Consider the following 288,358-nt stretch of genomic DNA (forward strand, 5'->3'; position numbering starts at 1 on the left):
GAAGGAAAACTTTTAAAATAGGAAATACAGAATGGCATTCGAATACAGAGATAGAATTAAGAATTATGATATGCAAAGACTCAAAGCATATACACATATATGTGTGATTTATTTTCATTGTATCCTTTTCAGTGAAGCAAAAGAATAAATTAAGGAATGAAAACATGACTCTTAGCTTTGTAAAGCACTGCAGAGGGTTTGAGTTCATCTAGTGGTGATGGGCTCAGTGAAATAGGCAGAGTTTAGGGGTCCACTAGCATAATGCCCAGTGTCTTTGGGGGGTTCATTTGAACTTGTATAGAATTCATAATATGTACTTAGACCTCTTGATCTATTCCCCCCTGGTCTTCAAGTATTCTTTAAATTCATATTATGAGAGAGAAATAGAATAAATGCCTGCCCAAAGACAGATGGGGTGGAGAAGGAGGTAAATAGGGGACATTGATAGCAGGAAAGTTGCAGTAGTGAAGGGGGATATACATTCTATGACTGAAACGCAATTATGAAAACATTTTTGTAACCACAGTGCTTAAATAAATTATTAGACGAAACTACGCCTGCCCAGTGGGGCCCGACTGTGAAAAATTGTGAGTGCTGCCTCTGTGTGTCTGTCTACTGTCCTGTTGCATGAACCTCTTGGGAGTGGGCTGAAAAGAGGCTCCAGAAGAGCAGCTCTGCCTCGCTACGCAGCTGTGCGCTCTTTCTAAGAAAAGAAGACCATCGAAACAAGAAGAAAAAATCACACTAAGAACTGTGCTGGATCACTGAAGCCCAGCATTTCTCTCCAGATTGTCTTCTCTGCTGTGTGCTGGGGCCTAAGATTTGATTCCTCCAAAAACTGGAAATCGAGCTCCCATATGATCCAGCTATACCACTACTAGGAATATACCCTAGGAACAAAAAAATACAATACAAAAACCCCTTCCTTACACCTATATTTATTGCAGCACTATTTACCATCGCAAGACTCTGGAAACAACCAAGATGCCCTTCAACAAACGAATGGCTAAAGAAAATGTGGTACATATACACAAAATATTATGCAGCTGTCAGGAGAGATGAAGTCATGAAATTTTCCTATACATGGATGTACATGGAATCTATTATGCTGAGTGAAATAAGTCAGAGAGAGAAAAACGCAGAATGGTCTCACTCATCTATGGGTTTTAAGAAAAATGAAAGTCATTCTTGCAATAATAATTTTCAGACATAAAAGAGAAAAGAGCTGGAAGTTCCAGCTCACCTCAGGAAGCTCACCACAAAGAGTGATGAGTTTAGTTAGAGAAATAACTACATTTTGAACTGTCCTAATAATGAGAATGTATGAGGGAAATGGAAAGCCTGTCTAGAGTACGGGTGGGGGTCGGGTGGGGAGGAGGGAGATTTAGGACATTGGTGATGGGAATGTTGCACTGGTGATGGGTGGTGTTCTTTACATGACTGAAACTCAAACACAATCATGTATGTAATCAAGGTGTTTAAATAAAGAAAAAGAAATTATTAAAAAAAAATCAATGCTCTGGGGCCGGCGAGGTGGCACTAGAGGTAAGGTGTCTGCCTTGCAAGCGCTAGCCAAGGAAAGGACCACGGTTCGATCCCCTGGTGTCCCATATGGTCCCCCCAAGCCAGGGGCAATTTTTGAGTGCATTGCCAGGAGTAACCCCTGAGCATCAAACGGGTGTGGCCTGAAAAACAAACAAAAAACAAACAAAATCAATGCTCTGAAGTTGAAAACATTATTTTAAATGTATTTTTTTGTTTTGGTTTGGGGCCTCCCCTAGATATGTTCAGTACTTGTACTTATTCCTGGTTCTGTGCTCAGGAATTACTCCTGGCAGTGCCCAGGGGACCATATGGAATGTTGAGGATCAAACCTAGGTTGGCTGTTTGCAAGGCAAGTGCCTATCTGCTGTACTATCTCACCAGACTGAAAATATTATTTTTAATCATTGTTAGTAGGAAAGATAGTAATGTATAACTTAATAATCCATTTCCTATATCAGATTTTGACTTTCAGATTTTCTTTCAATAGTTTTATTTCTATAATTACTGACCATTGCTCATATCCCTTTGCTCTTATTTTTCTTAGATCGTGACACGATTAACCCAAGGACAAACATGGCTGAAAGTAGTGGAAAAGAAAAAATAAAATGGACAACCACAATTATCATTAGCTCATCACTTAAGGTAAAGAGGCATTGGGCCATTCATTGATCTAAAAAAAAAATGACTAGAACATCCACCTAGAGTGATAAAGTACAGTGCGTAAGGGACTTGCATGCAGCTGACCCTGATTTTTTAAAATATTTTTTGGGGGTCACACCCAGCGGTGTTAGGGGTTACTTCTGTCTCTGCACTAAAAATTGCTTCTGGCAGGCCTCGGGGACCATAAGGGATGCCAGGGATTGAACTGGGTCTGTCCATGGTTGGCCACGTGCAAGGCAAATGTCCTGCATCTGTTTTTATCTCTCTGCCCCCAACTCTGATTTGATCTCAGCACCCCATGAGGTCCCCTGAGTTCCTCCAGGAGTAATCTCTAAGTGTAGTACAGGAATCAGCCCTACCATTACGTATTGCCCCTTCCAAAAAACAAAAACAAAAAAAAAAAAACAAAAAACAAATCCATCCAAAATAATAGAACATTATATATTTTAATCTTTATCTTAAATTGAATATAACTTAAAGATAATTGTTATAACCTTTGAAACTTTTCAAGTCCTTTTTCCCAAAATATCTTGGAAACATAAGTTTTTTCTTATTTTTTCTAATATAGATGTTAAATAATAATGTTAAGTAATAATGCAAATATAAATATACCAAATGAGGGGGAGGTTTGGGCTACACCCAGCAGTACTCGGTTACTCCTGGCTCTGCGCTCAGAAATTATTCCTGGCAGGCTCAGGGACCTTATGGGATGTCAGGATCGAACCTGTGTCAGCCACGTGCAAAGCAAATGCCCACCCACTGTGTTATCACTCCAGCCCCAGTATATATCATAACTTTTTTTTACAAGATAAAAACAACAAGCTGATGTGTCTGTCTTTAGGGAGTAGCTATTTACCTGCAGTTTGGAGGAGGAGGCAATATAAAGCTGAATGCCTGCATCTGTTAATCAACACACAATTTTTGTTGTTGTTGTTGTTGTTAGTCAACCCACACACTTGGCAATTCTCAGGTCTTCTCCTCGATCTCTGCTCAAGAATCTTCCTTCTGGGGGCCGGAGAGATAGCATGGAGGTAAGGCGTTTGCCTTTCATGCAGGAGGTCATCGGTTCAAATCCTGGCGCCCCATATGGTCCCCTGTGCCTGCCAGGAGCAATTTCTGAGCCTGGAGCCAGAAATAACCCCTGAGCACTGCCGGGTGTGACCCAAAAACCACAAAAAAAAAAAAAAAAAAAAAAAAAGAATCTTCCTTCTGGATGCTTGGGGAACCACGGAGTGCCTAGGTAACTGGGTCCTCTCCTAGTTACTCTGGAGAAAACGTTACTTGCCTACCTTAAACATAAGCTGGTATCAGAAAGAAAAGTACCAGAGAATTAGAAAAATATTGTTGATTGAAAAGTTAGAAATTATCTCTGGGTTAGTAGATAAGGCTCAGGTGGTAAAGCAAATGTGACTTAGATTTATGGAATCAGATGCCTTTCCATCCAAACCTCCACTGGTGTGGCCCCAGTGGCCACTATAAAACAGTAAAGAGTTGTGGGTCAGGGATATGACTTAGTGGTAGTATGTCTGGATTTGAGCAGTCAAGGGCTTTACAATTTATTATAGTTCCTATAATAAAAATGTAATAGGTAACATGCTACTATAGTATTATTTTCAGAGTTGTAATGAAAAAAGTTATTATGTCAACACTATCACCCCTTACTATTGTATGACAAATGATATATTATTAACATGGTTTTGATGATATATCATCCCTACCACCCAAGATTCTCCATCACTATTCTGTACACATTCTTAGAATTCGCTGAGAATCTGGTGGTGGGAATGTGTGGGAGGGGGAGAGACAGTGGTTTGAGTCACACTTGGCAGTGCTCTGCAGCTACTGGGAATCACCCGGAGTGGACTTGCAGAACCATATGGGATGCATGGCCTGAACATGGGTGGCTGTGTGCAAGGCAACTGCCCTTCTCACTGTACTATCTTTCTAGTCCCAAGTAATACATCTATTGTACAAAGTAAGTCTACTTATTTCCTCTATCTAGAATATGAGATGAAATTGAAAATACATGGGGCCGGGCGGTGGCGCTAAAGGTAAGGTGCCTGCCTTACCTGCGCTACCCTAGGACGGACCACGGTTCGATCCCCCGGCGTCCCATATGGTCCCCCAAGCCAGGAGCGACTTCTGAGCGCATAGCCAGGAGTAACCCCTGAGCGTCACCGGGTATGGCCCAAAAACCAAAAAAAAAAAAAAAAAAAAAAAAAGAAATTGAAAATACATTAATTCCTCTATTCTATCCTTCAAATGGAGAGACATGTTTGAGAAAGGTTTCTCTAGGGAGTTCATCTGCAAGCACTTATTGGGAACACTAGTAATTTAATATAAACTGAATATAATTTTTTTTTTTTGTGGTTTTTGGGTCACACCCGGCAGTGCTCAGGGGTTACTCCTGGCTCCATGCTCAGAAATTGCTCCTGGCAGGCACAGGGGACCATATGGGACGCCGGGATTCGAACCAATGACCTTCTGCATGAAAGGCAAACACCTTACCTCCATGCTATCTCTCCGGCCCCTAAACTGAATATAATTTAATGGATTGATTAGTTTAATGCTAGACTGCAGACCCTGTGAGAGATGTTCTACTTTTGGTCAAAATCTCTATTCAGTCTCCCTTCTGCTGTTTCCTGAAAAGGCAGATGCCCTCAGGGAAGAAATGGCCTAAATGCTGGACTTGGGTCTTTGAAATTTTCTAGAAATTGACTTTGTAATTTTTTTAATTGGCCATCTCTGATACAGTCAACACATTTTTAGAATGATCTAGTTTACCTAGTTGTCTTTACTGGTGCATTGGCCTAAATTATTTAGTCTGCCATTGCTAGAAATACTAAAAAAAAAATAAAAAATAAAACTACAGGAAAAAAACGAAGTTAAACTGTATGTCAGGATCTGTTTGAATAACAAAAATACTTAAAAGAAGAAAAGGTGGGACCAGAGCGATAGTACAAAGGTAGGGCGTTTGCCTTGCACGCTGCTGGCCAGGATGGACTTGGGTTCAATTCCCAACATCCCATAAAAACTAAAAAAAAAAAAAAAAGGAAAGGGCCCTATATTTGATACATTGATTCTGGCTTGTTTGCTTAAATTGAGTGTTTTGAGAAAGAGTATTAAATAAATTAAGCAGTTAATACATTTGTATTTATATGGAAATTAATAATTTTATCCAATCAGGTGTATTTTTTGCTTCTAGGGCCATACTGATGGTTTTCAGAGCTTATTCCTGGTTATGTACTCAGGGATCACTCCTGGTGAGGCTCGGAAGACCATATGGGATCCTAGGATGGAATCTGGGTCAGCTGCGTGCAAATACCTTGACCACCATACTATTTATTGGTCTGATTCTAGGAAACATTCTTTTTTTTTTTTTTTTTTTTTTGGTTTTTTTTTTTTTTTTTTTTGGGCCACACCCGGTACTGCTCAGGGGTTACTCCTGGCTATGCGCTCAGAAGTTGCTCCTGGCTTGGGGGACCATATGGGACACCGGGGGATCGAACCGCGGTCCGTCCAAGGCTAGCGCAGGCAAGGCAGGCACCTTACCTTTAGCGCCACCGCCCGGCCCCCAGGAAACATTCTTTTTATTTGTTTTTTTGTTTTCGTTTTTGTTTTTGGGTCACACCCGGCCGGCGCTCAGGGGTTACTCCTGGCTCTATGCTCAGAAATCGCTCCTGGCAAGCTCAGGGACCATATGGGATGTCAGGATTCGAACCACTGACCTTCTGCATGCAAGGCAAATGCCCTACCTCCATGCTATCTCTCCAGCCCCAGGAAACATTCTTTTTCTTTTTTAAATATATTTTTTATTTAAGTAACATGATCATAATTGGGTTACAGTCACAAACAGAACACTCCCCTTCACCAGTGTAACATTCCCCCCTCCACCCTTCCCAACCCCTGCCTGTATTAGAGATAGGCATTCTACTACAGTTGTTTGTTTTTAAGTTCAGTAAATTGTATTTTCTTTCCTTTAAGGATAAGAGTAAAAAAATACAGTAAAGGTGTGATAGTGGCAATCGCCGTTGTTTGCGTAGGTCCAGAAAATATGGGGAAAACGGAAAAAAATCATTGGTCTGATTACAAAAAAACCTCACCCCAGAAGTTTATTGGCATAAGACCAACTCTGGGTTCCAAGGCATACCAGTCTGTTCAACCTGAGTCATTCTTCGTGGTCCCGGGAAACTTTTTCACACTTTAGCTATTGTTGGTATCAGGTTCTTATATTTAAAGATTCTGGATTTTGTGCATTTCTTTCATCGATGTCAGGCTGATGTGGAGCATCCTCTAGTTTCAGCATACCATTAAATGCGGAGCGATCTGCCCTGCAAGCAGGCTATTGCTGAGTCGTCTGGGTTTTGAGAGCACTCTTTGGAGTAAGTCAATGCCAAAGCAGTGGTAGGTCTTCCCTGGTAGGGGCTTGGATCCTGGTAATCTTATAGACAATTGTGGTTGTTTCCATAGATGGTATCCATTGTTCAGGTGTGTTTGGGTGATGCCCATTCTTCTGAGGCCTAAGCCAAATCATTATGCCAATGTTCAGGGTATAAGGCCTAATTGCATTACCAAATTTGTGTTCCCATCTCTATTAGATAAGATCTTGTTTGCATATGTATTATTTTCCCATTTTAATGTGCCTATGCAAAAGAGAAGCAATGCCACAGATATTGTTAGTGCATCTGGGGGCCAATGAATAAAGTCCAACATTTCCCGTAACTTGGTTCAAATATGAAATCTGTACAAAGATACTTACTTTTCTTTTTTTTTTTTTCCCCCCCTCCAAGATACTTACTTTTCTACCAGTATTGTTTATAAAACAGATCTCAAAGGGAGGAAATCAAACAATCAAATAACAAAACCAGTGGGCAAAATTGTCACTACATGAGGATGTTCGAAAAGAGTTATAGATGTTAAGGGAATACATCTGAGATATACAAAGGAGATACACGTGTCCCTTTTGTGTTTTAGAAATAGTCAAGAGGTAGGGTGCTGTTTCCGAGACACCACTTTTGGACAAGTGAAGGGCACATGGAGCCATGTCCTCCCCGTGTTGCCTGCTGATACTTCCAACTCCCAGAGAGGCATTTGCTTCCTAATTGCTGGAAGCCAGAAGTTTACCAGTCCCCTCCCAGCCCCTTGCAGGAACAAGGGAGCCTGGGGTCTCCTTTAAATTGCTCCCTTCCAGAACCCACTTGCTGGGACCCTGAGCAGGTGTACAGGAATAACCCTGGGGACCAGGAGGAAGGAGAGAGAAGGCTGTGGGGGGCAGCAGAGGCTGCATCTTCCCCTTAGCTTAGACAAAAAGCCTACAGCGTGGAGCCATGCCGTCCACGTGTTGTCTGCTGAAGCTTGACTCCACCCAAAAAATTACTGTGAAAGATATGTAATCCACCTTGGCCAAAACAAAAATCATTAGTACAGAAAAATGGTTAAATGTGGGGTAATAGGAGGTCTGAGTGAGGGAGTAAAGGAATAAAACGAGCTCCTGGGTGGCTTTCAGATTATGGCAAACAGATTAAACACAATGATACCCAAATATTTGTCAATATGCCCCTACGTGGTTTCACAATGGACAGCTTTAGTAAGGAAACTTCCCTGGGACTTCCTGAAGCAAGAACCTATTGTGCTGCTGTTCTCACCTCGCTGGCTTGCCCAGGCATGTGGCCCAGGGGAAGCTCTGGAGTTCCGGAGGAAGGAGGTAGAGGGGTTCTAGGGTGACCCATGTCCCGCACCCCTTCCTAGGCCTGGTTAAAGAGGCCTTTGGCATGACGGAGGGCTGCCAAACCCCATGCTGGCAGAATCTTCTGGCTCCCAGGAAGGAAGGAGATCCTTCAAGAGCTGGAAGGCCGGAAGGTCAAAGCCCCCACCCAAACCCTCCCTAGGAAACATTCTTAACTGCTTAAAAGTTAATATCAAGGAGCCAGAACAGTAGGACGGTGGGTAGCACATTTGCTTTGCATGTGGTCGACCTGGGATAGAACTCTCGCATCTCATAAGGTATCCAGGCCTGCCAGGAGTTATTTCTGAGCACCTCTGGGTGTGGCCCAAAAGACAACAAAAAAAAGTATTGAGTTACATGATAAGCTCATGTGATATGCAAATACAGAATTTAAATCAAATGTCTTTTTGTTGTCTTCATACATATTTTCTATCTCAGCCAAGCATAAGACAATTTAAAAGTATTCTAAAAGTAACTGCGATATGAAACAAATAAGAGTATTAGTCTCCTGTGCAGTATTATATGTGTATGACATGTCATGGTTTTGTCATCTCTCATAGAAATACATCATCCCAGCTTCCAGATTCATATTAGTTCCCCTAGGATCTATCTCCAGTTTTTTAAAAAAATGTTTGCACTTCATTTATGCTGGATCTTATTACCATTTTGTTCTTTAATACTCTTTAATTTCCTTCTGTAACAAAACTATTTTTACAACTAATTTCAAACCTAAGATGAGTATGTTTAAATAGAAATACATATTTTTCTTGTTTAATAATAGAGAACTCATTTAGTGATTCTTTTGAAAATGTACCATTTAAAAGATACTGTTATCAAAAAGCATTAAATTTAAGTTTTCTTTAGCTTTAATAGAAGACTGATGTAAGTAAATGATAAATCTGTATTTCTGCATTTTTTTTAAAGAATTATGAAGTTGCATCTGCTTTAGAAAATCGAGGTCACAAAGTTCGATATTCAGAATCAGTGGAAAATGGATCAATTATATTTTCTCTTTCTGGTACAGTATGTTATCTAATTACTTTAAGTTTCTTTAAAAACATGGGTATTTGGACTGGGGAAATAGTACAGGAGGTAAGGCACTTACTTCCCTCCACCTGGTTGAAATGGTTTGATCCCCAGACCTGCATATATGGTTCCTCATGGACTGCCAGAAGCAGTCATTGTATAGAGCCAGGATTAAGCCCTAAACTCTGCTGGATGTAGTAGTAAACATTCATATTTATAAATACACATATATCCAGTTTTTAATTTATATTACATTGGATAGTTTAGTAACAAAGTAGTAAACTTAAGGTGGTTATCTTTTTTTTTTTTTTGGTTTTTGGGCCACAACCGGTGGCAATCAGGGGTTACTCCTATCTCTCTGCTCAGAAATCGCTCCTGGCAGGCATGGGGGACCATATGGTCCCTACAGCTGTGCTATTTCTCTTTTGGGAGAGATAACTATGTATGAAATTTCATATATACTGCTCTAAAAAACAGTATATATTTTTAGTTAGAAAATATATTCCATTCTATTTAGAGTTTTCTAAAATGGAATCAATGAGATCTAGTAGAGAATGATATAAATTGCTTTCTTTGGAATTACAACAAAAATAGAATTAAACCACCTCTCTGAGAATCATAATTTAATATTAAAATATTCCTTATATTAATGGAGGCCAACATTATAGTGTTCAGTGGTAAAAATCCAGAAATGAAACAAAATTTTGTGTGTGTGTGTGTGTGTGTGTGTGTGTGTGTGTGTTTCTTTTTGGACCACATCCAGTGACACTCAGGGGTTACTCCTGGCTATGTGCTCAGAAATCAATCTTGGCTTGGGGATCATATGAGACGCCGGGGGATCGAACCACAGTCCATCCTAGGTTTGCATGTGCAAGGCAAATGCCCTACCGCTTGTGCCACCACTCTGGCCCCTGAAACAGAATTTTTAAAAATAGTTTCATATGAGTTTATTGATTTAGTATATACAAATACTAAGAGAACCATATGTTCATAAATAATGTTCCTGAAATCTTAAAACTTGCTTTGGTGTGTCATAGGATATGACATGGGCCAGGACATGGGAAACAAGCCAGCTCTGCCAGGGCTTGGGAAATACAGATATTTAAATTAAATTAAATTAAAAGAGACCTCAGTAAAGGATTTTATTAGGAGGGTTGCAAATAGTCTAGTAGGGATTTTGGAAGAAAAGTCACTTTCAAAATTTAGAAGCAGACTTTCAGATTGAAAGGGGTCCAATTCTAACTTTCTTCATTGTAGCTGAAGAGAACCCTCTAGAAGCAAAACAATTTTCATGAATACTTACTATGTGCTATAGCCACTTTATCTGCAAAGTGTGTATTAGTAATATACATTTTAGTTATATATTTAGTTATATATGTTACTTTGTTCTATTGGAAAGATGTCTCCAAGGAGTAATTAAATGCTTCCTCAAAACTACCTTTATATATTCCCAACTTATAAATCATTATAATGTGGAAAATTAACTTTGAAAATATAATTTATTAGCTCAAAGGTATGGCATGCAAGCCTTTCATATACTAAACCCCAACTTTGATCCCTGGCATCTACCCCAATATTTGTTATGTACATGCATTGATATTATTTGTTGCATTAATATATTTAGTGGTGTGATTATTATATAAAAGGAATTTCATATGTTCATCTTAACTAAAATTAGTTATTACCTTCTGGTGAAAAATGCTTATTCGTGTAAAACCTTTACTTTGCTATTTAGAATAAGTTGTTCCTTTATACATAGCACTTCAAAGAAATATTTGACCATACACTTATTAATATTTGTATTAATAGCTGAGGGCCTGGACATTGATGACTATATTTGCAGGTATTTTTGTTGATTTTATTTACTGAGATTATATAATATTTTGAAATGTTTTTACTCTATAATTCATCTTTTCTAGGAGTTGCATTTTTATTGATGGATACTGCAGAATGTTTTAGATTAGCTGAAGAAATATACGTAGCCAAAATTGAGAAGTTTATTAACACTCACCAAAATAGTTTTTTGGTTCTCTCTGCTTCACTCCATGGAACTGAGGAATGGAAACTGATGTTCAGGATTCAGCAGAGGTATAGTAGAATAAAATTATTGACATTTAGAATAAATTTATTTATGTATCTTATATCTCATAAATTTGTGTTTTAACTTTTTATTTAGTAAAATAATCATAATTTACAAAGTTATTAATAGTTGAGTTTTTCTTAAGAATTCAGTAAGGACTGTCCATACCATTTTCAATAGGAGTTGAAAAAGATAACATTCCCACCAGCACTGAATGTTCCTTTTTCACCACATTCCTCCAGCAGATTGTTTCTGCTACTTTTGATATGTGCCATTTCTCACTGGTGTGAGATGATACCTCATGGTTGTCTTGATTTGGATTTCCCCAACGATAAGTGATGCTGAATAGTTTTTCAAGTGCCTACTGGTGATACTTGTATAGACTTACTTTTCTTAAATTATATGTTTATTTGAGTTCTAATTTCTTTAGGCAGGTGAGCTTTATTTTGTGAAAGATACACTTCATCATGTGAACACGTCATAATGAAATGTAAGCCAATGGCTACTCAGTGTCAGTTATGGTGACAAATTTCAAATTTTATGCTCATTTATAAGAGTATCCCATAGGATAAATCAAAATTGAACACTTTTTCAGTTAGTTAACTTCTGGCTCTAAAGCTGTCATCAAATCTTCCATGGAATAAGGCATGATATAAATGAACAAATGGCAAATTAAAAGGTTCTCTTTTTTCTCAAAAGAATAGCTATCAGTGAGTTGTCTGATCTCTTTAATTTATGATTGTTTTACAGATTCCTGGGTAGTAACTTACGAATACTTCCAGTACACAACACAGTAAATGCCATTAATCTTATGTGCACAATAGCTAAGGTGAGTTACTTGAGGAAAATTGACACATTTATATATGCTTATGATTTTTTTTATTTTGGAGACAAACCTGGCTCTATGCTCCAGGAACCATATGGCATGGGGGAGGGCGGGTTTTGAATCAAACTGAATTATCCTTCCCACCCTACTCTGTAAGATTCTTTTTGTTCTTGTTTTTTGGACAACACCTGCTGTATTCAGGACTTATTCCTGGCTATTTGTCAAGATCATTCCTCATGGGCCCAGGGGACCATATGAGGTTCCAGGGATCAAACATAGATCAGTGGCATGCAAGGCAAGTGCCCTACCCACTGTACTATTTCTCCTGCCATACCACTATAAGGTTCTTGACTTACACTTAAAAAGGAACACCCTCTTTATAACAGAATGACCAATGTACTACTCTGTTCCTGACATAGAAGTTTGTGTTTCTACATAACTTGTTTTGAATCTGAAATCAGCCTCTTAAGTCATCATAATTCATATAGCAACTATTAGAATGACTCTTCTTGACCCAAAAGAGAATTTGGTCCTATATACTTTAGTGTTAAAGGCTCAAAAAGATTACTTAAATCTTCTAAGTCTAAAGCAGTGTTTCTATTTTTCCAACCATGCTCCACTTCTGACCTCTTCTTTCTGTGGCCCACCTATCCTATCAGCTGGCCCTAATCTGGTGCTGTAGCCTTCATGTATGTTGTTTTTACCTGAGACTCCTGGCTGAGAAATGCTGGTCTAAAGTCTAAATATTGATCAGATTGTATCTGTGAACTGTCAGAGTATAAGCGTTTTATTTTACAGAAGGTTCTCCACAAATTTTTTAAATTTTTTTTTTTTGGGTGGTTTTTGGGTCACACCCAGCAGTGCTCAGTGGTTACTCCTGGCTCCATGCTCAGAAATTCCTCCTGGCAGGCACGGGGACCATATGGAACGCTGGGATTCGAACCGATGACCTTCTGCATGAAGAGCAAACGCCTTACCTCCATGCTATCTCTCCGGCCCCAGTTGTTTAATTTTTTAATGCTTGTCCTCTGCTAATGCCACCAACTTTTCATGGCAGAAAGAGGTGTCATTATTTCTCTTGAACTCTGAAAAAATTCCATTGAAGTAGTTGTTATAGTATTTGACTCGTTAGTTCTTGCCTCTGAAATTTAGATGTTTTCCTACTACTCTAAAAAACTCATTTATTATCCTAATAACTCATACTCTAATCACATTTACTATCTAACTCCTAGACAGTTACCTATATTTTTGAAATAAAAAAGCTAAATAATACTTTATGTAAGTACTTTGCAGATTTCTATTTTCTTCTAGATTACCTCCAAACAATTTATAGATACCATCTGCTACAGAATGTCAACAACTAAAGCATATATCATTGAGCAAAGTCCTGTTTGGAAAACACTTCAAAAGTTAAAACTGAGTAGTGAGTCATTTAATCCAAATTAGGATATAAGTTACAAATAAATGTTCTAGAAAAATACAGTAAATTATAGATTTCATTTAAGTATAATGTTCAAATGTAAAGTATTTGTTAACATCTATAATAGAATGTATACAATTAAAAGTGGTTTTATTGCATTATTTGATGGGGATTTTCTATTAAACTTGGTACATGCATATTAAAACTCAGGCAGTTTTTGTTTTGTTTTCCCATTGATGCTTAGGGGTTGGTCACTCCTGGCTTTTGTGCTCAGAAATCACTCTTGGCAGGTTCAGGGATCAAATGGGATGCTAGGGATCAAAATTGGGTCCTTCCAGGTTGGCTGCATGCCAGGCAAACACTCTACTGCTGTGCTATCACTTTGGCCCACTTTGTTTTTGTTTTGGGGCCACACCCAGCCGTGCTCGGGTTACTCCTGGTTCTGCACTCAGAAATTACTTCTGGCAGGCTCGGGAACCACATGGGATGCCAGGGTTTGAACCTTAGCTGCATGCAAGGCAAAGCCCTATCCGTTGTGCTATCACTCCAGCCCCTCATGCAGGTTTTTAAATTGATATGTTAGGTTGAATTGACTTACTAGGATGGATTAGCACAGCAGTAGGGCATTTGCCTTGCACGCGGCCAACCCAGGACAGACGGATGGTGGTTCAATACCTGGCATCCCATATGGTCCCTCAAGTTGCCAGGGGTGAGTTCTGAGCACAGAGCCAGGAGTGACCCCTGAGCACTGCTGAGTATGGCTCAAAAACCAAAAAAAAAAAAAAAAAAAAAAAAAAAAGTAAAAGACATACATATCGTTTAACTTTTCCACAAGGGCACCTAGTATTTCTATATTTCTATACTTTTTGCAGATACTTTCATATTGTAACTGCAACTGAAAAGATATAGCTAGAACTCTGTCCCTTAGTTCTGAGGCAGCGAAGAAGAGAGAAATTATTAGTCTGGATTTTTCATCAGTAGTATTTAAGCTACATATAGACATTATTTACCATATAGATAACTTTTAAAAAACCAGTGACTATTACTAATCTATAATGTGCCAGTACAGAAACTGATTTTTTTTAGGAAGAAGTGGTTTACAGGGAAAAAAGTCATGAAAGGTATCAAGGTTTTTATTTATGGAGAGTAGAACTTTCATTTTATCCCAATATTTTCTTCAGAGATGGACTTTGTTTTTATTTCGATGAGTTCTTCTACTCGAGCCAGAACACTTTCAATCAAATCAAATGTATGTAGAGCTGAATGCAGAACCTGCAGTGCCAAGAAAATTATGTATTAATGATGCTGCTTTTGGAAAAACAAAGACCATCTGGATATAGTTGAGAAAAAGCTGACAACTACCTTAAGCTGCATTTCAGGAGGCATATTAGGGATCTCTTCCCCACCCACAGTTACAGAGCAAAGAGTTTTAGACTTCTGGACTTCTATAAAAGAAAAAAAGAACTTGTTACACATAAATATTAAAATTCAGATTTTAAAGATAAAAATTTGGAGGGGTACGGGACACACCTAGCAGTGCTCAAGACTTACTCCTTGCTCTGCACTAAGGAAGCAATCCTGGGAGTGCTCAGGGGACCAAATGGGGTGCCAGGGATTGAACCTGGATCAGTCAGTTAAGTGCCTTACATGCTTTTACTATTACTCCAACACTTCAAAATTAAATTTATAAGCTACTTTCATCATTCACTATGACAAAAGGTGCCAGTAATTTATTAAATTAAATTATGCTGTAAGAAAAACAAATTGATACCAAAATTTGGCATATAAAATACAAAAGTATGTGAATTCAACTTTTAGGTAACATTTTGTCATATATAGCATACAAGAAAAATTTTAAGCTTCTTTTCAGCATATGCCAAGATTATATTAGAGACAATAAAATTTCTAGAAATCCCTATAGAAAAACCATCAGCACAATGTGGAAATATGATAAAATTATTATAATAGAATTGCTGATTTGACTTCAAAAAGTATTTCTAGATCTAAGATTATTTTTTTTGCATTGTGTACATATTAAGGCTAACAGGATGGGGAGAAATTAGCAATACCAAAGAAAATGTGTTTAAACAGAACTTGGTTCAATCTTGCTCAATTCATTATTCATCCAACTACTGTGTTAATTAATTAGCTCACAGATCTGCTAAAAATGTCTATATTTTAGGGGCCAGAATGATAGTACAGTGGATAGGGCTTTTGCCTTGTATATAGTTAACGTTGGTTCAATCCCTAGCATCTCCTATGGTTTCTTAAGCCTAGGTCACAGAGGTCGGCAACCTTTTTTTTTCTTTCTTTTTTTTTTTTGGGCCACACCCGGTGACGCTCAGGGGTTACTCCTGGCTATGCGCTCAGAAGTCTACCTTTTTTTTCAACTGAGCCAAATCTCGCCAAAACCACGATTGAAATTTATTTTGAGAGCCACACAGGGCGCGCACTGACTGAGAGAGGCTAGGAGCAGAGTCCTGATTCCTGGAGCAGCTGCCCGGCACACAGAAGAGCCAAATTAAAAGTGTAAAGAGCCACATGTGGCTCGCGAGCCGCAGGTTGCCGACCACTGTCTAGGAGAAATTCCTGAGTGCAGAACCAGGAGTAAGTAACCCACAAACACCAGTGGGTGTGGCCTAAATAAACTTTATAAAGTGACTTGTACACCACCAGGTATAGCCCCAAAACGTTAAAGGAATTAGGGTGTCCTTTATTTTCAATTCATGTTCTGAAATTGGATTCCTTTTTAGAACTAAAAACAAAACTGCATGTTACCAACCTTCATTATTTTCTTGGCTGTTTTTAATTTCTGCTTCATAATGTGCTTTTGACATATTTAGTCCTGTATGGAGTGGCTTTAAGAAGTTATTTTCAATCTTTCCAAGTTCTGTCCATAATCCAGTCTGTTCAGAAGAGTTAATAAAAAAAACTGTTTTTCGATTCAGTATTTACTGGCTACCTCCTATTTCTAAAAATATGTGTTAGAGAAATAAAAATGAGTATGATATGATCCTGGATTTTCCAAGTAGAGTTTACTGCTCAATAATACATTTATGACTACATTGTTTTTTTGTTTTGTTTTGGAGCACAGGACTTACTGTTGACTCTGTGGTCTCTATTTTGGTGAGTGCTAGGGGGATCCTATGTGGTGCCAGCAATTGGATCCAGGTCAGCCATCTAAAAAAGCGCCTTAATCCCTTTGCTATCTCTTCAGATTCCCATTTTATTTCAATACTGATTAAAACAGGGGCCAGAGCAATGTGTCAGTGGTAGGGCGTTTGCCTTGCACGCGGCTGACCCAGGATGGACCACAGTTCGATCCCTCAGCATCTCATACAGTCCCCCAAGCCAAGAGCGATTTCTGAGTGCATAGCCAGGAGTAACCCCTGAGGGTCACCAGGTTGTGCCCCCCCCCAAAAAAAACTGATTAAAAAAATCAGCATGTTGGGGGCCGGGCGGTGGCGCTAGAGGTAAGGTGCCTGCCTTGCCTGCGCTAGCCTTGGACGGACCACGGTTCGATCCCCCGGCGTCCCATATGGTCCCCCAAGCCAGGAGCAACTTCTGAGCGCATAGCCAGGAGTAACCCCTGAGCGTCAACGGGTGTGGCCCAAAAACCAAAAAAAAAAAAAAAAAAAAAAAATCAGCATGTTAATTACTGCACATTTATACAGCTCCTGCTACATATATTATAGCTTTGTCATTTGTTTAAAATATTTCCATTTGAGGTTGGAGAGATACTACAGAGGTAAGGTGCTTTCGTTCCAGCTGACCCCAGTTCAAATCCCTGGCACTGCATATGGTCCATCTTCCAAGGACTACCAGGAGTCATCCCTACGCACAGAGCCAAAAATAAGCCAGCCTTAAGCTCAGTCAGTTATTGCTCATAAATCAAATATATAAACACACATTTTTCCACTGAAAATTTTATTTTCAGTGTTTCTAATTCATAAATGTAGTTATCTGTAAATGTACATCAGATTAAATTTAAACAATACAAAGTGCAAAGCAATTATATTGCATTATAAAAATCACATAAATTTAATGTATTACAGTTTATAATAGGCCTTTACTACTAAGCAACATACCATGCTAAAACATACTTTTCAAATAATCCAAAAGATGTAAACACTATATTATATTCCTAGGTGTTAGGTTTTTCCAGCCCCATGTAAGCAACGTTTTCATATTCCAAATGATAGTAATTTATGTTACCATTTCTTTCCTATTTCTATGAAGACTAAAAGTTTGCAATACCCATAAGTTTAGAATTATTGAGTAGCCATTTTTTTTTTTTGTTTCTGTTTTTGGGTCACATCCGGCAGTGCTCCTGGCTCTACGCTCAGAAGTCGCTTCTGGCAGGCTCGGGGGACCATCTGGGATGCTGGGATTCGAACCACCATCCTGCATGCAAGGCAAACACCCTACCTCCATGCCATCTCCCCGGCCCTTAAGTAGTCTTAATTCATAAATGTTTAACATGTTTTTATTGTAGAAGTCTTACTTTTTAAGCTTTCAGATTTCAATTACAATAAAACTTAGAGATGTCTTCAGTTGGTGAAACTGACTTTTAAAATTTTAAGTGTTCCAAACTAAGGACATGTAGGTAGACATAAGATCTGACACAAGGATAGGTGGCCAGAGGGAGAGGATCTTGGCTACATCAGTGGTGATGAGGTAAGGCAACTCTGTACACCAGCACTGCACATAGTCATCTCAGCACTGCCAGGAACCACTCCCAAGCATAAAGATGGGAGTAGCTACTGAGGATCACTGGATATGCCCTCCCAAAAAAGAAAAACAACAACAACAACAACAACAAATCATGGGTGGCTAAAGGTACTTAATTGCACAACTCTAAAAAGATTGGTTGTAGGGAACTCAAAGGGCTAGAGTACATGCTTTTTATGGATGACTCCTGGTATTTATGGGCCCTCAAACACAAAACATCTGAGCACCCTCTTTAAAAAAAAAAGCCAAAACACATATAAACATTTTAGTTGTTTTAATGTAATTTATTTTGAAATAACCCATAATCATAAGACTTACCAAACCAGGTGCCAGATTAGGTGAAGGAAAATTTGTCACACGTTTTGTCCAATAAAGCTCCACAAATTTTTCATATGAACAACTGTTACATTTTTAGAAGTACATAGGAGTGAAATGATTGTGGAAATATGTTTTATTTTCTGACTTTAAGGTTACCTGCTCTTTAAGGGCAGGGGAGCTATCAAGTGGTAGAGCATGTGCAAGGGCCTATCTTCATGTCAGTATCCCCAAGCATTTTCTGTTGTTAACCGTATACATAAAAAACAAAAAACACTAGTGGGAAAATAATTTTAAGATTCTTTTATATTTTATTATTTCTAGAAAATAGGATTTTAAGTCACAAGGGTTAAAAGTAGAAACAATAACATGTTAATTTTAATTTTATACTAATGAAACTGTTCTAAATATATTTTTCATTTTTTGTTGTTGCTAAGCCAGGGATCAAACTCAGTGTCTCATTTTTGTAAGGCAGACATTCTACCAATGAACAACATCTCTAGCCCAATTATTTTTGATTTTAAAAGCTTAACTATTCATTTCAAAATCTCTACATTACAAAAGAAAGACAAGAAAGTTTTCTGTCACAATTAAATTTAACAGAACAGATGCAAACTTTACAAAGGGTATAGTAAGCCCTAATAAAGATATGAAAAAAATAAAGGAGGAGTAAAATAAAGGGGAAACAGATGGATCTCCATTTAGAGAGGGCTGCTAGAACATTTGAAGTGAAAAAGAACATAATCAGCTCATAAAATCAGATTACATATAATACATGTTTTATATATACTATATATAATCAGCTTATAAAATTACTTTTTGGGGGGGGGCTTGGGCCACACCCATTTGATGCTCAGGGGTTACTCCTGGCTAAGCGCTCAGAAATTGCCCCTGGCTTAGGGGGACCATATGGGACGCCAGGAGATCGAACCGCGGTCCTTCCTTGGCTAGCGCTTGCAAGGCAGACACCTTCCCTCTAGTGCCACCTCGCCGGCCCCTATAAAATTACTTTCTTATTTAATGCATTAAAAAGTGTTTTTCACCTGAAGCACTGAAATGCCTAAGCAATAAGAGCCAGGGTTTGTAGAAATGCTGGCACCAGGCTCTCTTGGTCCTAAACTAAACTTTCTTATCCGGCCCAAGCCCTGAACTCTGAACTGTCCAGCCTAGTCCAATTGATTTTTCCCAGGAGTGGTCCAGGGGCCCTATGTACCCTCTACAATAAATTAATAAAATTTTTCTTAAGATCAAATATTCTAAAGTGCCATGCAACTAAGGATTATCATCTCAAGAATTAGCAATAAAACTCAATCCAAAATGGCAAACTCACATCCCTGAGATAGCTTAAGTGTGTTTATTGTGAAAGAATTTCTCCCAAGTGCACTTATCTGCATTTACGTCATGTGTTTAAGTGAGAGGCAAATCTGTCTATCAGAGTTCATCACAAGTGACAGCTTCTTGGCTTTTGGGAACGTTGCTTAAAGGAAAAACAAAATGATAACACTAGTGACACTGAACTATGGGCCCTTCTTCAAAAGGACTCCTACCAGTACTTATTTTTGACAAGTTAAGGGTGTTGAGAGTGGTTAGATGAAAAGCTGAAATAAGGTTTATAGGAAAGTTTAATAAGAATAGAATCATTCCGTCCGCCGCCTTGCCCCGCTGCTACCGTCGCCGCCGCCGCTATGGGAGTGCAGGTGGAGACCATCTCTCCCGGGGACGGACGCACCTTCCCGAAGCGCGGGCAGACCTGCGTGGTGCACTACACCGGGATGCTGGAAGATGGAAAGAAATTCGATTCTTCCCGGGACAGAAACAAGCCCTTTAAGTTTATGCTAGGCAAGCAGGAAGTGATCCGAGGCTGGGAAGAAGGGGTTGCCCAGATGAGTGTGGGTCAGAGAGCCAAACTGATTATCTCCCCAGACTACGCCTATGGTCATACTGGACACCCAGGCATCATCCCACCCAACGCTACTCTCTTCTTTGATGTGGAACTTCTAAAGCTGGAATGACAGGAATGGCTTCCCCCTGCGCTCCCCATTCTTGGATGTGCCGTGGAGGGATCTGGCACCTCCCAACGCCAGCAGGCGGATCCACACGGAGCTTTTCCTGACGTCCCACTCCACTCTGTAGAAACATCTTCCCCGACTGAATGTTCTATCACCTGGCTTTGCTCTTCCCCTTTCTCCTCGTATGTGTGTTGACCAACTATATGCCATAAACCTCAAGTTAGTTGTTTTATTCTGTTTTCATTTTGGGGTGAAGATTCAGTTTCGGTCTTTTGAAATAGGTTTCCAATGAAGTATTAGTCGAGTATTAACAGCACAAGCAATGGGTTAACTTCAGAATGGGAATTGATGTGGGTGGGAGGAGTGCAAGAATTTTTATTTTATTTTTTTTGATGAAATTTTTATTATATATTAAACATTCTTGCTGCTGCGCTGCAAAGCCATAGCAGATTTGAGGCGCTCTTGAGGGCAGAAATATTCTCCGAGTTGAGAGAAATCCTTGGGTTGAATGAACAGCCCTACCTAAAATGAAGTGGGGAGAGCCTTTGCCTTCACTGCCTGCCCCACCCTCCCCTTAATATCCTTTGCCTTCGAAAGCAGATTGTTTTCACGACAATGATGGACACTACAGGTATCCCCTGGGCCTCTCAGGACCCCTGAAGCCTTCTCTGTGGTCGGGCCCTTCCCTCTGTCCCTCCCTTCCCCCTTCCTGTGGTTTTTCTAATGGATATTCAGGACTTTTTGTAATCTAGTTATCCAAACTTCACTTCCTAAATTTTAAGAACTTCAATGGAAAGTTTAAATTGAAGGTGCTGTTTCTCACCACCAGTGAAAGCCCCGTCGTCACGACCAACCCTCAAGTGTTCTCTTGGGAATGACGCTGCTCGTCGCAGCTTCGGCAACTCTGTCCTCTGATGCTCGGCTCCCTGCCCGTTTCAAAGTCCCTGGCTCTTCCTCCTCTCCCCCTCTCACCCCTTTGCTGTCTTGTGTAGTGATTTGGTGAGAGAAATTATTGCTGCCCACCCCACCTCCCCGCACTACGTATGAGTTTCAAGTTTTATTATTGCAATAAAAGTGCTTTATGCTGGCTTTTCTCAAAAAAAAAAAAAAAAAAAAAAGAATAGAATCATTCCAATACAAGTGATTCATAATTGAATAATCCTTTCTTTTCCTGCTCTTTTGAGTTACTGTCATTTCTTAAATTTTCCTCCTCTCCCTACTATTTCATGTCTCTTTGTCTCATAAGTTATAGGCACTTTCTTCTACTTTCTCCCACACTTGTATTTCATGCCTTTTTTCCCCCTGAACCGTGAATTTCTAATTCTAATTAGAATTTCTAATTCTACTGGTAAAAATGGACTTAGTTTTTCTATTTTTTTTTTTTAGGGGCCACATTAGGCCAGAGTGTGCTTAGTCCAGTGGTGCTCCCAGGATTAAACCCACTGCTTTGTTGGGGAAAAAAAAGGGGGGGTGGGGAGTAGCAATAGAGTTATGCCCAGTGATATTGTGGGAAAAGTATGAACTGTCAGATACTAAACTGCCCATGATAGGCACTTTTCTACAACTTAAGCTATCTCTCCAACTCACATTATTAATTTTTTTGGTTATTCTGGGGCTCAAATCCAGATCTTTATGCATGTAAGGCATGAGCTTTACCACTGAGCCATATTCCTGGCCTTCAATTTAATGATTTGTTACTGGGAGGATCTCTTAAATGTTGTTCTGAAACATAGTAATTCTGCAATTTCAGTGCATATGCCATAATTTGTTCATCTTTTGACAATTACTTTCTCATTGACTTTATTTTACCCATTGTTTTTCTAAATTTGTGATTTTAATATATAAAATGAGAACAAAATCAACGGAAACAACATGAGATTGTGAAGCATTAGAAAACTTTTTTTTTTTTTGGGGGGGGTCATACCTGGCAGCGCTCAGGGGTTACTCCTGGTTCTACGCTCAGAAATAGCTCCTGGTAGGCTCGGGGGACCATATGGGATGCCGGGATTCGAACCACCGTCCTTCTGCGTCTAAGGCAAACGCCTTACTGCTGTGCTATCTCTCCAGCCCCATAGAAAACTTTTAATTGAATTAATGTGCATATTTTTGTTTAAGTATACTTAATAATATATAGAATATATACACAGCATGGGCCCGGAGAGATAGCACAGCGGCAAGATGCGGCGTTTGCCTTGCAAGCAGCCGATCCAGGACCAAAGGTGGTTGGTTCGAATCCCGGTGTCCCATATGGTCCCCCATGCCTGCCAGGAGCTATTTCTGAGCAGACAGCCAGGAGTAACCCCTGAGCACCGCCGGGTGTGGCCCAAAAACCAAAAAAAAAAAAAAAAAAAAAGAATATATACACAGCATACTTTTTTTTTTTTTTTTTTTTTTTTTTTTGGTTTTTGGGCCATATTCAGCGACGCTCAGGGGTTACTCAGGGCTGTACGCTCAGAAATCGCTCCTGGCAGGCACAGGGGACCATATGGGATGCTGGGATTCGAACCAACCACCTTAGCTCTTGGATTGGCTGCTTGCAAGGCAAACGCTGCTGTGCTATCTCTCCGGCCCCATCCAAAACATAATAACTATAATTAGGGTCTTAGTTAAGCTGTTTTCTCAGAAATTAAAATATATTCCTGGGCCAGAGAGATAGCACAGTGATAGGGCATTTGCCTTGCAAGCAGCCGACCCAGGACTGACAGTGCTTCAAATCCCGGCATCCCATATGATCCCCCACGCCTGACAGGAGTGATTTCTAAGCAAAGAGCCAGGAGTAACCCCTGAGCACCACCGGGTGTGGCCCAAAAAACAAACAAAAGGAATAATTGAAAAAAAAATATATATTCCTTCAGTCTGTAAGTGGGAATATTGACAGGCCCAGCCTTTTTGAAAAACAATAAAGACATTTCCCAAAAAACTAGATATTGAGCTCTCTTATGAATCAACAATACTACTCCTGGGAATATACCCTAGGGACACAAAAACACTATATAGAAAAGATATCTGTACCCTATCTTCATGTCAGCACTATTCACAATAGCCAGAATCATGAAACAACCCAAGTGCCTGAAAACAGGTGGGTGTATAAAGAAACTGGTACATTACACAGTGGGATACTATGCAACTCTTAGAAAAAAACTAAGTGATGAAATATGTAGATGGATATAGAGATCATTATGTTAAGTGAAATAAGTCAAAGGAAGAGAGGAAGAGGGACAAATATCGCTCATGGTAGGCTCGGGGGACTATTGGAGTGCCAGGATTCGAATCACCATCCTGGGTTGTTGAAACTCAAAACAAAGCCAGGCTGCAGGCAAGACATGTGCCCTAACCTCTACACTACCTTTGCAGATTTCTCTATAATATGCTGCTCTACATCTAAATAGATCTATTGTTAAGGTTTTTTTTAACCTATTGGACAAATCACATTTCTAGGTGTGGTCTCCCCTAATTATTAAAGAAGTGAAAACATATCACACCTTAATAAACTTTTCTTTTTTTCTTTTTCTTTTTTTTTTTTGGTTTTTGGTTTTTGGTTTTTGGGTCACACCTGGTGGTGCTCAGGAGTTACTCCTGGCTGTCTGCTCAGAAATAGCTCCTGGCAGGCACGGGGGACCATATGGGACACCGGGATTCGAACCAACTACCTTTGGTCCTGGATCGGCTGGTTGCAAGGCAAACGCCGCTGTGCTCTCTCTCCGGGCCCTAATAAACTTTTCTTAAGTCCTACAGTCTTCACTACTGCAGAATTTTTCTCGTTTCTATTTTTCTATTTTGGAGTCACACCCAGCAGAATTCAAGGCTTAAGCCTGACTTAGTGCTCAGGAATCACTCCTGGCAAGGTTCAGAGGACCATATAGTATGCCAGAGATTGAATCCAGGCCAACCTACTTCAAGGCAAGTGCCCTAGCCACTGTACCATCTCATTTCTAATTTATCACAAGTTACTTTGGAAGTCAGATGTAGTTCATGATTCAGAATGTTCAGACTTCTACTTGAGACCAAAGTATACCATATTTACAATACGCCAATCCACAACTGGTTAAACACATTTACCTCTTTCTTCTTTTTACATTAGAAAATAAAACATGGGGGCCCAGAGAGATAGCACAGCGGCGTTTGCCTTGCAAGCAGCCAATCAGGACCAAAGGTGGTTGGTTCGAATCCCAGTGTCCCATATGGTCCCCCGTGCCTGCCAGGAGCTATTTCTGAGCAGACAGCCAGGAGTAACCCCTGAGCAACGCTGGGTGTGGCCCAAAAACCAAAAATAAATAAATAAATAAATAAAATAAAACATGGGGCTGGAGAGATAGCACAGCAGTAAGGCATTTGCCTTTCATGCAGAAGGATGGTGGTTCAAATCCTGGCATCCCACATGGTCCCCCGAGCCTGCCAGGAGTGATTTCTGAGCATAAAGCCAGGAGTAACCCCTGAGCACTGCCCAGAGTGACTCAAAACTCAAAAATAAATACATAAATAAAAGTAAATAAAACAAAAACATTTAAAATATTTTTTCGTTAATAAAAAAAAATCCCCTCAGGCTTCAGCTCTAGGAGGCATTTGCTCTATAAGATGCAGACATTTTCCCCCTATCTTTTTTTTGGGGGGGAGTGTATCTTATGGTACAAAAAATACAGTAAATTCTCCCTCAAAAAATTACAGAAAAGTATTTTACTCTAATGAAGTACATGCTGAACTATTTAAAGTACACTGATGTTTATAGCTTACTTTGAAATGTCAGAAAAGAGTAATAGGTAAAGGATAGAGCAATGAATACACATTAAGAATAAAACATTAGGGGCCAGAGCAGCAGTGTTATGAGAGCGGTAAGGCATCTGCCTTGTTGGTGCTAGCCTAGGATAGACTGCGGTTCAATCCCGTGGCATGCCATATGGTCCCCCAAGCCAGGAGCGATTTCTGAGCGCATAGCCAGGAGTAACTCCTGAGCGTCACCGGGTTTGGCCCCCAAAACCAAAAAAATAAAAATAAAACGTTAATGGTTGAGTTAAGTTATAGGTAAATAAGTGATCTCCATAAAATTCTTTCAATTTGACAATATGTTTGAGATTTTTCTCAGCAACATGTTGAGAAAACATAACCTGGTAAAGAGCAACTAGTCTGTAGTAGCAAGTAACTATTTTTGCCTGATAAGGTCATCAAATCATTTGATCTATTAGAATTTTTGTTTGTTTTTGAGCCACACCCGTTTGACGCTCAGGGGTTACTCCTGGCTATGCACTCAGAAATCGCCCCTGGCTTGGGGGAACCATATGGGACGCCGGGGGATCGAACCGCGGTCCGTCCTATGCTAGCACTTGCAAGGCAGATACCCTACCTCTAGCGCCACCTTCCCGGCCCCTGATCTACTAGAATTTTTGATAAGGAAACTGCTATTTTCCCCATAAAGTTTTCATCCCACTCATGATTTGACTGTTAGAGACATTTGTCATATTTATAAAAAAAAAAATAAGTAATTACTTCCTTAAGAAACAGATTCAAGGGGTTAAAAAGATAGTACAGTGGTTACAATGATGACCTTGTCCACAACCAGCCCCATTCTGATTTCTAGCACCACATATGTAAGAAGTGATTCCTGAATACAATTTGGATTAAGCCTTGGCACCACTGAGTAAGGCCACAAAACTAAAGAAAACAACAAAAAGATTAATTCAGAGGACTAGAGAGATATTACTATACACAGGGCACTTGCCCTGCAAGTGAACAATCCAGGGTCAATCCCCATGTGGGCCCGTACCCTGTACACAACCAGGAGCAACTAACCCCTGAGCACTGCTAGATATGACCCATAAACCAAAATAAAAAAAATGAGTCCAAGCAGTTATATATAACATATAGGAAAAGCAATCATAGAAATAGCATAGATGAAAAGATACTAAAAAGAAAGTATTTTACTGGATGATAAATCTCCCTCAAATAGTTTTCTAATGATATACTACTTTAAGAAAATACTCAGCTTCCTACACATTGTCCAAAAGGTGTCATTAATAAATTCAGGTTTAGTGTTGAAAAGCTTCAATTTGTCATTTCTACTGAGGCCATATAGATGATTACGTGTGACAGCAGCTCGAGACTCCAAATAATGTTCAGTTAAAAAATGTGAATTTACTTAAGGCCTGGAACCTACCTACTCAAGAGTACTAAATAAGAAAAAATACAACAGAGGGGCCAGAGTGGTAGTGCAGCAGTAGGATGCTTGCCTTGCACACAGCTGACCCAGGACAGACCTCAGTTTGATCCCCGGAGTCTCATATGATCCACCAAGCCAGGATCAGTTTCTGAGTGCCTGGCCAGAAGTAACCACTGAGCGTCACCAGGTGAGGTGTGGCCCCCCAAAAAACAAAAAATAAACAAAACAAACAAAACCACAACAGAAAAGTGAAGCTGGTAATAAGAACTACTGAGAATTAATCTGTTTCAGAATACCTATCGGCACTTCATCCCCAGCCTTTGTAGCAGGGTAAGATATTACATGATGGGTTGGTAATGATACGAAAATTTAAAACATTCCTTATGCATTCTGAATATACTTAGTTTTATTAAAATTTACTTACTGGATTATCTTCATTATCTTTGATAACCAAATACCTCAATAAATTTAGTGAAGCCATTATCCTGTTAATGGAAAAAAATATAAATTACAGTGCATGTTTACATAATTGATCTTCTATATTTGAGTTCACAAATTTACCTGAAATTACTATTCTATTTTTCCCTTCAAGCCAGCTATCTTTAATATTTAAGCATATCATTACTTACTTCCTGAATTTTAGTTTTTAAAAATAAGTGTTTAAAACCATTTCTCTGCATCATTCTAGTATACTGAATGTGAAATCACATATTAGATGGGCCCCCCTCAAGAAAAGATGATAACTTAGAAAATACAATAAGGTCCCCAAATAAGCTCTTATTAAGTGACATATATAAAATTCCTATTTGCTGAGCCAGAGAGACAGTACAGTAGGTAGGGCTTTTGCCATGTGCAGCTGACCTGGGTTTGATTCACTGCATTCCATATGGTCCCCCAAGCCCACCAGGGGTAATTTCTGAGGGCAAAGCCAGGAGTTAGCCCTACACATCTCAAGGTGTGTAGTCCTTCCCCTATCCTACCCTACCCCACCCCCTGCCAAAAAGCAAAAAAGATTTATAGTGTTTGGTCACCAGTGTTGCAGTTACAGATCTCTAAAATTAGAGATCATCAAAGGTACAAAATCATACTGATCATCATACTTCTGGAAAGAACAATATTTTGGTTTTAATTATTAATTTTATGTAATTAGCATCTACTTAAATATGAATTAATTTTATGAACTAACCAGAGCTCTTTCTTTTTACAGTTAAGGTTAGGGTTAGGGCTAGTGTTTGTGGTAGGGTTAGGATGAATGAGGGTTAGGATTAGAGTTAATTATGGTTAAATTAAGGTAAGGGTTAGGATTATTGTTAAGAGTTAGATTTAGGGTTAGTGTTTGATTTAGATTTAGTGTTAGGTTTAGTGATAGGGGTAAGGTTAGGCTTGGGTCAGGGTTATGTTTGAGTTAGAGTTAGTATTAGGCCAAGGGTTAGAGTCTGAGTTAAGATTAGGTTTTAAAATTAGTGTTAGGTTTAAGTTAGGGTTAGGGTTTAGACTTATGGGTAAAGGTTATGTATAGTTATAGTTATGGTTAGGCTTACGGTTTATGGACTAGGATTAGGGTTATATTAGGGTTAGTGTTGGTATAAGGGTGAAGTTAGGTTTGGGTTTAGGTTTAGAGTTAGGGTAAATTAGGGTTAGTGTAAGTGTTATTTGTTAGGTTTAGGGTTAGGATAGGCTAAGGTATAGGGTTTGTATTAGGTTAGGGGTAGGAGTAGGTTTAGGGTTTATTTTTTATTTTTATTATTTATTTAATCACTGTGTTCACAAAAAATTTCATATTGGGGTTTCAGTCATAGAATTAACCAGTGGAAAAAAAAGAAAAAATGTTTAATTAGATTCTCTAAGCAGAGGTTCTGATTTTATCATCATAACTTAGTAATGGGCACCTCACCTATCTGAGTTTTGCAGAAGATCTGTTTCAGCGCCCTCTGGAAGAAATAGTACCAAATCCAGAAGGGAAATCAGTTGTGGTCCTGTAAACCACTTATTGTTAGATGCTTTCTGAAAAGGAAAAGAAAAAAATCAGGAAATCTTTATTAACATAATAGCTTGCTAAATTCATGCACTTCCTAATACAAATACATATTACATATATTTGTTCTGGGACCCCCCACCCCGGCTGTGCTCAAGGGTTACTCCTGGCTCTGTGCTCAGAGATTACTCCTAGTGGGCTTAGGTAACCATATGTGGTGCCAGGGATTAAATCCTGTCTACTGAGTGCAAGGTAAATGACCCATCTGCTTTACTATCACTCCAGCACAAAACTTCTATTCTCTCACTAGTATATTTTTAAACTTCCATTTTCTTTCATTTTCATTCTTCTCACTAGTTTGACACAGGAATAAACCCTTCCAGTGTTAATATACAAGCACACAATCTCTAGTTTCAGATATGAAGTGATGCATAAAAACCTTAGACTGAAGTTTTCATTAATATTTTATATGTATACAGTAAAACAAAAAAATTCATTATCAGCTTAAAGAATTAATACTACTTAAATATGTACCTAACAAAATTTTACAACTATAATTTTTTATTTGATTTATTTTTTGGGGGGTTGGGCCATACTGGTGATGCTCAGGATTTATTCCTGGCTATGCCCTCAGAAATTGCTCCTGGCTTGGGGGATCATATGGAATGCCAGGGGACAGAACCACAGTCCGTCCTAGGCTAGTGTGGGCAAAACAGATGCTTTACCACTTGCACCACCATTCTGGCCCCTATTTTATATTTTTTAAACTTTATTTGATTGGTTTTTGGGCCACACCCAGTGACACTCAGGGGTTCCTCTTGGAGTTCCTCAGAAATTGCCCCTGGCAGGCTGGGGGACCATATGGGATACCGGGAATCGAACCAGATCCCTCTGGGTTGGCCACATGCAAGGCAAGTGCCCTACCACTGTGCTATCTCTCCAGCCCCCAACTATGATTTAAAAAAAAAATAGACAGGGGGCCGGAGAGATATAGGATGGAGGTAGGGCATCTGCCTTGCATGCAGGACAGTAGTTCGCATTCCATATGGTCCCTCGAGCCTGCCAGGAACGATTTCAGGGCTTAGAGCCAGGAGGAACCCCTGAGCGCTGCTGGGTGTGATCCAAAAATAAATAAATAACAGACAACACAAAAAAGACAAACTGGGAAAAATTTATACCTTAACATTAGTGATACAAGAATTTCAAAGGGGGCAGGAATGAGACTCAAGTGGCAGAACATAAGTTCAAGGTCCTAAGTTGGATTCCTTGTCATCTATCAGATGCCCAAGCCTGTTGTATGGCTCTTGAAAGTCTCCCCCACTGTTGGAAGGACAAAAATTCACAGGGATATATTTCAAAAACAAGTGAATATATCTTTTTTTTTTTTTTTTTTTGGTTTTTGGTTTTTGCTTTTTGGGCCATACTAGTAACTTAGAGGTTACTTCTGCTATGCACTCAAAAATCGCTCCTGGCTTGGGGAACCATATGGGACGCACCGGGGGATGGAGGAACTGTGGTCTGTTCTAGGTCAGTCACATGCAAGGCAAATACCCTACTGATGTGCCACTGCTCCAGTCCCAAGCGAATACATCTTAAGTAAGTGCTCGCTTCAGCAGCACATATACTAAAATTGGAACGATACAGAGAAGATTAGCATGACCTCTGCGCAAGGATGACACACAAATTTGTGAATTTTAAAAAAATAAATAAATACATAAAAACAAAAATAAAATGATAGTTGACACTAGTTATGCACTTACCTTTAAAGACAAATCAATTTGATTTTTGATATTTTGAATTATAAAGGCCTCCACACCTGAGTGATTACTTGTATTTAATAAGCACCTGAAAAGAAAAATTATATTTGAAATTATTCTGACTGCATTATAACTATGACAAGTTTTACATATGTTAATAAGCCATGTGTTTATTTCTAGAACTATAAAACTGCCAGGAAGACATTAGCAAGGTATTCAACCAAAATACAAAAATCTCCTCTGAAAATTATTGCTCTAACTAGTACAGTTTATATTAACTAAATCTTTCAAACAAGAAATTTGTAGGGGTATGAGAGATAAGTAACTTACTAACTCTAGATTATTCCTCATAGATTAGCCTGGTAGACTTATTTTACTATAAAGAAAGAAAACTCAATAGAACTAGCTTAAGAAAAAAACATTTCTTAGAAATAAATAAAACAGAGAACATTTGCCAGTTTTTATTTTTTTAACTAGGGGATGGAGCACTATCTGATGAGCAATTTCTCTTATGTATGGAGTGGGCAGAGTTTGGACCACACATTACTGTGATCTGGTCTTACTCCTAATTGCACTTAGAGATTACTGTGGCCAGGGCTTGGGGGGCCACATGTGATGCTAGAGATTGAATTCAGGTTGACTAAATTCAAGGTTTTACTCTCCAGTTTGCAAATTCTTAATTCACAGGGTTCTAGAATATGGATCCCTCTCAAGTAGCACCATTAATAATAAGCTGTATTGGGGGCTGGAGAGATAGCACAGTGGTGTTTGCCTTGCAAGCAGCTGATTCAGGACCTAAGGTGCTTGGTTCGAATTCCGGTGTCCCATATGGTCCCTGTGCCTGCCAGGAGCTATTTCTGAGCTGATAACCAAGAGTAACCCTGAACACAGTCGGGTATGGCCAAAAAAAAAAAAAAAAAAGCAGCTCTATTGGGGCTGGAGCGATAGAATAGTAGGTAGGGCACTTGCCTTGCATGTGCTCGACCTGAGTTCGGTCACCGGCATCCCACATGGCCCCCTGAGCATGCTGGGAAGGCATCCTGAGCAAATCTAGGAATAGCCCCTGAGCATCGCCGGGTGTGGTTAAAAAAAGACAAATAAAAAAAGAAAAAAGACTAATAAGCTCTATTATAATAGCTGTCAAAGTTATAACTCCATAGTCATTCATTTCTACTGTGAAAATTACTGACATATCTAAAATTCAAGCAGGAACAATATTTTAAGTCTGAATTTTGGAGTATTTCAGATAACTGAATTGAGATAGAGGCTATTACTCAAAAATTCATGCACATACATATCCATAATAAACTTTCTGTGCCCTCCACAATATATTATTATAATATGGTTTCTGAGTAGAGCTGACTTGCAAAACATACTAAAATGTCTGGAATAATTTATTTGGTGCCACTTTTTTTAACCAACCACATGATACATACCTAAATAATGTGTATTTTCCCTGTGAATCCAACTTGTTTATATACAATTGCAGCATAGCTAATCCTTTTCTCCTCTAAAATTGAAGAAATACCATTGTCACATAAAATAAAAAGTTTTTCCTGAAACTTCTCACTATAATTCACTTAAGTCCAAAAATGTTTACATACCAATGTCTCAATGGGACAAAGTGTCATTACTTTGACTAAACCCTGGAAATTAAAAAAAAAAACTTCAATTAAGACTTAAAAGGTTATTTAGAAGACAAATAATTATATTTGAAATAGTGAATACTAAAAGCTCATAAATGTGCTGTAGGAGATTTAATAGTAACAGTACATTCCTTTGAGGATTTTCATCAGCAAACAAAACGACAATCCTCTTGGTAAGTGATAAATATTGAGTGCAATTTTTACAAAGTAAACTCAGAAGTAATGCTAAATTTTAGTTATGTGTGGTATGGAGTTAAACATGCAGAAGTTAGGGGGCTGGAGAGATAGCATGGAGGTAGGGCATTTGCCTTGCAATCAGAAGATCAGTGGTTCAAATCCCGAGCCTGACAGGAGCAATTTCTGAGCATAGAGCCAGGAGTAACCCCTGAGTGCTGCTGGGTGTGACCCAAAAACCAAAACCAAAACAAAACAAAACCAAATGCAGAAGTATAATCCAGTCATTAAAAATAATCAGGAAAGGGGCCGGAGAGATAGCATGGAGGTAAGGCATTTGCCTTGCGTGCAGAAGGTCAGTGGTTCGAACCCCTGCATCCCATATTGTCCCCTGAGCCTGCCAGGAGCGATTCCTGAGCATAGAGCCAGGTGTAACCCCTGAGTGCTACCGGGTTTGACCCCAAAAAAGAAAAAAAATCAGGATTAGCATACTGTGAAAAGTCATGTTTTTCTTTTTTCTTTTTTTGTGTGTCACACTCAGCAGCATTCAGGGCTCACTCCTGGCTCCTGGCTCTATGCTTAGAAATTGCTCCTGGCAGGCTCGGGGGACCATAAGGGATGCTGGGATTCGAACCACCGACCTTCTGCATGCAAGGCAAACGCCTTACCTCCATGCTATATCTCCAGCCCCAATTTTTTTCTGTTGATGTTTTTTTACTTAAATGTTTGACATGGTTATCAAAGAACCAACTTGGATATGAATAAAAATCATGTTAGGCAAACAGACAGGAAAAAATTTTATTTCCAGTAAGATTCAGTGCATGACTTAGTAGGAATTTTAAGTTATTGATTTATGAGCTAAGTAAAGGAATTTCATTTCCTAGAGTCCATATGAGTTCATATAGAGTCCATAGAGTTCATTTCCTAGAGTTCAAAAAAAGTGTTCAAGGAGAAAATTATGTTTTTTTCACTTGATCCTATATTGTCAATTATGGTTGTCACTTGCCACATATACTGCTATCTACAATCTAAGATATATAAAAATCCCTTCTTTTGTAATTAGCTATGTTGAAGTGTTCAGTGTAGCTAGTAGCTTTCATATATAAAAGAACAGCTCTGCTATTATCACAGAAAATTTTACCAGGGAGTATAGCATTAGCACTTAATAACAAAGTGGGAAAGAAGTCAAAATAAGAAATAGGATACATTGTGTCAAAATAAGAAATGGGTTACTTGTATATGTATATACAAATATATATTTTACTTACCAGAGGTACTGTAAGAAAACTCTTGATTTCTAAGTACTGGTGCAGTAGACTATTGTCTTCTAGTCTCAATAAACCATTCTCTAACAGATCCTAAATTAAGATAGATATATGTGTATTTTATCAGTTGTATCTACTGTATTTGTTGACCTCACTATATTTAAATTATAATAAGTGCAAACAACAATGAAAGCTTACCAAGCCTTTTGAGAAAACAGATTCTTCTGTTCTGGAAAAAAATATTAAAACATATCAGTATGATTTTCTAAACAGCTTTACCATGACTCATTTTAGAAAAAGGCAGAAATTGAAATTCGAACTACATATTATTAATGAGAAATTCTACTGAAGAACTTAGTTTTGGGGAAAGGGGAGTGCTCTGCACTCAGGGAACACATCTGGCCAGTTTGGGGGCCAGATGTAGTGCCAGGGATTGAACCCATATCAGCTGCATGCAAAACCAACTTTACCCTACTTGCTAAACTCTCTCTCAGCCTGAACTAAGAATTCTTAGTCCAATTTTAATTTGCCTTTTGCTTAAGTTAACTACTCAGGATTTATTTCTTGTTATTAAAGCAATAGATCTACAATAGCAAGTGCTAAGAAAGCAATTATACATTACTATAGAGCATATTATATATTCTAGAAATATGTCTAATATATGTTTGCTAAAAATTAAATACCTTTTTTTTTCTTTTGGTTTTTGGACCATACCTGGAAGTGCTCAGGGCTTATCTCTGGCATTGCACTCAAGAATCACTAGAGGCGGTGCTCAGAGGACCATATGGGGTGCCAGGAATCAAATCCAGTCGACCACATGTAAGGCAAGCACCCTACCCACTGTAATATTTCTTTCTTTGACCCTTGAAATCTTTCTAGATGCTATGGTTCTTTAAAAGTTTATGATAACTAACTTCATAATTTCTTTTTTCTACTTTTATTTTTATTTATTTATTTATTTCTTCATTCATTTTGGGCGACACCCAGCAGTGCTGATGGGTTTCTTCTGGCTCGTACTCAAAAATCAGTCCTGGCAGGCTTGGGGGACCAAATGGGATGCCAGGAATCAAACCTGGGTCTGTCCTGGGTCTATGGCTGTGCTATCACTTGGCCCCTGCTAACTATATAGTTTCTTTTCTTTTCTTTGTGAAAATAAGTTTGTTTTTTTGTTTTGTTTTGTTTTTTGATTTTTACTTTTATTAATCTAGTAAATAAACATAAGGGATGAATTTCTCTAACAGAAGATAAAAATAATAATGAAAAGTTTACCTCGGAAAGCACCTGTCAAATCTATTTTTTAAAATTATAATCTTGGGACCTCGGGCGCGAGCGCGAACTGGTCGTCCCAGTGAGCCACGCAAGGTGCAGAATGCTTTTGAAAGCCAAGGACTCTTGACTGTGGAGAGAGCATAAAAACCGGCTAACCTTTGCAAAAGCTGGCTCCCTGTGTGTGACACCAGGCGGGGAAAATCCGCGAAAGTACACCGGCCCAGTGGGGCTCAGCTGTGAAAGACTGTGAGTGTGACCTGTCTATGTCTGTCTACTGTCCTCTTGCATGAAACTCTTGCGAGTGGGGCAAAAAGAGGCTCCAGAAACCTCACTCGCCCAGACGCCATTTTCAGGGAGGGACTTCAGAGCATAAAAACCGGCTAAGCTTTGCAAAACCCGGCTCCCTGTGTGTGACACCAGGCGGGGAAAATCCGCGAAAGTACACCGGCCCAGTGGGGCTCAGCTGTGAAAGACTGTGAGTGTGACCTGTCTATGTCTGTCTACTGTCCTCTTGCGTGAAACTCTTGCGAGTGGGGCAAAAAGAGCCTCCAGAAACCTCGCTCGCCCAGACGCCATTTTCAGGGAGGGACTTCAGAGCATAAAAACCGGCTAACCTTTGCAAAAGCTGGCTCCCTGTGTGTGACACCAGGCGGGGAAAATCCGCAAAAGTACACCGGCCCAGTGGGGCTCAGCTGTGAAAGACTGTGAGTGTGACCTGTCTATGTCTGTCTACTGTCCTCTTGCGTGAAACTCTTGCGAGTGGGGCAAAAAGAGGCTCAGAGGAGCACGGCCGCTCCGCTTCGCTACGCGGCCGTGCACTCTTTCTAAGGAAAGAACTCCATTGCAACAAGAAGGAAAAATCACACTAAGAACGGCGCTATATCACAGAAGCAAACATTTCTCTCTGGACTGTCTTCTCTGTTGCATGCTCGGGCCTAAGATTTGTCCCAGTGTGAGGCTTCATCCACGGAGGACTCCCCTCCCTTAGAGGCAAGTCAGCCCATCCAGAAAGGGAGGAGCCAGAGGAGTGTGCTGCCTACATCATATAGACAATGAATACCACTACAACACGTAGAAAAACCCACAATACAAGTGTGACAATGGGGAAACAACGCAAACCAGCATCAGACATAGAGAATGAAGATGACAATTCTGAGGACCAGATAATGACTGAACAACTAATCAACCTCTCAGATAAGGACTTTAGACTAGCAATATGGAAGGTGCTCAACAGACTCCAAGAAACCATGGATCGAGTTGAACAGAACACTAATAAGAACCAAGAAAATATGAAGGCAGAAATGACAAAACTCCAAACTGAAATAACATGTCAACTAACAGGACTGAAAAAGTCAGTAAACGAAGTGAATGACAAAATGGATAAGCTCTGGGACAGGGTATCAGAAGCTGAGAATAGACTTGGTGCTGTGGAAGATGAGATACATAACAATTCCATACAGCAGGAGAGATTGGACAAAAAACTTAAAGCAAATGAGCAGACAATGGAAAAATTAGTCAAAGAATGGGAACAGACGAAAATAGAAGTCTATGATAAGATCAACAGAAACAACTTAAGAATCATTGGAGTCCCAGAGACCCAGGAAGAAAATTTCCAGGAAGAATCAATGGTCAAGAACATCATTAAAGAGAAACTTCCAGAGCTAAAGAATATATGTGATCAAATCCTGCATGCCCGAAGAGTACCAACCAAAAGAGACCCCAGAAAAACCACCCCAAGACACATCCTAGTCACAATGACAAATCCCACAGATAGAGACAGAATTCTGAAAACAGCAAGATCAAAAGGGGAAATCATGTTCAAGCAAGCTTCCCTGAGATTTACAGCAGACCTGTCACCAGAAACGCTCAATGCCAGAAAGCAGTGGTGGGATATTGTGACAAGACTGAATGAAATGAATGCTTCACCCAGAATACTATACCCAGCAAAACTCACTTTCCGGTTTGATGGAAGAATACATGGTTTCACAGACAAAAAACAGCTCAGAAACTTCACAGACACAAAACCAGTCTTAAGAGAAAAACTGAAAGACCTAATCTAAGACAAGACTACCCAAAAGACACACCAAATTTTGAAATAAAGATGGCGTTAAATCCCAGGACAATTCTTTCTCTCAACGTCAATGGACTAAATGCACCAGTTAAGAGACACAGAGTGGCTAAATGGATCAAAAAACTCAATCCAACCTTCTGCTGCCTACAAGAAACGCACCTGAATAGTCAGAACAAACATAGACTCAAAATAAAAGGCTGGAGAAAAGTTATCCAAGCAAACAACACACATAAAAAAGCTGGAGTGGCCATACTAATATCAGATAATGCAAACTTTATACTCAGGAAGGTTGTAAGGGACAAAGACGGACATTTTATATTAATCAAGGGGTACGTAGAGCAGGAAGAATTCACTCTCCTAAACATATATGCACCGAATGAGGGGCCAGCAAAATATTTAATACAACTGTTGACAAATCTGAAAAATAATATCAACAACAACACAATAATTGTGGGGGACCTTAACACGGCTTTGTCAACACTGGACAGGTCAACCAGACTGAAACCCAACAAGAATATACTAGACCTGAGGAGAGAAATGGAAGAAAGAGGCCTAGTGGATATATATAGGACACTCCATCCCCAGAAACCTGGATACACATTCTTCTCCAATGTACATGGGACATTCTCCAGGATAGACTACATGCTGGCACATAAAACATACCTCCATAAGATCAAGAGGATAGAAATTTTGCAGGCTACCTTCGCTGACCACAAGGCTCTGAAATTATTTGTGAACTCCAAAGGGACTCAGAAGAAACACTTTAACACCTGGAAGTTAAACAGCCTCATGCTCAATAACCAGTGGGTCCGAGATGAAATCAAGGAGGAAATAAAAAGGTTCCTGGAAACAAATGACAATAAAGACACAAACTCTCAGAACTTATGGGACACAGCAAAAGCAGTACTGAGAGGAAAATTTATAGCTTTGCAAGCACACATCAGGAAGGAAGAAGGAGCTTACCTGAGTAGCTTAATGACACAGCTAATAGAACTAGAAAATGCTCAACAAAAGGACCCAAGAATAGGAAGACAGAAGGAAATAACAAAGCTGAGAGCAGAAATCAACGAAGTGGAAACTCAAAAAACAATCCGAAAGATCAACGAAAGCAGAAGTTGGTTCTTTGAAAAAATAAACAAGATTGATAGACCACTGGCAAACCTAACAAAGAAAGAGAGAGAGAGAAACTTGATAACTCGTATCAGGAATGAAAAAGGAGAGATCACTACTGATATGACAGAGATTCAAAGGGTAATCAGAAACTACTTTGAAAAACTCTACGCCACTAAAAATGAGAACCTGGAAGAAATGGATAAATTCTTGGACTCTTATAATCTTCCACGGTTGAAGGAAGAGGATGTAGCATATCTAAACACCCCCATCACCATTGATGAAATTAAAACAGTAATCAAATGTCTGCCGAAAAACAAAAGCCCAGGTCCAGATGGATTCACTAATGAATTCTATCAAACTTTCCAAGAGGAACTACTGCCAATCTTGGCAAGACTCTTTCATGAAATTGAACAAACAGAAACACTTCCAAATAGCTTTTATGAAGCCAACATCACCTTGATACCTAAACCAGACAGAGACGCTACCAAAAAAGAAAATTACAGACCAATATCACTGATGAATGCAGATGCAAAGATCCTCAACAAAATCCTGGCAAATAGGATTCAATGCCTCGTTAAGAAGATCATCCACTACGATCAAGTAGGTTTCATCCCAGGAATGCAAGGCTGGTTTAACATCCGTAAATCTATCAACATAATACACAACATCAATAACAAGAAAAATAAAAACCACATGATCATATCAATAGATGCAGAGAAAGCATTTGATAAGGTCCAACACCCATTCTTGATCAAAACTCTCAGCAAGATGGGAATGGAGGGAACCTTTCTCAATATAGTGAAGGCCATCTACCACAAGCCAGTGGCAAATATTATCCTCAATGGAGAAAAACTGAAAGCCTTCCCTCTAAATTCTGGCACAAGACAAGGCTGTCCTCTCTCACCACTCCTATTCAACATAGCACTGGAAGTACTTGCTATAGCGATTAGGCAAGAAAAGGATATCAAGGGAATCCAGATAGGAAAGGAAGAAGTCAAGCTCTCACTGTTTGCAGATGACATGATACTCTACTTAGAAAACCCTAAAGACTCTATCAAAAAGCTTCTAGAAACAATAGACTCATATAGCAAGGTGGCAGGCTACAAAATTAACACACAAAAATCAATGGCCTTTCTATATACCAATAGTAATAAGGATGAAATGGACATTAAGAAAACAACCCCATTCACAATAGTACCACACAAACTCAAATATCTTGGAATCAACTTGACTAAATATGTGAAGGACCTATACAAAGAAAACTATAAAACTCTGCTCCAAGAAATAAGAGAGGACACACGGAAATGGAAACACATACCCTGCTCATGGATTGGCAGGATTAACATCATCAAAATGTCAATACTCCCCAAGGCATTATACAGATTTAATGCCATCCCTCTAAAGATACCCATGACATTCTTCAAAGAAGTGGATCAGACACTTTTGAAATTCATTTGGAACAATAAACACCCTCGAATAGCTAAAGCAATCATTGGGAAAAAGAATATGGGAGGAATTACTTTTCCCAACTTTAAACTGTACTACAAAGCAACAGTTATCAAAACAGCATGGTATTGGAATAAGGATAGGTCCTCAGATCAGTGGAATAGGCTTGAATACTCAGAAAATGTTCCCCAGAGATACAACCATCTAATTTTTGATAAAGGAGCAGGAAATCCTAAATGGAGCAGGGAAAGCCTCTTCAACAAGTGGTGTTGGCACAATTGGATAGCCACTTGCAAAAAATTAAACTTAGACCCCCAGCTAACATCATGTACAAAGGTAAAATCCAAATGGATTAAAGACCTCGATATCAGCCCCAAAACCATAAGATATATAGAACAGCACATAGGCAAAACACTCCAGGACATTACAGGCATCTTCAAGGAGGAAACTGCACTCTCCAAGCAAGTGAAAGCAGAGATTAACAGATGGGAATATATTAAGCTGAGAAGCTTCTGCACCTCAAAGGAAATAGTGCCCAGGATACAAGAGCCACCCACTGAGTGGGAGAAACTATTCACCCAATACCCATCAGATAAGGGGCTAATCTCCAAAATATACAAGGCACTGACAGAACTTTACAAGAAAAAAACATCTAACCCCATCAAAAAATGGGGAGAAGAAATGAACAGACACTTTGACAAAGAAGAAATACGCATGGCCAAAAGACACATGAAAAAATGCTCCACATCACTAATCATCAGGGAGATGCAAATCAAAACAACGATGAGATACCACCTCACACCCCAGAGAATGGCACACATCACAAAGAATGAGAATAAACAGTGTTGGCGGGGATGTGGAGAGAAAGGAACTCTTATCCACTGCTGGTGGGAATGCTGTCTAGTTCAACCTTTATGGAAAGCGATATGGAGATTCCTCCAAAAACTGGAAATCGAGCTCCCATACGATCCAGCTATACCACTCCTAGGAATATACCCTAGGAACACAAAAATACAATACAAAAACCCCTTCCTTACACCTATATTCATTGCAGCTCTATTTACCATAGCAAGACTCTGGAAACAACCAAGATGCCCTTCAACAGACGAATGGCTAAAGAAACTGTGGTACATATACACAATGGAATATTATGCAGCTGTCAGGAGAGATGAAGTCATGAAATTTTCCTATACATGGATGTACATGGAATCTATTATGCTGAGTGAAATAAGTCAGAGAGAGAGAGAAAAACGCAGAATGGTCTCACTCATCTATGGGTTTTAAGAAAAATGAAAGACACCCTTGTAATAATAATTTTCAGACACAAAAGAGAAAAGAGCTGGAAGTTCCAGCTCACCTCAGGAAGCTCACCACAAAGAGTGATGAGTTTAGTTAGAGAAATAACTACATTTTGAACTGTCCTAATATTGAGAATGTATGAGGGAAATGTAGAGCCTGTTTAGGGTATAGGCGGGGGTTGGGGGGGGAGGAGGGAGATTTGGGACTTGGGTGATGGGAATGTTGCACTGGTGATGGGTGGTGTTCCTTTTATGACTGAAACCCAAACACAATCATGTATGTAATCAAGGTGTTTAAATAAAAAAAAATTAAAAAAAAAAAAGAAAAAAAAAAATAAAATTATAATCTTTTTTTAAGCACCATGATGACAAACACGTTTGTTAACCACATAATTTCTATGGCAAAAATATCCAGGTCAGGTCAGAGTGATTGATAGATAGTACAACACATGCAGCCAACCTGGGTTCTATCTCCAGCATTTCATATGGTACCCTGAGCCTGCCAGGAGTGATTCCTGTATGCAGAGCCAGGAGTAATCCCATATGTGGCCCCCAAATAAACATATGAAAAATATCCAGGTTCCAGGTTTTAACCATGCAAGGAATTCAAGGTGGTATTTTGGCTCAATTACTAGACGTTTGAAAATTTCAAGGCTATTAAACTTAAGATTCAAATTCAATATGTATTCTTATTATGTGACTAAAACATTAAGCGTGTAAAATCATACAGAATAAAAGTAAATTTACACATTTAATAACTACTCATGCCAGGTGACCCTGTGAAATTCTTGCCTGGTTTGCTGAGGCTTTGAACATTTGCCTTGTTATAAATCTTCCTTCACCTGGGATTGATATCAATTGATATCAATAGGATTGATGTTCCTTGAGGAAAATACTAAAACTATCTCCAATGATAATTTAATCAAGGTACAGCCAAATAAAATAGCCTAATTTTGTAAAATGAGCACAAAAATTTAAATATCTATCTAGAAAAATTATTCTTGAGATGTTAAGTGGTCTTACCTTTGCAGAAAGACTTCAATGTGCTCCATATTAAACTGCAATAGGTACAATGGGCTAAAATAGACCAAAAATTAATATATATCCATATAGATGAAACCATATACACATATATATACATACACTCTAAGAAAATTTATATATATTAAATACACTTATAGGGACTTTTGGAGTCCAATTATCAAATACTTCAGAAAATGATCTTTCTTGAAGATAAGGTCTTTATGTAATTAATTAAATTGAAGTCATTACTTAGATCCTAGTCCAATATAACTGCTGTTCTTTTTAAAAAGGTATATATAGCTATAGATCCATACCAAAAAATAAAAATAAAAAACCCAGGGGGTGGAGTTACAGCACAATAGGTAGGGCTTTTGCCTTGCATATGGCTGACCCAGGTTTGATGATTGGCATACCACATGGTTCCCCAAAACAGCCAGAAGTGATTCCTGAGTGAAGATCCATGAGTGACCTCTGATTACCACTGGGTGTGGCCCAAAAAACAATAAAATAATAAAAACTCAGAAAAATGTGAACAGAGTCATTCACAAAGGAATAACACTATAAAGGTAGAGATGAGAATGATGCATTTACAAATCTAGGAACATTAAGCAAGGAGTACCAGTAAATTACACAGACTAGGGGAGAGGCTGAAAAATACTCAGAAAGAACCAATCTTTCACAAACTTGACCCTGAACTTCTAGACAATAAACATCTACTCTTTTACCTAGTTTGTGGTATTTTATTAAGGCAACCCAAAATGCGGCACATGCCAAAGTCCTATTTTGGTAGGAAAGAGTGATTAAGAGTACAGCCACTCTGGTCAAACAATGTTTAAATTCCATTTATCCAACTGATTGATTAGTAATGTGATTTTTGGATGTTTATCTTAACTAAGCCTTTTTTTTCTTTTTTGCAGTTCCACAAATTAAACCTAGATCCTCTTATATGTAAGGCATATGCTCTCTCACTGAGCCACATACAGTCCCTCAAAAGTCTGACTTTCATCTATAAGATAATGCCTTATCCACAGGGTTTTTATTTTAATAATTTTTATTGAGACCAATGTGAATTACAAGTCTTTCACAGTTATATTTAAGGTACATAGTGACAGTGAATTAGGGCAGTTCCTACCACCAGTGTTGACCTCCTTCTGCCACTGTTCCCAGCAGGCATCCCATCCTCCACCCTTAGCCCCCTGGTCTGCTAGTGTAATAGGTCGCTTTTGTGTATAGCTTATTGTAGTTTCGGTCTCTTGATTCTATTGTCATTGACTTGGGTTGGGCATTTAGACCTGCTCATTTTTTATTTCCACTCAATGCTCATGAGACTGCTTTGCTCCTGGGACCATCCACTTCCTTTTATTTCTCAATCTATAAGAAGACAGAAATATGAGGCAGAACAAGATGATTCGTGTTCTATGGTTCTGTTCTATTTAAAAAAAAAAAAAAAAAAAGGAAAGCAGGCAGGAACTCCTGTCTAGAAGCTATAAATATAAATTTAAAAGAAGAAAAAAAGGGGGGGCTGGTGTGGCAAGGTTTTTTTTTTTCTTTTTTGGTTTGGTTTGATTTGTTGTTTTTTTTTGCATAGGCACAGTAAGTATTGGGGAAATTAGAAAGGAAATTCCCTTGGCCTAAGAGATACAGTGTGTCTCCACACTTGAAGCATACTGTCATGAGACCAACTACAGGCTCCAGATATGTACATTGTTGAATCCCAAGGTCTTTCTTTAATGGTGACTGGAAACATTCTGCTCAGTTGTGGTTGTCAAAATCAGTCCTGTGTACTTAGAGTCTCACAGGGTTTTTATAAAGTCATCTCATATTTATAGTTGTAAGATACGTTTGACACATTGTGAACAAATTGTAGGTTTACATATATATTTTGTTGTTTATTTTGTTGTTGGTTTTGGCCCCACACCCAGCATTGGCCAGGGCAACACTCAGGGATCACTTCCTGTTGGTTCTCACTGGACCATATTGGACGTGTACAAAAAAAGTGCCCTACCTGCTGTATTATTGCTATGAACACTTTATTGTAATATTTTTAATATTTGAATATAAATATATACCCCAATATATTCATACATAAAGTGTAAAAGTGCATAAAAAAATAAACCCAAAGTCTACAATATACAATTCTTATCATAGACTTCAAACATTCATTATACTACTATACACCCACTTTTCAAATAGTTTAGATAAACTTAGTGGATAAAGAGAATAAAGTCAGTATAATAACAAGAAGATTCAACCTAAATTGGTGAGATTAAACTTTTCTTAAAAAGAAATATTTAAATCTAAAGAAGATTCTAATTATAGCGATTCTAATTATATCCTAATATATAATGGCCAAAAAGGTGAAAGACACAGTTGAATGAGAAACTGAAGGGTTGGTATTACTGGAGCACAGTAAACAACAGGAGAGAGATACTAGTATATAAATTATAATAATCAAGCAGAGAATTTATCATGTACATGTTTGTCTCATGTGGAAGCATTTTAGAGCTTTAGAAGTAACTAAAGAGTATTTAATACAACCTACTGTTAAAGCTTCACTTTCCAGTGTGTTGAGAGTAAGTTAGATTATAAGTAACTGAAAATGAACATATAAAATACTAAGAATCACAGTAGTAATTTCGTGAAGAAATGTTAATTCAATCTGCCATGTGGATAACTGATAGTTCCTTTATTTTCTAGGGTGGTTCCAACAGCTTCAAAAGTACTTTTTTTTTTTTTGGTTGTTTTGGGCCACACCCGTTTGATGCTCAGGGGTTACTCCCGGCTAAGCGCTCAGAAATTGCCCCTGGCTTGGGGGGACCATATGGGACGCCGGGGAATGGAACTGCAGTCCTTCCTTGACTAGCACTTGCAAGGCAGACAGACACCTTACCTCTAGCGCCACCACACCGGCCCCCAAAAGTACTTTTTAACTCTTCTTGTCCCTTCATCCCTTAAATAAATCTCAACTCAACTCTCTTTGTTACTTAACAACCACTTGGTCTAAGCGATTATAGAAGTTTTGTTTAAACTTTATTTAAAACATATTACATTAAGTAGCGTGTTAAACATTAGCTAAATATGTGTGATTATATTCCATGTAGAATATATTAATAAAACAAAATACTACTTCCTACCTGAAAACCATTGGAAATTGATCAATACTGATGTTCTGTACAAATACTAGATATGCCAGAGAAGCCATGGAGTCTTCTAATTGTCTGTCTTCTTCTTCCTCAAATTCAAGATAATTCCAAGTCTTCTTTTTCTTTCCATGATTAAAAATCATTTTGTGGAAAGGGTATCCAATTGCAGATAAAAAGCCCTAAAAATGACCCAAAAAGGGATATTCATATTCTCATGTGAACAAGTTTTCATGCTTGAGTGAACAGGACTGCAGTTTTATCTTTCATTATTGAGGAGGAAAAAACTTCAATAAACAAGGGCATTCCTCTACCTCTTATCCTACTTGTAATCCTAGTATATTAGAAAGCACCAGACCTCAAAAGTTAAGGAGTTGATTTGAGTTTGGGTCCTATAACTTATTAACTATAAGATATTGGATTAATCATATAACTTCAGATGCCTTAGAGAACAACATAAAACCTATATTAAATATATGTAACAAAGATCTGCAAAAATACCACATAAGTTATGGTCATCACAAATTATACTAAAGAAGTCAACAGGAAATGCAAAAATAGCAGAAACAGAACAAATGCAGAAACTGCATATATTCGGTCATGTATGCAATAAATAATTGAGTACTAGGCACTAGGCCTGACATTATAGGGAATTATAAAGTCAGAAAGACTTTTCCAGCCTTCAGGGAGTTTAAAATTTCAGCTGATCCCAGATGGTTCCATTAGTCATTTCAGAACACAAAAAAGACTCATAAAAATCATTCTCAGTCACGAAAGACTGCTATTCAGCTTACCAGATGCTAAATATATAATCTCAACTTTTCAAAGTTGCAAATTCTTATTATAGCTATAGAAGACAAAAAAATATTGTATGTAGATTCCAAATATCCTCTTTATCACACAATTTCATTTACCCTTCAGTCAATGCTTACATTTTTTTTTTTCAGAGAAAGAATAGCCTTTTAACAAATCGTGTAAAAAAGAATAATTGTATAATTAGATTAGATGATACTCTTCCGGATATTTGAGATTAACTTGCATCTAAATTTGAGTCTCCACCACATATTCATATATCATTCAGCCTTTTTCCACAGCTCAAGAACACAACTTCTCCTCTACCACTCAGGGCAGTTTCTGCCCTTTTCAGTAATGCTTCTATATTATAGCCCTTGGAAGGGTCAAGCAGTTGGATAGCAAAATGACTTGTGCAACCAGAGGGATCGCTGAAGTCATCAATACAGTGGTTACTGTTGCTTTTCCAGCTTAACAGAGGATTCCTCACTTCATTTTTTACCCTGACTACAGCTTCACTGTGGGCTGCTCTGTGTGTCCTGTCACTTCATTCGAGTTTTAATGTCCTTCAACTGAGACTTAGAACCTCTTCCCTCAACCTCATCTGATGCTTGCTAGAGGTTAGAGCTAGATGCTTGCTCTGTCTCGTAACCGCTTGAACTAAGTACAGGTAGAAAGCAAACAGGATTGTAAAACGAATGTGGGGATATTTAAAAATGCCATTTCTTTATGATTTATTGTCAGTAAATGTTTAATTTGTATACCTGTTTATATGCCTAACTAGCTGTGGTTGTGTAAAAATTCCTTGGGTGAAAAGAGCTCAAGTTTGGAAGAAGTCTAAGAAGCCCTACTGGCTCACTGCTGTAATTAAACCAACTGATTTCTAATGAGCTGTTCATCCTTTCACACTTCTTACATTGCAAAGTGGGAAGGCAGCAGTGGAGGGTGGTTTGGGAAAAAGCTTAGTACTTTCCTTGATCATTCTTCACTTTCAAACAGAGTATTTTTTGGAGGGATACAAGCCATGCTACCCTATCTGTTTTATGCTGATTTCTTGCTCACAATCTTTTCAAACATCAGTTATTTTTAGAAAAATACAATGTTTATGCTTGCTAATCCTCTAATAAGTCATCTCCTAGTTCTTGATTTCTGAATTTTAGTGACCTTAACATTTAATTCATTTCAGCAAATTCGGGACTCTGTCAACATTTGGAGCTCTTTTATATTAGACACCTAAATTCCAATATGCCATTTTTCTGACCATAACCTCTTATCTTCTCTCCTCAAACCTGCTTTTCCTGTGATTCCTTCATTTTATCCTGTGTGAGCCCTCCTAGTTAAACTATCTGTACCCTGTATTTCCTTTATTGAGATCTATCCAATAAAATGCTAGGCCTGAAAAAAATTTACTACAATTCATATTCTCTATTTCTAAATCAAAGCAGTTTAGTTGTGAACAGTAGTGAAATGGAGCAAATTCATACAGAGACACAGGCCGTTATCACTACTGTTTTTACACAGTTATCATTATTGGCTTACAACCACAGACAAGAGCTTAGCACTAATAGCTTTCCACTGTCTTTATCCTTTTCCCTTGGCATGTCAAACCAGATACTTGAAGGCCACACACACAAAAAAAAATTCTACTACTTTGTTCATCTTTCCCTTAATTCTGGTGATATTTCCCCCCCAGTGAACTCATTTAAAGACTTCCTTATTTCCAAGCATTATTGAATTATTAAAGAAAAAATTTGAAATATATTTCATATATAACTGTATGTATTTAGTTTTTCTAATTTACATTTATTTATTTATTAATTTTTTTGGTTTTGGGGCCACACCCGGCAGTGCTCAGGGGTTACTCCTGGCTATCTGCTCAGAAATAGCTCCTGGCAGGCACAGGGGACCATATGGGACACCGGGATTCGAACCAACCACCTTTGGTCCTGGTTTGGCTGCTTGCAAGGCAAATGCCACTGTGCTATCTCTCTGGGCCCTTACCTTTATTTTTTGTTTACAATGCTACCAATAATGGTTTCTTGTGTATATAATTCCACTACCACACTAATCACCAATATATGCATCTCCTCCCCCAAGAAGTCCAACAACCTTTTTACCTTTTCCCACTTAACTCAATCTTTTGTTTTGTTTTGTTTTGTTCAGCCACACCCGTTTACTGCTCAGGGGTTACTCCTGGCTAAGGGCTCAGAAATTGTCCCTGGCTTGGGGGGACCATAAGGGACACCGGGGGATTGAACCACGGTCCTTCCTTGGCTAGCGCTTGCAAGGCAGACACCTTACCTCTAGCACCACCTCACCGGCCCCATCCCACTCAACTCATTCTTAAGAGATTCCTTTCATCTAGAAATCTGAGGTCAGTGTTTGATTTTCAGTCATAATATCCTATTTCTGCTGTAAATAGCATACCAATTCTTACCACCTTCCCTACAGGTATTATTGAACCTATGCTCAGCTGTCTGTTTTTCAGCCATTACTTATTTCAAGTATTCTATTATTCAGCCTTTCATCTTTTGATCATTCCTTTTAGTAACCTATCCAACAACATGTCAACTTGTCAAGATCTACAATCTAGTGATCCCATTATTCTTTCACATCATCTCATTTCCTTACTGTGTCCTAATCAATAAACTTTGGTCAAGAGTTACTCCCTTGCACACATGTTAAGTAAGTGGCCCTTGCCTTCTCCTGATTTGTAAGCTCACCCAAGTTCTCTAATTTAATCCAATCCAACTTTCCTTTTGTATCACATCCATGTGAGTACAGCTCATAAACACAACTGAAGACTCACAGCCATAATGACCACTGACTTGAAATTTACAACTATCAATCTCAAGCAGAAATTTTTCTATTTTTCATGTTACTTCCCAATCTAGCATCCTAGCACATTAAAAATATTCAATGTGAAAAGGTGAATTCATTTTTTAAAGTAAGATTTACTGAGAGGGAAATCTGGCTCAACAATAGAGCACATGCCTGATATGTAGAAAACTGAATTTTGCCTCTACTACCTCCAATAAAATATTTTATTGTTGGGGCCGGAGAGATAGTACAGCGGCGTTTGTCTTGCAAGCAGCCGACCCAGAACCTAAGGTGATTGGTTCGAATCCCGGCGTCCCATATGGTTCCCCGTGCCTGCCAGGAGCTATTTCCGAGCAGATAGCCAGGAGTAACCCCTAAGCACCGCCGGGTATGGCCCAAAAGCCAAAAAAAAAAAAAAAGGATCAGGAAATAAAAGTAAGTGTGGAACCATGCAGCTCAATACATCAGTCTACACTGTGGAACAAGCCACTACAATAATTTATAGACTTTATGACAAAGTGAACACAGGAGTATATATAAAGATTTTAGACTATTCTACCTTATTAATATTAACATAATACAATTTACATAATACATGAGAATATGGCACGACAACATTTTTGATAAAGCATATAAAATCAGATGTACTTGGCTGGAACTATTGTGTGAGGGTAGGGCACTTGCCTTGGATGTGGTTGACCCAGGTTTGATCCAAGCATCCTATATTGTCCTCCAAACTCAGGAGTAATTCCTGAGCACAGAACCAGGAGTAAGCTTTGAGTATCACTGGGTGTGGTCTTAAAACAAACAAAAAGTTAGATTTACTTACTATTATTGCAGAGGCAAAACATCTTAAAGGATTATTTCCAGCTTCTTCAGACTGCTCAAGGAATTGTGCTGTCAGCAAAGGGCATTTCAAGCTTTTGAAACAACTAAGGTATAAGAAATGGATAGCTCTAAGTATAACATTGCTTAAGTATAAAAACTCTACTTCTATAAACCTATATAAGTTAATCTTACGTAAAAAATAACAAATGCACTAAGTAGCCTATAAAACTGGTGATATGAGGTCCTTCTTACTAGTAATGGGGAAAGCTGGAAACATTATTAGATGATTCAGCATTTATGAGATTTACTTCCAGATGTGAATACTATTAATGGATAATGTTTATCAGAAGACCAGAGCTAATCCATGATGAAATATTCCACTACCTATTTCTTAACTTAAAATATCTAAAAGTATCTTTTTCTTATTAAATAATGGATTTTATAAATAGCTAAAAATATACATAGTAGGGGTGTTGGTGCAGCGGTAGGATGTTTGCCTTGCACACGGCTGACCTAGGACAGATCACAGTTCGACCCCTGGCATCCCATATGGTCCCCCAAGCAAGGAGCAATTTCTGAGTGCATAGCCAGGAGTAACTCCTAAGAGTCACCGGATGTGGCCCCCAAACCCCCAAAACATATTTTTTAAAATCTATTTTAAAAATTCATATATATGGGGTCAGAGGGGTGGAGCAAGAGGTAAGGTGTCTGCTTTGCCGTGCTAGCCTAGAATGGACTACAGTTCAATCCCCTGGCATCCCATATGATCCCCCCAAAGCCAGGAGTGATTTCTGAGCATCTAGCCAGGAGTAACCTCTGAGTGTCACCAGGTGTGACCCAAAAACCAAAAAAAAAAAAAAAAATCACCAAACATATATATGTATAAAATATGTATGTATGTATGTATATATGTATATACATACCAGGGGCCAGAGCATTAGCAAAGGGGGAAGGCATTTGCCTTGCACACGGCTGATGCAGGACGGACTCGGGTTTGATTCCACAGCATCCCACATGGTCCCCTGAGTCTGCCAGGAGCAATTTCTAAGTGCAAAGCCAGGAGTAACCCAAATGCCACCAGGTGTGGCCCCAAAACATAAATAAATAAATGTTTATTTTAAAAAAGAACAGCAAAAATTAAAAAAATATATATATACACACACGCACATATCACAGACCATAGTGATAGCACAACAGGTAGGGTGTTCACCTTGCATGCATCCAAATGGGGTTCGATCCCCAGCAACCCAAATGATCCCAGAAGCCTATCAGGATTGATTTCTGAGTGCAGAGCTAGGAGTGGCCCCTGAAGTGCTGCTGGGAATGGCCCCGAAACCAAAAAAAAAAAAAAAAATCTAAGGTTTCCTAGCCTGACAAAATAGAAAGCTTTAGTCCCAAAATATTAAAATCATTGGTTCATATAATTCAATAACCTAATCCAGTCAAAACAATGTAGTAGAATATAGCATAAATCCCATAGACGGATTTAGAAAAATAGTAAGCACATTATATAATAAGAAACAAGGGAAATTTCAATGAAATAGAAAAACTATTGAGGTGTTGTAGTGTTCTAGTTTAGTTTTCAGATAGTAAGACTTTAAAATCAAAGAAAATAATTTATACTTAGAACACTTCTTGATTTGTTCTATTCTCCCTTGCTAGCCATACTGGCCAATACATATAATCTGAGTTACCTCTGGAGTGAATGCTCCTATGCTACTGTTGATATAGCAGAATTAGATGTTCCCTTTTTTAGTCAAGTTGAAGGAGCCAAAACTGGTTCTCTCCTGCTGTATTCAAAGGGAGAGCAGTAATTCATCCCAGCCATAGAAGGATTAATATTTGTTTCTTCTACTTTATTATTCATGTATTATGATGAAAAAAATCACTTCTTAGAATATAACATGAAAATTTGATAAATGTATTTCAATTTTTTTTTAATTTGGAGGGCAAAGGGTCTTCTAGTCAGTGTTTATAGTGCTTGGGAGCAACTTTCAGCATTATTTTATTTATTTATTTTTTTGGGGGGGGCCATACCCGGCGGTGCTCAGGGGTTTCTCCTGGCTGTCTGCTCAGAAATAGCTCCTGACAGGCACGGGGGACCATATGGGACACCGGGATTTGAACCAACCACCTTTGGTCCTGGATCGGCTGCTTGCAAGGCAAACACCGCTGTGCTATCTCTCCGGGCCCATGCATTATTATTTTTAGTTTTTAGGAGTCATATCCAAAGATGCTCAGGGGTTATTCCTGTTCTGTACTCAGAAGCGACCCTGTTTGGGAACTGTATGTAGTGCCAGGAATCAAACTGGAATGGGCAAAGCAAATGCCTTATCCCTTCCCAACTGACTGGACAGTTGTATTCTAGGGCTTAAGGATGTGCTGTGCCCAGACCTTGTGGTGCTGGACCATCTGGACCACTCAGCAATGCTCAAGGGACTACTTATAGACTACTACTAGTGCTCAGGGTTCATGCAGGGCTAGAAATCAAACTGGAGTCCTGTACATATAAAGCGTGAGCACAAGATGCCAGGGCTTTAATTTTTATTATTATGCATGTATATGTATTGTATTCCTTATTTCTCTAAAATTCAAAACTGAAGATTTATATTTCTGGTAAAAATAATTCAACATAAAATAAATGAACAAAGTCAGGGGGCTAAAGGAAGCAGAAGACAGCTTGATGGCTTGAAGTATCTAGGCTAAGTAAGAAGCTTTAAACTTTTAACCCCTGCTGCTTTACATGCTTTACATGTGCTGAGCCAAACAGTACAATCCAATTCTCTGATCCCTAGAGGGAAATGGGGGGAGGATGAATAAATAAAAACTGAACTACCAATTACTTAAGTCTACTGTGAAATATTCTTTAAAATATACTTACAATTTCAGTAATTCCTCTTTTAACTTTTCATTTTCTAGTGAGTTTTCTTTATCATTGATGACTTCTTCCACAAAAGGTTTAGTGAACTCTATTAAAGCCAGACAACACTGACAAAGTCCATAGTCATCTGTTTGCATTTGTTCTTTAGTGTATGGAACCGGAAGCAGAGACAGCTGACTCCAGATAGTGGATAATGTTAATCCAACTGAATATGACTTGTTACGAAGTTTCTGAATTACTAGACCAGAGACCAATTGTTATTCACTGACTGCTAAATCAGAAGTTCCCAAACTTATTTGGCCTACCAACTCCTCAATTTCAGAAATAAAAACCAATTCAGTGCCCCACACAGAAACCTACCTTCTTTAAATGAACAAAGTGGCCCTCCAAAAGTATCAGAAACTATTTTCAACTCCCTAAATCATTCCTAAATCTAAATCTCCTAAACCTCTCTAAGTCATTGAGAAATACAGATAAAAGTAAATGTAAATGTAGAACTTATATATACATTTTCATATCTGAGTAACTGATATCACCATAATAGATCATAGTTGACTTGGCAAAAGTTTGATATAATTAAAAGAAAATACCCTGTGATAAAGCACTATTAAAATGAGAAGTAATGATTTCATATTTTTATTTTTAGAAGATGTTGACATTTTATTTATTTATTTGGTCATACTGAGTGGCGCTCAGGGGTTACTCCTAGCTCTGCACTCAGAAATCGCTCCTGGCAGACTCAAGGAAGTAAATGGGGGTGGTGGGAATTGAACCAGGGTCCATCCTGTATTGGTCGCATGCAAGGCAAGTGCTCTACCACTGTACTATGTCTCCGGCCTCAAGAAGTTGAAATTTTAAATGGTACAAAGGAGCTGAGCATTCACATTTAAAACAAAATTTATCTTCTGATTCTTCTTTCAAACTTTATATGTAGGCAATCATGTAAAAATGTTATCTTTTTCCATGGACAAACACTGTGTCTTGCAAAGGCCTTGTACTCAACATCGATACTACTCTTAATTTAAGCTCTATCTTGCTATTCCCACACCCAACTCTGAATGCCAATGTTGAGATACAGTATTACTGCAATACTAATAGTTTGAGTACTGCAGAACAGACAGTACAGAAGCAATTCTTAAAATAAAAAAAAAATTCTTAACTGCAGATATAAAATAAGGCAAAAGGTATAGGTTACAACTCACCACATGAAAAACAGCGTAGTGAGGAGTCAGAGCAAAAGTACAGTGGGCAAGGTACTTGTCTTGCACACACTCTACCCAGGTTTGATTTCCAGCACACAATATGGTGATCCTTAACACCACCACCAGAAGTCATCCCTGAGCACAGATCCTGGAATCATCCTAAGCATAGCCCAGTGTAGCCAACTCTACCCCTCAAAAAAAAAAAAAAAAAAAAAAGAAGAAGAAGAAAAAAAGCACTGTATTCAACAAAAAAGTATTAACTTAGTACTCTGTGCTGGGTATCAATCTCTTCCTATTTGGCATTGATACTACTTGTCTAAGCAGAACACTCAAAAAATAGACATAAACTTTATTTTGTACATGTTGATATTTTGAAGTAATATCAAGACATGAAGCTAAAACAAGAAACACTTATCTATCATAAAACTCATTACCTGTTTGTAATGGCTGAAGCAAAAGAAGAATAATCTCGGATATCTGTTTTCCAGAAGGCTCTTCAATCAGTTCAAGCAAACCCAACAATAATTCCTTTGGATTACATAACTATAAAAATATTCACAATTGAACCTGTTTAATAAAGTTGTATTTAAAGCCACATGATTACTATTTTTAAAAGAAGTCAATACCAAGAAAATATAATTAGTTTTGCTTAATAATTTATAAAATACACCTGTGAAACATGGACCTGTGATCATCAAATCACTGTAAAATTAAAAGCCAGTAAAAATCCAAAAGATCTTGGGGTAAGAAAAAATTATATATAGACTAGGGCAGGGGTTGGCAACCTTTAAGACATAAAGAGCCACTTGGACTCATTTACTAAGAAAAAAAACAACCTGGGAGCTGCAAAACCAGAGTGACATTTAAAACAAATATAGTTCTGCATACATTGATTCTTATCTTAATGCTATATATAGGATCCATGCGGTTAGCTGTTATCTGAAGAAAAATAGAACTTTTTCACTTAACAATGTAAAACATATATTTGTGCAAATTAATAACGAATTAAATATGTAAGTGATACTGCTCCCCAAACCCCTACTATCGGCAACTGATGTCGGAGCCTCTGCAAAGCTTCAAAAGAGCTGTGAGTTGCTCACCCCTGGACTAGGGTAAGAAAGCATGCTTCCTAAACTGATGTTTCCTCTGGGTTTCGTCTGACTATTCTAAAGATACTTTAATTGCCCACAATTTCTAGCAGGTGTGGCTTCTGTCCCACTCTTTCAGGATACTAGAAAAGGATACCATTTCTAGCTCCATTCTCTTTGATTTTTTTTTGCTTGTTTTTTTTTTTTTTTGGGGGGTCACACCCGGCAGCGCTCAGGGGCCTGTCCTGGCTCTACGCTCAGAAATCGCTCCTGGTAGGCTCGGGGGACCAAATGGGATGCCGGGACTCGAACCACCATCCTTCTGCATGCAAGGTAAATGCCTTACCTCCATGCTATCTCTCCGGCCCTCTCTTTGGTACTTCCAAGTGAACATACCACCTCATTTGTTTTTGTGCAAGTCTTCATGGTTAATAACTGGCATAAAGTTCCCTCCTTCCAAGGATGTTTATATTTGCATTGACCTCTAAATAGCCTTGTGTAATATCCTTTTTCAGAATTTATCTTTCTTACCCATCATTTTGACATAACTATTAACCATTTATCTTTCTGAGACCCTTTCTGAGGTTGTATTTCCTATTTCTATTTCCATAGTGAATGCTTGCCTTCTAGTTATTTCATTTTCTCTTAAGGCATTGGTCTTCAAACATTGGTCCATAGACCAGTGCTAGGCGACAGGTACAGAAAGGGTGAAACCCCGGGTCGACCCATCTTGTTTATAACTGCTGGTCCATGGACCAGGATGTAGGACAGGTGCTAATCTGCAGGTATAGAAAGGTTGAAGAATACCCTAGTTTAAGGAATATACCACAGAAGAACACATTAAAATAAATTCCAGTTCTAACAGTGGAAAAAACAAATTTCATGTGGCCTTCAACTCCCAGTCTAAACCCTGAACTTCATATCAGAATTACTGTTACTTTTTATAATTAGGGGTTCTAAAGTTCTTCTTGGATTATAATTAGTGGGTCTGGGATGAGGTTGCTCATTATTATATCCAGAAATCCTAAGGAAACTGAAAGTGTCCAACTGATCAATAAGGTTGAATCTTCTTTCCAAAGATTACCCTCTTGAAAAAATTTTCACCAAACCAGTGTTAAAAGATAATTTAAAATACTACTCTATGTTGTGACAGAGAACCAAATTTTAACTTACCTTTACCAGTAAATCAAGCATTAGAGAATATTTGTTTTTATCATTCTCCTTATCATTCCATAAAAGGCATCGAACAATAGGACCAACAAGATTCCAGCCCATATTCTTGATGATTACCTGTAAAAACATTTTAGAGTAAAGCAAACACTGCCATCTATAGGATACTCAGAGCCAGCTTTCCTTGTGAGGAGGAAATTTCCTCTACAAGCCTACATTCTCACCTTTTCTAGCTTCATTCTGTAGGTGAGGTTGATCTCTGCATAAAACTCCAGTCTCTTTCAAAAAAAGAAAGTTCCCTCTCCTTGTGGGTCCTGGTAGTTGTCAAGCCTTCTCTGTTGTAGGCTCCACATCCACACCTCACCCTCTTCTTGCTCTATTCTCCAAAATTACATCCACAACCTGAACCCGCACCTCTGTTCTTGCTGCTCGTACCTGAACTAGATGGCTACATAAGCTCTATTCATACCTCATGCTACACTCCCTCCGACCTCCGGCAGTGAACCCAGAGACTTAAAGGTAGCTCCAAAATAAAAACTTCTTGATACTAATACCTCATTCTTAGCTTCATTCTCCTTCCTATGGGATAGCTTTCACATGGCAGTGGTGATGATAAGAAATTGCAAAGCCTTAAATTGCAGTCTGAGGAGAAGTAGTGGCAAGGTGTTATTGAAAAGAGCCTGACAATTCACATAGATCTCAAAAATCAGAGACAGGCAGAAAAGGCAAAATGCAGTATTTAGCCAAATCCACCAGAGCTCTCATGAGGGTGAATTACCTTTAGAATTACCTTCTAAAGATTAACCTTCAGGAGTTGGAATGATAACACAGTTGTAGGGCGTTTGATTTGCACATGGCCTACCTGGGATGGGTTGATTCGGGCATCCAATATGGTCCCCCAAGCCTGCCAGAGGCGATTTCTGAGCACAAAGCCAGAAAAACCTCTGAGTGCCGCTGGGTGTGGCCAAAAAAAGATTAAATAAAAAATAAAATAAAGATTAACCTTCAGGAGCCAGAGCAGTGGCACGGAGCGGTAAGGCATCTGCCTTGCTAGCGCTAGCCTAGGACGGACCGAGGTTCGATCCCCCCCCCACCCCCGTGTCCCATATAGTCCCCCAAGCCAGGAGTAATTTCTGAGCGCATAGCCAGGAGTAACCCCTGAGGTCACCGGGTGTGGGGCCACACACACCCCAAAACGTTTAACCTTGAGATAGAAAAGCCACTAAAAAAAGTCTACCAAGCTCAGTGATTGAAGAGTCTATAGTACCAACCAGCTCTGTAAACTCTCACAACATGATAAGGATATGTAATGAGCTCAAAGGCAGGACGGTAGATAAAGCATGAGAAAATAGCAATTAGAAACGTCACTGGAGAGTATAGTTCATGAAATTAAAACCACAATGGAAGGCCTCAGCAACAAAAAAAAAGCAGCTTAGGAAAGACATTGGTAAGGTCCAAGATAAGATACAGAAAAACTCTAAAAAACAAAAGGTGAAAATTCTATAAACAAATGAAACACATACCAGAATTATGAGATGAATTCAAGAGGAACAATAAAAGCATCATTGGAGGTCCTGAGGAAAAGGAAAGCAAAGAAATCATAGATAATAACTTAACTATAGTTGAGACACTCAGCTGATTCGGGAGCCCCAAAGGTTCCCTGTGGAAATACACCCAAACAGGAAAAACTCCAAGATGACATTGTATCCTGAATGATGAAAGCCAAATATAGAGATAGAATACTGAAAGCCATTAAGATCAAAGAGAACTGACAAAACTTCCAATGATTCACAATAGATTTGTAAAATGAAACTATATGCAGAAGAGAATAGAGGGATATAGTTTACCTAACCAAAAATACTCTCTCCAGCTAGATAATCATTCAGATGTGAAGGGATGATACAAAGTTTCATGGATAACCAACAGCTTAGGAAGTTCATACCCTTCAAACTTTAGTTTTTCAAGAAGCTATACAGGAGCTTCTCTAAAAGAGAAGAAAAACTTCAGAAACACGAAGATCTACAAAATTATAACAATACATTGCTTCACTTCCATAATCTTATTTGATATCAATGACCTGAACTCGCCTATCAAGGGATAAAGAATGACAGAATATGATTTTAAAATGAACTGAGGTGAGTGTGCCCAGACAAGAACTCAGCCAGGAGAAAATAAAAGGACTATTCTGTTGACCTACAGTGATGGGAGCAGCTGCAGGCTGTGGGTGGTCTTTGAACTAAAAAGCACCATTTTGAACTAAACTGAGGTAAGTAAGCCCAGACAAGTGCAGTTTCTCCTCTGCTCTGTAGCTGCACATTTATTCTAATCAAGGAGCACTACTACAGCACATAAAATAAACTGCCACACTACAAAGGTCACAAAGAAAAAGTAATGCAGAACTCCACCACACTTAGTGAATGAAGATGACAGTTCTGAAGATCCAGTGAACATCAGCCACCTAAAAGCCTCTCTGATCAGGACTTGAGAGGGAATATTGAGAATGGTTAAAGAACTTAAAAAAAAACCATGGAACTCCAACAGAATGGGAGAAATACCCAATACCCAATACCCATCAGACAAGGGGCTAATATCAAAAATATACAAGGTACTGACAGAACTTAACAAGAAAAAACATCTAACCCCATCAAAAAAAATGGGGAGAAGAAATGAACAGACAATTTCTCAAAGAAATAAAAATGGTCAAAAGGCACATGAATAAATTTTGCTCCACATCACTAATCATCAGGGAGATGCAAATCAAAACAACTATGAGGTACCATCTCACACCACAGAGACTGGCACACATCACAAAGAACAAGAACAATCAGTGCTGGCGGGGATGTGAGGAGAAAGGAACTCTCATTCATTGCTGGTAGGAATGTTGCCTAGTCCAGCCTTTATGGAAAACAATATAGAGATTCCTCAAAAAATTGGAAATTGAGCTTCCATATGATCCAGCTATACCACTCCTAGTGAGATACAAAAATTCAATATAAAAATTCCTTCCTCACACCTATATTCATCGCAGCACTATTTACAATAGCTAGCCTCTGAAAACAACCTAGATGCCCTTCAACAGATGAATGGCTAAAGAAACTGGGTACATATACACAGTGGAATATTCTATAGCCGTTAGGAGAGATGAAGTCATGAAATTTTCCTATACATTGATGTACATAATGCTGAGTGAAATAAACCAGAGGGGAAGAGAGAGACAGAATAATCTTACTGATCTATGGATTTTAAGAAAAATAAAAGACCATTATGTTATAATTCCTAGAGATGAGGGCCAGAGAACCAGCTTATGGTATGAAGCTTACCACAAAGAGTGGTGAGTGCAGTTAGAGAAATAACTACACTAATAACTACCATGACAGTGTTAATGAATAGGAGAAGTAGAATGCCTGTCTCAAATACAGGTAGGTGTTGGGGGGAGGAGGAAGACAGAAGTCATTGGTGGTGGGAATGCTGCACTGATGAAGAGGGGTGTTCTTTGTATGACTGAAACCAAACTACAATCATGTTTGTAATCAAGATGTTTAAAAACAAAACAAAACAAAAAAACATAGAACAGCCAATAAAACTCAAGAGAATATAAGAGTAAAAATTAGAAAACATCAAACAGAAATATTATGACTTAAAAACTTGGGAGGCGAAATGAAAAGTTGTTGTATTAATAAAATATAAGGTTCTAGGTTGGGGTGAGGCCTTTCTTGGCATAGCATGGCGCCTGTAGCCCTTTTGGCTGGCGGATCTGAAACACAGTATAATGGCCTAGAAATAATCACAAGCAGTCATTTAGAGTTTCAGTGGAGTCAGCTTGGTTTATTCCATGGCCCTATCCACCATGCACTGACTTTGCACCATGTCTGCCTAACTCATCTCTTTCTCTCAAGAGCTCTTTTTCTGTCTCCCTTCTTGCTCATCTCCAAGGTTCCTTGCTACTTTTTCCTTTGTCCCCTTCCCCCAGGCAACACCCTTTGTTCCAAACCTCAGACCCCTCCCAGGTGTGGGTGGGTCTGACCATCCAGATGAGATAAAGGGGATGTTGGGGGGAGGAATACCCAGAAAGCCACATCAGCAGAGTAACAGCTACTGAGAAAGAATCAGTGAGTAGAAGACGAGCTGCATAACACCATTCAACAGAAGAAGTTGGAAAGGAGCCTTAAATAAATGAACAGAAGATATAAAAAGTGACAAAATAAGTGAACAGACGGGGCCCGGAAGGTGGCGCTAGAGGTAAGGTGTCTGCCTTACAAGCGCTAGGATAGGACGGACCGCGGTTCGATCCCCCGGCATCCCATATGGTCTCCCCAAGCCAGGGGCGATTTCTGAGCTCATAGCCAGGAGTAACCCCTGAGCATCAAACGGGTGTGGCCCAAAAACAAAACAAAAAAAAAAAAATAAGTGAACAGACAAAAATAAACCCTTGGGATAAATTCAACAAGAACAACATAAGAATCACCAGGATACCAAAGAGTCAGGAAGAAAACTCCTATGAATAAGCAACAGTAAAAGATATCATCGCTGAGAAGTTCCCAGAACTAAAAAGTGCTTGCACTCACACTCTGGATGGCTAAAGAATACCAGCTAAAAGAGATCCAAATAAAAGCACCCCTAGGCACATTTAAGTCACAATAATGAAAACCACAGATATAGAACTGAAAGCAGCAAGGTCAAAGGCAATGGAGGCACATAACAAAATTCAATGAAATGAATGCCTCAACAAGAATACTTCACCCAGCCAAATTTTCATTAAAGTTGGAAGGAAGGATACACAGCTTCACAGATAAATAACAGTTCAGAAATTTTACAGACTCAAAACAAACCTTAAAAGAAGTATTTACGGATCTACTTGAAGGCAAGACAGATCCAACAAACACACCAAATGTCTACACAAAGATGGTACAAAATCCCATGACAATCATCTCTCTCGATATCAAAGGACCAAATGCACACTAGTTAAGAAACAATGGCAAAATGGGTCATAAAATTGAATCCAATCTTTTGCTGCCTGCAAGAAACACATCCAAATAGTCAGAACAAATATAGTCAGAGATTGGATTCAAAGACAATCATTCAAGCAAACAAATCCCTTAAAAAGTTTAGGGTTGACAGTTATACAGATGACACAGATTTTAGGTTTAAAAGGTTTTAAGAGAAAGAGGGCCCGGAGAGATAGCACAGCGATGTTTGCCTTGCAAGCAGCCGATCCAGGATCAAAGGTGGTTGGTTCGAATCCCGGTGTCCCATATGGTCCCCCGTGCCTGCCAGGAGCTATTTCTGAGCAGACAGCCAGGAGTGATCCCTGAGCACCGCCGGGTGTGGCCCAAAAACCAAAAACAAAAGAAAAAAAAAAAAAAGGTTTTAAGAGAAAGAGATGGACATTTCTTAATAATCAATAGGCATGTACACCAGGAAGAAATCCACCCATAAATATATATGCATCCAATGAAGGACCAGCAAAATACTTAAAACAATTAATTGCCAATAGATTTGAAGAAAGATATCAATAACAACACAATAATAGTGGGTTAAAGTCAACACAGAATTGTCACCACTTGGTAGGTTAACCAGGCTAAAACTTAAAAAGAATATACAGGCTCTGAAGGAAGAAATTGAAGAGTGGCTTAGCAGATATATAGATAGAGCTCTCTATACCCAGAGACCTGAATACACTTTCTTCTTCAATGCATATGGGACATTCTCAAAGACAGACCACATGTAAAGCCATAAAACATACCTCCATAAAATCAAAAGGATAGACATTGTATCAACTATCTTCTCAGATCATGATGCAATGAAATAGAAGTGAATTACAGGCACAGAGAAAAAAATTTAACATATGGAAATTAAAAAGCTTACTACTGAACAACAGTGAGACAGAGAGGAAATCAAAAAATTCTGAACATAAATGAAAATGAAGACACAAATTATCAGAATTTGTGGAACACAGCAAAAGTGGTATTAAGAAGAAAGTTTATAGCTCTGCAAGCATTCATCAGGAAGAAAGGGCCTACATAAATAACTAAATGGAACAGTTTAGAAAATTATCAACAAAAAGAGCTAAATATAGGCAGGCAGAAGGAAATAATAAAGCTTAGAGCAGAAATTAACGAACTGGAAACTCAAGAAACAATCCTGTATACAATTGTGCCTTAGAAAATCAAATATCTTGGTGTCAATGACCAATAATGACCAATAAATGACCAATAAAGAAAACAACTACAAAACACTACTTCAAAAAATAAAAGAGAACATAATGAAATGAATACATTTACTCTGCTCATAGATTACGAGTATTGACATAACTTAAATGGCACTACTTCCCAAAGCACTGTAAAGATTCAAATACAAGTCCTCTAAGGATACCCATGACATTTTTCAAAGAAGTGGATCAAACACTCCTGAAATTCATTAGGAACAAAACATCATCACCAATTTTAAATTGCACTACAAAGCAATCATCATTAAATCAACATGGTATTGGAGTAAAGACATACCCATAGATCAATGGAATAGACTTGAGTATTCTGAAACAGACTCCTAGACATACAATCAATTACTGTTTGATAAAGAGGAAAGAAATACAAAGTGGAGCAAGGAGAACCTCTTCAACAAATGGTATCAGTGTAACTGGTCAAAAACATGCAAAAAAGTGAACTCAGACCTCTTTTTAACACTACACACAAAGGTCAAATCAAAATGGATAAAAGACCTTGATAGCAGACATGAAACCAAAAGGTACATAGAGGAAAACTCAGGCAAAACACTCTAGGACATTGATAATGAAGTCATCTTTGAGGGTGAAACACCACTTGTGCAAGTGGAAGCAAAGAAAAGCATATGTGACTGCACTAAACTGAGAAGCTTCTGCACTTCAAAAGAAAACAGTGACTAGGATACAAAGGCTACCAAGGAATGGGAGAAACTATTTACTCAAAGACAGTGAATTAATATCAAAGATATACAAAGTACTGACAAACTTAACAAAAAAAAAATAAATCTGGGGCCGGGAAGGTGGCGCTAGAGGTAAGGTGTCTGCCTTGCAAGCGCTAGCATAGGATGGACTGAGGTTCGATATCCCCCCCCCCCCCCCCCCCCCCCCCCCCCGCATCCCATATGATCCACCCAAGCCAGGGGCAATTTCTGAGTGCACAGCCAGGAGTAACCCCCGAGCATCAAACGGGTGTGGCCCAAAAAACAAAAAAAAAAGAAATAAAAATCTAACTCCTTCCAAAAATGGGGAGAAGAAATTAACAGAATCAGATGACCAAACAACACATTAAAAATGTTACACATCACTAATTATCAATGAGATGCAAATCAAAACAATAATGAGGGCCGGAGGGATAGCATAGATGTAAGTCATTTGCCTTTCATGCAGAAGGTCATTGGTTCGAATCCTGTCATCCCATATGGTCCCCCGAGCCTGCCAGGAGCGATTTGTGAGCATGGAGCCAGGAGTAACTCCTGAGCACTGCTGGGTGTGACCCAAAAAAACAAAAAACAAACAAACAATAAAACAATAATGAGGTTCCAAGACATAGAAACGGCACAGTCCTCCATGACAACTACAAGAAACAAATCCCAGCCAGGACAGCCTTAATACGACAGGGTCACCATCAAGTCCCAGCTCCAGTACGACATGCTGACAACGAGGAAAATGGGAACAACTTGATCTAAGAGCAGGTTACCCTACCTTACCAGCTAATAATAAGACAAAATCAGAAGACCTGTCACCCTTTGGTAGATCCAAAAGCCAAGATCGAGATTTACAGATGACTGGCTGCTAGAACCATAACCAGATGGTATACACCGTGGGACCAATAAAAAAGCCCTAATCTAGGGTTTGAACTACGACCTGCACAACAACCATGAACCCCACTTCCAAAGGTCTAGCAGAGACAATCGTAAAGGAATCTGGCTTCTGGAAGCACAAAGAAAGATGCTATCCTAAGTGCCATCCTAGGCACAGTGCAAAGATCAAGACCACCAACCACAGAAGATGGATTAAAATGACAATGAGGGAACAGAACTACTCCTGATCCACAAAGACTGACGTCATCGTAAATCCCAATCCTGAACTTGTGCAGATACTGAGATCTCAGGACACAGAGGTTTGTTTGTACCACCCAGAACAGAACGGAAGTCTCCCAAACACGACAAAAGACCACCGGGAGAGTAAATGATCCTGAACAGAGTCTATAGTTGATCCCATGACAATATATTCCAAGGGCGGAGAAACCCATAACTCTTAGGCCAAGTGAATTCCTTTTCGAATGACCCCAACATTTACTGTGCCAGGGCAGGAGGAAAAAAAAAAAAAAGCGCAAAGCATTGTTTACTTATTATATACTATTTTGTACCTCCATTTATTATTATTACTATTATTTTTACTTACATAACTATTTTCTTGATTGATTTCTCTTTGTAGGTGTGGTTATTGAAGCTGTTGTCCCCAGATATTCCTAGTTTTTTCTCCCCTTTTCTTTTCTTTCTTTTGGGCTAAGCCATGTTTCTTATACCAGGACCATGGCGGTTTTTTCTTTTTTTTGTGTGTGTGTTTGTGTTGTTTTGCTTTGTTTTATTTGTTTGTTTGTTTTTTGTTTTTGTTTTTGTTTTGTGCATGTGTGGTGCTTACCATTATTGGTGGAGTCCTCACTGGATAATGGACACTTTTGTTTTGTTTTGTTTTGTTTTGTACTGATGGAATGTTTCATTTTTTTTTTCTCCAACGCCCCCCAAATCGATGATGAGAACCTCTAGAAGGACTCTGCCCACTTTTGGAGTATTAGACTTTTACCCCAGTTTACTACTTTTCTTCAGACCAAACCACGCAAACTTAATTAGCTAGGCCTACCTCCCAGTTAGAGGGGGAAAATAGGGAGACACCTAGACCAATCAGATGCAAGACTACTAGGTGATAGGATAGGTACATAGGGGACCACATATTCTAGCAGCCCTGGGGGTGAAGGAAGTGGATATGGGAGATATGACATAAACAGAGGTGAAGGGAAGACATTATGGTGATGGGAATCCCCCCTGATGTCATGTAAATATTTAACTAAAATATTATTGTCAACATGTAAACCACTATGATCAAAATAAAAAATTATATAAAAAAAAACAATAATGAGGTATCATCTCACACCATAGAGTCTGACAACACAAGAACAAAGAACTTTACCACAAAAAAAGTGTTTTGAGACAATTAATAAAGGGAAGGGGCACTCTATTAATAAATATAGTAGTGGAAAGATGGATGCATGACAATTAACAGTATTTTAAATCATGATACCTCAATAAGAAGGGGGGCCTAGCTTCTAGAAGATAACAAAAGCAAGTTTTTCCATGATCTAGGGAGAGGAAAGGCAAGAAATCTTATAAAGGCCACAAACAAATTTCATAACATCAGAAACTGACAAAACTATTATGGGGGGATGAGTAGGAAGCTCAGGAGACAAGGGCATGTACTCTGTATGTTAAAACCCAAGTTTGATTCCCAGTACCTCCTGTTCCCTACTGCCAGGTATAGTCCTGGAAATCACTGATCCCTGGCCTTGCAGGCTTTAAGCAGTTCTACATCCTCTGCCTAAATACATAATTATCCATCGTCAGCCTAAATACAGAACTATTCATCTTGGTTGGCCACAGGAGTAGACCCAGTGGTCCAAAGGCCCTCTAAAAACTAATAAGGAGGATCCTTCCCCCAAATTAAACAAAACAATCTATCTTGACCAACCTTCTATCGGGGGGATTAATACTCCTACTGCTATTCTCAGGGATCACATGTGGTGGGGATCAGGAGACCATATGTGGTACCAGTGATTAAACACAGATTGACCTGGTGCAAGGCAAGTGCCCTACCTACTATCATTCTGGCATTTATCTCGATCAATCTTAGTAATGTTATCTGGCCAAAAACTTAAGTTGCATCCCATTTAAACACTTTCTTATCCATAATAGAACCTTTGCTTCTAACACACTGCATATTACAAAGGCAATTCCCCAGCTATTAAGACTAAGTCTCACTATGTTTAATCACATAATCTTTAAAAGGCCTGCACAAAGCTACAGCTAATCTATTTCTGTACTGAACTATCCATTTCTTTCCAACTATTGGCAGATGTTTGAAACCAGGCTGCACAGATCTGAATCTTAAATGTCACATAAAAGCTGAATTACTTTTGGTAAAATCAACTCTTTTTCAGTGACTGTTTCCTCATTTTAAACATAAATTTTTCTCTTAAAATCCAAATGATTAAAAATCAAGGAGTTAAAAAAATTGTATCTTATATCTTGAGCTATAGAGGCACAATCATCACATATCAAAGGCAAATTAAAAAAAAAATTTTTTTTAAATTGACCTAAAAAGTTGGTTTGTTTTTTTTTTTTTTTTTTTTTTGGTTTTTGGGTCACACCCGGCAGCACTCAGGGTTTGCTCCTGGCTCTATGCTCAGAAATTGCTCCTGGCAGGCTCGGGAGACCATATGGAATATCGGGATTCGAACCACCGTCCTACCTCCATGCTATCTCTCCGGCCTCTAAAAAGTATTTTTTTTTAAATAAAGACCAGATCCACTTAGTATAGCTTAGAGGGCTATGCATGTTATGGACCAAACTTCTGGTCAAGCACATATTATGCATGTGCTCTACCACGTTAACTATATCCCAAGACCTAAAATATTAAAAAACATTTCTTCCAAGTTAAAAAGGGTTAAGTCCTATGAATAACTAATTCTACAACAATGTATAATTAAATAAATTAAAACATTTCCCACATTTCAACAGATTAAAATATTAATAAATAGTAATATTATGAAGGAAGGGTGTGCACTCTTACCTTGTTTGAGGAGAGTGCAAAGGCACAAAATTTGACAGAGCTACTAAAACTATGTCCCAAGAAAGAGTTGTTCTTGATTCCATAAACATTACCATTTTGGATCATTTCCCAGACCCTCTGTCTCCAGTTTTGATTATCTTGCATACAGAATATTTTATCTTATAATTGAATATCCTGTATACTTCTGGTTAAAGACAATATGCAAGACACCAAAACTTAATAACAAGTCCACATGATGCTGATAATTCTCAACATAAGCTAATGATTCAAATGCAGTTATTGGTCCCTAACCTGAAGTAATCCTACTTTTCTGAAGTATTTTACTAATACTCTACTATAGCAATGGATTCTTTTGTCCTACCTCTGTATCACTAGTTGTTAACATCCTTATCTCTTCCACTAGACTGTACACCAAGGTATATGATTATTCCTGTTGTCTTTCTTGCTTCCTACATTACAATACCTAAATGTTCAATTAATAAATGAATGTATGCGGGGCCAAAGAGATAGAACAGCGGTAGGGTGTTTACCTTGCACACGGCCAACCCAGAACAGACTGTGGTTCTTCCCAGTATCCCAAGCCTGCCAGGAATTGTTTCTAAGTGCATAGTCAAGAGTAACCCCTGAGCACTGCTGCGTACTCAAAAACAAAACAAAAGAAAATGAATGTATGAATAATAGCATCAAGTGGCTATTATCTAGAATACTGAAAAGATACATAAAGACTGTATTTACCTTATTTTTTTCATCTTGAATGATTTCTATTAGATGGTCTATATACCCTTCATCTATGCATTTTTGGCCTGCTAATTGAAAGAGGCCAAAATCTTCTTCTTTGAAGTCTTGCTCTTCTAGGATTTGCTAGTAAAAAAAAAACACACACACACACACACACAAAAACACACATATTTAGGCAAATAAAAATACAATAGCTAATTTAGAGAGGGGTTATCTGTTTAAATGCTAGATAAAGTCCACATCATCAATATGAATTCCCTAGGTCAAACTAGGCCAAATCCAACAAAGACTTTAGTGAAAGTTTGAAATCTACAGTAGGAAAAAAATCTATGATCAGTATTAAAATGTAAGTTTATTTACAAAAAAGGATGTCGTCTGAATAATCCAATCTGCCTACATGCTATTTACTTAAGGTACAAAGAGAAAAGGATTAAAGCAGATAGACAGTCTGAGTGACAGCGAGTGTAACTAAAAGTAATCTGTACATTCCTGTATTTTAAAGGAAACTTTATAAAAAGTAAACATTACTTACACATTTCTTTATTATGGACTGAAGTTCTTCCACAGCCATCCCCTGGTGTTTTCCTTAGTTTTATGCCTGGAGCTGGAATGAACTAACATAACACACACTTGTCAACTGTCACTGATAATCAAGTACATTCTGATTCTTAGTAAACAAAAAACAAACAAACTGGGTGTTTTAAAGCAGAGGTGTCATTACTACGACATACTACGATAGTAATATGTTAGCCTGCAAAAATAAAAACCCACTGGGGGAAAACTCAGGCTGCATTTTCTAAGTTTCCTGGGAGCTGATCAGATCATTTTGAAAGATTCATGAGCACTCCCAAAGATAGCTCGAACATGGCATAGAAGGTCTTTCAAAAGCCGAAATGTCCAAAGACCCTGAAATCAGTTCTAAGTAACCATCAGGTCTTTCAAATATCTGTAATGTCAAAAAACTAGGGTGCAACACAGCTCTCCCGGGGTGTGGCCTCACCCCAAAACCAAGGGGGCTAATGCGTGAGATGAGTGGGTGTCACCGCTTGGACAGGAAAGCAGATCCCCAAATGATAAATGCAGCTGGTGAAGCGACACAGGAGAGCCGGGCAGGTGAGGGTCCCCAAAGCTCTCTTGGGGTCCCCATGGAGGCTACATAGCAGCGTGCATGCACAGGCGGCATCCCCAGGAAGCCATTTCTCCCGATGGCAGCACGGCCTATAGGCAGTTCGGGGGCCACCACCGTGCCGAGGCTGGGAATCCGGCGTGGCGCACAGCCCTCCACTTAAGTGTCCGCCGCCCCGATTGCCGGGAGCAAGCGCCCACTTACCCGCCCGGCCGGCCGGCCACCTCGCCAGTCCCCGAGCTCTTCTCCACTTGCACTGGCCGCGCAGGCTCAAGCCCTGACCCCGCCCCCAGGAGACCACGCCCCCTCTGGGATCACGCCCTCACGCACGCACGAGGGGGCGGGGCCTCCAGACCTGACGCCCGAGCACGTCCCGGCGTCGTGACGTCACTGCCATGGCGGACGGCGTCCGGCCGCGGGCGCCTGGGCGCCGGAGACGAGGCCCGCGCGCCCCTCGGGACGCAGGTAGGAAGGACTCAGGGCCTCTTCTCTGCAGACCTCGAAGCTGAAGCCCCGTAGAATTCCAGGCGAAGGCGCGCGGGGCCCTCGCGGAGCTCCGGCTGCTCTTTCGGGTGTCCAGGGTCTCCTCAGCCAAGAAGGCTACAAGCATCCCCAGGCCGCCGTCCAGGCTTCTGGGCTCCGCATCCTTAAGCAAGAGCGCAGAGATTTTCCCAGAAGGCTTCGCGCCCACGTGGACGGGGCCGGAGCGGTAGCACAGCGGAGGGGCGCTTGCCTTGCACGCAACCGACCCAGGACGGACGGTGGTTCGAATCTCGGCCTCCCAGATGGTCCCCCTAGCCTGCCAGGAGCGATTTCTGAGTGCAGAGCCTGGAGTAACCTCTGAGCGCAGCCGGGTGTGGCCCAAAAACTAAATAAATAAGTAGAAAATGTTAAAAAGCTGGAAAAACTCCCTTTCTACCTCCCTTTCTCCTTCCTCTCTCTCCTTTCTCTTCCTCTCCCTCTTTCCCTCTCTCCCCCTCCCTATCCTTCTCTTCCTCTCTCTTTCTCCCTCCGTCCCTCTCTCTCTCCCCTTCTCCCTCTCTTCCTCTCCCTGTCATTCCTTTCTCTCCCTCTTTCTCCCTCTCCCCCTCCCTATCCTTCTCTTCCTCTCTCTCTCCCCTTCTCCCTCTCTTCCTTTCCCTGTCATTCCTTTCTCTCTCCCTTTCTCCCTCCCTGTCCCTCTCCTCTCCTCTCTCTCTCCTTCCCTCTCTCTCCTCCCTCTCTCTCCCTCTTTCCCTCTCCCTGTCACTCTTTTCTCTCTCCCTCTCCCTCCTTCTCCCTCTCCTCCTCCTCTCTTTTTTCCTCTCTCTCTTCCCTCTTCCTCCCTCTCTCTCCCACTTACTCCTTTCTTCTTCCCCTTCTCCCTCTCCCCCCTCTCCCTCTCACTCCCCCCCCCCTCTCTGTCTCTCTCTCCACTCTCTCCCTCTCCTTCACTATCTCTTTCTCGTCTCTCTCCACTCTCTCCCTCTCCTTCACTATCTCTTTCTCGTCTCTCTCCACTCTCTCCCTCTCCTTCACTATCTCTTTCTCGTCTCTCTCATGCCAAAAAAAGGGAAAAAAAAGTGGAAGGTGTCCAGGGCCGCGTCTTCCTGCTGCTTGGTCATTTTACAACTCAGCGCACACCCTGCGGCGGGAACCAGTGCCCAAGCACCAGGATCCTGGGGACCCTGACCTATCCGTTTTCCTAGAGTGCCCAGGAGGGCTAAACTTTGCAGTGGTGACAAAATGCAGTCCTGGGGCACCGGAGTAAAAGCATGGAGGTAGGGCGTTTGCTTAGCATGCAGAAGGACGGTGGTTTGAATCCCGGCATCCTATATGGTCGTGTCCGCCCCCCCCCCCCCTCCCCCAGACTGCTAGGAGTAATTTCTGAGCGTAGAGCCAGGAGGAACCCCTGAGCGCTGCCGGGTGTGACCCTCTCCCTCCAAAAATAAATGCAGTCCTGAAAGAGAAAACTTTGTAACCGCGAGAAAGTCGGGATTCTCACCGTCCCAAGGCAAGTTAGAGCTCCTTCCCATTCCATTTGATTTGCAGAAGTAGAAATACAATGCATAGGAAATAAGATTATATCGGTATAGGAATCCTTCCCGTCATCTACAGTGTTTTTTCTAAACTGGGCCTGCGATTTCTTTCTTTTTTAATTTGGATTGTAGGTACTACACAGACAAATGCCTTAAAACAAGAGGATGCTGCAGAAAGGTAAGCCTATTGCTTGGACAATCGCATTCCATTTGTCTAATGTTAATTGACCATTTAAATATATATTATTGGGGAGCACTGTAGTGTGCTTTGGAGATTTTGAGTGTAGGTCCTCAGCCTCTCACATGAAGAGCAGAGCATGCATTCTAGTCCTTTAAGCTCTCTCGCCAGTCCTTGAGCCATTTATAAAAAATATAGATGTATGGAGAGTCTGAACAGAACTGTGGAGGCCAGATGGCCTCAGCCTTGGTGGGCTAGGGGAACAAGGCATTGGTATGTGATGATATACTAGAGAATCAGTCCCTGAGCATAGAGTGACTAAAAAATAAAGGAAATGAAAGGAAGGAAGGAAGAAGGGAGGGAGGGAAGAAGGAAGGAAGGAAGAAGGAGGGAGGAAGGAAGGGAGGAAGGGAGGAAGGAAGGAAAGAAGGAAAGAAGGAAGGAAGGAAGGAAGGAAGGAAGGAAGGAAGGAAGGAAGGAAGGAAGGAAGGAAATCTTCGAGAGCCAAGCCAGAGCACAGATAATCTTAACCCAGAAGATGGAAAGGAATCATGATGAATTTCCAGACTAGACTATAGGCAAAAACTCGCATGGTCAATTATCAGCTCTCAGTCAGGGTAGAAGCTGATTCTACGTGCTAGTCTTGGCTAGAGGCCAGATTACCCTGTGACCCATCAGCTCCTTCACCATTTGGGTTCTATGTCAGTTGAAATCGGTGTTGCCCTGGTAACACTTGTAAACATTGGGGCAGAGACTCCTGGCAAGAAATTGCTAGAGAGAGACTTTCTGTTCCCTGCTACAAGTGCTCCAAGAATCTGCCTGCTCAGGCCAAAGAAAATGGATACTGTTAAAAAGGTCAGATTCGTGGAGTCATTAGAGGTACATGAGAAATTATTAGAAATGGAAAGAAAGGAAGAGGAAGAAGCAGCTTTGAATGAGTTTGCTCTGAACTTTGTTAAGAGAACCCTTGATTCTGTGATCTTGAATTTCTCCACAATGAAAAGGCCTACCATATACCCACAAAGGCTCACACATGGAGAATTCACAGAAGAAACTGGCTGTAATTATATTGATGATATGGTGAGGATATGGGAGCATGAAACCTGCTGGGTGCATTACACAGAATTCAAGGAGAAAAAAGATTTGGGCCACAGCTTCCTTTACATCTACTGTGTATACTGCAGCATCCCAACCGCTCAGGTGCCCGTCCCCCAAATCCAAACTGCAATGGACTTTACCATCAAGCTCAACAAAAACAAACCTCCAGAGGCACCCGTTGATATCTATTATAAAATGGATCACCAGTCATTAATTCAAAAACCAGGAACAATGCAATTTCAAGAAAAATGGATGAGGGAATTTCTTCTTGCAAAATATATTTTACTACAGTCAGTTCCCATGACAAGACATGCATCTGATTTGAAAAAAGTTCTATGACTGAATTAGAATTGTGTATTATAATAAAATAACTTCCTGTCAAACCACAGAAAGTTTATTGAATAATTAACTTTGACATAAGCATGCTGCATAAAACTATGGGTGTGATACCTTAACAAAATGTACAATTTGGGTAAGTCACACTATTATGTCGTCCTGTTCTTGCTTTAAGAAAACCAAATCAGACACTTTCCATTGGCTAGTAAATATTCAAATACCTTTAGAAAGACATCTGTAGGAGTAAACATTTTTGAAAAACAAGTGCTTTTCCTCCATATGTCCACATAAGTATGTGTGTATAAAAAGAATCCCCTGAAGGTACTCAGGGTTTGTATTTGCCTTTTGCTTAGGGGTCATTCCTGTAAGGGCTTCTAGGACCATATGTGATGCCTAAGACTGAAGCAGAGTCAGCCATGTGCAAAACAAGTCCTAGGCTTCCATTTGTCCTTTATATGTCAGAAATTTGAAGGAATTCTTTTGTTCCTTATATCTTGTACCTGTTTTCAGATTTATGGCTTCCTCATTTCTCCTAAGAAGGCAGGATTTATCTCTGGTTTTTATCTCTCTGAAACAAAATATTTCAAAAGTAAACAATGCAGAATACCCTTGTGTTTCTATGTTCATCATAGCACTATTAACAATAGCCAGAGTCTGGAAACAACCCAGGTGCCTGATAAATAAGTAACTAAAGAAACTGGTCCATCTACACAATGGAATGGAATGCAGTGGTTAGGAAAAATGAAGTCATGAAATTTGCTTATACATGGATGGATATGGAGAGTATTATGCTGAGTGAAATGAGTCAGGAAGGGAGAGGGATAGATATAGAATAATTTCACTTGTTTGTGACATAATAAGAAAAATAAAATATATTATGGTAATAATATCCAGAGACAATAGAAATGAGGACCAGTCCATAGTAGGAAGCTTGTCATAAATAGTGGATTAGTGCAGTTAAGGAAGAGAAGGGTCCATTATGACTATAATAGTTGGAACTAATTACTCTGGAAAAGAACTAGGTGCTGAAAGAAGTTAAAGTGATCAGCATGGTACCCCCTCATTAACAGTAATGCAAACCACAGTGTCTAACAGAGAAAAGAGAGAGAAAAGTAAAATGTCTGCCCCAGAGGGGCCGGAGAGATAGCATCAAGGTATGGCGTTTGCTTTGCATGCAGAAGGATGGTGGTTGAATCCCAGCATCAACTGAGCGCTGCAGGTGTGACCCAAAAACCAAAAAAAAAAAAAAAAAAGTTCTGCCCCAGAGTCAGGCAGTGGGAAGGAGAGGATGGGAAGGAAACCGGGAACTGCAGACATTGGTGGTGGGAAGTGTGTCCTGGTTGTATGACTGAAACTCAAATCATGAGCAATTTTGTAATTGCAATAATAAATATTAAATAAAGTAGTTAATAAAAAATGTATTAAACCATAAAAACCATAAAACAGGTTTCAACAATAGTTATAAAGACTATTAAAACTATATAACATCTACTAACATTTTATACAGTATTGATTTTGACCTTAATTTACTGTTTGGGCCAGGTAGATGGCACAGTGGTAGGGCATTTGTCTTGCGCACAGCCCATCCAGGACAGAAGATGGTTCAAATTCTGCCATCCCATATGGTCCCCCGTGCCTGCCAGGAGTTTCTGAGCACATAGCCAGGAGTAACCTCTGAATGATGCCAAGTGTGACCCAAAAACAAAACAAACAAAAATTATTTACTAAGTATAAGGTATATGAGATTTTTGCTAGGGTGTGGTATTGAACAGGGTAGATATGTATTTTCCGGCATATAAGACGACTTTTGAAACAAAAAAAAAGTCAACTGAAAATCGGGAGTCGTCTTATACGCCGAGTATATCCCGAAAAGTGTTTCAATATGCCACTAAACAAAAATTGTCTGAATATTGCCACAAAACGAATTTTCCAACTCGATCCTGCACCAATCACTGCCAGGCTGCTCGGACCACCTCTCTAACTCAGCCAATCCAAGCAGGCTTTTGATGCATGCAAATTAGACAATGTTCTGGACCCGAATCTACACTGTAAAAGCCTGCTCAGATTGGCCAGAGTCAGAGAGGAAGTCTATCACAGTATAACCTTTTGAACCTTTGCTGTGATTGGCTCACTGTGGTACATACAGTTGCAGCACAGGAACGTTCTGTCTGATACAGGTTTAGGCCTAAACCTCTGTTTTAACCTCAAAATTAGGGCGTCGTCTTATACGCGGGCAAATATGGTACATTTCCTGTCTTGTTGAACATTTGTCACAACTCCATAATTACAAACTATGATAAGAATTATAGAGAAAAAGACTAGTAGGAAGCAAGAATAATGACAAGATGCCAATAAGAATTTAGTTTAATTTGGGATTTTCCAAGAGTGAGTTTTCAGCAAAAATCTTCTCTGAGAAAGTAACAATTTAGCTGATACTTGAAAGCTAAGTACATACTAACCAGACTATGAGTAATACGGAGAGGGTTCCAATCAGTAATTTTTGTATGTACGAAGACCCTAAGGGGAGAAAAAACGTGGCCAGTTCAAATAAAAGATGTTATGGGGGCGGGTAACATTTCTCTGTAACAAAAGAAAGGCATCATTTATACAAGTCATCATGGAAAGTTTGATTTCTAAGTGCAAATATTCTAGAAAGGTTTCACCCAGTGGTGGAATTTAAATTTTATAAGGTTTTTGTTTGTTTGGTGGCACACCCAATTTTGTTCAGAATTTATTCCTGGTTCTTCACTTAGGGATCACTCCTGGCAGGGCTTGGGAATTATGTGAACCTAGTTGGCCGATGCAAGGCAAGTTCCCTCCCTGTTGTACTTCCCAGCCCCAACTTTTTTAAGTTTTAAAATGGACAGCTGAGGGCCCGGAGAGATAGCACAGTGATGTTTGCCTTGCAAGCAGCCGATCCAGGACCAAAGGTGGTTGGTTCGAATCCCAGTGTCCCATATGGTCCCCCGTGCCTGCCAGGAGCTATTTCTGAGCAGACAGCCAGGAGTCACCCCTGAGCACCGCCGGGTGTGGCCCAAAAACCAAAAAAAGAAAGAAAGAAATAAAATGGACAGCTGAAAACATGCACCCACAAAAGCCACAATATTAACAGTAATGCTTGGAATTCCTGGACCGTGCTACAACTTCCTTTTTGTTTAATTCTGTCATCCCCATAGGAACACCAGTCTAGACACCTGTGTGTTTCTGAAGCTACCTACCGTTCAGAAACAAGTAAAATTATGATCAACTAGCAACAAGAGCTTACTAAACCATATGACAATGACTTAATGACCTCATTGCGAGATATAATTTTTGCAAATTTTCTTGCTGTATTCTATTCCTTTTTCTTTTTTAATAATTTCCCTTCCTTTACCATAATATAATAGATTTGCTTTTGGGAAGCAAATGTATTATCAGCTATGTCAGCTATGCGATACATAATCTATAAATAAAGTAAATTAATAAAATAGATGAGGATGAATAGTGATCATCTAAGTACAGAGAAATTGAATAGATCTGAGATCTGCTTTGGAGACTTCCTGTGAAATAGGGTGTTTATGAACATGGCTTTAATACTTCAGGAGTTGGTAGTTAGTTAACATAATGGTGGTTATCTGATACTCTTTGCATTGTTGATCTAGTCATAAACATGAGATTGTATTTTTGTTTTTTGGGCCACACCCATTTGATGCTCAGGGGTTACTCCTGATTATGCGCTCAGAAATCGCTCCTGGCTTGGGGGGACCATATGGAACACCAGGGGATTGAACCACGGTCCGTCCTATGGTAGCGCTTGCAAGGCAGACACCTTACCTCTAGCGCCACCTCTCCGGCCCCATGAGATTGTATTTTATTCTGAGATTTATACTTGGAGGGATATGGGTAACAAGCAGATCATGCAGGATAGTGAAACAATTAAAAAAAAAATCAATGGAGAAAACCAACCAGTTGTTAAAGGAGTAATCCTTTTTAAGTTTAACAGCTGAAACAAAAGAGCAACATGTACATTCAATCCAGTTGTGTTTTCTTAAACCAGGAATTAAATAATTTTTCAGGGGCCAGAGAGATAGCAGTGTTAGGGTGTTTGCCTTGCACGCGGCCAATTCAGATGGTGATTCGATTCCAGCATCCCATATGGTTCCCTGAGCCTGCCAGAGGAGATTTCTTTTTTTTTTTGTTTTGTTTTGTTTTGTTTTGCTGGGGGGTGGGGTCACACCCGGCAGTACTCAAGGGTTACTCATTGCTCTACACTCAGAATTTGCTCCTGGCAGGCTTGGGGAACCATATGGGATGCTGGGATTCGAACCACTGTCCTTCTACATGCAAGGCAAACACCCTACATGCTATCTCTCTGGCCCTGCCAGGGGCAATTTTGAACACAGAGCCAGGAGTAATCCCTGAGTGCTACCGGGTATGACCCAAACCTCCACCCCAAAAAGAATTTTGCAAAATAGTTTCACTCTTCGCACCAGATTGTTTATTTAAAATATTAACATGGGGGGCTGGAGTGGTGGCACAGTGGTAGGGTGTTTGCCTTGCACGCATCTGACCTAGGATGGAGCGCGGTTCAATCCCCCGGCATCCCATATGGTCCCCCAAGCCAGGAGCAATTCCTGAGCCAGGAGTGACCACTGAGTGTCACTGGGTGTGGCCCAAAACTCATAAATAAAAAAATAAAAATATTAACATGGAATGGATTTGTAATCGTAATAAATGTTTTTAAAGGGCATCTGCCTTGCAAGCACCAGCCTAGGATTGACCGCATTTTGATCCCCCAGTGTCCCACATGGTCCCCCCCCAAGCCAAACTCTGAGCACATAGCCAGGAGTAACCCCTGAGCATCAAAAACACCAAAAATATATTTTTTTCACATTTAATACTAATACTATAAAATTAACAGATATAATCAACGTATAAAATATGTTGATATATAATCAACAAGTAAAAACTCTTAATTTGGGAGTTTTTATAGGGATTGGGGTTACACATCCAACAGTGTTCAGGGAATCCATGGTGCCCAAGATTGACTTTGAAAAGCTCTAATTCTAAGAGTATGAAAAGTAGTGAGTAAAGCAGTTGAGAAGTGCTACTGCATACCACACTCCCTGAAGCCTTTGTAAAGGGCAGTAGTTGTGTAGCTATCAGGTAAGTGGAGCATGGCTATTACTGCAAGTTGTGGTAGTTAATGATATTTGGAGAGAGGAAGTGAACAAGGCTTTGGACCACACCCATCAGTACTCAAATATTACTCTGGACAGGCTTGGTGGACCATCTGGAGTGCTTGGTATTCAACTTGGGTCAGCTGCATGCAAGGCAAATGCCCTACCTATGGTGCTATCACTTTGGCCCTTTACTCTGTTCTTATCTTAGTTGCTATTTTATGCATGAATGGCCTTAAGAATGGGTACTAGCTGCACATTTCTTGATTTTTTGTTTGTTTGTTTGTTTGTTTTTGGCCACACCCGGTGATACTCCTAGCTATGTGCTCAGAAATCGCTCCTGGCTTGGGGGACCATATGGGACACTGTGGGGAATTGAACCGTGGTCCGTCCTAGGTTAGCACATGCAAGGAAGACACCCTACTTTGGCCCAACATTTCTTGTTTTAATGTCCCTGTTTGGCAAAATAAATAGTTGACACCCTTTGTATTATTTTTTTGTATGTTTGTTTTTACTTCAGGGCAATACCTAGCCATGCTTGGTGGCTTCTTCTGGCTTTGTTTACTCAGTGGTGCTAGGGACCTACAGGGCTGCACCCATTGATGCTTGGAATACCTAGTGGTGCCAGGAATTGAACCCAGGTAGCATTCACTTTAACTACTGTACTATCTTACACTGTAGTAATGTTTCTTAAAAGAAAATTGATAAGTGGCTCAAAACAAACAAACAAAAACAGCTAAGCTCAGAAACTAGTACAGTGAATTTGCCCTGCTCATGTCTAACCAGGCTTCTAACCTGATTTAAGTCTGTAGCTTCCCATATGGTCCTTGAACCCCACTAGGTGCAGTTCCTAAATGTTGAACCAGGAGTAAGCTCTGAATACCACAGGGTGTAGCCCCAAAATGTTGTAATAAAATGATCATGATAAAACATGTTTATATGTGTTGTGTATGTAAATATTTTAGGGGATTATTGTTACTGACCCTAACCTGATTGGTAATTATGCCCTACCCTAGGGTGTGACCTGCCATTCTGCCCCCACCCTAGAGTAGTACCTGATTCTACTTCCACCATTGGTTGGTATCTGATCCCACCATTGGGTGGTACCTGATTCTGGGGGATAAAAACAAAGGTCTGTGGAAGGCGAGAGGCTTTTTGCTGGAACTGAGGCTGAATCTTTGGACTTCAGTCTTGTCCACCGAATAAAGCTAATATTTCCACAAGCCTGACTGTCTGCGAGCTGTTTACCCGCTGTTTCATCTCAGAACCGTCGGCTAGACAGGGTAGCAGACGCGTGCTTCGAGCTGGAGGGGAAAGACCTCATCCTCCATCCTTCCATCAGTCAACCTCTTCAGGAGCTGACTTGTAACATATATGCAGGATAATTTTTAAATGTTAGCTTTGTTTTTATTTAGGAAAGCCAAACTAGAAGCAGCTGTAAGAAAGAAAATTGAATTTGAGAGAAAAGCTTTACGTATTGTTGAACAACTTTTGGAAGAGAATATCACTGAAGAATCCCTCAAGGAGTGCGTATGTATTCACAATTACAACTTTTATAGTCTGAGTCTCGCTCTGCAGATATTGCAAGTCTGCACAGCATGAAATGCTGCTTAATTGGTATCTTGAATCTGTCCTCACTAGATGGAGGTAACTTGGTATATATCTCATAAACTTGAAAATAATCCACTATTGGAGTCATCATCAGGTAGCAGTGGGATTAGGTGAATATGCTTGTGACCTTGGTTAATCCTTGCAACTGCTTGCCTGGGCCTATCTCTGGTGGTACTCAACAGTGTAGGTCCCTGGTAGCACTGTGTCCTTAGGGCCTCACTTTGGACTGTCCAACCCTATTGGTCAAGCATTGCTGAGAGTTACTCTCCCCACGCTTGGAAGGTACCACCCCCCCCCCCCCACAAATTTCACCACTGTGTATTTTTTTTTGTATAGTGACTCTAAAATGCACTCATAAAATATAACATGCTAATTTTACCCCTTAGTAGTAGTTCCTATAACTAGCCTTTTAATTATAATTGATTTTCTCAGTTTGCACTAAGGCTGCACTGTCGTTTTCCATATTCTATGTGTTATTTTAATACAAACTTAGTACTTTTATTGTAACCTCATTAATTTTTTTTTTTGGGTTTGGTGTTTTGGGGACCACACCAGCAGCACTCAGGTTACTCCTGGCTCTGCGCTCAGCAAATTTTCCTGGCAGGCTCAGGGGACCATATTGGATGGTGGGGATTCAGCGTGAGTTGGCCACATGCAAGGCAAATGTACTTCCCACTATTCTGTTATTTGGGCACCTAACTTTGATATTTAAAAACTTGAAATATGTTTTGACAGCATTAAGACTTCCAAGATGAGTTAAAAAAACTTCTCTGCACTATTATTTTAAGCAAAAATTTCTTTCCTGCTCTTATATTCCTTTAGAGAAAAAAATGGGAAAATTCAGAATATCCATTGTGAATATAATTGTAGTGTCTGTGGCTCAAATTTTTCAACAGGGATATTTATGATAGTATTTAAAGTGATAAAGGTAACTGAATCAGATGCCCTATATATGAAGTATGTAATGTATAGAAATCCTTTGCGGGAGATGACTGAAAGCACTGGAGCACATACTTTACATGCTACAGCCCCAGATTTAATTTTGGGCACTACATAGTTCTCCAGCAGTACCAGGAATACCCCCTCACCCACACACAGTACTGCTGGATATGACCCCAAAACCAAAAAAAAAAAAAATGTATTCTTTAAAGAAGGGGTCCTCAAACTTTTTAAACAGGGGGCCAGTTCACTGTCCCTCAGACCATTGGAGGGTCTGACTATAGTAAAAACAAAACTTATGAACGAATTCTTATGCACACTGCATATATCTTATTTTGCAATGAAGAAACAAAAACAGATACAAATACAATATGTGGCCTGCGGGCCATAGTTTGAGGACCACTGCAAAGCTAGGAGATAGGGAAGAAGTGATTATACATATGCCACCACTCAAGCCCACCAAAAAGAAATGTTTCCTTTTGTTTTGATTTTAATTTTTGAGCCACACTCATTTGTGCTCCAGGGCTATTTCTGACAGTGCTCAGAACTAACCCTGGTGATGTGCAGGGGACCAAAGGTGGTATCCAGGATTTGAATGAGAGTCACAGCCATCACAGCTGCATGCAAGGCAAGTACCTTACATTCTGTACTGTCACTGTTTCACCAGAAATGCTTCCTTTGTGTTTTCAAATAGATAACATTAGGAAAATAATTAGTGAACTTTTCTATTAATCTGGGTGGGGAAAATGTTTTCATTATAGGGGAAGTTCATCACACCTGCTCACTATAGTGATGTCGTGGACGAGCGCTCTATCATCAAACTCTGTGGTTATCCCTTGTGTCAGAAGAAATTAGGAATTGTAAGTAGCTTTTTAGAATATAAGCTTCGGTTTTTCATAATAAGCATTATACTTTGAATTTTTTATATTTGGCAATATGATAGAAAGCATGAGAAATGAAACATTTTGGATTAATGGTGTAAATTATGCAAAGATATGCAGAAAGATGACTTGATCTTGTAACATAAAATTTGTGTTTATTACTGAAATTCTTTTGTAAGCTATACTTCCTTTTCTTTAGGTACCAAAACAGAAATATAAAATTTCTACCAAAACTAATAAAGTCTATGATATCACTGAAAGAAAGGTAAGTGGAAAGTATATTTTAAATATGTTAAGTTAATTTTTGTTTGTTTGTTGACCCAGCAGCGTTCAGGGCTCTACTCAGAAATTGGGGGACCATATGGGATGCCAGGATTTGAACCACCGTCCTTCTACATGCAAGGCAAACGCTTTACGTCCATGCTATCTCTCCGGCCCCATTAGTTAACTTTTAATACTATAATCAAGTTCTTTTTATTTTAAACTTTATATTTATTTATTGATTGGTTGTTGTTGTTGTGGTTTTTTTTTTGGTTTTTGGGCCACACCCGGCGTTGCTCAGGGGTTACTCCTGGCTGTCTGCTCAGAAATAGCTCCTGGCAGGCACGAGGGACCATATGGGACACCGGGGTTCGAACTAACCACCTTTGGTCCTGGATTGGCTGCTTGCAAGGCAAACGCCGCTGTGCTATCTCTCCGGGCCCGATTGATTGGTTTTTGGGCTACACCCAGTGGTTCTCAGGGGTCACCCCTGACACTACACCCAGAAATCGCCCCTGGTAGGCTGGGGGACCAGCTGGGATGCCAGGAATCAAATCTCCTTGGTCGGCCACATGCAAGGCAAATGCCCCACTGCTGTGCTATCTCTCTGGTCCCTCAATAAAGTTCTAAAATTAGTTCAGGGTATTAAATTAAATCTCTTAGCTTGTGATTTAATTATTTGAATATTTTAAGACTAAATGTGCATCTTGTACAAATTCAGGCAAGTAAATCATAGAACAGGGTAGCGTCAGAAACAAACTCAGTACACACTATTATTGTGTTCTCTGAGAGAAATGATTTACTTTTCAATAGAGTATAGGCAAATTAGTGTTTAGATGGAGAAAAAAACAATTTACTCCTAACTCAATGTACATTCAAAGATCCCAAAGATCTGAACAGGGGAAAATTTTTTTAAGACAGTATGATAGAATGTCTTTGTAAACATGGAATAGAGAGGATATCCTAAATAAGATAGCAAATTACATAAGAAAAGTGAAAGACAAGTATGGTTTTATCTGTGGATTATAAAGAACCAAGTAAACTGATTCATAAAAAACAATAAAGCTTAAGTCTTAGATATGATGAGTAGTAGGTAGTTTGCAGAGGGAAATGGGGTTGGGTGGTAAGGGTGGGTAGAGAAGTCTTTTTGGTGATGGGATTGCACCAGAACTTTGGTGAATGTGATGAACTTTTTCTTTTTTTCTTAATCCCTTGTATACCATATGGTCCCCTGAACCTGTCAGGAGCAATTTTTGAGTGCTGCCAGGCGTGAACCCTTTATACATAAAGAGGAATTAAACTATGCTCCTCAAATTCTGTAGTACTTAAATTTATGATAAAACAACATTTTACTTTTTTGGGGGGGGGGGGGTTGGGACACACCCAGTGACACTCAGGGGTTACTCCTGGCTATGCGCTCAGAAATCGATCCTAGCTTGGGGGACCATTTGGGATACCAGGGGATTGAACTGCAGTCCGTTTTAGGTCAGCAGTGTGCAAGGCAAACACCCTACCGCAGCACCACCGCTCCGGCCCCTAGTGGAAAATTCTTGAGACTAGAAGAAAGATTAATCAGTTTTCTAACTTAAAAATAAACACTTTCTTTTTAGAACTCTTAAAGTGTGACAAGATTAGCTAAAAATTAGAAAGAGTAATGTTTCTCATATGTAAGTGATCACAGATTCATAACCAGAATGTGTGGTCTATTAGAGAAAAACAACAAAACACTTTAAGAGGCCAAGAAGATGGTTGAAGGGTTGAAGTGCAGGCTTTGCATATACATACCCTAGATTCAACCCCTTGATTATAGCTCCAAGAATAATCCCTAAATATCAATAGTTCTTTGTCAATTAAAAAAAATTAAATAAGCAAAAAGAACCCACATTGAATAAAGTTATAAAAATCTAAAAAGTTTCATGGTACATATCAAAAGATCATATAAAGTATAATACATATCATATAAAAGTTGGTACTTTTCTATCATATGACCTTTTTATCAAATAATCAAAATTGTATATATGTGATGACCTGTCTTTTGTTTGCTGTGACAATATATCCTAAAGAACTTCTTGTCCATATTCACAAATGTACATCCATTTGAATATTTCTTTTAAATAAAATGTGTGTATGTATATATACATGTATATATATAAAATAAAACATTCAGTCCCTGAATAATAGAAATTCTAACACATGTCATACATACCATGGTTAATCTCTAAAAACATAAGGGAAATGAGCCACAACAAAAGAGCAGATACAAGATTCTATTTATATGAGGTACTTACAGCCATCTTATTTATAGAGATAAGCAGAAGGATGGTTGTCAGAGAAGGACTGTTGTTTAGTGAGTATAGAGCTTGTTTTATAAAATGAAGAGTACTGGAAATGGATGATGAAATGGTTGCTAAACAATGAGAGATGTTTAATGACACTGAACTTTACATATATTCCTAGGACTGAAAATTTTGTATATTTTGCCATTATTTATAAAGATGATAATAGCATTATAATGATAACCCAAAAATGGAAAGCAATTGTCTATAAAGGATAGAATATTTATATAGTGCCAATTAATATGCAGTATGAGTGGGTAAGCTATGTGAGGAATGAATCCCAAAAATAATGTAGAACAAAAGAAAGAATTCAATAACAATCTGATTCCATTTAAATAAGCTTAAAAATGCCAAAACTGTACTCACTTCGGCAGCATATATACTAAAATTAGAACAATACAGAGAAGATTAGCATTGCCCCTGCGCAAGGATGATATACAAATTCGTGAAGCATTCCATATTTTTTTTAAAAATAGGCCAAACAATAATGTATGATATAAGTAGAATAACTAGGAAAACTAGGGAATGAGCAATATCAGATATATAATATATTTTCTGGGAAACAAGGAAACATTACCTTTCAGAAGGTGCAAGTACCTTACAGAACTCTTCCTTTCTTTTTTGGTTTTTGGGTCACACCTGGCAGGCTCGGGAACCATATGAGATGCCGGGATTCGAACCAATCTCCTGTCTGCAAGGCAAATACCTTACCTCCATGCTATTTCTCCGGCCCCACAGAACTCTTTCTTACTTCTTACCTTGGGTAGTAAATTGGTTTCATTTTTCTTTAAACTTCATATTTATGTTTTATACTTTCTTCTGTACAGATTCTGATTCTTATAGAAATAACATTTAAAAATATTTTCTTTTTAGTGTTTTTGCAGCAACTTTTGTTACAAAGCATCTAAATTTTTTGAAGCACAAATTTCTAAAACTCCAGTTTGGGTTCGAGATGAAGAAAGGTAATTTTAAGTCATTATATGTATATTTGTTTATTTATCTTAGTTGTGTACATTTTTTGATAGATGCAAAGAATAGATCTAATTTTTATTAAATATTGTCATTATATGCAGTTTGTTGTGGAAAAATGCTTATATTTTATGTATAGCCATTAAAGATTTTACATGTAAAATTTTTTAAAAATTACATACAAATTTTTGTTGCTGTGTAAACTTTATTTTTTTTAATATTTTAATTTAGGCACCATGTTAAACATGTTGTAGTTCGGTTTCAGTCATAAAAAGTAGTTGCAACCATTGCAACCTTCCCGCCACCAATGTCCCCCATCTCACTTCTACCCAAACCCCTGCATTCTAATTCTCTCACTCACCACCATTGTCATGATAATTGTTAGTATAGTTATTTCTCTTAACTGCACTCCACAATCTTTGTGGTGAGCTTTATATCCTGGGCTGGTCCTTCCAAACCTCATGTCTAATGTATTATTACCATGCTGTCTTTTATTTTTCTTAAACCCCACAGATGAATGAGACTAGTCTGTGTCTATCTCTCTCCCTCTAACTAACTCATTTCACTCAGCATAATAATTTCCATGTCCATTCATGCATAGGAAAATTTGATGACTTCATTTTTCTTGACAATTTCATCATACTCCATTGTGTATATGGACCACAGTTTCTTTAGCCACTCATCTTTTTCAGGCATCTGGGTTGTTTTCAGATTCTGGCTATTGTAAATAGATCTGCAATGAACATAGGCATACAGAGGGCATTTTTGTATTATGTTTTGTATTTCAAGAGTATATCCCTAGGAGTGGTATCATATCGGAGCTCAAGTTCTACGTTTTTGAGGAATCTCCATATTTTCTAGAAAGACTGGTCTAGATGTCATTTCGACCAGCAGTGAATGACAGTTTCTTTCTCCCTACAACCCTGCCAGCACTGATTGTTCTTGTTCTTTGTGATGTGTGCTAGTCTCTGTGGCATGAGATGGTACCTCGTTGTTTTGATTTGCAGCTCCTTAATGATTAGTGAGGTGGGACAGTTTTTCATGTGTCTTTTGGCCATCAGTATTTCTTCTTTGAGGAAGTGTTTGTTCATTTCTTCTCCCCATATTTTGATGGGGATAGATGTATTTTTCTTGGTAAGGTCTGTCAGTACCTTATATATCTTAGATATTAGCCTTTTATCTGATGGGCATTGGTGAATAGTTTTTCTCATTCCATGGATGACCTTTGTATCCTAGTCAGTGTTTCTTTTGAGATGCAGAAGCATCTCAGTGTAATGTAGTCTCATTTGTTTAATTCTGCTTCCACTAGATTGAACAGTGGTGTTCCTTCCTTGAAGATGCATTTAGTCTCAATGCCCTAGAATGTTTTACCTGCGGTTTCTTTTATATATTGTATGGTTCTGAGTCTGATATTAAGGTCTTTAATCCATTTTGAATTGAACTTTGTGCATGGTGTTAGATGGCAGTCCGAGTTCTTTGAAGAATGTCATGGGTATCTTGAGGGATTGCATTAAATCTGTACAATGCTTTGGGGACTATTGACATTTTAATGATGTTAATCCTTCCAGTCCATGAGTAAGGTATGTGCCTCCATTTCTTTGTGTCCTCTTTTATTTCTTGAAGCAGAGTTTTATAGTTTTCTTTTTTTGGGGGGGGGGGGTTGGTTTTTGGGTCACACCGGCACGCTCAGGAGTTACTCCTGCTCTGTGCTCAGAAATTGCTCCTGGTGGGCTTTGGTGACCATATGGGATGCTGGAATTCGAACTGGGGTCCGTCCTGTGTTGGCCACGTGCAAGGCAAATGCCTTACTGCTGTTCTATCGCTCTGGCCCATGTTTTTTTTTGTGTGTGTGTGTGTAGGTCCTTCACCTCTTTAGTTAGTTGACTCCAAGATGCTCCAAGATATTTGAGTTTGTATAACACTAAAGTGAATGGGATTAATTTTTAATGCCCATTTCGTCTCTATCTTTTTTGGTGTACAAGAAGGCCATTGATTTTTGCATGTTAATTTTGTAGCCTTCCACTCTGCTATATGAATCTGTTGTTTCTAGGTTTTTGATAGTCCTTAGGGTTTTTTAAATATAGTATGTCATCTGCAAACAGTGAAAGCTTGACTTCTTTCTTTCCTATCTTTCTTTTCCTATCTTTTTTTCCTATCCCTTGATATCTTTTTCTTGCCTAATTGCTAGGGCTAGAACTTCCAGCACAATGTTAAATAAGATTGGTGAGAGAGGGTAGCCTTGTCTTGTACCAGATTTTAGAGGAAAGGCTTTTAGTTTACTTCCATTGAGAATAATATTTGCCATTGGCTTGTAGATAGCTTGTGGTATATTGAGAAAAGTTCCTTCCATTCCCATCTTGATTAGTGTTTTTATTAAGAATGAATGTTGGACCTTATCTAATGCTTTCTCTGCATATGTTGATGTGATCTTATGGTTTTTATTTTTCTTTTTTGTTGATATGGTATATTATATTGATTGATTTACATATGTTATACCATCCTTGCATTCCTAGAATGAAACCTACTTGGCTGTGGTTTATGACCTTCTTGATGAGGCATTGGATCCTATTTGCTAGGATTTTGTTGAGGATCTTTGCATTTGTGTTCATCGGGGATATTGGTTTGTGATTTTCTTTTTTTGCAGCATCTCTGTCTGGTTTTGCTATCAGGGTGATGGTAGCTTCATAAAAACTATTTGGGAGTGTTCCTGATTCTTCAATTTCATGAAAGAGCCTGAAAAGGATTGGTAGTAGTTCCTCTGAAAGGTTTGAAAGAATTCGTGAGTAAATCATTCTGGCCTGGGCTTTTGTTTTTGAGAAGACTTTTGATTACCCTTTTAATTTCCTCAGTAGTGATGAGTCTGTTTAGATATACTAGATCATCTTGGTTTAACTGTGGAAGATTATGAGTCCAAAAACTGATCCATTTCTTCCAGGCTCTTATGTTTTGTGGCATAGAGTTTCACAAATTAGTCTCTGATTACCCTTTGAATCTCTGTAGTATCTGTAGTGATCTTCTCCTTTTCATTTCTAATCTGGTTTATTAATTTTCTCTTCTTTTCTTTGTGAGTTTTGCTAGTGGTTTATCAATCTTGTTTATTTTCTCAAAGAACCAACTTTTGTTTTTGTTGATCTTTCAGATTGTTTTATTGATTTTCATGTAATTGATCCTGCTCTAAACTTTGTTATTTTCTCTGCCTATTTTTTTTTTGTGTGTGTTGATCGTTTTCTAATTTTATAAGCTGTGTCTTTAAGCTTTTTATGTAGGCCCTATCTTCCTTTCTGATGTGCTTGCAAAGCTGTAAGTGTTCCTCTTAGTACTGCTTTTGCTATGTCCCATAATTCTGATAATTTGTGTCTTCATTGTCATTTGTTTCCAGGAATGTTTTGATTTCATCTCTGATCCACTGGTTATTCAGTAGTGTGTTGTTTAGTTTCCAGGTGTTAAAAGTTTTTCTTCTGTGTCCCTTTGTAATTCATTCTAATTTCAGTGCATTGTAATCTGAGAAGGTAGTCTGTACAATTTCTATCATCTTGATTTTATGGAGAATTGTTTTATGGGCCAGCATGTGGTCTATCCTGGAGAATGATGCATGTTATTAGAGAAGAATGTGTATCCAGTTTTCTGAAGATGAGTGCCGTATATATATAATACACACATACATATATGTATATACATGTATATATGTACACATATGTAAATGTATATACATATGTGTGTATATATGTACTATATGTACTAGCTCTGAAAAGAGAAATGGAAGAAAGTGGACTAATATATACATATATATACATATACATACTAGTCCACTTTCTTCCATTTCTCTTTTCAGAGCAGGTATATTCTTGTTGGGTTTCAGCCTGGTTGACCTATCAACAGATGACAGGGCACAGTTGAAGTCTCCCACTATTATTGTGTTGCTATTGATATCTTTCAGATTTGTCAACAATTGTATTAAGTATTTTGCTGGTTCCTCATTGGGTGCGAATATGTTTAGGAGTGTGATTTCTTCCTGTTGTACATATTTCTTATTAGTACGAAATGTCCATTTTTGTTCCTTATAACTTTTCTGAATCTAAAGTTTGTGTCATCTGATATTAATATGGCCACTTTAGCTTTCTTTCTTTTCTTTCTTTCTTTCTTTCTTTCTTTCTTTCTTTCTTTCTTTCTTTCTTTCTTTCTTTCTTTCTTTCTTTCTTTCTTTCTTTCTTTCTTTCTTTCTTTCTTTCTTTCTTTCCTTCCTTCCTTCCTTCCTTCCTTCCTTCCTTCCTTCTCTCTTTCCTTCCTTTCTTTCTTTCTTCTGGTTTTTGGACCACACCCGGAATCACTCAGGGGTTACTCCTGGCTCCAGGTTCAGAAATCACTCCTGGCAGGCTTAGGGAACCATATGGGATGCCAGGATGTGAACCAACGACCTTCTGCATGAAAGGCAAATGCCTTACCTCCATGCTATCTCTCCGGCCCCTACTCTAGCTTTCTTAAGGGATGTTGACCAGAGAAATAGCTTAGTGGCAGAGAACCTCTATCTTTAGATATGTATAAGGTCCTGGGCTAAACCTATAGCATCACCACCCCAAAGAAAACTAACAGAAATAAGCTGTATAAAGAGGAAAAAAGATAATGACATCAACAACTAGAGAGCTATTAAATGCTTTGAACATAATTTAATCTGGCATTAGTGTACAAAATTAAGGATAAAAAATTACAATTAAAGAGCTAAAAGAAAATTTTAATAATCTAACCTCTTTAAACACTCAGAAAAATTAATATATTTCCCAGATGAATGGTAGATGTTGAACGAAAGGTAAGGATTCTATTTCCATTTCTATTTGACTAGAAGTTAGCAACTATCACTCACATTGTACAGTTTGACTGTCACTCTTATTTATATGTAATGTTGTTAGTATACTAGTGTAAGTAGCCGCATACACAAGATTGTACATCTCTGCATTTCAATGTTTACATTCTTAGGATCATTAGCTATCAAATCCACTAGAGGTCACTCTTCTCACAAATAATTTTTTTTTTTTTTTTTTTTTTTTTTTTTTTTTGGTTTTTGGGCCACACCCGTTTGACGCTCTGGGGTTACTCCTGGCTACGTGCTCAGAAATCGCCCCTGGCTTGGAGGGAACCATATGGGACGCCGGGGGATCGAACCGAGGACCTTCCTTGGCTAGCGCTTGCAAGGCAGACACCTTACCTCCAGCGCCACCTACCCGGCCCCACAAAGAATTTTTTTTAAAATAGGAGCTAATAATCAGAATTTTAGAATTTAGTATTTTAAGATGCTTGTCTAAATTTTGCACAATTAACAAATATGAAAAAAATTTAAAATGTCTTCACATATGTTATGGGAAAAGAAACATTCATAACCTTTCTTTTAAAGGGGTTTCTCTTTTTTTGTTCTTTTGGATTTTGGATCACACCCGGCAGTACTCAGGGGTTACTCCTGGCTCTACACTCAGAAATCGCTCCTGGCAGGCTCGGGACCATACGGGGTGCCGGAATTTGAACCACCATCTTTCTGTGTGCAAGGCAAACGCACTACCACTGTGCTATCTCTCTGGCCCCTTTCTTTTGCTTTTGGTTATGAGTCATACCTGGCAGCACTCAGGGGTTACTGGCTCTGTGCTCAGAAATCACTCTTGGCAGGCACTGGGGATCATATGGGATGCTGGAATTCGAACCACCATCTGTCCTGGATTAGCTGCATGCGTGGCAAATGCCCGACCGCTGTGCTATCTCTTCAGTCTCACCTTTAAAATAACAAATAGTACACACAAATAATATAATAATAACACTTTACAGTGATTTTTATTAGCTCAGAGAGAATTATAATAAATCACGATAATATTTTTAAATAATTTAAAATTTTATTCAAAGAACTAGATACATTATTATAAATGATTACAGTTTTTAACCCTGGTAAATGCAGTTTACAATGTAATGCAGTACATACATATATTTGAAATGAAAGTTTTATGAAGCAATATTTATCCTGGCTACTTTAAAGCCTCTGTATTCTTTTTTCTTTTTGGTTTTTGGATCACACCCGGCGGTGCTCAGGGGTTACTCCTGGCTTTACGCTCAGAAATCACTCCTGGCAGGCTCGGGGACCATATGGGATGCTGGGATTTGAACTGATGACCTTCTGCATGAAAGGCAAACGCCTTACCTCCATGTTATCTCTCCGACCCATTTTCTTTTATTTTTTAAGCCTCTGATATTTCCTGCTATTGCTTTCTTACCCTTCTCCCACACTCACATTAGAGAGCAAACCTTGCTTTTATTTTTTTGTGGATTTTTTTTTGTTTGTTTGGTTGGTTGGTTGGTTGATTGGTTTGGGGGCCAAACTCATTGGTGCTCAGTAGTTACTCCTGGCTTTGCTCCTGGCAGGCTCAGTGAACCATATGGGATGACATAGAGTGAAGATTGGCCACATGCAAAGCAAATACCCTATTTGCTGTACTATTGCTCCAGCCCCTACTTCTTGGTTTTAAAAAATGCTACATTGGTAGCAGTCCACTTTATTGGTTCATTCTAAAATACAGGTTTTTTTAAATTTTTTTTTCCAAGAGTCTTCTCCGATAGTGTTTGGGGATTTCTTCCTGCGATTATAGGCTTGTCCTTGATTGATGCTGCCAGAGATACCCTGAGCTTCAAACATACAAGGCAGAGGTGTCAAACTCAATTTATCTGGGGGGCCGCAGGAGGCAAAGTTGGGGTGAGGTAGGGCCGCATAAGGGATTTTGCTTAGCGAATATTCGCAATAAAAAATCGCATTAGTAAGGAAAAAAGTCGCAAAAAATCACATTAAACATTTGCATACCCCGAACGGAACTGCTCGGGGTATGCGAATGTTTAATGCGATCTTTTTCTTACTAATGCAATTTTTATTGCGATTATTCGGTAAGCAAATAATCGCAAATACTGCGCTATTTGAAGGCCGGTCGCGGGCCACAAAATGTTGTATGGAGGGCCGCAAACAGCCCACGGGCCGCGAGTTTGAGACCCCTAATACAAGGCATTTCCTTCATCCCTTTAATCTACCTTTTCATCACTGATCCATAGTTTTAAGAGGACTGTTTTGTTTAATCTAAAGTTAGCCTTTATTTTACTATAGGAAAGTCTTCCAACACTAAGCCTTGGTTTCCTCGTTTGTTTAAAAAAATACATTGAACCACCTAGTTCCCTTTCACTGTAGCATTTTACAGTTTCTAGTCCCTGCTACTATAGTGAAAATTTCTAGATAAGAACTGCTTTCTAAAAATGATGAAAATTAACATTGTTAGCTAAGACTAAGAAAATTCAACTATCCCCTAAAAGGGGACATTTTTCTTATTTTAGAATTTAAAGTAAAAGTTATGAAATAATATTAACTTTTCTGCCCATAAAGATGAAGATTGATATAGAATTGGATAGTTTTTGAATACCTCTGGGACTCCATTATTTTATACATGATGTAGTAATAGAACGTTGCATTTGATCTTTTTGTGAAAGCTAATGTAAATTTATTTTTCAGTTTTTAAAATTTAAAAAACTGTAGTCCTCTTAAATTTTCTAAGATTCTATTTTATTTTATGGTAAGCTCACTTTCCCACTGCTTTAAATGCATAGATTTACAGCAGTGAATGTAAATGTACAATGGGTTGGGCACCTGCCTTTCATACAGCTAACCTACGGTCTATCCCCAGCATCCTATATGGTCCCCTGGGCCCTACCAAGAGTAATTCCTGAACACAAAGCTAGGAGTAACCCCAGATCATTGCCAAGTATGGCCCCAAATTAAATAAATAAATAAATAAATAATTAGATAAATTCCTAAATTATAGCTTAATACTTACCTCAAATTTTTATTAATTGTATTACTAATGTAAGATCACACATTCAAAGCAAGTGCTCTACCTCTCAGCTAACTCTTCAATCCCATTGAGACTTTGGGACCAGAAGGTTTCTTAGATGTCTTCTAGTCTCTCGTTTTTACATTGAAGGTATTAAGAATACTTGGGGTAGATTTTTTTAAATTAATATCTTTATTTAAACAACTTGATTACAAACATGATTGTGGTTGGGTTTCAGTCATGTAAAGAACACCCCCCTTCACCAGTGCAACATTCACATCACCAATGTCCCAACTCTCCCTCCTCCCCACTCCACCCCGCCTGTACTCTAGACAGGCTTTCTACTTCCCTCATTCATTCACATTATTATGATAGTTCTCAATGTAATTATTTCTCTAATTGTAGTCATCACTCTTTGGGGTAGATCTTTAATGTCAGGGAAAGCTATAAATGGTTAACTCAGAGTGTCCCCTGCTGGACGGTCAGAAAGCACTAGGCTACGTGACCAGGGTCATGAGGCAGTAGGATGTTTTTCATGCTGTGAGTTAGAAATTTTTCATCTACTTGGTTGCCAGAAGCAGACCACATATTGTCTTGTTGCTCTGAGACAGTGCTCATTTAGGTATTCACATTACAGATTAGTACTTTTGTTAACTGCAGCTCTGACAATTCTTTAAAGAGGGACAATTTCTGGAGTGTACCTGAGAAATCAGGAGCTAATAAGAAGGAAAGACAAATGTGAATAATCAAAACTGACATTTCAAAGATAAAGTTGAGAGTGAATGGTTAATGCTGACTGAGCTAGAAGCGCCATCCTGTGGCCTAGAGTTGGGGATTTTTCACACAGCTTCTTAGCAAGAAGCATAATCTCAGAGGTGCGGAAGCCAAAAACCTCTGCAGAACAAGTTGTTTAACCTCTTCCTGAACTGCCGCCTTAGTTCTACTTGTACAATAGAAACTTTCTAAATAGACTGTCTTGAATTTTGTTTGAGAAGTTCCCACTATGCTGGGGAGTTGGGGTCTGGTGCTCTCTGTTGGTTCCTTATGATATCCATACTCAGAGAATGATGTTTGCTCACAACACTCAGATTGTATTCATGGTTTGAAATTAAGCTGGCATTGTGATTAACCCTCATTTCAGCTGTACTTGGACTTCACTCTTGTTTGGAACAATTCTGCCTCCAAGTTCTTGACACAAGAGTTTCCCGTCTCTGACCACAGCCTCTATCTCATCTACAGTCATTGCATCTGAGAGTGCTTGCTGACCTCTTTTTGACCTCCTGTCTCTACCTTAGGTCTAATCTTCTAGGTTTGCAGCCCCTCATTAGATTTTTTTTTTCCTTGAGTTCCACAGTCAACAATTATCAGACTTGTCCTTTCAAACACACCTGTATTTAGCCTTAGCCTTACCCTTCTTTCTTGTCTACCTTGCCAAGCTTCATTCTTTTTCTGTGCTAGTTTGCTGACATTAATGGGTAAAATTTTCAAATTAAATTACTTTAGGAATACTAAGTTCTTTGTTCAGTTTTCTCAGCCTCCTTAGTGAAGAAGTACTGTTACCCATTTTGTGGATGGTGGTACTGGGGCTTTAGAGAAATTAGAGACTCAAGCTAAGAATGTTTGGCTCGTAGATGTGCTATTGGATTGAGTTCATTTGTTCCAGTTATTCAATCTAGTCTCAACTGAATGCTAACGTATTTATCTTTGTTTCTTATTGACTAATACTTTTCTCCTCTTTAAACTGAATCTGTCTAAAAAGATTTCAGACTTCCAGCAGAACATTATTTTTTTTTCCATGTACTTTCACATTTCCTTGCCTCCCTGTTGCTTATGTGGCACCCTCTGTGTTGTTGTTTTTATTCTCCTCTCACCAAAAGGACTTGCTCTGGTACATAAAGACCTTTCAGGATCTTTTCTCATGTTTTTTTTTTTTTTTCTACTCTAATGTGGAAAAAATAAAACCACTGAAAATATGCTTAGATTTACGCAGTACTGTGGTAGTTGATTATCTTAGAAGTGATTTCAGTGGAGTGATACAATACAGATTTCAGCTGGTAAGTTAATTGGAGATACAAAATTGAAAATTCCGGGGCTGGTGAGGTGGTGCTAGAGGTAAAGTGTCTGCCTTGCAAGTGCTAGCCAAGGAAGGACCGCAGTTCAATCCCCTGGCGTCCCATATGGTCCCCCCAAGCCAGGGACGATTTCTGAGCACTTAGCCAGGAGTAACCCCTGAGGATCAAATGGGTCTGGCCCCAAAAACCAAAAAAAAAAGGAAGAAACAAAAAGAAAATTCTGTGCAGACTTTAATTTTAGGGTTTACAGTTAGGAGTGTGAAAACAGTATAATTAAAGGATGGGTATTTTTATGTTCCTTAGTTGTTTTTAATAGGGAGGGATGATTTAAACATGATAACATACTAAAAGGAAAGAGATGTGGAAGAGGGGTGGATCCCAGAGTAAGACCCATACTGTTAGTCTCAAATAATATATTTACAGACCCTTGTAAATCTGAAGCTTTTCTTTATTGGTTCATCACAAGTTTCATCACAAGTTTTTCTTTCTACTCTTAACTTCCTGTAGCAGTTCACACCTCTCTCCTGGTACTTGCCACTTACTCTCTTGTATTATAGGATGCAGTAATATAATTCTCATGAGCTACACTGTCTGGTTTGATTACTGGCTTTCCACTTACTACCTTTATGACTTTCAACAATTATTTACTCCTTCAGTACTCAGTCTTTTGTAATCTGTAATTTTTATTTGGGGGAGCCACACCCAGTGACGCTCAGGGGTTACTCCTGGCTGTGTGCTCAGAAATTGCCCCTGGCTTGGGGGACCAGATGGGATGCCAGGGGATCGAACCACAGTCCATGGTAGGTTAGGGCGTGCAAGACAGACACCCTACTGTTTGCACCACCACTCCGGACCCATGTAATCTGTAATATTGAGATAATAAAATGTCCCTATCATTCTTTTAATTTATAAATTAAATTTATAAAGCTCTTAGAGTATACATTTTCCTTGTAGTAAATAGTAAAATCTTTAATAAAAACCAATATTGTTTTATGTTACATAACTATGCATATTTAAGAAAAAGTTTATTTTTTAAAGAACCAGTGGTACATTGTGAACATCTGTAAATTAGCTTTTGAGAAACACTGTTTACATATATTTTCTTTGTAATATAGTGAAACTCAGATCCCTAGTAAAATTTTCTAGATATCCCCTATTCCCTACCATGCACAGCCTCTCCCTTCCCCCATTCTCACCATTTCTTATCACTTTGATTCATATGTCACATTCTGTGGTCCTCCATTGGCACTTTGTCACCCCAGTTCAGAGTTTAAATTTAGGCTGGAGCTATAGCACAATGAATGGCAGGGTGTTTGCCTTCTACACGGCTGACCCGGGTCCAACCCTGGTTCAATCCCCATCATCCCATATGGTCTCCCATGCCTGCCAGGAGCGATTTCTGAGCACAGAGCCAGGACTCACCCCTGAGCACTGCCAGATATAGCCCAAAAACAAACAAAACAAAATTTAAATGTAGGGTTCACTCTTAATTGTGTTTGTCTAATGGTATTAGTATGATTTTATAATCATAAAAATCCTCTCTCCTCCGTTTACTCATTTCCTACCTTTTCCCTGAATCTTTTTACTGTGTCCATAGTTGTTGGCTTTTTTTTATGTTTGGTTGGGGAGTTTTTGTGTGTGTCTCTAGTTTTAACTGTTAACACATGATGTGTTTTCAAACAGCCTCCTTTCATATGCAGTTAAGTTCCCTCCATGTCTTTTCATAGATTGATGACTCATTCATTTTAGCACTGAGTAATATTTCACAGAATACATATCCATGTACTTACTGAAGAATATCTTACTGCTTCCAAATTTTGGATTTTATGAATATATTTTAAGCAGGAGAATGAGGGTTAGGTCATGCTTGGAAGTATTCAAGGCTTACTCTTGGCTCTGTGCTTAGGATACAGTCCTGTCAGGGCACAGGAAAGTCACAGGCAGTGCTGGGGAATGGACTGGGGCCAGCTTCATGAAGGGAAATACCTTACCTCCTGTGCTATCTCTTCAGCTCTGAAATACAATATCTATAAAAAGCCATGGTAAGTTTTTTTTTTTTAATTTTATTGAAACCATTGTGATTTACAAAGTCCTTCATAGTTGGTTTCAGGCATACAATGAATCAGAGCCAATGCCACCATCAGTGTCGACCAACCTCCACCAATGTTCCCCAGGTGTATCCATATCACTATACTACCCAACCCCATGCCCCCCAGCCTGCCAGTGTACCAGGACCATTTTAAATTTTGATTGTTGAAATTTGGGTCTTTTGATTCTATTTGTTGTTGCCATTGGCTTGGATATTTGTTCTGTCCTCTTTAACACTACCAGTGCACCTGAGGCAATTTGACCCCTGCCCCCATCTTTTCATATTAGTGTTTCTCCTCTTCCACTCAGTTTCTTTCCTTCTCTTCGCTATACTCTGGAGCCAGCAGTGTTCAAGACAACTACCATTTTTTAGACCATTGTGTTTCTTCATGCAGTTATTCTAAATATTACATAGAAGTGATATTCTGTATTTATCTTCCTTCTTCTGGCTTACTTCATTTAACATAATATCTTCCAGTTCCGGGCCCGGAGAGATAGCACAGCGGCGTTTGCCTTGCAAGCAGCCGATCCAGGACCAAAGGTGGTTGGTTCGAATCCCGGTGTCCCATATGTTCCCCCGTGCCTGCCAGGAGCTATTTCTGAGCAGACAGCCAGGAGGAACCCCTGAGCACCGCCGGGTATGACCCAAAAACCAAAAAAAAAAAAATTATAAATATCTTCCAGTTCCATCCATGTTACTGCAGATTGCATAATCATTCCTTATATTTCATTGTATATATGTACTGCATCATCATGATCCATTCATGTATTGTTAGACATCTAGGTTGATTCCACGTCTTAGTTATTGTACTGAGTGCTGCAATGAATAGATGTGCATACATCCTATCTTGGGTATAAATACCCAAAAGAGGGATTACTGGGTCATATGGCAGCTCTATTTTGAGTTTACTGGGAACTTTCCACACTGTTTTTCATAGGAGATGGACCAGGCAGTATTCTAACCAGTAATGGATGAGAGTTCCTTTCTTACCACAGTCCCTCCAACAGAGGTTGTTCCCAGTATTTTTGATATGTGCCATCCTCACTATTGTAAGATGATACCTCATTGTTGTCTTGATTTGGATTTCCCTAATGATAAATGCTGATAAGCTTTTTTTCATGTGTCTGTTGGCCATCTGTTGGTCTTACTCAGAGCAGTGTCTGTTCATTTCCTCTCCCCATTTTTTGATGGTGTGTTTAGGTTTTGTAGAGTTACCTTTTGTGTGTACTTTGTTTATCCTGGATATCAAACCTTTATCTGATGTGTTGATTGCAAAATTTTTTCTCCCATTCTAATTATTCAAAATCTGCCTTCTAATTTTAGCCTGTGTTTCTTTTGCTATACAAAATCCTTTTAGTTTGATGTAGTCCCATTTATTCAGATTTGATGCTATGTAGCTTTTGCCATTAGCATCCTATGTCAGGTTTTTATGTGGATATAAATTTTCAACTACTTTGAGCAAATACTAAGTAGCACAATTTGTGTTGTATCCTAGGATTATGTTTAATTTTGTAAGAGATTACTTAACTGTCTTCAAGGTGGCTGTACCATTTTTGTCTTTTCCTCTTCAATAAATGATCATTGATACTGATTCACACCCGACTGCTGTTTGTTGTCAGTGTTCTATACTTTGGCCATTCGACTAAGTATGTCAAACATCTTACTGTAGAGATACTGTCCTGTATCTTACCCATTCAGATTGGTGCATTATAAACAAGACAAATTTCTTTCTCATCTTAATAGTGACTTGGAGCCTGAGATAAATATAACAGTATGATGAGGACCCTCTTCTGGGAAGTACACTTCTAATTGGAATCTTAATGGAATAGGAAGAATTTTTCTGAGATCATTTTTCATAAATGCACTGATCCTAGTCCTGCTGTTTTTGTCCTCTTGACTTAATCATCTTCTGAAGCTGCATAGCTACATTAATCTTAAGATTAAACATCCGAAATTGGGGAGGACATAAACAATTTATCTAATAACACTATGAATAAATTAATAGATTAACAATAATACCTATTTCTTTTAATTTGTATTTTCTTGTTGTCTTGATTGTAGAACATATGTTCATAAGCTTGTTTACCATATTTGGTGAAGTATCTATTAAGGTTTTTGGCCCATTTTTTATTATGGTGTTTGGACTATATCCTGTGGAACTTGGGGTTTACTCTAGGTATAGTACTTTGAGGTCCTCCCAGCATAGCATGCTCAAGAAACTAGATCCCTAGAGTTCCCACATGGATAGCAGAGCTCTAGCCCTTAGCATGAACTCTAAACCTTTGCACCATCTCTTCAGACGCTGGCCTGTTTTTTAATTGAATTGCTTGATATCTTGTTATTGTAAAGTATTAGGAATTCTTTAGTATTTTGGGTAACAATCTTTTATTAAAGATTGGTTTTGCATGTAGATAATAGTTTTATTATATTCATGTTGGTCTGTTTCTGAGGCTCTATTCTGTACTATTGATGTATTTATTTGCCAGGTTGATATTGTAACTCTGTTTCCTATAGCTCTACTTTAACTTTAAACTTCAAATCTGATAGTCATGATATCTCAACTTTATTGTTATCCTTCATTTTGGTGTTCGTTATTCTGAGTGTTCTACTTCTTTATAAATAGGCTTTTAATTGCTTTGAATTTGTAAATTGAGAAAAACTACCGTCTTGAAAATATTGAGTCTCCCTATCCATGAAAGTGGAATATTGCTTTATTTATTTTTTTATACATTTACTTTTTTAATTTTTTTGGGTTTTGGTTTTTGGGTCACATCCAGCAGTACTCAGGGGTTACTCCTGGCTCTGCACTCAGAAATTGCTCCTGGCAGGCATGAGGGACCATATGGGACACCGGGGATTCGAACTACCGTCCATCCTGGATGGGCTGCTTGCAAGGCAGATGCCTACCACTATCCTATCTCTCTGGCCCCATACATTTGCCTTTTTTTTTTAAAGTACAACAGATACGGAAGGGCAGCTCCTGCACAGTATTGCAGTCGTAGGGCATTTGCCTTGCACAAAGCTGACCCAAGATGGACCTCAGTTCAATCCCCGGTGTCCCATATGGTATCCCCCAAGCCAGGAGCGATTTCTGAGCACATAGCCATGAGTAACCCCTGAGCATCACCCGGTGTGGCCCAAAACCAAAAAAAAAAAAAAAAAAAAGGAAGGGCTCATACCTTGCTCTTGACCTGGGTTCAGACCTGGTATCCCATATGGTCTCTTGAGCAACATCAGGAGTGATTCCTATGCAGAGCCAGGAGTAAACCCCTGAGCAGCACTGGATGTGGCCCAAAAAACAAAAACAAAAATAATGCTTTTCTATCTTGAATTCATTTACTTCTGTTTTAATTTGGAATTCCAGCTTTTTCTTTCTCATTTTATTATCAATGCCTGAAATGTTTTCTGTTATTGCATAGGAGACTTGTTCCAAGAGGTAAATTAAATCACCTGATTTACATAGATTTTTATCTACATAACTGCTTTCTTAGAAATAGGGCAAAAGACACTTTTTATCATATAAAGGAAATGTAAGGGAATTTTAGTACTTTATCTCTGCCTTCAATGAACTTAAGAAACTAGTCTTAGGACCAGAGATAGGACACAAATGGTAGAGCACATGTTAGAAGGACCTGAGTACTGGGGGCCGGGCGGTGGCGTTAAAGGTAAGGTGCCTGCCTTGCCTGCGCTAGCCTTGGACGGACCGCGGTTCGATCCCCCGGTGTCCCATATGGTCCCCCAAGCCAGGAGCAACTTCTGAGCACATAGCCAGGAGTAACCCCTGAGCGTTACCGGGTGTGGCCCAAAAACCAAAAAAAAAAAGAAGGACCTGAGTACTAGTGCTTGTACTGCATGAACCCTTGATCAATCACTGGGAGCAGCCCCCTGAGCACTGTCAGGTGTTGTCCCAAGATGAAAAAAAAAAAAACGTGTAAATATATACTCATTGTGGTTCATGATGGTTCTGAAATATAAGGAAGGAATAATTTACATAAGTCAAATTAGCCAGGAAAACTATTGGACCCAGAAAGTTTAACTTAGTCCTTCAGTATGAATAAATTTCATATTTACTAAGAAAGGAATTTTTTAAAAAGTGATATTTAAAGTTTCTTGTGATTGAATTTTATAGTACTTCAGCCTATCATTTTTATATAAATAATTTTTCATACATTTCTATTCAGTATTATTATAATAAAACTTGAAAATATTTGACATTGGCTTTCTTCAGTTTTCTTTGTTTCTGTTTTGGTCACAGACATCCTGATTTTCAGCTGCTTCAGGAAGGACAAAGGTATGGATGAATCAGTATCTTTTTTATATTCAGTGGCAATAGAAACATTAGAGTAAACCAGGTGACAGGAACTCTTGGATTTACTGTGCAGATGCATTATGTAATTGTCCATTCTAGCCCACACAAAGAATTATTTGCCTTGTACAGCTTTTTCTTTTGTGGTGGTAAGATGGTGTGTTTGATCTGTATGATTTATGTACAGCTGTTCCTATTGAGGAAATCTAATTGAACCTGTTGAAATATGACACAAACACAGCTTCTTTCTGATATAATGTGCTTCTTTGTCAAGTGGATTGTGCCAATTAACACTTGTTGAAAGGTTTTTGTTTGATTTTGTTTTTGGTTTGAGGCTATCTATACTCAGAGGTGCTCAGAGATCACTCCTGACTCTGCTTAGGGATCACTCCTGGCAGGACTTTGGGGATCATAGGCAGTAGTGGGAATCAAACCTGGGTGAGCTGCATACAAGGCAAGTGCCCTACCTTCTGTACTGTCTCGCTAGTTCCTGTTGAATGGTTTTTATATCCTTTTATTTTATAGGATTTAAAACATTAACATATCAATGATTTATTTTAAAGAGTATCTCAAGTAAAAGTAGAAATTCCAATTTCTTTGATTTTTATTTAAAATCTTCTAATGATTCTGTTTGTCTAACCGTGACCACCTCTCAAAATACTTGATTCTGTTTCTCAGAATATATTTCTTGGTTATTATTTACTAACTTAGTTACGTGGATTTGAAGACAGACATGAGATGATTAGTGATATTTTAACATGTAGCTTTCAATTAGGAAAAACTGTAAAGGCCTTAAATTTCTGAAAGAAATATAAAATATAGGATTTTCTTATTTGTGTGTGTCTATAATTTGGGGCCATAGCAGTTGTGTCCATGGTATCATGCTGAGCAAGGGATCAAGTCTGGAACTACTGCATGCAAAGCATGTGCTTCCAACCTTAGGCTATCTCCCAGCCACCAGGTTCCCTAATTTCTTAAAATTATAATTACGCTAGATACAAGAAACAGACCTGTAGCTACATAGGCTAAATTCTAACTAAAAAAAAAAGTAACAATCTAATACTGAATAAATTGAATAAACACAACCTTACTCTGAATGATTTTTCCCCTTATTTTTATATGTATATGTGTGTGCCTAGATATATTAAATTAATAGTCTTTTCTAAGAATAATTGCAGGTTTACAGAGAGTTTCTATTTTATGAGAAATAGAGTTTTCATGTATCTTTCATAAGAAAGACGCTTCTTTCCTAGTAGTCTCCTAATCTTTCATGCCTCTGGTGTAGATATTTATTTTTTGTTCATATTTGTTTTTTTGGCTCCACTATTTCATAATATTTTATCTCTTTTCTAACCTAATTTGAAAGTTGAAGGAATAGTAGAAAGGAAAACTGTTAATTTATACTGTTATAATTCTGGATTTTCCAGTAAGTATCTTCCACAGATAAATATTGATTTGCTATTGATTTACTTTCTGCTATGACTCTGTTTTTAAACTCTATAAAATGTTCTGTATATTTAACAATCAGAATCTGTAAATATAAAAGTATCTCTTTATATATATTTTTTGTTGTTGTTGTTGTTTTTGGGCCACACCCGTTTGATGCTCATGGGTTACTCCTGGCTAAGCACTCAGAAATTGCCCCTGGCTTGGGGGACCATATGGGATGCCAGGGGATCAAACCGCAGTCCTTCCTTGGCTAGCATTTGCAAGGCAGACACCTTACCTCTAGCACCACCTCGCCGGCCCCTCTTTATATTTTTGAAAACCTAAACAAAGCTTCTATCATATATACACACATTTGTATGCATGTATGTAATACATATTTTTTAAGAAACCAATAATGTATTTTTACTTTATTTAAAGAAAATGCTGACATAATTGACTATAGTACATTTAATTCTAGATAAGTGAGAGCAAATTTATTTTTTAAATAGAAAGAAAAAGGAAGAGAAGAAAGAAAAAAATTTTAAAGTAGAATGAAAAGAAGATTTGGTTTTTTTGGTGTTTTGCTTTTGGTTTTTGTTTTGTTTTTGTTTCTGAGCCACATCCAGTGACAATCAGGGGTTACTCCTGGCTGTGTGCTCAGAATTGTTTCTGGCTTGGGGGGACCATATGGGACACTAGGGGATTGAACCACGGTCTGTCCTAGGCTAGTGCAGGCAAGGCAAATGCTTTATTTCTTGTGCCACCCCTCCAGCCCCTGTGACAAGCAAATTTGTGAAAATTATTTTATCTCCAATGAAGACAGTATGAAATATATTTGTATCCATAAAAGTGAGAACAAAGTTACTTAAAAAAGAAAAATAAAAAATAAAGAAGGGAAAGTATATTTAAAAATAAATAAAATGGGGCCCAGAGAGATAGCACAGCGGTGTTTGCCTTGCAAGCAGCCAATCCAGGACCAAAGGTGGTTGGTTCAAATCCTGGTGTCCCAAACCCCTGAGCACCGCGGGGTGTGGCCTAAAAACCAAAAAAAATAAAGAAAGAAAAAAAGAAATAAAATGAAAAGTACAATGGCAATCAAATTTGTGAAAATTACTGTATCTCCAATGAAGTCATTAAGACAGTGGCAAAACATTTAGTAAGTTCTTGTTGTTAGCTGTCCATTCTATTATTTCATTTATTTCTGAAATTAAATGACCTCATCTACTTACTGAATTCTAAATTGGTGTGTTCCTATGATTACAGCATCAAACAAATGAAGTTGTTCAGGCATTCAAAGCACTATTATTGATACTATGGCTTTTGTGGGGCATTTTCTTAGATACCAGTCCTGATAGAAGGAAGATACAGAGGTAGGGTGCCTGTACTCACTCAAAAAAAGCCCTGGTGATAACGGCTGGCATACATGAAGGTTGGTCAGATTGGTGTCTCCAAAGAGAGTCATAGAGGAGTGGTGAGGCAGGGCCACACTCCAAGAGGTGATTCTGAGTGATGGATGCAGCAGATGTGGCTTTGGCAGGTCAGAAGCTTGGCCTGCCCTCTCTGCCTGAGATTGACAGCTTTCATGTGTACCCATGATTTTTCACTGCTTTATCATCTCTTTCAAGAAAATAGTGAGTCTATGGAGCTGGCCAAGTGCAGATATGGTGACTGCATTTGTAGACATGGTTACAGATGCCAGGCGTCTCAGAAGAAGGAAGATGCAGGGAAGTAGAATGCCCACATTCACTCCAAAAGCAGTAATGGAGTTTTTAAAAGAAAACCTAAATCTGGTTTTTTTTACAATAGATCAGTCACAAAAAAGGCAAAAATTTAAAAAATTTGGGGATAGAGAGATGACTTAACACACCACGTTGCGGGCCTGGAGAGATAGCACAGTGGCGTTTGCCTTGCAAGCAGCCGATCCAGGACCAAAGGTGGTTGGTTCGAATCTTGGTGTCCCATATGGTCCCCCATGCCTGCCAGGAGTTATTTCTGAGCAGACAGCCAGGAGTAACCCCTGAGCACCGCCGGGTGTGGCCCAAAAACCTAAATAAATAAATAAATAAATAAGTAAGTAAGTAAGTAAATAAATAAATAAATAAATAAATAAATAAAATAAAACACCACGTTGCTCAGCCAAGCACCTTTTGGAGGAACTGTAAAGTGACAACTGCTAGTTATCACCCACAAAACTAGAATGTGTATTCTTCCCCCCTGACACATCTGCCTATAAAAATATAAAAAGAACTACCTGGGAAATAAAACCTGCTCTGAAAGTTACAAAGCACTCTGGGATGTTTGACTTTTCTATTATACTTACTTTGTTTTTTTCCTCCTACAGTGGCCATTCAGGAGTAGAAGTTGAGCTAAGCAGTAAAGCCATTGAAACGTCAGATATTGAGAATCCTGGCCATTTTGTGAAACATGATGAATCTACTTCTTCTAGCACTCACAGTGATAGTAACAGTGATAATGAACAAGAATTTGTTTCCTCCATTCTACCAGGAAACAAACCAAATGCAACATGTATAAAGCCACAGCTGAACCAAAAAAGCATAATGAAAAAGAAAGCCAATCAGAAAGCAAACTCCAAACATGAAGACAGAGAACAGACTGTGGTCAATGTCACTGAGCAGTTAGGCCATTGCAGATTAGACAATGTGGAGAAAGCTGCTAGTTGTGCCCCTTCCTTACAGAAAGGAAATGCTCATCTTTCTTCAAATCCTCCTTTTCAGGAAAAATTGGAAACGTCAGAATACTCTGAAATTAAATACAATAGTTCAAATATAACTCTAGTAGGCCTAAGCAAGAAAAGCGCAGAGCATTTTAAGAGGAAATATGCCAAGTCAAACCAAGTTTCTAGTTCAGTTTCTGGTTCAGTTCAGGTTTGTCCTGAAGTTGCAAAGAAAAACATACTTAAAATCCTGAAGGAGACTTTGATGGAATGGAGAACAGAAGATACATTGAGGTTTTTATATGGCAAAAATTATGCTGCTGTGTGTTTGAAACCCTCTTCGGGCTTTCAGGCTAAAGAAGAAGAACTTGATGAAGATGACATAAACTCTGACCCAGAGAGTCATTCCTCTGCTGTGGGGAAATTTCAGAATAGTTTGGATGAGTCTTTACCATTTAATGCCTCAGATACGGCTAGTAAACCACTGCCAAGTTATGAAAACTTGAAAAAAGAAACTGAAACATTAAATCTAAGGATAAGAGAGTTTTATAGAGGACAATATATTTTGAATGAAGAAACCACCAAATCACAAGACTCAGAAGAGGTATATCTAAATGATGCTGAGTTTACCAAGCTGCTAAACCTATAGAATACTTAATAGTGAAAATATTACGAGTAGGAAGAAAAATAGCTCATTGTTTGTCTTTGCAGGTATCTTTGATCATTCAGTTTTTAGGTTTAAAATATCACCTCCACTGTACCAGGAATGTAGCTCATCAGTAGAGTGCATACTTCTCAGCAAATCCAATAATTTGAATTATTAGATTCAAATTATTGTTCGAATTATTTTAACTATTAGATTGAATTATTAGATCCTCTGCCATTTTTACAAATGGAATTCCCTGTAACATAGTTAGAGTATCTATTCACAAATTCATTATAATCATCTAATCTATGTCTGTAGTATATAGCAGCTTACAGAATCCTTTTGTATATGTTTCATTAAATAAAGGTTTACATGTCCCTTCTGTGCAAAAGAGGCAGATAGGTTTGATCCCCAGCAGTGAAAAAGATAAGACAGATGGCTTAAAAAAATGTTCATGAACAATAATACTGCTGTACTAGGTAGAGTTCTTGCTTTACTCTATCCGGGTTTGACCCCTGGTATCACATATAATCCCATGAGCCCTGCCAAGAGTGATTCCTGAGTACAGAGCCAGGAGTAGGCCCTTAGCACACCAGTCTAGAAACTGAATTTGTATTCAAATTTAAAATTTCTACTTCTGAAGTCTACTTCTCATTCTGTGTCATAAGTGTAAAATTTCATGTCTAATACTTATTGTTGTTACCAAAGGAAATGTAAATTTATGATTTTATTGTACTTTTTAAAAATTTTACACAGCATGATCTCACCTTTCCACTGATAGACTCAAGTTCTCAGAACCAGATTAGAAAACGCATTGTACTTGAAAAGTTGAGTAAAGTGTAAGTATGATTTGTCATCTCTCTTTGTTTTAAAATTAACTTATGAATTTATAATGCATAGAGTATTTGAATTTTAAACTGTTTAAAAATAGGGGCCGGGGAGATAGCACGGAGGCAGGGCATTTGCCTCACAGGCAGAAGATCGGTGGTTTGAATCCCGGCATCCCATATGGTCCCCTGTGCCTGCCAGGAGTGAATTCTGAGCATAGAGCCAGGAGGTGTGGCCCATAAACCAAACAAACAAAAAAAAAAACTTTAAAAATAATGTAAGGACCAGAACAATAGAACAATAGTACACCAAGCAGGGCTTTTCTTGCCATGCATATATGATCAACCTGGTTTTGATCCCTAGAGTCTTATCTGATCCCTGCACACTGCCTGAAGTAATTTCTGAGTATAGAGCCAGGAGTAACTTGAGCATCAATGATTGTGGCCCAAAAACAAAACAGACAAGTAAAAAGATTGTTTGGATATTTTTCCCCTGATATATTTAGACTATTAAAATACTCTACCAAGGATTGGCTTTTGTTTCATGTTAAAGACACCGAGGAATGTTATAAAGAGAAATGAGGCGAGAGAGAGGGTCTGTGGGTTAGGCACTTGCTTTGTACATGCTAGATCCAGGTTGGATCTTTACATATAGTTGATTGAGCCCTGCTAGGATTGATTCTTGAGTATAGAGCCAGAAGTCCTGAGCACCAGTGGGTATTGTCTAAACACCACGATAATGATGATGATGATAAATAAAGAGAAAGTTAAGTGTGTGAGAGTAGAAAACCAAACTACCTCATTCCCACTTAGTAATTCAGTGAAATGAGGGGGAAAAGATCAAGGCTTGACCCACTCAAATAATGATTTGTGGTTAATTTATCACATTAGTTTTCTCACATGAAAACTTTACTAAATTTTAATGTTGTAGTAACTAACTGCATACATATCCATAAATCATTTCACAATCATTAACTTGAGGTTTTGTTCAATTCGTCTTTGCAATTCAGTTGTAAGCTTCTTGAATGGAAATGGGTTTAAAAACTGCAACCTTGCTTTCTCTTCCCAAAGAAACTTGAAAGGATTTCATACTTGTGAATTATGTGCTTTATCAGTAAACTATATTCCCACTGCTAAAAATACCCTTGTATTAAGAGATACATGAGAAAATATTTAGTGGTCAAATGATAGGATATCAAGAATTTACTTACCTTTTTTTTTTTTTTTCTTTGAGCCACATCTGGCGGCACTCAAGGGTTACTCCTGGCTCTGCGCTCAGTAATAGTTCCTGGCAGGCTTGAGAACCATATGGGATGCCCGGGATCAAACCCAGGTCCATCCTAGGTCAGCAGCATGCAGGAAAGTTGGGCTTAATTCCCAACACCAGATCCCCCTGAACACCTCTATAAGCACTCCCAATGCACAGTGCTGGGAATTACCCCAGAACACTGCTGGGTATAGCTTTAAATCAGAAAGTAATTTAAAGTGCTTGCCTTATATGTAGCCATTTCAGTTCTATCTCCAGCACCACAGATAGTCCCCTAAGTACCATTATTATAATACCCTTCCCTGTCCCCAACAAAAAAGTAATACATTCTAGGACCAGGAGATGTGGCTCTATGGCAGGGGTCTCAAACTCAATTTACCTGAGGGCTGCAGGAAATAGAGTCAGGGTGAGGCAGGGATTTCGCTTACCGAATATTCACAATAAAAAATCGCATTAGTAAGGGAAAAAGTCGCAAAAAATTGCATTAAACATTCGCAGACCCCAAACGGAACTGCTTGGGGTATGCGAATGTTTAATGCGATTTTTTCTTACTAATGCGAATTTTATTGCGATTATTCGGTAAGTGAATAATCGTGAATACTGTGCTATTTGAAGGCCGGCCGCGGGCCACATAATGTTGTACGGAGGGCCGCAAACAGTCCATGGGCCACGAGTTTGAGACCCCTGCTCTATGGTAAAGTGTATGCCTTGTATATATGAGACCTCTATTCAATCTTTGGTTCTACAAAATTAAAATTAAAAGTAATATATCGCTCCTGAGAGATAGCATGGAGGTAAGGTGTTTGCTTTTCATGTAGAGGGTTATTGGTTCGAATCCTGGCATCCCATATGGTCCCCTGAGCCTGCCAGGAGCAATTTCTGAGCGTGGAGCCAGGAGTAAACCCTGAGCGCTGCTGGGTGTGACCCATAAACTAAAAAACAAACAAACAAACAAAAAAGTAATATATTGCAGAGGCTGGAGTGATAGCACAGTGTTAGGGCATTTGCCTTGTTTGCAGCTGACCTGGGACCAATCTGGGTTTGATCCTCGGCATCCCATATGGTCCCCAAGCCTGCCAGGAGTGACCTTTGAGCGCCACTGGGTGTGGCCCAAAAGCAAAAACAAACAAAAAAGTAATGTAGAGATTTGGGCAGTACAGCTTGTTTAAAGAAAAGATATGGGTGGTAAATATGTTCATTCCCTTTTATTTCCACTTTTACTCTTTTTTTATTTTATAGAAAGAATGGAATATGGTAAATATAAATCATATACCAAAAAATGCTACATATAGTATATTTTATGATAGCATTTATGATACATAGTATATATTTTATCTGCATTTATCAGGTCTTTCATATTATAAAAATATACAATCTTAAAGTTTATATTTCATTATATTTTGTATAATTTATTTAACCTATTTGTTTTGGGGGGTGCACAGTTGGCAGTACTCTGAGCTTAAACCTGGCTTTTTGCTCAGGGATCTCTCCTGGCAGTGCTCAGGGAACTGTATGGGGTGCCACAGATATCAGACACAGATCAGCCTTATACAAGTAAATGCCCTACATGCTGTATTATCGCTCTGGCCACAATTTTCTTTTTGGGTATTTTTTTTTTTTTGAGGGAGGGTCACAACCAGCAGTGCTCAGGGGTTACTTCTGGCTCTGTGCTAAGAAATCGCCCCTGGCAGGCATGGGGGGCTGGGGGGGTCATTTGGGATGAAGGATTTGAACCACCATCCTTCCGCATGCAAGGCAAATGCCCTACCTCCATGCTATCTCTCTGGCCCTCTGGCCACAATTTTGGTTCCAATTTTTCATTACTAAAAGTATTTCCTCAATCATTATTTTTTAATGAATATCTGATTATTTCTCTAAAGCAAAATGTCTTCATAATAATTTATTGAGTCAAAAAATATCCACATTCAAAATGTGGATATAGGGGCCGGAGAGATAGCACAGTGGTAGGGCATTTGCCTTGCAAGCAGCCGACCCAGGACCAATGGTGATTCGAATCCTGGCATCCCATATGGTCCCCCGGGCCTGCCAGGAGTGATTTCTGAGCACAGAGCCAGGAGTAAACCCTGAGCACCGCCAGGTGTGGCCCTAAAACCAAAAAGGAAAAAAAATGTGGATATATTTTACCAAAGTACTCTCTCAGAATGTATCAACTTACTCTTTATTAAATATTGAATAAGAATATCCAGACTCCTAGATAAGACTATTTGGGAGGAAATTCATCTGGTCTATGTTCTATGTTTACCTAATATTTGAAAATAAAGAGGTTTAAAAAAAAAACCTAAAAAATATAAGTAGTGGTAGATAGAAGGGATGTGTTCTGTCCTTTAGTGCCTCATAGCAGAGACTTTATAGTAGCATATGAAGTCTTTGCGACTTCTCATTAGTTTCTGCCTCTGTCATTATTGCCTATGAGAAATGTAGTCTTAAGTCTCAGACCCAATTAGCATGTTTATATTATTGTTTTGTTTTGTTTTTTTTCATTTTATTTTCAGGTTGCCTGGACTTTGGGGGCCTCTTCAGATTTCCCCGGGAGATATTTATACACAACTCAAAGATCTTGTTGGAACATTCAGGTTAGTGTCAGTATTATTAATATTTTCCTTCAGTTAATTTGACTTTTTGTAAAGATTACCTTGCATGCCAGGTAGGACCAGAATGAAGGAAGTGATTTACCACCAGTGTCTTATCACTAATATAATGTTCTACTTTCCCTTTCACAAAACAATTTTTTTCTTTGTCTTTCTTTTTCTTTCTTTTTCTTTCTTTCTTTCTATCTTTCTTTCTTTCTTTCTTTCTTTCTTTCTTTCTTTTTCTTTCTTCTCTTTCTTTCTTCCTTCCTTTCTTTCTTTCTTTCTTTCTTCTTTGTTTTTCTTTTTTTTTTTTTTTTGCAGGGGGGCACAGCCATTTGACACTCAGGGGTTACTCCTGGCTATGAGCTCAGAAATCACCCCTGGCTTGAGGGGGACCATATGGGAATCCAGGGCTAGTGCTTGCAAGGCAGATGCCTTACCTCTAGTGCCACCTCTCCGGCTCTCTCTCTCTCTCTCTCTCTCTCTCTCTCTCTTTCTTTCTTTCTCTTTCTTTCCTTCCTTCCTTCTCTTTCTTTTCCTTCCTTCCTTCCTTCCTTTTCTTTTCTTTCTTTTTTTTTTTTTTTTAATTTTTTTTTTATTTAAACACCTTGATTACATACATGATTGTGTTTGGGTTTCAGTCATAAAAGGAACACCACCCATCACCAGTGCAACATTCCCATCACCCAAGTCCCAAATCTCCCTCCTCCCCCCCAACCCCCGCCTGTACCCTAAACAGGCTCTACATTTCCCTCATACATTCTCAATATTTGGACAGTTCAAAATGTAGTTATTTCTCTAACTAAACTCATCACTCTTTGTGGTGAGCTTCCTGAGGTGAGCTGGAACTTCCAGCTCTTTTCTCTTTTGTGTCTGAAAATTATTATTACAAGGGTGTCTTTCATTTTTCTTAAAACCCATAAATGAGTGAGACCATTCTGCGTTTTTCTCTCTCTCTCTGACTTATTTCACTCAGCATAATAGATTCCATGTACATCCATGTATAGGAAAATTTCATGACTTCATCTCTCCTGACAGCTGCATAATATTCCATTGTGTATATGTACCACAGTTTCTTTAGCCATTCGTCTGTTGAAGGGCATCTTGGTTGTTTCCAGAGTCTTGCTATGGTAAATAGAGCTGCAATGAATATAGGTGTAAGGAAGGGGTTTTTGTATTGTATTTTTGTGTTCCTAGGGTATATTCCTAGGAGTGGTATAGCTGGATCGTATGGGAGCTCGATTTCCAGTTTTTGGAGGAATCTCCATATCGCTTTCCATAAAGGTTGAACTAGACAGCATTCCCACCAGCAGTGGATAAGAGTTCCTTTCTCTCCACATCCCCGCCAACACTGTTTATTCTCATTCTTTGTGATGTGTGCCATTCTCTGGGGTGTGAGGTGGTATCTCATCGTTGTTTTGATTTGCATCTCCCTGATGATTAGTGATGTGGAACATTTTTTCATGTGTCTTTTGGCCATGCGTATTTCTTCTTTGTCAAAGTGTCTGTTCATTTCTTCTCCCCATTTTTTGATGGGGTTAGATGTTTTTTTCTTGTAAAGTTCTGTCAGTGCCTTGTATATTTTGGAGATTAGCCCCTTATCTGATGGGTATTGGGTGAATAGTTTCTCCCACTCAGTGGGTGGCTCTTGTATCCTGGGCACTATTTCCTTTGAGGTGCAGAAGCTTCTCAACTTAATATATTCCCATCTGTTAATCTCTGTTTTCACTTGCTTGGAGAGTGCAGTTTCCTCCTTGAAGATGCCTGTAATGTCCTGGAGTGTTTTGCCTATGTGCTGTTCTATATATCTTATGGTTTTGGGGCTGATATCGAGGTCTTTAATCCATTTGGATTTTACCTTTGTACATGATGTTAGCTGGGGGTCTAAGTTTAATTTTTTGCAAGTGGCTATCCAATTGTGCCAACACCACTTGTTGAAGAGGCTTTCCCTGCTCCATTTAGGATTTCCTGCTCCTTTATCAAAAATTAGATGGTTGTATCTCTGGGGAACATTTTCTGAGTATTCAAGCCTATTCCACTGATCTGAGGACCTATCCTTATTCCAATACCATGCTGTTTTGATAATTGTTGCTTTGTAGTACAGTTTAAAGTTGGGAAAAGTAATTCCTCCCATATTCTTTTTCCCAATGATTGCTTTAGCTATTCGAGGGTGTTTATTGTTCCAAATGAATTTCAAAAGTGTCTGATCCACTTCTTTGAAGAATGTCATGGGTATCTTTAGAGGGATGGCATTAAATCTGTATAATGCCTTGGGGAGTATTGACATTTTGATGATGTTAATCCTGCCAATCCATGAGCAGGGTATGTGTTTCCATTTCCGTGTGTCCTCTCTTATTTCTTGGAGCAGAGTTTTATAGTTTTCTTTGTATAGGTCCTTCACATATTTAGTCAAGTTGATTCCAAAATATTTGAGTTTGTGTGGTACTATTGTGAATGGGGTTGTTTTCTTAATGTCCATTTCATCCTTATTACTATTGGTATATAGAAAGGCCATTGATTTTTGTGTGTTAATTTTGTAGCCTGCCACCTTGCTATATGAGTCTATTGTTTCTAGAAGCTTTTTGATAGAGTCTTTAGGGTTTTCTAAGTAGAGTATCATGTCATCTGCAAACAGTGAGAGCTTGACTTCTTCCTTTCCTATCTGGATTCCCTTGATATCCTTTTCTTGCCTAATCGCTATAGCAAGTACTTCCAGTGCTATGTTGAATAGGAGTGGTGAGAGAGGACAGCCTTGTCTTGTGCCAGAATTTAGAGGGAAGGCTTTCAGTTTTTCTCCATTGAGGATAATATTTGCCACTGGCTTGTGGTAGATGGCCTTCACTATATTGAGAAAGGTTCCCTCCATTCCCATCTTGCTGAGAGTTTTGATCAAGAATGGGTGTTGGACCTTATCAAATGCTTTCTCTGCATCTATTGATATGATCATGTGGTTTTTATTTTTCTTGTTATTGATGTTGTGTATTATGTTGATAGATTTACGGATGTTAAACCAGCCTTGCATTCCTGGGATGAAACCTACTTGATCGTAGTGGATGATCTTCTTAACGAGGCATTGAATCCTATTTGCCAGGATTTTGTTGAGGATCTTTGCATCTGCATTCATCAGTGATATTGGTCTGTAATTTTCTTTTTTGGTAGCGTCTCTGTCTGGTTTAGGTATCAAGGTGATGTTGGCTTCATAAAAGCTATTTGGAAGTGTTTCTGTTTGTTCAATTTCATGAAAGAGTCTTGCCAAGATTGGCAGTAGTTCCTCTTGGAAAGTTTGATAGAATTCATTAGTGAATCCATCTGGACCTGGGCTTTTGTTTTTCGGCAGACATTTGATTACTGTTTTAATTTCATCAATGGTGATGGGGGTGTTTAGATATGCTACATCCTCTTCCTTCAACCGTGGAAGATTATAAGAGTCCAAGAATTTATCCATTTCTTCCAGGTTCTCATTTTTAGTGGCGTAGAGTTTTTCAAAGTAGTTTCTGATTACCCTTTGAATCTCTGTCATATCAGTAGTGATCTCTCCTTTTTCATTCCTGATACGAGTTATCAAGTTTCTCTCTCTCTTTCTTTGTTAGGTTTGCCAGTGGTCTATCAATCTTGTTTATTTTTTCAAAGAACCAACTTCTGCTTTCGTTGATCTTTCGGATTGTTTTTTGAGTTTCCACTTCGTTGATTTCTGCTCTCAGCTTTGTTATTTCCTTCTGTCTTCCTATTCTTGGGTCCTTTTGTTGAGCATTTTCTAGTTCTATTAGCTGTGTCATTAAGCTACTCAGGTAAGCTCCTTCTTCCTTCCTGATGTGTGCTTGCAAAGCTATAAATTTTCCTCTCAGTACTGCTTTTGCTGTGTCCCATAAGTTCTGAGAGTTTGTGTCTTTATTGTCATTTGTTTCCAGGAACCTTTTGATTTCCTCCTTGATTTCATCTCGGACCCACTGGTTATTGAGCATGAGGCTGTTTAACTTCCAGGTGTTAAAGTGTTTCTTCTGAGTCCCTTTGGAGTTCACAAATAATTTCAGAGCCTTGTGGTCAGCGAAGGTAGTCTGCAAAATTTCTATCCTCTTGATCTTATGGAGGTATGTTTTATGTGCCAGCATGTAGTCTATCCTGGAGAATGTCCCATGTACATTGGAGAAGAATGTGTATCCAGGTTTCTGGGGATGGAGTGTCCTATATATATCCACTAGGCCTCTTTCTTCCATTTCTCTCCTCAGGTCTAGTATATTCTTGTTGGGTTTCAGTCTGGTTGACCTGTCCAGTGTTGACAAAGCCGTGTTAAGGTCCCCCACAATTATTGTGTTGTTGTTGATATTATTTTTCAGATTTGTCAACAGTTGTATTAAATATTTTGCTGGCCCCTCATTCGGTGCATATATGTTTAGGAGAGTGAATTCTTCCTGCTCTACGTACCCCTTGATTAATATAAAATGTCCGTCTTTGTCCCTTACAACCTTCCTGAGTATAAAGTTTGCATTATCTGATATTAGTATGGCCACTCCAGCTTTTTTATGGGTGTTGTTTGCTTGGATAACTTTTCTCCAGCCTTTTATTTTGAGTCTATGTTTGTTCTGACTATTCAGGTGCGTTTCTTGTAGGCAGCAGAAGGTTGGATTGAGTTTTTTGATCCATTTAGCCACTCTGTGTCTCTTAACTGGTGCATTTAGTCCATTGACGTTGAGAGAAAGAATTGTCCTGGGATTTAACGCCATCTTTATTTCAAAATTTGGTGTGTCTTTTGGGTAGTCTTGTCTTAGATTAGGTCTTTCAGTTTTTCTCTTAAGACTGGTTTTGTGTCTGTGAAGTTTCTGAGCTGTTTTTTGTCTGTGAAACCATGTATTCTTCCATCAAACCGGAAAGTGAGTTTTGCTGGGTATAGTATTCTGGGTGAAGCATTCATTTCATTCAGTCTTGTCACAATATCCCACCACTGCTTTCTGGCATTGAGCGTTTCTGGTGACAGGTCTGCTGTAAATCTCAGGAAAGCTTGCTTGAACATGATTTCCCCTTTTGATCTTGCTGTTTTCAGAATTCTGTCTCTATCTGTGGGATTTGTCATTGTGACTAGGATGTGTCTTGGGGTGGTTTTTCTGGGGTCTCTTTTGGTTGGTACTCTTCGGGCATGCAGGATTTGATCACATATATTCTTTAGCTCTGGAAGTTTCTCTTTAATGATGTTCTTGACCATTGATTCTTCCTGGAAATTTTCTTCCTGGGTCTCTGGGACTCCAATGATTCTTAAGTTGTTTCTGTTGATCTTATCATAGACTTCTATTTTCGTCTGTTCCCATTCTTTGACTAATTTTTCCATTGTCTGCTCATTTGCTTTAAGTTTTTTGTCCAATCTCTCCTGCTGTATGGAATTGTTATGTATCTCATCTTCCACAGCACCAAGTCTATTCTCAGCTTCTGATACCCTGTCCCAGAGCTTATCCATTTTGTCATTCACTTCGTTTACTGACTTTTTCAGTCCTGTTAGTTGACATGTTATTTCAGTTTGGAGTTTTGTCATTTCTGCCTTCATATTTTCTTGGTTCTTATTAGTGTTCTGTTCAACTCGATCCATGGTTTCTTGGAGTCTGTTGAGCACCTTCCATATTGCTAGTCTAAAGTCCTTATCTGAGAGGTTGATTAGTTGTTCAGTCATTATCTGGTCCTCAGAATTGTCATCTTCATTCTCTATGTCTGATGCTGGCCTGCGTTGTTTCCCCATTGTCACACTTGTATTGTGGGTTTTTCTACATGTTGTAGTGGTATTCATTGTCTATATGATGTAGGCAGCACACTCCTCTGGCTCCTCCCTTTCTGGATGGGCTGACTTGCCTCTAAGGGAGGGGAGTCCTCCGTGGATGAAGCCTCACACTGGGACAAATCTTAGGCCCGAGCATGCAACAAAGAAGACAGTCCAGAGAGAAATGTTTGCTTCTGTGATATAGCGCCGTTCTTAGTGTGATTTTTCCTTCTTGTTGCAATGGAGTTCTTTCCTTAGAAAGAGTGCACGGCCGCGTAGCGAAGCGGAGCGGCCGTGCTCCTCTGAGCCTCTTTTTGCCCCACTCGCAAGAGTTTCACGCAAGAGGACAGTAGACAGACATAGACAGGTCACACTCACAGTCTTTCACAGCTGAGCCCCACTGGGCCGGTGTACTTTTGCGGATTTTCCCCGCCTGGTGTCACACACAGGGAGCCAGCTTTTGCAAAGGTTAGCCGGTTTTTATGCTCTGAAGTCCCTCCCTCCTTTTCTTTTCTTTTTAGGCCACACCCAGTGACACTCAGGGCTTACTCCTGGCTATGCATTCAGAAATACTCTTGGCTTGAGGTTCGTTCTGGGTCAACTTGTGTGCAAGGCAAATGCCCTACCGCTGCGCTATAACTCGGCCCCAAACAACTTTATTTCTATTTTTGTTAAATGGAATCTTAGGCATCTAGGGAATAGCTCAAGTAACATAGCACCTTCCTTTCAAATATGGGGTTCTGAGTTTGTCTCCCAGTGTCATCCTGGTTTTTGTAGCTCTGTTCTTTAGGATCCCCAACACCACAACAAAATGTACAATCTCTAGTTATATAGCCAGGAGTGTCAGACACTAAAATTCACAAATGTGGAAGCACTATGGCCAGAAGTACAGTCCAAGCAAAGACTACTATGAGAATGTGTGAGCACCACAATAGAAGGAACACAGTCCCTGCTGAGTGTGAACATTACAGCAATATCCAGTGAACATTATGATCAGAATGTGCATGGCCAGCATCACTAAAGGGTTATGACCTCTAACAACCATGTCTGCCACCTCCTCTCCTAAAATGTGTTTCCCCAGTGAGACCCACAACAAAGAGTTTATATGACCAGGTCATCTCAGCATCAAAGGAAAAAGCTGTCTTTGCTCAGATATTGATATATTTAGCTTTGAAAATGTATAGGATAGCCTAAATTTTAAGAGATTAAAAATTCTATTAGAGGGGCCGGGCGGTGGCACTAGAGGTAAGGTGCCTGCCTTGCCTGCGCTAGCCTTGGACGGACTGTGGTTCGATCCTCCAGCGTCCCATATGGTCCCCCAAGCCAGGAGCGACTTCTGAGCTCAAAGCCAGGAGTAACCCCTGAGCGTCACCGGGTGTGGCCCAAAAACAAAAAACAAAAAACAAAAAACAAAAAATTCTATTAGACATGCAAAGGTGGTTAGCCAATAAGATCTTATGTTTTAGTGATAGTATGTATCAGATGATTAACACTGCTAGCACTGTGAGCAGTATAAAAGTATGCTCACACTACACAATCATTTGCAATGTCATTGATCACACTTAAATGTATCAGAAACATTGCTCAGATTAGCCTCTGCCTCCGAAAGGGTGATGAAATGGTCTCTTGGACCTATTAACGAGACCATAGCTAGACTTCTTTGGATTTCAATTAAAAATGAAGAGAGAAGGCCAGAGAGAGAGCACAGCAGTAGGGCGTTTGCCTTGCATGCAGTGAATCCAGGATGGACGGTTGTTCAAATCCTGGCATCTCATATAGTCCCCTGTGCCTTCCAGGAGCAATTTCTGAGCACAGAGCCAGGAGTAGACCCTGAGCGCCACGGGGTTTGATACCCCCAAAAAAAAGAATGAAGAGAGATTGCAGCCAACCGCCTCTGAAGCTGCTGCTACCTGAACCCACATCTGCAGCTTTTGGGGCCAACCTTGCCCAGAAGCATCTGCAGAAGCTACATCATCTGAGGTGATCTGGCACCACACAAGAACAGTAGAATCAGAGGAAACTGGCTGCACCACTTCACTTCGCAGCCACGCACATCTCCTAGTCAGTGAACCCCAGCACCACACACAGAAAACATCATACTACAGACTCGACAATAGGGAAACAACACGGGACAATACCACAGAGACTGAAGATGACAGCTATGATGACCCGAAAATGCCAATCACCTATTTAGCCTCTCAGATAACAAGTTTAGAGAAGAAATATGTAGGATGTTCATAGAACTCAAAGAAAGCATAGATCAAGCTGTACAGACCACAAACAAGAATCAAGAGGATATGAAAATAGAAATTTCTAAACTCCAAACTGAAATAACAGGACTGAAAAATATGGTACACAAAATGAAAGCCTCTACAACAGAGTAACAGTCGCTGAGGATCAAATTAGTTAGCTTGATGAGATGCAGAACAACTCCATACAACAAAAGAGAATGGAAATGAGCCTTAAAACAAATGATCAGACAATGGAAAAAATTCACAAAGTATGTGAACAGATGAAAATAGAAGTCTTTGATAAACTCATCAGAAACAAAAAGAATCATTGGAGTCCCAGAGACCCAGAAGAAAATCTCCATGAAGAAACAATAGTCAACGACATCATTGCATAGAAAATATCAGAGCTAAAGACTGATGCAACCATGTTCTACAGACCCGAAGAGTACCAACTAAAAGAGATAAAAAAAAAAAAAAGCACCCTAGGATACATCTTAGTCACAATGATGAATCCCACACATAGGGATAGAATACTGAAAGCAGCAAGATCAAAAGGGAAATTACAGGGGCTGGAGAGATAGCATGGATGTAGGGCATTTGCCTGGCATGCAGAAGGACTGTGGTTCGAATCTTGGCATCCCATATGGTCCCCCGAGCTTACAAGGAGCATTTTCTGAGCATAGAGCCAGAAGTAACCCCTGAGTGCTGCCGGGTGTGACCCAACCCCCCCCCAAAGGAAATTACATTCAAAGAAGCATCCTTAAGGTTTACAGCAGACCTGTCACAAGAAACCCTCAAGGCTAGAAGGTAGTGGTAGGATATAGTGAAAAAACTCAATGAAATGAAAGTTTTGCCTAGAATACTGCAACCAGCCAGACTCACTTTCAGGTTTGAAGAAAGTATACATAGCTTCATGGATAAACAACAGCTCAGAAACTTTACAGACTCAAAACTAGCCTTAAAAGATAAGCAGGGGCCTGGAGAGATAGTACAGCGGCATTTGCCTTGCAAGCAGCCGATCCAGGACCACAGGTGGTTGGTTCGAATCCCAGTGTCCCATATGGTCCCCTGTGCCTGCCAGGAGCTATTTCTGAGCAGACAGCCAGGAGTAACCCCTGAGCACCGCCGGGTGTGGCCCAAAAACCAAAAAAAAAAAAAAAGATAAACAGAATGGTCTGCTTTAAGACAAGATACACCAAAAGACACACCAAACTCCTATACAAAGATGACACTAAATCTCATGACAATTATCTCTCTCAATGTCAGTGGACTAAATGCATCAGTTAAGAGACACAAAGTGGCAAAATGGATCAAAAAGCTGAATTCAGGGCCCGGAGAGATAGCACAACGGTGTTTGCCTTGCAAGCAGCCGATCCAGGAGCAAAGGTGGTTGGTTCGAATCCCGGTGTCCCATATGGTCCCCCGTGCCTGCCAGGAGCTATTTCTGAGCAGACAGCCAGGAGTAACCCCTGAGCACCGCCGGGTGTGGCCCAAAAACAAAAACAAAAACAAACAAAAAAAAAAAGCTGAATTCAGGAGCTGGAGATATAGCACAGCAGTAGGTCCTTTGCCTTATATGCAACCGACCTGGGAGGGACCAGGTTCAATTCCTGGCATCTCATGGTCCCCCAGCCTACCAGGGAATATTTCTGATTGCAGAGCCAGGAATGACCCCTAAGCACTGCTGGGTATGGCCCAAAATCCAATCAATAAATAAAGTTTAAAAAAAAAAAACAACTGAATCCAGCTTTTGCTGCCAATAAGAAACACATCTGAGATGAATAGTCAGAACAGACAGACTTAAAATAGAGGAAAATTATCCAAATGAACAAAGTGGCCATATTAATATCAGATGACACAAACTTTTGACTTAGAAAGTTATAAGGGACAAAGATGGACATTTCATAATAATCAAGGAATATGTACAACAGGAAGAAATCACAGTCAAATATATACACACCCAATGAGGGACCAGCAAAATATTTAATACAATTGTTGAGAAATCTGAAAGAAGACATCAATAGCAACACCACATGTCACCCCTTGATAGATCAACCAAGCTGAAACCCAACAAGAATATACTGGCTCTGAAAAGAGAAATGGAAGAAAGAGTACTAGCAGATATACATAAGGCACTCCATTCCCAGAAAATTGGATACAAATTATTTTCTAATGCACATGGATCATTCTCCAGGATAGATCACATTTTGAGCCATAAAAGATATCTCCATAAAATCAGGAGGATAGAAATTATACAGACTACCTTCTCAGGTCACAATACACTGAAATTACAAAGGGACACAGAAGAAAATATTTTTTAAATTTTTTTATTATTTTTGGGTTTGGGGTCACACTCAGCAGCACTCCGGGATTACTCATGGCTCTGCTTTTGGCAGGCTTGGGGGACCACATGGGGTGCTGAAATTCGAACCACCATCCCTTTTCATGCAAGGCAAACACCTTACCTCCATGCTAACTCTCCGGCTTTTTTTTTTCATTTGGTTTTTGGTTTTTGGGTCACATACAGCAGCGTTCAGGGGTTACTCCTGGTTCTATGCTCAGAAATCGCTCCTGACAGGCTTGGGGGATCATATGGGATGCCAGGGTTTGAACCACCATCCTGCATGCAAGGCGAACGCCCTACCTCTCTGCTATCTCTCTGGCCCCACAGAAGAAAAATTTTAACACCTGGAAATTAAACAGCTCACTACTGAACAGCCAGTCAGTCAGAGATGAAATTAAAGAAGAAATCAAAAGATTCCTGGAAACAAATGCAAATGAAGACACAACTGATCAGAATTTGTGGAACACAACAAAAGCAGTACTATGAGGAAAATGTATAGCCTTGCAAGGACACATCAGGAAGGAAGAAGGGGCATACATAAATAGCCTAATGGCACAGCTTTTAAAATTAAAAAAGCCGCAAGGGTCTCAAACTCAATTTACCTGCGGGCCGCAGGAGGCAAAGTCAGGGTGATCCTTGAGTGCAAAGTCAGTAATAAGTCTTGAACATTGAGGGGTGTGACCCAAACAAAACAAAACAAAACAAAAAAAGATTCCTCTAGGGAGGGCCACAAAATGTTGAACGGCGGGCCACGAGTTTGAGACCCCTGAACTAAAGGAACCAAAAATAGGTAAGCAGAAGGAAATAACAAAGCTTAAAGCAGAAATCAATGACATGGAAATAAAAAAAAAATCGAAAGAGCAATAAAAGCAAAAGTTGGTTTTTTGAAAGATAAACAAGATTGATAAACCACTAGCAAAACTCACAAAGAAAGGGAGAGAGAGAGGCCGGAGCAGTGGCGCAAGTGGTAGGGCATTTGGCTTGCACGTGCTAACCTAGGATGGACTGCAGTTCGATCCCCTGGCATCCCATATGGTCCCCCAAGCCAGGAGCAATTTCTGAGCGCATAGCCAGGAGTAGCCCATGAGCGTCACCAGGTGTGGGCCAAAAAGCAAAAAAAAAAGCGGGGGGGGGGGGGGATTGATAAACTGGATTAAAAAGGAAAAGGGGAGATCACTACAAATACATTGGCACCCACAACTGGAAAGTGCTACCCCAGTGAGTATGTGTGCAGGCACCACACCAATTCTGTTCATGGTACTATTAGTGACAAAGGGAAGGGAAATAAATGCCAACAAATAGACTAATCAGGGAGGAATTCATTGAGAAGATGCCAGTTGTTTAAAGATGTAAGCATAGTGAGAGAACCAGCCTTCTTGCTACCTGCAAAAAAACACTGTTAGGGACTTGAAGCTATGAAGGCTTTTAAGCAGGAGCAGACTTGGTGTATTTAGAGAGCACTGAGGATGTGGTAAAGGCTGAAGAAATGAGCAGCAGCAAAAGTACAGGGAGATGGCCAGAGAAGTGGAGAGCAGGGAATGAGTGTCAAATCGCTGTAGCTGTGTTTTTTGTTTACCTTTATGCAGATGAGCAATTGAAAATGGAACAGAGGAATGACATGATACTATTTTTTAAATTAAATTTTTTTAATTGTTGGTTTACAACATTATGTATTTTTTAAGAGTACAGTTTATGCTCCATCAAATGTGTGTGAATACACCACCATGTCCACTACCAAGACATTGGTATCCCTCTGCTTTCATTGTATTCGCTGCACCTTCTCTCCTTTTCTGGTAATCTGAATTCTTCAGATTTATCTCTATTTTTCTATCTTTGGATAGTTTGCATAAAATTAAGCTATCCAGTATTTGTCTTTCTTCTTTTGACTTATTTGACCTAGTGTCATACTATTTCCCTTTTTAAAAATCGTTGCTCCTCCACCAGTCCCCAGTAGGAAGCTGGAAACTTGCCACAAATAGTGGAGCAAAGCAGTTAGGGTAAAGAAGGGACCACAATGACAATGATAGTTGGAACTGATCACTCTGAACAATAACTGGGTGCTGAACAGAGATAAGTGATATGCACAGTATAGTATCTAGAAGGGGTTGGGAGGAGGAAGAGAGAGAGAGGGGAGTAAAATGCCTGCCCCAGAAGCAGGCAGAAGGGATGGTGGGAGGGAAACTGGGGACATTGGTGGCAGGAAAAAATCATTACTTTTCCATTTCTATGCATGCTGTTATAAGTAGCATTATGTCATCTTTAATATAGTATTTAAGATAGTATTCCATTGCATATAAATACCTTTATTTTCTCTTTCCAGTCATCCATCATTTGTCATTTGGATTGTTTCCACATCTTATCTATTCTAAATAGAGACAGAGCTGTAGTGAATATATGAGTTCATTCTTTTTGATTTAATGTCTTTTAGAGAGAGATTTTGAAAGTGGAATGTATAATTAATACTGGTAAATTTTTTGTTTAGTTTTTTTTTAACTATGTTAGAAGGTGATAAGTGGTATTGAGAGTTGTTGGGTAGTAGATATGTATATATGACAGGATGTGAAATCAGAAGTTTAGATCTAGGAGATGTAAGGAAATTTCACTTTTTAATGGAGTGGACCAAAAAGGCCTTTTTTCTTTCTTTTTGTTTTTTGTTTTGTTATGTTTGTTTGGGTTATACCCGGCAGCGCTCAGAAATCGCTCTCTGGCTCTCTGCTCAGAAATCGCTCCTGGCAGACACAGGGAACCATATGGGATGCCAGGATTTGAACCTGCGTTGGTCCTGGTCCAGTCGCTTGTGAGGCAAACGCCCTACTGCTGTGCTATCTCTTCAGCCCCAGAAAGGCCTTATTTCAAAGACATAAAGTCACTTAACTGAAGAACGTTTCAGGCAGATTGAAGAAGTAGTACAAGAGCCCTGAGGACCTAACATCCCGTTCGTCTCATTTTCCAATTCATTCTTTTCTCCCCAGAAGCTACCAACATTGTGAATATGATGTGTCTTTCCATTCTTTGTTTCAATACTTTTACTATATATGTATGTATTCTTAAACAAAATTGAATTTTGTTTAGATGTCATGTTCTTTCTTTCTTTTTTGCCTTTTATTTAAACACTGTGATTACAAAATTGTTCATGATTGGGTTTCAGTCTTACAACATGCACTTCACCCATGAACATTTCCCACCACCAATATCCTCAATATTTCCCCATGCTTGCCTCCCTCAGGCATTTAACTCCTCTCTCTCTTTCACGTGCACACACACTTCTTGTTTTTTTCCTTTTACATTGTCCTCCTAGCCCTCATCTCTATTGTCTCTGGATATTATCACCATACTATCTTTTTTTTTTTATTATATCCCATAAATGACTGACTCGTTTCACTCAGCATAATAATCTCCATATTCATCCATGTATAAGCAAATTTCATGATGAGTTCCCATATGATCTAGTAATACCACTCCTATGGATATACCCTAGAAACACAAAAACAATACTGAAAAGCCCTCTGCATTCCTCTGTTCATTGCAGCACAATGCCTAATAGCCAAGAGCTGGCAATAACCCAAGTCCCCAAGAACTGATGAGTGGTTAAAGAATTGGTACACAGAGACTGGCACACATCACAAAGAACACAACAACCATTGCTGGTGTGGATGCAGTGTGTGAAGTGTGAAGGCAGTCTCATTCACTGCTGTGAGAATGCTGTTGGTGCTCAGGGCTTATTCATTACTCTGTGCTTAAGAGATCTCTCCTGGCAAGGCTTAGGAACCATATGGGTGCTAGGAATCTAAACTAGGGTAACTACATGAAATCTAAACCTTTTTATGCTATAGATAATTTTTCTATCAAATATAACAAAAATACTACTTTTTGACATACATAAAGACATACATCTGGTTTTATCTAAAAAATAGAAAAGTTATATATTTAAATGTTAACCCTTAGATAAATTTTATCTTAATGTTTTTCAGATTAACAAATAAAAATATTATACACAAGCCTGCGGAGTGGACCTTAATTGCTTTGGTGTTACTGTCATTGTAAGTATTCTTTCAGATTTTAACTATATCTCAAGTATGAAGAATTTTTTAGAGATAAGTATTCATTGACTATTTAACTCTTTGGTAAATGTTGTAGCTCTGTTTTGTGTCTTTCCTGTATGAAAAAGAAACTTGTAAGATAAAGTGATATACCTTATTTTGGTAAGTCATAATCATTTCTTTTTTTTTAACCACCTTTTCATCTGTGGGTTCTTTTCTTTACAAGTGGTATTTGTTGGAACCTGAGTGAAAATGCAAGGGTTAAGGCTCTTGCAGCTGGTCGCTTAAACACTGCCAGAAATTAGCTCCAAGCACTGCCAGGTGTGGCCCCCAAAACTAAAACAAAACAAAACAAGTATTCTCTTTAGCAAAAGACTTAAACACTATATTTTATTAATATTGACTGTTTCTTTTTCTATTTTATTTCTGCTAATATATCTAGTGCTATTTTGTTTTCCTTTCATTTTATTAACATCAGAAAAAAATTTATTTTCCAAATTAATGTCATTAAAATGAATCCAATTTAAAGGAGCTAATGTAGATACTGCACAAGCAGATATAAAACTTGTACTCACCTTTAAGAAATCACTAGTGGGCCCGGAGAGATAGCACAGCGGCGTTTGCCTTGCAAGCAACCGATCCAGGACCAAAGGTGGTTGGTTCGAATCCCGGTGTCCCATATGGTCCCCCGTGCCTGCCAGGAGCTATTTCTGTGCAGACAGCCAGGAGTAACCCCTGAGCACCGCCGGGTGTGGCCCAAAAACCAAAAAAAAAAAAATAAAAAAAGAAATCAGTAGTGGTTTCGAAGACTGTTTCCATAGAGCTAAAACTATCTAGTAAGTGTGGTGATTTTCATCTTGAATTGCAATTATTGTCTTTTGAAAACCATGTATTACTGCATTGCTGCTGCTACTAGGTGCTTGCTTCTGGTTATTTACACTAATAGGACATTGAAAATTTACACTCACAGATTAAGAAATGTTATGAGGGACTGGAGAGATAGTCCCACAGGTTAGTGCTTCCTTGCAAGTAGCCAACCTGGGTTTGATCCTGACATGCCATATTGTTCCCCGTGCACTGCCAGGAATGATTGCTGAGCACAGTGCCGGGGTTATCCCTGCGCATAGCTGGGTGTGGCCCAAAACCAAACAAAAAAAGTTTTATGATTCAGTCTGATAGCATCTCCAGCCCTGTTTTCTTTTTCCTTCAATTATTTCAGTGTGACATGTTATGATGCCTTCACTCTCCCTCAGAAAGATTGTGTTGGAAGGCTGTAAAGTAAATTTTAGTGAGCCCAGGGCCTCTGTCCTCAACCAGTTACAGCTCATATGATTCATTAAATCAGAACACAGAAAATAACCTGAATTTCTTTCTTTCTTTCTTTTTTATATTTTAGTTTTGGGACCACACCCAGTGACACTCAGGTGTTGCTCCTGGCTTGTGGGACTATATGGGACACCAGGGGATTGAACCTCGGTCCATCCTAGCCTAGTGTAGGCAAGGCAGATGCCTTACCACTTGCACCAACGCTCTGGCCCCAATAACTTGAATTTCTGAGAGAAAATTTTTAGAGTCCATATTAACACGTCTCTTATCATTTCTATTTAAGTCTTCCAGTTGAATTATTTATGAAACAAATATTTTTTAGCAAGCATTTTTATTTTATGGAATTTGTAAGCAATTTAGTCAGTGGCAAAAAAAAAAAAATGTACCTATATATAGATTTACCAGTATCTCTGCTTACCCACCATATCCTATGCCTGCTAATAAACCCTCAGATAACTGTTTAACTGTACTTCTGCAATTCATTACACCAAAGGGGAAGTGACTTTTTTGGATGATAAGTCAGACATACAGAACCAGCAGTAATCTCAGAATCTTGCTTTCTAAGCCAGTAACTGGAAGTATTATCTTAATGAACAGCTGCTTACTGAGAACACATGTTAGGGTTCAACCTCTTTATTTTTTTTTTTTTTTGGTTGGGTTTTTTTGTTTTGTTTTGTTTTTTGGCATCAAATTCTTTCTACATCTTTTCCAAAACATACAGCCTGTTTTTGAACATTTAGGTTGTTTCCAGATTTTGGCTATTGTGAATATGGCTGTAATGAATATAGTACAGATGTCTTTCCCTTTTTATTTTTTTGGTTTATTTGTTTATTAATATCTTTATTTAAGCACCATGGTTAGTTGAATATTTGGACCCTGGGGGTAGATGCCCAAAAGTGAAATTTCTGAGTTATATGATTGCTCAATTTTTAACTTTTAAATTGTCCATTTAATTTTCCCAAAAGGCTGGACTGGTCAACATTCCCCTTAGCAGTGAAGAGGGTCCCTTTCCCTTTCCTTCCACACTCAGGCCAACACTGTTTTGATACTTTTTGATGTGTACCAGCCTCACTGGCAATGTGATGATATCTCATTGGTTTATTTGTTTTGGTTTATTGGGCCATGCCCCAGCTGCAATTATGGGTCACTCCTGGCTCTGTGCTCAGAAATTGCTCCTGGCAGACTTGGGGGAACATATGGAATACCAGGAATTGAATCTGGGTCCGTCCCGAGTGGGCCGCATGCAAGGCAAATGCCCTACCAGTGTACTATCACTCCGTCCCCCTCACTATTTTTATTTACATTTCCCTGATGATCAGTGATGTAAAGCATTTTTCATTTACCTTTTGGTTATCTGATTAACCAATGATGGTACCAATCGCAATAGAATACTTCTAGAATCTAGGCTATTATAAAAGTCATGCAATTTGTTCCTACATAAATGGATGTAGAAGTATCTTTCCGAGTAAAATTAGAAGGAAAGGGTTAGATACAGAATGATCTCTTTCATATGTGAGAGATAAATATAGCAAGTAACTAACATGCCTAGACAACAGAAACTGAGAATGATATTCAGTAGGAAATTTACCATGAGAATTGGGCAGAACAGAGCAGAAGGGAGGTTTAGTATGTGGAAGGGACACTAGAAAGGCAATAGAATGATTGGACACGAGTGTAGGTGTGGTACTGGTATAAGACTATTAATGGCAACATTAACAGAATTAACAGTTCTGGAAATGAAATTAATTTTTATATTTATTTTTAGTTTTATAGGGAGCTTTGTGGAGGGGGTTGGTTTTGTTGTTGTTGTTTAGTTGTTTTTTGACTTTAGGTCACACCTAGTGGTGCATAGGAGTTTCTTCTGGCTCTGTGCTCAGAAATCCCTCTTGGCAGGCTCAGGGGATCATATGGGATGTCAGGATTTGAACCACCATCCTTCCTGGGTCGGCTGCATACAAGGCAAATGCCCTACCGGTGTTCTATTTCTTTGTCCCCTCCTTAAATTTATTATTTTTAATTTTTTAAAAAGAACTGTTACTTGGAAAAAGAAATAATAAAACTACCATTAAAATGCCATGAATTCCACACACAAAAAAGTATTTGATTTTAAAAGATGTGACCATATTCCCAAAAGTGTTTACAATTTTATTAGTTCTCTATATACTATTTGATATCTCAATTATCAAATTTAAGTGAATTCAAATACTGTATACATCTTAACCATGTAGACATGTTTTACGTTATTCAATGTAAAATTCATGTTGTAGCAATAAGCAATGGTCTGTTTTCTTCTTCCATTTATCTTGAATCCTCCTTTGTTATTTTCTAACCCCTTCAGTTAGATTCCAAGTTTATTCCCAAATATATTCTTTGTGCCTTAATTTTTTTTTAGAACCTCCCCACCCCAGAATGCTTTATTCTAAGAGAACAAACCAGTGCCTCCCAAACTACACTCAAAGCTACTACCTCACATCCTCCTTCCACATTGTACCAGCACCCCCTGAAGAGTATGATCAATCATTTTGGAAACACTAGAATAGATCTACCCACCTTTCTCCTATCAGTGGTTGGCAAGCCGTGAGCCGCATGCGGCTCTAATGCCCTCTTCTGTGTGTCGGGCGGCCGCTTCAGGAGTCAGGACTCTGCTCCTAGCCTCTGTCAGTGCTAAGGAGTAGAGTCCTGACTCCTGGAGCGGCCGCATGCGGCTCTCGAGCTGTGGCTTGCCGACCACTGTAATAGTCCTTTTGATTCATGACAACTAAAATCCTTTACAGCTAAAGGGTTCTGGGGTATGTTTTAATAACTGTGGTCACTGTATTTTAGAGCATAGCCCTTCTTGCACATAATCACTGATCCTTAATGTTTGGTACTCACAGAATTTCTTCACTAGCTGGATCTTCTTATTCTTTTATCATTGGCTTCTAAGACTTCTATCTTCTCCTATATTATTTTGCATCTTATTTCCTCCTTTCTCAAAAAGTCCCCTTTAACTTCATATTTCTCCCTCACCTACCCCAGTAATCTGTAGCTCTGCTGATAAGCCTTTTTGTTCATAACTTTAGCCACTTAAACATTAATTATTTAATACTTAATCAGGGGTCTCAAACTCAATTTACCCGGGGGCCACAGCAGGCAAAGTCGGGGTGATCCTTGAGTGCAAAGTCAGTAGTAAGCTTGAACATTGGGGTGTGTGACCCAAACAACTAAAACAAAACAAAACAAAAAAAGATTCCTTTAGGGCAGGGCCACAAAATGTTGTACGGAGGGCCGCGAGTTTGAGACCCCTGACTTAAATAATTAAATATTATAGAATATGTGGATAAAATTAAATTAAATATTATTACATGATAGGTGGATAAAAATAAAATCCTGGAGCCAGAAAGATAGTACAGGAGGCAGGGTGTTTGTCTTACAAGTGGCTGATTTGGGTTTGATCCCAGCATTCCATATGATCCCCCAAGCACCTCCAGGAATGATTACTAAGCACAGAGCCAGGTATAAGTCCTGAGCACCACCAGGTGTGGTTCCAAAAAAAGGTTCATCATGTTAAAACTAATTGATGCTTATTTTGTATCATTATATTTTCACTTATGTTTAGAAAAGAATTTTGCCATGGGAAAATAAAGTGGCAAACCAGTGTTGGATACAGAACCTTAATTGGGGGCCAGAGAGATAGCATGGAGGTAAGGTGTGTGCCTTGCATGCAGAAGGTCGGTGGTTCGGATCCCGGCATGTGGTCCCCTGAGCACTGCCGGGTGTGGCCCAAAAACAAAGGAAAAAGAAAAGAAAAGCTGGGCAGATATCCAGTGTCAAATACGGACTTTTTCTAGGAAAAGCAAAAAAAAAAAAAAAAAAAAAGAACCTTAATTGCACTGAAAATTGTGAGGGCTTTAGAACTTAAATAGACATGCATATATAAAAAGAAATGGGTAATCCACACATATATTTCAGGAATAGTACTCCCACTATTTAGCCTTTTTATTTAGTTCCACTAAGATTGATTTTAAGCACACATAAGATTATCCTTTTTTTTTTTTTTTTTCAATAATTGTCTATCCTGTGATTTGGGAAACATATGTACTCTCAAATTTCCGATGAAACTTTTTTGTCATTTTGGTATGAAGTTCATGCCAAGAAACATACTGTAGTTAGAAGAGATTCAAAATGTTCATTGTAGTCATTGGAATTTTTCAGCGTTTAGCAATGGTACTATTCTTTGTATAGGAATATTGAAGTTTTGTTATGACTAGTATTTAATGAGTAAACTCTAGTTTCAAGATACTTCATTGTTTGAAGATCCTTCATTCTAAATTGCTTTTAAGTATATCTTTTGATGTATCCTCATTTATATATCACATAAATTATCACTCACCTTTAATGAAGTAAAACAAAATCTCATTCATTACTTTTCTTCATAGTCACAATATATTCAGAATAAATTCTTTAGAAAGATTTGACTAGTGTTTCTGAGAAAATTTCACAGCCATAGGAAATTTTCTTCTCCCTTTTCTCTTTTCTGTCTTCTCTTTGCTGTTAGCCTTCCCAGTCATGTTCCATCTCTGAGCCTGTAATACAAAAGGGGACTATGCATCTGCTTTACCTAAGGCTGAGAAATCAAAGCCTAGGCCATCTTGAAAAAGACCAAGGCTGGCAACTGAAGAGAATCCTTTTAGAAAGCAGATTTCCCTGGCATTCTTTACATGTAGTCCACATGTTAGAAATGGAAATCCCCTCCTACAGTGAGTTCTGTATTTAAAATGAAACAGTTTCAGGGATTCTGGGACGAGGGTGATGGCTTATAGGGCTGAAGCATTTGTTTTGCATGGGAGGTGGTACTGGTTCAAGTCTCCAAACATTCTTCCAAACATGTATATATCCAAATATATATTTGTATTTGTATATATTTCTTATTTATTTTTAAACAGTAGTTATAGTTACATTCTTATATCTAGTATAGCAATATAAAAATATAAAGTTAATTATGAAATATGTATATATAATTGAATTGTTTGTTTTGATTTGTTTGGGAACCACACACTCGGGGCTTATACCTGCCTCTATGCTCAGGAAATTACTACTAGTGTTTGGGGAGTCCATTTTTGATGACTGGGATCAAACTTGAGTTAGCCACCTGCAAGACAAGCCCTTTAACCCTGTACTAACTAAATGTTTACTGGTAAAATTCATACAAGTCACCATTAAACATGTGCACCTAATTTGGTGTGGAGGGGCCACACTACAGCACTCAGGGGTTACTCCTAGCTCTGCACTCAGAAATTGCCCCTGGTAGGCTCGGAAAACCATATGATATGCAGGGATTTAAACCATCATCAGTCCTGGGTTGGCCGCACTTTTGTTATCTCTCCAGCCCCAACTCATTTGTTTCTCAGTGTATTCTCTATATTGTGCTTATCAACCTAATACGAGAGTGTTTCTATCACGTCACTTTGACCACCAAAAGATGTGATATCTTTAATTTATTCCTAGTTTATCTTTCCCCATCTACTAACAATCATTTGTCTTATTGTCTCTGTGAATTTACTTGTTTTGAACATTTCATATAGAACATAGAGATGGGGGACCAGAGAGATAAAACGGTACAGCAGTAGGGCATTTGTCTTGCATGCAGCCCACCCAGGACAGACTTGGGTTCAATTCCCAGCATCCCAGATGGCCCCTCGAGCTTGCCAGGAGCAATGTCTGATTGCAGAGCCAGGAGTAAACCCTGAGTGCTGCCGGGTGTGACCCAAAAACAAATAAACAAAAAAAGAATATAGAGATGGATATATACAGAAGTAAAATTTGTTTTACATGCAACTGACCTCAGTTTCATTTGCCAGCATCACATATGGTCCCCCAAGTTCTGTCAAGGTTGATTCTAAGCACAAAGCCGGAGTAAGCTTGAATATCTTCAGCTGTGGTCCCAAAACAAAATAAACCCCCAAAGTTCATAAAATACTATATTCTTCTGTATCTGGTTTCACTTAACAGTATTTCCAAAGTTTATCATATTGCAGTGCTGTGGAAATACACTTTCTTTTTCATGAATATTCCATTGTCTGAAACCACGTTTTATCTTTTTTTTTTTTTTCAGTTGATAGACATTTGCACTGTTTCTGCTTTGGGTTTTTCATAGACATTTTGTGTCAAAATATCTGTGTACAAATTTTTATGCGGAGATGTATTTTCAGTTTTCTTTAATATATTTCTAGGCACCTTTAGAATTATACCTGCTGGGCCGGAGAGATAGCATGGAGGCAGGATGTTTGCCTTGCATGCAGAAGGACGGTGGTTTGAATCCCGGCATCCCATTTGGTCCCCTGTGCCTGCTAGGAGCGATTTCTGAGCACAGAGCTAGGAGTAACCCCTAAGCGCTGCTGGGTGTGACCCAAAAACCAAAAAGAGAGAGAGAGAGAGAGAGAGAGAGAGAGAGAGAGAGAGAGAGAGAGAGAGAGAGAGAGAGAGAGAGAGAGAGAGAGAAGAGAAAGAAAGAAAATGAATTATGCCTCCTGTAGTAACTCTTTAACCTGAAAAGAAATTACATGGCTGTTTCCATAGCACTGTTTAAATTTCCACTGGCCATTTTTGGGGGGAGGGGGCTCCATATATTGAATTTCAAAGGTCATTTCTTCTTGCCTTATATCAGTGGTCATTTTAGCAACCAACCTTTCCTCCCTTCCTTCTTTCCTGTGCCAGTGATTGAACCCAGAGTTATAAATATGCTATTCATGCTCTGACAGAGCCACTTCTTCATCCAGATTTTTCAAAATTTAAATGTGCCTGTTCTAATTGACTTTAGGCCTTCGTGGATCTGTAACATCAGCTTCTTTTGTTTTATAAATTTCTATTGCCTATGCGAAGGTGGTATCTGTGGCCCTTCAGATCACACTCAGATCATAATGCTGAAATGTGAGACTATACACATTAAATATTTGAGTCATAATTAACCTGCAGTTAATATGGTTCCTTCATATGCATAATGTTTTTTCTTTTTTTGATATTTGGTTTGTTTAGTGGGGGCCATACCAAGTGATGCTCGGGAGTTTCTCTTCGCTCTGCATTAGTTACTCCTGATGGACTCAGGGGACCATAGGGGGTGCTGAGGATCAAATCTTAGTTGGCCATGTGCAAAGGATATACCCTACCCACAATACTATCTCTCTAGACCCCATGTTTTTTTTTTCCCCATTTAGTTGGTTTTGCTTATATTTATCTCAAGATGTTTACCATTATAGTTCCTTTGTCATTGTGATATCTAAATATTTGCTTATTTTACTATGATAAAAGAATTAGCTTCCAACTTCCTTATATTACTGCTGCAAGATTTTGTGATAAAAATATAAAAGTATGGGGACTGGAGCGGTGGCGCAGCAGTAGGGTGTTTGCCTTGCACGTGGCTGACCTGGTGGTTCAATCCCCCAGCGTCCCATATGGCCCCCCAAGCCAGGAGCAATTTCTGAGCACATAACCAGGAGTTACCCCTGAGCATCACTGGGTGTAGCCCAAAAATAAAAAATAAAATAAAAGTATGTAGTCGAAGTAACTACTCTCTACCAGTAGGGCCATGTGGGAATCCAAATTCTTCCGATAGAAAAAAATAACATTTGTTTAAATTTGTAACCAAAACCTACTTTCAATGGTGATGTTTAGGAAAACATCCCTTAGAAGTTCTCATATTCCAGGATCCTTAGTAATACCACAGTAGTATGGTATTTGCCTTGCATGTGGCTGACACAGGATGGACCCAGGTTTAATCCTCGGCATCCCATATGGTCCCCTAAGCCTAACAGGAGCAATTTTAGTAAACTCTGGCTTGCCACCAAGTGTGGCCCAAAAACCAAAAGAAAAAAAAAAAGAACTTCCCATGTTCTGGCAAATTGATAATGTTATATATTTTTTTACTCCTAAGGAATTAAAACAACCAACCACAGACCACAACAAAGTATATTAAAGTTACCAGGGATCTTCCAAAAAGAAATATGCTCTCCAGCTACCTCCAGCTGAGACCTATGGCAGCAACAGTGCTGAGGCAGCAGCAGTATTCAGTACTGCAAGTTCTGCAGGCCAGTTTCAGCCTTGACTTGAGGAGTCCATTCGCCAGCTCTTCACCTCATGATAAAGTTCCCTAGGAAGACAGGGGCAGGGGAAAGTGGGAAGCCTTACCAATAACACAGTCCACTGTAGTCAGGGTCCTGCACTACTGGAATGTGTGTCATTCCAGTGTCATTGTGAGTGTCAACATCACAGGTTGGTCCCATTACAATCCTAGAGCATTGCAGTGAGGAATAGCCTAAAGGTGCCAGTCTAAGAATACTGTTACATAACAATTATGAGAAAAGCTCTTCCAACAAAGCTGCTCTATAATTTTGTCACAAACAGGACTTAGATATAAAGCTTCAAAGTCATTAGAGCCCAGCCCTTTAAACAAACCATGCGTAATATATCACTACAAAGTGAGTTACAAATAACTTAATTCTTTTGAATTAGAAGTATCAATGGAAAGCATCCCACTTCCTTATTAATAGGTAATCCTCAGGCATTAAATGCAAACATTATCAGGCATGAACCATCTGCTATAAGAAAATTTTTTATTTGGCTATCATAGACTTCTATAATCAAAGCTTTTTTAATCTGTTTTTAGATAATAGTTCTATTACAGTTACATTAAAAGTAGAATCATACTATGGTATGCTTCTTCATGACATAATCTTGTCTGCGTAATTGTCTTAGTAATCCTTAATGCTAGCTTCACTTGACTCGTTTTTTCAACTTTTGTGACTTTTGGCTTATAATAAAATTAAATGCACTTTTAAGTTTACTAAATATAATTTCACCATTAGTTGTCAGATGTCTTTTGAAACCCTACCCTCATTTTCACCCTAGATTGTATATCATTTTTACCCTGTATTGTTAGTGCAGCTTGTACATGTTTTTAAACTCATTGTCATTACTTTTCTCAATATAAGAGGTCAAAATTTAATGCATTAGGCTATAGGAAGAGACTATGGAGATGAGTATAAATAGATTAAAAAGAATTTTGTTGAAAGAAAGCCATAGTCACACCTACTCAATTGTGACTGCTTTGTTTGATGTATTAGTTATTAAGTTTTCCCCAAAAAATGCAATGATTGTGCAGCCAGGGAGATAAATCAAGTGGTAGAGTAGCTGCATGTGGGAGGCCTTAAGTTGACTCCTTAGCACTACTAAGTATTCTGAGTAACACTGAGGGTTTCCTCTATTAAATAAAAGAAAAAGATGGAAGGACAAAACGAAAGAAGGAAAAAAGGCATACATTCTGTTATATGGCTAGTTATTCTCTCTGGAAAGATTACAGAATGTTCCTTGAAGTAAATGAGGTAGAAATCTCAATATTTCTTTTCTCTCTGCTGCTTAGCTAACATTATATTGCTTTCTACATCAAAAATGAGGAGCCTACCCAGGATGCAAGAGAAGACAGTGGAGTGTTTATTATCTCAACATTATTGCTGATAGTTGTGAAGAACAAAATAAAAGTAGATTTTTCCCCTTTTAGGTTTTTTGGGTCACACAAGGCTTACCCATGGCCCTGTGCTTTTTTTGGTTTTAGGGCTACACCCGGTGAAACTCAGGGGTTACTCCTGGCTATGTGCTTGGAAATCGCTCCTGACTTGGGGATCATATGGGATGCTGGGGGATCAAACTGCAGTCATCCTAGACTAGCGCCAGCAAGGCAGACACCTTACCACTCCTCGCCACTGCTCCAGCCCCTGGAAATTATTTTTTAATTACTTTATATTAAACACTGAATGCAAGGTTGTTCATAACACAGTTGGATTTTTTTCACAGATAGAAAATGATTCATAATTGAGTTTCAGTTATACAATGTACAACAGTGGACATTTCCCACCACCAGTGTCCCTGGTTGCTGTCTGCCCTCCCCCTGCCTATGGGGATCTTTCTTTGTCTCTCACTGTCTCTGTCACTCTCCCTCTCTCCTTTCTCCCCCCTCCCCTTTTAGACACCGTGGTTTGCATTATTGTTGTTGCTGATGGGATATCATGCCTATCACTTTATATCCTTTTAGCACCCAATTCTTTGGAGAGATCATTTCTAACTATCATTGTCAGTGTTGACCATTCTCTACCCTAACTATACTACTCCACTATTTATAGGAAGCTTTGTATCCTGAACTGGTCTTCTTGGCCCTTATCTTTATTGTCTTTTTTATCATTACCATACTCTTTCATTTTTCTTCTATCACACAAATTAGTGAGATCATTCTATGTCTATTCCTCTCCCTCTGACTCATTTTGCTCAACACAATACTTTCAATATCCATCCATATACTAGCACATTTCATAACTTCATTTTTCTAAGAGCTGTATGGTATTCCATTATGTAGTTGTACTAGAGTTTCTTTATCCACTCATCTGTTCTGGCACTTAGGTTTTTTTCTAGACTCTGGCTATTGTGAATTGTGCTTCAATGAACATAGGGATACAGAGGGCTTTCCTACATTGTGTTTTGGGGAAGTTATTTTACATGAGTTTTTGGCCCTTGTTAAGATCACCATATAGGGGAAATTGTTAAGCCATAGTTTTGAAATAAAGATTTCCCTTTCAGGTTCCTACCATTTCCCCTCTCTAATTAAAAAAAAAAAAGAAAAAGAAAAAGGAAAAAATCAGGGGCCAGCGAGGTGGCGCTAGAGGTAAGGTGTCTGTCTGCCTTGCAAGCGCTAGTTAAGGAAGGACCACGGTTCGATCCCCCGGCATCCCATATGGTCCCCCCAAGCCAGGGCAAATTTCTGAGCGCTTAGCCAGGAGTAATCCCTGAGCATCAAACGGGTATAGCCCGAAAAAACAAAAAAAAATCTCTACTGCTCAATGATACAGCTTCTTTGAACTAGGAAGGATAATGTAACCTGAGTTTCTCCTCTGAAATAGTACATCTTATTAGCTAAAGAATGGATAGGTGAATTGCTTGTAGTCCTAATTTTGCAATATTTTTGAGACAAACAGTAAAAACCAGCATAATTAGAACCATGTCCACCAGAAAGAAGTTATATCCCTCTCTGCATCCTATTATCCTAACAAGTGACAAGAGCCATAATTAGAACCATGCCCACCAGAAAAAAGTTATATCCCTCTCTGCATCCTATTATCCTAACAAGTGACAAGAGCTGAAATCTACACAAAAATGAAAAAAAATACATTAATATTGTTAAAACTTCACTCTAAAAAGCAGCGAGCTTCTCTCTCCTTGTTCTCCCCCCAATCCTTCTTTCTCCTCCCTTCTTTTCCTTACTCTCTCCCTCCCCCCATCCTACTTCCCCAATGTATTTGGGTTTGTTTTGTTTTGTTTTGTTTTTGTTTTGGGCCACACCCAGCAGTGCTCAGAGGTTACTCCTGGCTATCTGCTCAGAAATAGCCCCTGGCAGGCACTGGGGACCATATGGGACTCCGGGATTCGAACCAACCACCTTAGGACCTGGATCAGCTGCTTGCAAGGCAAACGCTGCTGTGCTATCTCTCCAGCCCTGTATTTGGTTATTTTAAACTTACAGATGAGGGGCTGGAGAGATAGCACAGCGGTAGGGTATTTGCCTTGCCCGCATCCAGTCTAGGACAGATGGTGGTCTGAATCCCAGCATCCCATATGGACCCCCATGTTTGCTGGGAGCAATTTCTGAGCACAGAGCCAGTAGTAACCGCTGAGCACTGCCGGTGTGATCCAAAAACAAAAAACAAACAAAAAATTGAAGATGAGTTAATCTCCTTTTCAGATGCTCCCTATTCCTTTTGGTAGCATTTCACTTTCCTAAAGATCCCAAATTGAAATTGACTGGTGTTTCATCTTAATTTTCTGTATCTAATTTTTTATTTATTATTTCCTTTGCTCAGTTTTGTTTCTGTTCCCACTGTTGCAGTCCACATCAAGCTTTTACTAATGGCTTAGAATGCCACAATTATAATTTACTCAAACAGGTATTCGTCATGTCCCTTCCCTCAACAAGTCCATTCTTCATCGAGCTATTAGGGCAGTCCCACCAACATTTAACTCAGAGTAAGGCAGACTTTTATTTACTATCAGTTTTAATGACCAGGATCCCTGTTCCTACAACAAATTTTGCTTGAAATGTAAGACCCACCCTCCTGAGTGGTGCACTCAGACGTCGCTCCTGGCTTGGGGGACCATATGGGACACCGGGGGATCGAACCGTGGTCCTTCCTAGGCTAGTGCAGGCAAGGCAGGCACCTTACCTCTAGCACCACCGCCCGGTCCCATTATTTTTCTTTTTTATCCTTTTTTTTTTTTTTTGGAGGGGGGGAATCACACTCAGGGGTTACTCCCTGGCTCTAGGCTCAGAAATTGCTCCTGTCAGGCTCCGGGGACCATATGGAATGCCAGGATTAGAACCACCAACCTTCTGCATGCAAGGCGTGCTATCTCTCCGGCCCCTTTTTTATCCTTTATTGTGTCCATTGTTTCCTCCAAAGCATCTTTCTTAGTACTGTGGCATTGCTTAAAATGCTAGTGCAGTGAATCATGCAAAATGCTTTTCCTTTTCATATCTTTCTGTTCTTGCCTTCAAGGCTTCCACATCTTTTAAAGTGTTAGAAGCAACTCCATAGAGGCATTCCTTAACCTACCTTTTGTGAATTTCTTTTTTTTTTTTTTTTTTTTTTGTGGTTTTTGGGTCACCCCCGGCAGTGCTCAGGGGTTATTCCTGGCTCTAGGCTCAGAAATTGCTCCTGGCAGGCACGGGGGACCATATGGGACACCGGGATTCGAACCGATGACCTCCTGCATGAAAGGCAAACGTCTTACCTCCATGCTATCTCTTTGGCCCCACCTTTTGTGAATTTCCATGGCTGAGATATTTTTCTTGGACAAGCAGCTTAGGTATATATTTTGTAAAACTCTCCATTTTTTTACTACTCAATTTCTTCTAATATTGTAATTAACTAATAAAAAATAATCAAAACTGCACAAATTTTATTTCATTTAAAAAAAACTTAGGGGGGCCAGAGAGCTAGCATGGAGGTAAGGTGTTTGCCTTGCATCAGAAGGATGGTGGTTCAAATCCCAGCATCCCATATGGTCTCCTGAGCCTGCTAAGAGCAATTTCTGAGTATAGAGCCAGGAGTAACGCCTGAGCGCTGCTGGGTGTGACCCAAAAACAAAAAAACAATACTCCCCCCCAAAAAAAACTTAGATTGGAAGTATAGCACAACAATGACCCACCCAATTTGGTCACTGGCTCCACCTGGTTCCCTGAGCACCACTGGGAAAGAATCCTGAACATGAAACCAAGAATAATGAAAGAAAAAAAGAGGATGGGGTCCAAAGGCCAAGTGGTCTCAGATGCGTTGGTGGAGATAAAAAAAAGGATAGATTTAAATACATAAGCCAAAGTCAGCAATAGAATCAAGAGACTCAAACTATAACAATCCATACTTAAAATTGGCCTGTTACAGTGGCAGGCCAGACTGTTAAGTGTGGAGGTATAGGATGCAGGCTGTAAATTTTGGTGGATGGAGGTCAACACTGGTGGTGGGAATGGCCCTAATTCACTGTCACTGTATTTCTGAAATTCAACTATAAAGGACTTGTAATTCACAGTGGTTTAAATAAAAATTAAAACACTAATATCTGATTTGAAAATTTGGGTAAATCTTTTTTTTTTTGGTTTTTGGGTCACACCCAGCAGTACTCAGGGGTTACTCCTGGCTCTACACTCAGAAACCGCTCCTGGCAGGCTCAGGGGACCATATGGGATGCCAAGATTCGAACCACCATCTCTTCGGCCTCATTGATAAATCTTTTTTAGGGGTGTATCCTGAACATTAGTGTTGATGGTTTTATTTGTTTATTTTTGGTCCATACCCAGCAGTACTCAGGATTTACTCCTGGCTCTGCACTCAGGGATTATGTCTGATGGGTTCCAGTGACCATACAGGGTGCTGAGAATCAAAACGAGGTTGGCCATTTTCAAGGCAAACACCCTATGTCCTGTAATATCTTTCTGACCTGAACAATAAATGTTTGAAGTTTTTCAGGATACTGTAATTTTTGAAGACAGAATTGATTATCACCACACTTAATATAGTACAAGTATTTAGTGTGCTAGGTAGAAATGCCAGATTTTTTTTGAGGGGGTGCTTAAAGGCTCTTTGCTTTCTCCTTGAGTAATGAAGAGGATAAATGAGTGAATGACAATAGCAGTATCAGCTCTCATTAGCATATTTTATTTTATAACAATAGATTTCAAAATTGTAGCTCACATACAAGTGGATTTTTAAATCATAAAGTCTACTCTGTTCTTAAAATGAATCATGTGTGAGCTGGTGTGGTGTAGTGGTTAAAAGCACAAACTAAGTGGGAGTATTTCTGGGGTGGTTTGCTCATCTCTGACTGACTTGTGACCTTCACTTGATCCTCCTCAATTTAACACTTGCTGCAACTTCACAGAAAGGTTGAAGACAAACAAGTGAGTTTCATAAAGAAAAATTATTTTTACAAACTTGGAAATCACTGTAGCTTCCTATGTTTGACTCAGTGGTTGAGATCTTACCACAAAGGGAACAACTGGAAAAAAATTCTGGCACTCTACAAAGGAAATGAATTCCTCAGCTTCCAATTTAAGAAGCCACCCACCACCCATTTAATTTTTTTTTCCATCTTTAAAATATCTTAATTTTGAACTCTGCTCTAGCACTTAGCATTTGTCTTCTTGTCAGTAGTAAAGCCATATTTATTCTTAACTTTAAAACAACATTAATAGCAGCTAGGAAAGTGCCATGAAGTCACTGAACTAACCACTTGTAGAGACAGTGACTTCATGGCACTTTCCTAGCTGCTATTTTATGGAAAGGAAAGGAATGAGTGCTATTACCTTCTTGTACCCCAGTGGTTAATGGGTTACTTTGGAGAGGAAACCAGGGGCTGCAGATTAGACAGATGAGTAAAGACAGTTGCTGCAGTCTTTTCTACATTCTCACAGTAAAGAAATAAACAAGTTCGGGAAAGTGTGTTAAATATGAACTACTATTTACTTACATCTAAGGACTAGGAATAAATCAATAGGTGAAATTTCTTTTGAAAGTTTATACTAGTTATTGAGAGGTAGTTTGCAAAAAACTCTTGGGTTTGTGAGGCCCTCCAGTTTCTGAAAATAGATGTCATTTTCTAACACCCATCGTGTTAGTTACTGGTCACAGCTCCCTTTGTTTCAGTTTTGAGAGTATGTGAAGGAAGACACTCTAGTTTAATCCTTTATTGTGTAGCATTTGTCCATATAGAGGAAGGAAAGTAAGAAACTCATTTAAAAGAGTGACAATTGCTGCTTTGTAGAAACAAAGGGGTTTTGAGACTTCACAGATCTACAGTATAATACTGTGATAAAGGTGTCTATTCATCTGTCATTTTACACTATTAACAAGTGTGACTATGGACAAATCTTTTATCTTCTTAAAATCTCAGATATTTCAGCTGTCAAAATGACAAGATGGGTATATTGACACTGAATTGCATTTGAGGAAAGTAAATGGTCTGTATAGACTCTGCAGTTATTTTTGGTTTTGTTTGGGTCTTTTGAGTTACACTCAAGGGCTTACTCCTGGCAATGCTTGGGGGCCTAGATGTGAAGCCAGAGATTGGATGGGGGTTAGCTGCATGCAAGACAAGCACCTTAACCCCTGTACTATCTCTGTAGCCCAAAATCGTGAAATTGAATCTCATTACTTTTCAGTTTCTTCGGTTACCCTGGCTATCATTAAAACTTTTATTTTATTTTTTTTTACCCCCAGAGTTGTCAAATACAATAATATCTGTGCTCATTTAATTGGTTAAGTGACAGACATAGTGTCTGTGCATATGAACATTGAAAGTATTTCTTTAACATAAATACTCTTTCTTTTGTTTTATTTTTGTTTGGGGACCATACTCAGCAAAGTTCAGGGGTTATTCCTGGTGCTGCACTCAGGAATCACTCCTGGCCATCTCAGGGATTATATGGGATGCCCATCCAGGATAGAACCTGGAGCCAAGTATCTCACACACTGTGTTATTGCTCTGGCCCCCTAACAAATACACATATCCCTTCCAAACCTAATTTTGGAAGGCCAAGTGAATCTTAGAACAGTTCTTCATTATCTTTCAGCAGTCTGTCCATGTTTATTCCCTTTCTGCATAGTTTTCAACAGAACAGGTTTCCATACTACAGCAGAACTCTGTATGAACCCAGCAATTTCTCAAATCTGATAGGTACAGAAAAGTATGTGGCTTTTCACTTCCTCTCCTTTGCTTCAACCCCAAACCAGAGAGAAGTATGGTTTCTGGTGGCATTTATTTGTACAGACATTCTCACCGCTTTTTCTTCCTCTCTGATTATGCTGGATAGGAGAAGTACTATTTAGTTTTATTTTATAATAGCCTGCCATTCTGATTATGCAAGTTTAGATAAATCAATAATAAATACTCAGAAACACTAAGTTATTACCTCTTTGAGTTTTGAGCATCAGATTAGAGAAAATTTGTGCTCTGTCATTTCAGGCAAGAGCTATATTTTCACATACTCAGGAAAGGATAATTCAGACCAGGCTGTGATTTCTAGGCTTCCTGGAGAACATGATGGCTTCCTTAGACTCTAAATGAATATAGTAAGCAAAGCAATAGAGACTGCAAAAGGTCACTTAGAAATCCAAGTTTAAGGTAGAGAGTACCTGGGGTAAGGTGCTTGCCTTGCATGCTGCAGACCCAGATGCAATCCCTCGTACTGCCTATGATCTGAGCTTTGAGCTCCACCAGGAGTATCACTACATGCGTAGCCAGGAATTAGTCCTACGCACAGCTAGCCAGATATGGCCCCAAAACAAAAGTTTTAAGTTTATGCTGATTTCAAGAGATGAGTGAGTCCGTTCTATCAGCTGTTTTTTCCACTTGCTCCATAAACACACGGTAGAGCTTTCTCATTGACTGGACTCAACCAAGAAACTACAGTGACTCTAATTATGAATATAAGGATTTATAAAAGGATATTTTTTAATTAAAAAACCTCTCTTGCTTCCTTCATCAACTTCTGAAATTCTTTTCTGTATATAATTCCTATTAACCAGATGTTGTTTGATAGTTCGGTAACAACAAATGGTGTGTTCCTGTCCTGACCTGACTGGAATGTGGCCTCTCCTTTTGATGTGGAGCATATGTGGAGCAGTCAGCTCAATCAAGACCTTATCAATAAGATGCAGGTTGACAAATTTGGCTTTTTTCTTTTGTCATACCATTTACCATATGGTAAAGAACTAGCTCTAGAAGGCTATGTGTCTTTTTAGAATAAAGATTTGAATTAGTAAGAGTTTTCAGAAGTCACCTCTCATTTGTGATTTATACACTGCAAATTATTAAGTTGTTTTTTCTGTTATGGTCTTTCAGCATTGACTATGATAAAAAACCCACTTATTGTCTCCGTTAGAGGATTTTCTTTATACATCAAAACAGTTAAGGGAAATAAAACATAAAAATCTTTTGATTTTGCTTACTGCCAGTCACCTTCTGTTGATTATTTTTAAAGTTTTGGCCACATAAAACACATTATTAAATACTAATTGTGGTCTATTTTTGTCTGTGTAATAAAGATTGGGTTAATTTTAATGTGTTTTCACCATTAGGACTGTTAGAACTAGCATAGAAGCTTAGCTCCTTTTAATTTAAAATGGAGTTTTTCTTTTATAATTAATTACTAATTTATAATTCATAAATAATTAATTTAATAATGGAAGTTTTATGTGTTGAAAGGTTCAAACAAATAACTGATTTATTACCATCTTAATAGAAGTAAGATAAATAGAGAGAAAGAAGGAGCCTAGGTTTTCATTTTAACCAAAAGGGGAAGAGGCAGTCCATAAATCTAAGATTTTATTTTAAAACTAGCAGGTAAGGATTTTGCCTTGCATGTGTCTGACCCAGATCCTATCCCCAGCATCCACTATTTCCCTCAGTCCCACCATGAGTGAGTCCTGAATATAAAGCCAGGAGTAAGCCTTGAGCATCACTGGCTCTGACCAAAATAAAAAGAAAGAAATGAAATAAAATAAAGCTAATTTAGATGCAACAGCTTTTTTTCCATGGCATCTTTCTATGGGAATGAGAGGTATGTTGTTTTATGTTTCAAGGTAATAAATTTGGGTATTTTCTGGCACCACATTTTAGGAAAAGAATCTAGAAAGTGACATAAAGAATACCAATCTTACTATAAAATACCAATCTTTTTTTGGATTTTGAGTCACACCCAGTGGGTGCTCAGGGTGTTACTCCTGGGGCTCTTGTGCTCCGAAACCACTTAGGCATGCTAGGGGGGACCCATATGGAGATGTTGGGATTCGAACCTTCTGGTCAGTCCTGGTGTCAGCAGCATGTAAGGGCAAACACCCTACCACTGTGCTATCTCTTCAGCCCCAAAGACTAGCCAATCCTTATTCTAACAATACCAATCTAATACCAGGTAAGGCGGAGTACAGATGATATCTGTGAGGAACGATTAAAGATCTGTGAAATAATTGGGACAAGAGATGGCTGGAGAGATAATGCTAGTGGTAGGGCATTTTGTCATTGCATGCAGCAAACCCAGAAGGGACCTGTTTTGATTCCCCAGCCTGCCCGGGGCCAATTTCAGAGTGTGGAGCCAGGAGACTAACCCCCTCGAAGTGCTGCTAGGTGTGGTCCCCCAACAACCAATCAATCAATAAAATTTAAAAATAATACTATTTTAGGGGCCATAAGATGATAGCACAGCTGTAGAGTGTCCTGCCTTGCTCGCTGCCGACACTAGATGGTATCCCATATGGTCCCCCAAGCCTGCCAGGAGTGATTTCTGATCACAGAGGCAGGAGTAACCCGATATCGCTGGGTGTGACCTCTAAAAAAAAAAACTGAAAAAAATAAAAGATCTTGAAATTAAAGAACCATCATCTGGAATATGAATGAATAACTTCTTAAAGATTTGCCAAAAACATGGATAACCAAAGAGATAATAATGGAGTTAAGGCATTGCCTTAATTAAGTTTCCCTTGGTTCAAACCCTAACACCATACAAAGTTCCCAGTAGTGATCCCTGAATACAGAGCTCTGAGCACTGCAGGGCTTATGTTAGGAAAAAAAAAAAAAAGTGTTCCCAAAAGGACCAGAGAGACCAGATACCACATGTTTTCAGAGCACTGCCAGAAGTGCTGTTACCCCAGCACTGAAGAGATAGGAGTAGTCCCAAATAATTGTCAGGTATAGCCTAAGAGGGAAGAAGGGAGAGAAAGAGGACGAGAGAAATTTTGTGAGGAACAAAAATCTGCAAGAGATATTTAGATTATATCATGAGAAACATTGCATATAATATAGTTTGTAACCATTGCAAAAAAAAGGAAAAAAAACTTGCTAACACTAGGAAGTATAAGATCCCTCCATTAAGATCAGGGAGGGTTTATTGGCAGGCATATTAAAAACCAGATTACTCATTAAGAAAAGATCTTGAGTGACTGGGAGACATGATACAGCTGGTAGGCTCAGTCTCTCACCCAGCTAACTCAGGTTCAATTCTGGGAAGCCCATATGATCTCCTGAGCCCACCAGGAGTGGTTCCTGAGTACAGAACCAGGAGTAATCTCTGAGCAACACCAGGTGTTGCCCAAAAATAAAAATAGAAAGGAAAAGAGAAGATCTTGAGTTTCTTTTCATAAATCAATTTTCTTGCTTTTTTTTTTTTAACTGGTTTCTGGAGATCAACCCTGAGTCAGCCACCTCAGGTAATACTCTACCCACTGTACTATCACTCCAGCCCCAGAGGATCAATTCTTTTTTCTTTTCTTTTCTTTTTTTTTTTTTTTTTTTTTTTTTGGTTTTTGGTTTTGGGGTCACACCCGGCAGCGCTTAGGGGTTCCTCCGGGCTCTATGCTCAGAAATCGCTCCTGGCAGGCTCGGGGGATGCCTGGATTCATATGGGATGCCCGGATTTGAACCAATGACCTTCTGCATGCAAGGCAAACACCTTACCTCCATGCTATCTCTCCGACCAGTTGAGTTGAACAGTTGAGTTGACTTCTTATGTTTTTGGCTCGTGTGTGTGTGTGTGTGTGTGTGTGTGTGTGTGTGTGTGTGTGTGTGTGTGTGTGTGTGTGTGTGTGTGTGTGTGTGGTTTGTGGTTTTTAGACTACAATTAGTGGTGCTTGACTCATACTCCTGGCTCTGCACTCCGGGCTCACTCCTGGTGGTAGGTACTTGGGGGACCATAAATGGTAACAGGGATCAAACTCAGGTTATTCAGAGATGCAGGGCAAGCACCGTACCCCCTGCCTCTTTTGCCCAAAGCCCTAGTTTTGCATTACATTCTGCTACCTTCATTGGCCTAAAAGTAGGATTCATTCTAGAATGTAGCAATAGCTAAAAATGCACAGAAGTTAGCATCTCTATTAGTTGGCATGTGTATTGCATACAGTGTATATTGATTTAAGTTGCTGTTCCTTGGATGAAATCAGTCTTTGGGCATGAAGATGTTCCTTTCATCTTTTGCCTGGGAGATGCTCCCCATAGAATTCTCCTCTGCTGAATCCGCCCCTTGTCCAGTGTCATCAGGACTGGAGGTGAAGGAAGCTACTCACTGAGCCTGCACAGGGGCACTTAGCACTGTGTCCTTGATAACACATGTGTACTAGGACAGGTAGAAGTATGAAAGGGAAATGCTGGAACATATGGTATCTATAGATTTTTATGTCTGATTTACCTGATGAATCTGAATTCATCTCACCTCAAGTCTGAAATAGTCTAGCAGGAAGATGCTACTGTATAACAAAAAAGAATCAAAATGAATTTTTTCCCTTCCTCTAAGAATGAAAGGGGGAGGAACATAAAATGATAGTATAGAAGGTAGGCGTGCTTGCCTTGCACAAGCCAATCCAGGTTCAATCCCTGGCATTCCATATGGTCCCCCAAGCACCCACCAAGAGTGATTTCTGAGTGCAGAGCCAAAAGAAACCCTGAATAAACCATGCCCCCCCCCAAAAATGAATAAAAAGATGGAAAATTTCTAAAAAGATAAAACATGTCAGAAACACAGGAAATAAGTAGCCCTCCTTTATTCCTTTACTCAGCAAGTATTGGCCATCTGCATATGTGGGAGCGACTGAACCAGAGTGTGGCCATTTCCCTTGGGAAGCTTACCTTTTCTGTCTATAAACCAACATGGTAAGCACTGTCTGTCCTGCTTGCAAACCACTGAGATAAAGCCAAGTAGTAAGGGCAGGTTATAAGAATGATTGCATATGAAAGAAGTGACACTAAAAGATAAGGATCTGAGGGACAAAGGTTATCCCCAGGGACCAGAGCCAGCTAAAGTGAGGGCAGATTCTGAGGGGTTTTTTTTCCTTTGGGGGGACTGAGGAGGATGTGGTAGTTCTTAGGAAAGTTTACAGGCATGACTGGATACTATGTGGTGTCACTGATGAAGGTTTATATGCTTGCTGCTCTTTGTGCTTTCTTTATCTTGCTTGGAATGGGAAACAAACTTAACTTTTCACAACTGATGCAAGGTTATTCTGTGTGGGTACATTAGAATTGATGGGGCAATTTCTCTCTCTGGCTGGGAAGATTTGATGAGCTTATTTGGGATTTCTTTAAGCAGCTTTGTTTTCTCAGTACCTGGATTTTTTTAAACAAAGTATATTCCTCTATTTTCTTCCCCCCCACACTCTTTCTCTTTCTTTCTTTCTTTCTTTTTCTTTCTTTCTTTCTTTCTTTCTTTCTTTCTTTCTTTCTTTCTTTCTTTCTCTCTTTTCTCTCTCTCTCTCTTCTTTCTTCTTTCTTTCTTTCTTTCTTTCTTTCTTTCTTTCTTTCTTCTTTCTTCTTTCTTTCTTTCTTTCTTTCTTTCTTTCTTTCTTTCTTTCTTTCTTTCTTCTTTCTTTCTTTCTTTCTTTCTTTCTTTCTTTCTTTCTTTCTTTCTTTCTTTCTTTCAAACAAAATTGTTTATGCTTGATGCTTTACATCCACTACACCAACCCACCAAGTGCAGAAATCTCTCAACCACAGTAACTAGATCCTCTTCAACTTTTCCATCCTTCTCCCCACCTTTGATAACCTCAATTCTATGATCAGAGGCCAAGGGGTTTGTTTTCATTGGACCATCTGTTCTCGCTTTGTTTCTCTTTATTTTTCATATGTTTAATATCATCTGGTATTTTGTAGTTTTCTTTCTGATTTCTTTTGCCTAGTTACTGTGATGGCTGATCTTGTTGAGCCCAAATGCCCAAACTGCCGCACAAAACCAATTTCCTCAAAAGTGCAGCACGTCAATTAAACCTTAATAATAAGATTTTAGTATCTAAAAACTATGTGGCATGTGCCGCATATCTTAATTGCAGACCTTCCCGCGTGCCAGCTGTAAGGCCTTCGCGTGCCATAGGTTTGCATTCATACCGTACGACCTCTTACAGTTCCATGTTGTAGCAGAAGATAAAATTTCACCATTTCTTACCGCTGAGTAATGTTCCATTGTGCAGATATAAGTGCCACAATTTCTTTTTTATAATTTAATTTACTTAATTTAAAGAGCATGTCTCACATAGTTGATATAATTGGTCATAATACATTTGTTCCCATGTAAGTGGAAGAGTAATTAAAAAAAAAGAAAGTACAGCAACAAGCAAATATGTGAATGAATATTATTGTATCTTCACTGAAGTCATTAAATCATTGTCAGAAGGTTTAGTAAGTTCTTACTGCTGGTTGACCATTTTATTTGTTTCTGAACATTAGGTGGCTTCAGAGAAACATTGGTTTCTAAATTGTGTATGACAGTATTAAACAAAAATGGACTTGTCATGCAGCCACAAATGCATCCATGTGGTCTAGGATTTCCAAGCACTATTGTTAATACTGTTGCTTTTGTAGAGCTTATTTTCTGCTGCCAGGGCTTCCAGAACTACAAGAAATGTTGGGAGTGTGCCAGTACTCCAAAAAAGTTCTTGTGGTACCAGTCCAAATATCATCATACCTGGAATTTTGGCCAGAATGGCATTTATAGAAGAGCGGTGAAGCAGAGCCATTAGTGAAGCAGCAATTGTAGTTGATGAGTGCAGCAGGTATTGCTTCAGCAGGGCAGGGAATTGGCCCACCCTCTCCTCATGAGACTGCCAACTTTCAGCTCTGTGGCCAGTGTACCCATAATTTTTCACAACTTGCTTTATATCTCTTTTGAAAAAATGTCACAGGTTCTTTAACTATACATAGAGTTGGGTACTTGGGTTGTTTCCAAATCTTGTCTGTCCTGTTTGTTCCATTCAATGGACATAGGCATGCATGTGTGTGTGTGTGTGTATATATATTTTTTTTTGGGAGGGGGGGGGCCACACCCAGCGGTGCTCAGGGGTTACTCCTGGCTGTCTGCTCAGAAATAGCTCCTGGCAGGCACGGGGGACCATATGGGACACCGGGTTTTGAACCAACCACCTTTGGTCCTGGATCGGCTGCTTGCAAGGCAAATGCCGCTGTGCTATCTCTCCAGGCCCCGCATGTATATTTTTTAATTAGTGGTTTGTTCTTGTTGATGGATCATATGGTAGTTCTATTTTGAGACATTTCCACATCCTTACCAGCACTTGTTTCTGGTCTTTTTGATATAGGCCATTCTTATTAGTGTGAGCTGATATCTCACTGCTGTTTTTGTTTGCATTTCCCTGTTAATAAGTGATGATAAGCACTTTTTCAAGTCTGTTAACCATCTGTATGAAATGTCTGTTTGGGACCTCTCTGTTTTTGTTTCCTTGTGGAATTTTGTGATTTGATTTTTTTGGATATTTTTGTTTTGTTTTATTTTTATTTTTTTGGTTTTTGGGCCACACCCGGCAGTGCTCAGGGGTTACTCCGGGCTGTCTGCTCAGAAATAGCTCCTGGCAGGCACGGGGGACCATATGGGACACCGGGATTCGAACCAACCACCTTAGGTCCTGGATCGGCTTCTTGCAAGGCAAACACAGCTGTGCTAACTCTCCGGGCCCAGTTTTGTTTTATTTTGGTTTGGTTTGGGGGCCATACCTGGTGATGCTCAGAGGCTACTCCTGGCTATGTGCTCAGAAATTGTTCCTGGCTTGGGGGACGATACGGGACACCACAATCTGTCCTGGGTCAGCTGTGTGCAAGGCAAATGCCCTACCACTGTGCTATTGCTCCAGCCCCTGTAATTTTTTTTTATATTCATTGAATATAAACTTAAGCTGGATGTATATTGTTTTGAATATTACTCCCATTTCATAAGGTGACTTTTTAAATTTTGTTTTACTGTGTTGGTGACCATTCAATACAAGTGAATATGTAAATACAGTGAGCTACATCCCCAGCCATTTAGTAAATCTTTATATTTTATGATTGATTGTTTTAGAGCTTTTTTAGGTTGATATAATCCTTTTTAATTGGATAGATTCCTGGTTGTTTATTTTAGCTTTGGATTTCCTTACCAGTAGAGTCAAATGCATGAAGAATCACGAAAGCTAATAGCATGGAGTTTGCTATCGAAAACTGTTCACTGGTTGGGGAAGGGGGCTTAACATTTAAGTATTTTTTTGTTTGTTTTGTTTTTGTTTTTGGGCCACACCCTGTTTTACTCAGGGGCTACTCCTGGCTATGCACTCATAAATTGCTCCTGACTTGAGGGACCATATGGGACGCTGGGGGATAGAACCACGGTGCGTCCTAGGTAAGCCACGTACAAGGCAAACGCCCTATCGCTACGCCACTGCTCTGCCCCCCTCTTTTTTAATTGGTTTTGGTCCATACCCAGTGGTGCTCAGGGGTTACTCCTAGCTCTGCATTCAGAAATCGCTCCTGGCAAGCTCGGAACCATATGGGCTGCCAGGAATCAAACCCAGGTCCGTCCTGGGTCCACTGTGTGCAAGGCAAACTTCCTACCACTGTGCTATCTCTCTAGCCCACATTTAAGTTTTTTATTTTTAAAATAAATTTTTAATTGTGTGCAGGTATGAGTGATAAATTCATTCCTGTTTTTTTTTTGTTTGTTTGTTTGTTTGGGAGCCATACCAAGATTTTTTCTGGGCTTAGTCATGGCACTTTGCTAAGGGATCACTTCAAACAGGGCTCAGGAAACCATATGGGGTTGTCATAGGTTGAACCTGGGTTGGCTGTGTTCAAGGCAAACATTCTGACCACTCTGTCTATTGCTCCAGTCCTAAATTAATTCTTTTTGCTTATGGCTATTCAGTTTTCCCAGCAGCAATTTTGAAGAGATTTTTATTTCTACATTTTATGCTTTTGGCTCTGTCATATTCATATATTTAAGGATTTATTCTGGGATATCAGTTGTATTCTGTTCACTGATTGGTCTGTGTATATCTACATTTATTCCAGTTCCAAAATGTCTTTCTTACTATAGCTTCGTAGTATACTTTGGGCCACATTTGTTGATGCTTGAGAACTATTCCAAGTTGACTGCTTAGGGGTTAGAAGGGACCATGAAGTGCTGGAATCAAACATGGGACTCTTTTTTTTTTTTTTTTTTTTTTTTGGTTTTTGGTTCACACCTGGCAACGCTCAGGGGTTACTCCTGGCTGTACGCTTAGAAATTGCTCCTGGCGGGCTTGGGGACCATATGGGTTGCCAGGATTCAAACCAATCTCCTTCTACATGCAAGGCAAACACCCTACCTCCATGCTATCTCTTTGGCCCAAACATGGGACTCTTTGATGCAAAGCCTGCTTTCCAGACATTGATCTAGCTACCAGTGCCTGGTTTATTGTTCACAATAGCTTTCTACAAGGGACTGGGAAATAATTCTAGTATTTTGTTTTAGGGCCTTACCCAGCAGCACTCAGGTCTTACTCCTAGCCCTGCACTCAAGAATCACTCTAGCCCAATGGGATGCCAGGTGTCAAACCCAAGTCAGTCATGCACAAGTTAAATGCCCTACCTGCTATGCTATCACTTTGGCCCCTGGGAGGGGATGGTGGGCACATGTCTTACATGCTCAGAAACTCTCCATAGGATCTATCATCACTATATAGCCTCATGAGCACTGCCTCATGTAGCCCAAGAGCCACTGAAAACCACCAGGTATAACCCTGGTAGTCCTAGAATCACTGGGCCCATTTTACCAGGCTCTTGCATTGAATTGTCTGTGCCAGTTAGCAAAAAGCCACCAAGAGTGCCTGAGTGTGACTCAGACATCTTTCAAAAAAAAAAAAGTAGAATAAATTTTTTTTTTCCTGTGTGGGACTGTTGATCTTGGGCTAGCAGGGAGCAAGCTAGCTTCAAATTTCTCCAGGTCCACATCTCTTTACCTCTGATTCTTACGTATCCAAAGACAGAGACCCATAGATGTGCCTTTGTTGGAAGGGGAATGAATTATTTTTTAAGGATTTTTTGTCTTTAGGACTTCCTATGTGTTTTATGCCATCTGCAAATAGTGATTATTTCTTATTTCTTACCTAGTAACTACGAGTGGAACTTCTAATACAGTTTGAACATTGTTGAGATAGACATCTTAGTCTTGCTCCTTTGTTAAAGAAATAGCTTCCAATATTTAACATTGTTATCTGGGGTTTGTCATATTTGGTATTTTTTATGTTGAGGTATGTTCCTCCTATCCTATTTTATTGAGTTAGTATGACCAGATATTGAATCTATTCAAAAGCTTTCTCTGTATATTGATATGATCATATGATTTTTATCACTTCCTTTGTTGATAAAGTATATTTTATTCATTGGTTGTGTATTTTAAACCAACTTAGCATCGTTTGATTAAATCCCATTTAATCAGGAGATGTGAACCACAAAGTGTGTTGTTAAATGTGGTTTGCCAAGATTTGTTGAGGATCTTTTCATCTGTATTGATCAGAGAAATTGATCTGTAGCTGCTTTTTTGTCCCTGTCTGTGTTTGGTATCTGGATAGTTTTACCTCATCCAAAAAAAAAAAAAAAATAAGCTTCTATACCTTAGTGATCCAGTGTGCAAGAGATCTTCCACAGAACACACACTTAATATCCTACTGCCAAATACTTCCTTTAGATTTTCCTTTTCCCATTTTAATTGCTCTCATAAACTTATTGTTGGAGTGACTCATTCATAAGATTATAACAGGTTTTCAAGTTTCATTATCTATTAACATACTCTTTTGACTTTATGATGTAAAGAAATATCATTTTTTGTTTTCATGGGTTCATTTGCTTAAAGTTATTTGAAAGACAAAACACAATTTTACATGACTCTAGAATTATCATTAGAATTATTTATTATTAGGGCAAGTATTAGAGTATTATTTGTTATGTCTTATTCCAAAAAATATTTTGACAACTGAAGATTCTTAGAAATTTAACATTTCTGAAATATGTTCTGTGTGAGGGATTGAGAAATAAGGTAGTTTGCTTTTTATGTTTTGTTTTGTTTTTATTTTTCAGTTAAAAATTAAAGATGAAGGGGCCAGAGCAGTAGCATAGCATGTAGGGCATTTGTCTTGCAAGTAGCTGTGTTCACTTTGGCAATACATATACTAAAATTGGAACGATACAGAGATTAGCATGGCTCCTGCGCAAGGATGACACACAAGTAGCTGACTCAGGTTCTATCCCCAGCATCCTGTATGGTCCCCTGAGCCTGCCAGGAGTAATTGCTGAACACAGAGCCAGCAGTAACCCCTGAGCACCTCTGGGTGTGACCTAAAAACAAAATGAAACAAAATTTAAAGATGAAATACAAGATGAATAAATAAGATTAAATAAATGTCTTTGGCCAACTTACCCAGAGAATAACTATAAAACAACATGAGGCCCCAGTGTTAAGAATCCTCAGGAAATCCTGGCTCCGAATTCCTGTGGATTGCTATCTTCCTGAAGACCCCAGCTGTTTTTCCTGACTCCTAACAGACTCCAGACCTTGTGTGATCTCTCTATCACTACTTCCGTCTGTCAGCTAACTACTTGCCCTTTCTTATACTTGTTGTCTAGTCTCTAAAGCTAGCTTAAAGTTAATATATTCTTTCCCTTCTGTTTGTTAATGGAAGGCTCAGTACAAAGCAGTGGAACAATTGAAGAATTAATTAAACTCAGAATGAAAACTAATGCGTTGCCAGTCTTTCAGGGATCAACACCCTGACCTGCCACTTCCTATTTTTATGATGATGGAGAGGGTTCTTCTGGGTTTTGTACCTTCGTTTCCTCATCCATAAAATAAGAGTGATATTCTTCCCTCAGCATTTGTATATAGTTAAAAGGAGTCATTTATGCTTGAAATATGGATATAGTAGGTATTTGTAAATAGGATATGGTAAATGTTAGTTCACATTATATTATCATCACTGACGTTTGCTATCACATATATAACACCTTGCTTAGTAACTCTAAATATCATTAGTCTCCTTTTATAAATGAACCCTGAAGTTTGATATTCATCTTGTCCAAGCCACAGCGATTATTCCTGGCAGAGCTAGGGTTATCCCAGTGTGTGTGAGAGAGAGGGAGATAGAGACAGAGAGAGTTAGTTCTCTGAGGCTTGCACTTAGACCAGAAGTAAATGTTTCTACTCAAGACCAGCTCCAACTAGAACAAAAGGTTGCTCTGAGCCCTATTTTGAGGAATTGCAAAGCAAGTTTCAAGTTCCTCAAAACTAATTCATGGGCCAGAAAGATAGGACTGGGGTTACCTTGCGGATTGATTCCTGGCATCCTGCAGTTTGATTCATTGTTCCCCAGGCACCACCAAGTATGTGCCTGTTGGCCCTCTCCGCAGCACCACAGGGCCAAAGCAGCACAACATTTACAGACCCTCATTTCAAACTGTACAACCTGGCTAGCCAAGAATTTAGAAGTGGCCCATGAGGGCTCCTGGGCTCTTTTTGAGACTCCCTCCCCCAAAGGGGGCGGGGAGGAAATGAGGAATGATACTGGATTGAGAAGGAACATTTGCCAGAGTTCAGGAGCATGACACTGGATTTCATAATTGCTTTTCTTATTTTTTGACTCCTAGTTGAAGTTTCTATATTCTATGTTCTCTTTTTTCTTTTTTGTAATTTATTCCCCCTTCCTTTTCGTTCTTGGGTTGACCAAGGCTGTGTCCTTGCCTGTATGCTTGCCTGAGATTGAGCACCTCACCTCAGTACTCATATACCTGAATTGTAGAACTCACCAAAGTTCACACACTTTGCTGGCAACAAGGGTTGTGGGGAGTGTTAGAATGCTCAGGGGCTGGTTATTCCTGCAAGGTGCTCAAGAACCTATGTAATACTAAGGGTGAAACTAAGAACTCTCATATGCAAAGTAAATCATGCAGTTCTGCCCTTAGAGCCATCTTCCTTCCCTGTCACACACTTTATGGTCCTTGACACACTTGACTGTGGTACACTTTTGTTCATACTGTTGGATGTGGCACTGGGTATCCAGTATATTTACTGTCACAGGTGACAGCACCATCACCAGATAGATTAAATGTCTGGCCTTACACTTGCAAGTTATGTACTTTGCCCTGACCGTCAGCCATTATCAGATCTTTCTTTATAAACACAATGTTTAAACTTAAACATAAAAATCATGAAGTTAGTCATGTATGTCTACCACAGTGGGCTTAGCCCATGCTTTGTATGCATGAGATACAGGGTCAGTTGCCCAGTACCATTGATCCTCCAAGCACCACTAGTAGCAACCCCTGAGTACAAAGCCAGAAGTAGCCCCTGAGCATCCCTGAGTGTGGCAAAAAAAAAAAAAAAAAAATCTGTAGAATTATTTTAGCCTTCTGTTTGCTAAAGAGTTACTTTTCCTAAAATAGCTTCTAACAAGAGCAATTAATAGAGTTTTCTTACTCATTCTCACTCTTCTCATTCTCGGATATGAGCACACCGGTTATTGTTAGTAAGATAGTCATGGTTAGTTCTAATATTATTGCTTTATCATTTATATTTTTATTTTTTATTTTTATTTTTTTGGTATTTTTGTGCCACACCTATTTGATGCTCAGGGGTTACTCCTGGCTAAGCGCTCAGAAATTGCCCCTGGCTTGGGGGGACCATATGGGATGCCAGGGGATCGAACCGCAGTCCTTCCTTGGCTAGCGCTTGCAAGGCAGACACCTTAAATCTAGTGCCACCATCCAGCCCCATCATTTTTATTTTTTAAGGGTCCATACCCAGCAGTGCTCTCAAAGCTAGACAGGGCAGAGGGATTGCAGGCTGATGTTCAAACCTCACTATGTTAGGCCTGTTCTTTGCCTATTTAAACCATCCTCCTCAGCCTGAGGGTTATGTTTTAATATATACTAATGGCACTTTGAAAAATCATTGAGAAAAAAATTTCATACATGAACCTAGAACTAATCTTAAAAGTCTAAGAACTTGTTTTGAATGTGTAATGTAAATGTAAAAGTACCACTTTTAATACACATAAAAATATGGTTTTCTTTGAAGTTAATGTTATCTGATCAGTCTGCTCTGGCTTCACAGTTTTGTTTTAATGCATGTTATCCATCATGACATAAGTGTAGGAAATGCTATAGTTGATTGCTGGGTCCAGCTTGTGTGCAGAAAAATACTTTAGAAAAAGTTGGTCACAGCTGCACATGTTCACCCAGATGCCCAGGTAGGAGCTGGCATTGGAAAGCTAGGGTAGTGCTTCCTATTTTTCAATGTGAAGTACCCTTTGAGGAATATTTGTGGACAAAGCTCATGAAATGTGAGAATCTGCACAATGTGGTCTCATAAGGTAGAACTCTGGATTTCACTGTTCTATGAGCATCACCAGTTCTTGCTAAGATACCTTAGAAATATAGAGAATTTACCACCCTAGCTGGAAGTTCCAGCCATCTTTGGACAATTCTGATTAATGTTTCCTCTTACTTCTGCTTTCTGTATGAGATGTCTAAGCAGGGTAGAAATCTGTCTTTCAGAAAGTAACATTTCCTATTCCACATTTTGTTCTACACAATTGCCCTGCTCTGATTTCTTCTGTTTTACTGATTTAAATAGACTTTATATATATTTGAATTTTCCAGTGGCAATGACCAAAGTCAAATAAACATCTGGGGGCAAGGACTGGGAAGAGAGAGCTCAGAAATTGGGCTCTACATGCAAGAAGGTTCTATCCTTGTCATCACTGATTATATCCCCAAAAGAGAACAAACAATCAAGCTGGAAGAGCTCTATGGGAAGTGTAACACTATTGAGGAAAAGGGAGTTTGTTTCCTACAACAGAGAGATAGTAAGGGATTAAGGCACATACCTTTCATGCAGCCAATCTCAATTTGATCCCTGGTACCACATTGCACCCCTCCATACACTCATAATCAGGTGCAGCGCGCACACACACAGTACACACACACACACACACACACACACACACACACACACACACACACACACACACACACAGAGTTTGGCTGGCCAAGAATTGATAGGAGAGACTCCTGGGCCACCTTTAGGAGCACCCCTCAGTACACACACACACATACACACACACACACACACACACACACACACACACACACACACACACACACAGTTTGGCTGGCCAAGAATTGATAGGAGAGACTCCTGGGCCACCTTTAGGAGCACCCCTCAGTACACACACACACATACACACACACACACACACACACACACACACACACACACAGTTTGGCTGGCCAAGAATTGATAGGAGAGACTCCTGGGCCACCTTTAGGAGCACCCCTCAACACACACACACACACACACACACACATTATCAGAAGAAGAAGAAGCACCCCTCAACACACACACACTCACATTATCAGAAGAAGAAGAATTTGCTTCCTAAAGCTTTCAGAATGTTACTTACAAAGACTCTATGTTATATGTACTCTCTAAAGATTATAAAAGAAAAATTGGGCTGAAGGGACAGTACAGTGCTTTGCATACAGCCAACCCAGGTTTGATTCCCAGTATTGTCGCCCAGCATGCCAGGATTGATTTGCTGAGTATAGAGCCAGGAACTGGCAACACTGATGTGGTCCAAAAATCAAGAAAAGAATAAAGTTATGGAAATAATGGTTTTTAATTTTTGGTGTCTAAATATTACTTAAAATTAAGCTTACTGATCAAATTTCAGTGAAAATTACTTTTAAGATGACTTGCAAGCCTAAAGAATATTTACTAGAAATGATTGGGGAAGAAAGCATATTATAAATTTAATTTATGATATATGACATATTTCATCTATGTTTGGGGCTCTTTTGGAGAGGGAGAACACACCTAGAGTACTTATGAACTATTTCTGGTTCTGTGCTCAAATCATTTCACAGAACTTGGGGGAGCATATGCAATAGGGTCAGCTACGTGCAAGACAAGCAATTTACCTTCTATATTACCGTATTTTCCAGTGTATAAGACATATAGGACGACTGGGCATATAAGACGACCCCCTAATTTTGCAGTTAAAACATAGGTTTAGGCCTATATTCTCTGTATCAGACGGAACGTTCCTGTGCTGCATGTGTTCCTGTGCTCATGTACCACAGTGAGCCAATCACAACAAGCAAAGGTTCAGAGGTTATACTGTAATAGACTTTCTCTCTGACTCTGGCCAATCTGAGCAGACTTTTTACTGTGTAGAGTTGGGTCCAGAACATTGTCTAATTTGCATGCATAAAAAGCCTGCTAGGATTGGCTGAGTTAGAGAGGCGGTCTGAGCAGCCTTGCAGTGATTGGTCCCTTATCATAGGCACCTTTTCTGGCAATTCCCTGGTGGCGTCAGTTAATCTCCCCCACTACATGAACCAAACAACACCCCATCCTCGGACCCTAGCACTGAACCACCAACATGGTAAACTGGGTTTTGCCAGAAGTGGCCCCCAGATCTCCTGCATACTGTTTGGGAGCCCCCAAGAAAGAGATTTGGAAACTCTGGGTCCTGATTATTTTTTGTTTGTTTGTTTCGTTTAACAGCATATTGAAACATTTTTTGGGATATACTCAGCATATAAGACGACCTCCGATTTTTGGGGTGTTTTTTTTTTTGTTTTTTTGTTTTTATTTTTGTTTCAAAAGTCGTCTTATACGCCAGAAAATACAGTATCTCCTGGGCCTGAGTTAATGTTTGAAAGATTAAAAATAATTATTTTAAAAAGGTGCTATGGTTTAATTTTAAAAATAATCTGTAGGAGAAAGAATGTGAGATGTAGGACAATTCACTAACCAAACTGGATTCAATCCCCAACATTCTATATAGTCTCTAAAATTTCCAGGAGAAATTCCTGAGTGCAGAGCCAGGAGTAACCCCTGAGTATGGCTGGGTATGTCCCAAGAACAACTACATAATCCTTATTATTGATTTTCTCCAGGTGGCATAAGCTAAACTGTTTAATATAACAACATATTACGACCGGAGAGATAGATCACCAGGCTGGAGCACATGTTTTACATGTAAGAGGCCCAAATTCCATCCCTGGCACCACAGGGTTTCTCAGCATCACTTGTGTATAGTCCCAAAATAAAGAAACTATTAATTAAAACTATTAAACAAGTTAACTGGAAGGGGGCTGGATGGTTTGGGCCATACCTATGTTCCAGGACTATTCCTCGCTCTTTGGCAATGAACCTTGGACAATGTTCTGAGACCAGGTGCAATTCCAGGGATTGAACTGGAGATGACTGCATTGAAGCGCATTAAGGCCTTAACCCTCTGAAATGTCTCTTTAGCCCAAATGAACTGATTTAAAGCAATTCGAAGGTCTAAGCTCCTCTCCACAATCTTCTTCCTTCAAGTGGAGAACAATATCATTCATTTTCTTTCCTGCTCAGAATTTTATTAGCTATTGCTGGTAGTAAGGAACATATAGATTATAGATCCATAAGACTTTTTAGGCTTATTTTTTACTTAACAAAATCTCTGTCTTGAAGATAGGCCCTTCTTAGTCTTACTCATTTCTTGGAAATGTATTTAGTATTTTGGGTTTTTTTTCTTCCAGATTGACCCCGATTCTTGGCATTCAGAAGCATTCTCAGGAAAATGAAATGTTTACACAATTTATAGACACACTGCTTGAAGAATTACATTTGAAAAATGAAGACCTTGAAAATTTAACCATCATTTTTAAAACCAGCTGTTAACCAGAGTGGTGAGTTTGACTTTTTTACTTTGGTTTATTTTTTCATCTGTTGCCTGTTTGTTTGGGGGTCACACATAATGGAAATAGTGTTGTCTACTCCTGGCTCTGTGAGGGGATGATTCAGTGTGGGAATGGAACTAGGATTCAGTAACTTCGAGGCAGGTGCCTTAACTCCTGGACTTTCTCTCCAGCCCCATTGGTTGCCTGTTTATATAGTAATTTCAGAGTGAGAAATGTAGAAGCTAACTATAGCAAGCCACCCTGGCTAAGTAAGAACACAGATTTCACCCTCATTTTTAAGTTACCCAAGTCACCTCAAGCTACTCAATGTCCCTTCGTGATGTTATTTCCCCTTTGCCGGCTTCCTCCAATGTCTTTCTTATGAGCTGGGAAACTCCCTTCTGTCCACTTCTTGCTCAAACCTAGGGTTCCCACATGTCCCATCTGATCATTTCTTCCCAGGATGTGTTGGTTTACTGGAACCACATTCAAGGGTCCAGAGCAATAGTACAGTGGGTAGGGTGCTTGTCTTACACGTGGGCAACCTGGGTTTGATCCCTGGTACTATATATAGACCCCTGAACACTGGAGGGATCCTGAGTACCACCAGGTGTAGCCCCCCCAAAAAAAAAAATTTAAATAAATCACATTCACATGTGTGATTCACATATGTTAGTCTCAGGCTTGATGCTACAGTTAAGTTGAATGCCAGTGTCATTTAAAGGCCCACTTAGAAAAAAAGGCTCTTCTAAGCATACACAGGTAGTTCTTTGTAGGGTAATTCTCACAGACTTTCAAATTCACTCTCTCATTAGAGACTTCCCAATTTCTTGTCACTTGGATACCTCCATACTACATCTCACAACTTGGCTTTTGCTGCACTCAGCGTGAGACCCGGACAGAGACCATCCAAGCTGGAAGCCAGTCTCTTTCTTACTCATCTCAGAAATGGCATGCCATTACTTTGCTATTCCATGACTTAGTAGTAGGTCTAGCCCATAATCAAAGTGAAAGGCTTAGATAAAAGCATGATTAACGGGGCCAGAGAGATAGCATGGAGGTAAGGCGTTTGCCTTGCATGCAGAAGGTTGGTGGTTTGAATCCCGGCATCCCATATGGTCCCCTGAGCCTGCCAGGAGAGATTTCTGAGCGTAGAGCCAGGAGTAATCCCTAAGCGCTGCCTGGTGTGACCCAAAAACAAAAATAAAAAAAGCATGATTAACAAGAGGCAGGGATCATTGAGAACCAAACTATGTTTTACAAGTGGCAAAACACTTCAATAACTTTCTGCCTTACTACAACATTACTGTCAATATAACATCATATAACATCACTGTCCAAGTTACTTTAATAGCATTTCATTCATCTTTGATCACCACAATGATTGAAGAACTTCTGAATTGTCCATTTTCAAGCTAGGACAATTCTCTTAACCTAAACTCATTCTTCTAAAGAATGTGGGGGAAAAAAAGAGGAATTTTTTGTTAATCAGATACACAAAAGCCTAATTTGTGAGTGGATTATGAGACTAGATCTATCCTACCAAACCATTATTGCTATATAATGAGCAAAAGATTAAATGTCAGTTACAAAGGCAACACAGTTCCCAAAAGCTGGTAAAATCCTGTTTTGTTTTTGTTTGGGGATTTTTTTTTTTTTTGCCCACACCTGGTGATGCTGAGAGGTTACTCCTGGCTATGCACTCAGAAATCGCTCCTGGCTTGTGGAAACATGGGACTCCAGGGGATCAAACCATGGTCCATCCTAGATCAGCTGCATGCAAGGCAAATGCCCGACTGCTGCGCCATCGCTCCAACCCCTGATAAGATCTTTTAGGTGTTTTATTCTCATTGTTCTTTTTTGCTCTACAGATAAAATCCACAAAGACAGAAGATTAACTTGCAGTCATCATGTCTAGTGAATATGCTGGCATCAGTGACAGGCGGTGATAGACATCTCTATTCCAAGAAAGACCTTCACCTTCTTTTATTCTAAGCACCTGTATCTTCTCTAACTACAGAGTGATTTCTTCCAGATAGAGAATCATTACTCCAACGATGATAATCTTTACATCTTTACTATATAAGGCATGGTATTTTTATTTATTTGAAAATAAGTCCAAAGGGGGCCGGAGAGGTAGCATGGAGGTAAGGCATTTATTTGCCTTGCATGCAGAAGGATGGTTCGAATCCCGGCATCCATATGGTCCCCTGAGCCTGCCAGGAGTGTTTTTTGGAGCATAGAGCCAGGAGTAACCCCTGAGCATTGCCAGGTGTGGTCCTAAAACGAGGGGGGGGGGGAGAGAGAGGAGGGGAAAGAGGAGAGGAGGGGAGGGGGGGTGAGAGAGAGAAGAAAAAAAAAGAGAGAGACTGAGAGACTTATTTTTTCTTTTTTTTTTCTTTTTTTTTTTTTGGTTTTGGGCCACACCCGGCATTGCTCAGGAGTTACTCCTGGCTGTCTGTTCAGAAATAGCTCCTGGCAGGCACAGGGGACCATATGGGACACCGGGATTCGAACCAACCACCTTTGGTCCTGGATCAGCTGCTTGCAAGGCAAATGCCGCTGTGCTATCTCTCCGGGCCCGAGACTTATTTTTTCTAAATAAATTCATCCAATAACTATTAATAAAAAAAATTTTCTTTCTGAGATTTACATTTTGGCCTCATTGTCTTAATTCTAAATTCTAAAGAGGTCAATAAACCTAGTCTAAGATAAAGGTGTTTTTTTTCTTTTCAGGGGTACTACATCTGGAGACACTCGGGTGTTACTCCTGGCTCTGCACTAGAAGTTGCTCCTGGCAGGCTCTGGGGACCACATGGGACAGTGGTTGGCAACCTTTATTTCCAACTGAGCCAAATCTTAGCCAAAACCACGATTGAAATTTATTTTGAGAGCCACACAGGGCACGCACTGACAGGCTAGGAGCAGAGTCCTGACTCCTGGAGCGGCCGTCCGGCACACAGAAGAGCCGCATTAAAAGTGTAACGAGCCACACGTGGCTCTCAAGCCACAGGTTACCAACCACTGATATGGGATGATAGGGATCGAATCTGGGTTGGCTGTGTGCCAGGCAAATGCCCTACCACTCCAGCCCCTAAGATAAAGTTTTTTAGGTGTATAAATTTGTTCATCATTTTTTTTAGAGAAGCTAATTTTGCTCTAAAAAAAAAAGTTCTGAACATAATGGCTAACATCACAGATACAAAAAAGGAATATTCCAGAACTTTTAGATTCAGGGAGTTTTATAGGGTCTCACACAAGTTGAGTAGCTTACTAGAAGTCCAGGAAGCAAAATGAAATCAGATCTGTACTCTTCCACACTGGATAAAGTTCCATTGCTGAGAGCCCAGCTATCGAAGGGATCCAGCAAGCAATATGATGGAATAGGACACTCAGTTAACAGTAAAACTTTTTTTAATTTCAGTAAAAGTACAAGATACATTATCAAAATACAGAAAGCAGGTCTGGTTTTATATTCTAAGAAAAACTCAAAAATTAAGACTTTTCACCCAGAGCCAGGGAGCTAAGTCTGAGGTACTAGAGTTCAAACTTTGTGTGCAACCATAGCTGATTTAGAGGCAAAGTTCTCAATGAGAATAAGAGAATCTAAGAGCACAGTCCTTAATGGAAATAGTTGTGTTTCATCAAAATGTACAGCTTTTACACAACAAAAAGTATATATATATCATGAATAAAATGGCAAACCAAAGCTGGGGAATAAAACATGGCCGAATCAATAGGTAGGGCACGTCTTGCACATGGCCTATATGGGTTTGATCCCCAACATCCCATATGGTCCCCCCAGCTGCCCAGGAGCTATTTCTTTTTTTGCTTGTTTGTTTTTGGGTCACACCTGGCAACGCTCAGGGGTTACTCCTGGCTTTACACTCAGAAATCGCTCCTGGCAGGCTCTGGGGACCATAAGGGATGCCAGGATTTGAACCACTGTCCTTCTGCATGCAAGGCAAATGCCTTACCTCCATGCTATCTCCAGCCCCCAGGAGCGATTTCTAAGCACAGAGCCAGGAGTGACCCCTGAGCATTGCCAGAGTCTAAAAACAAAAGACAGATCAAAGCTGGGAAAAAATACTTTCAAATGATATTTATGAAGAACTTTCATCCAGAATATTAAATAATTCTTTTTTAATATTAGACATCATGATTTATAATACTATTAGTTACAGTTTTGTGTAAACAGTGTTCAGCACCATACCCACCAGAGTTTCAGTGCCTTTCCAGCAGTGTTTCAAGCCCCACCCCACCTCTGCACCCCACTCTCCCTTGGTAAAACTCAGTTCTGTGGGCCCGGAGAGATAGCACAGCGGCGTTTGCCTTGCAAGCAGCCGATCCAGGACCTAAGGTGGTTGGTTCGAATCCCGGTGTCCCATATGGTCCCCCGTGCCTGCCAGGAACTATTTCTGAGCAGACAGCTAGGAGTAACCCCTGAGCACCGCCGGGTGTGGCCCAAAAACCAAAAAAACAAACAAAAAACCTCAGTTCTGTAGGTCAACTGTCACATTCTCACCACTTGCCACATGAGATTCCCTTGTTTCTTTATATTCCACAAATGAGAGAGATCTTTCTGTATCATCCTTCTCCCTCTGAATCCATTTATCATGATGCCCTCTAGTTCCCTCCTCATAATAGCAACTGTATGATTTCATCTTTCCTTGTCATTGAGTAGTATTCCATTTTGTGTATATACCACTTTTGGGTTTTTTTTTTGTTTTGTTTTGTTTTTTTTTTTTTTTTTTGGCCATTCCTGGGAACATTCGGGAGTTAATCCTGGCAGTACTCGGGATCAGATGGGATGCCTGTGATCAAATCCTGGTCAGCCAAGTGCAAGGCAAGCACCTTACCACTGTACTATGTTAACCCCTGTAACCACATTCCTTTTTGTTTTTGTTTTTAGGTCACGCCGGCAGTGCTCAGGGGTTATTTCTGGATCTATGCTCAGAAATCGCTCCTGGCAGGCTCGGAGGACCGTATGGGATGCCGGGATTTGAACAACTGTCCTTCTGCAAGCAAGGCAAATACCCTACCTCTCCAGCTCCTGTAACCACTTTTTTTTTGTTTTGGTTTGGTTTTGGGTCACACCCAGCAGTGCTCGGGGTTACTACTCCTCGCTCTGCACTCAGAAATGGCTCCTGGCAGGCATAGGGGATCATATGGGATGCCAGAATTCAAACCACCATTCAAGGTGCTTGCAAGGCAAACACCCTACTGCTGTGCTATCTCTCCAGCCCCTGTTACCACATTTCTTTATCCACACATCTGTTCATAGGCATTTGGGTTGTTTCTAGATCTTGGTTAAAAAATTAACTAAAAAATAAGACAACACTCAGTGATAAAGAGGCAGAGAAATACCTTAACAGACTGTTCTAATGTTTGACATGCTAGAAACCTGATTTCATTCCCAGCACCTTATGGTCTCTGGATCCCAGAGCCAGGAGTAGCTGCAAGGTGTAGCCCAAAAACAGACAAAAAAAAACTAGAAATACAATAAAAGAAATGTTTAAAAAGACAGCATATGGGGGCCAGAGAGATAGCATGGAGGTAAGGCGTTCAAGTCATCGGTTCGAATCCCGGTGTCCCATATGGTCTCCTGTGCCTACCAGGAGCAATTTCTGAGCATGGAGCCAGGAGTTTCCCCTGAGCACTGCCGGGTGTGACCCAAAAAAAACCACACACACCAAAAAAAAAAAGCATATGAAGGCTGCGTAGTTGCTGGTTATTAGGAAAATGCAAGTTCAAACCAAAATTCGATTACCACTTCATATCCATACCCACTAGTATAACTATAACTTTAAAAGACAAAGGTATGTGCAGGTGAGGATGTAAAGAAACCCAATGCCTTAATACATTGCTGGTGGGAAAAATAAATGTAAGCATTTTAGAACAGTCTATTTCTTTAAAAGTTAAATATGGGATCAGGGATATAACTCAGAAGTAGAACTCAGGTTTCATAGGTGTGAAGCCCAGGGTTGACTTCCAGACTTTTCAGACACATACAAGAAGAGGAAGAAGCTGTTTGACCCCACTGTTCCCTCAGTGCCCAGAGCCACCTCTTCAGTCCTCATCCATACACTGTAGTTGAAGGTTTTCAGGTGAGGAGCTGCAACTTACCACAGTAGCATCGGGAGCCAATGGATTGATGCCGAAATAGCTCCCTACCACCTCAGTTACTAAGGAATACCAGACTCAGCATCTTTTGTGGGTCTCATGTGCACCTCCTACATAATTCCACCAGAGAATGATATTTGGAGGAATTGAAGCAAAATTCATACCAATTCAATTTAATTCAGGTCATCCTTTCTAAATATCATTTTTTCCAGAAGCTGGGAAATATCACATGCTTAGTGCACATGCCTAGCAAGCACCCAACCCAGCTTCTATCCCCTGAACTACATAGTTCCCTGAGCATCAGTGAGAGCAAAAAGAAAAGCCCTGGGGATCCCCCTACAGACCTTGCATTGAAACTTTACCTGGTTGACCAAGAGGCCCAGGTTCCTGAGCCTCCTAAGCACTACTTGGGAGAAAGTAAAAGGAAGAAGGGAAGAGAAAGAGAAGAATGTCATTTTCCAATACAAAGAACCAATGTTTCAAGGCTGGAAAGGAGACACACAAGGTCATTCTGGAGCCTCTTAGAGTTCCAGAAAGTAAAGAAGCATAGACAGTGGCATGTCAAAGGCACATGACAACACCACGTCTCACAACCACTATTTCACCAGCTCTATAATAAATGAAAAACATAGATTTATTTTAGAAATGCAAACCAAGCCATGAAAATTTATGAGCATACCAATCTCACAGATGAAAAAGTCTGGGGTGCCCTCAGGAATGGGGTAGGCTGAGTCCTTGTCTTGCAGAAGCCTAGGCAGCCACATCCACCCCATATCACCACTATGCCAGTGGCCCAACTTCACTGTTCCTCAATTAACCTCTATAGAGACACTGAACTGATGATAACTCCAAGTATGCTGGTTTGGAGGCTGAAAAATGAGTCTTCTCAGAGTGGGCCCAGACAGCTTCCCTCCACCCTCCATACTTCTGGAAGCTCCACAGCCACACACATGTCCCACATCCATGTCAGCTCATGGACCCAGTCCCACAGATCCTGGGGTTCCTGGAGTAGCACCTCCAAATTCTCAATACTGACATTCTAGTAGGAACACCTCCCATTAGATTTGAAAGCATAGAAGCCACCTAATTTCACAAACAAAACCAGTAACGCAGAAGGCTCAGTTTGCAACAAACAGCCTACTACACCTTCAGACAATGACCTAATTGTGAGATAACCAATTTTCACAAACTTTTGTAATTTTGTAAACCATAGTGTTTAAATAGTCATAAAAATTTTCAAAGGAAGACACGTAGCACCTGAAAGCACCCAATGGCCAATGCAGGAACAATTTCAGCAATAAAACTAATAATAACAATATTAAGTTCTAACCCAAAGTATAAAATATACTTAAGTCCATAGTGTTATAAATGACAAGGTACCAAAACAAATCGTTCTTACAGAAGTAGTCCACTTGTGGCAGAGCCATCCACACTACCCAAAAGGGAACTGTATGTGTCTCATAGATGAACAAGGAGGCTGACCTTGAGTCTGCTGCAAGAACCACTTGGTATCAGCCTTAACTTCCAAATGCAACGATACCTACAAAGGCAGCTATAGTATAAATCTGAAGAGGACCTGGAGAACACTTTTGCTGGCAGCACAGGCCATTGTTACCATGGAAACACTAGCCCATGCCATTGCTACTATCTAGGAACAATGGCCACTAGTGTGCTGCTGCCTCTAGAGCTGCTCTAGAGCTAATCTTGGCTGATAACATCCTGGTTGCCTTCTATGAGTCTTTCCTGCTAGTTAATAAGCACGGACCCAAACACCTATGTTAATATGTCTCCTGTTGCTCTGTGCATGATTTGCCTCCTTACTGTGCGGACTGTGCTAGCAAAGTGACAAGAAAACTCACTTTGGACCTGATTGTGGTATGTCCAGGAATTTGCTCTGTCTTCCAGGAATGCCCAAGGAAGTGGTAGCTGGCACACTGGTGGTGGCTGGTTGAAATTCAGGTGAGGTCCAATGGGACAAACTAAAAGGTTATGACTAAGGAGTAGTTTGAAGGTGAATAAATTTAAAAACTTGAGACTTGTAAACTCAGCTGCTGAGTTCTTTCTCAACCTGGGGTCAGGCTATTCCACATGCAGGCCTTAGCTTTTTGCATTTGAATAGTTCCTTGCCCAAGACTAGAGTACTCAGCCTGCCTCTGAGTAAATGTTCAGTGTTGGAACATTGAATGCAAGAAACAACAGTATTATAAGCAATTTTGAAATCGATGGTGTTTATATAAAGTCATGGGCCACAGTCCCACATATAGGTAGAGACAGTTACTAAATGCTCTGAAGCTGCTCCCAGAGACTCTCAGAAAATACAAATTACCAGGGCCAGGAAAATAGGAGATGACCCAAGCTCCATCCCCGGCACTGCCAGGAGTGAGCTCTGAGACAGCTGAGTGTGGCCCCAAACCAAACAAATTAAAACAAATGAGATACATGTGACTCATTTCTTGGAGAAAGACCTATTCCTTAATATTTTCTCTGCCTTTCCCTATGCCTTTTACTCTATGGTGAGCTCCAGTGCAGCCTAGCTGACTCTTGAAGGTTACTGTGAGATTCCTGGAAACCTGCCACCAACCTTATCACTGACTCCACCAACCCCATCACTGACTCTCCACAGATAACCCTGTCACTGACTCACAACCAACTCTGTCACTTACTTTCCACTGACCTCATCACTAACTCCACCAACCCTGTCACTGACTCCAATTCTTGTCACTCTCCACAGATTCCCCCCATCTCCTGTCACTGACTCCATCCATATGCCTACACTGGTGGCTGCTTCCCCAACCAGGCTTCAGTGGGACCCCTTCATTGATTCATGCCTCCTCTGCTGATTCAGGGCCCACTGCCTCCTCTCCAAAAAGCTTGCAGGGCACTGAGAATAGGGTCATGTCACCTTCCATGAAGCATAATCCCCAGCTTTTCCTCTGAACTCCACATTTTAAAGAATAGGTGGAGAGTGTGATATTTTTACCAAAAAAGCCTGCTCTTTCAGGAAAGACTTCAATTCTAAGTAAGTTTTACTATGACAAGTAAATAGTGTTTCACTTTCACCTTCTATTTTAAAAACTTTAAAAACGTTTACCTTATAGGTTGTTAGAGTCAAAGAGTAACTTTTCTTTTAATACTTCTCTTTATTATCTACGAGACTGTCAATCACTTAAAAAAAAAACAGCAGAGGAGCTGAAGAAACAGTACAGGGGTAAAAGCACTTGCTTTGCACCTGACCAATCCAGATTCAATCCTCAGACCCCCATCTGGTCCTCCTGAACCCTACCAGGAGTGGTTCTTGAGTGCAGAACCAAGAGTAAAGTGTGGCAATCTCACCTCCCTCCCCCCAAATAAATAAATAAATATCTAGCAGACTTTATATGTATTCTGTAGCCTCTGACTTACGACCATCCAGAAATCAGTTGATCTAATCACTGGAGCACAGGACCAAGATCTCTGAAGGTTTCTCAGACCCAGATAAGGTGATTGGTTCTGAAACTTGGAAATCGTTAACAGTTTGGCATTAGGAATCTGATAGGAAGAACAAAGCAAAGCTGCAGCAACTCACTTCTGGACTGTAGGAACAGAAGAGCTGCCTCATCTGATAGGGACAAAGGGGCCATCGCCATGAAATGGCCAAGTCCTTCAGCAGGATGCCCTGTGATATTGGAAATGAACAGACACAATTGGTTGCACCTGAATAAAGGTCATTTTCCTTGTGAATTCCTTGCTCCCTTCCCACATTTAAGCAAAATAGACCATCTGTAGCCATCTAACTTAATTTTCAAATACTTTCTCATTCTTTCCCTGATACAAATACTCGTGTTTGGGAAACTGGTGACTAATGAGGAATATGAAGGCAGACTAGGAGCAGACCTTCAGAAAGGCAATAACAACAAGCACTGGCTCCTGCCCTGCCCAGCTGCTCTAGGGCCCTGGACAAAAACCTGCATCCAGGTGCTGATTTCCCTTTGGATTCCCAGCAGCTCTGCAGTCAGAATCAGAGCAGAGGAGAAAGTGGCCTGACTTTGCCAGAAGATGCACAACTGGGCAACATCCTCAGGAGGAGGCTCTCCCTGGGGCTTGCAGAACTCGCCTGTCTGCAGACCCATGCAAAGTTCCAGTCCCCTTAGCTGTCTGGTGCAAGAAAGCAAGGGCCAGAACAAAAGTGCAGCAGGTAGTGTCACCTTGTACACAGCTGACCCAGGTTCAATTTCTGGCATCCCATATGGTCCACCCAAGTCTGCCAGGGGTGAGCCCTGACAACTGCCATGTTTGTCCAAAAAATAAACCTGACCAAGCTCATAAGGCCTATAACTGAATGAAGTTGCCCCAATGAGCAGAAAAGGATAAATTCCTGGAAGCCTATCTGACCCCTTCTCTGACAGAGTAACAGAGCCCCAAAGGTGTCTACTTTGGTTCTGAAATGTTCTTTTGAAGCTGGCACAAATACAACTTAATGTAATCTTATGTCATCATATAAAGACTGCAGAGGAACAATTTACAAGTATTTTTTTTTTTGGTTTTTGGAACAATTTACAAGTATTTTTCTTTTTGTTGTTGTTGTTGTTTTTTGAACTTTTGTTTTTGTTTTTGGACCACACCTAACAGTGCTCAGGGGTTATTTCTGGCTCTGCACTTATAAATCATTCCTGGAGGTCCTTGGAAGTCCATATGGGATTCCACTTTACTATTTACCACTTTACTATTCCACACTTTACTATGAAGGAATGACCAGGGACAGTGTCTTTTCTTTTCTTTTCTTTTTTTTTTTTTTTTTTTAGTTTTTGAGCTATGCTCAGGGGTTACTCCTGGCTGTCTGCTCAGAAATAGTTCCTGGCAGGCACGGGGGACCATATGGGACACCGGGATTCAAACCAACCACCTTAGGTCCTGGATCGGCTGCTTGCAAGGCAAACGCCGCTGTGCTATCTCTCCGGGCCCAGGGACAGTGTCTTATGTGTGATAACAGAGCTGTATGAGGCACTTAGGAAGATGCTCATTAAGAGGTCCTGGACGGGGAATACTTGGTCCATAGCAAATACTCAGTAAAAATTTGTTGAGTGAATAAATGAAGGAAAGACCATTAAAGGTCCTGAAGCCTTTGTCAAATGTGCAAATTCTCCTCAGGAATGGAGCTCATTGGGTTATGAGGTCAGCTTCAAGAAGGTCTCTAAAAGCAATTTAGCTTGACTCTGGCTGTCCTATAGGCCTATCTTCCCATCCTCAACTCATCATACTGGACTGTGACCTTGCACATCAATGTATTTGGATTATATTATCCAGTAAATTATATTTCTTGTTTTTTGTTTTGTTTTTTTTTGTTTGTTTGTTTTTCGGCCACACCCATTTGATGCTCAGCGGTTACTCCTGGCTCAGAGCTCAGAAATTGCCCCTGGCTTGGGGGTACCATATGGGACACCAGGGGATCATACCTCGGTCCTTCCTTGGCTAGCGCTTGCAAGGCAGACACCTTACCTCTAGCGCCACCTCTATATATTTCTTTTTTTTTTAATCTTGCTAAATTTTATTAGGGTTATACCTGATTTATTTTATTTACATGTATCTTTTTATATTTTTAATATAATTTTTATTATGGTCGTAGTGGTTTACATATTGTTGACAATAATATTACAGGTTCATATTTACATAAAATCAGGGGGATTCCCATCACCGATTTGTCCTCCCTACACCTCCATGTTCATCCTACCTCCCATATCCTCCTCCCTCTCCCCCGGGGCTTCGAGAAATTGTGGTCCCCTCTGTACCTAGCTTACTACTTAGTAGTCTTGGTCTTGGTGCCTCCCTTATTTCCCCCTCTATCTGGGAGGAAGGACTACATAGTTCAAGTTATGTGGTTTTATTTGAAGAAGAGAAAAGTAATAAACTGGGGTAAAAGTCTAATATGCCGAAAATGGGGGGAATCCTTCTAGAGGCTCTCATTGTTGGTTTGAGAGATGAAGGAGAAAAAGAAGGTGAAACACCCCAACAGTACAAAAAGAAGAGTCAAATATCCAGTGAGCACTCCAGTGATAACAATAGACACCACAAAAAATAGCCATGGTCTTGAGTTAAAAAACATGGCAGAGCACCTAAAGAAAGAAAAGAAAAGATGAAAACAAAACAAAACAATATAAATATAAATGGGGACAACAGCTTCAATAATCACACCAAAACAAAGCAATCGACAAAAAGTAGATAGGTAAATAAAAATAAAAATAATAATAAATGAAGAATAAATAATATATAAAAGATAAAAATGTTTTGTGCTTTTTGCCTTTTTTTTTTCCTCCTGCACTGGCACAGTAAATATTGGGGTCATTCGAAAAGGAATTCACTTGGCCTTAGCGCTATGGGGTTTCTCCACCCTTGGGATATATTGTCACGGGATTAACTATAGACCCCGTTCAGGTTAATTTACTCTACCGGTGGTGCTTTCGTGGTGTTTGGAAAACTTCTGCTCCACCCTGGGTGATGAAATAAGACCTCTGTATCTATAGATCTCAGTATCTGCACAGGTCCAGGAGTGGGACTTATGATGAAGTCTTTCTTTGTGGTTCTAGAAGTTCTGTTTCCTCAGTGTCATTTTAATCCATCTTCTGTGGTTGGTGGTCTTGGTCTTTGCACTGATCCTAGGATGGAACCTAGGATAGTGTCTTTCATTGTGTTTCCAGAAGCCCCATTCCATTGCGATTGTCTCTGCTGGATCTTTGGAAATAGGGATCATGGTTATTGTGCGGGTTATAGTTCAAACCCTAGACTAGGATTTTTTTTTATTGGTCTCAAGATATATTCAGTCCAGTCATGGTTCTAGCAGCCAGTCATCTGTAAATCGCGATCTTGGCTTTTGGAGCGACCAAAGGGTGACCAGTCTTCTGTTTTTGTTTTTGCTGGTGAGGTAGGATAACCTGTTCTTAGGTCAAGTTGTTCCCATTTTCTTTGTTGTCAGGATATCATATTAGAGCTGGCATTTGTTGGTGGCCCAGCGGTATTAAGGATGTCCCGGATGAGATTTGTTTCCTGTAGCTGTTGTGAAGAACTGTGTTGATTCTATGTCTGGGATCCAGGGTTCAAGGCTGGACGGATGGTGTCTAATCACCTGAAGTCTAAGTTGGGTCCGAGTGACATATTTTCAAGGTAGGAGATATCCCTGTATTGTAAACAAGTATGAGTTCTTATCTCTAGTAGATAAGAACTCTTTTTATATGTAAGATTTCCCCTTTTTTTAGTGTGCTTTTGCAGGGAGAAATGGTGCTACTTTATATTGTCGGTGCATTTGGGGCTGGACAGAGAAGAAAACAGAAACAGGTCACACATCCAAACAAGATAAAATTAGGAATAAAAGTATATGTGCTCACATATGTATATGTAGAACAAACATTAAAAAATGAATTAACAAAATAATTAAAGAAACCATGTGATGCATGAGACTACCTTACTTTTGGGGAAAAGCAGGTAAAGAGGTGGTGCAATACCAGTCTTATACTTATGTTGGTAGCACAGGTTTCCTCATTGTCTTTTGGGATTTTCTTGTGTGTGGGTTCCCAGGCACCTTTCCATCACTCCCCCTGACCTTCTTGAGATTGGCAGAGGATTTGCAGCAGGGAGGTCTTGTGGGAGTTCTTGCATTGGAGATACTTTTAGAGCTAAGTCTGGTTTCAAGTAACAGTCCAAGGTAGGGGGATTGGGTAGGGAGGGCCGTGCAGCATGAGTCCGCAGGGAAGTTGGTTGCCTTTTCTTGCGGGGGCGAGGTGTGGGTTTGACTGGGTGTCCCTTCGCTTGGATGCTGAGTACTGGTTCGTTGGGGTAGGAGGTCAGTCTTGATGCCTAATGGATTAAGAACTAAGAGTGAAGAGTTTTAATATGGTGGGAGGTCTGAGTGGGATTGAGGGGTGAAGGGATAGTTGGATTTCCAAAGGGGGGAAAGGGGAAAGTATATGGAAGGGGTAGGAAAGGAGAAAAGAGAAAATATATTAGAAAGAAAAGGAGAAGAGGAAAGAAAAAAAAGAAAAGTAAAGAAAAGAAAAAGAAAAAAAAAGTAGTGAGAAGAGAGGAGATAATAGCAAGGGAATGCTAGTTTGCTTGAATGTGTTCGATGAGTAGGGCCTGTAGTATAAGTCTGTACATCACTGTTGCTGCTTCGGTGGTCTGACTGGTCACATGCTTCAAATCCTAAAAGAAGGTATAACCTAGAGATGAAGTGTATGTTAAGGGATTTTCTCGGGACATTCTCGTAGTGCAAGCTGGGTATGGTACTCGTGTGAGTGAGCGCCGAGATGCCATCTTAGTTTGTCCACCCTTTGTATCTAAGAATGCCTGTGAACAGAAAAGCTGAGAGGTTATTTTAAATATAGTAAGATTAAGGCATTAAAACATAGTGTTATGGGATGTTTCCTTTGGAGTCAGTGATTTCCCATGGTATACTTTACCTGTGATCCTGTATACAGTGGTCCTCAAACTATGGCCCGCGGGCCACATATTGTATTTGGATCTGTTTTGTTTCTTCATTGCAAAAGTAACCCAGAAGCCTTCATAGATCCTCCTTTGATGTTAATTTTGTAATCCAATCCCCAGATGGCCTAGCACCCCACTTCTGTAGATAGCATCTGATCTGTTGCCTACATAAGCAAGCTGGCTTTCTTAATGAGTGTGTCACTTTCCACAAACAAAACAGAAAAATACACATACAACAACAACCACCCAATTTAGTCTGTAATTACAAGCAAGAACAAAGTTGGGTAGATGTGCCTGCCTGTTTCATTGATTTTTATCAAAGTGATGGAGAAAAATCATAAGTAATAGCTCCCTCTCTTCCTCAGTGAATACTTTTTCTCTGTGTCAGTCTTACCCTGAGAAATTGCTAAGCTGAGTTTCTTTGAAAACTGAAAGCCAATGGCTGCTTGGTTGACCCTGTGGTACCTTACTTACACCCTAGCCTAGAGGCTTTAAACGAAAGAACCTCTAGACTGAAACCAAATTGTGCTCAGATTCAACCCCCCAGAACCCTGTCTACAAGTTCAACTTCCCCATGCCATGACCAGGTTTTGCCCTGGAAGTGAGTGCCAGGGTGGAGGCCTCTCAGTTTAGCTCATCTGGCTGCTCCTGGGCTGGTGCAGATTGATTCATAGTTCAGTTTTGAGTGCCTACTCTTTCTTCAAAGCTCATAGGGTTTTTCTATTGCCAGAGATTAGAAGTCTGTGGCTGGTTTCTAGCAATTATTCTGTTTAAACCAGCTTACTTCTCTGGCTCTTAGAGTGTGTGATTTTAAAGTAAAGGATTTCTACCAGCAAAATGTTGTTCAAATGCTTCTCTGGACTAGCAAGACTGTTGATACAAAGGAAATCTTAACTTTCATATGGAAAAGCGATCACATTGCTCTGCTTGCTTTTTTTGTTTGCTTTGTTTTTTTGTTTTTAGGCTACACTTAGAGTTACTCTTGGCTTTACACTTGGAATTACTTCGAATTACTCCTGGTGGTGCTTGGGGACCACAAGGGATGTTGGGGATCGAACTTGGGTTATTTGAATGCAAGGCTAACTAACTCCTACCTGCAGTGTTATCATTCTGGCCTTCTGCTTGGTTTTTAAGTTGGGTTCTCCTTTCTGGTCTGTGCCCATACTGATGCAGTTCTGTCCCCTCTAGTCCCCCCTTCCTATAAGTATTAATAGGAAGTGGGAGGAGAAAGAGAAGAAAGGATAAGGATGTGGAGGGAGCATCACAAAATCAAAAGTTTAAGCTTTGACAAACTAACATATATATGTATTAACATATAAAATATGTTATACTTTAACAACACATTTATAATTAGATATATTTATATATTTACATATATATTTATTTACATATATAAATATATCTATATTTTATAATTATAATTGTATAATTATTTTATGATGTATAAAATTTATGTATAATTGTATTATTATATATTATATAATTTAATTCTATAATCATATATAAATTGATTTATGATTAGATATATCTACATATACATTTACATATATAAATATATCTATATTTTATAATTATAATTTTATAATCATTTTATAATTACATTTATAATTAGATATATTTACATATTTGCATATATATTTATTTACTTATATAAATATATCTATATTCTAAAAATATATATGTCTTTTTTTAGTTTACTAAAAACTAAAAAGTTTACTAAAAATCTAAAAGAGTTTACTAAAAACAGACAACCTCCATATGCCCTTCAATGCCATTTCCACTATATGTTTAAATCACCTGCTACAGGGCAAGACAGATGGTACAAAAAGTAAGGTGCTTACCTCATATGTAGCTGACCCCGATTTGTTCCCCAGAACTACATTTGGTCCCTAAGCCCCACCAAAAGTGATCACTGAGCACAGAGTCAAACAGAAGCTGGGTGTGGGGGCTGGAACAATAGTACAGCAGGTAAGACATGCAACTGACCTGAGTTCGATTCCCAGCATCCCATATGGTCCTCCAAGTCTCCCAAGAGTGCAAGCAGAGTCAGGAGTACCCCTGAGAGCCGCAAATGTGTTTATTTTGGGGGGTGTGGCCCAAAATATAAACCAGAAAAAAAGCTGGGTGTGAACACAGTTGGGTGTGATCCAAAAAAAACTCAATAAATATATCTCCTTCAGCATTACTGGAAACCACACCCACCAGCTACATACCACTAAGCATATCCTATCCCAGACAATCCCAGAGTGTATGTGGAGGCTTCCCTAAGGACAAACGTTTCTTACACACCAGCTGAGTGTCCACAAATTTACCCCAGTTCTAAGACTATATGCCTGGAAGAGCATTCTGCAACACATTCCACAGGGGGCTCCTCTCCCTCCAATGAAGACTCCAGTCACATGTTTCTGTGCTTCTAACAACCAGCTTCACTGCAAGAGGTTCCCATAACTACTTCCTCGGATTCAACTAACTTGCTAAAATGAACAGAATTAAGGAAACCTATTTACTTAGTAGGACACAGATTTCTTTAAAAGGATGTAACTGAAGTTCAGCAGATGGAAAAGATGATGAGGGCATTAGATTGGGAAAGGCAGGAAGCTTCTGTGCTTTCTTGAGTAACTTTCTCTACAAATCCCATGTTCACCAACCTGAAGCTCTTTCAAGGCCCTGTCGTTGAGTGTGTTGAATCGTGAAATCTTATTAAAAAAAAAAAAAAAAAACACGTTCATGGCTTTGGCCGCAGAACTCAACACAGGTTCCTCTTCTACCAGGAAACCAGGAGGCAGTACTGAAAGTCTCAGCTTTCTCTCAGCCTGGTTTCCCTCCTTTGGACCACCCCCTGCCCTGGTGCTTTCCCAGTGACATTATAAGAGATCACTTCTCTCCACACAGAAGAAAATAAAGTATTATAACAACTTGTTTATTGGGACTGGAGAGATAGGCGTTTGCCTTCTATGCAGAAGGTCGGTGGTTGGAATCCCGGCATCCCATATGGTCCCCTGAGCCTGCCAGGAGCAATTTCTGAGAGTAGAGCCAGGAGTAACCCCTGAGTGCTGCCGGGTGTGACCCAAAAAACAAAACAAAACAAAAAAAGTTGTTTATGGAGGGCACATCCTTGCATGCAGCAGCCTCAGGATCTATCCTGATCTTCTGAGCCTACCAGAAGAGATCTCAGAGCACAGATCCAGCAGGAAGCCCTGAGCACCACTGGTTGTGGCCCCAAAACAAAGAACACATTTGTATCATCTGAATAATAAAAATGTTTTGGTTTTGGCTTTTGGGTCACATCCATGTGCTAATAGCTTACTCCTGGCTCTATGTCCCTGAGTCACTTCTGGTGATGCTCTAGACTTGAGCCAGAGGTCAAACATGCAGTGCCAAAGATTTGAACCAGGGTCAAGGTTACTCAAGGCAAGACCTTACCCTGTAGATTATCTCTTGTCCCCAGATATATATTTGTTATAAATCACAACTACACTTTTTCTTTCTCACCCTTTCAATATGAATTTTAGATTAATATTCAATGTCAGTTTTATTCTCCAATAGCTTATTATCCTGCAGTATGCTAATATCCTATACATTAAGTAACTAGAGTTGATTTGTCTCAGTTTGCTAAAATGTATATACCTTCCATTAAGTCATTACCAAACTACCCATGTGACAACAGCCATGTGATATCAGAAGTCTATCAATCCCTTGAACATGCCTCTAATTCTGCTAGACAAACATAATAAAATCAGAGCATACATAAGTGGAATAAAAAATTTAAAAAAGTGAAATCAAGACATGTTTCTTCGAAAGGATAAGGAAGACTGACAATTCCTTTAATTAGGTTAAGAACGAGAGCAAGAAAAACCCAAACAAATCAGATGAGAAATAAAACAAAGGAAGCTTCACCATATACCACATAAATACAAAAAAAATCATTTGAAGTTACTGTAACAGTGAACTACTTCACTGGAAACCTTAAAAGAAATGGGCAAATTCATAAAATTATAAATATTTAATCATAAGGAAATGAAAAATATGAAAATATTTTGGAACTTCATCAGGAACAAGGTCTAGATATTTATTGGAAGGATAATTACACTTGTCTTACTTAAGAAAAATATAAAGCTTGGGACCGGAGAGATAGCATGGAGCGTTGCCTTTCATGCAGAAGGTTGGTGGTTCGAATCCTGCATCCCATATGGTCCCCTGAGCCTGCCAGGAGTGATTTCTGAGCATTAAGCCAGGAGTAACCCCTGAGCGCTGCCGGGTGTGACCCAAAAACAAGCAAACAAACAAGAAAAGAATATAAAGCTATGATGCTGTCGTGGGCCAGATAGATAGGGATTAATGCACTTTCCTTGCATGAATGACCAACTCTGATTCAATAGCCAGCACTGCATATAGTCCCTTGAGCACTACCAAAATGATCCTTGAGTATAGAGCCAGGAGTAAGTCCTAAATAGTGCCAGGTATGGATCCAAATCTAAACAGAATACAAAAAACAAAATAGAAAACAAACCATAATGAGATATCACCTGACATTTATTAGCATGATCTATATTCAAAAGATCAAAATCAACCAGTGCTGCTTAGGATGTTTAGGAAAAGAAACCCTCATAAACTCTTAGCATCACTATAAGCTTTGACCATAAGGGAAAAAGAAGAATTCTAAAATTATTAAAAATAGAATTACCATATGTATGCTTCCATCCATTCTACTCCTAAGTATCTCTCTAAAGAACAAAAACCTCGGACTGGAGAGATAGCACAGTAGTAGGACGTTTGCCTTGCACACAGCTGATCCGAGACAGACGATGGTTCGAATCCCAGCATCCCATATGGTCCCCTGAGCCTACAAGGAGCAATTGCTGAGCACAGAGCCAGGAGTAACCCCTGAGTACTGCCGGGTGTGATTCCCCCAAATAAAACAAAACAAAACAAAAGCTCATCCAAGAAAAAGTCTATCCTATTCTATTTTATATAATATAAAACATTACATTCTATGTTACATAACCTATAGTCATTGCTGCAATGTTCACAATAAAATCTCCTATATATAAAACGTATAAATAAATAAATAAATAAATAAGAACCACGCCCACAAACTTAGTTGCCATTTTTGCACCAGGCTGACTCTACAGGCTCAATTTTTTCTCAAAGAAATGTAAACCAGGGGCCAGAGCGGTGGCACAGCGGTAGGGTGTTTGCCTTGCACATGCTGACCTAGGATGGACCATGGTTCGACCCTCTGTGTCCCATATGGTCCCTCGAGCCAGGAGCGATTTCTGAGTGCATAATCAGGAGCATCACTGGGTGTGGCCTTAAAGCCAAAAAAGAAAAGAAAAGAAATGTAAACCAAGCTGTGAAAAATCATGAGTGAAAAGGCCACACAGCAGAAATCTGGCAATCTTGGGGGAAAGGGCAGGCTAAACCCCTGCCCTACTACATTCATGCCTGCTGCAACTATCATCCAGAATCACCACTTTGCCTGTGAGAACCTGCCTCACCACTCCTCTACAATTCTCTTCAGTGCTCTGACCAAACTTCAGGTACATGGGTGTTTGGGCTGATATCACCAGGACATTTTTGGAGCAAGTGTAGATACCCTCTGCTCCATATGTTCCTTCTTCCAGGAGGTCTTAAAGCTGAGAACATGCCCTTAGAAGCCACAGTATCAGTAAATGTGCTTTGAATTCCTGGACAGCTACATTTGTTTGATGCTGTCATCCCTATAAGAACACACCAATTTAACAGAATACATTCCTTAGCTAATAACAAGAACTTACTAAACCTTCTGCCATTGTGTTAATGACTTCATTGGAGATACAACAATTTTCACAAATTAGCTCGGAGAGGTGGCGTGGAGTGGTAAGGTATCTGCCTTGCCAGCGCTAGCCTAGGATGGACTGCAGTTCAATCCCCTATCGTCCCATATGGTCCCCCAAACCAGGAGTGATTTCTGAGTGCATAGCCAGGAGTAACCCCTGAGCATCACCTAGTGTGGCCCATAAAACCAAAAAAAAAAAAAAAAAAAAAGCTTGCCACTGTACTCTTCTTTTCTTTCTTATTTTATAATTTTTTAATTTTTTTGGGGGGGGAGGGGAGGTTTGGGCCACATCTGGCAGCACTCAGGGATTATTCCTGGCTCAGAAATCGCTCCTGGCAGGCTCAGGGGACCAGATGGGATGCCAGGAATCGAACTCAGGTCCATCCAAGGTCAGCTGCATGCAAGGCAAACGCCTTACCACTGTGCTATCTTTTCAGCCCCTTTTATTATTATTTAAAATTTTCTTTCTTCTCTTCCTTTTTCTTTCTTTTTTTCCAGACCCCACTCCCAAGCCCTCCCTTCCTTTTTATTTCTTCTATTTTTTATATTCTTTAAAATAACTTTGCTCTCAACTACATAAACAATGTGATGCATTTCCTTTAAATAAAGTTTTTTTTAAAAAAAGGAAAACAACCCAGATCCAACAAGAGATAGATGAGTGGATAGGGTAGGTGTGGTTCACATCAGAGGGAAATGGTATTCAGCTGTAAAAAAACATGAACTTTTTTTTTTTTTTTTTGGTTTTTGAGACACACCATTCAGTACTCCTGGCTCTGCACTCAAAAGCTGCTCCTGGCAGGTTCGGGGAACCATATGGGATGCAGGGATAGAATGTGGGTCTGTCCCGGGTCAGCAGTGTACAAGGCAAACGCCCTACCACTGTGCCATTGCTCCAGCCCCCCCAAAAAAAGATGAACTCTTTTTTGTTTTTGTTTCTGTTTTGTTTGTTTTTTTTTTGTTTTTGAGCCACACCCTGTGACGCTCAGGGGTTACTCCTGGCTATGCATTCAGAAATTGCTCCTGGCTTGGGGGACCATATGGGAGGCCGGGGGTCTAACCCGGGTCCATCCTGGGTCAGCAGCGTGCAAGGCAAGTACCCTACCGCTGTGCTACCACTCCGCCCCCCAAAAAATGAACTGTTTGTTTGTTTGTTTGTTTGGGGGCCACACCCAGCAGCGCTCAGAAATCTGCTCTCAGAAATCGCTCCTGGCATGTTCTGAGGACCATATGGGATGCCGAGATTTGAACCATCCTTGGTCCTGGGTCGGCCTGGCTTGCAAGGCAAACACCCTATCGCTGCACTATCTCTCAGGCCCCAAAGATGAACTCTTTTTTTTTTATTTAAACACCTTGATTACATACATGATTGTGTTTGTGTTTCAGTCATGTAAAGTACACCACCCATCACCAGTGCAACCTTCCCATCACCAATGTCCCAAATCTCCCTCCTCCCCACCCAACCCCCCCCCCTGTACTCTAGACAGGCTTTCCATTTCCCTCATACATTCTCATTATTAGGACAGTTCAAAATGTAGTTATTTCTCTAACTAAACTCATCACTCTTTGTGGTGAGCTTCCTGAGGTGAGCTGGAACTTCCAGCTCTTTTCTCTTTTGTGTCTGAAAATTATTATTGCAAGAATGTCTTTCATTTTTCTTAAAACCCATAGATGAGTGAGACCATTCTGCGTTTTTCTCTCTCTCTCTGACTTATTTCACTCAGCATAATAGATTCCGTGTGCATCCATGTATAGGAAAATTTCATGACTTCACCAAAGATGAACTCTTAATTTAAAAGAAAAGAGGCCCGGAGAGATAGCACAGCGGCGTTTGCCTTGCAAGCAGCCGATCCAGGACCAAAGGTGGTTGGTTCGAATCCCGGTGTCCCATATAGTCCCCCGTGCCTGCCAGGAGCTATTTCTGAGCAGACAGCCAGGAGTAACCCCTGAGCAACACTGGGTGTGGCCCAAAAACAAAAAAAAAGAAAAGAAAAGAAAAGATGAACTCTTGCCTTTTACTACAACTTGAAAGGAACTGAAGGGGGTGGTGCTAAGTGAAGTAAATCAGAAAGGGAAACGATGACGAGTGATGATCTCACTCATGTGTGGTCTGCCTGGAACAAAATTCAACAAAATCAAGCCCTTGAACTCCGACCATAGAACTGAGGCATGCCAAGGGGAGGGGAGCAAGTGGGCTGAGAGGGTGGGTGGGATTTCCATCAAATGTCAAAAGAGAAACCTAACGACTAGGTGTTCACATTTTACCTCTTTCTGAATGCTGCTACTGTCGTGCATCTCATTTCTGTTTGTCTAAGCCTCGCCACACATAAGGTTTTTGCTAAACAAATATTTCAAATGAAAAAATTTAATGATGAAAAAGGAAACCTGATAGATTCCATTGCAGTCACTCCTTTTTCTGTTTGTGCAAACCACATTTCTAGCTGATATTTCTCTTTCTGTCTAGATAACTTAAACACTGTTGACAAATTCTTTCCACTACAGCGTATACAAATAGGACATTTTTAGTTCCAAATTGCCATATTTTTCTATTAGTACTTTAATGATGCCATTCCACTCTCGCTTAGATTATATAATCTTTGTATCATTTTAGGTAATAATTAGGGTTTATTTTAATTTCTTATTATATTTCTTTACTTTAAATTTTCTATATTTACATAGTTCTTCTCAATAGCATTTTTGACTTTAATTTTGATGCCATACCCAACAGTGTTCAGGGTTTACTCCTGAATTTGCACTCAGAAGCACTCCCTTTTTCCTTAACACAAAAAGGCATAAGGGAACTATATAGGGTGCTGGGGATGGAATCTGTGTTGGCTTCATGTAAGGCAAAAGCTGTACCCGATGTGTAATCTCTCTTATGCCTGACTTTATTTTTATTGAATTGTACTTTTTTAGTCATGGTAAGTTATAATTTCAACATTTAATTTTCCAATACCACACCCTCTACCAGAGTGACCCCCTTCAGTCTACTCCCAAGATGGTTTACTTTGTTTTTTTCTTTTTCTGTACATATTGTGTGTTTTTTTCCTCTTAGCTGCTTTGAAGTCATTTTCTTTTTCTCCTTGGTTTTTAGTAACTTGATTATGTTTGTATGTACTTTGTGCCTTTATCATTTCTTGGCAGGTGGTGAGGGGCTTATTCTTAAGCTCAGAGGTGACTCCTGGCAGTGCTCAGCTGACCATATGCAGTGAAACTGGGGTGCTACAGGCAAGGTTAGCACCTAACCCCTATTCTTTCTCTCATCTCTCTGTATCTCTATGTTTCTCTCCCTCCCAGTGCCTCGTGCCCTCCCTCCCCCGTATATGCTTTTGTTTATATTTTGGAATTTACTAAGCTTCTTGGACCTTTGTCTTAGCATGTCACCAAATTTGAGATTCTTCCTTCCTTCCTTCCTTCCTTCCTTCCTTCCTTCCTTCCTTCCTTCCTTCCTTCCTTCCTTCCTTCCTTCCTTCCTTCCTTCCTTCCTTCCTTCCTTCCTTCCTTTCTTCTTCCTTCTTTCCTTCCTCCCTTCCTTCCTCACTTCCTGCCTGCCTTCCTTCCTTCCTTCCTTCCTTCCTCCCGCCCTCCCTCCCCCCCCCACTGCATACAAATCCCATATTATTACAGCTATTGAGTCAACTCCCTGGTCCCAGTCTTGTTTCCTAGTAATTAGAAAAGACTTACGGTTTCCATGGCCCTTTTCCTACAAAATCCTCTCATCTAAAAAAAATTGTTTTTGGTTCTTGGGCCACACCCAGTGATGCTAGGGTTTACTCCTTGCTATGCGCTCAGAAATCGCTCCTGGCTTGGGGGACCGTATGGGATGCTGGGGGATCAAACCGTGGTCCATCCTAGGTTAGCGCATGCAAGGCAAATGCCCTACTGCTTGTGCTACCTCTCCAGCCCCTACAATTTATCTTATATCTTCAACTTCCTGAACACCAATCTGTCAGTCCTTAGTCCACTAACACCACTGTGCTATACCTGGGACCCTGCACTGTGCCCCACAATCCAGAATGTGCCTTCAGGTAGAAATGCAGGTGATTATTTTCTCTCATCTCTAGAGTCACAATCCTAACATACTTTATATACAGTATCAGAAAACAGGTGTTTTCTCTCTTTAGTACAATTTCTAGTTGTTCATGATGCAGGGTAACTATGCCCTATGACTACATCACAGATTGAAGCATGCAGCTACGTGCATCTTCTACCCAATAACATGTAGAAAGAAACACACAACAAACATGACAATAGGAACCAATGCAAGACAATACCAGGCACAGAGAATGAAGATGGCAGCTTGAAAAGTGCCAACCACCTAATTAGCCTCTCAGAGAAGGAGTTTAGAGAAAAAATATGGAGGATCCTCATAGGAATCAAAGAAAGCATAGATCGAGTTGAACGGAACACAAATAAGAATCAAGAAGACATAAAGATAGAAATTAAAAAAAAACCTTCAAATTGAAATAACAGGTCTGAAAAACGCAGTAAATGAAATGAAAACCTCAATGGAAAACATCTCCAACCAAGAACAACAGCTGAGGTCCGAATCAGTGAGCTGGAAGATGAAATGCATAACAACTTCATACAACAGAGAGATTGGAAAAGAATCTTAAAACAAATGATCAGACAATGGAAAAGATACTTAAAGAATGTGAACAGATGAAAATAGAAGTCTTTGATAAGATCAACAGAAACAACATAAGAATCATTGGAGTCCCAGAGACCCAGGAAGAAAATCTCCAGGAAGAATCAACAGTCAAGGACATCATTACACAGAGAAACTACCAGACAGCATACAACTAAATCCTGCATGCAAGCTAAAAGAGATCTGAAGAAAAGCATCCAAGACACATCCTAGTCACAATGATGAGTCTCACAGATAGGGATAGAATACTGAAAGCATCAAAGTAAAGAAGAAAAATTACATTCAATGAGCATCCTTAAGATTTACAGCAGACCTGTCACAAGAAACCCTCAAGGCCAGAAGGCAATGGTGGGACATAGTGACAAAACTTAATGAAATGAATTCTTTACCTAGAACACTGCACCCAGTCAGACTCACTTTCAGGTTTAAAGGAAGTATACATAGCTTCACAGACAAACAACAGCTCAGAAACTTTGCAGACTAAAAGAAAAACTGAAAGGTCTACATTAAAACAAGACAGACCAGGGGCCGGGCGGTGGCGCTGGAGGTAAGGTGCCTGCCTTACCTGCGCTAGCCTAGGAGACGGACCGCGGTTCGATCCCCCGGCGTCCCATATGGTCCCCCAAGCCAGGAGCGACTTCTGAGCGCATAGCCAGGAGTAACCCCTGAGCGTCACCGGGTGTGGCCCAAAAACCAAAAAAAAAAAAAAAAAAAAACAAGACAGACCAACAAACAAACTTCTACACAGAGATGATACTAAATCCCATGACAATTATCTCTCTCAATGTCAATGAACTAAATACACCAGTTAAGAGACACAGAGTGGCAAAATGGATCAAAAAGCTGAATTCAACTACTCTACTGCCTACAAGAAACACATCTAAATAGTCAGAACAAACATAGACTCTATATTAAAAGTTGGAGAAAAATCATCCAAGCAAACAATTCCCCTAAAAAAGCTGGAGTGGCCATATTAATATCAGACGACACAAACTTTAGATTCAAAAAAGTTATATGGAAGAAAGATGGACATCTCATAATAACCAAAGGATGTTTACAACAGAAAGAAATCACATTCCTAAACACACACAATGAAAGACCAGCAAAATATTTAATACAATTATTGACAAATCTGAAAGAAGACATCACTAGCAACACAATAATAGTGGGTTGGGCCGGAGATTTAGCACAGCGGTGTTTGCCTTGCAAGCAGCCAATCCAGGACCTAAGGTGATTGGTTTGAATCCCGGTCCCATATGGTCCCCTGTGCCAGCCAGGAGCTATTTCTAAGCAGATAGCCAGGAGTAACCCCTGAGCACTGCCAGGTGTGGCCCAAAAACCAAAGGAAAAAAAAATAGTGGGAGACCTCAACACTGTCTTATCAACCCTTGATAGGTCAACCAGGCTGAAACCTAACAAGAATATACTAGCTCTGAAAAGAGAAATGGAAGAAAGTGAACTAGTAGATATATATAGGGCTCTCCACCCACAGAAAACTGGATAGACATTCTTCTCCAATGCACAGGGGTCATTCTCCAGGATAGACCACAAGTTGGACCATAAAACATATCTCCATAAAATCAAGAGGATAGAAATTGTACATGCTACATTTTCATATCACAAGGCACTGAAATTAGAAGTGAACTACAAAGGGACATAGAAGAAAAACCTCTATCTCCTAGAGATTAAATAGTACACTACTCAACAACCCATGGGTTGAAATCAGAGAGGAAATCAAAGCATTCCTGGAAACAAATGACAATGAAGACACAATTTATCAGAATTTATTGGACACAGCAAAAGCGGTACTAAGAGGAAAATTTATAGCATTACAAGCAAATATCAGAAAGGAAGAAAGGGTCTACATAAAAAGCTTAATGGCAAAGCTTATAAAATTAGAAAATAATCAACAAAAGGGACCAAAAATAGGTAGGCAGAAGGAAATAACACGACTTAGAGCAGAAATCAATGAAGTGAAAATAAAAAAAATCTAAAAGATCAATAAAAGCAAAAATTGGTTCTTTAAAAAAAGAAACAAGAGGGGCCGGGCGGTGGCGCTAAAGGTAAGGTGCGCCTGCCTTGCTTGCGCTAGCCTTGGACGGACCGCGGTTCGATCCCCCGGTGTCCCATATGGTCCCCCAAGCCAGGAGCAACTTCTGAGCGCATAGCCAGGAGTAACCCCTGAGCGTTACCGGGTGTGGCCCAAAAAACCAAAAAAAAAAAAAAGAAACAAAAAGAAACAAGATTGATAAACCACTAGTAAATCTCACAAAGCAAAGGATAGAGAGAAACTTAATAACCCGCATAAGAAAAGAAAAGGGGGAAATCACTACAGATACTGCAGAGATTCAAAGGTAAATCAGAGACTATTTTGAGAAACTCTATGCCACGAAACATGAGAGCTTGGAAGAAATGAATCAATTCTTTGACTTTTATAATCTTCCATGATTAAACTAGGATGATCTAACATATATAAATAGACTCATCACTACTGAGGAAATTAAAATGGTAATCAAAATTCTTCCAAAAAACAAAAGCCCAGACCCAGATAAATTCACTAATGAATTCATTCAAACCTTTCTAGAAGAACTACTGCCAATATTTCTCAGGCTCTTTCATGAAGAAACAGGAACACTCTAAATAGTTTTTATGAAGCTAACATCACCCTAATACCAAAACCAGAGAGAGATACTGCAAAAAAACTACAAACCAATATCCCTGATGAACATAAATACAAAGATCCTCAACAAAATCCTGGCAAATAGGATCCAACGCCTCATCAAAAAGTCATACACCACAACCAAGTAGTTTCATTCCAGACATTTCCTCAAAGAAGAAATACAAATGGCCAGAAGACACATGAAAAATGCTCCACATCACTAATCATCAGGGAGATGCAAATTAAAACTACAATGAGGTACCATCTCACACCACAGAGACTGGCACACGTCACCAAGAACAAGAACAATCAGTGTTGACATGGATGTGGGGAGAAAGGAACTCTCTTTGACTGCTAGTGGAAATGCCATCTAGTCCAGTCTTTCTGAAAAACAATATGGAGATTCCTCAAAAAACTGAAAATTGAGCTGCTATATGATACAGTTATACTCCTAGGGATATACTCTAGGAACACAATAAAATAATCCCTTTCTCACACCTATATTCATTGCAGCATGATTTACAATAGCTAGACTCTGGAAACAACCAAGATTCCCTTCAACAGATGAATGGCTAAAGAAACTCTGGTACATATACATAATGGAATATTATGCAGCCATCAGGAGAGATGAAGTCATGAAATTTTCCTATACATGGATGCACATGGAAACTATTATGCTGAGTGAAATAAATTAGAGGGAGAGTGAGAGACACAGAATAGACTCATCTATGGGATTTAAGAAAAATAAATAAAATAAAAATAAAATTATTGTAATAATGCCCAGAGATGAGGGCAGAAAGGATCGGCTCACAATATGAAGTTTACCACAAAGAGTGGTGAGTGCAGTTAGAGAAATAACTACACTAGGGGCCGGAGAGATAGCATGGAGGTAAGGCGTTTGCCTTTCATGCAGGAGGTCATCGGTTCAAATCCCGGCGTCCCATATGGTCCCCCATGCCTGCCCGGAGCAATTTCTGAGCCTGGAGCCAGGAATAACCCCTGAGCACTGCCGGGTGTGACCCAAAAAACACAAAAAAAAAAAAAAAAAGAAAGAAAGAAAGAAATAACTACACTAACAACTACTACAACAATGTTAATGAATGAGAGAAGTTGAATGTTGGTCTTGTATATTGGGAGGGGGTAGAGGAGGAAGGAGATAGGGGGCATTGGTGGTGGGAATATTGCACTGGTGAAGGGGGTTGTTCTCTTTATGACTGAAATACAGCTACAATCATTTTTGTAATCAAGTTGTTTAAAGATATTATTTAAAAATAAATAAATAAAATAAAAATATCTAACGATGGGGGCTTAGGGATTGAACAGCAAGTAGGGTATTTGCCTTACACATGACCTATCCAGGTTTGATCCCTAGCAGCCCATGTCCCCTGAGCCTGTCAAAAGTGATTTCTGAGCAAGAGGCAGAATACCTGAGTGCTGCTGGGGGATGCCCCCAAATGAAAACAAACAAACAAACCAAAAAAGCAAACCATCAAATTGCTTACAAAATCAGACCACCAGAGTTTTTTGCATATCTTTGAAAGCTGGAAAACTCTGTTTCAAGGACAGATAGGTATCTGTGCTCTAATCAGTAAAAGTAATTACTGACTACCAGTGCTTCGTGCTTAAATGACATTTAACATTTAGGTGATAGATTACTAAGCAATATTTTTTATTTTATGCATGTTTAAGACAATTCTACTGCAGTAGTGACATGGTAAACAAAGCATTGTTTCTATTTAGGAGGCACTTCCTCTCTGTCAGAAAGATACTGACAATACAAAGAAAACAGGTAATGTTTTGAAAACGTTAATGGTAATGAGTAGTGAGCTGAAAGGTGATGTGAGAGGAGCAGGAGCTGTTTAGATGGGATGACTGGGGAGAAATCTCTCTGAGGAGGTTATTTTGCACAAGAATGCTGAGTGGTGAGGTGACTGTGAGGAAGCTGATGTACTCTAGGAAGGCCTTCAGACTGTGGTGTGGTCTGGTTTTTTAGGGGAACAGAAAGAAGGTTGAAATGCCTGCAGCAAATGGAATGAGCCTGAGGAATAATGGGTTACTAAGAGTCTGGGAAAGCACCCTAATGGCAGAAGAGTTGTGGGTTGCAGGGAGGCATTTTGAAGCTTACTTGAAGACTGCAAGCCAAAGATATATAGTATGGGTTACGTTTTATAAATGACCATCCAATATTCTATAACATGCTGGAGAGACCAATTTTAGGGATGTTTAGTAAACTAAATCAGAGGTGCCTAGGGAGGAAGCAGTAACAATTGGGCTGACTGTTTTCACATAGAATAGGTAAGACTCAACAACACTACATCAAGTGGATTCGTGAATGAGATTAATGGTCACTAAAATGGGGGCATCCAAGAGGAGAGGATCCAAGAGATCAGATCAAAGAGGCATCCAAGAGGTCAGAGTGTGTCATCAAAGAAAAAAACTTTTTCAGGGCCGGAGAGATAGCATAGAGCAAAGGCGTTTGCCTTCCATGCAGAAGGACGGTGGTTTGAATCCCGGCAACCCCTATGGTCCCCCAAGCCTGCCAGGAGCTCTTTCTGAATGTAGAGCCAGGAGTAACCCCTGAGTGCTGCCGGGTATGACCCAAAAACCAAAACCAAACAAACAAAAAAACCGTTTTCAGAGAAGCAGAAGAAGAACTTGGCTCATAAAATAAGCTAACTTGGGACATGGGAATAAGCCAACGTGTGTTTGGAAGTTCCTCCGAGCTGCATACAGTCCTATGTAAATATTAACTGCTGACAGGCAAAACAGTGGGGTAAGTGGAATGGGAAAGGGGCAGAATCAGGAAAGATCCAGAAGGCCCCAAAAGGGGAACTCAGCCTGCTCTCTACACAGTCCTAAGAATAACTATACCTCAAGCTACCGCCTGAGCAGACTGGTCTGGGACCCTTTTTCTAACTCCCCAGCCTGGATTCAGACACCTTACTACCTCTTTGGATAGGTCCAAAGCACTCACTGATCTGCCCCTTCAGTGGGTCAAGGGTGAGAACAGACCCTACTTCGCTTTGCAGACCCCACTCCACCTCTTAAAGGTCTCTAATCAAAATCAACTGATTCCCATTGCTCTGAATGGGAGTTATCCATCTATCTCTGCCAAATGGAATTGAATTTGACCAGTTTCCAGGAGGACAATCTTTAGGGCAAACTTGGAGATCAGCCATGTCTACCACATGTCTTTCCTTCTCTGTCTGGCAGCCTAGCTTTTTCTCTACTCTCCAGAAGAGAGAACGCATCCCGCAAATCCCTAATAAAGGCTGCTACTGTTAGAGAAAGGTCCGCATTAGGTGCCCCATCCTTGGTAACTGCATCAGCAACTTCCTGTCCACTGAGTTCTGGGGTCCCCATTTTCCTGGGCCATGCCTCTCTCCAGCAGCTGACACAGTGAGAGTTTTATGACACATCTTCTGAGTCAACAAATCAATGATTCCTATGATGTAGATGTAGGGAAAGAGACAGAAAAACTATTCAGTGCCTACCTACAGAGTTCCCCAGACGACTCCCCCCACACTCTGAAAAAAAGTTCTGTCTTGTCAGAGACCAATATGGAATTCAGCAGGACATACCAGTCTTAATGTGGCAAGAGTACATAACCTAAGGCATTGGCTAGCCCCAGAGCCCTAAGAAATATCACAGTTTCCTATCAGACATACATTCCAGGAAGCTTGTTAGGTCCTTGAAACATCACTAACCCTGAGGTGTTTCTGTGCCCCCTATGTAAAGATGACATGTAAAGATTACCTGTAAGATGACCTCTGTAATGCTGGCTGTTCCATTCTGCTTCCTCTCCACCCCCTGTAAAAAATTGTGCTTAAAAGAGCCTGTACCAATCAATAAAGCGAGACCTTGATAAGGCACTTTACTTGGTCTCCATCTCTTCTTTCCCCCCATTCTATTTTCAGGCTGGGACCCCTCTATACCCACGAGTAATGGAGTCCTGCAGGTCGGGACACTGTGTCTCAACTATGGGGGTACTCTAAGGTAGGCAAGTTCAGGTCACACTGGGCTGACTGACCCTGAAGTCTATGTCCTTTTAGATCATTATCCTTCAGTGACTGGAGTCTCCCACCTGTCATTGACAGCTCTAGAACTCGCCCTCCCCCCTTAGCAGGAAGCCGTTTATCAGATTAACGACCCACCTGCTCCCACAGCAGAGAACAGGTCTCAGAGGAAACATCACTGGGCTTGAATTGAATGGCCTCCTGCAGAGAAAAGGGACCAGAGACACCTTAGACCTCCAGCAGGAATGGTCCCTCAGGGCTGCTCTTTCCTGGAGAAGAGCAGGGATGAGAGATGAACTTGTCTTTGGACATTAGCATGGAGCAATGGGGAAGCACACAGGACTTCCATCTAGAAAGGTCTGAGTTCTCCACAGCCTTCGTAACTTTGGAGAGGTTGCTTGATTCAGTTCTCAGCTCACTGGACTGAAGATGGGTTTCACACAAACTCTCTCTTGGATCATCTGAGGCACTGATTTAAAAACAGAAGGCAAGCTTGGGGGCTGGAGCGATAGCACAGTAGGGGTAGGGTGTTTACCTTGTACACAGCCAACCTGAATTTGATCCCCCACCATTCCAGTGTTGGTCCCGAGCCTCCCAGGAGTGAGTTTTCTAGCACAGATCCAGGTGTAATTTACCCCTGATTGGTGCTCAACAGTGCTTTCTACACCGACTTGTTTCTCTCTCTCTCTCCTCCTCTCTCTCTCTCTCTCTCTCTCTCTCTCTCTCTCTCTCTCTCTCTCTCTCTCTCTCTCTCTCTCTCTCTCTCTCTCTCTCTCTCTCTCTCTTTGACTTGTTCTTTTTTTCTTTCAACTGGATCAAGTAACTATTATTAGCCCATTTGACAATGAACAATTGAAGTATTAAGACAGTGAATGCCTACAATATGGAATCAAGGTTATTTCCTATCTTACAAAACAAGGCTACTTCCAATTGGTTTTGTTGTTATTGTTTTGTTTTGGGGCCGCACCTGGCAGTGCTCAGTGGTCACTCCTGGCTCTGCACTCAGAAATCACTCCTGGCAGGCTTGGAGGACCAGGCTCCAGCATCTCCACTTGGGTTTTTGTTTTTATTTTATTATTTAGTTTTTATTTTATTTTACTTATTTATTTATTTTTATGTTTTTTGTGGTTTTTTGGGTCACACCCGGCAGTGCTCAGGGGATACTCCTGGCTCCATGCTCAGAAAATTGCTCCTGGCAGGCACAGGGGGACCATATGGGACGCCGGGATTTGAACCGATGACTTTCTGCATGAAAGGCAAACGCCTTACCTCCATGCTATCTCTCCGGCCCCTTATTTATTTTTGGATTTTGGGCCACACACCCCCAAACATTCAGGGTATTACTACTCCTGGCTATGATCTCAGAAATTGCTCCTGGGTCGGGGGTACCATATGGGATGATGGGGATTGAACTGAGGTCCGACCTCAGTCAGCCATGTGCAAGGCAAATGCCCTACTGCAGCGCCCACCGCTCTGGCCCCCTTTTGTTTTTATTTCTGGGCCGCACCTGATGATGCTCAGGACTGATGGTGCTCTGCACTCTTGGATCATTTCTGGCAGGCTAAGAAAACATATAGGATGCAGGGGATCAAACCCCTGTTGACTATGTAAGACTCCAACCCATTCATCCACTCTTTTTTTTCATCCATTCTTTTTTTTTTGGCTAACTCCTCAAAAGCATAACATTCTCCTCAGTACTAGTGATTTTGCATGAACATGGAGCTCTCTGCATTTTCTTCCTTATTTCTTACTCCCTATGACCAAATTTTTTTTATTTCCCTGGGCTCTTTGTACACAAATCAGGCTAATCATCATAAAGCAATTGAAAGGGTCAGGGGAAGAACAGGAGAACAGGAGGTAAATACAATTCTCTCCATGAGCAAGACAAGCCCTCTCTATTGGGGCAAACCCATGAGTCACTCAAGGTCTTTTATGAGGGCCAGATGCGGAGCATGTCTCAATTGCTTCCAATTGCTTCTTTGGTATGTCTTGGTGATGGTCAGGAAACAACCACTATCAGTGTACATGTATGCATTTACAAGGAAATATGTTTATATGGTTTTCCAATCTGGATTTATCACAAGCTGGGAGTTCCACACCTCACAAATAGACAAACTCAAACCCACCCATTGTCAACAGAGAGAAGGCCATTTCAAACACAAATGATTTTAAATCAAAATGGATATTAGACGATCATGATTCCTGTCATGGCTGCACAGCAAGAATCGTGTTCAGCACGATTTTGAACGAGTTGTTTCTAAGCTCACACCTGGTTCAGCAGCCTTAGAAGTTGGTTAAGGAAAGTTTCCATGGAAAGAATGTACCTTTTTTAGTTTTGTCTGTTTTTTTGTTTTTTTTTTTTTGAGTTATGGTTTTGGAGGTCACACCCAGATGTTCTCAGGGCTTACTTTTGGTTCTGTGCTCATGGATCACTTCTAGAAATTATATGCAGTGTTGGGATTCAAACCAAGATCAGCTGCATCTAGGCAAGCAGCTTAGCTTTTATTCTCTCTCTCTCTCTCTCTCTCTCTCTCTCTCTCTCTCTCTCTCTCTCTCTCTCTCTCTCTCTCTCTCTCTCCCCTCCCTCCCTCCCTCCCCTCCCCATGCACACATGCCTTTATGATCTCTTTTTGGCCAACACTGCTTGAAAATTAGGTCTTCAGTAATTCTTGGTATGGCCTCTAACACTCAATTTATTATTCTTTTGCTTCCTCAACCCACACTGTACTAGATTTCCTCTCCCAAATACATCTTCCCTGTGGAGCTTTCTTCTGAGCCCACTGCTCTTCTTAGCTACAGCAAGTCACAGAAGAAGGGAAATAAAGCAAAGAAAAAACACAGACACCCCTGTGCAGCTGCTGGCAGCCCCAGTAGCCACATTCCACAGCCACATTCCACAGCCATTGACATGTAAACTCATCAGCCTAGTTCTACAGATTCTGAAGAATGACACCTCCAAACTCCTGCATACTAACATGCAATAGGAGCATGCAAGGCAAATGCCTTGCCTCCATGCTATCTCTCCGGCCCCACCAGCAACAATTTCTTTTTTTTTTTTTTTTTTTTTTTTTTTTTTGGTTTTTGGTTTTTGGGCCACACCCTGTGATGCTCAGGGGTTACTCCTGGCTATGCGCTCAGAAGTCGCTCCTGGCTTGGGGGACCATATGGGACGCCGGGGGATCGAACCGCGGTCCGTCTCCTAGGCTAGCGCAGGTAAGGCAGGCACCTTACCTCGAGCGCCACCGCCCGGCCCCCAACCAGCAACAATTTCAATGTAGAAGAATTTAAAGTAAAAACAGAAAGACTTCCTTCCTCATATTTTCATATACAGCATAATTTTTGAAGAGTTTGGTACAGATCTCTTTTTAACCAAATTAGCAGAAGCCAATTCTGCACTTTTCCAAATAATAACTGGGCATCTACTCTAGGCTACATGGTGATTTATCTCCCAGTGTCAGATCCAAACAGCAGAGGTGGGCCCACACTGCTGGAGTCCACAGGACCTTGCAGGCAAGACTCTGACAAATATCACATTCTTATTTATTAGAGAATCCCAGGGACCTCTGACAAACTCCTAGGCAGGGAGAGAGAAAAAGAGGGAGAGAGAACTCGGCTTGGAACCATCCAACTGTCTCTTCCAACTGCCAACTGCTTCCTGCTCCTTCAGCTGTCTCTTCCAATGGCCAACCCTGAGGAGAGTTTTATAGACCTCATCACCAAAAACCTAGACTTTGAACTCACATAGAATGGAGTTTGAACCTTGACACTGCTACTCATTGTGTAACCTTGGGCAAGGTGACTTTATATATTGATCTTTAATTTCCCTGTCTCTAAAATGGGAATGGTACCACTGAGAGAGTTAAATTATAAGTTGCTAGATGAGTTGTTAGATGAAAAACTTCCTCATAACTATTAACTCCATTTCTTTCCTTAACTACTCACAAGGGTCCTTTCCCTGCTCTGGGATCCTTTCTCTTGTTCTTCAGCCTCTGTCATGACTCTGTCCTTGCTGTTAAGTGAGTATTAGGAAGTGGGGCAGGAGTGATAGTACAACAGGATGTTTGCCTTGCATGCAGTAGACCCAGGTTCGGTCCGCAGCATCCATGTTGTCCCCCAACCCCACCAGGGGTGATTTCTGAGTGCAGAACCAGGAGTAATCCCTGAGCACCATCAGGTGTGGCCCAACACCAACCCCCGCAAAAAAAAAAAAAAAAAAAAAAAAAAAAAAACTCACAAAGACAACCGTATGGTTTCTTTTTTTTTTTTTTTTTGGTTTTTGGGCCACACCCGTTTGACGCTCAGGGGTTACTCCTGGCTATGTGCTCAGAAATCGCCCCTGGCTTGGGGGGACCATATGGGACGCCGGGGGATCGAACCGCGGTCCGTTCCTTGGCTAGCGCTTGTAAGGCAGACACCTTACCTCTAGCGCCACCTTCCCGGCCCCAACCGTATGGTTTCTTATGCCCTATATTATACCTGCTGGTGGAATGGGGGGGCATCAGCAAGATGACACATGACAATTTATAAAGTATGAGAAGATAAAGACTGGAGAATGGATGGAGATGGAAGAGCAGAAAAGGACAGCATGAGAAAAATTAAGGTGGGGACTTAGAACTCTTCACAAAAGAAATAATGGGCAATTCTGGATCACTGGGAAATAAATCACCATGGAGCCTAGAGTAGATGCCCAGTTATTATTGGGAAAAGTACAGAAGAATTGGCTTCTGCCAATTTGGTAAAGAAGAGATCTGTACCAAACCCTTCAAAAATTATGTTGTATATGAAAATATGGAGGAATGGAGTCTTTCTGTTTTTACTTTAAATTCTTCTACATTGAAATTGTTGCTGGTGGGGCTGGAGAGATAGCATGGAGGCAAGGTGTTTGAGCATAGAGCCAGAAGTAACCCCTGAGCAGCGCAGGGTGTGACCCAAAAACCAAAACAAGAGAAAAGAGAAAAAAGAAATTGTTGCTGGTATGCGTTAATTCTGCCCTCTAAAACCACTCCTTTTTAGAGCCAAGGATGTAAATCATGGGAAAAGAGAACTGGTTTGGTATCTCTGAGTTTCTAGATTCAATTCCTCCTTGAAAATGTCCACTTTGTGGTGTTGGCACAACTGGTTAGCCACTTGCAAAAAAAAAACAAACAAAGACCCCATCTAACACCATGCACAAAGGTCAAATCCTAATGGACTAAAGACTTGGATATCAGGCCTGAAACCATAAGGTATATAGAACAACACGTAGGTAAAACATTCCATGACATTGAGACAAAAGGCATCTTTAAGGAGAAAACAGCACTCTCCAAACAAGTGGAAGCAGAGATAAATAGATGGGACTATATTAAGCTGAGAAGCTTCTGCACATCAAAGGAAATAGTGCCTAGGATACAAAAGCCTCCCACAGAATGGGAGAAAACTATTCACCCAATACCCATCTGACCAGGGGCTAATATCTAAGATATACAAGGTACTGTCAGAACTTAACAAGAAAAAAAAATCTAACCCCATCAAAAAATGAGAAGAAATGAACAGACATGTCCTCAAAGAAGAAATACAAATGGCCAAAACACACATGAAAAAAACGCTCCACATCATCAGGGAGATGCAAATCAAAACAACAATAAGGTACCATCTCATGCCACAGAGACTGGCACACATCACCAAGAACAAGAACAATCAGTGCTGGTGGGGATATGGAGAGAAAGGAACTCTGATTCACTGCTGGTGGGAATGCTGTCTAGTTCAGCCTTTATGGAAAACAATATGGAAATTCATAATAAAACTGGAAATTAAGCTTCCAGATGATCCAGTTATACCACTCCTATGGATATACCCTAGAAACACAAAAACACAATAAAAAAAAATTCCTTCCTCACACCTATATTCATTGCAGCACTATTTACAATAGCCAGACTCTGGAAACAATCAAAATGCCCCTATAACAGATGAATGGCTAAAAAAACTGTGATTACATATACACAATAGAACATTATGCAGCTGTCAGGAGAAATGAAATCATGAAATTCTCCTATACATGGATGTATATGGGATCTATTATGTTGAGTGAAATAAGTCAGAGGGAGATAGACACAGAATAGTCTCACACATCTATGGGTTTTAAGAAAAATTAAAGACATTATTGTAATAATGCCAGAGACAATAGAGATGAGGGCTGGAAGGTCCGGCGCACAATATGAAGCTCACCACGAAGAGTGGTGAGTGCAGTTAGAGAAATAACTACACTGATTATGTTAATGAGTGAGAGAAGTAGAACGCTTGTTTCAAATACAGGCAGGTGGGGCCGGAGAGATAGCATGGAGGTAGTATGTTTGCCTTTCATGCAGAAGGTCATTGGTTCGAATCCCGGCATCCCATATGGTCCCCTGAGCCTGCCAGGAGCGATTTCTGAGCGTAGAGCCAGGAGTAACCATGAGTGCTGCCGCATGTGACCCAAAAAACAAAAACCAAAACAAAACAAAACAAAATACAAATGCATGGGTCGGAGAGATAGCACAGTGGCGTTTGCCTCGAAAGCAGCCGATCCAGGATCTAAGGTGGTTGGTTTGAATCCCGGTGTCCCATATGGTCCCCCACGCCTGCCAGGAGCTATTTCTGAGCAGATAGCCAGGCGTAACCTGGATAGCACTGGAGCCTCTAGTCTTTTCTGTTTGTTTTGGGGCCATACCCAGTGGTACTCAGGGCTCATTCCTAGCTCCTGCTCAGGGATTACTACTAGCAATATTCAAGCACCTGAGTACCGCCGGGTGTGGCCCCAAAAAAAAACAAACAAACAAAAAACAAATACAGGCAGGCGTGGGGGATGTGTAAGGGGGACATTGGTGGTAGGAAAGTTGCACTGTTGAAGTGGGGTGTTACGTTTATGGCTGAAACCCCAGCTACAATCATGCTTGTAGTGCATGATTGTATCATAGTGCTTAAATAAAAAATTTATATATAAAAAAAGAAAATATCCATTTTGGTACAATGAATAGAACAATTTATAATTAGGTAGTATAAAACAGAGACCAGTTGAAAGGTAACTGTAGATGATGGGATCCTAGACCAGTGGCAGAAGGAAAGTGGGGGGAAGGAGAAAAGAAAAAGACAAGAGCATCAAGATAGTGGTGCCAAGATAGCATGGAGGTAAGGCGTTTGCCTTGCATGAAGAAGGTCAGTGGTTCCAATACCGGCATCCCATATGGTCCCCCGAGCCTGCTAGGAGTGATTTCTGAGCATAGAGCCAGGAGTAACCCCTGAACGTTGCCGGGTGTGACCCCTCCCCCCAAAAAAAAGATAGTGGTGCTGTGTGGAAGATGTGGCCTTTACTGAAAGAGACCCAAAAGGGAAAACATATCTGGGTTAGCGAGAACAAGAGAGACAAAAAACAAGAAATAATTTTTCATGTGGCACTAAGATACTCCATGGGATACCCAAGTGGAGCTGCCCAACTGATAATTTGAACATATGGAGTCAGGCACTTATAGAAAGACACATAAAAAATATGAATTTGAGAACTGTCTCCCTCTCTCCCTCTTGTTCCCTCTTCTCTCTTCTCTCTTTCTCTCTCTCTCTTTCTCCTCTCCTCTCTATCTCTCTCTCTCTCTCTCTCTCCTCTCTCTCTCTCTCTCTCTCTCTTCTCTCTCTCTCTCTCATGTTGCTTTAAGACTTCCAAAGCCCCATTGGAAACTGAGCTGACACCAACCCACCCCACCGCTGGAGCCACAGTTAAGTCCCAACTGCTCCAGGGCACTTTCAGCAGAGCCTCACCCTGAAAGAAAGAGAGAAAATTAAAAAGAAGCAAAGAATATAAAATTTGAGATATACTAGCATGTAAATTATTAAACCCATGGGAATATATGTTTATTTTCTGTAACAGAATAATGAGAGAGAAAAAGAAAGAGCTTGGGAGGATAACATCCTTAAAATCAGGTGACAAAAGGAGAACTAGTGAAGATGTTAAAGAAGGAATAGTTGAAGAGTAAGAAGAAAACCAGGATGTCATGTAGCATGGAATAAAATATAGTTTAGGTGAGGAAATGGGTAAATAATGTCAAATCTTTCTGAGAGGGCAAGTAAGAACAAAACTGAAAAGTGACTTTGAATTATGCACTAAGACCTCTGGGTTTCCTGGGAGGTGTCACAGGAGACAGTCATATAAACAGGGATAGCACTGGAGCCTCTATTCTTTTCTGTTTGTTTTGGGGCCACACCCAGTGGTACTCAGGGCTGATTCCTAGCTCCTGCTCAGGAATTACTACTAGCAATGTTCAAGAGACCATACAATGCCAGGGATTGAATTGGAGCCAGCCATGTATGAGGCAAATGCCTTACCTTTGTACTATCTCTCTAGCCCTTGAAGCTTTGGTCTTATGGTGTATGATCACCATAAGGACAAGCTGATCTTTGTCCTTTGCTTTCTGATCCCAATGCTATAGGACCTAAACTTGTACCCATAATCTCTCAATCTGGTATGGTATATTGTGATTTCTAGAAAGTCTCCTCAAGGCATGACCCTGATACAGCCCTTATTTTCTCTTTGAACATCTTTCTATCTGATCTTCTGACAAAGATAGTGATAGAGTCTGCGGTACTTGGGTGGTGGTAGAATTATGAAATCTCTTTATGCACCAAAAGCATAAACATTACCAGGATGATAACCAACAACAAATTTAAAATTAATACATTTTCAAATAAATGAACAAAAATAAATATCTGGCTTTCTGTGTGGACAGATGAAAGGATCGTAAGGACAATGGAAGAGGGTTATTAGCCTTTTGGTGTTGAGTGTGGTATTGTAACATCATACCCCTAAATCTTGTAAACATTTACATCAATCAATAAATAAAATTTAAAATAGATTGTGACTTTATGAAAAGCAAAACTTGCTCAGAGAGCATAGACTGGATACATTCTGCATGTCCTCCTATCACCTAGTTGTCAACACAATAGAGAGAGCCAGCACTGTACATAGAGATACAGCTTCAGACAAAACCCTACACTTTAAACCATGTATAATGAGGTTCAGCATAACACTGGTGACTAAGCATAGCTTCAGATCTCCACTTAGGTAGTGTGTGATCTCGGGCAAATTCTCTAGCCTTTCTGAGTATTGCTTTTCTGTGCCATAAAATATTTATCTTATAATATTGATATGAATATTAAACAAGTCAATATTTTAAAGCATATGTAGCACATGCAATAGTTAAGTTAAATAATACGTTATACTTAGAGAATAGATATTAAAAAAAACACTCCCATTCACAATAGCACCACAGAAATTCAAATACCTTGAAGTCAACTTAAATAAAGAAGTAAAGGACCTATACAAATAAAATTATAAAACATTAAGGACACAAGGAAATGGAGACATATACCCTGCTCATAGATTGAGAGGATTAACATCATTAAAATGGCAATACTTCCCAAAGCATTGTACCGATTCAATGTAATCTTTCTAAGGATACCAATGACATTCTTCAAAGAAGTAGATCAAACACTTCTAAAATTTATCTGGAACAATAAACACCCAAGAATAGCTAAAGCAACCCTGAGGTTTCCCCAATAGTACTACAAAGCAATAATCATTAAAACAGCATAATACTGAAATAAAGATAGACCCTCAGATTAATGGAATAGACATCAATGACCCTCACACATACAATCAATTAATCTTTGATAAAAGGGAAAGAAACACAAAAATAGAACAAGGAAAGCATTTTCAACAAGTGGTGTTGGAACAACTGATCAGCCACATGCAAAAAAGCAAACTAGGACCTCTAACACCATGCACAAAGATCAAATCAAAATGGATTAAAAATCTTGATATCAGACCTAAAACTATAAAATATATAGAAGAAAACATAGACAAAATACTCCATGGCATTTAAACTAATGGCATTTCCAAGGAGGAAACACCATGTCCAAACAAGTGGAAGCAGAGATTAAAAAAAAAAAATAGTAGTACATTAAACTGAAAAGCTTCTGCACTTCAAGGGAAACAGTAACTAGGGTAAATAGGTCACCACAGAATAGGAGAAACTATTCATACAACACTCATCAGATAAGGGACTAATATATAATATATACAATGTGCTGACAGAACTTAACAAAAAAAATCTAACTCCATCAAAAAATGGGGAGAAGAAATGAACAGTGGAGCTGGAGCGATAGCATAGTGGGAGAGCATTTGCCTTGCGTGCTGCCGACCTGGGAGAGACCAGGGTTCGATTTCCAGCATCCCATATAGTCCCCCAAGCCTGCCATGAGAGGTTTCTGTGCACAGAGCCAGGAGTAACCCCTGAGCACTGTTGGTTGTGGCCCCAAAACAAAACAAAACAAAACAAAAGAAATGAACAGACATTTCCTCAAAGAAGAAATACGGATGGTCAAATAAAGGCACATGCAAAAATGTTCCACATCACTAATCATCAGAGAGATTGCAAATCAAAACAACAATGAATATCATCTCATGCCACAGAGACTGGCACATATCACAAAGAAGAACAACCACTGCTGGCATGGATGTGGGGAGAAAGGAACTCTCATTCACTGCTGGTGGGAATGCTGTCTAGTTCAGCCTTTCTGGAAACAATATTATATTCCTTTAAAAAAACTGGACATTGAACTCCCATTTGATCCAGCAATACCACTCTTAGGGATATACCACAAAAACACAATACAATAACACCCTCTGCACTCCTATATTCATAGCAGCACTATTTACAATAGCCAGAATCTGGAAACAACCCAGATGCCTGATAACACATGAATGGTGAAAGAAACTGTAGTATATCTATAAATGGAGTACCATGCAATTGTTAGAAAAAAATGAAGTCACAAAATCTGCTTATATATGGATGGATTTGGAGACTATTATGTTGAGTGAATAAGTCAGAAGGAGAGAGATAAGCACAGAACAGTCTCACTCATATGTAACATTTAAGAAAAATAAAAGCAGTATAATAATAATACCCAGAGACAATAGAGATGAGGGCTGAAGGACCAGCCCATGATAACAAGCTTATCACAAAGAGTAGTAAGTGCAGTTAGAGAAATAACTACACTAATAGCCACTATGACAATGATAGAGAGAGAAATGTATTGCCTGTCTTGAAGACAAGCAAGGGGCGTGGGGAGGTAAGAAATGAGAAGACAATGGTGGCAGGAAAGTTGTATTGGTGAAGGGGCTGTGCATTTTATGGCTAAAACTCAATTACGAACATTAACCATGGTGCTTAATTAAAGAAATTATTGGGCCCGGAGAGATAGCACAGCGGCGTTTGCCTTGCAAGCAGCCGATCCAGGACCAAAGGTGGTTGGTTCAAATCCCGGTGTCCCACAATGGTCCCCCGTGCCTGCCAGGAGCTATTTCTGAGCAGACAGCCAGGAGTAACCCCTGAGCAACGCTGGGTGTGGCCCAAAAACCAAAAAGAAAAAAAAAAGAAATTATTTATTTAAAATAATAATAAATAATCAATACAAGCACACACACACTGACTCACTGTCTCTTCTGTCTTCTAGAACACTAGCTCCACTCTCCACATGATTCCAAGCACCTCTTTATGATAGAAAAATGGATAAACAAGTCTACCTTATGTCTTTATATTATATCACATAGAGAAAGTGCGACACAAATTATCATATAGCTGTCACAGAACAGGAATGAGGAGAATGTTTTTCTCCTTTATGAAGAAAACCCACATATTTTTATACTTAATATCAGCAAAGAAGTATGGCCTATAAATACCTGCCTTGCTGGTGGGATGATGTTTGTTCCATCGAAACCGACAAGTAAAGCAGTAGTCAGGTCCATAGAGGGAGAGCTGAGTATGTTCGGTGGAAGGATAAAGGATCTTCACTACAAATCTCTACCTGATGGCAGTTTCCGTGCCACTGAGGACACATGATTCTCGGTCAATTATTTTCATGGCCTAGCGGAGAAGATAGACATGGCAAACATACACATCAAAAGAGAACATGAACTGTAAAGCTCAGCAGCAGTCACTCTGCCTGACCAAGAGGCAGGGAGTTCTAAAAGAGTGGATGGAGCTCCTGAGAAAGGTGAATCTTGAAGCATAAGTAAAACTGTTTCAAGTAAATGAAGGGAAGAATGAATTTGCAAGTATACCACATCACAAGATCCATAGGCAATGAAAATGCAAGTAGTTCTGAATGATTCTATATAAAGCAGTAAGGGGAGGAAAGAGGGTAGTCTGAATAGAGATGGAGATAAACGGTTAGAAAAGCCAGTAGATCCCAAGACAGATCACAGGTATGCATAAAAACAATAACTGAAAATCTGAGGTAATAGTAAAGAACAAGGAACAATTTCAGGCTGAAGTAAAGGGGGTCAAGAAGGAACCTAGAAATGTATTATCAGAGAGGTAAAAGGGCTCAGGAAAATCAGAAGGAAGAACAAAGAAAGTTACAATTTTGCAAAGGGAAAGGGGAAGGCCTGAGAAAATGTGTAATTAGCAATTAATGCTCACCTTTACCTCAAACAGAATTTTGATTATGGAAGATCCAGGATTACTTGGAGCTTAGTAAATGGAAGCTAGAAGCTGAAATGATGATAGTAAGCCTTTCTTTCAAAATATTTACATTTTATCATCAAATATATATCCAAATACTAAAATCACTCAGGGTTGTCCCTTCAGAAATTTGTAGTAAGGGGTGGCCGGAGAGAAAGCACAGCAGTAGGGTGTTTGCCTTGCGAGTGGCCACCCAAGACCAATGGTGGTTTGAATCCTGGCATCCTATATGGTCCCCCATGCCTGCCAGGAGCGATTTCTGAGGGTAGAGCAAGGAATAACTCCTGAGCGCAGCCGCTGGGTGTGAACCAAACACCAAAAACAAAAGTAGTAAGGGAATATCAGAACATATGCAAAGATGTATCTAAAAGGGTTGTATGATAAGGTTAAATATAGAAATAGTTATCATTAACCTATGGTCAGAGTTTAATTCCCATAAATGGAAACAATACATTCTATAATAAAAATGTTAATACAGTGATTAAATTTATGTCTGGTGAAGAAAACTTACTGACACAGAAAAAGTATCAGTTGTTACAAAATAGAACATTCAGAATGAACTCATTTTCAAAATTGTGTTATATGTGCACAAAAATATGATTAGGAAGATATAAACCAACATGTTAGCATTGGCCATAACCTCTAGAGGTGTGATTATAGACGTTGGAAATGTATTTTCTTGTACTCACTGATTTTTCTACTACTATATTATGTCTGTAATGAGAAAAAAATGTAAAAGCTTTCCAATAAGAACAGGAAAAAAAGGAATTAATTTCAAGGGGAATACTGTTTGAATCTAGAAGTGGAAAAAGATTAATTTTGTTTATAGGTGATGGGAAAAGGGCAAAGACTCCAGAGTGTAAATGAAGGGTCCAGGCCTTGAGAGATAACAAGAAGCCTTGGGGCTGTGGGCTGTGATAGAAGAGTTCAGGGAGACAAAGTGAGGATGGTCTGACCCTCACAGATACCTGTACAATGCCTGATCACCTGCCATTGGGGAGGAGAGAAGGGGGAAGATTAAGGGGATGCAAAAGAGTGGGAGAGGTTTACAACAGCTGCTGTAGGGCATTAGGAAGTCAATTAGCAATAAATGAAGGGATTGTAGAGAAGATTCAAGGGAGGGCCCAGCTGCCACTAAGGAGCAGGACTTGATCCCCGCTGTCAGTTAATTTATTAGCTGCAGCAAGAGGAAATGTGTGACCCGGATCTATCCAATGAACATTCAAATTATCACCAGAAAAATGGGTCACAGTATACCGATAACCAACCACTAACAACTGTATTTTTATATAATCTAATGTAATAATAATCAATTTGACACTTCTGGTTTGGTCTCAGGTAGTTGTATATCTTCACTGTAACCATTATTTTCAAAAATAAGGAAGCAGGGGCTGGAGAGATAGCATGGAGGTAAGGCATTTGCCTTGCATGCAGAAGGACAGTGGTTCGAATCCCAGCATCTGATATGGTCCCCTGAGCCTGCCAGGAGCAATTTCTGAGCATAGAGCCAGGAGTAACCCCTGAGTGCTGCTGGGTGTAACTCAAAAAACAAAAAAATAAATAAATAAGGAAGCAGGGGCCGGAGAGATAGCACAGCGGTAGGGTATTTGGCTTGCAAGCAGCCGACCCAGTACCGAAGGTGGTTCGAATCCCAGCATTCCATATGGTCCCCCATGCCTGCCAGGAGCGATTTCTGAGCACAGAGCCAGGAGTAACCCCTGAGTGCTGCTGGGTGTGACCCAAAATCCAAAATAAATAAATAAATAAGAAAGCATAGGTTATAAAATAAAAAGGAGCCTATGAAATTGGCATTTTATCAACCAAAAATAAAATGATGAAACATCACTCTCACATTGAACTGAAACAAGCAGTGAGCCCCTTCTAAGGTTGCTGATGCTCATTTGCTTCCCAGATGAGTAACTATGGAAGTTTTCCTACTGTCTGATGATAAAGTATTTCTTGACTATGACTTTGAAGATAAGTGATTACTAAGTATCGCCTTCTCCATAGAAAAATGGTATCAAACTTTCCTATCTGATCAGCATCATCATTCTAATTCACCTTGAAGGAGGATTATCAGAAAATTCAACATTACTAGAAACTAAGAAGAATCCTATACAATCTAGTTCATCCTAGAACAACGTCCTAAACGAAAAAGTCTTATCATGTTACACATCTACTATATGTATATTATTTGCTGAGCCCCTAGACAACACTTCTACAAATCAAAACTACGAGAAGGCCAGGACAGCTCTATGAGCTGAACACATGCTTTGCATGCAGGATACTCTAGTTCTACCCACGCTGGAAAAGACCCCAGAGGACAGATCCCAGACTCAGGATTAGCCTTGAGCACTGAGATTCCACTTTATCTTCATTAGGGAGCATATCTTTAAATGAAAAATAACAAATGGTAGTAAGGTTGTGGTGAAATTAGAAACTGTGTGCAATGCTAATGAAAATGTAAAATGGTGATGCTGATGAAGAAAATAAAATAGAGTTCCTTGAAATGCTGATATAGAGTTAATACATAAGCCAGAAGTTCCTTTTCTGGAAATATACTCAAAAGAATTGAAATCAAGGGGGCTGGAGAGATAGCACAGTGGTAGGGCATTTGCCTTGCAAGTGGCAAACCCAGGACCAAAGGTGGTTTGAATCCCTGCATTCCATAAGGTCCCCCGAGCCTGCCAGGAGCGATTTCTGAGCACAGAGCCAGGAGTAACCATTGAGTACCGCTGGGTGTGGGCCAAAAAACCAAAAACTAAAAATAAAATTAAAAAATTTGAAATCAAGAAGTTGAACACCATTGTTTTTAGAAGCATAGTCCAAAGATGGCAAGAGCAAAATGTCAATTGAAGGATAAATGAATAACAAAAAGTTTCATACATATACACTGGACTATTTATTCAACCTAAAAACAATGGCATTTTGATAGGTGCTATAACATGGATGAATCTCGATAGCACTGTTCCAATAAACTGGACATAAAAGGACAAACAGCATATGATATGTTCACATGACATAGTAAATAGGTAATTCATAAAGACAAAGTAGAATAGTGGTTATGAGGATCTGAGGAGAAAACAGTGGGAAATTATTTAACTTATGGTGATGAATAAATTCTGAAGACAGATAGTTATGAGGTGCATAACAGTGAAGAATATACTTTTTTTTTATTTTAATTTTTCCGGCAGTGTTCAAGGTTACTCCTGGCTCTACACTCAGAAGTTGGCAGGCTCAGGGGACCATATGGGATGCCGGGATTCAAACTACTGTCCTTCTGCATGCAAGGCTAATGCCTTACCTCCATGCTGTCTCTCCAGTATATCTGAAAAATATACTTAATATTTCTGAAGTGTTTGGTTAATATGGTAACTTATTTTTTAAAATATATATATTTCAGGGGCAGGAGAGATAGCACAGCAGTAGAGGTTTTACCTTGCACACAGCTGATTCAAGATGGACAGTGGTCTGAATCCCTGTATTCCATATGGTTCCCTGTGCCTGCTAGGAGTGATTTCTGAATGCAGAGCCAGGAGTAAACCCTGAGCACTGGGTGTGACCCTACAACAACAACAACAACTATATATATATATATATATATATATATATATATATATATATATATTCCAACATTATTATATTTTATTTGGGAGGGTTTGAGCAAGCCCTGGTTGTACTCAGGGGTTACTCCTGGCTCTGCACTCAGAAATTTCTCCTGGCAGGCTCCGAGGGACCATATGGGATGCTGAAAATCAAACCCAGGTCCATCCTGGGTCGACCACGTGCAAGGCAAACACCCTACCTCTGTGCTATCGCTCAGGCCCCCTAAAATGGTAACTTCTTTATTAGATCATAACATTTTGTCATTATAAAAATGGGAAAGGTGTTACACATAGAAAAATATATATGAGAAAGAAATATATCTAAATGCTTAACGATTTTTATCTTTGGGGTATGAAATTACAGGTTCTTTGTTTTCTTCTTTATAGTTTATTTTTCACATTTTCTTCAGTGAAGTTTTAGAATGAGGACAGGGGTTTACAACAGAAAAAGAGGTAACTTCATTGGCATGGTGATAGGAGCAATATGTCATCAGGCACTTTTTTTTGTTTTGTTTTGTTTTTTGTTTGAGCGGTGCTCAGTGGTTATTCCTGGCTATCTGCTCAGATATAGCTCCTGGCAGGCACGGGGGACCATATGAAATGCCAGGATTTGAACCAACCACCTTAGGTCCTGGGTTGGCTGCTTGCAAGGCAAACACGGCTGTGTTATTTCTCTGGCCCCACAACAGGCACTTATTTTAACACTGTGCATTGAAAAGATAAAAGTAGTTTCAAAAGCAGCTAAATAATTTTCACACTCTTAGAAAGAGGCTGATTTTGAATCTTTTAATTGCCCATTATTCATTGTGCCAGCAATAACCTTTTATTTACTAGAATACTGAAGATATAATCCTGCTTTTTAATCAACTCAACAAACATAATTGAGCATTCAGGATGTGTTGGACCTGCACCAGGGGTTCATGAACCCTTGCTCTTTGAACCTATAATGGTATGGGGTGATTCTGACCAAACATCTCTCACCATTTTCAATAATTACTTCATATACCCCACCCACTTCCAGGGCAAATATTCCTGCTAATTTGGAATATATGTTCCCAAAATATTTTCAGTGCATACCAGATATAATAATCTTTTACAAATATAGCTATAACAATTACTTTTAGGGGTTTTTTTGGGGGGTGGGTGGGAGCAACACAAGGAGACACAGTGGTCCTCAAAATATTTAAACAGGCAGCCAGTTCACTGTCCCTCAGACCATTGGAGGGCCAGACTATAGTTAAAAACAAAACTAAACTAAATAAAAAACTATGAGGGGCCGAACAGATAGCACAGCGGTAAGGCGTTTGCCTTAGACACAAAAGGACGGTGGTTCGAATCCCATCATCCTCTATGGTCCCCTGTGTCTGCCATGTTCTGAGCACAGAACCAGGAGTAACCCCTGAGAACCACCGGGTGTGACCCAAAAACAAAAGCAAAGCAAAAAAAAAAAAAAGCCAAAAGGGGGGAAAAAAAAAAAACTATGAACAATAGTGGTTTACGGGCCATAGTTTGAGGACCTCTGCTTAAGACTGAGAAGTAGTCAAGAGGCAGAGAGGAGTGGAGTAGGAGAATGTTGGCGCACATTCCATGCATATAGCACTGTGGGCCTGAGGCTAGTTGGCTGCTAAGCAGGACAGGCAGTGGCTGCAAAAATACCCAGAGGGCCAGATAAACATCCTCAGTAGGCTGCCTGTGGTTCACAGGCCAAAGTTAGGCCTAGGAAGTCCTCCTGCTGGGCTCAGGAAACCTATGGGACTATAGGATTCGAACTAGCATCACAGATACAGCCACATGCAAGCACCTTAACCCTTGTTAATGCTCCAGCCCTAGTATGTGTTTTATTTTTTTTTTTGTTTGTATTTTTTTGACTTTGTTGTTTTGTTGTTTGGTTTGTTGTTGTTTTGGTTTTTGGGTCACACCCGGCAGCGCTCAGGGGTTCCTCCTGGCTCTACACTCAGAAATCGCTTCTGGCAGGCTGGGGGGACCATATGGGATGCCAGGATTCGAACTGCCGTCCTTCTGCATGCAAGACAAACGCCTTACCTCCATGCTATCTCTCTGGCCCTCGTACGTGTTTTATAATGTGAGAAAGTTGTTGGATTTGGTGTGCAGTTAATGCCACAATCGGCAGTGCTTTGGGGCTACTCCTTTGCTTAAGGTTCACTCCTGACAATGTTCTGGGAACCATATGTGGTGCTAAGAGTTCTAACTGGTGTCAGTGTCATACTAGGTAGCACCTTAATCCCTCCCTATTTCTCTGGTCTTGTTAGTAACTTTTTTTTTTTAACAGTTAAGAGTATTTTAACAGCGTATTGAAAAAAATCCCATTGGGGCCAGAGCAGTGGTGCAAGCAGTAAGGCATCCCCTTGCCTGCACTAGCCTAGGATAAACTGTGGTTTGATCCTCAGTGTTCCACATGGTCCCCCAAGTCAGGAGCGATTTCTTTTTTCTTTTTTTTTTTTTTTTTCTTTTTTTTTTTTGGTTTTTGGGCCACACCCGGCGTTGCTCAGGGGTTACTCCTGGCTGTCTGCTCAGAAATAGCTCCTGGGACACCGGGATTTGAACCAACCACCTTAGGTCCTGGATCGGCTGCTTGCAAGGCAAACGCCGCTGTGCTATCTCTCCGGGCCCAGGAGTGATTTCTGAGTGAATAGCCAGGAGTACCCCCTGAGTGTCAAAACAAAACAAAACAAAACAAAAACAAAAACAAAAAGAAAGAAAAAGAAAAAAAATCACATTATTTATTTATCTATTCCCTACTGCCATATATTTTAAGTGGCTATGACTTTTCATACAATTATTAAAAATTATGTAATAAAAGTGTTTGGATGTTTATCTTTGTAAATTCCTGTATCTGTGAAGGAAAATTTACAAAAGTGAAATTACTGAATCTTTTAATTTATCCCACTTATTTTATGATCCATATGACTGAACTTCAATCTTTCATGGAACAAGGTATTAGCATGTAGAATGGGAATTTCACTTTCTCAAGACAAAACACTAAAAAGAGGGAACTGTGTCTTTTCATAAAGCCCACAGGAACTGGAAGTGGTTGGGATGTTTGGTGAGAGTGGGGTAGATCGCAGATTTGTGTCTTCATGCAACTTTGCATCTTCTTATTTAGACAATCAGGAACTGTTTTTGGACAGTTGTCTATGGATTGAACTATATAAAAATAAAAATAAAACTGTATAAAGACATTTTCACTGATGGAGCTGTCCAGCAACAAAACAGCTGAGATGGGCCAGAGAAATCGCCTAGCGGTAGGGCATTTACCTTTCATGCAGTCAATCCAGGACAGTTGGTGGTTCAACTCCCAGCATCCATATGGGATGCCCCAAGCCTGCCAGGAGCGATTTCTGAGCGCAGAACCAGGAGTAATGCTTGAACACTGCTGGGTGTAATCCAAAAACAAACAAAACAAATAAACAAACAAAAATAGCTTAGACAGTTTGCCATCCCTGGAAATATGTCCAAGGTCCAGGAAGGTTTACAAAAAAGATCATCCAGTGCTTCTGACCAAAAGTATACCCTAATGTTGAGATATCTAGATTTGAGTTCTGATTCACTTAGCTGGGAAATCTTGAGAAAATCACTTCTTTTTGTGTCTTTTGTTTTTTTGTTTTTGTTTTTTTTGGCCACACCCATTTAATGCTCAGGGGTTACTCCTGGCTAAGTGCTCAGAAATTGCCCCTTGCTTGGGGGGACCATATGGGACGCCGGGGGATCGAACTGTGGTCCTTCCTTGGCTAGCGCTTGCAAGGCAGACATCTTACCTCTAGCGCCACCTCACCGGCCCTGTGTCTTAATTTTTTTTATAGTAAAACCAAACCTATCTCGGTCCAGAGCCATAGTACAGCAGGTAGAATGTTTACCTTACACATGGTTAACCTGAGTTCAGTTTTCAGCACCATATATGGACCCCTGAGCCCATCAGGATTGATACCTGAGCACAGAGCCAGGAGTAAGCCCTGGCACTGTCAGATATAGCCCCAAACAAGCAAACAACAGCAAAATCAGAACCTATCTCATAGAGCTGTAATGTGTGCAAAAATATCTTCCAAAATAAACAAGAAAATACACTAAGATTATATACACAGAAATGATATTTCTTCTCTCTTTTTTTCTTTTAGTTCTTCTTTTTATAGGAACCTTTCAGTTAGAGCTTGTTGGGCTCAGGGCTTAGCTAAATGACTAGATGCTTGGTAATATGCTTGTATAAGCCAGGACTACCTGAATAGGCAGCCATAAAAGGTCATATGGTACCAGGGGTCTTATCTGCATCTCAAGCATACAAGACTTACATCCCATCTCCTTGAGATGTCCCCACTTTAGAATAAAGTTTTTTTTAATCCCCATAGAAGTTAAATCACCCAAGATGAAGTAGGAGAGGGAAGACTTAAATGGAAGGCACTGACCAAGAGTCTTAGATCCCATGTCTGTAGCCCTCGGGATTAGCTGAATTCTTGGAATGTTTTGTGGGGAGTTGGGGGGGGGGGGGGGAGGTACTGTGGGAAGCATTAGAGAAAGGAAACTAGAATAATAATAAGTGAGATCAATGATAAGAGAGATCACTGTGGGAAAAAAGTCAATGTACTTCAAGAAATTCTCCAAAGGAAGCAGGAAAGCCAGTAAAAAATTAGTAATTTGCTGAATGGCTCTTAAGAGAAACTTTTCTGGGGCTGGAGAGATAGCATGGACGTAGGGCGTTAGCCTTACATGCAGAAGGACGGTGGTTCGAATCCCGGCATCCCATATGATCCCCTGAGCCTGCCAGGAGTGATTTCTGAGCATAGAGCCAAGAGTAACCCCTGAGCGCTGCCAGGTGTGACCCCCCCCCCCAAAAAAAAAGAAAAGAAAAGAAAAACTTTACTATACCAACAGATGCCATAAAACACAAAAGTCCAAGTTAGTGTTTACAAACTGTTGTTTATTAATAATGTGTCAATGCAAGTAAGTTTCAAGATGGCAATTTAGGGGCTAGAGAGATACTTGACTTGAAAGTCGCCGCCCTGGGTTCAGTCTCCCAGTATCCCATACTGTCTACCAAGCCCTCTAGGAGTGATCCCTGAGTGCAGAGCCAGGAATAAACCCTGACAGCACTGGGTGAGACCCCAAAACACAACAAAACTATTTCTCCGACCCATCTCAGCTGTTTTGTTGTTAGACAGTTTCATCAGTGAGAATGTCTTTATACAGTTTTATTTTTATATAGTTCAATCCATAGACAATTGTCCAAAAAACAGTTTCTGATTGTCTAAATAAGAAGAGAGATGCAAAATTGCATGAAGACACAAATCTGGACTAAGCACATGCTTTTCATGTAGGAGGCTCAGATTCTATCCTAATATACTTGCATCATGCCCCACCCCAGCTCCTGCCTGAGATGTGTCACCATATCCCATTTAAGTTCAAAACTTCAACTCTAGTAATAATCTAGAATAGCACACACACATGCTGGCTGCCAACACAATCTTGATGACTGCCTAGCTCTTTCCAAGGACCCCAAATGAACACAACCAACACTTCTTTTGTTTTGTTTTGTTTTTGGGGGGCCACAACCTGTGATGCTCAGGGATTACTCCTGGCTATGCGCCCAGAAATCAACCATATGGGATGCTGGGGATCGAACCCAAGTCTGTCTTGGGTCAGCAGTGTGCAAGGCAAACGCCTTACCACTGTACCGTCGCTCCAGTCCCTACAAACATCTCTCTCTCTCTCTCTCTCTCTCTCTCTCTCTCTCTCTCTCTCTCTCTCTCTCTCTCTCTCTCTCTCTCTCTCTCTCTCTCTCTCTCTCTCTCTCTCTCTCTCTCTCTCTCTCTCTCTCTCTCTCTCTCTCTCTCTCTCTCTCGGGGGACCATATGGGACACCGGGATTCGAACCAACCACCTTAGGTCCTGGATCGGCTGCTTGCAAGGCAAACACCGCTGTGCTATCAAGCAACACTTTTTTAAAGGTATTGGGCATGCACAAAGGCAACAGCATGAGCTAAATGGAAAAAAAAAAAGCTCGTTGAGGTGAACAACTCAGAACACCTGCAGCCTTTTGTACACCCATATTTGAAGGTCCTGATCCTGGATGGGTTCAGGGCCCAAGTAAGCCACCGGAAGCAAGGGGGTGTGGCTGCTGGGTGCTCATGGGAGGTGGGCAAGACCTCCCATGGTGGTCCAGGGCCCACCCCACTCCCATGGGAGGGTCCAGGAGGGCCCACCTACCCACCCACCCACCCACCCACTTCCCTGGCAGCTGCAGGGCCCTGATTGAAAGTTGATAATAGCTCAGAGTTTCATGCTCCCAATGTCACTGCAATCGAACCAGCAAATATTTACCTTGGAGTCCAAGTGACTGAAAATATTTGGTTGGAGCCAGATGCGTCGCGTGTCTCTCTCCCTGAAATATTAGCTAAAGGAGTGATTTAGGAAAATAAAATGGAGGGTGGGGCGCCCGCCTGCCCGGGCTGTTTGCTTTCCTGGGGCTTAGCGCCCAGTTAAGTTTCTAACAATCCCAGAGGGAACGCGAACAGCTGGGAAGCAGGCCAGGCTGGAAGAGAAGGTGTGTTTGGGTTTGGGGTGGAAAGTTTTACATAAATCAGAGATGTGGAAATACATATCTTTTGTGAAGATTCTTTTTTTTTTTTTTTTTTTTTTTTTTGGTTTTTGGGTCACACCCGGCGATGCTCAGGGGTTACTCCTGGCTGCTTGCTCAGAAATAGCTCCTGGCAGGCAAGGGGGACCATATGGGACACCGGGATTCGAACCAACCACCTTAGGTTCTGGATGGGCTGCTTGCAAGGCAAACACCGCTGTGCTATCTCTCCGGGCCCTTTTGTGAAGATTCTTTAGAATACTTTGTGACACTAGAAACCATTGGTTTTGTTACATCTTTGGTTCTTGAGCCCAGCTCACTCACTCTCTCTCTCTCTCTCTCTCTCTCTCTCTCTCTCTCTCTCTCTCTCTCTCTCTCTCTCTCTCTCTCTCTCTCTCTCTCTCTCTCTCTCTCTCTCTCTCTCTCTCTCTCTCTCTCTCTCTCATACACACACTCACACACACACACACACAAAGTTATGTGGACGTCTACAACTCTCAGAAATGTAGTTTGTTGGTGTAGAGAGGTTGGCAGTTGGAAATGGAAATTGTGTTGGAACCTTGTTTGCCTGCAAACCTAGAATGAACACAATTATAAATCACGGTACTTAGATTTTTAATTAAAAAAGAAAGAAATGGGCCCGGAGAGATAGCACAGCGGCGTTTGCCTTGCAAGCAGCCGTTCCAGGACCAAAGGTGGTTGGTTCAAATCCCGGTGTCCCATATGGTCCCCCGTGCCTGCCAGGAGCTATTTCTGAGCGGACAGCCAGGAGTAACCCCTGAGCACCGCCGGGGGTGGCCCAAAAAAAAAAAAAAAGAAAGAAAGAAAGAAAGAAAGAAAGAAAGAAAGAAAGAAAGAAAGAAAGAAAGAAAGAAAGACAGAAAGAAAGAAAGAAAGAACGAAAGAAAGAAAGACAGATAGAAAGAAAGAAAGAAAGAAAGAAAGAAAGAAAGAAAGAAAGAAAGAAATGCATCTAGTTCTCTGACCACCTTGCCTATGGAGAGGTGTAAACAAATCATTTCATATGGCTGCTTGTAGGAGATGCTTATCATGCACCTGGCACTGTGTACTGCTCAGCTGGAACACTGTCTACCGATTCTCACCACCAGTGCAAACCAGAGACCGGCTTTTAGGAGCACCAGTTTACAGATGAGAATCAATTCAAACGAAAGAATTTGTCCAAGACCTCAGGACTCCAATGGTAGAACTGGGATTGAAGGAAGATAGGCAGTCTTCTTGGCCCTTCACTCCCAAACCCGTACATTTCTCTGAGCTGTTGATTGAAAGGCTTGTGTGCTTTGGAATAAGAGAAGCTCCTACGTGTCACCTCATTCCTCTATCTTAATACTTCAGAGGCTGCTTAGGAGAAAAATGAAACAGCATATAACTAAAATGTGATTAAATAAAGTTAATAAAGTTTGATTAAATAAAATTGGATTAAATAAAGTTTTTAAAGCAATAAATCACTCTCTGATCTTTTCTGAATGTAAAGAAAACACAAGGGAGGGGGTAAGGCACTTGCCTTGCACACAGCTAACCAAGGTTTCATTCAAAACATTCCATATGGTCCCCTGAGCTCTACTAGGAGTGATTCTGGAGTATAGAGCCAGGAATAACCCCTGAGCATTCCAGATTTGAAAACAAACAAACAAGTAAAACAAAACAAAAAAGCCCACCAAGAAATACTGGAGTGTGGACTTGAATTTTCATCTCCAAAAGGGTAGACACAGAGCACCTTATAACAACTTTTGCAATCATATCCTGTTCAAACCTTTCAATGGTATTCTTTTGCCCTGAGTTAACAGCTTGGTCTAACTTGACATTCTAGAATTTTTAACCCAATGCTCAAGTGTGGGAGTCAGGTCTTATTCACAAAGGAAGGGATTTACTATGGCGTCTGTGGGCTTTGGTGCCTTGGTCTATAAAAGGAAGTGTATGCACAAAGTTGACCCAAATTCTAATTCTTGCATATGGTCCTCTGAGCTTTGCCAGTGTAATCCCTAAGCACAGTCAGGAGTAGTCAAGTATGTCCGAAAAAAAACAAAAATAATAAAATATGTTCAGTCCTTTCTGCAGTGCATTTGATTTACATGGTAGAGGAAGAAGAGTAGAAGTGGGGTCGGGGGAATGCTGTGGTGTAAATTGTGATATTGGCACAGTGTGTTTTAACATTATTGTAAATCATGGTCCCTAAATTAAACATTTAAAAATTGATCCAGTTTGAGGCTAGAAGGATAGTCCAGTGGGTAGGATGTTCATCTAACATGCAGCCAACCCAGTTTCCCATCCTAGCATCCCATGTGGTCCCCAAGCATCACCAAAAGTGGTTCCTGAGTGTAGAGCCAGTGTTAGATACACACCCCAAAATTTAGATCACCAGTAAAAAGAAAATATGGGGATATAGGAATAAAGGATTCACTGGTCCTTCTATTTGTAGTGTACTTGACATATCAAGCTTCTTGCTGCATATCCTCTTCTGGGATATGTTCCAGGTCAATACACCCAAACTCTGAACATGCTTTTTGACCTTTATCAAAAGGCCCCTCCTCTTCTGCCAGATGATCCTTTGCAAAAGACTTAAAAGCATGGGACAGAAAAATAGTACAGTGGGTCGAGTGCTTGGCTTGAATGCAGACAACCTGGGTTTGATTCCCAGTATCACACATGCTTCCTTGAGCACTGCCCGGAGTGATTCCTGAGCACAGATCCAGAAGCCCTGAACAGATCTGGTTGTGGCTCAACTCCACCTATACCCCCCTACCCAAAACAGTGCCAACTCCTATTTAAAGAGCAGTAAACATTAGAAATTAAGTTTTAGTGGGAGCTATCAGTATAGAATAAACATCTACTAAATGTAAGTCATCATTTTTAATATTAATGATAGAAAAAATATTTATCAAGTGAATACATTTTGAACTAGTAAAACCTATGAATTATGATCTCTTCACAGAATGGAGGGATGTGTCTAACTTTGCTTTTTTTAATTTCTTTCTTCTAACCCCAAAACACCACCAAATTATAGAAAATGAAAATATTGCAAACACATATAATGAAACCTGCCCAAATTCCATTCTGTTCACCTCCATTCTCAAGAAATCACTGTAAACATTTTGTTACTTGTTCTTCCATGTTTATTCTATGTAAACTAACATTTATAAGAATGGGTTATGCTTTACATATTACTTAGTGACAGATTCCTGAACTTAGACTATATGGATGAGCTGATGTCTATGCTAAAAGCATATAGTTTTAAACAGTGTTCTTGTAAGCATCTTATACATACATACATATATATATGTATATATATATATAATTTTGCTAATGCACTGCTTTCAGATAGATTTGCAGTGAATAAATAAAGTAATAAAAAGAAGAAAAGGCAGGTCAACAGAGAAATACAAGGCAATTTAGATTAAAACAAAAACAAAAACAAGAAACAGGGGCGGGAGCAATAGCACAGTGGTAGGGCATTTCCCTTGCACTCTGCCAAGCCTGGTTAGACCCCGATTCTATTCTCAGCATCCCACATGACCCCCCAAGCCTTCCAGAAGCGATTTCTGAGCGCAAAGCCTGAGCACCATTGGCTGTGTGTGGCCCCAAACAAACAACAACAACAAAATTAGGAACAGCAAAAGGAATCACAGCACACACAAATTCAAAGAAATTTTCTAGGAACTTGGATAATCCCCACCTCTGCCCTTTCTCAGCAGCCACACACAGACCAAGTTTATCTTTGGAAGCAAAGCAATTTGTCTTGCATAGCTCTGAACCATGTCTGGAGGGTGTTATCATATCACCATAAAAAAAAAGCGCATAAAATGTAGCCATCTGGTATCTGTGATTTGCAAAGAAATGCCACATGCTGAGGGAAGAGAGGGTAGATTTTGAGAAGTCTGTAATTAAAAAGCAAGTGGACTTGTTGAATGACTTCACATGGTCTGGCACCTTTGCTCTGGTGCAAACATCTGAATTGACCAGCTATCCTGTCTCAGGCATTCTTTCCAACCTGGCTTGTAGAAGTGACTTTGACAAATCACTTCAGAACAGCAGCTTTGCTTTGTCCCCACTTGGTGGTCTCAAAGCTTGCCCAGCTTCAGGAGGAGCAAAGAGACACTACTTCCTACTCAGTGGGACTAAACTCAGCCAAACCTGTAGGGAGATAACTGTTTGACCAAACGAACCATTTCATTGTTTTTTAAATTTTATTAAAATGCCATTATTTACACAGTTATATATCATAGGGTTCTAGACATACAATATTCCCACACCCATCCCACACCAAATGTCTTTCTTTTCTTCATCACAATTTCCAGGTTTCTATGTGTATGCTATGAACCCTGAACCCTTTCCCAGCCTGCCACCTTGACAGACACATGTTTTAAGTTTGGTTGTTGGAGTTTGGATCTCTTGTTTTCAGTGTTGTCCATTCTCTGGTTGGAATATTTAGCTCTACTGCTCCTTTATACCACTGATGGACTCAGATTCCCCTAGACACTTTTTCTTCCATTGCTTTTTTTTTTTTCTTCCATTGCTTTCTATCTTTACTTGTCTCCTCCCATCCTCAATTCTTTTTCTGCTGTCCCTTTCTCCTCACTATAATCTGGGACAAAGGGTGAATAATGCATTTCCTTATCCATTTATACTATCTACTATGTATAAGAGAGATCATCCTGTGTTTGTCCTCCAACTATTTCTAAACCACCATACTTGAGGTTTTTTGTTTTTGGTTTTTGGTTTTTTGGGCCACACCCCGCCGGGTGCTCAGGAGTTACTCATGGCTGTCTGGTCAGAAATAGCTCCTGGCAGGCACGGGGGACCATATGGGACGCCGGGATTTGAACCAACCACCTTAGGTCTTGGATCAGCTGCTTGCAAGGCAAACGCTGCTGTTCTATCTCTCAGGCCCCAGTTTCTAAATATTTGGTACTTCAAAATATCTGTTATTAATTTCTCATTTCACTGTAGTTAGAAACAAACTTCTGTTATTTGAATTGCTTTATTTAAACCTACAGTTTTCTGTAACACAGAATATGGTTACTTGTTAAATAAGGCTTTCTCCTTAATACTGGTTATTTGTTAAATAAGGCTTTCTCCTTAATACTTTTTTTTTTTTGGATTTTGGGCCACACCCGGTGATGTTCAGGGGTTACTCCTGGCTCTGCACTCAGAAATCACTCCTGGCTTGGGGGACCATATGGAACGCCGAGAATGGAACCCAGGTCAATCCTGGGTCAGTCACGTGCAAGGCAAATGCCCTACCACTGCACTATTGCTCCAGCCCCTACTTTTAAAAGTATATATTCTTTGGATGCTTTTAGAAAATGTGTATTCTGAGGCTGGAGAGATAGCACAGTGGCGTTTGCCTTGCAAGCGGCAGATCCAGGACCTACAGTGGTTGGTTCAAATCCCGGTGTCCCATATGGTCCCCCGTGCCTGCCAGGAGCTATTTCTGAGCAGACAGCCAGGAGTAACCCCTGAGCACTGCCAGGTGTGGCCCCAAAACCAAAAAAAAAAAAAAAAGAAAGTGTGTATTCTGGGGCCGGAGAGATAGTACAGCGGTAGGGAGTTTGCCTTGCACGCAGCCAACCCAGGATGGATGGTGGCTCGAATCCTGGCATCCCACATGGTCCCCAGTGCCTGCCACGAGTGATTTCTGAGCACAAAGCTAGAAATAACCCCTGAGCACTGCCGGGTGTGACCCAAAAACAAAAACAATAAAAAAGTGTGTATTGTGTTGCTAGATGTCTATATATACCCATTAGATGAAGTCTATTGGTAGTGTGTCGTTAAGTGGTGTACCCATTAGAGACAGAGTATGTTGAAATCTCTAACTACAATTTCTCTATTTTTTCTGCAGTTGTATCAGGTTTCACCTTATATACTTTGAAGCTCTGTTTTTAGTTTCATAATATTTTTCTTGAGAAATTGTCCTCTTTATACGAAATGACTGTCTTGATCCCTTGGACTAGTTTTTGCTCTTAATTATGTTTTGTCTATTATTAATAGACATACTTCAGGTCAGGAAGATGTGGCTCAGTGGCAGTGTACATACTATTTGTGTAAGTCCTGGACTCCATCCCGGCACCACTTGGAGTGATCGCTGCACAAATGTAAATAGCAAAGGGTCTTCAGCATTATGCTTTAATGATATCATAGTATAGCTCCTTTTTGTCATTGACTTTTGACCTATTATAGCTATTTTACTATAAACTATTGATTTTTTTCTTGTGAACAACATAGATCTTTACCTATTATTATAAACTTTAATGTGTATTTGGGATGCTTGCAACTCTACTATCCAAGCTAGGAGGTACTTGTCACATGTGTCTAAATTTAACTAAAATTTAAAATTTGAATCTTCAGTCATACTAGCCACATTTCATGTATTCCATGGCCACCTATGGCTGGTAGTTACATTCCTAAACAGCCCAGGTAGAAATAATTTTTCTTTTTTTGTTTCTTTTTTGTTTTTGTTTTTGTTTTGTTTTGTTTTTGTTTATTTGGGCCACACCCATTTGATGTTCAGGGGTTACTCCTGGCTACTCGCTCAGAAATAGCCCCTGGCTTGTGGGGACCATATGGGGACACCGGGGGATCAAACCATGGTCCTTTCCTTGGCTAGCGCTTGCAAGTCAGATAACTTACCTCTAGTGCCACCTCGCCGGCCCCAATAATTTTTCTTTAGCTACAACAGAATTATTAGTTTGGCTAGTTTGAGGCTGGTGTTTTTTGTTTTTTTTTTTGCTTGTTTGTTTTTGGGTCACACCTGGCAGTGCTGAGGGGTTACTCCTGGCTCTACACTCAGAAATCGCTCCTGGCAGGTTCCGGGGACATATGAGATGCTGGAATTCAAACCACCATCCTTCTGCATGCAAGGCAAATGCCTTACCTCAATGCTATTTCTCCTGCCCCTGTGCTGTTTATTTTCTGTTTATCCCATCTATCTTTGTTCTCTGTTCAATTCTAAGTTCACTTGCTTTCAAATTCTCTTGGTCAATCTTTATCATCCTTATCCTCTGTAACATAAAATATTCATTTTATTTCCTTAAATATATAATCATATATTTTAATATTTTGTTCCAATAATTCCAGCATCTGAAATATTTGTAGATCTATATTTGATGAAGTTTGTTTAAATGGTTTTCATTCAATATATCTTATTTTATTGTATTTATGAATTTTAAAAAGTATGTATATATATGCAGCCTATTTTTCTTATAGCTCAACCTGTAGGAAATCTCATTTGGAGGGTTGAGAATTGAAGGAAGTTCATACACAGCATTGGCCAGGGGCTACTCCTGTCCCAGTACTCCTACTCCTGTCCCAGTACTCCTAGAGGTGTTGTAGGGAGCAATGTGGTATCAGGGATCAAAGCTGGATCTCCTAAATGCAAAGCATGCACACTAACCCTTGAGGCTATCTGTAAGAATTCCCTATAGGTTTTTCTTTCAGTTGCTCAGGCTGTTATCATCTGAGTGATAGATTAAATTTCTAATTTAAATTCTCCATCCAAAGGTTGAAGAGATACTACAGAGGGTGGGGTATTTGCCTTGCATGTGACTGGCCCAGGTTCATCCTATATAATCCGCCAAGCTCTGCCAGGAGTGATTGCTGGGTGCAGAGCCAGGAGTAACCCCTGGGCACTGCCAGGTATGGTCTCCAAACAAATAAAAAATAATTCTTCATTTGGGCTAAATACCCAGGCCAAACTTTAACAACCAAACTTCAAAAGGTGCCTTTCAAGATGCCAGGGTGAGGAAGGAAGGTATGGGATGGAACCTGGAAACATTGATGAAGAATAGTTGACAATGGTGGCAGAATCAGTGCTGGAACATTGTATATATACTTTTTTCTTTTGGTTTTGGGTCACACCTGGCAGCACTTGGGGGTTACTCCTGGCTCTGTGCTAAGAAATTGCTCCTGGCAGGCATGGGGGACCAGATGGGATGCTGGGATTTGAACCACTGTCAATCCTGGATTGGCTGCATGCAAGGCAAACGCCCAACCACTGTGCTATTTTTCTGGCCCCAAGGAACATTGTATATATAAAGCCTAACTATGAACAATAACTTTGTAATTCACAATGCTTTAATAAAATAAGAAAAATTTTAATTCTCCATTCAGACTGGAGAATAGTTTAACAGGTTGGAACATGTGTTTTGCATACAGAAAATCTAGGTTTAGACATTGGCACACATTTCCCTGAACACCAGCAGAAGTAACCCTAAGTAATGAGCCAGGAGTGGCCCTTGGCATGGCAAGGTGTGGGTCCAGAAAGAACAAAATGTACTCTGACAGGGAATTCAGAGATCTGTGAGTATCGATGCCTTCTATGAATTTTAGGGAAAAAGTCCTGCCACTTTTCTCCCTACACTGTTATCAAGATGTTCTTTAGTATCATCTGGGCAATGTGATTTTGCCCTTCTCTTCTATTTGTCACTGTGGTTGTGATGACTGAGCACCACACGTTAGTTATGATGCTGAAGCACGTTCTGGTTGTAGTATTCACACACATGCTCTCCTACTCCCGGTCACACACATCAGGTGTGATGTTCCCACACATCTGGCTGTGTGCTGGAGCTCACACACCATAGGAGCCCTAGCGGTTCCAAACAGCAGAGCTATCGGGACTACGGAAGCACATGTGAGCAGCCCCAGGGATGATTGACCTCAGAGCCTTACACTCGCAAAGGCAACACTTTCAGTTACTGAGCCATCACCAAGCTTCTAATTTGGTTTTTTTTTTTTAGACCTCGGGTTTAATCCCTAATACTGAAAATAAACAACAACGACAACAAGAAAAGGATTACAACATGTAGAACTGTAACAGTCTTGGCTGTTACCTATTATCTCTTTGCCCTGCTAATATTATGCAGCCTTCATGTAGGAGGAACTCTCTGGAGCTTGAAAAAATAAAATAAAATCTCAGGGCAATGGAAGATTGCCATTTGTTTCCCATCCAGATTTTCTTTGACTACATATTGTTTTCACTATACTAAGATCAATAAATTCCTTACTGTGATGACAGACTGGAATATTTTTTGGTGAGATAAGTAATTCTCAAGCCTCAGGATGCAGTCACTCAGGCCTTGCAGTGTTGGGGACCACCAGGGTCACCACAGAGGGGTGCTGGGGACAGGCCATTGGATGCTGGGATACAAATTCTTCTTGACACATGCTTAGCTTTTCATACATTTTTTTGGGGGGGGGCACACCGGTGACACTCAGGGGTTACTCTTGGCTATACTCTCAGAAATTGCTCCTGGCTATTGGCGACCATCTGGGGCTGGGGATCAAACCCAGGTCCATCCTGGGTCAGCCACATGCAAGGCAAACACCCTACCACTGTGCTATCCCTCCAGCCCCAGCTTTTCATACATTCTTTTGTTTGTTTGTTTTTGGGTTTTGGGTCACACCCAACAGTGCTCAGGGGTTACTCCTGGCTCTATGCTCAGAAATCACTCTAGGCAGGCTCAGGGAACTATGTGGGATGCCAGGATTCGAACTACCAGCCTTCTGCATGAAAGGCAAACACCTTAACTCCATGCTATCTCTCCAGCCCCTTTTTATACATTCTTTTTAATTGAGCTCAAGGCCACAAAAACTAACAGCTGCAATCCCTAGAAGCAGCCTAAAGAGGTGAATTTGAGAGCCAAAGACACACCTGTGAAGCAAAGCACTCCCTTTTCATACATTCTTAACTGCTATCACCAGCATAATTATTTTAATAAAAGAATTAGAATTAAATTGCCTAATTGGCCAGCAAAAGAATTTGTACTCTGCTCTTTGCTACAATCCTAATCTCTCAGATGCCTTATTTTTTAATATTTTTTTACTGTAGCTGATATATTTTTGTTGTGGTTTTGGTGCCACACCTAGTGGCGCACAAACATTACTCCTGGCTCTGAGCTCAAAAATCACTTCTGTGGGGTTGGAGAGATAGCATGAAGGTAAGGCATTTGCCTTGCATGCATAAGGACGGTGGTTCGAATCCCAGCATCCCATATGGTCCCCCGAGCCCGAGCCAGGAATAACCCCTGAGCACTGCCGGGTGTGACCCAAAAACCAAAACAAAAATAAATCACTTCTGGCAGGGTTAGGACCATATGGGATGCCTCAGATCAAACTTGCATGGCCCACATGCAAGGCAAACGCCCTACCTACTATACTATCGCTCCATCTCCACACCCTAGCTGATATTCGAGGACAAGATTTTTCTCTTCTGTATACCAATAGTTAAGTTTCCATCAGCTAAACCCCAATCTACAACATGGTTCTTCATCAGAAACAGAATCCTCTTCAGTGAAACTGTGTAGAAACTGACTTTCTCAGATTAGGAAGTCAGAATTCAAATTTCTCTCCTGCTGGACTAGTTCGTGAGCTCCAGGTGGCCTTTATTTGTATGTGATGTGAAATCAGTTCCTTTATCTAATCCTTTCTCAGTCCTTGATGTATCTAATAAGTCTCCCTTATAACTCTAGTCTTTTTTATCTTCATTCTGGGGGGACTGGTGGCTTTTGTCCTTAGCAGCTGCAGCCTTAGTCTTTATCTGGGTTTGCGATCAGGAAGCTGTGATACTTCCTGAGAGTGTTTGGAGCACAATTTTTACACAATATAAACTGAGTTCACTTTGGAGTTACTCGAGGCTTCTGAAAGAGTTTGCTTCGCTTTGTCCAGTTTTCTACAGATTGAGCCCAGCAGTTGGTGAGAACCAGCCTCTGTGGTTTACATGTCCTGGTGCTTCCTGACCAACGTAAGTGGAGCATTTGGAAAGAAGGTAACGAGCAGGATTGGCATCTAGAAAACCGTTAAGAAAGGAGGAAGTTTATCAACACAGTGGGAGTAAATATCCAAACCACCTTCAGAGTGTGCATACGGCTTCTTGTGAGGGCCACTCAGCAGGTCAATGAAGAAAACCAACCTATACCCAGAGGCACAGGGGCCAGGAATGTGGCTCCATGTTACAACATTCTCCTAAGAACAGAGGCCTTTTTACTATCTTTCTGGCCTCCCAAAACAGTGTGTCTTTTATACTTAAAACGGAACATAAGTATATGAACGTCCTGATACTCACAATGAAATCAGACCCTATAAAAGATGTTGAAGAATTTCAGGAAAGTAACTATAGGGGGGAATAAGAGATGATGATAATGGCAACCCAAACAAGAAAAATGCCTATATTTTCCTAGTAAAGAAGTTGAGGGAGAATCATCATTTCCTGCTATTGAGTCCCATTGATAAAAAAGCTAGAAATGGGGGCCAGAGTGGTGGCGCAAGCAGTAGGGCATTTGCCTTGTAAGCGCTAACCTAGGACGGACCATGGTTTGATCCCCCAACATCGCATATGGTCCCCCAAGCCAGGAGCAATTTCTGAGCACATAGCCAGGAGTAACCCATGAGCATCACCAGGTGTGGCCCAAAACACAAAACAAAACAAAACAAAAAAGCCAGAAATGGCACGGGTGGGAGTCACTTTTTTCATCTGAGATATACACATGCTTTTCCACTACTCATAGGTGAATGCTGCTAATACGTTGGTCATTGTTTTGTGTTTTCAGGGTGTTGTCTTACTTCTGGCTACATTTGAAATGCAGACAAAATGAACTTTTCTTTTTATAATATCTTTATTTAACACCATAAGTACAAACATGTTTGTAGTTGTGTATCAGTTATATAAAGGCCCCCCCTTCACCATAACAATCTTCCCACCACCAATGCCTCCAATCTCCTTCCTGTCCCACACCTTGCCTGTATTTGAGATAGGCATTCTACTTCTCTCACTCACTACCATTGCTGTGATAGTTGTCAGTGTAGTCTTGTGGTAAGCTTCATATCATGGGCCGGACCTTCTAGCCCTCATCTCTATTGTCTCTGGGGATTATTTCAATACTGAGGCTGGAGCGATAGCACAGCAGTAGGGCATATGCTTTGTATGCTGCCGACCCGGGACAAACCTGGGTTCGATCCTCAATCCCTGGCATTCCATATGGTTCCCCAAGCTTGCCAGGAGCAATTTCTGTGCGTAGAGCCAGGAATAACCCCTAAACTGAGTGCTGCTGGGTGCGACCCAAACACCAAAAACAAACAAAAAATAAATAAAATAAAACCCACCACCACCAACAGCAATATCAACAAAATGAATTATTTTTATATTGATTACTATAAAGCTAATGCTGTCCCAAAAATACTATTATTTTTTTTTTCATGTGTTTTCTAGTAAGTCTAGATGCTAAGAGTCCTTTCTGGGCATTCCCCTAGATCACATCTTGGTGTAAAAAGATGGAGGGAAAGAAAAAGGGCAAACTCACAAGTCAGATTTTGTGTGAGCAAATCTGGTGATTGAAAATAGGGGAGTGTTCAGCAGACATGAAGTTTGGCAACCTGCCTGAATTTGAAGTGTTCAATATTGCTGGTCTCTGCAAACAATGATCCAGAATGAACTGTCTACTTGCTGCCGATCCTCCAGAAAAATAACACGGACAGGGACTTTCATGGCTACAGAATCTATTTTCTGAAATTCAGAGTATGAGTTCAGTAAGCCTCACAAAGTCTCTGTGATGTGAATAGGCTTGCCATTACCATTTCTACAAGAAATAGGAGTTGGGGTGAAGTGGGGTATATATATCTTGGAATGAAATTGCCTGACCCTTCTCAGGATGAACTCTGGCCCAACCATCATGAATCACACCCACAGAATCCCGGATTCAGACCTCTCAGCACCTGTGTGGCCCTGGGAAATTACCTCTCTAGTTTCATCTCTCTCATCTAGAATACAGGCATAACAGTTACCTACTAAAAATCTTGAGGGGGAAATACTGGCAAAACATTTGACTCATTGGGGTCGGGTATATAACTCAATGGTAGAGCACCTGCTTTGCATGCATGAAACCACGGGCTCAATCATCATCAAGGTTTTACTGGCAGTGCTGGGGGACCTTATGTGATACTGGGGAGTTGAACCGGGGTTAACTACATACAAGGCAAGTGCCTTACCCTTTTACTATCTCTCTCACCTCCCCAATCTGCATGTCTTTTATATTTAAAATGGAATATAAGCATATGAATTTCCTGATACAATGAAATTGAACTCCATAAAAGATTTAGACGTATTTAAGAAGAAACCACATGGGGGAATAAGAGATGGTGATAAGGCCAACCCAAACAAAAAACCCACAAGGATACAATGCAAACTGAAACTACAATAATCTCTAAATGGAGAAGTAATAATTGTAGCCTTTAAGAGTACTGGGAAGCAAGGGTTTGGAGGGATGCTATTTGCTACGGACACTCTACTTACTGATATTTCAGAGTTAGTAAGGAAAACTCAAACCTATTTTGTTGTTTTTTGTATGTTTGTTTGTTATGAAGGAGTAAAGCATACTTGGCTTTACTCAAAGCTTACTCCTGGCTCTGTATTCTGTGATCACTTCTGGTGGGACTTGGGGAACCATATAAGGGGTGCCAGGGATAAACCCAAGTTTGTTGTGCAAAGCAAACACCCTACCTGCTGTCCTATGACTTTAGCACTAGAACTGATTTTTTGTTTGTTTTTGTTCAGGGGGTCATATCCACCAGTGCTAGGGCCTTATTCTTGGTTCTGCACTTAGGCATCACTTCTGGAAGTGATGGAGAATTTTTTAAGTCACTAGATCAGATTTTTCTAGTCTTGTACAAAATATACACAGGGCCAACATGATAGCACAGTGGGTAGCGTGTTTGACTTGCATGCAGCCAACCGAGGTTTGATTCCAGGCATTCCATATGGTCCCCAAGCTCACCAGAAGTGTAATGCCAGGAGTTTACCCTGTGTACAACTGGGTATGGCCCAAAAACAAAACAAAAACCAAAAGTATACCAGGCCCAGGAAGATAGTGTAAGTGTAAAACACTTACCTTGCATCTTACCCGAGTTCAATTATATTTACCACAAATGCCTCCTTAAACCCCTCGATGAGTGAACCAATAGCAGAGACAAGAATAAGCCCTTTGCACTGCCATGTATGATCCCCAAACCAAAAAAAAAAAAGTGATGTAATTATACTTTAGGGACACAGAAAAACCTGGTCTCCATCAGAAAAATAAATAGAATTTAGGTGTTAAGTATTAACAGGCATCAAGCAATGGATTAGTCTTGGATGTAGTATTGAAATTGCAGTCCTTTGAGTGACAGGTTAATTTCTTGAATATCCTTTGAAATTGTTTAAAAGGTAGTATTTAATTTTATGTGACATTATCTAGGTCTCTAGAATAAAAAATTGTTATGATCTAGTTCAGTAACGGAATCAATTAATAACACAAGTAGGACCTACTGAAGGATGCAAATAATCTGATATCAAGCTTGACAGCCAGACTGTATGGGGTCAAATCCTAGCAATGTGGTTTTGGGAAGGCAAATTTTTTCTGCACTTTATTTACCTATGAAATAGTGATAAAAAATAAGAGATGTTTGGAATGATAAATTTTACATGCCCAGATTAAACATTATTTCAAGGGGTCTATGTGCAGTATTACCCGATGAACATTATAATCAATAGATTTAGAACCTTTACCATACTGGGTGAGTAAAACAGAATATAGAATTTGGCCCCGTTTATTTTGTGTGTGTACCAACTAAAAATTAGATGTCTTGAAGCGCTTGTACTTGAAGAGGAAAAGTCACAAAAGCTCTCCAGACCTGAATTATACTTTCAGTTTCATTGTGATTGTTGTTTCTTTGAAAAGTCTGGTTTCTCTGCTTACCACTCCATTTTACAAGTAAATACAAGTAGTAAGAAGTATTTACAAGTAAAAACAAGTACTTCTGCAGGGGAAAAAATAAATGAGACAGAGAAATGGAGAGAGAAAGCAAACACATGTCTGGAATAGAGTGGCACTCAAATAAAGTGGCCCTATTATTATTAATATTTTCATCGTTTTATCATTATTGATACTTTTTAATATTAGTAATTACCACTTCTTCTTTCTTTTCTTTTTCTTTTTCTTTTTTTTTGGTTTTTGTGTCACATCCAGCAGTGCTCAGGGGTTACTCCTGGCTCTATGCTCAGAAATCGTTCCTGGCAGGCTTGGGGGAACCATATAAGGATGCCAGGTATTGAACCACCATCCTTCTTTCTGCATGTAAGGCAAATGCCCTACCTTTATGCTATTTCTCCGGCCCTATAACTATCACTTCTTGTTTTTTATTTTTGTTTTGGTTTTTGGTTTTTATTTATTTTTTTTTTGGGGGGGGTCACACCCGCTCAGTGGTTACTCCTGGCTCTAGGTTCAAAAATCGCTCCTGGGGCCCGGAGAGATAGCACAGCAGCGTTTGCCTTGTAAGCAGCCGATCCAGGACCAAAGGTGGTTGGTTCGAATCCCGGTGTCCCATATGGTCCCCCGTGCTTGCCAGGAGCTATTTCTGAGTAGACAGCCAGGAGTAACCCCTGAGCATCGCCGGGTGTGGCCCCAAAACAAACAAAAAAAAATCGCTCCTGGCAGGCTCAGAGGACCATATGGGATGCTGGGATTTGAACCACCTTCCTTCTGCATGCAAGGCAAACACCCTACCTTCATTTTATCTCTCTGGCCTCCAATTACCACTTCTTTTTTTTTTTTAATTAATTTTTTTTTTTTTTGGTTTTTGGGCCACACCCAGTAACACTCAGGGGTTACTCCTGGCTATGCGCTCAGAAGTTGCTCCTGGCTTGGGGGACCATATGGGACGCGGGGGGATTGAACAGCTGTCCGTGCAGGCAAGGCAGGCACCTTACCTCTAGCGCCACAGCCCGGCCCCCCAACTACCACTTCTTAAGAATCTACTATGTGCAAAGAATTTTCTGTTCTGCATGCAACTTCCTAATTTATCCTAAAAATTTCTCTGGCATATTGGCCAGGTTCTCAGAAAAATCTCTCGTTTCTTGTTCATTCTCTCTCTCTCCTCTCTCTCTCTCTCTCTCTCTCTCTCTCTCTCTCTCTCTCTCTCTCTCTCTCTCACACACACACACACACACACACACACACACACACACACACACACTGTGAATGACAAGTTTGCTTCCACAATTATGATGCTAAGCCCCATGCTCTACAGGAAGTGTGGCAGCCTAGGAAACCTGGCAGCATTTGCCTGAATGTCAAATCCTGAAAACTAAAAAAGTCAAAAGTCAATAGTTTATATTCAAGTCTGATAGTTGAGGAAGATGAAATGGGTTGACCCAACTCTAACCAGCTAGCAATCAAATAATGGAGTAAGTCTAACTTTGATATAACAGAGGATTGGAAAGAGTCCTACATCATCTTCAGTATAGAATGCTCAGACTCTAAAATTGATCATGGTCTCCTGTTAGTATAGTGTGATCCACACTTTACTAGGTAATAGAGAGAAAGTGCAGCTCAATTTAATGATGGATGACAGATGCATCCTGACCAGGAGAAACAGAACTTGCACTCTCATTTTGAAGCTTGATGAGTCTCCAACTTTAAGTGAAGTCAGGAGGAATAATCTGTTGTTAATTTTTTGTTCATTTTTCTGAGATTCCTCATGTGAACAGCACACTTAGGTGAGATCAAAACTTTACTGTATAGGGCCAAAGAAATAGCATCGAGGTAGGGCATTTGCCTTGCATGCAGAAGGACGATGGTTTGAATCCCAGCATCCCATATGGTCCGCCTCCCCCCCACACACACACAGCCTGTCGGAGTGATTTCTGAGCGTAGAGCCAGGAGTAACCCAAGCGCGGCCAGGTGTGACCCAAAAGCCACAAACAAAAAAAACAAAACAAACAAAAAAAACTTTACTGTATAGAGGACAGATAAACATATGGAACTACATCAAACTAAGAAGTATTTCCGGGCCGGAGAGATAGCACAGCGGTGTTTGCCTTGCAAGCAGCCGATCCAGGACCAAAGGTGGTTGGTTCCAATCCCGGTGTCCCATATGGTCCCCCGTGCCTGCCAGGAGCTATTTCTGAGCAGACAGCCAGGAGTGACCCCTGAGCATCACCGGGTGTGGCCCAAAAACCAAAAATAAATAAATAAATAAATAAATAAATAAAAGAGAGAGAGAGAGAGAGAGAGAGAGAGAGAGAGAGAGAGAGAAACATACATAATATCGTCTCTCATTTGTAGGATGAAAAGAAACATAGAAGGGGAATAACAAATGTCCAAATGCAACCGAAACTGAGAATTGGTCTTTGGTAGGAAGCTTACCATGGGTGAGTTGATGGGGAGGGGTATAGGGAGGGAGGACATTGGGTCAATGGTGGAGGGAAGAGGACACTCTAGGGGAGGATGTGGTGCTAGAACGATTTATGCAAGAAACCTTACCATTAACAGTGTTGTAAACCATGGTGCCTAAAATAAATTTTAATTAAAAATTAAATTAAAAATTTATTGAATCAGTAAATGTACTTTAAACAAAATCCCCATAAGAAATCTTGTTAGAGATGTTGGATAGGTAGAACAAGTGCCATTTGCCTCACATTTGACTAACCCCAGTTCGATTCCTGCCATCATATATCATCTTCCCAAACACTGCTAGGAATAATGACACACCTGAGCAGAGAACCAGGAGTAAAATGCTGAGTATCCTCTGAGATGGTACAACCTCCCCCCCACCAAATTCTATTAAACTTAGACCATATACAGTTTTTAAGTAATATTTATTTGTCAAAAAATAATTTTTAACCAGGCATGCTCTAGATTCTAGATGCAGCAGTAAATAAAGTAGATTTGGTTTCTAAAATTCACTTAAGGGGGTCAGATAACAACCAAGAAAACAAACACGAAGTCAAATAACCCAAAAATACAAAAGAGGACTTATAAACACACCTGTAGCTCTCTTGTAAGTTCTCTGGGGCTGGGATTTATATAACCTGGAACTTCTCTGTGTCTGTGGAGTCAAAGGGAAGAAGCCCAAGGAAGAGGTCATTGCATTTCACAGCATAAGAAGTGGAAGAAGAAAAGGAGGAAGTTTCATGAGCACAGTAACATTTGCATACACACCCAGACAGGGCAGTCAGGGTGTGGAGAAAGCTGGCACCAGGCAAAGGCTGTACCCTGGGAGAGAAAACCATCTTTATTTACGGGAACATTGGGAGTAAATAGATGTTCCAGCAGTTACAAACATTAGCTGAAAAATTCTTGGGAGAAGGAATCCTAATCACTACTTTTCCCTCTTGGTCTAAGAGAAGTCATCTCCAATCTGAGTATTTCCAGCACCCAGCCAGGGTTTTCATAGAATTATAGAACTTCAATGGTTAGTTCTGGAAAGTCCCTTGTGAACAGTTACTCCTCATTCTCACTTCATACAAAGTAAACAAAGTCTGAGAGGGGGTGAGCTCAAATCTGAGCTCTGGCTCAGATTAAAAATTATGCCTGGTTAAAAATTATTCTTTGACAAATAAATATTAAAATTTTTTTCTGCTCAGAAGTCCCATTTCTCCTTCAAGGAACATGGCATTTCCCAGCTCCTTTAACAGTTCTATTGTGATTGTGAGATGGTGTTGTGATTTATGGAAGTGTAGAGAATTGATCTAAATCTAATGTCATATGATCATTCATACACTATCTGCATTCATCTGCCAACTAAATACAGATAAAGAGAGGGCTCCAAGCAAAGATGGTGAATGTGGCAGGCAAGAAAGAGGCAGCTACCATATCTCAATCACTTGTGAAGGCAGCAAGCCAAACCCTCTGATTCTCTAGAGAGCCCTAGCAGAGACACTATACTTCAGATCTGTTGACTCCCAAGTCATCGCTCTCTCATCTTTCCAGAGTCCCCAGGAAACTTCATACCTTCTTCTCACACCTGTAATCTCCCAGTCCTGGACACAGTGAACAAAACAGAAATCTCCATGTTGGAACCAGTGAATGCTTAGTGGTACACAATCACTAAGTTGTGACTGGCTTCAGGTCAGCTAGTATTTCAATCATGTCCTCCTAATCTGCCCACTCTTTTAGGTGCTTGTACAAAGCACATGTGTCTAGGGTCTGTCATGCAGGGAACTCTTTCTTTATTGGAGCTTGGATATTGCTATAATATCCTGAGGCTTGAATAGTGAATCATCAAGAACTGTAGGCCGCTGATATAAAAGTAGAAGTACCTACTTCTTCCTGTCCTCTCTGAATCACATATGAAGAGTTACATAATCAGACAGTTATTTATTGCTAATCACAAAACTTACATCCTTGGGCAGTTGATTAAATGAAGTAATCTAGATCTCTTTTACAAAGCTTCCTGACTTTCACTCTCTTGTGTGTGAAGGGACTTGCCTTGAAATACTACCTAGATATTATCAATTTAGATGGCAAACTCTTTGGGGAAAAAAAAAGGAAAGGGCTTAATGTAGAGAATCATAGAATGCAAAGCTTCAGAATTCATGATTTTGTTTTTCATTTGAATTTTTAACTTTTTATATAGCATCTTAGCACATGATGCAACCAGTAACCACGCAAGAACATGCTAAAGAGCTTGCATGCAGAATGATTGATATGGTGGTTAATAACTTGTTGCTCTTGATTCTTAGAAGACTATGTACAGTAAGTATTTGTAGCATAAGAAAAGAGGAAGTGGAATTTGTGTGAAACCTCTTGGAAGATATGTCCAGGAGGTGAATCACAGGTAAGCTTACCAAAGGGTAAGGAAAGGATGGCTTCTGACTCTTTCCAAAGAAGCCATTAAGAGCTACTGAGTCAGACTGACTGACTTCCTTACCCCAAGTTCAAATGAGGAATTGCCACTGTAGCAAAATCTTACAGAGCCATGGCAATCAGCTCTACTTCTCAGAAAGGGCAACCTAAGAATTAGTCTGATTCATGTTAAGACAGAATTGAAACTACGCTTCCTAATTTACACCCCCCCCAAAAAAAAAATTCTCAATGAAGTTTGTAAACCCAGCACCAAGAAGCAAAACTAAGTTCCTACTTTTTTGTTTCTTCTCTACAGACTTATGAAATTTTTGCAAATGCAGATCTCTGAGACCACAAAATGAGCGGGAAGAGGAAAACAGTGGCTTACTCTTTTTATCTGCTTGTTTTTTTTATTCCCTTCCTTCATTGCTGTTGCTGTAATGATCCGAGGTAGCACATGCACCTGGCTATTGTTAGGCATCACGGTTTTAACTGCAGTACTCACTGGGGGGGGGGGGGGGTTGCACGACAGCCTGCATTACTTGAAGCTTTGAACTCCTGTCACCCCTTTCACTGTGGTGCTTGCCAGAAGGCCGCACCCTTCATTGATGCTCCCTGGGGCTAGCTATGGTATTCTCAGAGGTGATCCTTGGGTTTATACTTCTTGACTGTGGCCAGAGGATAGCTGCCAGAAGCACACTCAGCACACTCAACCCACTCCAGGATTCTGAACTCATGATCATGCAGTTACAAAGAAAGGACTCAGGCCGCTGTACTATACCTCCAACCCCTCTTTTAGACAGAACAACTTAATACTTTCTCTCACAAGTCTGCAGGTATGTAGAACTTTTTTTTCCCACCCCAACTTTTATTTTTTTTTATTAATAAAAATATTGGTAATGAGACCAGGGCTGGAGAGACAGTGTAGTGGGTTGCCTTGATTCCCAGAACTTTGATTCCCCACTTTAATTCCCAGAAACACAAGTGGTTCACCAGGAGTGATCTCTGTGAACAGAGCCAGCAACAAGCCCTGAGCATAGTTGGTGTGACCCCCAAATACAAACCAAACCAAATATAAAGCTAGCAATATTTTATTGGTGCTGCTTACAAAGATGGATACCTAAAGCATAAGGGCTGAAAAGATTTAAGATAGGATAGGGGACCAAAGCAATAGCATGGAGGTAGGGAATTTGCCTTGCATGCAGAAGGACAGTGGTTCAAATCCTGGCATCCCATATGGTCCGCTTTGCCTGCCAGGGACGATTTCTGAGCACAGAGCCAGGAGTAACCCCTGAGTGCTGCCAGGTGTGACCCAAAAGCCAAAAAATACCCAAAAAGATAGGATAGAAAAGTACTATGTGACCCGGAGAGATAGCACAGCGGCGTTTTTTGTTTGTTTGTTTGTTTGTTTGTTTTGGTTTTTGGGTCACACCCGGCCAGTGCTCAGGGGTTACTCCTGGCTCTAAGCTCAGAAATCACTCCTGGCAGGCTCAAGGAACCATATGGGGTGCCGGGATTTGAACCACCGACCTTCTGCATGCAAGGCAAACGCCTTGCCTCCATGCTATCTCTCCAGCCCCAAGAGAAAATATTTTGAACCATACCTAGCAATATCTTGAGGTTATTCTGGCTCTGTGTTCAGGGGACTATGCATAGTGCCAGTTAAGGCAGTTGCCTTTACCATGTACTGTGTTTCCATACCTCTTAAATTATTTCTGAAATAAATTGATTAAAAGTAAGCAACCCCATAATCATATGGACAATTCATGAAAAGATATTTCAGGGGAAAGGAAATTTATGAGACTAATAAGCTTATGGAAGGATACTCACTCAACTCAATCACAAATAAGGAAATGCAAACTACAGAAAAGTTTTGCTTTTGGTATTTTGTTTTGTTTTGAGGCCACACCCAGCAGTGCCCAGCTATCAATTCTGGTGGGACTGTGGTGCCAGGGATTGAGTTTGGGACTCCTGTATAGAGCATGAGCTTTGAAACATTTCTTTTTTTTTTTTTTTTTTTTTTTGGTTTTTGGACCACACCCAGTAACGCTCAGGGGTTACTCCTGGCTATGCGCTCAGAAGTTGCTCCTGGCTTGGGGGACCATATGGGACACCGGGGGATCGAACCGTGGTCCGTCCAAGGCTAGCGCAGGCAAGGCAGGCACCTTACCTTTAGCGCCACCGCCCGGCCTGAAACATTTCTTAAGACCATGATTGGCAAAGTTTTTAATGTCTGATATCAAATGTTGGTAAACTTAGAGCAACAGGAATTCTATACTACTGGTAGAAATATAAATCAGTTGACAAGGACTTTGGGAAGTAACTTGGTAATGACAGCATTTTCATTCCCAGAAATATACCCTTAAGAAAGTCTTTCATGAGTCAGAAAGATAGTACAAAATATTAGGCACTTACTTTGCACATAGCTAAAGGAGTTAGATCTCTAATGTCCCATATGGTCCCCAAAGCCCTGCCAAGAGTTGCTCCTGGGTCCTTAGCTAGGATTAAGCCCTGAACACAGCTGGGTGTGGCCCCCAAACACATATATATGTGTATATATTTCATGAGGAGATATGTAAAAGTTCAGGATTGTTTGTAATATAAATATTATAAATAGTTAAAATGTTCCCAATAGAATATATAAATAAAATACTTATATCATAAAATGCTACATGCAGTAGTAAAAATAAATGAATAAGGGGCCAGAGTGATGGCACAGTGGTAGGGCATTTGCCTTGCATGTGGCTGACCTACAACTGACCGTGGTTCTATTCCCCAGTGTCCCATATGATCCCCCAAGCCAGAGCAATTTCTGAATGCATAGCCAGGTGTAACCCCTGAGTATCACCAGGTGTGCCCCCCCCAAAAAAAAAAAAAAAGAATAAAACTATGTATACCAAGACAAATCTCAAAAGCAATGTTGAGGGTGAAAAATGCAAAGTACATAAAACTCCATATACATATACACATATGTATGTATACTAACATTTCCATTGAGTTATAATATGCTAAATATTAAGTAACTAAACTCTGGCCCAGATTTTTTTAATTTAATTTAAACCTTGACTTAAGGAGTTAAAACTATTACATAGTTTGAGTTTTTTTGTTGATATTTAACACATGGTACTTAAAATGTAAATAGGAAATAGTCTTTTTTCTTTTAACCCTTCGATGTAATTTCTTTCTGCTAAGGCGATCCGGTTAAATGCAAAGGCCATAACCAGCTAGGTCAAATCACTATCACCACGGATTTCCAAGGGCAAGGCAGACAAGCTGTAGCCTTCAATTCTACTCAGCTGTCCCTTTAATTAAGGTAGAGCTTTTACAACTCAATTGTTCCATTCCTGTCTCAAATCAATCAGACGAAATTCACCTTTTACGTGGCCTGAATCCTGATCGCTTGGCACACGGGAGAAGTAATTTAATCATCTCGGGTGTAGATGAACGCAAACTCGAATTAGCTGCTGAAAGGACTCATCTCCTCCGAGAGAGCTGTGCTTTTCCACTTTTATGCAAGAGCTGAGCTTCACCAACTGGCTGGCTGGAGGTATTATTAAAAATTTAGTGAAAGAAACAAAGGTGTGCTCTGGTGTCTCTTCTTACCCTTTCTACTGTTACTCCAGCAGACAAAGGGCATAGAGCCTACCTCATGAATAATGTGACATGGAATATTCACTATCTATTTTTAATGGAGCCAAGTAATAACATTAAGGGAGATATTTTGCAATCTTCAAATTTCACAAGGTAACAGGTTCAGTAATTTGTTTTGATTCTGAACTGGGGAGATCAAGATATTTTTTTTCTCTAAAAAACATACTATTAACATCCAGCTCCTCATTTGTAGCACCAACAGGGATTATGAGATTAAACCACATGTTCTAAAAGTCCTAAGGGGAGAACAGAACAAGATACTTCAATCACTTTTACTTACCCCTCAGTATAGTTTCTTTACTTTTCAAACCAGGCTGAAAACAACCAGCCAGCAAACACTATCAATTTGGGTTTTTTTTTTTTTGTTTTTTTTTTTTTTTGGTTTTTGGGTCACACCCGACCCGGCAGTGTTCAGGAGTTACTCCTGGCTCTCAGAAATCGCTCCTGGCAGGCTCGGGGGACCATATGGGATGTCGGGATTCTAACTGCCATCCTTCTGCATGCAAGGCAAACATGCTATCTCTCCGGCCCCCAATTTGGTAATTTTTATTCATTGGGAATTCTGCTCCCTGGACACTACTTTTACTCACCCATCAGATAAGATAATTTGGAAATTATCTTAAGTTGCATTAATGAATAAAAAAATGTGAATTTTGAATGGCATCAGAATGACATGGAAAGACCATATTGAAAACCAGACAAGACTGAGATTCAGGGCCAGAGCAGTGGTGCAAGTGGTAGGGGGTGTGCCTTGCACACGCTAATCTAGGACAGACTGAGGTTCAATACCCCAGGGTCCCATATGGCCCCCCAAGCCAGGAGTGATTTCTGAACACATAGCCAGGAGTAACCACTGAGCATCACTGGGTGTGGCCCCAAAACAAAACAAAAAGACTGAGATTAAGAGAAAATGGAGCAAAGCAGCGTCAAGCTCCTCTTCCCCACTGACTACAAAGTCCTTTAAGTTTCATCAGTTACTAGGATCTCAAACAAAAATCTTTCCACTGTGTAGTATGAGCATCGCTAGCCAGGATGATGTCTGAGTTAATTTTCTTCACTTACCTATCATCTCACTAAATCTTTTTTGGTGACCTCTTAAAGTATGCCAGACACTATTCTGGAAGCTGAAGATTCATCAGTGACTTAAGTCCACAGGACGTTGTTACAGACACAAAGACTACAAAAGTACTAGATATATATTGGGTGCTTAGTGTGTATGGAACTAATGAGAACAGAAATGAACACCTGCATGAAAACCCTGACTCAGAGATGTCACAAAGAACATAGGGAATCTCCACAGAATCATAGGCATCAGGACTGGATAAAAATAGTTAAACATATCGCATGCAAGAGACTTGGGTTTGATCCTCAACATGAAAAAACTGCTGGAAATAATCCCTGAGGAAAGTTGGCTGAGGCCCATAAACAAAGAATCTGAGGCATAGAAAATGCATACAAAAACCTTAAACTGAAGAGACAGCTCAATGCTGGGTCTCAGCACATGCTTTTCATCCAGGAGACCCAGGTACAATCCAGGTGGTTCCTAGACCACCTCCAAGAGTGAGCACAAAGCCGGGTGTGGACCCCAAACCAAACCAAACAAAAAGCATATGAAGGGGCTGGGGTGATAGTACTATGGGCAGGGTGTTTGCCTTACATGTAGCCAACCTGGGTTTGACACTCAGTACCCCTGAACACTGCCCAAAGTGATCTGAAGTGATCTTAGTGCAGAGCCAAGAGTAACCCCACAGCACTGCTGGGTGTGCTTTGCTCCCCAAAAGAGCATATGAAAATTAAACAATTAAATTTTACTCATTTCAGCCTATTGATTTGCTTGCTTTATTTTCATAATCCCTTCTTCTTCTTGCCAATTCCCCTCCAAGGAAAACAAGTCTTTATTAAATTCCCTGTCTAAATGAAATACAATAATATATGAGTGTTAGTACTTTATTAACTTAAAACACCAATAAATATATATTAACAAACAAGGGATCACAGAAGATCCTAAAATATTTACAAAGCTGCTAAATGTGAAAATACCAGTTTTTTTTCTCTATGATACACATGTAAAATAGTTAGAGATGATCTTCATTTTTTTTAGATGCTGAGAAATATCAGCTTTGACATTAAAATATACAAGAGTGTTTGAAGCATCAGTTCAACTATTTTGCTTTTATGCTTGAGAAAATCCAAATGAGTTTAAAGGGAAGGTCCAACATTCTGTTGCATCTTCTTGGGATTTTCTCAGAGCAAGAGAACAGACCCAGATACTGAGAGGCTTAACTGATGATCAGCGCTCCCCAGAATCTAGCACAGGCCCTGAAATGCTGCAGGCTGGTGGTCATTAGATATTTGCTCAGTGCAAAGGTGCTGGTCCTTGGTGTTGAGCCTCAGCCATTGCAGGTCTCCCAGGGAGAAGGGCTCTAATAAGACCCTTTCCTTTTACTCCTGCTTGCTGCACACTCCAGAACGCATCCTTCCATTGCAGACACTCATCTCCTGATCAGTTTCTGGATCCTTCTTCAACTGAGAGAAGTGATTCCTCCTGCCTTATAGGCAACCTCCAAAGGTAAAAAGGAACAACCAGAGTCACTGCATTCTTCCTACTAGATCAAATCATGAGCCTGGTCTAATGTGCAAATAGAAATTTGTCCTTTTCCACTAGGAAGGAAGATCTGGAAGAGGGAGAAATCCTAAAGGTCTTTCCTCACGGTGGCGCCAGACTGGGAAAGTACCAGGGAACCCACAGTGAGTGACTGACCACCCTCTTCCGTCTTAGTCTTCCGCTGAAAAGGAGACTTGATGTGGTTCAATGCATAGGGAGTCACCATCCGGGCTGAACTTGGGAAAAGTCTTTATTTCTCCCCACTGGCAGCTTCAAACAGGAAAGATGAATCTGCGGACTGGGTGGGGAGGCCTGAGAAGTTGGAAGCAGGGGTGCAAGTGGAAGGATGGGATGCCCTCTGTAGTGTGTGTCATCGCCCCCCCACCCCTCCTGCGGCTACTCCTGGGGCTCATTTGAGGCCGTGCTGCGTCTCCCGGTGCCGGCGCAGGTCCACCTTCCTCTGGAAACCCTTTCCGCACAGGTCGCAGCCAAAGGGCTTGAAGCCCGTGTGCTTGCGGCTGTGAGTGATGAGGTTGGAGCTCTGGCTGAAAGCCTTGCCGCACACCTGGCACTTGTAAGGCTTCTCGCCTGCAGGGATGGCAGGGGGAGGGGAGAAAGAAAGCACATGTGTGATTAGAAAACCCCAGGGCACTCCGGGGCACAGGGCAGCAGCTGGTAGTACAGTTGCTCTGCTCTGGGAAGAACTTCTGGGGGTGGGAGGACGAGGACGGGTGCAGTGACCTGACAAAGGTGGTCCTACAGACTTAGCTTAAATGGAGGTGCCCAGTCAAAGGCCTCCAAACTGTTTGCTGCTAAATGGAAACAAAGCCAAGGCCCTGTGCCCGCCCACGAGGAGGCCCTGACTTCAGAAGTAGGCACAACAGATGTGCAGAACGAGGGGGTGGTTGTCCTTCCAGCCATGTGACTGTTCTCACTCAGAGGAAGTTTGCAAATCTGAGTTTCCGAGTGGGTGGAGGCTTGTAAGGACCACTGATGCTGTCTTGCTCTTGAAGGACACAGAGGGTAGCCAAAAGCATGCACAAGTTTCCCAATCCCGTTTGTTTTTTTTTTTAATTTCACATTAAACAGCCAGAATGATAATACAGAGAATGGGTATGACCCTTGCCTTGCATGTGGCTGACCCAGATTTGATCCCTGGTAACCCATGTAGTACCCCAAATCCCAGGGATCAGGAATAATCCCTGACACAGAGCCAGGAGTAAGCCCTGAGCACCGGGGATGTGCCACTCCTCCCACACAAATTCTTCTTTTCATGTGCTGGTGCTGGGAGACTAAACCCAGGGCCTCACACAGGTGAGACATGTCTACTGCTAAGCCACATCTCCAAGCCCCACACAAATTTAAGGCAGCTGATCCTTTTGAATCTTGATTTTACTTTCAGTGACATTAATCATGGGATTCTTTATATATTGTAGATCAAGTTTTCATCCTCCGACCTCAGTTCATATACTGTTTAATAAGAGGGTAAATACCATAACTTTCCACATAGCCTCAGCATAGCATTATAGTCAGGACCTAGTCTTGGAAATAATGCAAAGTTGCACATTTTTTGGTTGGTTCTTTTGTTTTTCAGTGGTAGGGACTGAGCTTTCCCACTGAGCCACATCCCAGCCCTAAGACAAAGGTTGATACTAGAATCCTTCTTGGTACACTCCTTTCTGTCTCCAAGATTCAGATTTCCTTGATAAGGAAATGAACCACCATCCAAATTTAATCTTTCTTTTTAGGATTAAATAAATCTGAGAAATTCTAGCTATAGTGTAAATGTTTTTCAGGGTCCTAGTTATATTTTGATTAGTATTTTTGTACACTAGAATAAAAATAAAATATAAAAGCTATATTTTATATTAAGGATATTGAGATAAAAATATAAAGATAAAATATAAACTTTAAAATTTATATTAGAATGTAAAAAGTATATTAGAATGTAAAAAGTATATTCCATACTTTTACTGGAAAGACAGAGTACATGGGAATTTTAGATCAAGAGGGCATAAAAATAACTGTTAATATCCTACTTAAGTAGAAAATTTTCTAGGTTTTCTGTAGGGAGTATCTACACTGCTCAACCATATTTATAAACATCACTGTGATTTGTTTTAAGTCAGTAATCTGGTTCTGCAATAAAATAATCAGAATTCTGAATTAATCATTAATTTCTTATTGACTATTCAAGAGAGGCTTGTGTATGAAATTGCCACCAATACACAAATTCAAAATTAGGGAAAGAGTTGGAAATGGAAGCTAGAGCCTTCCATGGCCCCAAGGTTTACTCTAAACCTGTCCTTTAGAACATCATTCAATCTGACTTTCAGGATCAAATGAAGTATTAGACTGAAAAGCACCATAAATCATAAATCATTATAATAGCTAAACAAGTTATTCTTGCTATGACATAAATTTGACAATATTCTTTCTGTAAGGGACAGTAAGTAAAGAGATACCCACCCACTTTCCAGACTCAACATAAAATACAATAAAGCATCCAAGAAACTAACTAGATGTTCAGTGTCAAACAGAATTGACCCTGCCCCAAGCTCAGGACACCAACTTCTATGCCTCACTTTCACCTCTAAACTGGAATTAAGAAGTCTTGGCCTCTTAAGCATGCTGTGAGCACAATATAAGATAATGTGTTTCCAGTGGCATTTGCCTTGCAATCATCCAATCCAGGACCTATGGTGGTTGGTTAGAATCCCGGTGTCTCATATGGTCCCCCGTGCCTGCCAGGAGCTATTACTCAGCAGACAGCCAGGAGTAACCCCTGAGCACCACCGGGTGTGGCCCAAAAAAAAAAAAAAAAAAGATAAAAAAAAAAAAAAAGAAATCGCCCCTGGCTTGGGGGGACCATATGGGACGCCAGGGGAATCGAACCGCGGTCCTTCCTTGGCTAGGGCTTGCAAGGCAGACACCTTACCGTCAGCGCCACCTACCCGGCCCCAGATAATGTGTTTCAAAGTGTTCAGCAGACAACTTTATAGTATCAACCATTCTTTTCCTCACTCCAACCAGAATACTCTTTTTAAAAAATGCAACCAAAGCAGGACCCACATAAATGCCCTCTCCAGAGCCAGAATGAAAACCCAAAGGAGAGGGGGGAAAAAAAAAAAAAACCTTCAGGGGCTGGAGAGATAGCATGGAGGTAAGGTGTTTGCCTTTCATGCAGAAGGTCATCGGTTCAAATCCCAGCGTTCCATATGGTCCCCCGTGCCTGCCAGGAACAATTTCTGAGCATGGAGCCAGGAGTAACCCCTGAGCACTGCCAGGTGTGACCCAAAAACCACAAAACAAACAAACAAAAAAAAAACATAAACAAAAAAAAAAAACCTTCAATCTCCAGGTCAACCCTTAGAGCACTGCTGGAGAAAAGCTGTATCTTCATAACTTCCACAGTGATAAAAGTTAGAGCAACTGCTGAACCAGAGGACCAGAATTCACTCAGCTCTGCAGAATGGTTCTTCAGACAACTTTAAAGCTAGAGGCATAGGGGAGAACCAAGCTTGGAGAAACACAGGAGACCCTGGTGAAGATTTTTATAAATTGTATGACTGTAAATCATGAACAGCTTCATCTATGGGAAAAAACTGTATTATGAACACTCTTGTAACCAGGGTGTTTAAATGAGAGAGAGAGAGAGAGAGAGAGAGAGAGAGAGAGAGAGAGAGAGAGAGAGAGAAGAGGAGAGAGTGAGGAGAGAGAGGAGAGAGAGATCTCAGGGGCTGGAAAGATAGCACAGTGGTAGGGCATTTGCCTTGCATGCTGACCACTGGGAACAGACCCAGTTTCGATTCCCAACATCCCATATGGTCCCCTGAATCTGCTAGGAGCAATTTCTGAGCGCAGAGCCAGGAGAAACCCCTGAGTGCCGCTGGGTGGCAAAAATAAACAAAATAAACAATAAAGTAAATAATAAATAAATAAAATAAATAATAAAAAATAAACAACAACAAAAAAAAGAGATAGAGACCCACTACTATTTAGAATAGACTGCAGTGCCGGTGACAGACAGCATCAGCAGACTTTAATAAGGCAAGTGCTACGGGCCTCAGAGGGAAGCACAGAGCTGCACTTCCCTGCGCTGCCCCATCCCCAGGTCCTCAGCCAGTTTACCAGTGTGGATGAAGGTGTGTTTCTTCATATCCGACTTCTGATGGAACCTCTTGCCACAGTACTGACAGGGGTAGGGCCGGGTGTCTGAGTGGATGAGCAGGTGTGTGGACAGTGTAGAGGACCTCTTAAAGCTCTTGCCACAGATCTTGCAGTCAAAGCTCCGCTCCTAAGGAAAGGGGTGCTTGTCGTTCTCAAATCCTCCCAATCAGGACTCGCTCCCCACCCCTTTTCCGAGGCTTCTGTTCCACCTACCTACTAGACCTCATTTTTGCTGCTTCTACCTGTCACCTCCTCCTCTTTAAAACTCTTCACCCACAACCTTACACACACCCCCAAGGCATAAGAGTCCCACCTGTTTTGTTGTTGCTGTTTTTTTTAACACCCCTTTACAGACCCTTCCTCAGCCACCTCCTGGGGTGATGGCGACCTTAGGCACTTTGGAGGTCCTGACTGAAGCCCTCAGGGTGTGGACAGAAAAAAAAAAAAAAAAGAGGGCGACTTGATCTTTTTTTTTTTTTTTTTTAAAGCAAATCCTGGTAAGCAGCTCCAGGCATGGCTCCTTTGTTCTGATTTGCTTATCTACTCCCCGTCTCTGGGCTACAACTGTAATCTCTGCGGGGGCACGCAGGCAGGAACGGGGTGGGAGACAGGATGCTCAAGTGCCTGGCACCTGGGAGTTCCGCAACAACTATTTATAAACAAGTGAATCCAAGAGGAACTGGGCACGTGTACAGCTGGTGTGTGTGTGTGTGTGTGTGTGTGTGTGTGTGTGTGTGTGTGTGTTTTCAGGGTGCTGTGCAGGGCAGGAGGCTCCTTAAGGTTCTCTCTTTTTGGGGGGCACACCCGGTGATGCTCAGGAGTCCATGCTCCTTAAGGGTCTGTCTGTCTGTCTGTCTCTCTCTCTCTCCCTCTCTCTCTCGATTTTTGGGGCACACCCGGTGATGCTCAGGGGTTAGTCCTGGCTATGCGCTCAGAAATCGTTCCTGGCTCGGTGGGGGACCCAATGGGACGCCGGGATCGAACCATCCTAGGTTAGCGCGTGCAAGGCAAACGCCTATTGCTTGCGCCACCGCTCGGGCCCTCCTTGGGGGGGTCTCTTAAGGAAAGGGCGAAGAAGTGGCTCTCCCAAAGCAGTGAGCAAGCAAGGTGACCTGGTGGCGTCTAGCCGAGGTCAGGTCGGGCCGGGCCACCTTTCACCCCTCCCCGTGAGCCAGAGGCCAGTGGGCCGTGTGTACCTGCGAGTGCACGGCTTTGTGCTGCTCCAGGCTCACGGCGTGTCCGAAGGTCTTGCCGCACAGCTCGCACGCGAAGGGCCTGGTGCCGCTGTGGGACCTGCGCACATGCACCTCGAGCCCGTGCGGCGTGGAGAAGACCTGCGGGACGGGATGGGCCGGGAGGGCGTCGCTGAGCGCCGGGGCGGTGGACACGGGCAGGGGGAGCGGGGGCGGGGGGGGGGGGGCGCGGGGCGCTCACCTTGCTGCACTTGAGGCACTTGTAGGAGCCGCCGCCCAGCAGCAGGCGAGTGCACAGCAGCTCCGACTCCACCTTGACGCCGGCGCCCTGGTCCGCGTGCAGCGCGTGGCCGCGCTCGGGGTACAGTCCGCCCGTCGCCGCCCCCGCGCCCGGCCGCTCGTACAGCCCCGCCGCCGCCGACGCAGGCCCGAAGTCCCCGAAGAGCCCCAGGCCCGCAGCGCCCCGGCCCGCGCCGCCCCCCGCAGCCCCGGCCCCCGCGCCGCCCGCCGCCCGCTCCGGGCCGTAGAGCGCGGCGGGGTGGCCGGGCTCCGGGGTGCGCTCGCAGTAGAGGCCCAGGCCGGCCGCGCTCGGCCGGTAGCTGTGCACCAGGTGCCTCAGGTCGGAGCTCGCCAGGCCGCTCCAGGAATAGGGCTTGAAAGGCTGGGGCTGCAAGGGCTGCGCCTCTTCCAGCGACGGGCACACAGAGTTTTCCGAGGCTGCGGGGGCACGGGAAGGGGTTAGAGCGGGCTTCGAGCTCCCCTGGACTGCCCAGAACTGTGAATGAGCTGTAGACGCATGTGACCTCTATCCCCCATTCTTCCTGTCACCTTACCAGCTACCAAGACCTACCCATTTCTGGGATGGGGTCTTTGGTGGGTAAAAAAAAAAAAAAACGGTTTGCCTCAGGGGCAGAGGGGAGTTTTGGAGAATTTTGGAGGAGAGATGGAGGAAGAAGCGGGGGCAAGCTGAAGAGAGCATGCTTGAATAGGTTTAAGATTATAAGCCACACATGTGGCGGCTAGGGCCTTGAATAAAGCTGATGTCTCCAGAAACCTGACTGCCTGTGAAGTTTCTATCCTGAACCTGTCTTTCTATCCTGACCTGTCTTCAGAGGATGTTGCAGACACGTGGCCTGGGCCGGCAGAGAAAGGCCCCTCCATCCATCCCATCACCATCCAGCCCCATGCAAGGGCTGTTATGCAACAGACGCACACGCCTTCCTTCTCACGGAGAGAACCAGAGTTCGATCCCCAATCAATGCCTGGCCCGCTCTGAATGAATGACCCTGCAGGGCTGCATGAGCATGACCCGGAGTGGACTGGGCGCCACTGGCTCCAATCTCCAACGGGGGTAGATTCCATTTTAAAAAGGGGGCCTCCCGGCATCAGGTTTTTGTGGGTTTTGTTTTTTTTTTTTTTTTGGTGTATTTGGTGAAGCCAGAAACCGGTGTCCACTACCAGTTCCACCCCTTTTGGGGATCGGTGGCCCTTTTGTGAAGTGGGCGTTAGAGATGCTCTCCGGACCCGTTCCCTGACACTAGGAGAACCACTATAGGCAGCAAGCAGCAAACCACACGTTCTCAGGTTCTCGGGTGAGAAAGTCGTTAACTGTGCCCGCTGAAGCTCCGTAGTTAGACTAGCTAGCCTGGGTCAACGCTCCTGACTTGCTCCTACTCCCAATGTCCTTTTTCTTTCCTTTTCCCGGATTGAAAGGAGAGGCCCAACCATAGGCAGTGTCTTCATCCAAAATGCACCAGGGGAAAACAGCATACACAGGGAATCTATGGATATTCCTCAAAACTGTTAAGTGCCTTGGGAAGAAGGTGGGACTTGATATTTGCCTGCCAAACACTTCCTGTTCTCTATTCCTGTCCTAATCTGATGGAGGTAGGGGAGGAACACAGGTTTCTTAGAAAATGATGTACAGAAAAGATATAAGCATCACATGCAATTCCTGGTCTCCACTACCACCCAATTGAATTTTACTACATAACCAGAAACTCAACACACGCCTTTTCTACATGCCACTGATTTACATAGTACTTCACACACACACACACACACACACACACACACACACACACACACACACACACACACGACTCCAGTCCTAGCTTGCCTCTTCTGCCAGAGGCTGCATTCCAAATTCCATCAGGGACATGGTGGCATCTCCCCACGGAGAACTAACTCTCTCCCTAGCTTATGACTTGACTCAATGCACAAAGTCTGAAGGGGACTGGAGACTGTTTTAAACCCAGGTCAGTATAATCTCAACTGGCCAGACTGCGTCCTCCCAAGACACACTACTCACTTAACAGGCTGTCTGTTCCTTGCTTAGTGCAAGAGAAAAACTCGGTTGCTGGATGAAAATGACACTAGTGGGGTTGCTCCACGACTCGTGGCCAAAACGAAAAAATAATGAGGCCCCCAACTTCTCCTTCGAACCTAAACCTGATCAAGTTGTATGTCCAGGACCTCAGACCTAGTTCTGGACACCCCTCGGTGAGCAAGGAGAGGAGGGTCTGATTATTGGATGAGAGCTGGTGTCAGAGATGCTTGGTGGAAAGATGCCACTGAAATCTGTCATGGACAGACGGGAATAATCGGGTTAAAAGGCAATCACACTTTTTATTGTCTCAGACTGCTCAGATCCGTGTTTGAGATTCAGTGAGTGTGTTATCTTTTCTAGAACATCAGTGCGATGGGAGGAAAGGCAACGTCGACGTTACCCACCCTTGGAAATGATTCACTTATTTCTCGCACCCGCCTGTTCTGTGCAAACGAATGTGAATGTCAGGGATTCAAATATTGGATTTCGTCCTTTGGGGTCCCTGCTGAGAATAGCCACTAACAGGCTGTCCCAACCCTAGAGTAAAATGGGTTCCAGTCTCGGGGCCCTAAACCTCAATAACACTCTCTGTCACAGCACCCAGTTTTACCGGCTGCTGAAAGTTCATGCTCACTGCAAGGTCCCTGCGTCCCAGGCCCAGAAATAACCCCCTGTTACCCTACCTGGAGGACACGGAGGCGAAGGAGGCCTCCAGAAGTCCTCGAATTCGGAACTCCGATCGCAAGGACTGCTCTTGCAGCTTCCGGGGGGACGCCGAGGCTCCGCTCGAGGGCCTCGGTCAGGGGCGACTCAAGGGACAAACGATCCCTGGATTCCTCCTTCTCCCCGCTTGCTGTGGTGCCTGAGGAGAGGAGGCAGGAGAGGGATTCATGCTGGACGGCTTGGACCCGACGGCTCTGAAGTGGGCGATCCCTGATCTTCAGACCACGGGGCACCCCGGCGTCTTCTCTCTTTTGCCCTGGACCAGGCCAGGACCCCCACCGTAGCCCTCCCGGACCCAGGGCGAGAGTAGAGGGGTGGGCGGATCTGGACAAGGAACCAGAACGGGTAGGAAACAATCGACCGTCGGGGCTGCCCTTCCTGGGTCTTGGGGGGATGAATAGAGAAGCGGGAGCCACAGAATCCGCGTCCCCCCTTGGGCCTGAACCCCCTCTCGCACCTGTCCCGCCGGGTGCCGGGGCGTTCTCCTGGCGCAGGGAGTAGTCGGGTCCCGGGGACCGCGGCTAGGTGGTAAACTGTGCGCCTTCTTGCTTTTAACCAGGAACGAACGCGGCCATGGTGATGCGGCGCGCACACCGGCTGGGTTCCGAGGCTTTTTCCGTAGCAGCCGCCGTCAGCCCCACCGCGGCCCGAGTTCTGCCAGTGTCCGGGCCCAGGGGCCAATCTGAGAGAGGAGAAGCGGTGGAAAGGCGGGTGTGAGCGCGCTCAGGGCCAGGACTGGGCCGCCGGGGAGGAGCGAGGCTGGGTTTGCGCCCAGCGGATTGGCCCCGGGCGCCGCGCTCACCAGGTGGCACCTCGGACAGGTGGCGCTTGCTAGCTACCGCCGCTCCGCGTGGCCTGTCCGGGGCCGAACCCCGGCCTCTCTCTGCCCACACCCTGCCCCTTCTTCTCCAGGGCAAACCCGCGCAAGGTACTACGCTGCCGGAAAGCCCACGAGCGACCGCATCGGCTCAGAAAATCTGATCGGGCCAGAACCGACATCTCCAGCAGCCAACAACGGATGGGATGCAACTGGGGTCGGGTGGGAGGGGGTGAGAGCTGTCGACCCCCAGCCAGGTCGGGCCAACTAGCTACCAGGGCCCGCAGACAGCAAAAGCCCGAGAGAGGTGAGTGTCGGGCACAAAAGAAGAGGGTTGGCAGAGAACCGAGCCGGCCCCGGGAGAAACTCGCTTCCTCGGAAACACTGCTTGTCCCGTGCCAATGAAGAATGATCCCTCAAGAGATGGCTCCGACGGGCACAGACAGGGTTCCGTGAAGGTGAGGGACTGCACCCCCTGATCGTGGAGACTTCACCTCGGACACCACGTCCCGGGGAAAAAAAGCACTTTCTTTGAGTTCTGCTCACCCGAAGCCTGGCCGGGGAAGTGGAGCTCGACGGGCGCGCGCAGACGAAGACTGCGTGGGCTCGGGGCAGGGCGCGCAGGAAGCCGCCCCAGACGGGCAGGAGCGAGCGGACCTGCTGCGCCGCTCTTCCGAACCCCCCAATCAGTTCACCTAATCGCGGGGTCGAAACCCGAGCCCCGCGGGGAGGCGGGGACCGCGCCTCCAGCTTCGCTCTGGGTTTGCTCCGGGGGCGGGACCAGCCCAACAGGCAGGTCTGGGGGTGGGGGGGGGGAAGGAACCTGCCGTGTGTGTGTGTGTGTGTGTGTGTGTGTGTGTGTGTGTCCGGGTCCTGAGTGATGTCGCTCTGCGCGGGGTGCACCTGCGAGCTGCGGGCTCGGCCGTCACGCGGACCACGAAGGGTTCAGAAAACAGGGACCCGGAGAGCCCCGGGTAGGACCCCTGGGGACAGATTGGCCTGGAGTACAGGACTCGGGCATAGAAGTCTGCCGGCCGCACAGCTCTAAGCAAATCTGGGGACCCCTTCCTAGGAAAGTCCTCTGCTTGTTCGCCAGAGTTCCCTTCCCGCTGGAGATTTAGAAGAACGGGATTTGGTTTGGACGGGCCAGAGTTGGGACATTTAGCAGAGACTCCCCAAACAATATTTCTATTTTTGCCCGGCCTTAAGAGCCACAAAGCCCCCTAGGGGATGGGTTTGCTTTGTCTGGAGTAGCCTCTAGGACCCTAGTTTTAGAGGATTTCGGGGTGCTAGTGTCCTACGAAGCGGTTCTATCGCCTCGTTTTTCCTGAGTGTAATCGGGCGGCATAAAGCAAACACCACGGACGCAAATAAATGAATTCTAGAAACTACCAAGAAACTCGGGGGGAGAAAAAGGACTAGCGAGTGAAACGACCCCCTAGGGGCCAGCTGAGACTCGAAACCGCGTCGGCGCGGGAGCTGGACCCCGGCCTGGAGGAGGGTTCGAGAGGGGAGTTGTCAGAGCCGGGCGGCGGTCCTGAGGCCCTCCCAGTCCGGGGTTGTCCCGAGAGCTGGGACAGCGCCCAGAGCTGTGAGGACGCCGGCCGGCCCGAGGCGCGTGGGGAAGGCGGCGGAGAAACTGCAGCTGGCGGCAAGGCGGCAAGAGGTGGGCACACCAACCTCCACCACTTCCCCCACCCCAGCACGAGGCAGGCGGGCTGAAGGGCGGGAGCCGCAGGCACCCGAGGGCGGTCTCGTCTGCAGCTAGCCGCCGCAGTCTCCCCGTGGGGGCTGTTCGCTTCCCGTGTGGGTCCCGCGTCTTTGCCGAGCTACCCAAAGGCCCCGACACACGTCCGCAGCTGCCACTTCCTCGGCTGTACCGCGAGGAGTAGCCCATGGACCCGGTGGGCCTGAGTCTGTCCGGCTGCATGGATTGCCGCCTCCAGGGTCCAGCCGTGGACCTACCTGCCGGGGTCAGGCGCGGGCACCCGCGCGCCGGAGAGCCCCGAGCTGTCTCGGGGAGCGGTTCGCGCCGTCTTCTCCTAGGTCTTTTTTGTTTAATCTCTTGCCGGGGCTCGGCCCCCAAAACCACAGCTTCACTTCCTGAGCATTAAGGAGCGGCTTGTCCCGTCCCTCTCCGGCCTACCCCCACCCTGTCGCTCGGCGGGCGCGCTCTCCCCCTTTTGCACAAAGGTGGGGAAAGAGCCCAGAGTGGGGGACCTGGCTTTAAACGCCACTCACTCCAGACGGACCCTTCTAAGTTTTTCGTGAGCCAGGCAGGCGGGGAAGCTGGAATGCAGACACTGAGAGACCCCACCCCAAACAATTGTCGGGCATGAGAGATGATGTTGATTCGAAGAAAAGGCACTCCGTCTGGGCTCCAAGGATAGACTTCCGCTAGCGAGCAGACACAGATTCAGGACACAGATTGAGCAGAGTTTAGGTGGGGTGGGGAGCGCCCCCCACGCGCTTCTGCGAGGCGTCCGTCCCCGTCCCCCCCCACCCCACCCCACCCCATCCTGCGGCCCAGGACACCCGCCGCCCGTCCCCGGCCGCGCCGGTGAATCAGCGGCCCTGGAGCCGCCGTCCTGGAGCCCAGCGAGCAGCCCCGGCGTCCGCAGAGCGAAACCTGCCCCGTCCGCCCCCGAAATAGCTTGTTGTGGAACACTCGGGGATAAATACCGCCCAACGAGGCTGAAAATACCTTGACACCCAATCCCAGAGGTTTGCTCATTTCCTCTCGGAATTTAGGTAACGTTAAATTTGGAAGAGGTGGGGCGAGCGCCGAGCCCCCCGACCGACCGACCGGCCGACTTTTTGGGCGCTGGCGGCCGTCTCGCAGGCGCCCGGCGGGGCCCGCCCCTCCTCCTCCTCCTCCTTCTCGGGGTGCTTCCCCGCGCTGAGCCGCGTGGACAGCGCCACGGGCACCCCGGGGGGCTGCGAGGGGCTTGAGGGGAGCTACAGCGCCCTTGCTCAGCTCGGCTGGCCCTCGCTCTAAGCCCGGGACCCGATCCTGGGGAGCAGTAAAGGACCTTGACTTAGTTGAAAAATTAAAGCTTCCCCGGGAAGGTTTGGGGGGGGGTCTTCATCGCCAATGCTCCCGGTAGGCTTTTTAGCATTTGATTACCACTGAACTGAATCGTGATGAGTGCGTGGCATTAACGAACGAAAGCTACCTAGAAAGCAGGAAGAAGGGAGAAGGCCTCCAGATATAGACAGCGGCCCCACATGTGAGGCCATGTGGACCTGTGTGATCCGCTCCAACGCCTCGACTCCCCCGACAGAGCGGACCGAGTATTCCATTCATTCATTTTACTTTTTAAAATAATGGTTAAGATGATGATGACTCACTACTTCTCACTGGGTGTCTGGAGCAGGGAGCAGAGAAGTGCTCTTTGGTTTTTGCAAAATACCCCTTCCTATGCGAGCTAGGTTCCGAAGCTTGTCACGGAGTAAGATGAGGGAGGGGGGTAGTCCTCCTTAAAGCCTTTTTCTCTGAAATACTTAAAATAATTTTTCTTCTGTTTTTGGGCCAGTACTCGGCCGATGCTCAGGGCTAACTTACTCCTGGCCCTGTGCTCAGAGATCACTCTCGGGGCAGTGCTCATTGGGACCATATGGGGTAGGCACTGGATTAAACCCTGGTCAGCAGCCATGCAAGACAAGCTCCCTATCCGCTATACTATCTATCGTTCGGGCCCCTTGAAAAAATAATATTGAAAAATCGCGTTCTAAGTAAATATTTGTGGTTACTATGGCAATGCCTTCGGGCTGCTTTAATGAATTAGCTAGCTCATTTAGGGGTGTCGGAGGGGGCCGCTTGCAGTGGCTGAAACCGATTGGACCCGCGGCACTCCATATGTTCCCTCCAGCCCTACAGTAGGAGTGACCCCTGGGTGCAGTGCTAGAGTCCAAGTAATCCTCAGCACAGCCTGGGTGTGGTCCCCCCAAAATAAATGTTTTGTGCTGCAGTGATTATGCATCTGCTGTGTACCAGGCACCCAGTCAGATTCTGGTCTTTTTAGTCTGGTTAACTGGACTCTGCATTACTATCCCTTTGCTCAGCACACCCTTCACTAAACAAATGTAGTAGAAAATAACCCTATTGAAGTGCCAGTATTTAAAATACTGTTCATCATATTTTGGGGGTATATATCATCCCTGCACCAGACCCACCACCAGAGAGCAGAGGAAAACTATCTTAATCAAAGAAATTAAAAGATTGCATTAGTTTATGGGAAATTGAGAGTACAATTAAGAGTTTTTATTCCTCTTGTGCTTTGTCCTGGAGAGGATTGATGGCCTCCCAGTTGGAACCAGAGCGATAGTACAGAGGGTAGGGCAGCTGGAGGCCAACCCAGTTCAATCTCACCAGTATATGTATATATATGGTACCCTGAGCGTCATCCTCTGTGGCCCAAAGAAAAACAAACAAATGTGTATATATACTTATATATATATATATACACACATACATATATATTAAAATGTATCTATATAAAAGTATCCCAGCAGCCTAACCCAATTTCCACTTATTTCTTTTGTCCCTAAATAAGATCAGAAAAGGACAACTTTTTAAAATTATGAATGCCACCTAAAGAAAAATAATAAACTAAGTGCCAGTAAATTGCCAGACCATTTTCTCTTGCACATTAGCAATGTTCAAAATCACACTTCTTGAAAGACACTGTGACTATTTAGTAGTTTGACTTTGGCATTGTGTGTAAAATGGAAAACTAAACAAACCAACCAAAAAGAAAATAAACAGGCTATGAAGGGGCAAGCCAGCCTACTGTCAGATCATAATAAATCTCTTTCATTCAGATTCAATCTTAGCCTCTCTTTATTTGCCTTTCTTGCCTCTGAGTTAGCAAATAAAACGGGAACTGGAACAAGGACTGGAGAAAAGCACGTAGGAAAGAAAGGGCACTAAATCCCATTTTAAAACTCTTCATTTTGAATCTATGTGCTTGTGTTATCACCTAGAATAAATGAGGACACCATTTAAAGCTTAACTAGTAGGTATGGGATGTGGCTTAGTAGTAGACATATCTGAAGGTTTGATCCCTGGCACTGCAGACAAAAGAATCAGTGAAATCAAATCCATTCCCACGACGTGCAGTATTGAAATCTGGCACCCATATTTATGGGGGTCAAGGGGGAACTGTAAGAAGAGGGATACTAAGAGGTTAAGAAACTTGCTAGGGAGCTGCAAAGTCAGAACTAGTAATGGACAGTGAAAGAAGCTGACTTGCAGCTGCCTCTAAACCTCTTCCCACTACTAGACTTACTAGAAGTGACTGAGACACGTTGACCACAAAATGCACAGCTTTAAAGCAGAATCTATTCTCCCAATCGTTCCTTTTGTGCAAACTGAAATAGATTTTAATGGCAAGAAAAACTCTTCAAAATGAATAATGTTCAATATACTCTTTTTTCGGGAAAAAAAAAAGTATGTTGGGGCAAGAACATTTGCTCAATGCTCATATGCTTTGCATATGAGAGGCCCAGATTTGATCCCTGGCATCTTCTAAGCCCTGCCAGGGGGGCACTCCCAAGAGAATCAAGATGAGAGAAGCACCTGAGCACTGCTGGGCATGGCCCGAAAACCACGTAGGAAAGTTATTACTAACTGCCTCTGCTTTTTATTTCATGTTCCCCAGTGTGTGTGTGTGTGTGTGTGTGTGTGTGTGTGTGTGTGTGTGTGTGTGTGTGTGTGTGTTTAAAGGTATTCCTCCTCTTCTGTGCCCCCATTTAATTTGTAAAATTTCATTTAAGTAAATGGTCTTAAAGCTCTTTGCTGGAATTATATGTATATATATTTTTGGTCACACCCAGCAGTGCTCAGGGGTTATTCCTGGCTCTATGCTCAGAAATCGCTCTGGCAGGCTCGGGGGACCATAAGGGATGCCAGGATTCAAACCATCGTCCTTCTGCATGCAAGGCAAACGCCTTACCGCTGTGCTACCTCTCCAGCGGGATTTATATTTTTTAAATCAGAGTTCAGAGAAAAAAGAATTAAGGACCTATGTTACTGTCTAATTATTTCATGGGTTTCTTTGAAGGAAGTGAAATGAATAGCTAACATGTTTCAGGACTTAGTTTGCCAACTTTAAGACAGGTGGACTGTTAGATCTGTTGGCAAAAAGTATCCACACTGGGAAGATTGCAAGTAAAATTAATGCTTAATTCAATGAAAAACAATCCACAGAATGGATCTGGGCAGGAAGCGCTTCTGTAAACTAGATAAGATGTTTTGTCTATAAAAGGTGGTGGTTACTTAGTAAATGTGTCTTTCACAGTCGGGGATGTGGCTCAGTGGTAAAGCACTGGCTTTGCAAGTGTGAGGCTCCTAGATTCAATTTCTGGTACTGAAAAAATTAAATTAATAGACTAAATATGCATTTTCTTTATCAATTATAAATGATTGAATAAAGAAATAATAGATAAATATCAACAAAATAGCTGACATTTTGCATGCTTTTTTGGGGGGTGAGGTATGTTCTGAGGACCAAACATGTAAGGCAAGAGCTTTATCACCGAACTACATTGCTGGCTCCAATTTGTTTCATTTTAAAAACCAAAATTACACTTATAGAACCAAAGAAGAAGTACAGGAGTTAAAGTGATTGTTTTGCATGTGATCAACCTTGGTTTGATCCCTGGTACTACCCAGGGCCACTCCTGAGCACAAAGCCCAAAGAAAAACAAAAACCAAAATAAAACTGTACTTTTAATTATATCATTTCTATAAGATTTTTTTTGGTAGTGCTGGAAATAGAAACCAAAACCTCAAACATGCAAGACAAATGCTCTACTGAGTTACATCTTCAGTTGTCAAATATGGATTCTTTTTTTTTTCACTAAGTATTATAATCATATTTCTTTTTTATTTTTTTCTGTTTTTTTGGGGGGGTTACACCCGGCAGTGCTCAGGGGTTACTCCTGTCTCTACGATCAGAAATCGCTCCTAGCAGGCTCAGGGGACCATATGGGATGCCGGGATTCGAACCACCGACCTTTTGGATGAAAGCCTTACCTCTGTGCTATCTCTCCAGCCCCCTCCTATTTTTTTTTAAATAAGAAAGTTATTGAAATGTGTTGATATGTGGGTGTTTTAATAGGTTTGATATTTTTTTTGTTTTATTTATTTATTTATTTATTTATTTATTTTGGTTTTGGGCCACACCTGGCAGCACTCAGGGGTTACTCCTGGCTCTCTGCTCAGAAATCACTCCTGGCAGGCACAGGGGACCATATGGGATGCCAGGACTTGAACCACCATTGGTCCTGGGTCAACCGTTGCAAGGCAAATGCCTACCACTGTGCTACTCTCCGGCCCCAAGTTTTAATACTACTATTAATAGTTTATAGTTTTAATAATGAAACATTAATTAAAACATTTAATAATAAAAATGTAATAGTAAAAACTAAAAAGCATGATAGTCTGCTTCCTTGTTTCTTTCAATATTCTCATTTGCCATAGAAGAATTCTAGTCACTATCTTCCTAAATCATTTCTGTTTTAGCAGTTCGCTTGTGTTTTTCTTGTAGTTATTTCTTTGGGGGGGGGTTCTCACACCAGGCTGTGCTTAGGGCTTTACTCCTCTCAGTCTCAGGGAACCATAGCAGATGCCAGGGATTGAACCCAGGCTGGCCTCATGCAAGGCAAGTTCACATCTCTTCAGTCCCATTTTTGTTATTTTTTTGGATTTTTTTCTTTTTTAAAACTATTTTAAAATAATGTAATAAAAAAGTTTTCGGGTTATACTTCTTTAGGAGTATCTTTAGGAGTAGAAATTTTGTATCCAACAATTAATTTGGAGACTTGGGGGATATAACCGGTAATAAGGTCAACCAGATTCACTGATTGAATTTTAGAACCAAGAATGCTGGACTGCTAAGGTCCAGAAGGGCTACAGGGCCAACCTAACAAACAGTACTTAGAAGTATAATGCATATTTGATGCTAGGGGTTGAACCAGCTATTTACATTTGCATGTATTTGTTTGGTTTGTTTGTTTGGGATCAAACTCAAGGATTCATTCATCAAGGCATATGCTTGATTGTGGAGCCACACTCTTGGTTATCAGTAATTAATATGTTATGGCCCTAGATACATAACAGAAAAAATGTGTTAGAGAGCATGATGTATAAGCCAAGAGAACTCTTATTGTTAAATGACTAAACAATTATACAAAAAAATCAACTAAAGTAAAGTTGATTAAAGCCCACATGCATGATTAAATGCCCACATAATACAGATGTATTATGGACAAGCAGTATTTGTTAGACCACGGCCACATGCTGTCATATTGTCAGTGTTTTGTCCTCATGGTATTAAAAAATTAATGTTTGTATATAGATTAATTAATGGTGGACATAGTCAAATAGAAATGAATTAAAAAATTTTCCTATTCTATATTACTTCAAGGAGAGTAACTGTGTGGCCCTGAACTCAAATGTTAAATAACTGTCTCTATTCTTACAAATGGCAGTCATCAATATAAAATTCAAATGTCATGCTGTCAGAATAAGAGTTGATGTTATCATTACTTATCTTTTTACTAACATATGTAAAAACTGGAAAATGAGGTAAAGGACAAATTTGAAGATAAATATAAGATATAAATAAAAGATCTAATTTCAAAGCAATATTTGAAACCATTTCAAATGCAAAGAAAAATGATACTTTCTTTTAATAAAATCCTGGGGACTAATATATTTAAATATTTGCACATTATAAAATATTATGCTCAATTACTATAGAATTTTTAATTCAAAATTAAATTTTCATGTCAGGTATTTCCAGCATCAGAAAAAAAATAGGGGCTGGCCAGCTTTGATGTTCAAAGTTCAAATAAGAAATTTGTTAACCTCATCACAAATATATTTTTACATTCTTCCTAAGAAGAGATTGACAGCATAAAGTGTCATCTTCTGTGTAGGCTGCAGATGACTGTTCGTAGAACAGACCTAGTGTGAACTTTTATGGAAAAAAATGGAGTAGAGTTTACTTGGTAAATGGAAAATGTAATGAAAGAAAATGTAAAATTATTTTTCTTTTGAGTTTTTCATCATTTCCTCCAGGATGTTTGGTAATAATTTCTTTCAACCTCAGGTGAAATATCTTCACTTTTAAAACAGTACAACCTTTATACTAAAACTTTAGGAAATTATTCACAAGACACAGCTCCCCTAGAGTGTTGAGATCTTGCAGCATCACCCATTTGAGAGGCGAGTCCCTTAGATCAAGCCAGATGATGCTCTTTCTCTCCTGCTATAGGGCCTAAAGCCTCAGGCCTGGGCGGGGGGTGGGGGTAGGTGGGGGTGGGGGGGGCAGTGAGAGGCCAGAAATTCTCCTAGGCAAACTTGCAGACATTTCTATTTCCCTATGCAAGGGTACCTACCAGTGGTTGCTTTGAGGACCCCAGGTTCTGTTCCCTGGCAAGCTTTGTTTTCTAATTCCAAAGAAATCTGTTGATTATAAATCTATTTTCTTTGTTTTGTTTTGTTTTTGGTTTGGTTTGGTTTAAGACCGCACCCAATAATGCTCAGAACTGGCAAACAGTTTCTCCAACAATCTGGCAGCCACCATTCAGCAGGAGTGGCAAAATATCCTACAACCCACCCACCCCACCGGACCCCAATACTTCACTTAGGGGCTTTATATACTCTGGGGTGCCAACTGTCATCCTGTGGCATTTACAAGGGGCAGGCTTCTGGTAACTGACATCTTTACCCTTAAAGGAACAGTAATACTCTTATGGATGACCAGGGGCCAATAGTGTTTCTGTTTCCTTATAACCAGCATGCAAGGCAAGTACCTTACCCTCTGTACTATCCTTCCAGTCTTGTGTTCTCATCTGTTGAATAATTCATCTGCGCTGTGGCTGGGAGAGATATGCCAAAGGGACACAGGCTCTTTCTAAATATATTAATACATTGCTGTCAGGTAAGGACCAATTCAGCAATAGGGCTATTATTAATTTCCTTTCTCTTAAGATGTCTCTCTTTTGCTCAAGATCATATAGACTTCATTACAAAGGATGTAACTCGGGGCCAGAGAGATAGCATCGAGGTAAAGCGTTTGCCTTTCATGCAGAAGGTCATCGGTTTGAATCCCGGCGTCCCATGTGGTCCACCAAGCCTGCCAGGATCGATTTCTGAGCGTGGAGCCAGGAGTAACCCCTGAGCGATTCCGGGTGTAACCCAAAAACCAAAAACCAAAAAAAAAAAAAAAAAAAAAAAAAAAAAACAACCCAAAAGAACAAAGGATGTAACTCAGGAACTGTCAGATAGAATAGGAGCATAAGGAAAGAAATGGGGAAAAGGCAATGAGCTTCAGGCTCCCTCTAGGTATGCCATATTCTCCCCAACTCATCATACACTCACCATTCTGGATGCTCCAAAAGCTCTCAGTTGAGGTTTAATCAAAATAGACTCACAGCATTTGGCCGTGAAACTCTCCTTGCTCACTAGTGGAAGAGAGCAGAATCAGGAAACAAAGAGACCTCCATATGGATGTTGAGATGAAAAGCAACCACTGAGTCCCAAAGGATGAAAAGGTCCATAATGGCACTGGTACGTCAGAATAAATTCGGCACTGTAGCTTCATGTCACAGTTCAAGACCATTTAGCAATATTTACCAGATATGGGTTGAAGGTCATGCAACAAATAGACGAGGGGAACAGAGATGGCTATCTCTTCTTCAGCCCATAAAAGTGAATATAGTGAGGAAGGTGCAAAGGGAGAAAATACAAGAAGACTCTTTTCCCTTGATTTTAGGTCTCTGCAATAGTCATCTGACCTAGCACAAAGGATTTTTCTTTGGATCAGTGTGATGGTTTAATTTTAACATGACTGGGTTCAGGGAAGCCCCGAATAACTGGTTTAAAAAAAAAAGACATTAAAAGAAATCATGTATGAGGTGTTTCCTGGAGAGCTGAGCTTTTGAATCAGTGATGAGTGATAAGTAAGCTATCTTATAATGTGACTGGCTTGATTGCATCTACAGAGAGCCCAAATAAGACAAAAAGGTAGGGGAAACTATAGTTCATTTTTTTTTCTTTTTCTTTTTCTTTTTCTTTTTTTTTTTTTTTTGGGGTGGCCACACCCGTTGACGCTCAGGGGTTACTCCTGGCTATGCGCTCAGAAGTTGCTCCTGGCTTGGGGGACCATATGGGACACCGGGGGATCGAACCACGGTCCGTCCAAGGCTAGCGCAGGCAAGGCAGGCACCTTACCTCTTGCGCCACCGCCCGGCTCTATAGTTCATTTTTTAAATTTTCTTTTATAAAATTAAAAATAACTTTTTAAATTTGTGATAAGAGAATTTGGGGCAATATTTCAGTTTCAGACCCACCACTAGTGTCTTATCCCTCCATCAATGACCCAAGATTGCCTACTCTCTAGATGCCTCCTTGGAAAAGTTTATCATTTTTTATGATTTTGGGGCCACACCAAATATATATAGTAATATTAAAGAAGAATGTGGTATACTTTCTTTTTTTTTGTTTTTGGGCCACACCCAGCAGTGCTCAGGGGTCACTCCTGGCTGTCTGCTCAGAAATAGCTCCTGGCAGGCACGGGGGACCATATGGGACACCGGGATTCGAACCAACCACCTTTGGTCCTGGATCGGCTGCTTGCAAGGCAAACGCTGCTGTGCTATCTCTCCGGGCCCAGAATGTGGTAAACTTTCTTAGATCTGTACTTTTGTCATTTTTTTTTGTTTTGTTTTGTTTTGTTTTTGGGTCACACCTGGCAGTGCTCAGGGGTTACTCCTGGATCTACACTCAGAAATCGCTCCTGGCAGGCTCAGGGGACCATATGGGATGCCTGAATTTTAACTGCTATCCTTCTGCATACAAGGCAAATGCCTTACCTCCAGGCTATCTCTTCAGCCCCTGTACTTTGGTCATTTAGATTGTAGAAAGAAATTTGACTTGAATGTATTATATTTGACTTGATATAATATGCTCAATATAAAAACTTCTTTTATGCTCAGATAAAAACTCAATTTTTGGGGGTTAGTATTCTCGGAAAGATTGAGAGAGGGTAGGTGCAAGTAGTTCCACCTTCTGACCTCTGTCCCCAGCTTTCTTTCTTACCTTATCAGAAAATTGAGATTAGTTATTAATTGTATTAGGTACCGGGTCAAACAATCAGATACAGTTCTCTTTGGAATCCTAAAAGAAATTATTATGTGATAGAAATGTTTTCATATATCCTTAAAATAGTTGCCATAGCCAGGTGTGCGTGAACACTACAAAAAGTAGTGTGACCCCTGGCAAGCAATTCTGTGAGTATCATAGTCATAACTTGTGCACCTCAGCGAAGAGCATGATCTCTGACAGGCATGTATGCAGGCACTGCATCTAAAGGAGCACAAATGATGATCCAGAGTGTGAGCACTGAAATCTGATGTGGACCCCCTGGGAGCACCACAAATAAAGTTGCATGAGCAGCATGGCCAGGCATGTGCACAGTTCCTGGCCATCACAGCCAATAGCATTAACAAAGAGAAGGTGGAGAGGTGGAGGCAATACAAATATTTGAAGGAGACTGGAGAACTAGTACAGCAGGTAGGCTACTTGCTGTGCATGTGACCAACGTGGGTAAGGAAAGCACCCTACTAGCTGTACTATTACTCTGTCCTGCAAATAATATAATGATAGTTTAAGAATTAAAATAGTTTTTTTTCAATTAAGGTATTGTGTTTAAATTTGGAGTTTACAAACTTCAAACCACCCTTACCACCGAAGTGCCAAATTCCCTTCACCCTTATTCCTCTGCCCCTTCTTATCCTATTCCCCCTTCCTCTAGCAAGCAAAGTTCTGTAGGTAAAATATCATATTTTTTAAATCTTTTTTTGGGGGCACACTCAGTGGTGCTCAACACTTACTCTCATTTATGCTTAAGGTTTATATGAGCTGCTGAGATCAAACTGTTCAGCCACATATAAGGCAAGCACCTTAACTCCTGAAATTTCTCTAGCTCAGTGTCTTTTTTTTTTCCTATTGGTCATTGTTGATTCCCTTGCTTTGTTTCTTTATGCTTCATGCATGATATTTCATCCAATGTTTGTCCTTTTTTCTGACTAATTTTGTCAGCATAAAAACCCTTAGATTACATCCAAGTTGCAGCAAACTGTGAGCTTTCATATTTTTTGTAACTAAATAATATTTCATTGTGTATTATTTCTTTAACAACTCATCTGTTCATGTACACATAGGTTATTTCCAGATCAAAGCTACTGTAAATTCTGTTGTAATGAACATAAGTATGCTTATATTTTTTCAAATTAATGTTTTCATGTTTAGGGGATAGACACTAAATTGCTGGATCATAGGAAAACCCCATTTTCAATTTTTTTTTGAGAAGTCTCTATATTGCTTTTTTTTTTTTTTTTTGGTTTTTGGGCCACAGCCGGTGAGGCTAAGGGGTTACTCCTGGCTATCTGCTCAGAAATAGCTCCTGGAAGGCATAGGGGACCATATGGGACGCTGGGATTCAGACCAACCACCTTAGGTCCTGGATCGGCTGCTTGCAAGGCAAACGCCGCTGTGCTATCTCTCCGGCCCCTCTATACTGTTTTCTATTGAGGCTGAACCAGATCAAATCCCCAGAGTAAAAAAAGGTTCACTTCTTTTTCATTATATTCCCACCAACACTGGCAGTTTTATTCTTTTGTTTTTGGGATTTAAGGACATATAAAGTGTTGGAGGTCAAACATATATGCAAGGCAAGAACCCACTCAGTATACTACTGTGCCAACTGTTCTGTACTTTATTTTATTTTATTTTATTTGGGGGGGGGGGCTTCCGGTGCAGATCAGAAGGCCTGCTGGACAAATTCGAAAAGAGCTGTAACACTACTTTATTTTATTTTAACAGGAGGGCAGACCTGGCAATGTTACTCCTGGTTCTGTACTCAGGAATCACTCCTAACTTTGCTAAGGGGGCTATATAGAAAGCTAGGGATCAAATCTGGTGAGATACATGCAAGAAAAACACCCACCCACTGCACTATCACTCTGACCTTTGTTTTATTCTTTTTGAAGTAGGTCAATCTCACTTGGGTGATATATCTCACTGTCATTTTGATTTGTACTTCTCTAACAACAATCAGATATGTTGAATAATTTTCCTATATATGTTTGCTTCTTTATGTCTTCTTTGGGAAACTTCTGTTTACCTTCTCTCCACACTTTTGGAAGGGGCTATTTGATAAGTTTATTGCTAAATTTTGTGAGTGCCTTATAAGTCCTTGTTCAGATGTGTGTGGGACAAATAGTTTCTTCCATTTAGTAGGATTTTTTTTTTTAATTTTAGTCATAGCTTCTTTCTCAGTGCAAAAAACATTTCATTTTGATGTAGTCCCATTTGTTAATTTTTGCTTATTTTTGTCATTGTGGTCAACTCAATGAAGATGCCTTGAAGTTAGAATCAGAGTTCTTTTCTCAATGTTTCAATGTTCTAATATTGAGGTCTATGATATATTTAAATTTTATTTTAATGTTTTTATAATAGTGAAATATTAGTGTCATATACATGTATTTCTGTTGCACCATGCCCATCAGTGCCAGGATTTCTCCACCATTATCCCAAGATCCTTTCCCTTGGGCAAGCTCCTACCTGCTGCCCTTAGATCACAGTTATAGTGACATTATTTAGGGGGTATTTTCATTGATTACTATCTAATTCCTTGTTTTGTTTCTTCATATTCCATAACCGAGTGAAATCATTTAGACTTTGTTTTTCTCTCTCTAACTCATGTCACTTAGCTTGATTTCTCCAATTCCATCCGTGTTGCAGCAAACTACACGATTTCATCTTTCCTTTTGTTGATGTGGTGTATCACATTCATTGAGTTGCATATATTCAACTGTCCTTGCATCATAACACTCAGCCATGGTGTATGATCCTTTTAATTTTTTGTTGAATTTGGCTTATTAAGATTTTGTTGAGGATCTTTGCATCTATGTTCATCAGAAGAATGTTTATCATATTTCTTTTTAGCAATGTCTCTCAGTTTTCTGTAACAGTGCAAAATTGATTCATAAAAACGGTTTGGAAAAATTCCTGTTTCTTTGACTTTCTGAAAGAGCCTGGGAAAGATAGGAACTAGGTCCTCTTTGAAGATTTGTAAGAATTCATTAGTGAATTCATCTGAACCTGGACTTTTGGGAGGGGATTTTTGGTTATGGATTTTATTTCTGTGCAAGTAATTGTTCTATTTAGGTTTTATTTCTTCCTAATCAATCTTGGGATGTTATAAAGTTGAAAATATTTCTTCTAGAATCTCTAACTTAGTAAGCTAATGTTGTTTATATATATATATATATATATATAAAATATCATTTTATATTTTACTTTTAGGTGGTTTCTGCCGCAACTTCCTTTTATTTCTGATTTAGTTTGTTAGAATTTCTCTTGCTTTCTATATGAATCTAGCTAAAGGTTTGTCAATTTTGTTTATTCTTTTGAAAAGCTGCTTTTGGTTTCATTGATTTTTTCGGTACATTTTCCTTTCTATATTATTCATCTCTACTCAAATTAAAATTATTTCTCTACTTAATTTGAGCTTCCTTTTTTCTTTTTTGTACCATACCTAGCTATGCTCAAGGGTTATTATTGGCTCTGCACTAATAAATTATTCCTGGCAATGTTATGGGACCATATGGAATGCTGTAAATTTTTTTTTTTTTTTTTGTTTTTGGCCCACACCCGGTAATGCCCAGGGGTTACTCCTGGCTATGTGCTCAGAAGTTGCTCCTGGGTTGGGGGACCATATGGGACACCGGGGGATCGAACCACGGTCCGTCCAAGGCTAGTGCAGGCAAGGCAGGCACCTTACCTTTAGCGCCACAGCCCGGCCCCTGAATGCTGTAAATTTAATCCAGGCTGGACACATACAAACACCTTACTTTGCACTGTCTCTCCTCTTTTCTTTCCTTCCTTCCTTCCTCCTTCCTTCCTTCCTTCCTTCTTCCTTCCTTCCTTCCTTCCTTTCTTTCTTTCTTTCTTTCTTCTTTCTTTCTTTTCTTTCTTTCTTTTTTCTTTCTTTCTTTCTTTCTTTCTTTCTTTCTTTTCTTTCTTTCTTCCTTTTCTTCTTTTCTTCCTTCTTCTTCCTTCTTTCTTCTTCCTTCCTTCCTTCCTTCCTTCCTTCCTTCCTTCCTTCCTTCCTTCCTTCCTCCTTCCTTCCTTCCTTCCTTCCTTCCTTCCTCCTTCCTTCCTTCCTTCCTTCCTTCCTTCCTTCCTTCCTTCTAATATGAGTGAATAGTGTTATAAACTTCCTTCTTAGAACAGCTTTTACAGTGTCCTACATTTCTGGTAGCTTGTGCTTCATTCTTGTTTTCAAGAATCTCTTCACTTATCCTTTGATTCCCTCCTTGATCTAATTAGTTTGTTCAATAGTATGTTGTTTAGTTTCCAAGCATTTTGAGTTTTTTCTTTTTTTTTTTGTTTTTTTAGGGGTCACACCCCGGCAGCGCTCAGGGTTTACTCCTGGCTCTATGCTCAGAAATCACTCCTGGCAGGCTCAGGGGACCATATGGGATGCCGGGATTCGAATCACCAACCTTCTGCATGCAAGGCAAATGCCTTACCTCCATGCTATCTCTCCGGAGTTTTCACGAGTTTTCTGTTTGTGATTTATCTCCACCTTTAAAGAACTGCAGTCTTAGAAGAAACTTGATATAATTTCTAACTTCATGATTTTATGAACACTTGTTTTGTGATCTAAGCGTATGGTCTTTTCAAGAACGTCCATTATACACTAAAGAAGAACCAGTGCCTGACTTCTGTGAAGTAAAGAACCCTTTTTATGTGCTCAGAAATCACTCCTGGCTTGGGGGACCATATGGGATGCCCAGGATCTAACCTAGGTCCATCCTGGATCAGCCACTTGTGAGAGGCAAACGCCCTATTGCTGCGCTATGGCTTCGGCCCCTCCAGATTTGCCTCTTCTTAATGAAGTCTTCTAAATATTTTTGTTGCTGTTTGTTTTGAGTGATACCAGCGATGCTTGGGGGTTTCTCCTCTCTTAGTGCTTGGGAAACCAGAGGGACAGGGATCAAACCCAAGCCTCCTACGTGCAAAACATGCACTTCTCCAGCCCTTTGAGTCGTTTCCCGCTGTCTGTTTTGAGATTACCCTGTATCTCAAATTGAGATTATATCTTTTTCTTCCTTTTTCTTCCCTCCCTTCGTCCCTCTGTCCCTCCCCTTCCTTCCTCCATTGCTCCCTCTCCTTCCTCCCCTTCCTCCCCTTCTTCCCCTTCCTTCCTTCCTTCCTTCCTTCCTTCCTTCCTTCCTTCCTTCCTTCCTTCCTTCCTTCCTTCCTTCCTTCCTTCCTTCCTTCCTTCCTTCCTTCCTTCCTTCTTTCCTTCCCTCCCTCCCTCCCTCCCACTCTCCCTCCCTCCCTTTCTCCCTTCCTCCCTCAGACCATGGTTCTCAGGGAATGCCCAGGTATTCACTTCCAATGGTACTCAGGTGACTTTATGGGGCTAGTGTCAAACCTTGGGTTCCTTCTGGCAAAACCTGCCCTCCAGTATTTTCAATCATTTCCCTGGCCGTATAACACCTCTGATTGCTAAGCAAGTGATCTGAGAGTACATTATAATAGAACTTCCTTTTTTTTTAGAACTTCCTTTTTAATATAGTTGTACTAAAATCAATTAGTGGGTCTAGAGCGATAGCACAATGGGAAGTGCATTTGTCTTGCATACGGCCAACCAAGGTTCAATCCATGGCATCTTATATGGTCCCCAGAAGTAACCCCAGAGCACTGCTGGATATGGTCTTCCCAAAAAGCATTAAAAAATAATAAAAGCAATGAATAATCTTATAACCAATCCCAGCTTTAATTCTCTCATTACCAAAATGCAGATATTCTATGGTTGTGAGGATTAAACAATTTAGTTTGTAAAAAGTCTTTAGCTAATTCAATGTGGATTATATCCTGGAATGGGTGGGGGGAGACATTAGTGGAAAGATGAGAGGATCTAAATAAAGTAGCAGGGGTCCTCAAACTTTTTAAACAGGGGGCCAGTTCACTGTCCTTCAGACTGTTGGAGGGCCAGATTATAGTAATAACAAAAAATTATGAACAAATTTCTATGCACACTGCATATATCTTATTTAGAAGTGAAGAAACAAAATGGGAATAAATACAATATGTGGCCCACAGGCCGTAGTTTGAGGACCATTGGACTATGGTTTAGCTATAATACTAGTTCAATTGTTAGTTATTAATACTATTAATTAATATTTTGAAAAACTTTACTCCAATTATGTTAAACGTTTGAAATTTTTTGGAGGAGAGGTATACCTGGTGGTGCTCAGGGCTTCCTAGATCTATGCTCAAGAAACATTTCTGGTAGTGATCAGGGGACTATATGCGGTGTCAAGGATTGAACTGTGATTGGCTATACATGCAAGTGTCTTATCTCTCTAATCCTACTTATGTTAGAGATTATGAAAATTGTTTGTCATGTTGGGGATAAAATCCAGGGCCTCACATATTCAAGAGTGGCCACTAAACCCCATTCATCCCTGGTTTGTTTTTGTTTTTGTTATTTTTGTGGGGGGCACTCCCTGTGACACTCAGGAGTTACTCCTGCTTTGTGCTCAGAAATCACTCCTGGCTTAGGGGACCATATGGTATGTCAGGGGATTGAACCGCGGTCCGTCCTTGGTCAGACATGTGCAAGGCAAATGCCCTACTGCTGCGCCACTGCTCCAGCCTCTATCCCTGGTCTTTTTTTTTTTTTTTTTTTTTTTTTTTTTTGGTTTTTGGGCCACACCCCGGTGCTCAGGGGTTACTCCTGGCTATCTGCTCAGAAATAGCTCCTGGCAGGCACAGGGGACCATATGGGACACCGGGATTCGAACCAACCACCTTTGGTCCTGGATCAGCTGCTTGCAAGGCAAACACCGCTGTGCTATCTCTCCGGGCCCCTATCCCTGGTTCTTAACCTTAAGGAAAGCTGGATGAAATGTATATTCGGACTTTTTTTTTGGGGGGGGGGAGCTTCACCCAGTGACGCTCAGGGATTACTCCTCGCTATGCACTCAGAAATTGCCTCTGGCTTGAGGGGCCATATGGGATCAACCCAGGTCTGTCCTGGTTGGCTGTGTGCAAGGAAAACGCCCTACTGCTGCACTATTGCTCCGGCCCCAGAATGATATATTAGGACTTTCTATACCATCTTTGGAACCTCTTTGTAACTCTAAAATTATTCTGAGAAAAGATTTATTAAAAAGGAACTTTATTGTCAGGATATCATGTTAGAGCTGGCCCTTGTTGTTGACCCCGCAGTATTAAGGCTGGCTCAGATGGAGTTTGTTTCCTGTAGCTGTTGTGAAGAGCTGTGCCGATTCTATGTCTGGGATCCAGATTTCAAGGCTGGATAATGGTATCTAATCACCTGAGGTCTAAGCTGATTCCACATGACATATTTTCAAGGTAGGAGATATCCCTGTATTGTAAACAACTATGAGTTCCTATCTCTAGTAGATAAGAGCTCTTTTTGTTTTATAATATATATATTATAAATATATATATATATATATATTATATATATATTATATATATATATGTAAGATTTCCCCTTTATTTAGTGTGGTCTTTGCAGGGGGAAGTGGTGCTACATTATATTGTCGGTGTAGCTGGGGGTGGACAGAGGGTATAACAACACAGGTCACATACCCAAAAATGATAAAATAAAAATAAAAATTAAAAAAAAAAAAAGAAGAAATAAATAAAAATGTATTGCTCGCAAATGTATATGTAGGACCAACATTTAAAAAAAAATAAATAAATTTAAGAAAAGAAGAAAAATGAGTTCGCGAAGGTTTTAAAAGGGCCAAAGTGGTGCAAAAGACTACCTTACATTTGGGGGAGAGCAGGTAACGAGGTGGTGTATTACAGGTCCTATGCCTATGTTGGAAGTACAGTTTTTCCCATTGTCTTTTGGGTTTTGTTGTAATGTGTGGGTTCTCAGGCATCTTCCTATCCCACCCCCTGACCTTCTTCAGGTTGGTAAAAATTTGCGGCAGGGAGGTCTTGGAAGAGTTCTTGCATTGGGGATACTTTTGGACCTAGGTCCGGTTTCAAGTAACAGTCCACATTAGGGGGAGTTGGTAGGGAGGGCCTCGCAGCATGAGTCCGCAGGGGAGTTGGCTGTCTTTTCTTGTCCGGGACGAGGTGTGGGTTTGACTGGGTGTCCCTTCTCTTGGGTGCTGGGTACTGGTTCGTTGGGGTAGGAGGTCGATCTTGTTGCCTAATAGATTAAGGACTGCGAACAACTTGTCCTGAGAGCAGATTAGCATACCTTACCAGCTAACGACAAGACAAAACCAGAAGACGCGGCACCATTTGGTAGGTCCAAAAGCCAAGATCATGACTTACAGATGACTGGCTACTAGAACCACGACCAGACAGTATACACCTTGGGCCCAATATAAAAGCCCTAGTTCAGGGTTTGCACTATGACTTGCACAATAATCATGATCCCTAGTCCCAAAGGTCTGACAGAGACAACTGCAACAGAATGGGGCTTCTGGAAGCACAAAGAAAGACGCTATCCTAGGTGCCATCCTAGGTTCAGTGCAAAGACCAAGATCACCAACCACAGAAGATGGATTAAAACGACACTGAGGCAACAGAACCTCTAGAACCACAAAGACTGACTTCATCATAAGTCCCACCTCAGGACTGTGCAGATACGGAGACCTCTACACACAGAGCTCTGATTGTATCACCCTGGACAGAGCAGAAGTCTTCCACACACAAAAAAAAACACCACCGGGAGAATAAATGATCCTGAGCAAAGTCTAGAGCTGATCCCATGACAGTATACTCCAAGGACGGAGAAACCCCATATTTCTTAGGCCAAGTGAATTCCTTTCCGAATGACCCCAATATTTACTGTGCCAGGGCAGGAGGGGAAAAAACAAAAATACAAAAACCACAAAACCTTGGTTATTTCATATATACATATATTTTTCCCTTCATTTATTATTGTTATTATTATTTTTATATACCTATCTATTTTGGTCGATTTCTCTGTTTGGGTGTGACTACTGAAATCGTGGTCCCCAATTATACTTATTTTTTTTTCTCTTCTTTTCTCTTCTTTCGTTATGTGCTATGCCATGTTTCTTATTTCAAGACCATGGCGTGTTTTTGGTTTGTTTGTTTGGTTTTTGGTTGTTTGTTTTGTTTTGTTTTGCTTTGTTTTTCATCTATTTTTTTTTGAGGTGCTTATCGATATAGATGGAGTCCCCACTGGATAATTGACTCTTTTTTTGGTACTGGTGGAGTGTTTCAACTTCTTTTTCTCCTTCATCTCCCAAATCGATGATGAGAGCCTCTAGAAGGATTCCATCCATTTTTGGAGTATTAGACTCTTACCCCAGTTTATTTATCTTCTCTTTTTCAGGCAAAATCATGCAACTTGAATTAGCTAGTCCTGCCTACAGTTAGAGGGGGAGATAAGGGAGGCATTAAGACCAAACAGGGGCAAGACTACTAAGTAGTGGGTTGGATACAGAGGGGACCACATATTCTAGCCTCCCTGGGGGTGAGGGAAGAGGAAATGGGAGGTAGAACAAAAACGGAGGTGTAGGGAGGACAAATTGGTGGATGGGAATCCCCCCCTGATTTTGTAAATATGTACCTAAAATGTTATTGTCAACAATATGTAAGACACTATGATCAAAATAAAAATTATATATATTATAAAAAAAAGGAACTTTATCTCTTCCTCACTGTATATATATACACATGTATTTTAAACCCAAGTAAAGAGCTCTAGTTATAAAACTCCTAGAAGACAATATAGTAATCTTGGCTTAGGCAATGATATTTCATGGCACCAAAGGTACAGTAACCAAAGAATTAATAGATAACATAATCTTCATAAAAATGAAACTCTTGACCTTCAACTGTGACTTTCAAAGGACATCCCTAGGAAAGTGAATGATAGCTCATTGGATAGGAGGACACATAAAAGACTTGTATTCAGAATATATCAAGCTTTTTATAATTCAAAAATAAAAACAAAAATGCACAAATGATTTAGATAGAATATCTTCAAAGAATACATACAAAGCATTAATAAGCACATAGAAAGATACTCAACATCATTAACCACTGGAGCAAAGCAAAATGGAAACCACAATGAGATGCTATTTCATACCCACCAGAACTGCCGAAAATAAAAAGGACAGACAATAATATGTTGATGAGGATGTGGAGAGATTAGACTCTCATACATTGTTGGTGGGATTTTAAAATAGTGCAGACCACTTAAAACAATTTGGCGGTTCTTCAAAATGTTTACTGAGAGTTACCAGGTAACTCTGAAATTCCATTTTAAGTTTTTACCCAGAAGAACTGAAAACTTTGACACACAAACATTGACATGAATGTTCATACTGCGACATTCGAGACAGAGAAGAACCAGTAACACTCCAATTAATATCAACTGATGGATGGATGAACACGTTACATCATGTGCTAGAAAATTATTCAACCAAACAAAAGGTACTAAATCATGCTACAAGCCTGTAAAACATTATATTATGTGAAGCCCACAAAAACGGTAACAATATGATTTCACTTCTACGAAATGTCCTGAATAGTCAAATTCATAGAAACAGAAAGTTAGAGAACTTGCTGCCAAGGGCTGAAGGAAGAAAAGAACAGGATAAAAAAAAAAATGAGAATGAGAATTCTTTCAAGGGTGCTCAAAATATTCTAAAGTTAGTGTGATCATTATTACTTATTGGTGATGGCTGTACAACTCAGAATTCACAATGTATTAAAATTGATATAGGTGTGTGCCTGAAGATATAGTAGTGGTTACAGTGCTTGCCTTGCAATACAGCCTACCAAGGTTTGATTCATTGGCATCTCATATGGTCCCCTGAGCACCTCCAGGAGAGATTCCAGAGCCAGGGGTCACCCCTGGAAGTAACAAAAAACAAAAACAAAGTAACACCAAAAACACACAACCAAAATGACATAACAGTAAAGCTATTGTTTTTGTTTGTTTTGGTGTTGAGACCACACCCAGCAGTGCTCAGGGTTACTCCTGGGACCATCTGGAGAAGTCAGTGATTGAACCCAGAACTGCCACATGCACTCTAAGTGCCCTACCCTCTGTACTGTTGCTGCCTGGCCCCTAAAGCTATTATTTCAAACACTGGTTTTCAACTATTAGTCTACAGTTATATAAAAACTGAAAACCAATGATTTACCTCAGTGGTTAAAACTACTAGTTGAGGGGCTGGAGCAATAACACAGAGGGTAGGGCATTTGCCTTGCATGTGGTGTTGGATTCCTGGCATCCCATATGGTCCCCTGAGTCTGCCAAGAGTAACCACTGAGCTCCACCAGGTGTGGCCCCAAAAAAAAAAAAAAAATAAAATAAAATAAAACCTGCTAATTGTGGACCAGTTTGTAGGGCAGGTGTCTACGAGTATAAAATGGTTGAAAAATGCAGATCTCTGAGCACAGAATCAAAAGAAAGCCCTAATAAATATTGGATGTATTCCCCAAACAAAAGAAGCAACATGAGTCTGAGTCCTAGAGTAAAGCTAAACAAACACAGCTAGCCTCTGATAGACATGCAGCATGAGAAGTGATGTCACTCAACCTGGGGCCGAGAGATAGCACAGCGGCGTTTGCCTTGCAAGCACCGATCCAGGACCAAAGGTGGTTGGTTCGAATCCCAGCGTCCCATATGGTCCCCCGTGCCTGCCAGGAGCTATTTCTGAGCAGACAGCCAGGAGTAACCCCTGAGCATCGCCGGGTGTGGCCCAAAAAACAAAAACAAAAAACAAAAAAAAAAGAGAGAAGTGATGTCAACAGGTGAGATTTCAGGGTCTGTGAGCATCCTCCACATTGTCCTCATCACTAGTATAATTTACTACCAGTTGAAATTAGTACAGTCTGCTGCAAACAATGTTTAGAAAAAAAATCCATATGGTGGAAGTATAAACATGAAGTGCAGATAAAAGAACATTCTGATTAGAGGATCTTTCCTGAGAACTGCCTTGTTCTGGGGACTCAGAGATGCATCTACCCTTTCCCGAAGGCAGTTTGGTTTGAATAAGAAGCTTCTCCAATTTGACCCAAAATAAATAATTCTATTTTAAAGGAATTAGTGAAGCAAATGAAAGGCTGCATGGACCTTTCAAAATAGCCTGGTATCAGGGCTGTGAGCCAGACCAAACAATACACCTTCCTACACACCCGCCTTGGGCCTGTGATTACTCAAATCCCAGAGCGGACTTGGGAGCTGCCAGTCAGCTCAGCCTCTAACGAGCACCACTGGAAGGCCATGTGTCTGGAGTTGTCTAGGAGTTCACTGGGAATAAATGCATAATATCTCCTCTTTCAACTGATAAAATTTATGTTGAACATAACGATTCCTCATTGTAGTTGTCCAACTCCCTGCCAGGCTAGTTGCTTTTGCACTTCTGGCAGCAGTTGGGCTTGGCACTCTGGTCTAACATATCAAGGGAGAAGGATGTGCCACAAACTTCCTACACTGGAAGACCAGATTTTAATTTCTTTCTTTTTTTTGGGTGGGGTGGGGTGGGGAAAGCCACACTTACCCTTGCTGGGGATTACTCCTGGCTCAGTGCTAGGAGGTGCTCCCTGTAGTGCTTAAGACCTTGAGGTGCTTGGGGATCAAACCCAGACTTCCTGCATGCAAGGCCTAGTGCTCCAGTCGTTTTGAGATCACTGTCCCCCTGCAACAATGTTTTGAAATCTCTTTGTAAATGAAGGATGCTTGATCCTATCTTGCACTCGGCCAAGTCCAAGTGGGGGTGAAGGTAAAGAAGACACCTCTCCTCTAGAAAGTCTCTAGATGGGGCCGGGCGGTGGCGCTAAAGGTAAGGTGCCTGCCTTGCCTGCGCTAGCCTTGGACGGACCTCGGTTCGATCCCCCGGTGTCCCATATGGTCCCCCAAGCCAGGAGCAACTTCTGAGCGCATAGCCAGGAGTAACTCCTGAGCGTTACTGGGTGTGGCCCAAAAACCAAAAAAAAAAAAAAAAGAAAGTCTCTAGATGGAGAAATGCCTCCTCCCCGGGGTTGGGGGGAAGAGGAGCTGAAGCTAGGCTCCAGGGGACTTCGCGCCTTGAAGGCTGGAGCAGTTGGGAGTCCCAGGTGCATCTCAACTGCCAGAGTATTTCACGGCCCTGGGGTCTCTCAAGTGTACAGTTCACATTTCCTTTCATAAAAAAAAAAAAAAGAGAGAAACATGTTTAAAGTCAACTGGGCTCTTTCCACCTGGTCCTGCATTCTCTTTACTGAGTGCAAACTCTGAGAGAGATGTGCAGTCTTGGAAAAAGCAGAGGGTTCTGGGTCAAACGGTGGCTGATGAAGCTTACAGTGGCCTTGAAATCCCATGTGCTGGTATAAGAAGTTTCATCTCTAGACTTCTTTGGTAAATCCAAAGATGCAACTAACTATACACAGCATCAGGAGGATTTAGCAAACTGTAAACTTTCCTTTGCCATCACAGCTGTGTAGTTTTCCATTGTGTATGTGCAGCACTTCTTTACTTACTCACTTCTTGGATACCTGGGTTGATGTCACATCTTGACTAAGCACTGCAGTAGACATTTGTGTTAATATGCCCTTTCAAATTAATGCTTTTGTATTCTTGCTTTAGATGCCAGGAATTTCTGGGTCATATGGAAGTTCTCTTCTTATTTTTTCCAAGAAGTATCCATACTATTTTCCATAAAGCTAAACCCAGCAATATTCCACCAACTCTATATCAAGAGTTACTTTTTCACCCATCCCTGCCAACACTGGTAGTCTGTATTTTCGATATATGCCTATTTTCACTTCTTTTTTTTTTGGGGGGGGGGAGGGCACACCCGCGTTGCTCAGGGGTTACTCCTGGCTGTCTGCTCAAAAATAGCTCCTGGCAGGCACGGGGGACCATATGGGACACCAGGATTCGAACCAACCACCTTTGGTCCTGGATCGGCTGCTTGCAAGGCAAACGCCGCTGTGCTATCTCTCCGGGCCCTATTTTCACTTCTTAATAGTGTAAGATGTTGGTATAATTTGCACTTCTCTAATAAAGTGAGATGAACACTATTTCACATGCCAACTGGTCATCTATATGTTTTCTTTGAGGAAGTAGCTGTTTAATCTCTTCTCTCCATTTTTGATGGGGTCATAGCTTTTTTTTTTTTTTCAGTTGAGCTTTCTGAATGTTTTTTATATATCTTGGATATTAACCTGTTATCTGATGCATGGTTTGCAAATATTCTTTCCTATTCTGTAGGTATATTTAATTTTAGTTTTCTGGATAGTTAATCTGCATGAAGTAGAGTCAGGAAAATCTCTTGAACAAATGATACTGGGACAACTGGATAGCCACATGAAGAAAATGTGAAATAGGATTCCTATCTCATATTTATACAAAGTTAAATCAGACTCAATCAAGACTTAAAAATTAGGCCAGAATCGATAGAACACATGGAGGAAAGAATAGGCAGCACTCGAGTGTCTTCAACACTACAATTACACTTGGCAATGAATGAATGAATGAATGAATGAATGAAAAATGAATAAATGAGCAAATAGAACTACATTAGGTCTGACTTTTTTTTTCCCTAAAATTATTTAAAACCTTTTTGTTTGTTTGTTTTGGGACCATACGTAGTTGTGCTCAAGAAAACCAAAACCAGGTTGATTAGACATAGGCAAATGCCTTACCTCCCTTCATCCCCCCATTCAAACTTTTAAGAGCATAGCTGAGTGGCAGTAATACATTGAATGTTGTGTAACCATAACCACATGACACCTCTAGTCATAACAACAATAAAAGGAAAAAGAGGGGTAAAAAAAGAGAAACATATTCTTGTAAAATGAAAAAACTTTAATTGTTTAGAGCAAAGGCACAAGTAAACATCTCATGTTATCATACAATGTTATAAGAAATTCCAACAGTAAAACATGACACATTATAATTTTGCTTCTCAATGGCATATCTATTGTATTATTTTATCATCTCTCCTTTGGAGTGAATTGAAGAGATTGATACATGGATGTGATCTAAAATCTTGGGTTACATAGAATCCAGCCCACTTTAACCAGAAATTTTAATTTTGGTAAAATTAAATTAAAAATTAGAAACTTACTATTTTGCTGTTGGTAGAGTAACAACTCTCATACTAAAGCTCATTGTTTTAATAAAGTAAGTAACTGATCTTAATAAATGTTAGATCTGGGGGCTGTATCAGTAGCACAATGGGTAGGGTGCTTGCCTAACATGTGGCCAACCCAGGTTTGATCCCTAACATCTCATCTGGTCCCCTGAGCCTGCCAGGAGTAATTTCTGAACACAAAGCTGCTGGGTGTGCCCCCCCCCAACAAAACAAAACAGAACAAAACAAAACATTAGGTCTGGTATTATACAAAAGCAAACAAATGTTAGAAATCAGTATCAAAACACAATATTCTTATTTTCCTTTAAATTTGAAAATTACAGTGCTTTATGTAAAAGATGTAAAAGAATAAAGAATGAACCAATCAATTTTTTACAATATTAGAAATAAAAACTAAAAAGGTTTAGACCTTGTTTTTAGTCAAAGGCACTATCTGGAAAATAACCAGCTACATCATGTTCAGCACTAAGAAAAAGCTGTTTTTTCTTCCAAAATTGGCCAATTGGCTGGGACATGATATCTCAATTCATCATCAGATATTGAGGACCTAATAGTAAATTGAGTAAAAATTATAGTTGTGTCTTGACTTCTTTTTCCAAGATTATAAATCCCTCTGAGGTGTATTTAAATCAAACATCTTGCATGTGCATTGTTTTTAATTTTTAACTGTCCAAATTACAAGAACATCAGCAAACACCATCTATTAACACCAAATTCCTCGCCATGGACAGCACTTAGGAACCTCTCTAAAAATGTCTTTCAAGTTTTAGAATTCAAACGTAATCAAGAAAGCTGTTCTTGGTCTAAAGTCAATGATAAATAACACTGATACAGTAAATAAATCCTATGCTAAAAACCAATGATGCATGCGTTGAAGCCATGGTATCCAATCTTTTTTGTACATGAGTACTAGCACTGTCCAAGCACTGACTGACTGATAGTTAAGTTAACCATAGTGGTAGATACCATGGTTTCTCAACATTTTTAAGTCTGTAAAAAGTGATGGGAAACCACTAAAAATATTGTTAGTTCTTTTCCTACTTCTCAAGGTATATTATAACTTTCCAGGTCTGTCTATGGCAGCAAAGTTTTTTTTTTTGTTTGTTTTTTCGGGCCACACCCGTTTGATGCTCAGGGGTTTACTCCTGGCTAAGCACTCAGAAATTGCCCCTGGCTTGGGGGGAAGCATATGGAACACCGAGGGATCAAACCGCGGTCCTTTCTTGGCTAGCGCTTGCAAGGCAGACACCTTACCTCTAGCACCACCTCGCCGGCCACAGGCAGCAAAGCTTTTATGATACAAAACAGCTGGCATACATTGCATTTCAAGAGTTTTGAGTACAAGATTCAATAGGTAACATTATTTTATTATAAATTTTTGTTTGGTTTCACAACTGGTGTTGCGGAGGACTTATTCCTGATTCTGTGCTCAGGGATCTCTCCAGCAGGGCTTCTGAGACTATATATAGTGTAGGTAACCTAGATCAGCCACATACAAGGAAAGTGTTATACTATCTCTCTGACCCCAAGCAAATTTTAGATTTTCAAAACACTACCTTAACAGTAACAGTAACAATTATTAGATTTTCTAAGACAGACTGATTAAATGCAGTTACATTTTAGAATATTTAAACCAAAACTTGGGAACCTTTTCCTCTAAAGAGAGAATGTAGATAATTTAGGCTATGGGAGCTAAACCGTCTGTGACAAGTAACTCAAATCTGCCACCGTCATACAAAAGCAGCCATTAAGAATTAAATATTGGAAAGGCAGAAAACTTTGGCACTTCAATCAGAATTTCATGATTGTTTATTTATTTATTTATTTGTTTTAGGGCTATACCAGGCAGTGCTCAGGCATTCCTCCTAGTTCTGCGCTCAGAAATCACTCATGGCAAGCTCAGAGGACCAGATGGGACACAGGGGATTGAAACTGGGTCAGTGCGTGCAAGGTAAATGTCCTATCTGCTGTGCTATCTCTCCAGACCCTGAATTTCATATGATTTTCATGTAATACCGATGATATACTTTTTATTCCCTCCAATTATTTAAACAGTGTAAAAAAATCCCTTTTAGCTTGTAAATCATTCCAGCTGACTAGAATTGGTTCATGGGAATGCTGTTGCTCACATCTTATCTAGGTTATTCAGATTTCTAAAGCAGGAGGGTGGGGTGAGGTATCAAAGCAGTGTGTCATAAATCATTTCACATCACTTGGGCAACAATAGGCACTAGGCTAACAGCAATACACCCCAAAATAAGTCACCAAGTACTACTTGTCAGACAATATTAGTAGTAGTATCTTACATTACAAACTATGTAAAGTTTAAAAGTATTGATTTTTGTGCGTATGTTTTTATAGCTCTAGATATGTACAAGTGCCTTAAAAACATTTAAATAAAATCATTTAAATCAGCAAAGTGGTGGGGCCGAAGCAGTAGAGTGTTTGCCTTGCACGTTCCTGACCTAGGATGGACCCTGGTTTGATGCCCTGGTGTCCAATATAATCCCCCAAGCGAGGGGCAATTTCTGAGCGCATAGCCAGGAGTAACCCCTGAGCGTCACCAGGTGTGGCCCCAAAACCAAAAAAAAAAAAAAAAAAAATCAGAAAAGTGGAGAACTAAGAAATTTATCAGCTGAACCATTTCAAAAGCTTTAATGTTAGAGAGATCTGGATTTAAATCTTGGGTCCGTGGCCAAAGATATGGTTCAGCAGCATAGCACTTCCAAGTGAGAGGCCCTGGGTTTGATTTTTGACACTACCAAAAATAAAAATAAGTATTGTTCCTGGTATTTATCAGCTTCTGACCACAAGTGGAGAACTTAACCATGTGAATTTAGCTGGTGATATAGATATAGTAGGCAGGTTAAAAAAAAATCTTAGTTCTCAAGAAAACAACTACAAAGAGCTTACTGGTCCTAGTAAGCTGTAGGACCAGTGATTTAACTTAAATTTCTCAGTCCTGATACATGGTGTATCATAAGGCTTAACTCCTGGTTTCTTTAAATTATTTTAGGTTCATCTACTCCATTCCATCATATAAAAAGCTTTTTTTTCATACATGCAAAATATTGCATAAAATTGTACCTCCTTATATACCTTCTTCTTATCCTGTAAAGCTATTTTCCCCATAGGCTGTTGATTAAAATGAGAGTGAAAGGCATCTAGTCAGCACATTCTTCTTGTCTTTCCACAGAGTTAATTTAATTTGGGTAGTTCTTCCAGTTTATCAATGATAGACATTCTATTTTCTCAAGAAAAATTCTAGATAATTTTTTTAAAGGAAGATAAAAAAGGTTTCTTATGGCTTTATGTATAGATTGGTGACTAGAGAATCTGAAGACAATGTTCATGGATTACTTGAAATATAACTGTAAATCACAGACTTCAGACCAATGTTTAACTTACAGTAAGTAGAATATTAGCACTAAACAATATGTGCTATTACTTTTTTAATTACTGAAAAATGTATTTAGTTATATAGTCATGAAATAAAGATTTCATCAATAGTGTTTCAGAACAAGCATCAATTATGTTATGAATTTGCTAGTGCTGAATGCTAAGCAAAATACTAATAATATTAAAATATTAGTGTTTGGTTTTATTTTAATCTATTATTTACATTAGTCCTATTAGGATACTGAAGGCAGTCATTTTCCAACAGGTATATTTCTTTATAGAAAGTGATGTTCAATATGGGGTGATGGCAGATTTATAAATATGTACAAAAACTATATTTGCAATTAGCCTTCAATTCTAGTAGGCAATATATGGAAGTGTCATATGCACAAAAAAGTTAAAAATGATAGTGAAACTTAAAACTCTCAAGACACACAAATATTGTTTATAATATTATATGGGGGAAAAAAAGGAGATTTGTGTTTGGGAACTCTCAGTGGCCCATTAAAAAAGCAGTCATTTTAAAGGGGGGAAAAATCCCCAAACACAAAACAGAAACACAAAATATTTGTCTTAGACAAATTGTTTGCAGAGAGCTGCCCTGAAAACAAATTGACAACCATAAATATACAATTTGTTCACTAGGCATAAAATATTGCACAAGAGTGGTTTTGTCTAAAGAAAAATAAATTTTCAATAGTTTTGGTTCCTATAATTGTATTTCCTAAACAAGAAACACTAATTTCAGTAATACTGTTAGATCTTTATTTTTCCCTCCATTAACCATATTCCGACCTACTTTTATGGCAATAATTAAGTCAGTGGTGAAGATTTGGCAAAGATAAAAAGGCAGATAAAATTGTAAAATATATGTATATTCATATATATATTTACATATGAAACAGGAATCTTCCAACCCCCCTTAATCATGATGATTGATCCCTTGAAAAAAAACCAAGTCACAGTCTAGGTCACAGTGATGTCAGACAGTGGTTGAGTATGACTCTCTTCTTGAAGGCCACTCCTTTTGAGCCACTCGATCACTCTTTCTGGCCTCCAGCACATTGTCTTCTGGTTCACTTTCACTATCATCAGCAACCACAGGGTCCAAAGTCATGGGAGCAGATTTTCTGTTCAAGGGAAAACCAACGCCACTTTCTTGTAAGGAATGATCTATAAAATCTTCATCAGAGGAATGAAATGGTTCATCATCTAGTAAATGGTTGACAATGTGAATTCCATCAAGAGAGGGCTGGCCTGAAAAACTCCTCTGACCTTTCAGGCATCTGAGCTGTTAAAACAAAATTCGAGTCAATAAATTCAACCCAGGAAATACTAACACATTGAGAGTAAATGTTTTGTGCTTAGGAAGAAATAACTTGGATATTTTTTAATTTATAGGTATGGAAGCCACTATCAGTCAGATGACTGCTATATTCTATGTACTTAACTGATTTAACAAATGGTGCTATGTGGTAGGCTTTACTATCCACATTTTGTAGAGCAGAAAATGGAGACTTGTACTAACTTGCTTAAAACATTTGATTAGTGGCAAGGCTCAAATTCAAGGTGAATCTTCATTATGACAAATAATACAATCATTATAATATGTATACATCATCTATATTCAACAACATAATAGCAATTTTGTCATATTATATCTCTTCTTTTCTTGGATTAGTCTGAAGCATATCCTAGATACCCTATCATTTCACCCATAAGTCTTCTAGTATGTATCTCCTAAGATAATGGATTTTAAAACCATACTGAAAAGACCAAAACTATCAAGAGTTCTCTTTTTTTTTTGGGGGGGGGGGTCACACTCAACAGCACTCATGGATTACTCCTGGCTCTGCACTCAGAAATCACTCCTGGTAGGCTCAAAGAACCATATGAGATGCTGGGGATAAAACACGGGTTGGCTGCAAGCAAGGCAAACACCATATCTACTATGCTATCACTCCAGCTCCTATCAAGAGTCTTAAGACCAAACTACCTTAAGAGTATGCCTCCCTAATTGTGAATAATGAAAATAATTCACAATTCATTGAAATTTGTTAATACCCATCCTAGGGACCAGAATGATAAGACAGATGCACAGCAGGCAAGGTGCATGCCTATGTTCAATCCCTGGTATTTATTTATTTTTATTTTATTTTATTATTATTATTTTTTTGGTTTTTGGGCCATACCCGGCGATGTTCAGGGGTTACTCCTGGCTGTCTGCTTAGAAATAGCTCCTGGCAGGCACGGGAGGACCATATGGGACACTGGGATTCGAACCAACCACCTTTGGTCCTGGATCGGCTGCTTGCAAGGCAAACGCCACTGTGCTATCTCTCCGGGCCGCAATCCCTGGAATTTAATATGATTTCCTGAGACTGCCAGTAGTGATCCCTGAACAGAGCCAAAAGTAAGCTCTGAGCACTGCTGGATGTGCTTCCCCACCCTAAAAAAGCAACAACAACAAAAAGAAAAGTATCTCCACCTAAAATCCATAGCTTCAACACCACAGTATTGTCATTCAGTTAGAGCATAAATTCTCGCCCCACTCACCCCTGGTTGGAATACTTCTTTTGAGTGTGTGAAATGCTAGTTAGTATATGATACATTTGCTTTCTTCCTCTATTCTTTGCCAGAGAGAAGTGTCTTCTCTCACCAAGAAGAAGAGAAGAGAAATGCAAAGTACTACTCAACTCCTTCCTGCTCTTTCCATCTTTAGAAATACGGTGATGATATTTCTCTGTTCCTGGAGCTTCCCAGGGCCAGACAATTCTATAGGGCTGAGTAGGACACCCTGTTAATACTACCTGTTACTGGATGGGCAAGTCTAACTAAAGTTTAGAGTTTGTATTGAAAAAATCATTGCTTTTTATCTAAGTCATTTGTTGCAAAACTAATTCTTTTTTTTTTTTTTGGTTTTTGGGCCACACCCGTTTGACGCTCAGTGGTTACTCCTGGCTATGTGCTCAGAAATCGCCCCTGGCTTAGGGGGACCATATGGGACGCCGGGGGATCGAACCGCGGTCCTTCCTTGGCTAGCGCTTGCAAGGCAGGCACCTTACCTCCAGCGCCACCTACCCGGCCCCGCAAAACTAATTCTATTAGAAGTAAAGATGATGTCATCATTTGCCCTTTTTTTCACCTTGGATTGGGAGATCATGTGATGCCAGGAATTAAACCCACGGATTTGCACATGAAGACATGAGTGCTATCACTTAAATCAATATCAGCCTTTCACATTTTTTCCTGAGTGTTTTCACACCTTCAAACCCACTACCTCAGAAATGATCACTTCTACTACTAATTAAGGTATCAGCCTTGTTTTAAAGAGATGGCCATTTTAAATATAAAATTTATCAATGATATTGTGACTTAAGTCCTCCCATATACTATGCAAAAGTGTTAAAAAGAAAAACCCGGGGCTGGGCGGTGGCACTAGAGGTAAGGTGCCTGCCTTGCCTGCGCTAGCCTAGGACGAACCGCGGTTCGATCCCCGGGTGTCCCATATGGTCCCCCAAGCCAGGAGCGACTTCTGAGCACATAGCCAGGAGTAACCCCTGAGCGTCACCGGGTATGGCCCAAAAAACAAAAAAATAAAAAAACAAAAACAAAAAAAAGAAAACCCAGTGTATAATAAAAAACAACCATCAAATATTCCTTGACTATCAAGATTTTTGCTAAAATATATTCCATGTTTCTTTCCTCCCTCCCTCCCTCCCTCCCTCCCTCCCTCCCTCTCTCCCTCCCTTCCCTCCCTCCCTCCCTCCCTCCCTCCCCTCCCTCCCTCCCTCCCTCCCTCCCTCCCTCCCTCCCTTCCTTCCTTCCTTCCTTCCTTCCTTCCTTCCTTCCTTCCTTCCTTCCTTCCTTCCTTCCTTCCTTCCTTCCTTCCTTCCTTCCTTCCTTCCTTCTCTCCCTCCCTCCCTCCCTCCTTCCCTCCCTCCCTCCCTCCCCCTGGCCCGTTCCAGTCCATATTCCATGTTCTGACCTTTATTACCAGCCATGTTCAACTTAGTTTTTCAGGCACAAATTCCTGGTCCCTTTCTATCTTTCAAGTGAAGATCTGAGCAATGTAAATTATTCAGGAAATATTACATGCACTTTCAAAACTAACGGTACTGTGGGGATAGAGCTAAGCTTTACCCTAACACAACTTGACCTTCCTAGTGAGGTTCGAGGAAGAAATGAAGAAACCTCAAAACTCCCCTGTTTGATGTGTGACAAAGGGACAAACTACACAGGTATTGCAGTACAAACATTTCTGTTCTTGGCAGACCAGCAGAAGAGATCTAAACTCAGTTCGGAATCTTTAGGGAAAGGGCACAGAATTCCACAAAGACCCATGGTGGAGATCCCCACTGCATTACAACGGCCTTCTTCTGATGCAACATCCTATATCACCTTATTGCAACACATAATTTATAACTGAGTGTTTAATTAAGTCAGTTAATCTCTTCCTTTCTTTTTCAACCAGCTCCTTTTAAGAAATACTAGGGACTGGATATGTGTCTTCTTTCTTCCCGACTGTTAGAAAGGAGGAGAGCAGAAGAATTATAACTTCCTAGTCATTTGGAACGTGAAAGCTTTCCTTTACTTTAACAATATCTAATGTGCTGAAAACATGGCATCCTCAATAAGTGACCTCAAACATATCAAACTATGGATTAAGTTCAAAAGGGATGCAATGAATGATTCTTTGAGAATTGCTAAGGGAGAACAGCAGAAACAGAGAGGAATGTTTTGGTAGAGAAAAATGGAGAAGGTAGGAGACTCTGGTAAAACTGGTGGTCAGGGCTATTCCTGGCTCAAGGCATGTGGTGCCAGGGACTGAAATAGGGTCAGACATGTTCAAGGCAATCACCTTAACCCCTGTACAATTTCTCTGCCCTCAGAAATTTGTATACATGCACTAGGTGATTCTGAGGATGAATCATAGATGACACTTTGAGAAATTATGCAGTAATTAGATTACAGATAAGTATTTATTATAGGGCTGAGCAACAGCAACAGTAAGTGGGTGCTTGCTTTGCATGCAGCTGACCCAGCTTTGATTACCAGCAACCCATATGGTCCCTGAACCTGCCAGGAGTGAAGTGCAGAGCCAGGAGTAACCCCTGATCATCAGCAGATTTGGCCCTAAACAAACATACAAAAAAGCATTTATTGCATTAGATAGATCATGTTAAAAACACCTGCAGTGGGTAAATAAACGTGAATTCAAGAAGTTATTGTTAATTTATCGCTGCCTCTATTATATTGGCCACTATCATACTTTAAAAATATAATGGTCAGGGTTGGAGCAATAGTACAGCGGATAGGGCATTTGCCTTGCAAGCGGCCAACCCAGGTTTGATCCCCGGCATCCTATATGGTCCCTAGAGCCTGCCAAGAACAGAAAGGCAGGGGTAAACCACTGAATGCCACCAAAACAAAACAATAAGTAATGGCCTAAATGTGGAATAGGGAAAGCAGACTAAATGCAGACTAGGGAAAAACCAACTAAAGGAAAAAGGCAAATCAAAATGGAAAAAAATCATGAGGTTTGTAAGCAACTTTTCAAACACCTCTTCTCTGGAGGTTTATAGATACTTTCTCCACTTATTTTTAAATCTAAGTTCCATCAGGTATGTGTTTCATGGCATTAGTCACCGAGAAACACCCAAGTGATGTCACACTCTGTATCAAAGTTAGTGAGAGAATATGTTTATGTATAAAGCAGAATTGTGCATCTTCTCTTCCTATTAAACAAAGTTTTACATTCAAATTTTAATCCTATGGCCTGGCGTCCTACCTGGTAACAGAAAAATCTTTTAGGATATAATATGTCTACGCTGGAAATGTGTCCTTAGTGGTACAGTATTGGCCCTGCATTTGTGCCCTGGCTTCACTTTAGAACACCATGATGTCTAATTCTAGCCTGAAAGAAAGGTTTTGATCTCCACAGAAAAACCACTTTAAACAATAACTCCTTTTATTTTGGGGAAGGGTTAATATTCCCAGCTCCTGAAACACTTATTAATAAAACCCAATAATCATACTGGAGAGACATAAGTGAATGTGTGTGTATGAAGTTGTGAGACTGGGCATTTGTTATAATAAGATGAGTCAATTCAGAATTAGTGCAGATGAGAGAGCTATGGTCTGACATTTCTAGTCTTTATTAGAAATTGTAGGATGTAGCTTTGCATATCCTATTAACTTTTGCCAATATTAAAAACCTTGGTTATAACTCAAAATCTAGAGATTCAATGTAATCCCTATAAAAATTCCATTAGTATTTTCTACCGAAACAGAAAAAAATAGTTTTAAAATTGATATGAAGTCCCGAGACAATGAATAGCAAAACAATCTTGTTTTATTTTGTATTTGGGCCATACCCAGAGGCGCTCATGGGTTACTCCTGGCTCAGAAATTATTCCTGGCAGGCTCTGGAGACCATAAGAGATGCCAGGGATCAAACCCAGGTCAGCCGGGTGCAAGGCAAACACCCTACCCACTGTGCTATTGCTTCAGCCCCAACAATCTTGAGGAAAAACAAGCAGCATGATATTGGCATATAAACAGTCATGTAACTCAATGGGATAGAATAGAGACTAGAAATACACACACACACACACACACACACACACACACATTGTGTGCAATTTGTAGCAAAGAACCAAGAATAAAAAAATAGATGAGAGGCTGAGTTATCACTCAGTGGGTAGGGCATTTGCCTTGAACACAACTGATCTAGGTTCAAATCCTGGCATCCTGTATGATCTCCGGGGCACTGCCAAGAATGACCCCTGAGCATAAAGCCAGAAGAAATGCCTGAGCACTGCATTTTGGGTTTGACCCAAAATGCAAAACATAAAAAATGGGTGAAAAGACAGTGTTTTCAATAAATGCTGTTAGGAAAGGTGGACACTGGGCTGAGGCTGGGGTGACTGTATGGCAGGCAGGATGTTTGTCTTGCATTCAGCATCCCATAGGTTCAATCCTTGACATCCTCTATGATCCCAAGAACATCTCCAGGAGTGAGTTCCTGAGTGCATAGAAATGAGGAACCCCTGAGCACAATCAGTTGTGGACCAAAAAAAAAAAGCAACAACAAAACTGAACAGATTCATACTAAACACAAAATTAATTACAATTGTGTTAAAGAATTAAACATAAGAACTAAAAGGAGGAGCTAGAAGATAAAAAAAAAAAAGGGATAAAATGATTTGTTTTGCATGTGTCTGACCCGATACTAATCTTAGCACCACATAAAGTGCTCTTGGCACTGCCAACAGTAGCCCCTAAGCATCATCAGGTATGGCCTCCAGAGCAAAATAAAAACCAACAGATCCGAAAGCATCAAGTTCCTAGAAGGAAATATAGTGAGTTTCTTAAAATCATTCTCAGCAATGACTTTTATGGGGTCTGGTTCTAAACAGAAAGAAAAAAACAAACAAACAAAAAACAAATTGAGGGCCAGAGAGATAGCATGGAGGTAAGGCATTTGTCTTGCATGAGGAAGGTCAGTGGTTTGAATCTCAGCATCCCGTATGGTCCCCTGAGCCTGCCAGGAGCGATTTCTGAGTGTAGAGCCAGGAGTAGCTCCTGTGACCCAAAAACAAAAACAAACAAACCCCCCTACCAAATTGACTACATCAAATTAAAACTTTTGCACAGCATAGAAAACCATCAATAAAAGGAAAACATATTGAAGAATATTTGCAAGTCTTTTTCTGGTGATAAGTTTATATCTAAAACAAATTTAGTAAATAATAAACAAACAAACAAATTTAGTCAGAAATGTAACTTAGTGGCAGAGTGCAGGTTTTGCATTTATAAGGTCTTGGGATCAATCTTTGGTATCACATCTATCATCTCCTACTGTTTATTATAAAATATAAAAATAAACAAAACCATATTAGGAAATATAAAAAATAAAAAAACATATTATAAAACATAAAAAATAAACATAAGGGCCCAGAGAGATAGCACAGCAGCGTTTGCCTTGCAAGCAGCCGATCCAGGACCAAAGGTGGTTGGTTCGAATCCTGGTGTACCACATGGTCCCCCGTGCCTGCCAGGAGCTATTTCTGAGCAGACAGCCAGGAGTAACCCCTGAGCATTGCCGGGTGTGACCCAAAACCAACCAACCAACCAACCAACCAAACAAACAAAAACATAAAACCATAAAAAAATCAACCATTAACTAAAACATGGGGAATAGATGGAACTTTTTCAAGTAAGGTGTACAAATGGCCAATAGGCATATAAAGCATTCTCAGTATGATTGATCAAAGAGAAATACAAGCTGAACCATGAGGGATGACCTCATTCTATTAGGATGGCTATTACAAGAAAGACAATTAAACCTAGGTTGAACTGTTCAAAACAACATTAACAGACCATTTTAAGGCATATGTAATATATCAGAGGGCATGTTACTTTTTAAATTAGTGGGGCTATCCTGGTAGCCCTGGTTATGTTCAGTTTGGTGAAGGCCTGGTGGTTCAGTGGTGTTGGGCCCATGCAGGCTGGGGATCAAACCCAGGATGACAGAAAGGCTAGCCATAAGCTCCATCACTGAGCTATGTCTCCAGCCCATGGGGCAACACCCAGTGGCACTTGGTGGATACAGGGCCACTTTCAGCAAAGGCTTCGAAGTTTGGTGCTGTGGCCAACTGTGCTCAGAGGTCAGGAAGGTCACACCTCAAGTGCTGGGGGGGTAGGTATGCGGTGCTAGAGGCTGAGCTGTCAGTTCCGACATACTAGATGTCCTTATCACTTAAGCTATCTCATTGGTGCAAG

At 40.5% G+C, this 288,358-nt stretch overlaps 6 protein-coding genes, 4 non-coding genes and 1 pseudogene across 11 annotated transcripts in view; 6 read left to right on the forward strand and 5 right to left on the reverse strand.

Moving 5' to 3' along the window:
* The first annotated feature begins 2,118 nt into the window (after positions 1-2,118).
* C4H1orf146 (chromosome 4 C1orf146 homolog) lies at positions 2,119-13,308 on the forward strand. The gene is made up of 5 exons (XM_049772294.1): positions 2,119-2,187; positions 8,855-8,948; positions 10,876-11,044; positions 11,787-11,865; positions 13,174-13,308. Exons 1-5 carry the CDS (start codon positions 2,119-2,121, stop codon positions 13,306-13,308), a joined length of 546 nt encoding a protein of 181 aa, XP_049628251.1.
* A 1,091-nt stretch (positions 13,309-14,399) lies between these two features.
* Positions 14,400-67,645, reverse strand: GLMN (glomulin, FKBP associated protein). Its single transcript, XM_049772218.1, has 18 exons — positions 67,563-67,645; positions 67,028-67,153; positions 55,450-55,566; positions 53,623-53,731; positions 51,987-52,224; positions 49,107-49,209; positions 44,660-44,847; positions 41,526-41,579; positions 33,504-33,534; positions 33,309-33,398; positions 31,825-31,866; positions 31,657-31,730; positions 30,224-30,308; positions 28,383-28,492; positions 26,913-26,973; positions 16,065-16,188; positions 14,645-14,724; positions 14,400-14,554 (listed from the first exon to the last, which is right to left on the reverse strand). Exons 1-18 carry the CDS (start codon positions 67,599-67,601, stop codon positions 14,438-14,440), a joined length of 1,788 nt encoding a protein of 595 aa, XP_049628175.1. The 5' UTR covers positions 67,602-67,645; the 3' UTR covers positions 14,400-14,437.
* On the forward strand, positions 19,965-21,426 carry LOC126006778 (peptidyl-prolyl cis-trans isomerase FKBP1A). The gene has a single exon (XM_049772299.1). The coding sequence runs from the start codon at positions 20,014-20,016 to the stop codon at positions 20,338-20,340; it is 327 nt and encodes a 108-aa protein (XP_049628256.1). The 5' UTR covers positions 19,965-20,013; the 3' UTR covers positions 20,341-21,426.
* LOC126007321 (U6 spliceosomal RNA) lies at positions 30,064-30,170 on the forward strand. The gene has a single exon (XR_007494903.1). It is a non-coding gene; the product is annotated as a U6 spliceosomal RNA (small nuclear RNA).
* A 553-nt stretch (positions 67,646-68,198) lies between the features above and the next one.
* On the forward strand, positions 68,199-159,436 carry RPAP2 (RNA polymerase II associated protein 2). Its single transcript, XM_049772561.1, has 13 exons — positions 68,199-68,621; positions 68,684-68,865; positions 70,254-70,352; positions 78,361-78,475; positions 80,257-80,355; positions 80,576-80,641; positions 83,847-83,935; positions 100,200-100,235; positions 104,020-104,956; positions 105,755-105,837; positions 109,606-109,686; positions 123,970-124,038; positions 159,295-159,436. Exons 1-13 carry the CDS (start codon positions 68,199-68,201, stop codon positions 159,434-159,436), a joined length of 2,421 nt encoding a protein of 806 aa, XP_049628518.1.
* On the forward strand, positions 83,332-83,438 carry LOC126008471 (U6 spliceosomal RNA). Its single transcript, XR_007495800.1, has one exon. It is a non-coding gene; the product is annotated as a U6 spliceosomal RNA (small nuclear RNA).
* LOC126007764 (small nucleolar RNA SNORA38) lies at positions 151,596-151,726 on the reverse strand. Its single transcript, XR_007495249.1, has one exon. It is a non-coding gene; the product is annotated as a small nucleolar RNA SNORA38 (small nucleolar RNA).
* On the forward strand, positions 152,856-152,954 carry LOC126007568 (uncharacterized; annotated as a pseudogene).
* An 80,703-nt stretch (positions 159,437-240,139) lies between the features above and the next one.
* GFI1 (growth factor independent 1 transcriptional repressor) lies at positions 240,140-249,144 on the reverse strand. The gene is given in 9 exon segments (XM_049772562.1): positions 240,140-240,318; positions 243,862-244,027; positions 245,097-245,234; positions 245,335-245,810; positions 248,106-248,199; positions 248,202-248,284; positions 248,603-248,666; positions 248,669-248,742; positions 248,985-249,144. Coding segments are annotated over 9 exon segments (1,434 nt in total).
* A 13,634-nt stretch (positions 249,145-262,778) lies between these two features.
* On the reverse strand, positions 262,779-262,840 carry LOC126007676 (U7 small nuclear RNA). The gene has a single exon (XR_007495178.1). It is a non-coding gene; the product is annotated as a U7 small nuclear RNA (small nuclear RNA).
* A 17,482-nt stretch (positions 262,841-280,322) lies between these two features.
* The window catches only part of EVI5 (ecotropic viral integration site 5), a 171,179-nt gene continuing 163,143 nt past the window's right edge, over positions 280,323-288,358 (reverse strand). For both annotated transcript variants that reach the window (XM_049772197.1, XM_049772198.1), the window contains one exon: positions 280,323-280,862. In XM_049772197.1, coding sequence (XP_049628154.1) covers positions 280,554-280,862 — 309 coding nt within the window. In that variant the 3' untranslated portion in view covers positions 280,323-280,553. The remainder of the gene's footprint in view (positions 280,863-288,358) is intronic.

This window comes from Suncus etruscus, chromosome 4 (assembly GCF_024139225.1).
Source record: "Suncus etruscus isolate mSunEtr1 chromosome 4, mSunEtr1.pri.cur, whole genome shotgun sequence".
In the NCBI taxonomy this organism is placed as follows: Eukaryota; Metazoa; Chordata; class Mammalia; order Eulipotyphla; family Soricidae; genus Suncus; species Suncus etruscus.

Bases quoted from the DNA above. Each gene is read 5' to 3' on its own strand.
- C4H1orf146 (XM_049772294.1), top strand. From the start codon at position 2,119: ATGGCTGAAAGTAGTGGAAAAGAAAAAATAAAATGGACAACCACAATT. The intron at 11,045-11,786 runs GTATAGTAGAAT...ATTGTTTTACAG, and splicing joins ATGTTCAGGATTCAGCAGAG to ATTCCTGGGTAGTAACTTAC. The intron at 11,866-13,173 runs GTGAGTTACTTG...ATTTTCTTCTAG, and splicing joins TTATGTGCACAATAGCTAAG to ATTACCTCCAAACAATTTAT.
- LOC126006778 (XM_049772299.1), top strand. From the start codon at position 20,014: ATGGGAGTGCAGGTGGAGACCATCTCTCCCGGGGACGGACGCACCTTC.
- GLMN (XM_049772218.1), bottom strand. From the start codon at position 67,601: ATGGCTGTGGAAGAACTTCAGTCCATAATAAAGAAATGT. The intron at 33,535-41,525 runs GTAAGACCACTT...ATTTTTTTCCAG, and splicing joins ATTGAAGTCTTTCTGCAAAG to AACAGAAGAATCTGTTTTCT. The intron at 26,974-28,382 runs GTGAGGTGCCCA...TTCCATTAACAG, and splicing joins CTTCTGCAAAACTCAGATAG to GATAATGGCTTCACTAAATT.
- RPAP2 (XM_049772561.1), top strand. From the start codon at position 68,199: ATGCACAGGCGGCATCCCCAGGAAGCCATTTCTCCCGATGGCAGCACG. The intron at 100,236-104,019 runs GTATGGATGAAT...TTCCTCCTACAG, and splicing joins CTGCTTCAGGAAGGACAAAG to TGGCCATTCAGGAGTAGAAG. The intron at 124,039-159,294 runs GTAAGTATTCTT...TTTTTCTTCCAG, and splicing joins GCTTTGGTGTTACTGTCATT to ATTGACCCCGATTCTTGGCA.